This window comes from Simochromis diagramma, unplaced genomic scaffold (assembly GCF_900408965.1).
Source record: "Simochromis diagramma unplaced genomic scaffold, fSimDia1.1 OVJJ01000603.1, whole genome shotgun sequence".
NCBI classification, from domain to species: domain Eukaryota; kingdom Metazoa; phylum Chordata; class Actinopteri; order Cichliformes; family Cichlidae; genus Simochromis; species Simochromis diagramma.
In genome coordinates this window covers 21,772,494-22,042,565 of record NW_024387414.1, presented here as the reverse complement: position 1 = coordinate 22,042,565, position 270,072 = coordinate 21,772,494, and the positions used below count along the sequence as shown (strand labels likewise).

General features: G+C 40.0%; 8 protein-coding genes and 3 long non-coding RNA genes across 14 annotated transcripts; 5 read left to right on the top strand and 6 right to left on the bottom strand.

Moving 5' to 3' along the window:
- Positions 1-26,780: 26,780 nt before the first annotated feature.
- On the top strand, positions 26,781-47,487 carry cdh15 (cadherin 15, type 1, M-cadherin (myotubule)). Its single transcript, XM_040010648.1, has 14 exons — positions 26,781-27,540; positions 35,972-36,139; positions 37,341-37,496; positions 38,042-38,186; positions 38,409-38,590; positions 38,665-38,793; positions 38,904-39,086; positions 43,149-43,393; positions 43,494-43,630; positions 43,759-43,989; positions 44,089-44,328; positions 44,707-44,855; positions 45,005-45,199; positions 46,629-47,487. The coding sequence occupies exons 1-14, from the start codon at positions 27,490-27,492 to the stop codon at positions 46,827-46,829; spliced, it is 2,412 nt and encodes an 803-aa protein (XP_039866582.1). The 5' UTR covers positions 26,781-27,489; the 3' UTR covers positions 46,830-47,487.
- A 108-nt stretch (positions 47,488-47,595) lies between these two features.
- On the bottom strand, positions 47,596-56,268 carry spg7 (SPG7 matrix AAA peptidase subunit, paraplegin). The gene is made up of 17 exons (XM_040010647.1): positions 55,723-56,268; positions 54,360-54,462; positions 54,193-54,282; positions 53,833-54,074; positions 53,564-53,703; positions 52,882-52,984; positions 52,675-52,800; positions 52,356-52,518; positions 51,877-52,050; positions 51,678-51,802; positions 51,452-51,554; positions 50,976-51,086; positions 50,777-50,892; positions 50,111-50,267; positions 49,229-49,392; positions 48,825-48,902; positions 47,596-48,735 (listed from the first exon to the last, which is right to left on the bottom strand). The coding sequence occupies exons 1-17, from the start codon at positions 55,942-55,944 to the stop codon at positions 48,526-48,528; spliced, it is 2,427 nt and encodes an 808-aa protein (XP_039866581.1). The 5' UTR covers positions 55,945-56,268; the 3' UTR covers positions 47,596-48,525.
- A 1,627-nt stretch (positions 56,269-57,895) lies between these two features.
- Positions 57,896-175,653, top strand: ankrd11 (ankyrin repeat domain 11). 3 transcript variants are annotated; one of them, XM_040010646.1, is made up of 14 exons: positions 57,898-58,402; positions 88,404-88,483; positions 146,424-146,569; positions 152,846-152,978; positions 159,768-159,941; positions 160,928-161,128; positions 161,237-161,379; positions 162,462-162,609; positions 162,735-167,181; positions 167,281-169,951; positions 170,040-170,138; positions 170,462-170,605; positions 170,697-170,789; positions 170,968-175,653. In XM_040010646.1, exons 3-14 carry the CDS (start codon positions 146,483-146,485, stop codon positions 171,151-171,153), a joined length of 8,526 nt encoding a protein of 2,841 aa, XP_039866580.1. In that variant the 5' UTR covers positions 57,898-58,402; positions 88,404-88,483; positions 146,424-146,482; the 3' UTR covers positions 171,154-175,653. The 3 variants fall into 3 exon arrangements, with proteins under 3 accessions (XP_039866579.1, XP_039866580.1, XP_039866578.1); XM_040010644.1 differs by having other exon boundaries at positions 57,899-58,402; positions 167,278-169,951; XM_040010645.1 differs by lacking the exon at positions 88,404-88,483 and having other exon boundaries at positions 57,896-58,402; positions 167,278-169,951.
- Positions 106,550-127,233, bottom strand: LOC120720846. Its single transcript, XR_005693070.1, has 3 exons — positions 127,224-127,233; positions 119,355-119,359; positions 106,550-107,328 (listed from the first exon to the last, which is right to left on the bottom strand). It is a non-coding gene; the product is annotated as an uncharacterized LOC120720846 (long non-coding RNA).
- A 2,181-nt stretch (positions 175,654-177,834) lies between the features above and the next one.
- On the top strand, positions 177,835-194,581 carry slc22a31 (solute carrier family 22 member 31). Its single transcript, XM_040010649.1, has 9 exons — positions 177,835-178,349; positions 185,315-185,418; positions 185,586-185,740; positions 188,718-188,886; positions 190,541-190,686; positions 190,980-191,088; positions 192,025-192,239; positions 192,380-192,491; positions 192,673-194,581. Exons 1-9 carry the CDS (start codon positions 177,960-177,962, stop codon positions 193,106-193,108), a joined length of 1,836 nt encoding a protein of 611 aa, XP_039866583.1. The 5' UTR covers positions 177,835-177,959; the 3' UTR covers positions 193,109-194,581.
- LOC120720847 lies at positions 191,219-192,740 on the bottom strand. The gene is made up of 2 exons (XR_005693071.1): positions 192,626-192,740; positions 191,219-192,547 (listed from the first exon to the last, which is right to left on the bottom strand). It is a non-coding gene; the product is annotated as an uncharacterized LOC120720847 (long non-coding RNA).
- An 86-nt stretch (positions 194,582-194,667) lies between the features above and the next one.
- dpep1 (dipeptidase 1) lies at positions 194,668-204,905 on the bottom strand. The gene is made up of 10 exons (XM_040010650.1): positions 203,762-204,905; positions 203,500-203,626; positions 201,807-201,939; positions 201,580-201,730; positions 200,024-200,093; positions 198,681-198,857; positions 197,824-197,908; positions 197,624-197,699; positions 196,704-196,839; positions 194,668-195,028 (listed from the first exon to the last, which is right to left on the bottom strand). The coding sequence occupies exons 1-10, from the start codon at positions 203,893-203,895 to the stop codon at positions 194,840-194,842; spliced, it is 1,278 nt and encodes a 425-aa protein (XP_039866584.1). The 5' UTR covers positions 203,896-204,905; the 3' UTR covers positions 194,668-194,839.
- Positions 204,906-208,976: 4,071 nt separating this feature from the next.
- Positions 208,977-213,276, top strand: sult5a1 (sulfotransferase family 5A, member 1). Its single transcript, XM_040012087.1, has 7 exons — positions 208,977-209,143; positions 209,355-209,766; positions 210,048-210,259; positions 211,404-211,530; positions 211,627-211,718; positions 211,935-212,115; positions 212,927-213,276. Exons 2-7 carry the CDS (start codon positions 209,628-209,630, stop codon positions 213,037-213,039), a joined length of 864 nt encoding a protein of 287 aa, XP_039868021.1. The 5' UTR covers positions 208,977-209,143; positions 209,355-209,627; the 3' UTR covers positions 213,040-213,276.
- Positions 213,277-221,823: 8,547 nt separating this feature from the next.
- On the bottom strand, positions 221,824-228,181 carry LOC120721407 (haptoglobin). The gene is made up of 4 exons (XM_040011703.1): positions 228,062-228,181; positions 227,699-227,787; positions 223,047-223,330; positions 221,824-222,526 (listed from the first exon to the last, which is right to left on the bottom strand). Exons 1-4 carry the CDS (start codon positions 228,076-228,078, stop codon positions 221,966-221,968), a joined length of 951 nt encoding a protein of 316 aa, XP_039867637.1. The 5' UTR covers positions 228,079-228,181; the 3' UTR covers positions 221,824-221,965.
- On the bottom strand, positions 225,324-227,692 carry LOC120721408. The gene is made up of 2 exons (XR_005693160.1): positions 226,538-227,692; positions 225,324-226,481 (listed from the first exon to the last, which is right to left on the bottom strand). It is a non-coding gene; the product is annotated as an uncharacterized LOC120721408 (long non-coding RNA).
- Positions 228,182-231,287: 3,106 nt separating the features above from the next.
- On the top strand, positions 231,288-247,759 carry LOC120721639 (trace amine-associated receptor 13c-like). Of its 2 annotated transcripts, XM_040012123.1 has the most exons (3): positions 231,288-232,121; positions 244,175-244,542; positions 245,566-247,759. In XM_040012123.1, exons 2-3 carry the CDS (start codon positions 244,260-244,262, stop codon positions 246,456-246,458), a joined length of 1,176 nt encoding a protein of 391 aa, XP_039868057.1. In that variant the 5' UTR covers positions 231,288-232,121; positions 244,175-244,259; the 3' UTR covers positions 246,459-247,759. The 2 variants fall into 2 exon arrangements, with proteins under 2 accessions (XP_039868057.1, XP_039868056.1); XM_040012122.1 differs by lacking the exon at positions 231,288-232,121 and having other exon boundaries at positions 243,984-244,542.
- Positions 247,760-270,072: the final 22,313 nt, after the last annotated feature.

Below are 270,072 nucleotides of genomic sequence, written 5' to 3'. Positions count from 1 at the left end.
GTGACAAAGCTTTTCTTTTTCCAGAATTATAGCCATACTATGCTATAGCAGGTCAACATCAACTGCTCTCCATCATCTCACCTTTTAAGAGGGAATTAAACTGTTTTCATTCATAGAGGTGCTAAGTTAGTTTTTATCAAAACAGAGTGCAGCTCCAGCACATCACTGCTGATTTACTCCACTGTAGTTTGTTAGAAACAGCAGATCATCTGCCTTCATCTCACCCTATCTTGAGCGTCGTCCTCTGTCACACCAACTCTCTGCATGTCCTGCTTCACAGCATCCACAAACCCTGTGGTCTTCTCTTCTACCAGCAATATATTGTCCAATATATCCACTATCCCTTATTTACACATGTCCAAACCATCTCAGCCTTACCTCTCAAACTTTGTCCCTCTGATGTATTAGTTTCTAGTCTTGCCAATCTTGTCCACTTGTTGTGAAAGTCTTAACATCTTCAACTCTGCCACCTCCAGTCTTTTTGTTATTTAAGTCACGATCTCTAGACATTTCCTTTCCTTGGTTTCAACGTAACTTTATTCTTTCATGAGTTATTCATGAGTTATTTACACTTATAAAATGAGTTCAATGTGCTGCCCATTGTGTTGGATTGTCAATGCAACCCTACTTCTCCCACTCTTCACACACTGATAGCAACACCGCAGGAGAAATGCCAGCACAGGCATCCAGTATCCGTAGTTTCAGGTGCAGCACATCTTGTATCTTCACACCATAGACAATTGCCTTCAGATGACCCCAAAGATAAAAGTCCAAGGGGGTCAGATCGGGAGACCTTGGGGGCCATTCAACTGGCCCACGATGACCAATCCACTTTCCAGGAAACTGTTCATCTAGGAATGCTCGGACCTGGCACCCATAATGTGGTGGTGCACCATCTTGAGGGAACGTGCCAGATTCAGTGCATAAAGAGGGAAACACATCATCATGTAGCAATTTCAAATATCCAGTGGCCTTGAGGTTTCCATTGATGAAGAATGGACCCACTATTGTTGCACCCCATATACCACACCAAACCATCACTTTTGTTGTTCCAACAGTCTTGGAGGGATCCATCCAATGTGGGTTAGTGTCAGACCAATAGCGGTGGTTTTGTTTGTGTCACATGGCCCTCTTCCTATTGAAAAAACAAAAGTTGTATCCAAGATGGCCGACTTCTAAATGGCCACCATGGTCACCACCCATCTTGAGGAGTTTGCCCCCTCACATATACTAATGTGCCACAAACAGGACTTTAATATCACCAACCATTCCCATGTTATTACGGTGTATCCATATAAATGGCCCACCCTGTACTATAATATATATATATATATATATATATATATATATATATATATATATATATATATATATATATATATATATAGCTTAACTTTATTAATTGTGTTGATAGTCTGAATCAGAGCGTTGGCATGCCAGATTTTTACAATAAGCAATGGATATTTGCTCTTTCTGACGCAACGCAGCATTTGCACATTGGTCAACACCGTATGCGCTCTGTGTACTTTGAGGATTGTGCACATGGTATCCTACTTTGACACATATCCTCTGTCACTCCGACTCCACAGAAGTCTCAGCCGCCATGCTGCTCTGAACATGAAAGCCATTCATCATGAATAAATCTGGAGGAGAAAGAAGTTCCTCCTTCTTCTCTCTCAACTCTGACTGCATAATAAACAGGTCAGACTGAAGCAGTGAGTCACACAAACACAATAGCCTCTGAATTCAAGGTAAAGTTTTTTTTTTGTTTAATTCGCTGCTCTTCTGTTCTGTACGCTGCAGACAGACTGAAAATCGGGTTATAATTATACAGTCAAACATTCACGTGCACACTTTTGACAGTCACAAAAGGCTCTGGGCCTGCGGCTACTTGATCAACATGACAGGCTTATGGATGTAAGTGGGTAGAGAGACGAGTGATGGGAGGATGACAGGCAAGGCTTTCAGCCCCAGGGACGCCCAAGTGTTCGCTACACACACATGAAAACACACATCAGTGAATCCAGAACCCCACCAGGCCTGTGTGGGTGCGTATCCGACGCTTGTAGTGGCAGGTTGTTGTTTACATGGAGCTCATGTTTATTCTGAAGCTACTTACACCTCACTGGCTCGGCCTCGGGCTTTGCTCCTGTGAAACTCCTGCCAACTTGCTGTTTTCTCTTTGCCCTTTTCTCTGCTGCCCTTTCCCCCCCCTCTTTCTTATTCCGTTACAGTCGCTTCCTTTCTATTCTTCTCTGCCCCTCGTTACTATCTGTTAATTATCTTAAGTCTCACTGTGGTGTTCCACAACATGTTTTCAGCCATACTGGCAGCGTGACTCAAGGGATTGTCTGCCCATCACATCATTGACTGAATTATCCCAACAACTATTTAGTAGGCTGTAATTTGTGAAGAACCAGGGGAGCTGATTTTCTGATTCTCCCACCATCAAGACAAATCCCCTCCTCTGAAACAGGCCTTACTCCTCAAAAGAAGGATTTCCATCAAGTTATGTCCACAAACTCATTCTTTCCAGATGAAGAGAAATATGTTAATGTTCCAGCTGGCCACCTCCAACCACCAGCAATAGTCAGGTGTAGCGATAGCCCATGTGCCTAGCATGGGCTCCACAATGCAGTTGTCTAATTAACACCGCCTATACAGTGCCAGATCTCCACTGCACTATATTTACTAATGTAGAAGTAGAAAAACTAAGTACATCTTTACAACTTCCATATGAATTAAGAGGGTAAGCAGCAGTCAGGTGCTGCTAATCAAATACACTTGATTAAATTATCATTAGCAAGTGTGAGCACCTCTATAAAACTAGAAGTTTGGGGATTTTTGCTGGTCAGGTGTGTGATGAGCAATGATCTTAGCGAAACAGTTGTTGCTGCTCATCCGTCTGGTAAAGGTTTTAAGGCCAGCAAGTAGGTCCTGAGTTCCATTCCACCTTTAGGCCGGGATCTTTCTGTGTGGAGTTTGCATGCTCTCCCTGTGCTTGCGTGGGTTCCCTCCGGGTACCCCGGCTTCCTCCCACCATCCAAAAACATGCAGTTTGTGGGGATAGGTTAATTGATTAATCTAAATTGCCCATAGGTGTGAATGCGGGAGTGAATGTGAGTGCAAATGGTTGTCTGTCTCTGTGTTAGCCCTGCAACAGACTGGCGACCTGTCCAGGGTGTACCCTGCCTCTCGCCCTATGACAGCTGGGATAGGCTCCAGCGCCCCCCGCATCCCTGAAAAGGATAAGCAGAAGAGAATGGATGGATGGAAGGTGTGTGATGAGCAATGATCTTAGCGAAACAGTTGTTGCTGCTCATCCTTCTGGTAAAGGTTTTAAGGCCATTTCCAAACAATTTGAATTCTGTCATTCTATAAGTAGAAAACAGTCAAGATAGATGTCAATCTTCCAAGGAGTGAACATCCCACCAAACATACCCTAAAGTCAGACTACGCAATGCTCAGAGAAACTGCAAAAAAGAGCTATAACTCAGTCTCTGCAGACTTCAGTTAGCATGCTAAATATAAAAGTTAATGATGGTGCAATTAGAAAATAACTAAACAAGTATGATGTGTTTTGCAGCCTCCAGAACTGGGCACCTTGCAGTAACTGAATCAACAATCAACAATAGCAGTATAGCTTAGGGTTGTAATGTTACATTTGACCAAACCACAAGACTTCTGGTAGTGGAGATAGTCGGTCGTGATGCACAATGCCACGTTTTGGAGAAAACCTAAGCTTGGCCTAACCTGGGTCATACAACAGGACAAATATCCCAAGCACAGCAGCAAATCTCTAACAGCATGGTCAAGGTCAATGCAATGACCTCAGTGTGATTCAAATGATGTGGATAAACAAACCTCAATGATAAAAAAAAGAAACATTGTAAAGACTCATACACATACAGTCACATGTACTTCTTGTTATTGCTGCTAAAGGTGGTTCTACAAGTTCATGGGATGAACTCAGTTTTTCACAGTCTTGCATAGTCCTGTAAAACTTTTTACTCATACATGATCAGAATCTCTGTCATTGTCTTTGTATGTTTCTAAAGTCAAGACAAAAGGAAGAAAGAACAACACAATTCAGAAATTGTGTTTTTTTTTATTTATTGAAACAAATTCCAAACGCAGTACCCCCAAAAATGATTTATCCAATCAATTAACTTCAGCCTTATTTGTACTCTATGTGCCCAGCTAGCTTAGTTAACTAAACACATTTGACACATATTAACTTTACCAGTAATGTGTTAGCATGTAGATATTAGCAGCTTGTTTTGGAGTGAATATTTGTGTGTAGATTGCTTCACCACTTTTTTGCTTTTAAAAAAAAACTTTTTTTGGTTAAAAAAAAAAAGAAAAAAGAAAAAAATACAGAATCAATAGTGAATTATGTTCTGGCGCTCATAACTCGGCCCACTCAACAATGGAGAGAGACAAGGTCATGAGAGAATAAATAGCAGGCAGACTAGCTAATGATCTATCATTCTGGACAAGCGGCTGCACCCGAGAGCGGGCTGGCTGACAAGATCATTAATAAAAGCTGCTGGGAGAGTGATCGATCGGCTTGATGGATGATCAGAGCCACAAATACTATAAAACACCTGGATGTCAAGCCTCGTCTCTTTGAAGAGAGGGAGGGGAAGGAGATTTGGAAAAATATATATATATAAAAATCACCACCCCAACAGGGCATCGCAGGAGGGGGATCAAACCCTGATGCTGAACCTCTGAATGAAATCAGCATTGCAGCCGCATGTGGGATTTTATGCATGTGTCCGTGGATATGAATGTTGGGTATCTATCTGTGTGTTTGATACAGCCAGTGGATGTTGTAGTTCACAGAAGCTCAGTGTGAGAGCATCATTGTAATTTGAGGTAGATCAGGGAGTCAGCAGGTGTCGTGCCGTACAGGCTGCGGCAGCAGTCCACCGCGCTGCAACGGGAGGTATTTTTTTATTGACGTGCTGCCCTTACACACCATTACTGAGCTCTGTGGTGGTAATCTGTGTCTCTTCTATGTATCTCGACTCCCTTTCTCTCCTATCCTCTCCCTCCCTGCTCTATCTGTAGTATCTGCCAGCACGCTACAGTGTCTCTTTTGTCATCTACACACACAAATACACCCGCAAACCTTACTCAGCAGTTCATCTCGATTCCTAATCTTTTCACACCGAGAGAGCGAGAGAGAGAGTGAATGAGTTCAGAAGGAGTATAGTCTCCTTGCATGGCTGCGTTTATCAATATCTGTACATTGATCTGGCCTTGCCTCTCCTCCTCCATTCATCCAGATATAGATTGGTTTTCCCAGCAGGTATCTGTGCCTAGAATCTGACTGATGGGCGGAGTGCCTAAGGGAGGGTGTATTGAACCAGGGTGTCCCGCGTGCCACTAGAGTGTGTTAGGCCACTGAGCAAAAAGAGCAGACGCTCGTTCCCAGAAGACACTGAGCAGAGAAGTGACGCTCTTATCAGTTTGTGAATCGATGTAGTGGTAAAGATTAAAGTGTGCAGGCCTGCAACGATCATTTTTATTATCAGTTACACTCTTGATTGCTTCTAGATTTATTAACTTTTCATTCTATAAAATTCCTCATATTAAGGCTCTTTATCACAAGCTTTCCTTTGCACATTGCTCTTTTCCCCTTTAGCCACAGTGGAAATTCCATAGGATTAAATCCAAAATAGCAAACAGCAAATCAATAAATTTAGTGCTTCATGGAGGATTTTAAATGCTAATCATTGACGTAAGATGTGAGCTCATTTTCTCTTGATTAGTGGATCAATTGATTGATTTATTGTCTCAGCACTAATGGTGTGTAAACACAATGCGGGCAGGCATTTTTTTAACGAGCATTTGCTCTGGTGTTTTCTCACACATTTCCATGACACACAGCTCAGGTGAAATTTACCTTAAATAGAAATAACACTGGGCTGTTTTCCTGTGTGTCAATAACAACATAACTCAACAAAATAAATGATTAGCAGTGACAGTTTGTGCACTCTTAAAGGCATCATTATCACCTGTAATATCTTGTCTGTACAGTACATAGATTTAACTTTGGTATATTTAACTTTAATTTAACATTTCACTTTGAGTGCCTTGGTTTTACTTTTTTTTAATAGAGAGTTTCTACCTTTCATGTCTATATTGTAAGTGAAATTCCCTATATGTTAACAATTATATAATTCTAACTATTATTAATAACAAAGTATTCTGATTCTGAATACTGCCATAGAGTATATACAGACTTTGGAGCAACAACCAGACATTACTTATTACTTTCTTTTCTTGTTTTTTGCAGTTCAAACTCAAATGTTCTGTTGAAGATTGTTTTAGTTTCAAGATTGTTGTTTACAAATGAGATGAAGTAACACAGTTCCATACAGCGCTGAGCACTGAGGCGCTCACACACTACACCTACAGGCTGAGCCACTTGGCACCAGGCAAGGCAGGCAACTGTTTGGGGCTCCGGGCCAGTCTGAAGCCTCCTGAGGCCTGACCAGCCTTAAACTATTGTATTGTAAACTATTGTAGAAGAGACTTAACTTCCTTGAGGGGCCCCCTCCTGACTCCACTTACTCCCCTTGCAAATGTTCTTCATTATTTTGTCAAGTCAAACTTAATGGCAACAGTTTCAGGAGGAGTTATCCTTCTGGGAGTGTGAAAAGTTTGGTGACTTTTATGGACTCCTGGTGATTATGTCGCTTCCACATTGCAATAGTACCACTTACAGGTGACCGTGGAATAACTAGGAGGGGAGAAATTTCACAAAGTGACTTTTATAGTACTGCACTTAAATTCAGTGAGCCCATTTTTTCACCTTTTTCTGGACTGAATAAAGACCTGAATTCAAAGATATGGCTTTTTGTGCATGAAGTGTAGGCTATATTTTTATTACCGTATACCGATTATAAGGCGCATTAAGCGAAACAAAACAGTCAGGTAAGTCCAGTTTTACTCAACTTATTCTTCTTGCTTCCTCCACTTCTGTACCATTGATTCATTAATGCTGGATTCTCTCGCAGCTGCTCTATTCCCATGTTGTTGCAGTATATTAATGACTAACCTTGTATTGTGGATGGATTATCTCAGTTGTTCTCCTGACTGAAGTTTGGTCCATTCACAGCATCCTGCCATGCGATTGCATTTGTCCCCAACCATCGGGAACCCTCACGTTAACTTTCACTGCTGTTTAGTTTTCTGTCTTCATTTATGTTGGCAGTGATATCAGAGCTGTACGTTTTAATTTTTCAGAAATCTCTCAGTCAGAACATGGCATGTCATGTTTAGGCAGAAGCTAACTAGCGAGCTAACTTCCTGCTAACTTCTAACGTTGTTAAATGTAATAAATTCTGTTTTCATGGATGCCTGGATGTTAAACTTAACTGTTACACCTGGTAAATCATCAACCCTGATCATTTTATTAAAGATGAAAGAATTTAGACAGTTTTTAACTCTCAGTGATGCCTCAGTGTTCGTTTGACAGAGTTTTGGACCCAGATTACTCCGCGAGGCTCCTGACTACAGTAGCTGTAATGCGCCGACAATCCATCAAGCGGTGCGAATTCGTAGCTTACCAAAGTAGTACTAAAACATTTTTTTGACAGATCTTTGAGCACCGTGTACAACATAAAATCGGTTTGAGGTCAGTACAACCAGAATTCATACATAAGGTGCACCGGATTATAAGGCGCACTGTCAATTTTTGAGAAAATTTAAGGATTTTAAGTGCGGCTTATAGTGTGGAAAATATGGTATTTGTAATAACTGTAGGTTTTACATAATTGGTAGATTGATGCAGTCAGTCTTTGTTCACATTGTAGGAGCAAAATTTCTAGATTAACAGTTTAGGTTTGTTAATTTTTTCCCCTAAAAACAGAGCAGTGCACGGTCTGCACTCACTACATTTTTACTATAACAGATTAACTCTGTACGGTAAATAAAAAAGGCGTGTGAGACGAGTTACGTTTGATGTGTGTAAGGATGTGAATGCATTTTGTCTGTGTTGTTGCCATCAGCGCCTGACTATAAATCAGCGGCCCTCAGGCGGTGGGATTGCCCAGCTCGTGGCTCCATGTGTAATTACAAAGCTGACATTTAAACAGCAGCAGCAATATTTCACTCTCGCCAGTGCTGGACGCAGAGTGGTCTACGGATGGAGTAAAAGTTTTCCAAAAAAAAAAAAGACAGGAGAAAATCAATAAGAGATAGAATGCATTCTAATGTCGTGTTAATGGACCCACATATTAATTATTCAGCAGAGGCCATTTTGTCTGCTCATTAAAGTGGCAGCTGAGATGGGAGAAGAGGAGAAATGTGCAGCATTACTCTGCCCTGCTCTGCTCCAGCAGCATTATTACTACTTCCTGATATCTGCACGTCGCTAGAAACACAACATCTCTGTGTGTTTGTGCCGCTTGTCTTCTCCTAACACTGATTTGTATCATATCACTAATGGGTCTCTTTTACTTATGTCATATACTGTTTCTTTGGGATGTTTTTTTTCTCCATGTGTATGCGGAAAAAAGTTTTTAGATGAATAGCTGAATGGCATCATACACCAATCAGGCACGACATTATGACCACTGACAGGTGAAGCGAATAACGCTAATGATCTCTTAGTCATGGCACCTGCTTGTGGGTGGGATATATTTCTCACTAGTGATGGGATTTCTGGCTCTTTTTAGAGAACCGGCTCTTTCGGCTCAACTCACTAAAAAGAGCCGGCTCTTTCGGGTCCGAACCGGCTCTTCAGGTTGTTTTGTTGCTTTAATTAATTTATTATTAACAATAATATGAAATTATGCACAAAAGGAATTACTAATGTAAAAGAAAAAGTGGTTTTATTTATATATGTTTATATATAAATATATGCGATGGCCACTTGAGACAAAGCACGTACAAACTCCAAAAAGCAAACTTGGTACTTGCTGGCTTGTGGGCCCCTAGGTAACAAAAGCTTAACACTGCGCCTAGCATAAAACAAAATAGTGTTTTGGAGTTTGTACGTGCTTTGTCTCTAGGGTACTGTAAATATACTTTTATTTATTCACTCCACATAAAATGCAATAAATAAATCATATAATACAAAAACCAACTATTCACATTTCAACTTTTAAATATTTACATTTTCAGCTTTTTCCTTTTAAACATATTTAAAGTGTAACAACACAAAACACTGCAAACCACAACACAATTAAATATAAATTAAAATATGAAAACAAAAAGGAGATGCACATTCTCTGTCATATGGGCCTGCATGAATAAACTTCCTTTATCATCTGCAACTGAAAATAGTTGTGGATGATTACTATACCTTTCTAATGTGACGTTGTTGTTCCTGGCTCTCTTTTAGGGCTGGGTATCGTCACTGATTTCTAGAATCGATTCAATTCCGATTCACAAGGTCCCGAATCAATTCGATCCACGATTCGATTTAATTCGATTTGATTCGATTTAATTCGATTCAATTCGATTTGAATCTGGGAAATGTTGACAGTCAGAAATATTATAATTCAGATCAGTTCATTTACATATTTTTGTATCTATAAAAAGGAAAGCTGACACACGCAAGACTTTATCAAAGGTGTGAGCGTCACAGCAGAGGCCTTTGTGTCAAAGTAGCTGAAGATAAAACACAGAAAAACATGAAGGTGATTTTCCTGGCCTGGGATTTTATAAAAATATTCTGCAGTACATCAAAAACGAAAGAAAACCATTAATCAGCACATGAACATTACCTCTGAAGTTACAGCGGTTTTATTAGAGACACGGCTAAGCCTTTTGCATTTTGCATAATTTTAAAAAGTTTACATTTGTTCAGTATTGAACGGCAGAAATTAGGTTTTCTTTTCGGAAGTATATAAAACGAAAAAAAAAAACCCGTTGGCCAACAGCGCTGTAAACAACGGTAGACTTGTGCGTAACAAGCAAGCGAATAATGAAGAAAACAGATTTTTAGACGGGAAACTGTTCTTGAAGTACAGAGAGAGAGAGAGAGAGCTGTGCATCGTGGTCGAAGCAAAACAGTAAAAGTAAGAATGAATACATGACGATGTTTATGTGAAGCGTAGTTTGGATCTTCTTTTGCTGCTGGTTCGGTGAATATTGTTTGGAGAGACATCAAACTAACAGCTTTAGAATCAGCACAAAAAGGGCGTGAACACACAGCGCGGACCCACCGACAGATCAGAATCAGCGAGCTGTCGGCTTTCAGCCCCGACTGTGAGAAAGGCCACATCTAACTGATTCTGATCCGCGGGTCCCGCTGTGTGTCTAAGTCTTTGTGCAGAATCCGTGTTCCTGCTCTCATTTACTGTCTTAGCTGTTTGGTGGTTGTTGAAATTTTGTGAGATTTCACCAGAGATTCTGGAATTTCGGGCAAAATAAATTTATATTAAAAAATTGATTCAGGATTTTAATGAATCGATTTTACGTTATCCAAGCCAGAATCTATTTTAATCCATAAATCGATTATAAAAACCCACCCCTACTCTCTTTCTGTCTCTCCCTCCCACTCTGTTCCTGTGCTACTGCGAGTGTAACTACCGCCCCTCTCCCCTCTTCCCAGTGCAAAGCACAAGACTCGTGTGCGGATTGAAGTGGAAAAAAAGTGCCAGAGAGAGGGTGAGAGAAAGGAAAAAAAAAAAACCACGGCTCGCGATAAGGAGCCGGCTTGCGTCGTTCACGTCAAAGAGCCGTTTCGTTCGCGACAGACACATCACTATTTCTCACTGATGCACGTGGGGAGTGAAGGCTGGCTCGTGTGCTGTAGCTCAAACTGCAGAAATCCTTAAGGTGAAGTTTGCTGGTTGTGATTGAACGGTGTCAGAATACTGAGTGCATAGCAAATGTCAGGTCTGGTGCTATATGGCTGCAGACTAGTCAGGCTTCAGCCCATTGCTGCGGAATTGCCAGTAATGGGCAGGTGAGCGTCAGAACAGCACCACGGAGCAATGGAAGAAGGTGGCCTGATCTGATAGATCATGTTTTCTTTTACATCACGGGGATGGCCTGCTTGGTGCAGGTGTAGCGCTTACCTGGGGAACACCTGGCACCAGGATGGACTATAGCAGGGATGTCAAACACAAGTCCCGGGGGTCAGAACTGGCCCGGCAAGGATTCTAATCAGATGGTAAATGTGAAAGAGGGCATGAACTTTGGACTTTTAACTTCCTTAGACTGACAGAAAGGGGAGTTTCTTTGATACAGTTCACTTAACATCAAAGTGGGCGTAACATGGCTCGTGATGTAACGTGAGTTTGACATCCATCAAATGTTCTGTTTGGAAACCTTGGGTCTTGCTATCCACGTGGATGTTGCTTTGCCACATACCACCTAAGTGTTGTTGCAGAACATGCAGACCCTTTCATGGAAACAGTATTCCCTGCTGGGGTCTCTTTCAGTATGATAATGTGTCCTGCCACAAAACCAAAATGGTTCATAAGTGGTTTGAGGAGCACAACAGCAAGTTTGAGATCTTGACCTGGCCTCCAAATTCCCCCGATCTCAATCAAAACGAGCATCTGTGGGATGTGTTATAGAGGACTTAAAGGATCTGTTGCAAAGGTCTTGGTGCCAGATACTACAGCACACCTTGGGGGTCTAGTGAAGTCCAAGCAAAAGGGTGACCAACACAATACTAGGCAAGTGGTCACACCTCATCTCATGATGTAACTGTAACGTAATGTAACATTTCACCTCAGTCTTAATACTCATTGTTTCATTTTTTTCTAGTTTAAAAATGTGCTTTCTTCAGTTGCTACAGCATCACATTGCTGACAGTTTCATTATGTTACTCGGTTAACTCTTACATTTCAAATCTGAAGAAAGAAACGTGCACCATGTCAGGGTCGTTTTTGAGAAGTGTTGAACGGCCATAGATAAATGGCTGAGGCAAAGTGAGAAAAACTATAGACTAACACAAGTTCTGTGTCAGGTGTCATGCCCACTAGAAATACTAGATTAGGTAGAACAAATCAGGTAAATTATGTGTGCGTGTGTCAATATCTGACAAATATCGATCCGGAAGTTTTGTGTGAATGAAGTTTGATCTGTAACTGAAATGTACAGGCTGCAATTGTAATATTGCACATTTAATGCAAGGATGCAAGTGGTTGATGAGTTTGAAGGGTACTATTGACAGGGTGGGTCAATAGTTAGAAAATGCATGTGAGGCTGGAGTTGTGAGACAGGGGGTAAAATTAAAATTCCTCTTTGGCCTGCTGTCAACCTGCATCTGCTGACTGCTCAGAGGAGCTGCTGCGTGACAGGATTCCTAATGACACTGCAGCAGCCGTTTGCCACCAATGGCTTTGAGTTGATTTATTTCTCCTTTTACAAGCACCCTACCCCACCCCCCCTCAACACCTTCGCAACCCACCCAGCGCTGCTCCTCCTTCTTCCTCCCGACATCGCCATCCAACCATTCAGTTTCTTTCTCCATCTTCCTCTCCCTCTGCTATCAAAGACACACATATATACTGTGTCCCCATGGGATGCTGTCCCCTTTTCAGCACCATGCCAGTGGCAGGGAACATCTGTCTTTAGGTCCTCCCTGCCACACAGTGTTAGGCTCAGGGTAGGTCGCTCACTCGACTGGCCAGTCTGGAAAGGCCTATGGGCAGAGCAGGGCAGGGCAGGGCTTGGAAATGAGGGCACTCAGGCGGAAACTTGTCCCCAGGTCTATCCGGCTTTGCCTGCCTCGTGCCATTTGTATCTGTTTGTGTGCAAGATTTTGCAAGCATGGAGCGTGATTTTGTAGGTCAGAGGGCACCAAGGCATCGAAAAACAACTACGGGCTGCTTCTGTGTGGCCTCTTGCTTTGTGTGCCTTTGCCTGACCGTCTCTGGTGCTTGTGTCTTTCTCTTTTACTTTTTGAAATACGTGTGTGTGTGCCACACGCAAGCCCGCATGTGTGTTTCCCATTCTCGCGGCACTGCATTACTAGCTGTGATGCATCCCCATGCTCAACCACTGTTTGACCAGTTTTAATCTCCTTACATTTAGACTGTTTAAACTGTCTCAGTTCAGTTAAGTTCCTATTTACCTAACCAAAGTGGAATGCTATCAGAGGCAGCAGGCAGCAGTCTGCCAGTCACACAGCAGATAGCTCCTTCATGCAGCGACAGCTCAGATAAGGGGGGGGGTAGTACTGTTTAATCAAACAGTGGAGGGAATGGAGAATGAGCGTAGGGAGCCTGGTAGGTTTGTACCATATATTTATTAATCCATCACTAGGTTTGTTTGCAAAGGCTTTCTTAAGTTCTTGCAAACTACCAGCTAGCTTCAAACTAGTGATTGACTAAATGAAAATCAACCTTAAATGTTCACTGGTTCAAGTATTTGTGGCACTGCTCTGTTAAAGAGAGTAAAAACAAGGTCAGCTCTAAAAACAGGAAGTTACTACTGAGTCACAGGCTGTAACTGCTAAATATAATATTATTATGGGTGAGCAATATAGTGTAAAAAAAAAAGATATTTCAAGAAAATTTGTGATAAAGATTTTTCTGCCTGTATACTTTAAAAATACTTGATGTTTTACTGATGCTTGCAGCTTGCAGGCAGCATTATTTATAAATATAAGTAAACAATGAGCGTTTTCCATCCTTCTTCTCTAATGAGCTGCTGTCACAGATGACACACTTCCTAATTTGAAGTCTAAATCTCCTGTAACAAGTAGAGATGGCACAATACCACTTTTTTATGTCCAATACCGATACCGATATCATAAATTTGGATATCTGCCGATACCGATATGAATCCGATATAGTGTGCTTTTTAATCAATTAAACTTTTAATATCTTGCTGCTTTTTGTATAAGTTCATACTCAAGTTAAAAAACAAAACAAACACTAAAGCTATTCTGTTATACCTGTATGCAAAAAATACACTGCACCCAAAATATTTCATAGTTCAGCAATACTGATCAATCTAATAAACTTAAACCTGCTCCATCCTCCCTATTCTGGTATTTTAAAGAGTACTTAGCAGAAATATTAAGCAACCTAACCAATAGGGTTCTAAAACTCCCAGCAAAAAAAAAAAAAAAAAGTATGGGAACCACCGACGTAATCAACTTTAATTTGATGCAATGTGGGAAAAAAATGCACAGAAATCAATTAATTTTGAAGAATAATTAAACAGATTTAACATCTTTCTTCAACAGAATTGCAGACTGCACAGATCGTACCTTCCCAAAAGAAAAAGTACTATAGCTTACTAGGGTATATTAGACTTAATAGTTACTATATACAGTAATGGACTTCTATACATTTTACATCAGATTAAAACTTTGGGTGTAAGATTCAGATAATTATTTATTAAAAGCTGGACATTTTAAATGAGAATAAGCAAGGAAAGTATGTCTTTGTGCCCCCTTTTCCCTGTTAATGCCCTATCGCCCCCCCTGGCTAAACTCAGCTACGTAGAAAAGGATCCTGGTGTAGAAAGTAATAATAAATAAATTCTAACAACAGCTTATCAAGCTTAAACGTGCTGCTGTTGTTCAGCCGCTGGTTTCCTCTTTCTGGCGCGAAGTGGGCGATAAACAAACAAGAGAAACGGACTCGCGACAGAAAAGCCGATCAGCTGATCATTGATCAGTTTCATTTCATCAGTTTCACGTTAAGCTATCTTCAAAGCTTAACGTGGGAATGCTTTACTAACATTCAGAGATGAACTTACACATTTGCTTTACTTCTCTCTGGGATAACTTCCTCGGAGATAAAATGCCGGATTGCTAGCGAGGCTACAAATACGCACAGCCGCTCTATCACGTGATGCATACTGCTGACGTGCTACCGTTATGAGCCGAGTTGCCATGTCGCAAGTTTTGCGAGGTGCTTTTTTGATATTTAATGGATCGGATTACATTTTTTATTTCCCTCCGATATCTGATCCAGTAATTTAGGTCAGTATCGGACCGATACCGATACGTAATATCGGATTGGTCCATCTCTAGTAACAAGGTGCCACCATTACAGTGCAGTAATAGTAATGACACAGCATTATATTCAGTGACAAAGCACAAAATGAATAGGAATCGGCAGTGTTCCCTAAAATTTAAGTAAAAGTATAACATAAATGATTAACACTCTACGGTAATACTAACGTAGATATGTAAGTCTTCAGCAGCCTGCACAAACTTGTCACAAACATTTTCCATCTGGGATGTTTTATCTTGAACAGCTTTCTAACCATCTCCTTATGGCCCACCTTTACCACCATCCATCCATTTGCTCTTCCTTCATTGGAGCTCAGCTAGCGAGTCCTCCATCGATGTTCGGTGGGGGTCATTTGTTCACGTTTGGGTTGCCAGCTCCTAGTATTTCCTCCTTCACAGCCTGGTTCTACTTAACTGTGTTTATATTTAGATCAAGTGATAAAATAAGCATGTGAGTGCTGTGCTATGTTGGCTGTCTTTGTTGGGTGGACCAATGGAATTATTCATAGTATCAATACCAAAGCTGGTATTGTTATTAAATCAAAACTAGTGCGATCCTGCGGGTCTATCGTGTAGCTCTGAATTCTGTTAAATTAATATTATTTTGTAACGAAAAAATTCTTATTCAAACATGCACTATGTTGTATTAACTAATTATTGTGGAAAATAGAAATCACAATGATCATTTAAATGTGGTCAGAACTTGCAAATTAATGATTGTTAATCAGTCATGACACATTGTTCCCAATACTGCCTTTATAGGTTAAAAGTACCAGTACTGGTATCTGCCCCTGCATTTACTTGATATCCGATCGATACCAGTATTTGTAGGCTGACACACGGCTCTCGCTCTCAGACATGTCCGGGCTCCTCTCATTGTGTTCACTAGGGAACTTGAATGGATGACATTGCTATAGCAACGTTATGGTGATGTAACTGTTTTATATCCCATAAAAATTTATACCAGTGGTAGTGTGAATGATGTGATATGACAGTATAACTGCATGTGTTCTTTTTGTCTGTAGTTGAATAAATATGCTTTGGTTGTAGCTGTACTCAAAGCACTTTACATTGCTGAGACACTACACTATGTTTTACACAATTCTGATGTGTAATTTCACTTAATTTATTTTGAAATTTTATTTGAAATTCTTCCCAGTTTACATGTTTAATCAGCAGCATTTTGTCAGGTCAGTTGCTTCCTGTTGTTTAACAGAGTCAGTGTTAGTGTCGTGAGCTGCACCAAATAGCTCTCTAACTCCTCCTCAGTCACTCCATTTCGATATCTGTAACCGCCTCTCTCTTTCCACATCCATCCGTCTCCTCCCCCCCCCCCCCCCCCCTGCCCTTTTCCAGAGGTGGGGGTATTTATCATCTTTATACCTGGAGGTTTGAGGGCCGTGCATTGGCCTGATAGATGGGCCAGCCACTGATGTGCAGCCACCTCAGGAGACACAAACCAGACAGCTATTTAGTAGCTGAGCAAGACACATCGCTTTTCTTTTATTGTTTTCAAACTGCACGGATGTGTCTGTGTTTGTGTTTGTGTTAGTGTGGGCGGACAGAGGGAGCTTTAACAGGGGGGAGGAAGAAAAAAAAATACAACAACAGATGCTTCTTAGCTGTCCAGAAAAGTGCAGCACAAGATGGGCCATTATCCATCTACAGTGTCTCACTATGTTGTTGACAAATCAATGGCTCTGTCGGTGATGATTCTGTGTTACAGCAAACATAAAGCACTCAGACAGTCTCCCTGCCTGCTATGGAGACTGCAACAAGGGAGCACTTGGGGCAAGGGTACTCATAGCCAGGAGGGAGGTGTGCGTGTGTGTGTGTGTGTGTGTGTGTGTGTGAGAGAGAGAGAGAGAGAGAGAGAGAGAGAGAGAGCACATGCAGTCAGCTCGTGTGTTTGTGTCAGTGCTGGCAGAGATGGGTTTCGTTCAGCACATTTGTGTTTTCTTTGCTCGTGTGCAGGTGTGAGAGTGAAAGTTTAATGTTGATGCACGCAAGAGCTGCTCATGAAAGCTTCATGCCATTGATCACATTTCATGAATCATACATATTATTGCTAAGGCAAAATATTAACATTAATTAGAAAATGTCTCTCTGGCTGACATTTTTCTGGTTTCTAGAAGCACTTAGGGAACCACAGCGCTCTAATTTAAATTTTTTTCTATACGAATCACTCTTTTCAAAAGCCGTCTGCACGTCTTTAATGTCAGACTTGACCTCTTCCTGATTAAAGCGTTCTAAGTCATTATCCTACAGACTAGACATCTTCAGATGGGGCTGCATCTCAGGAACCACAGCTACAAACTGCAGCTGAATGCGCTACAGCATAATAATCATATCTTGCAGGCATATGGTACATGGCATTTATGGTTAACATCCAACATGCATGCTGAGACGAGGAGGCAGTGTGCTCCAGTGGGCTCGTATAAAGATATCATCTTTGTGTGGTAAACTGGGGGTCAGAGATGGAGGGATGCGATGTAATGAGTTAGCTAAGATGTACGCCATGACTCCTAAGAAAGGGGGAGGAGGGGGAGGCTGGATTTGATTGACAGGTAGTCTCAAAGCCCCTTGTGGCAGGTGCCAAGGCCAGGTCACTGGGGCGAGAGCACTGTTACCCATATAGATTTAAACGCCTGACTGCTGTTTTCATATGCCTCGCTTGCTCCTCGGTACACATTCCCAGTGGTTTCTGATCTGAAAAAGGAATAAAGAAATAAAATATTTTTTTTTTTTTTTTTTAAGCTGACAGAATTCAAAAGAGAAGAGAGGCTGCTTTATTATTATATTTTCAGGGACAGTTCAGATTGATCAGTGCAGAAATTGTAACTGTTTCTCATCTGTTGTCTTTGCTTGGATGTTAAAAGGCTCCACAGACACAAAACTCATTCGTCAAAGCTGCAAAATTATACAAAACTGTGCAGTTATGTTAAAAATCAAAGCAATAATAAGAATGCAGAGTACAGACACATGTGGGCTACAATAAAAAGCAGCTGAGCCTATAGCAAAGATGTTGGATAAAGTGTTCAGCTGCGTGTCCAGTAAGTGCTACAGAGGGTGGTCACAGCTATTCGTCACGGTCAGGAAGGAGACCCCCGGTGGAACTGTGAAGAAGTGATGGTGGTACGCTATCAGTTAAAGCTTAGTAAAGATGATCTTCTCTAAACCCTGTACCATGGACTCACAACACCTGATAATGGGCATTCGGTGGACCAACCTCTCAGAGCAATGCTAACGTAAACTTCTTAAAGAAGTAGTTTAGCCTCATTGCATCAAAAACTCCTCCATCCCAACTCTTGCTATCCGGAAAGATGGACAGTGCTTCCAATTGTTAGCTGATAACGTAAAGGCCCATGATACAGTTTCAGCCATTATTAGCAATAATCAGGGACAGCACACCGTTAGGATCAGCATTTAAAACATTGCTGAGTACACTGGAGTCTTCAGACAATCACTGTTTTAATGCTTCAGAAATGCTAAACCAGCCAAGATTCATTAATGGAATTAAGCTCAACATTATGACTGTTTAACACATGTGTTGCTTACCATTACTGGTCTCATGTTTTGGACGGGGTCACCGCAGACATACTCACCTTCTCCTACCTGCATTATGATGACTCCTACAGTAAGTACTGCCATCAGGCATGGAGTTCACTTACTGACATTATTTTATTGTAAAATGTATTAACCCTAGCGCTAACATTACAGACAGCTTAGCCACAGAGTGACTATTAAATGTCAGTTAGCTTAACTTCACCACCATTTTTAGTTCTCACTGGTATTTCATCTTCATTTATGTGTTTTTTTTTAATGGATCCTTGGAACTACACTTGAGTGCAACACGTGGGAGAACAACTACACTGATTTTTTTGTCTTTTTTCTTTAGTTAAAAGAACATCGAGCCCTTTTAACTCTCAGCGGTGCCTTTTGGATTATTTGCTTTGAAAAGTCAAGGAGCATTTACTCAAAAACGCTCCTTGCGGACCCCATAGAAATGCCTTTGTCCAGATTTTTTTGTCTCCATCATGATTTGAAAAAAAAAAAAAAAATACTGAAGCCAGGTGAATTTTGCTTGGGAAGTTAAAAGCACTGAACAGTGAGCAGTCTAAAAAAACTGAGTTAACAACACTTCTGCAGAACAGTATCACTGTTGGATATAAATTCTCTGAAGTCTCCGTCCTCAAACCATTACCCTGCTGCCCAAATTACAGAGGCCACAAAGTGCATTGTAACATTAAGTAAAAAGAGACCAGCAGGGACAGGAAGTCGTGCTTAAGTAAAAGCCCCCTGAGAGTAAATCTGAATTCAGCAGCCCAGAGAGGGGAGCGAGGACGGGAGGGAGCTGAAGGGGTTAAAGGGAACACCGTCAGCAGCGGCACACAAGCAAGAAGTCAAGTGTCAACGGCGACAGGAAAAAGACGGAGGCTGCCCATGTGCCTATGTCTCCTCCACCCAACCCAACAACTCCCACTCTACTGCAGACAAGCATATGTGGGCTGACAAAATGACATTGCCAGGGAAGAGAGGGAGGGACAGAGAGAGAGAGAGGGAGGACCAGGCGCCTCGAGTAGGCCTGACATCCAGAACTCTTGACAGTTGATGGAGGCAGACTAGGCTCTCGCACACACACACACACACACACACACACACACACACACACACACACACACACACACACACACACACACACACAACTGCCAGCCACTTCCCACCCTCGCATCCATACACATCCACCCCCTCTCCTTGCTTCTACCCCTCCATCCAAAACACCATGCAGAAGCCTTTTTCCTCTCCCCCTCCACTCCTCAACTGCTTCTCCCCATCCTTCCTCCCCCTGGCAGCACTGAAAGCAGCATTGAATCTCAGACACCCCCATCCCCATTAGTCCTGTTAGTCCATACATGCAAAATTACAGAGGACTACCCCCCAAATAATAATAATGGTAATAATAATATCACTACAGAGCGATGCAGTGTTTATGCTTTTGTTTGGCCAGCTCTGTAGTGAAAAAAAAGTCTAAAAAACAAACCAAGATTCAAGTCAGAAACTATAATGTTGAGACACAGCTACTGAGATCAAACTCGCACAAATCTGCACAACAGATATCCACTGCCGTGATGTTTTTAAGCCAGGATCTGTCGTGTGGAGTAAACTAGACAAGTAATGGATAATAAGGGTCCGTTTTTCTAGTTGGAAGTCATTGGTAAAAAGAAAAAAAGCATAGGACAGGATAGCCTTTGTCTGTGTGCTGCTTGTATTTTTCTGTGTAAGAAACACAAAGCTGACATTTTACTCTCTAGCATGTAAGAGGAGAAGAGGTGAGGAAGACAGCGAGCACATATGTGTTGGCTGTAATATGTGTACAGTGAGGCAGACATCCACCCTGGGACAGTATGTCATCGATTGAGCTGCAGGAAGAGGCCTATTATCTCCAGCCATGGTTCAAGCGGGGGAGTCAAGTGTGTCATATATGTTGCCTCTAATTGGCAACCTGCCCTGGTGGAGGTTGACTGGTGCGAAGGCAGAGCTGCAGTAACCCAAACACCTAACGCTCTCATGCGCTCTCCTCTTTCACTGCTGCCTTTGCAGATGTTATATATTGTGCCGTTTGAAGCTTTTGAGTCACACATATTGTCTGCACTGATGGAGAATTTACAGATTTATAAAGAGTTTGGATGCAGATGTGTTTTCAGAGCAGCAAGCAAGGTGACGAGCCCACTTTATTGCCATTATTATTTTAGTGTACAGACGCACATCTTACAAGGCTTTTGTGCCCGTGATTGTGTTATTTTGATTAGTAGACTGCACTTTGCATTCAAGCTGCACAATGTGAGGCTGCTGTTTTTTTCTGCTTTATAGTTTGCTCTCCATCCCCAGGGTCGTTATTTGTTCTGTTTTTCAGACAGATCTTAACTACCTCAAGTTTCCTACCTCGTCTCTCCAGTTCACTGATTATGTGATGCAACACTGCCCTCTACAGGCGCGCAGAGTCAAAACACTTGGGCACAAAGGAGAAAATGAGCCCATAAAGCGAAATAAGACATATTTGGCTGGTCATAGCAGGATATGTAGATGGATGACAAAGGTGGAGAAATTTAGAGAGCTCAACAGGCACTTATTTACAGATTGCCGTTTTTATATGAATATATGATTTTCCACTTTTTTTTGGCTTTTTTTTCACCTGCGTGGCCTTCACACTACACTCTGGTTGCTCTCTTATGCTGTAGGGACTCATTTTATTTGCATGGTTTGGGTCCACTTGTCCCCTCAAAGGGAAGGGTCACTGTGAATCAGTTTAAAGGTATTCAAAAAGATCATTTTTATCTGAGGATGAACCATTTGCATCCTCATAGGGGCGGTCACTGCCAAGATGACAATGTCTCCATCCATAGAGCACAAGCAGGTCAATATTAGGGCAGCAGAGCTCCTATGGGAGTGTAAATTGTGAAATATCTTTACTTTACTTTACTTTACTTTATTTATATAGCACATTTAATACAACAAAATGTTGGCCAACATGCTGTATAAAGATTTAAAAAAGACACAGTAACAAATAACTTCTCTGCAGTGTTGTTGTAAGGACCTGAAGATCAGGGTAAAGGCACACTGAAGCTGTGGCTCATGGTGGTCCAAAACCTTACTGATACATTTGATCTTTGTTTGCCATTTAACTTGTCATTTGTCAGTAGGAAGAGTATGTATTTTTGTAAGTGCAGAAATATAATATGCTTCTGGGGTTGTTGTTGTTGTTTTTTTTGCTTTAAAATTATTCTAATGGGTAAAATTTGTCATAAGTTTGTTTTTTTTAATCTAATCTCCAACTTTTTTGAAAAACTGCAATCTTTGTAAATGTTTTGTTGGCTGATCAGTGACTCACAGTGAAGGTGGCACTTCTACATTATACATGCAGAAATTATATTAGTGCTTTGCAAGGCAATTTTAAAAGTATTAGGGCTTTTGGCTTAATTGGCTGCTTACTTAGAGGCTTTCTTGGCTTTGGAATTGATTTCCCGTCGAGAAGGCAAACAAGCCAGATGATCCTGATTATAATACAAGCCCCCACATTATAGTAACAAGTACTTAGCTTCTCTGTAGAGGGAGCGTTCACATTTTTGTCATGGTTGAACAAAATTAGGAAACTAAAATTGACCAGTGGATTATCAGTGCTGGGTTTACAGTGCTGTGCAAAAGTTTTGAGGCACCCTTCTTTATATTTTCCTTGTAAAATGAAAAATAGATGCAGCAGTTTGTTGACACACATACAAATATACATGGGAATAGATAGGGCAGAAACTCTCTCAGGCAAGCTTTCTTGTTATTTCCTTTGAGTAGTCTTCAGGAATAGTTTTCCAGGTTTCTTGATGGTTTGTGATCATAGTCATGGTGAAAAATGAAGCCAATTAGATGTTTTCCAGATAGTGTTAGTGGACGGTAATCTGACGGTACTTTTGCGTGTTCCAGCCAGTGTGTTTATGCTTGTTTGTTTTTTTATCCTCTATTTGTCCAGTTTCCTCAAAAATTTGCCAAGATTCCTCTTTGAAAATCATCTTTTTGGTGGAAAAAAATTATTATTTTGTGTTTGTTAAACTGTGCCACCTTTGGCATTTTTCATAGATTTGACTGAAAAAATGGGAACAAATGTTGAGTTTGCAACAGGCTGCAAGTAAAAGAATGTCTAAAGATAAAACTGGTTCTTTGCTACATTGTCTGTTATCTGTGTACACATCACTGTTTCATCCCTTAAGTTAGTTGCTTTTTTTTATGCCTAAATAATTCAGACGAGACTTAAAACAAAGAAAAAAGCAGCCAGTCTTCCAAAGCCACAAAAATGAAATTCAAAGTTAAAGATTTTCACCTTAAAAAGCTCAAAATGAAAACACACAACTGAAACAATATCTCTATGGCAACTACAGAAGACCAGAAACCATCAAACTGTGCAAATGTTTCGCTACAATACATGTCACTGACATCCACGATGTAGTGTGAAAACCAAGAACAGGCTTCATATGCCTCCTTCCAATATTCATTATTAATGGTGTTACTGTCTGCCAGGTGAGCCAAGCAGTACCAGGTTGGGTTCTTATTTCCTGATCAGTGGGGCTCCTAGCCACCTGCGTGCTCACAAGAATATTGTATCGTGACCTGACTCCAGCTTCAAGAGCACCACAGGTCTTCTTTGCTATTATCACCTCAGTGGGATCCTGTGCGAACAAGCCTTTGAAGCTAATAATGTCTTCTGCTTGGTCTGATATATATTTATTTTGATTTTTTTTTTTTTAGTAATTCAAAACTGACAATGTCACACACTTCACAAAGGCAAAGACGCCATCACCATGAACAACTTGTCCATTCCTTTGAGTCCCGAATAAATGATTTCATAGAGTGTCTGCTTTTAATTTGTTAACTGAGCACCTAAACTCAGAAAATTAAGTACCTTGTAATTTCTCCAAAGCCTTTCCATTCAAGGTAAAGTATTATTTTATAACTGATTATGATGTGTAAAAATGGTACAACTTTAAAAAAATAAAAAATACTAATAAGTTACTGATCTTTTCATTTCAATGTGAACAGTTATTTGTGCCAACAGTGGGCAGCAGCAGCAAACTGTATCTGAATCTGAAAATTGCTACAATTGGTTCAACTCTTAAACTTTAGCACCACTTCTGCTCTCATTCATAAGAATCGCTCTTGTACACAAAACATCGATCTATGCTACCTGATAGATGAGCGTTTGTCTTCTATACCTGAAATTTCTCTTATGAACGCTTGCTGTAAGCGTGTGTGGGGGGCAGGGGAAGTGAAGGAAGTGAAACATCAGGGTGGCTCCTGCCAACTGCCTCTGGATGAAATGACAGAGACAGGTGCTGTAAAATCGCCCCTTTATACCAGACCCCTCTCTCACACACACATATTCATGAACACAGTGACACATGAAAGCATGCAGACACCCACTCAGCACACACAGCCTGCCAATTCACTCGGTTATTTCACTGCTCTACTTTCTAGCATGAGAGTTTCATGGCTGTGGTATCAACAGTATCTCTGTCGCAAGTGTGGCTCTGCATTCATAACCCGTTTTTTCATTTTACCCACGCTCGATGTCCGAGTTTGTCTTCAATTTCGATTTTGAGTAAAGCAGTCTTTGTGTCGAAGGAGCAGTTGTTGTGGTCCGAAGCTGTTTGCTTTCCAAAGATCCGTGTCGACCTTTGACCTGTGAACAAACTTGCTGAGAGGGTTGCAAATACTCAATTATCCCCATTGAGCCATCCCATAAACTTTCTCACTCTCAATTCTCCCTCCACGCCTCCACCCTGAACGACAATAGCCCCTTCTTAAGGCCAACACAGTCGGCTGGAACACACTTTGCAGCCTTTCAGTCGCACTTAAAATGACAGAAACGATATCACCCAGAGAGCCTCGTAGTTTTTTTTGTCTTCTGCTTTGATAGAAAGAGAGGCTTAGAGAAGAATGAAAGAGACGTGTGGTGCTGTCAGTGGAGACGCTGCTAAAATATTTACCTCTGTTTATGCAGCAGTCAGTGAAGTCATCAAGGGTTTACCATGAAGTATGGAGAGCATTTAGATGAACTGCTGGTTTTTGTGTATTTACTTTTACACAGGAAAAATGATAGTAACCTGCTGATATAATTTACCACCATGGGTGTGTGATTATGCATATTTTTATCCAAATCATCAATTCAGTTCAGTTTTATTTATAAAGCACTGAATCATAACAACAGTCACCTCAAGGTGCTTTATATTGTAAGATAAAGACGCTACAATAATATGAACGAAAACCCCAACAGTCAAACGAGCCCCTTAGAGCAAGCACTTAACTATAAGCTGTAGAAGAAAGGAATGTTTAAAGCCTGATCTCACAAGTAGAGAGGGTGTCTGTCTCCTGAGTCCAAACTGGGAGCTGAAGCCGAAGGCTCTGCCTCCCATTCTACTTTTAAATACTCTAGGATTCACAAGTAAGCCCGCAGTCTGAGAGTGAAGAGCTCTATTAGATTGATATGGAAATTAGAGATCATCCAGGCTTTTTTGTACTTAAGACATTTTCTTTGGTGTAACTATTTTCTGTGAATGTAAAGAAAACAGTCTGAAAGAATATATGTGTGTAGAATATTTAGAATAACACCTCTTTGTTTTCATGTAGTGATTTAAATCAGGTTAATACGACATTGCTATCTTGCTGCTCGCTTTAAGGCTAAAGTCAATACAACCAGTTAAAGGTTGAAAGTAGCTCACCTGCTCTGCCTGAAGGTAGTTACAATTCTAAACAACTTGAATCCTGCAGTTATTTAAAAGCGCAATTTTATATTTCAGTACTACAGATTAACAGTAAAATGCGTATCGTGGGTGCTGAGACATGTGTTACACACCATCTAAATAATGGGCTTTATTCAGCTCTCTGGGATTTCTTCACCAGTTTGTCTTTAGAGATGTCCTGATGTAACAAGTGTATGAGTTAATGCAGTAATACTGTCTCATTGTTACAATGGAGTGATCCTTGCTTGCTGGCATGAGACATGTGATGCTGTAGCACCAGTTTAGAGTTTGAAGCCCGACAAACTGCGAAAGTATTTCATTTTATCCACAATCGAAACCTCTTCAGCTGAAGAAGTTCCACAAAAACGCTGCACATATCAGACGGGCCCTTTGTACTGAACCGCAAAGCAGCGAATTGTCTTCAGTTTTAAACAGCTCATCTTCTAACATAAATAGTTATAAATGTTTATGAATGCAACATTTGTGCGTGTGTGTTTATTATTGCCAAAACCTGGCTCTGGAAAGCAATATATAAATTGCTCAATCTGCCCTGTGAGATACTTTTTTGAAAAATGAGCCAAGCTTTTAATGAGTTATGTGATATTTTTAAGCGTTAGTGGGTGGACAAGATTAATGGGTATATCAGAGGGACAACTCAGGTAGAGCAATTAGGGGATGAAGTTAGAGGCAAGGCTGAGATGGTTTTGACATGTACAGAGGAGGGATGGTGGATATATCGGACAGCTGCCAGGCAGAAGGAAAAGAGGAAGACAGGAAGTGAAAGAGGACATGCAGAGTTTGTTTTTTGACGTATTTGTAAGTGGAGCAATACTGGTGTCGAAACAATATTTGAGTCGGAGCTGTTGAGCAGTTGAGAGCCTGAAATCTTTACGGCCTCATCATCCATGTAATGCCTCCTCATGAGCTCATTAAGGTGCGGTCTGCCCGCACGCAGCGCTGGTGCTGTCATAGCTCCGCAGTGTCCATCACAGTTTTTCCAGATGCTATATCACTGCACACATATGACAACACGTTTTACATTCTGAAGAAATCCTCCACTAAAGTCATCTTTTCACTTGCCCTTTATAGCCGTTTTATTTTACACTGTGGGCCACATCCGGCCCACTTTGACCTGAAGTGTGCAAGACTAATGAAACTCCTCTATCCTGTCAGTGTAAAGAAGCTTAAGGTCTCATTTAATCCCTGAAATATCTGAGCATAAGAAAAAGGAGTGCACTTTTAACAGTGTGCCTCGGTTATTTTAATTATAAAATTGTTTTTTTAATAGATTTATTTATTTGTTTGTTTGTTTTTTACTGTGGAGACATTGTAAAAAAAACCTGACATTTCTGTGATAGTTCATGGAAAAACATTTGCCATTTAATTGTTTATCTATTGCTTAATTACACTGGTGTTGCATGAATGGCAGTGGAGGAGGTCTTCATCAGTAGGAAAAGCTATAGTTAAAAATCTCAGCCCTCCTTCACATTTTCCAAAACCTTCCAGTGGGCCAGATTGGAGTCTTTGGCATGCTGATTCTGGCCCCCGAGCCTTATGTTTGACACCCTTGCTTTATAAAATTGAGGTGTGGATTTGCAGGTGTTACATTAGATTGATTAATTGGAAATGGTTCAACTTTCTCTCTCCTATAGACTCACTCTTTTCCAAGCTGTAATCACTAAAAAGACTTTTAGAGGAGAAATCAGCTTAAAAAGAATCAACATAGTGATTAGTTCTGCAGTTTAATGCAACAGAACTAATAATGCATTTTTAATTGTTTTACATCCCGTCTGGTCTTTCTTTCATTCACTTCTTTTGCTTTGTGTCTCTGAAGTGTTTAAAACTCATTCACTGGTGAAGCCACAGTGTCTGTCTGCACCGCTAACAGCTGCCCTGGCTCTCTCTCCCTCTCCCTCTCCCCCTCTCTCTCTCACTGGACTTGTGAGTGACAGCACATGTGCTGGGGTACATGGGAGGCCTGCTTCTGAAATTCTAACTCCATGACTGTGAGACATACCCCAGCTATGGACAGGGTGGAGCTGTGAGAGACAGATGCTGGGAGAGGAAAAGGGGGAGAGAGAGACAGTCTGAGAGAGGTTGGAGAGAAGGGAAGAGAGGGACGGGTTTCAGGGTTGGAGAGTCAGGCCTGTTTTGTTCAGGGGAGCCGCTCAGCAGCCCGGTTCTTTGTGTGGACCCTCAGATTTTTCAGTCATCAGAGATCTGTCTGTGCTGAGTTTCTGAGTGTAGGAATTGAGGATGGCGGTCCGGATGTTGATGGTGTGCGCGCTCGCTACGTTGGTTTGTCAGGTAAGAAAAAATCTTTGTCTCCTCGTACCACCTGTTGACTGAGATGAACAAACTTTCATGATTTATTGGAGCTTTAGGCTACGTGTGTGTGTGTGTGTGTGTGTGTGTGTGTGTGTGTGTGTGTGTGTGTGTGTGTGTGTGTGTGTGTGTGTGTAGTTGATTAAAAAGGCAGCCAGTTTTAAAAACATCCAAACTGGTCGCACTGACTTATAGCAGTTTTGTAGCAGATGCTGAGAGGTGAATATTGAACTCAGTGCACAGGTGCCTGAGCTATTGGAGGGAGTACATGTGCTCCACTTTCTGCATGCTATAAAAATATCAGCGAGAAGTAACTGAACGCATGTATTAGACTGGCTGTGACCGTGTGAATCTGTACGGATCTACACTGGGCCAGCTTCCAAGAACCTCTCTGCTTCCTGCTCGTGCTCTTGTTTAGAGGACGACCTTTAGCTGCTCTGCTCTTTAAATATACAGTTTATGTTTTTACCTGAAACGTGTCCTTGGCCAAGCAGTAACTCATTTTCATCAATAGACGCACCATTCACCGGCTCTGCAATCAGAGATCGGGCCTGATATAAACATTACATCCAAGTCTGAGGAGGATGATGGAGTGTTTTGAGGAACAGGAGACTCCAGATGTGTACAGAGGGCTCATGGCATCATTAGTAGCCCCTGTCAGCAGACACCATTATGAAATCTATAATGGAGGACAATGTAAACTGACTTATTGCCCACAGCCCTTCCAACCACCATCAGTCCTCTTCTCTGTTTGGAGTAGTAATGCAGCCCAGGTTTCGTGAGGGAAGTCTTGCCATGATGTTTTATAATTCACTATAAATGTGGCTGATCCTATAAAGCTATCAAAATGAACGGTTCGCATGTTTTCCGCCGGTTTCTCTGATCTGCTGCTATTCGGTAACTAATAATAATGAGATAATATACATTGTCTCTTTGGTCGCGCGTGTGATAAATCACTGACACCGGCTACAGAGGAAGCTATTTTGTCACAGGACATCAGTAACCATTTTATTTATAACTCTTCATATGCACATAAATAAATAATCCTGTAAATGATTTGAAAGCTCAGTAAACACTGAAGTGACCTTTACAGTTCAGGATCCCAGTCCTCAGGTCTGATATCAGACAGCTGCTTAGGCTCTGTGTGTAGAGGGTGATAGGGGATCACATTGCTCCTTCAAACACTGGAGGTGTTACAAGTCCCAGAGTGAGAGTAATACATCCATATAATACAATATAACCTAAAAAAAAAGCAATCATTTATGGCTCTTCTGAAAACTGTCTTTTAGCACACATGGAGCAGCAGATTTATGGTGGGTACAGTGGTCGGTGTCCAATGCTAAAATCATTCTTTCATGGTCTTTAGCTTATCCTTACCATGGTCACGGGGGGGCTGGAGCCTGTCCCATCTACCATAGCCGAGAGGCAGGGTACACCCTGGACTGGTTGCCAGTATGACGCAGGGCTAACACAGAGAGACATTCACACCAATGGCCAATTTAGAATGACCAATAGCCCTAACCTCATGTCTTTGGACTGTACTGTGTGAGTGAGTGAATTCAACTTTTGGTAGAATTTCCTTTGAGTTAAGTAGAAAGGTGCTATATAAGTATTGGTCCAATTACAACGTAAGCAATTGTTGTTCACATATGAGAACTTCCCAAATACCTGTTGCCTTATTTCGGATTTGATATATGTTGTGGTTTGCCATGCAGCTTCCAACGCTGGACCAAAGCCTTCATACGTGTCACAATCTCCACATGTCACCAATCCAGTTCAGGAAAACGTTTAAGAAGATTGCAGATACAGATTTCTGTTCTGGCTGCCGCTTCCTGTGTAGACCTCTACACCAGCCCAGCATCCACTTCAAAACTCTAGGGAGTTGTTTCCTCATCAATCCCAAATTTTTATTTGTATCATACTTTTGGGGAGTGATGAGCTTAGAGTCTAGAAACTCTAAGTATATTATTCTTCTGCACTGCTGTAATGACTGATTTTTGATTGAGATTGGTTTAAATGCCCAAACACAATAGAAATGTACTGTATGAACCCTTCAACCAAAGCAAACAAGATGAAACTGATGCAAAGCCCATGTGTGGAGTAAACCGTTCCATAAACCAATCAGAAGAGAAGTACGTAAACAAATCAAACTGATTACTCTTTAGCTGCGTTCTCCCTGAGTATGTCTGCCTGTCTGTGCATAAAACCTATAAAAAGGGCTGTAAAAATGCAAATGTGTAATTGGACACACACTTCTGCCCTTTCCACAAATACCTGCTTCAAAGTTTAGGCAGTTTTCCGGAGACAGCTTGTTTTTAATACAAAATCTTTTAATACAAATCTTACAGCAGCGATTGAGCTGAACAGACATCTGTCAAAGGTGTAAAATAAAAGGAAGGAAGGAGGACAAATGCATCTTGTATTCATTATTTTTGCTCATGCCAAACGGTTCTATTTTAGCGAGTCACCACATGTATACAACAGATTGAATTAACACATATAGCATATAAACAACTTACCCCAAATCTTCAATCTGAATGAAAAAGAAATGTGTTCAAAGTAATCCCAGCCAGCGGTCCTAAGACGTTACAGATGGACACGCTGGGCAAATGCACAAACATTTTGGGCATTGTTTCTCTTCTGTGTACACTTCACAAGTGAAAGAAATTTGTCAAGGTCTCTGCTACATAAATAATCAGAGTAAAATTAATTGAACCATCAGCGGTTGTCAGGCCACTCCAAAGGCTTTCACTAGTGTCACCTGATAGCTTTCAGTTGTGTTTTAATTTTTCAGTAAGCTGTTTGAACTCGAGTGTTGGTGCCTGCTTTGGGTACGCTGTGGCGAAGAGAGGGCAACAGCCACAGCTGTTCCCAGATGCATATGTGATGCCATTTGTCCCGCTCTGTAATCCCCCCTTGCGGAAAGAGGAGTGCGTCGCATCTGGACCATGAAATCGGGTGTACAAATCAAGAGTGTGGAGCGGCTGGCCAGCTGGCGCTGAGGTCTCACTCATCGGAAACAATCAGTCAGAGGGTCTGAATCACAGGTCCTGCTGGGTGTGGATACCTGCAGGCTGTTTGCGCTAGCTAGAGTTTCAGAAAGAGCAAAGGGTACAAAATACAACTTCAATTTTATAAAAAAAAAAAAAAGATTCAGCTAAGCAGTAAAGTCAATTTCCTTTTCTTTGTGTTGCCTCTTTCTTACAGACTGAGACGTGGAAAGCCGTGTGGTGACAGTTGGTAATTTAGAGGTCATACATATACTCACGCACCCTCAAGAATAACTCAGCAGCAGTGCTATGATGGGTTTCTACCATGGACCATTTGTATCCCTGGTGAAATCGTAAATTAACACATACAGAGATGTTAAAAGGACATCCAAATGACTTGGACGCATACGGCATTTCTTGAAAACTGCTGAGTAGTTTGTTAAATACTGTCATAACTTCTTTTTCATGAGAATTATTACTTTGAGTTTCCTTGTTTTGATGTTCCTGAATTTAGTGGCTGTTATATTGTGAATAATTCAAGCCCAAGACTTTTATCTTGCATAATGTTTTTTTATTCCTGGAAACTTTAAATTTCCACTAAGTAGGTTTTAATCACATATTTCCCAACAGTATAAGCTTACAGTGATGCTTCCACCTCCAATGAGTCTAAGAGGTCTTGAGGATGAATAGATTGTTTTTGTTGTTTTATATATTCCAGTTAATAGAATTTGTACAATGCATTTTCTTTACTAAAGGCCTCAAGGTGCTTTATATTAAAGGTAAAGACTGTGATCACACAACCCCCTATGAGCAAGGATTGGCAACAGTGGGAAGGAAAAACTCCCTTTTAACAGGAATAACCTCCTGCAGAACCAGGCTCAGGGAGGGGCAGCCATCTGCCGTGATTTTTTGGGGATGAGAGGAGGATCACGGGACAAAGACATGCTGTGGTCGAGCCTGAGATTATTAATAACTAATGATTAAATGCAGAGTGGTTCCTAGCAGCCTGGACCTGATGCAGCATAACTCAGGGAGGATTCTTGGTCATCTGATCGAGCCTTAACTATAAGCTTTATCAGAGTGGAAAGTTTTAAGTCTAATCTTAAAAGTAGAGAGGGTGTCTGTTTCCTGAATCTCCTGAATCCAACCTGGGAGCTGGGTCCACGGCTGAAAGCGCTGCCTCCTATTCTACTTTTATCTTAGGAACCACAAGTAAGCCTGCAGTCTGAGTGTGAAGTTCTGTGTGGATGATTGTAAAGTGGCCAGTACAATAATTGTACTGGCCACTTTAATATAACCCAACACTTCACAGATCACGTTGTTTAATTTTATTATTTAGTAACTCCATGCTTATTTTTGCCCCTAACAAATCTACTTTTAGCTGAATTTTACAGCCTTGCATTGCATTCCTAAAGCTCAGACATCTGTTCTAAGGGGGAGGCACACTTGTTGTGCCACCATAAATAGGGTGTATATACCCATGTCAGGCAATCATGACTTAGCAAAGAGTGGAGCTGTGGGATCAGTACTGCTGGTGGCTGAGCGGTCGAGAGTCTGTGCTTGAGGTCCGGTAACAGAAGTGACCTGAGGGACACCTGTGTGACCTCTAGCCTGCGGCCGGGGGGACTCCCTGGTATGCTGCAGGCGTGGCTTCTCAAACACTCAGTGTTTTCTTGAGCTATTTGTGCGAATGTTACACAAACGCATGCGGAAAGAAGATACTCGGGCTGATAGAGATTTAGTACATGGATAAACAGAGGTGCAGACTTCACTACAGACACAGTGAATTGTCAGGGACAAGACTTCATCAATATAATGTCATTTTAAATACTACAAAGCCTTACTTTTGCTTTTAATCTCTCCCTGTTATCCTTCACTATTTTACACCTTGTAACTTGTGTCTCTACTTTACAGAATATTTCAGATGACTCCCATATTGTGTGAAAAAACATTGTTTTGCAACCTGTGGCATACATTTCCATTGCCTTTTTTGTAACAGGCATGCTTTGCAGAGAGTGGCTCATGTCCAACAAATAATGCATTTGTAACAGTAACAGTACTTGGAAGGTGGACAGCTCAGAGGGCTCTGTGAAGGAATGTCTCAGATTGAGTGCATTTGCAGGGTTGACAATAGTGGCAGTAGTTTTACAGTAATCGCCTCATGATGAATTGCTGGTATGCATGCCTGACATTGTGTTTGGATGGAACAGATATGTGTCTGCGTATCTTTTCTTTTAATACTAAGTAAGTATTAAAGTAATTTAAGAAAGTTCGTTTTTACTGCAAATTACATCACTTAGAAAACATTATGTGCAACAGAAAACCTAATAGATTTTCCCCCAGTGGAACTTACCACATGCAACATAACACATATCCATCTCTTGCTTCACAGTATTTCAGTACTCTTCACAGTGTGATGGTATGCTTTTTTCTCTGAAGCCGGCATCAGTGAGTTAGAGTCAAACTTTCTCGAACCTGTTAAAGACTCCTTAGAGTGCTTAATGGTTCTTGCTGTGAAGGCACGTCGTCCCCAAACGAGGCGTCCGTGGTCCTGTGAGGGTCCGAGGTGAAAGGCCAAGCTGTAAAAGTATCTGGGAAAAGCCTCTAAAAACAGTTAATCTGTGTGTGGTGTCGTCGCTCAGCCTGTCAGGAGAGGCACTCGCCGGTCTAATTGGTAACACGACACTTTGGTGCTGCCGCATTTCGGTCTGGTAAAAGCATTTTAACAGTGCTGATGGAGACACTGTCTTCCAAAACACAGCCTCATCTTAAGTTGAAGCAATGGGACAAGTCAGTGATTCAGAGTGTTTAAAAAGAGAAACAAAGAAAGAAAAAGTTAAATGTCGATTTGTTATCAGAGGTTCATGTTTGAAAACCTCTTGTTGCTGATGTTGTGATGGTGTTTTCTTCACCATGGAAATAACCCCATCATCATCCACTTTAACTGTCTTCTCTGATTTGTCTGGCGTTTTTGTGTTGCTGAGCTTCTCAGTGCATTCGTTTTTTTAAAAGAATGAATCAGTCGCTTTTTCTATAGATTTGTTTTTGGGGTTTTTTTGTTGTTGTTGGGTTGTTGTTTTTTTAGCCTATGACATGCGTTACTTACACATCTCATCTATGGGCCTCATATTTTTAAAATTTCAAGCCTCTGATAGAGAAATGGAAGATACGGTATTAAAATGGCTGTAAGTCCTACTCATTTACATCATGGGCCACCTACAGCCAACTTAGATCTTCAGTGGGTCGGCCCACTGACACGCCCCTTTCTGTCAGTCAAGAAGCTTAACTCACATACTAACTGTACTTCTAATACTATAGGTATTTAAGTAACTAAAAAGTTTACCTTAATTACTTTGGTTTAGTGTAAAAGGCCATGGAGAAGATTTTTATCAGCTGGAAAAGTTGTAAAACTTTAAACGTTAAAAGTTCAGTTAAAAGTCCTCCTTCACATTTTCCACTGCTATCTAGCAGGCCAGATTGGAGTCTTTGGCAGGACAATTTTGGCCCTCAGGCCTTATCTTTGATAACCCTCTCCTACACAGTTACTAAGTTCATTCATCTGGTCGAGGCTTTTCTTTGTGGTGTTTGCATGCTCTTCCTGAGAGTGCATTCTCTTCAGTTTTTGCATTTAAGCGGAAGAAAATGGATGGTTGATGAATAAATTTAAACCCCTTGAATCAAAGCTGGAAGTCTGCACTTCAATCACATATTTCTTGCTTTATTTAAAATATACTGGGTTTGCACGCAGACCACCACCATAGTGGAGTGTTAGAGAAAAGTAAGCAGGTTCCTGACAGAGGAAAAGCTACAAAAATCCTTTCTTTGTCCAACAAACCTGTTTTCAGTCTTTTAAATAAAGCAGACGAGATGAGCTCTGCAAAGTTTTTCAGTTGCATGAACTTGCATTGTTACTGACTTCACTGCAACTGGCTGTGTGTGCATTCTTAAATGTGACCAATTCGGACAAATTTAGAAAGTTCTGTATTTGGAGAGGAGGGTAGCAACTGTGATGCAGCTGTTGTTGATTTTAAGATTAACCAACAATGCAGTATGCATTGCTATGCCTGTAGAAGTTTGTGAGTTCATATATCGGAAGTCTTTAGTATGAAAGGAGATAACTATCAAAGCGATTTGGTGTGGGTGACACGCACTGCTGGAATCTGAGTGTAAACATCTTTGCAGTGTGTAGATGTTGATGGCTACGAAAAGTTAAATAGGTATCCAGGCGTTGGGAATATAGAACGGTCTAAGATTAGCCTGCCCTCTGACTCGACCTGCAGATGCCAGCAGTGGCTGCCATTCCTCCATTCACTGTCCCAGCAGCATACCAGAGGATCAGTATAGCAGATCACTCACCCTAGAGACAGGATGGGCTCACAGCCCGTTTAAAAAATATTCACAATTTTCTTTATCCATTACTCAGCATATTTACACACCCTATAAAACTTTCATGAAATAGGTTAACAATTAATAGTTAGACATGTACTGCATGTGTGTAAATGCAAAGAGAGATATATGAGAAAGCCTTTAGCTGATAGATCTGCATTTATTTCTGGTCTTGTGGGTCGAGCCTCTGAGCTCTTAAACATATGAGGAGTAATCCTGAGAACAGTCAAATCCCAGAGAGAAGCAGGAAGCAACTTACGGAAATGTGTATATAAGCTTATGCGGGGGTGGGTGTTTGGTCTCTGCACATGCATGTATGTCAGTCTCTATGTGTGTGCATATATGAGTGGGGGGGAAATCATGTATATGAGCGTGTCTGTGGAATTCCTACAGCTGAACAGATCCGTAAGGTGACCCCAAACTCCCAGTCAGGTGCAGAGCTGAGCATAAAGGGGAATTTGTGAGTGTGAGCAGGAATGCGGGTGGGAAAGCACAGGATCTAAATCCATAGTCGACAGCTGTTGTGTGAGTGGGCTGCTTGCATGTAATGTGTGTGTGGGTGTTTTGGGGCGTACACAATCAGGACGAGCAATGTGCTGAAGGAGAGCCTGTGAAATGAGCAGGACTGTTTTTGTTTCCTCGTCCTGAGATGAATTTGCACCCAGATCAAAGGACGATGACATGTTAGTGGGTGTAACCTGAATCTGCGGCCCTGCTCCCCTTCAGCCCCCAGACAATCCCACAGACTCTACATCACAGATGGCCTCGGCTCTACGCTGCCATTCCATCAGGCCACAGGGAGCGTTAGAGCTCTGAGGAAGACTCTCAACATTGATTTAAACAGCTGCAAATGTAATGATATAATGTGTGTATTCCATGAAGGTGACTTACATGTGATCTCACTGACTGCTGCACATTATAACTCCATTACAGCTCAGTAGTAGGAAGCAGTGTGTGTCTGTGTGTGTGTGTGTGGTTAATGTCTAACTTCATTTTCCAGTGAGTTTTATGCTGTAATTTTTTTTTTCCTCCTCCAGGTGTGGAGCTCTGCAGAACCTCGCCATAGTGAGAAAGAGTTGCATCCTCAGGTCCTTCACCCATGGAGAAGTCGAGGCAAAGGGCTGATCAGAGTAAAGAGGGACTGGATCATTCCTCCAATCAGAGTGTCAGAGAATAGCAAGCAGATTCCTGAAGACCTTGTCCAGGTAAATGCCAAATTAAAACTTTTCACATCGATTCATCACTGCATTCGTCTTCTTCTTTTTCTTCTTCATCTTCTCTCATGGGTCGCCAGGTCTGTGGTTTTCATGCAAAATCAAGCACCGGACCGCTTTTCAGGTTTTTGTTACAGGCCTATTTGGCATGGTCATTAATAAATATAAATCCATATTCCATATAAAAAAATCTATTTTTACTAATTATACACTGAATATAAAACATCCAGGTAGTAACCATGGTGACATCACACATTGGGTGGTAAAGTCCAGTTCAATAAGGAGAGAGCATTTGAAGAACTGAACATGATTTGTGATTTATTGAAATATAAAGTCTGAGTAATAAACTTTTTGATGATCAGAAGTGAACATAGCAAAGCAGTGCCGTGTTAGGAAGTAGAACAGAACCCTCCAGAGTGCAGACACTGGTGTTAGCTGAAGTGAAGCAGGTGGAGATTTGAACGAGAATCTCTATCTGGCACGGAAGCGGTGGATTGGGGGAGGATGGGGGTTGCACGAATGAGAGTGAGGTTTAAAGCACATGGGACTGAGGCTGACTGGCTTGCAAAAGGCAGACAAGAAAATGATTGGGCCAGGGTGATGACGACACCGTGGGAAAAGCAGGGGGGAAGTAAAAAAGAGACTAGGAGCCCCCACCACATCCAGCAATGCAATGCAGATGAGGGAATACAGAGCTTCTTGACTGAATTTATATATAAGCTTCATTCATGAAGACATTTATTGTTTTGAAACCAGGCATAATGACATCTGAGAAACTGAGGGGCACTGCACACTCATAGGCTTTGTACAGATTTCCCAACAAGGTGCTAACTTTTGCAGGTGCAGTAAATAAAGAGTTTGGTGACTTCCTTCTAAAGACTAAGTCCACGCTAATTGTGTTAATTAGTGAGGACTGAATCCTATTAAGTCGATTTCTTTAATATTGAACAACACTGACTGTAAATTTCATTCAAACATATTACACACAACATAGAGCCGTTGTTGCAGACTTCCCATGACCTAAATGTAAAAATCATACCTTACACTGAGAAATAGCCATTTTATAGAAAAATTATTACATAAAAAAAATACAAACTTGTTGTATTGATTAGTCTCACAGCCCTAATTGTCCACAAAGTGACTCATTTGAAGTTTTTGATGATCATCAGCTTTCTCTAATCTTTCTGTCCAGATCAAATCTGACAAAATCTTCACCGGTGAGGTAATCTACAAGTTAGAGGGACAGGGGGTTGACCAGGAGCCCAAGAACCTGTTTGAGATTGATGACAAGACAGGGGTGATCAGGAGCAAGCAGCCACTGGACAGAGAGAAGTACAGCAGCTTCACGGTAAGACTGCGTTTATGGGAGTTAAGTTTTAAAGCACAGGTCGCCAGAAGTGCTCACTTACACAAGCTACAACGTGCTGTTTAAGAGCTCCCGTGTGTTCCAGAGCGTGTTTCTGCCTTAAAGCAGACAGGAAAAAGCAAAACAAAGCAAAGCCAGAGGTCAGCTTTCCAGGGATCTTTATGAGCATCTCGGGAAGGACTTCTGAATGTTTGAGATCATATGACTTGTGATGTAACCCTGACCCAAACATCCTGCTCTTTTCTTTCTGCCAACACATGTTGTGTTCAGATAATGTAAAAGTCTAAAGACACCTTGAGGGGATTGCTGGATATGGAAGATTGTTTCTGCCACTGGAAAAAAAAAACAACCATGTATAAGTCAAAATTTAAAACTTCTGAGAAAATAAGTTCAATTCAAGTTCAATTTTCAACTTTGCTCTGCCGATCATGCTTCCATAGTTGGATGTTTGTGGCAAGCACAGTGATATTTGATTCTAACACATTTTCTGTTGTATTTGTATTGTGTGTGTGTGTGTGCGTGTGTAGCTTAAAGCCTTCGCGTTGTCCCCCAGTGGAGAGCGACTGGAGAATCCGACCACCATAGAGATATTAGTGCTGGATCAGAATGACAATAGACCTGTCTTCATTGAGAGCCCGTTTGTGGGCACTGTCTCTGAGTTCTCAGTCCCAGGTACACACATATATGACCCATTTAGACAATAACAAGCAAACTATTTTTTTCACCTAATAGTCCATTTTAAAGGCACGGCGTTTTGTAATGTTGGACATTTTCTCAATGAAGTCCTGCAGTCTCAGCACCAACGCCACACATCCGTGATCCACTCTGATGGATCTTTTGAGGGACTTTATGAGATCTGTCCCGCTGACCTGAGCTCTCAATCATTCACGACAGGCACATCAGTAATGACAGTGACAGCCACAGATGCAGACGACCCAATGACAGAAAACGCTGTTCTGAGCTACTCCATCATTGACCAGGATAGCATTCCTCCCAACGCCATTACCAAGATCATGTTTGGCATCAACAACGAGACAGGTGCCATCTACACAAGAGATGTAGGCCTGGACAGAGAGGTAAACAGGAGGAGGGCTTTTGCAGAGCATCATAATGCTTTTATTTCACTAACGTGCTGTATTGCGTCCCGTAGGTGGTGAAAGAATTCAGGTTAAAACTACGGGTGGCTGATATGGGGGGCATGGGACTAACAAGTGAAGGTGTGGCAATCATACATGTTTCTGACATCAACAACCACGCACCGCAGTTCAGCCCTGACTCAGTAAGTCTCAGAAGTCTCAGGAAAATACTTTCCTTAATTTTAGGATCTAACCTGTCACTTCAATTTGTTATCATGATCGGTGATTTCTTTTCTGTTTGTGGCGCGTGTAGTACAACATGACAGCGGTGGAGAACAGGAACGACTACGAGCTCGGACGAGTGAATGTGACAGACAGAGACGATACTGGAACGAAAAACTGGAAGGCCAGATACTTCATTTCACATGACTACAGAGGAAACTTTGCTGTCCGTACTGATCCCATCACCAACCAGGGGGTCCTCACAGTGGTGAAGGTAAAGCCGGGGAGGGAGGAGGGAATGTTTCCAAAGCATTCACAGAAACAGGGACAACAATGTGGTTCTTTATTAAATATTGAACATTATTAAACAGGTAAAAGTTGGGGACTTACATAAATTTGATAATTTAATCATTAATAATTTATACAGCAATAGCTGTAATAGAATAGAAAAATAGCAATAATAGAAAAAAATGACATGACAAGACAAGAAGATCTTTCTGGTGTCCAGGATTGTTGTAAATCGCATGCTTTTTTTTTTTCAAACTTTATTGAAATTATAAAGCGAACAGTCAGTCATTCCAGTTCAGTTTGTACAGTAGACATACAAGGCAAATAAGAGTAACAATATACAGTACAATGAAATAAGAAGGATAAATAAGTAAAGGAGAAAAAAAGAAAAGAAAAAAAGGGGGGAATGTGACAGACTTCATAACAACTTTGTACTTGAAAGTTGTGACAGCTCATTCGTTAAACATTTCTGAATGAATTTCAATCAGTGATAAACCTTTTTTATTGGAAGTTAATTTAAGAGAGTTTAAGTAATATTCAATTTCAATCAAAAACAAATTAAATGATGGGGTTGAGTTTTGAAATTTACATTTATGTATATGGAATTTCCCTAATAAGATATAAAGATTGACAATGGCACATATTTTTTTTTCTTTCAAAATAAGTGATAATGTTCTTCCCTTCAATTTTGATTTCATATGTTGTCTTGCACAGTATATAATTTTCAAGCTCTCTCCAAAATGTAGCACTATATGAACAGCCATAAAACAAATGAGTAACACTTTCAAGTTCAGTTTTACAAAAGGTACATTTTCTATCAATGTCACAGAATCTTGAAACGTACGTGTTGGATGGATATATGTTATGTAATATTTTCAAATGTAATTCTCTAACTTTGTTTGTAATACAAAATCTAAAAGGAACAAGCCACGCTTTATCCCAGTTGATATTATCAAAAATAACATTCTGAAAAAACTTCCCTCTTGGAGTTATTTTCTTCGCATTATACAAACATTCTCTAATATGTTTATTGGTGCATTTCTTGCTTAAGAGATCAATACCATTTATATAAAGAGTGTTAACGGATGCATGTGGTGTGTTCTGTTTTTTGTAGCTTTTCATCAACTCAGTCAGTCCGCTGGGAAAGGACTTTATTACAGAGCTAAAATCTTTAAATTTGATAGGGAATGTTTTTCCTGTAATAAAGTCATTGTAACTAAGTAGCTGGCCTTCAGAGTCAAATAAGTCTTTTAAATATATTATATTTTTATCAATCCAATTCTGCAAATATAGTGATTTGTTCCTCTTAGTAATACATTCGTTATTCCAGATAATAGATCTATGTGGAGAAAAGTTATGTGAATAACATAATTTCCAAGCCAACAATGCCTGTTGATAAAATGCAGACATTTTAACTGGTAACTTTGATATACTGTAACTACAAGACAATAGGAACTGTAAACCTCCAACATTTCTAAAAATGTTATGTGGAATGAAATGCCATAATGATCCAGGAGATTTTAAGCATTCTTTTACCCATTTCACCTTAAATGTATAGTTCAGATCCATGAAGTCCAGAAGGTCAAAACCACCTTTATCTTTAGGTCCACAAAGCAATGATTGTTTTAGATGATGGTGCTTATTCTTCCATACAAAGTTAACAAATAAGTTATTAACATTTTTACATGTGGAATCATACACATTAAGGGAAAGGGCTGGATACACAAATCTGGAAACACCTTCAGCTTTAGTCAAAAGGATTCTACCAAAAACTGATAGGTCTCTTTGGAGCCATAAGTTCAGTATAGTTTTAGTTTTTTCCATCCTGGGAGAAAAGTTGAGTTGTTGACGCTCTGTGTCATTCTTACAGACATGAATACCAAGGTATCTAACACAGTTTTTGACAGGAATATTGTATAAGGATTTGACATTTGATTGGTACAAACTTAAAATTTCACATTTAGATTTATTTAGTTTTAATCCAGAGGCAATTGAGAAATCATTTATTAATGAAATAGCATTTTCAATCTGATCTTTGTTTTTTAAGAATAAAACGATGTCATCTGCTAGTTGAGTCACTCTGATTTCTTTACCAAAAATAGATAAACCTTTAATGACTGGGCTATTTAAAATGTGTAATGAAAGTAGTTCAGCCACAATCAAAAATAAAAAGGGTGAAATTGGGCAACCCTGGCGAACAGATCTCATGACTGGAAATCTTTTAGTAGTATTTGGATCATATAGTATAACACAACTGTCAATATTTTTATAAAACATTTCGATAGTTGACACAAAGTTTGGACCAAAACCAAAGGTTTTGAGTGCTTTAAATAAGAAATAATGTTCTACCGTATCGAAAGCTTTATAAAAATCAAGAAACACAATAAGGGAATCATCATCTATATTCTCAGAGTAGTCTAATAGGTCAAAAATAAGCCTTATGTTTGAACTGATATGGCGGTTGGTCATAAATCCGGTTTGCGTTTCAGCTATGATCTCATCAAGATTTTTCTTTAATCTTTTGGCATAGACCAATGAGATAATCTTATAATCTATGTTCAAAAGCGTGATAGGTCTCCAGTTTTCTATAACAAGAAGATCTTTATCAGGTTTAGGAATTAAAGTTAAAATACCCTGTTTCATGCTTGTGGACATTTCTTTTCCATCAAGGCATTCCTTAAACAATTCTAATAAAGGATCAACAATGATATCCCAGAACTGTAAATAAAATTCCACTGACAAACCATCATTACCTGGAGATTTGCCCTTTTTCATTGATCGAATTGCCTCTGAAATTTCTGATTTTGTTATGGGACATTCACAATTAGTTTTAAAGTTTTCTGAGATAGTTGGTGCAAAATTTTTAACTGACTCGATAAATCTATCACAATTATTGATATTACAATTTGATTTGTATATATCTTTGTAGAATGAACCAACATGTTTTGAGATATCTAAATAATTAGTGGTTATGTTATTATCAATCTTAAGAGCAGATATATTGTTTCTTCTTTGGTTTCGTTTCTCAAGAGCAAAAAAGTAACTAGAATTTCTTTCACCTAGTTCTAGCCATTTTGCTTTGGACCTTATAATATATGCATTATCTATTTCTTCCTTTAGTCTTTTCAATTTAATTTCTTCATCATCTGATAGAGCATCTTTCTTCATTAATATGTTTAATTCATTCATAATACTGATTTCTTTAGTGTCATTTCTTATTTTAATTTCTTTGCTTCGCCTTATTGCCGCTTCCCTTACCTTGAATTTGAAAAATTCCCATTTTAGTGTGTGATTCATATTGGTATCCCCGAATATCTGTTCTGCCGTTTTTTCCACTATACTACAAAATGTATCATCATTCAATAAATTATTATTTAGCTTCCAAAAACCACGTTGTTTACTTTGACTTTGTTTGTTGCCAACTAAGTGAATTGTGATCAATTTGTGATCAGTTAATGGAGCAAAATCATGAGAAGATTCTGAAACAAAATGTAAACATGAAGAAGATATTAACCACAAATCAATTCTGGATTGTAGAGATCTATTTGCATTGCTCCAGGTAATGTAAATCGCATGCTCAAAAATACTGACATAAACAACTGACATCACCCTTTAAATCTACATTGAGACCGTCATACTCAATCAAACACCACCATCTAGTGGATCGTATTCAAACTACATTGTGCTCAGATGCACTTTAAAGCAGAGATGTAATTTTACATTTAGACTCGATCTGAAGTGGGCCAGAGAAGTCGAACTCTACTCTGTATAGGTGTAAAGACATTTAGGTACACATTTAATATATTTACTGAACCTTCTGACAAATTAAAGGAAAAATTCATATTAATTTTCCACATATGAGTTTTAATTTGAATTTGCTACATTCACGTACATTTGTGTGTTTTTCATTTTTCTTAAAAAACATACTTTGTAAATATAGACCTGTGTTTCCCATCAGATGTTAAATCCTGTTTCAGATTACATGAGATGACTGAATTTGTTGTTTTAGTTTATTTATACTTTAAGTCTCTGCTGTTCTGTATTGCAGCCCCTGGATTATGAAGCGCAGAGCAAATACCGCCTGGTTTTGAGCGTGGAAAATCTTAATCCTCTGAGCAACAAGGCTTCCAGGCTGACTTTGAGCACTGCCACAGTTACGGTCACCGTTGTGAATGAGAATGAAGCCCCACGTTTCAGAGAGGAGCCCATACAGATTGAGGTCCCCGAGTCTGTGAAACCTGGCACATTACTGAAAAGCAATATTGCCTTTGACCCTGATAATTCTGATCTGAGGTATGATATGGCAGTGAAACAAGAGATGTTTTCCTATTTCCTAAAATAAATAAATAAATATGCGACCACGGGGTAATTTCCTCTGCTGTCTGTATGATAGGTATGAGATTAGCAGAGATCCTGAGAGTTGGCTGGACATCAACAGAGATACAGGAGACATTACAGCAAAGAGGAAGTTTAACATGAGATCTCCACATGTGAAAAACAGTATCTACACTGCTGCTGTGAAGGTTATAGGTCAGCACGTCTACTCATTCTAGACTTTTAGCATAAAAGAAATCAATGTACATTCAAAGCTGATTCATAAAATGCAAAATTGTTTTGCTATTGATTTACACATTGTGTATTTATCTTTTCTTGCATAGATGCTGGTGGTGTTTCAGCCACTGCTACAGTGGCGATTACACTCAAAGAGACGAATGACTTCCCTCCTCAGGTTTTCCCCCTGACTGGCTTTGTATGCAGAGGCGGCAGCAGGTCACGTAAAGGTTTGCTTCTGACTGCTGTAGATGAAGACCTTCCTCCGCAAGCTGCACCCTTCCTCTTTCAAATACCTGACGATCTGTCAGCCAACTGGACCATCACTCAAGTAAATGGTAAAGAGCAACAAGAAGCAGAATTAATGGTCGTTCACTTAGGAGCTTGCAAATCTTATTTCCTCTCATTTTCTTTTTAAATTTTCTTTTTTTTTTTAGATACTCATGCCATGCTTCAGCCGCTTGTAGACCTGGAGGTCAGAGACTATGCCGTCATGGTGCAAGTATCGGACTCCGGCAGCCCAGCTCTGAGTGCTGAGGCTCAGGTCAATGTCACTGTTTGTCTCTGTGACTCCTTCAGAGACTGCAAGTCTGAGGCAGGGGCAATCTTAGGCTCCAGTGTGGGAATCAACTTCATCGCACTCATTATCATTGCGGCGAGCACTGCACTCCTGCTGTGTAAGTAATTTCAGCCTTTCAATAAATGTTTAAAGCAAAAAGATTTAGCAAGATGGATGGGTTATTCGTGCAAAATAATCCATATCCATATTGCTGCTTTAGTGAAAAAGTTTGCCACAATAGGTTAAAACCTGCAATAAGTGACTTGCTTTGCATGCAGTTTAGTGCACACATAATCTTAAAGACTTATGATCCAGCCATGAGAATAACAGGCAAAACATGTATCCAAATCCCAGCATGCATTAACAAAATAAAGCTGCAATAATTAGATTAGTTAACTGACCATTTATGTTTGAAGCAAAATGTAAGAAAAAAAGTAGATACAAAAAACACCGATAATGAATAATCAGATAAACATTAATACATTCATTTTTGCAGTGCTTCTCCTCCTGGCTGTTGCTGTGACCGCCTGTGGAAGACGCCACCACATCAAGAAAGGAACAGGACTGCTCATCGGGGAATCTGAAGACGACATACGTGACAATGTCTTCAACTATGATGAGCAAGGTGGAGGCGAGGAGGATGAGGTAAGGCTAAAACACGGGTTGGGAGACCATGTAAACAGTGGCACGTGAACAGAAGACAGTCTTCCTCTTTGTAATGTAATTGAATGTTAATAATATTTCATTGTAACTGATGGTTTGAGTGTGTCTGACTTCTTTCTCTCACAATGCAGAACGCCTTTAATATTGACCTGCTGTGGAACCCCCACGATGCACCCCCCACCCCGGGGTCCTTTTACCCAGGGTCTGGAATTCCTCCTCGAGGGAAGCAGCCCCTTAGAAAGGACGCCCCACATAACCTTCCATCGCCCACCTACCCACGGAGGCCTCCTGCAGATCCTACTGACATCGAGGACTACATTAATGACGTGAGAGGCTCCTACCATTTATTTATTTAACACAATAAATAAAAGAAAAACTTGCTCTTGAAGCAAAAACTCAATCCAAATCTACATAAAATAAAACATGCATCATTAGATTTCAAAACTCTTACTAATGAAGTTACTAACAGGTATTCTAAACGACAACCAAACACAGCACAACTAAATTTGGATTGTGTTTTCTTATGTTTACATGTGTAATCATAAAGGCATGCCCATAGCACAGAAAGACTCATACACTCAAGGGTGAATTTCATGAGTTTTAAAGTAAGTTTCAAGTTTAAAGTAGATGATTATTATCTACTTTATAGTTGTGTTTTTTTTCTTTGAGAGTGTTCCTGTATAGGAACCTGCTTTTCACCCTGCTTCTCATCTCTGCTTAAGGCTAATGCTTTTCCCCCAAAACCCTTTATTGTCTGACCATTTCTTAATAACATTTAATTTTACACTAATGGATTACACTGGAAAAACAATTTCAGTACAGCAGATATCTGTCTGAAAGTGCTGTAATGAAATTTTAAGTGCTTCCTTCTTCATTGTTTTCTTCACTGTCATGTGCCAACACAATGCAGACGCTGGATATTGCTGCTCATCTGAAAGAGAAAACAACAAATTCGAGAGGTTTGACAGGTTTAGCTAGGACGTCTTACTTTTTTGTCACTAATTGCCAAGGGCTTGCTTATAGGGGGTCGTCTGATTGTTGGGGTTTTTGTCTATTATTGTAGGGTCTTTATCAAACAATATAAAGTGTCTTGAGGTAACTGTCGTACTCAATTGGTGCTATATACATAAAACTGAATTGAAATCTACAGGCTTTAAAGTGTCTGTAAATAAACCACTACTTAAAAAGCCTTTACTTGGCCTAACTATAGTAGCTGATTATAAACCAACTAATCTCCAACTATGCTGCTATTTAAAACATTCTTGAAAGCGTAGTTGTAAAACGACTACATGATCATCTGCAGAGGAATGGTTTATTTAAAGAGTTTAAACCAGGATTTACAGTGCATCACTACTGAAGGTGACAAATGATCTTCTTATGGACTCTGACATTGGCCCCATTTCTGTGCTTGTTTCGCTAGACCTCAGTGCATCATTTTACACTGTTGACACAATCATTTACAGCAGAGATTAGAACACACTGTTGGTATTAAATGAAATGTCCTGCAGTGGTTTGAGCTGTATCCATCTAATAGATTCCAATTTGAGCACGTAAATGGGAAGTCTTTGTCACACAGGGTTCTGTAGTAGCACCAATACTATTTATATTTTACGTTTAGGCACTATTATTAGAAAACACTGCACTTCTATGCAGATGATGCCCAGCTATATACATCTCCCATTTACAGGTTAAACAGCATTCCCATAGCCTTTTTTTATTTAACCTAATCAGCTAAGAAACATTTTCTTTCCTCAGGGCCTGGAAGCTGCTGACCATGATCCAAATGTGCCTCCATACGACACCGCCCTCATATATGACTATGAAGGAGATGGCTCACTTGCAGGAAGCCTCAGCTCTATTGCTTCGGGTAGCTCTGATGGAGATCAGGATTACGACTACCTTAATGACTGGGGACCACGCTTTAAGAAACTTGCCAACATGTATGACCCGCGTTAGGGTGAACAGTATGCCACAGAAAGGATGCCTGTGTGATTGACAAGCAGTTCAGGACACAGATCATGCCTTTGGAGGTTTGTTTGTTTTTTTCTTTCTGGGCACATTTGAAATGTCCAGAGCAAGATTTAAAGTGTGTCCAGGTAAAACGAATGCTGTAAAAGCACAGGCCTTAGATCTAATGTGCCTCGTGTTTTAGTGGACACACTGACAAAAGGGCTCACTGCTAAGTTTTGTGGTTAGCTCAGGAAAAGAAAGTGAGACAGTGAGAAATTTGAGTTGAAAGGATCAGTCATGAGGAAACGAGGTGTGCATGCTACAGGGCAGAAAATGTGTTAAAATGTGTGTCCATGTCTGGCGTTGTTTGCTCTCATTCTTGGATGGCTCAGTAATGACTCATACAAGCCTGAGATTTTAAATATGTTCTTGTTTTTGTATACATGATTATTTTATAAGACTAATTTTCTTGCATATTAAATTTGCCTTTTTTGGTGACTGATCCTTCATTCCAGCATCTGTTAATCTTTTTGGAAGCCATGTCAACACAAAACATACTGAACCATAAAATATTCTGTAATTACTCTTTTTGGAAGTGAAGATTTCTTTTTTACATATATGCACGATTCTACCCGTGTCTAATGAATAAATCAGAACCTTTTTACTGTGTTTCTTGTCATTATTATCATTATTATTATTATTATTATTATTATTATCATCATCATCAATACATACCATTAATAATAGATGTTCCACAAAGAACAACACAATGTTTAAATAAAACTTTATTTAAATATTTGGCAAAACCATTCTTTGGAACTTTATATTCACTTCTAGCAATAAAACCAACGTGCAGTCCCTGACAAACATCGTTTCTCAAAAAAGAAACACCTTCTAATCTGTTCCTACTTAATTACTGATTCAAGATGAGAGAAAGACCAAAGTGTGTGGTGGAAAATCTGCTGCTTCATCACCAGCATGACATACATTTTGAAATCTCAGCTTTAAAGGTGTTTTACAAAATGCAGAATGTGGTTTCCTCAGAACAGTTATTCCTCACCGCCTCTGTTTCAGGTCTAAGCGGTCTAACTGCAGCTCACTACAGACTAATGCACACCTTGATGAGTTTTTAAAACCCCAGTCACAAACATCAGTGCCAATATATTTTGTGCATGTGACCTAACAGTACAGATTATTTCAGTAAAGAAAAACTCCAGTTACAAATGCTCAAGCAGCTTCACTGCTGCCATCTAAAATATCAAATTCTTCAAAGAAATATCTGAAGCTAAACCTGAAAATGATTTATTATATTTTTTAAATTAAAAAGATCACATCCACTGGAGCCATCAACACCTATGTTGGCATAAACCTGCTAAGTGCACAAAGTAAATACTGTTCAGAGGCTTTTTCTCAACTGTTAGCACTTGTATTTGTTTGTAATCCTGTTTAAAAACACTTGTTTTTATTGTCACCATTGCATAATCATATGTCTCGGCAGCAAGCACACGAGAGAAATGATGGAATTCCCCAAAAATATTAATTCTGAAAGTTGCAGATTATCACACACGTTAGCGGAATGGAGACAAGTGCAAATGCTCATTTGCACGAAGGTTTGCACGGACTGCAGAGTTTTTTATAAACTTTCACTGTTAGAAATATAAAGCACTAAAGAAGGGACTAAATACACTGTACATTTCGAAGATCACACCAGCTGAGGGTTCATGTCCTCATCTGTCTGCTTGTGGGGTGGAGGCGGCTGAGGCTCGTCTTCTCCTGTGTCTTGTTTGTCCCTCTCGGCCTCCACCCAGCTCTGTGGGAGGATCATCTTCTTGGGCCCATGGGGTGGTGGACCCAGCAAGGCTTCAATGTCATCGTAGTTCACGACTTCACGCTCAAGCAGCGCATTGGCCAACTGGAAAGACAGACCCAGCGAGTTTTTAAAGGCAATAAAGAAGAATTGGCCTCACATGATTAAAACGCATAAAGAAGAAAACAACTGACCAGTGTTAGTTTGTCTCTGTTGTCCAGGAGCAGCTTCTCCGTTTGTCTGTATGCACGAGCTATCATTATCTTAGCCTCCTGCAAATACAGAAAGATGTATTCAAATTTACCAATTCACTTTTAAAACAAATGTCAATGATTTGCAACCGCTTTTAAGATTACATTTGAATGAATACAAATAACATTAACGTTAAAACTGAGAAATATTATGATTATAAAAAAAATATTATTTTTAATAGGATGCTTGTAGCAAAGCATCCAAACCTTTCAGAAAATGTCGCGTACATACTCTAACAGCTGCAAGAGCTAAAAATTGATACTTTAGCATAATAATATTAGCTTATTACTTCAACATTCACAGTGCTAATCTGAGAACAGAGGACTAATCCGATTTTTGAACCCACATGGTCCATCTGCTGCTGCAGGCCCTGGCTGAAAGGACGGCGCCCAATGGCACCTTGCTCTTCTGTTTCTGGGAACGAGACCTGCCCGACACTGTCGCACATGCCGTACTGCTTCACCATGGAGTAGGCCACACGTGTCACCTTGCGCAAGTCATCTTGAGCTCCTGGGGACACAGAAAAAAAGACGCTTAATGTTTAAAATTTAATTAAAGCCCACTCCCACACCATTCAGGTTTAACCAAACTTGCCAAAAGGGAGAATATTTATTTGGCTGCCCAGCAATTAGATATTTGACTGATAATAGAAAATGTATTTAAAGTAAGCAGTATGACAAAAAAAAAGAAGTGTTCACTGGTAGGTTGTGATTACAGGACATAGAAACCATAAACATGGGTGTAAATCATCAGTCATGTTAATGTAACAATTTGCTCTCAGACCTTGGATCCTAGCTTTCTTCTGTGTGTTAGTTTGTCACACACCACTCATTTAAGTAATGTTGGAGACTAATCGCACTAAACACCAATAGCAACATTTCCCCCTGATGATAACAGTCTACTCCAGGAGGACAATGCATCTCTCTACACCACAAAAACTGCTTGGTAAGAATATCCAGGTGTACAGGAACAACCTTGATACACAGTTTCCTACAACAGAGTGCCAACCAGTTTCACCCTATGATAGCTGGGTTAGCCTCCCACAAGACCCGAAAGATCCTCTAAAATTACTCTGGAGCAGACCCCACAGGACACCTGCAAAGAAGGCCTGACTGTAAGCTCCAACAGGCCAGAGCTGGTTTAGTGTCAGGAAAAGAGAACCTTAACGATATCAAACAGGTGGTTTTAACATTGCAGCTGATTTGTGTGAAGATTAGTTGGAGGGTACCTGTAGTAACCTTGTTAAAGGTGATTGCTTCAGCAGCTCTTCCTCCTAGAGCCATACACATCCGCTCAAACAGCTGCTCCTTAGTGAAGAGATACTGGTCACGGGGTAAGATCTGAGCAAATCCTAGAGCTGCGTTTGTACGTGGAGCAATGGAAACCTGAAACACATCACATGATCTGTCAGTTTATGAAAGGTTTATAAAAAGGTGAATTGTACAGATTAAGGGTTAACCATTTGTACTGTTGCCTTTTTAGAGTATTTACATTTGTAAATAATAGTCTATTAAACTGTATGCTTTTCTAGATCAACAATATAACCTCCACAATCCTTGTTCATAGTTGTGTCTTGTGTGGGACATGCGGCATATCCATTTGGGTTTTTATACACAGATGTGTGAAAGTCTAATACAGCAAAATGGTATAAGAGGCAGAAAAGGAGCGACTGAAGAGAGACCCAGGATCATGTGAGATAATGAATAATCCAGGCATCTGTATAAACTGCCAAAACACTTATCAGTGGTGAAGTGGAGAAACAAGTGCTCCTCTGAAATGAAACCCTACTCTCAACACGCTCTGTGGAACGCTTCGGACTTATCTGATTAAAGCTAAACATGACAATTAGATCTGGAAAGATTTACTTATATAGAATGCGTCACATTTCAAGTACCTTCATAACTGCTTCTGTGTGCTCAAGGAGCCATCCCACTAAGGCATGTCCAGACTCATGGAAGGCAATGACCCTCTGCTCCTCTTTAGACAGGATCTTACTCTTCTTTATGCTTCCTGATGACACACATTTGTCAGATTTTGCCACCGACACATGAGAAATATTTATTTCCCAGAACTTAGCATGTGCATTATTGTACCTGCTATAACTCTCTCCACCGCATACTCAAAGTTAAAGGTATCGATGGATTTGTACCCTTCTCTGGCAGCATGCAGAGCAGCTTCGTTACAAATGTTTGCAATGTCTGCACCTGCAGAGACACCATGAGATAACAAACGTTAGAATAACACTTCAACATCAGCAGTGTTGAGATGTTTTATCCTTTTTGATTTAGAACTTCTCTTTCTTCATGGAGGCAGATAGACCAGTACTTTAGTATGCCCAAAGATGTTCATAGACTTCAGTTAGGACTAGGAATGATGCTCTTTAAATGATACCAATGCCAAGAGGGAGTCTACTCATTAAACCAATACTGATTATTTTATTGATTCCTGATTTGTTGTCTGAGCAAGCCTACGCAGGAGATAAGCTAACAAGCTTGATGATTACGATTGACTGGAGAGTTTTTTGGTTCTTGATCCCCATCCCTAAGGAGAACCATAAATGTGCACGTACCACTGAAGCCTGGGGTGAGCTCTGCCAGACGCAGGGAGTAGAAATTCGCTGGCTGAGTCAGCTTCAAGATCTTCAGATGCTGCTCAAAGATCTCCTTCCTCTCCTGGAAAACATTCGAAATGAAACAAACCACTCCAAATCTCCTGCACAGCAGCAAGGTTAAGTTGTTATTAAATGCTCAGCAACAAATGACAAGGATACCCATTTGGAAGATACCCAATGATACCTGCAGTGTTGGCAGATCTATAAAGATGTGTCTGTCCAGTCTGCCTGGTCTCATTAGAGCATTATCCAAAATATCTGCTCTGTTAGTGGAAGCAAGAACAATGACATGGTCTGTTGTTCCCATGCCTGCAAAAGAAGAGGAGGTTAGCATTCTGCCTGAAAAGCGAATGGGCTGCTCTGAAACCAGATGTTTTACTCACCATCCATCTCTACTAGCAGCTGGTTGAGAGTCTGCTCCTCCTCAGTGTTGGAGAAACCTGACATGTTGGTGGAGCGCTTCTTTCCCACAGCATCGATCTCATCGATGTAGACGATGCAGGGTGCTCGAGTGCGAGCCTCCTTGAATAAACTCCTGACCCGAGCAGCACCCAGGCCTACAAACAAACACATCGTTGTACATGATCTGGTTCTGCTGGAGGTTTCCTCCTGAAAAAGGGGACTGTCGCAAAGTGCTTGTTCACAGCTGGTCATGTGATTGTTGGGATTTTTTAATGTATCACTGTTACAGCGCATATACATATAAAAAAATAGGGCACTCGCTCTTACAGGCTAAAGTAAATCAGATATCTTTCACTACAGTAAAACCCAATACTATATCTATATGATGATCATAAACAACATCATCAACTCACACAGTGAATATTAGCATCATGTTGATGCTCATGCTGTGTGTCCATACCTCCAATGACCTCCACAAACTCAGAGCCAGCCATAGCCAGAAACGGCACCTTGGCTTCCGTAGCTACAGCCTTAGCAAGCAGGGTCTTCCCACATCCTGGAGGGCCAAGCAACAATGCACCCTTGGGAACCTTGGCGCCAAGCTGGAGGTATCGTTCAGGACTCTATGAAAAGGTAATGCTAGTGCTGTGAGTATTAAGCCCCAGAGGAGGAGATTTGAGGATTCAGTTGATCAAGGCTTTCTTAATTAAATCTCAAATATTTAATATGTTTCAGTTGTGCAAAATGAACATATTTTAATTTTTGAGTACGTTTCTTACCTTGAGGTAGTCAACAAATTCCTTTACTTCCAATTTAGCCTCATGCATGCCTGCCACATCTTTGAAGCTCACACCTTTACCCGACTTCCCATCCACGATGGTGAACTTGGCCATCTTCAGCTGATTCTGTTGGGCACGTTGGAATGTGGAGTTAGTCCACAGAACAAACAACATAGATGTCAGTTTACTAAAATGTGTTTCATTTACAAAAGCACTGAAGCCGCCATCTCTGCCACCCATGCCAGCAAGTCGAAAGATATACCAGAGAATCGCCACACCGATCGCAGCCATGCCCAGAGCATAGACTGCACTGAAACAAGAATAGAGGGAGAAAAAAGGCTGTTTTTAACTTTAAATTACGACAAACCTGTAGTTCAAATATTAAAATTTATGACCACATTGATTGCATGCATACGCCCATAGTCTAAGAAACAATAATGAAGTTCAAATGGATTTGAAAAGAAGCGCTTCTTGGATTCAAACAACTTCTACTGGAAGTGCTGTTTGGCAGGGATACACGTAGCATAAAATATGAAAAAGAAAAAAAACGGAAAAAAAACTCCAAGGCATTTTCTTTTCAAAATAAAATTTAAATTTAAAATTTATTTTCACAACAAAAAACTCCCAACATGTTTCTGGCACACAGGCATTCATGAGGAGAAAATAAATAAATAAATAAATGAATAAATAAATAAATGAATACTGCTGAACTTATGTTTTTATGAAAAACAAAAAGCAAAATAAGCCATAATTTTGTTTTTGTTGTCGTATCTGCTCTGTATGATTTTAGCAGTGCCTTGAATTATTTCTTAATCTTCACAAAAGATTAGGAAGGCACCTCATAAAAGACTTCTTATAATGTCTGCTCTGATAAGAGTTGTTTTCTTACTTCCCAAAAAATCCAGTGCGCTTGTAGGACACTGGTATTCTGTCCTTGCTGTCAATATTCAGCTCCTCCTCGGCAGCTCTCAGCTTCTCCTCGAACTTGTCAATGTTGGCAACCTGCATTCTGTACATAAGCGCCAGCCTCTGCAAAGCATGTGACGTAGCAGGAAATTAGAATTAAGCATGAGGGTCTCCTGCACTACTTTGAGTGTGTTAACTGTGTGTGTGTGTTAACTGTGTGTGTGTGTGTGCAGAAAATCATGTACAACATACAGGCCTTCCGAAGATGACTGCTCCGGGATGAAGGTATATTTCCACAATGTCACTCTCGGGAACGACCTGCACACGTGACACCTCCCCCTTGGCAAGCATCTCGTTCACAAAGTCGTTCCAAGAGATGTTACCGCCACTGGTGTTAATGGAGTTCAGCAGGCTCATGATGAGCGCTATGATGAAGAGGGTTCGCAGGCGTTCCCGGTACATCTGATCCTCCTGTTCACGACGTTTCTTCTCCTCTGAAAGGTGAGGCCGAAAATAAAAAATAAAATAAAGTAAATGATGTGACAAAGAAACCAGGTGTGGTGCAGGTATTTATCAGTTGCATCAAGTAGCAAAAAAATATGCATCGCTTACCTTCATCTTCCTCTGGCGTCTTCCCCTTTGGCCCATTCTTTTTATCTTTGTTTTGATTAGACTGAGATGTACTGAAGAGATTTGTTGCCCCTGAAATCAAACAGTTTAATTTAAAGCAGCTATAAGTGAATTTTTAAACAACTTATGAAGGTAAACTAAGTATTTACCGAGTAAATTTGCCAAACCAACAGGGTTCCTGAGCAGGTTGTTCCTAATTAGCTCTTTTCTAAGTCCCACCAAGCTAGGCCCCAAAGGTCTGTGGAGAAGACTCTGTTATGGGAATATTGGAGAAAAAAAAGTGGAAAGAAATCAGAATCAAAATCAGAACTAGAAAACCTAGTTAAATCAAAAGTGTGTAAATTTATTATCAACAAATGTGTTTACAACTTAAGGAAAAACAACAGACAATGTCACAATCTCAAATTGAAGACTTTCCAGAGTAGAATAAAAATAAGTTACTAAGGCATCTGTGACGGTTCTCAGTCATCCAGGTCATCATAGTCTAAGGAGAAAAGCCTCTGGACTTTTAAGTTTCCTTGAAGAAACTTGAAAAATTCCAGATGCTTTTCTTTCCACGCTCCTTAGACAAGTGATTAAGGCGATCATATTTGACACTTTCAAATTTAACAAGTTAAATCATTATAATAAAACTATACCATATATGTGAAGTAAATCTCAGTAACAACAGTGCAGAGAGATTAATATTTTCTTACATGAAGTTAGAATGACATGTGAGAAGGAAATTTGACTAGAGCCATGGATACTTCTGATTATTTTATTATTAGATATCAACCTCAGTTGATGCCAAAAAAGCTATTAGCACTGTTTTGGGAGGTAAAATTACTTATAGATCAAGTGTTGAAAAATCAATCATGTTGAGCCTTCTGCTAAAAAGATATTTCCTGGCCATTTCTTTAGGTACACCTTGTCCTCAGACCTGCCTTAATCCTTTGTGACATAGATCCAATAAGGTGCTGGACAAATTTCTCTGAGATTTTGGTCCAGATCGACATGATAGCAACACAACTGAGTCATGGACGGATCAGGATGGATTCATCCTCTCGTGTTGTTTATGCCAAATTCTGGCCATGCCATCTGAATGTGACAGAAGAAATCAACTCAACAGACCACGCAATGTTTTACCAATCTTCTATTGTCCAATTTTGATGAACCTGTGTGAAATTTAGACTCAGTTTTCTGTTCTTATCTGACAGGAGTGGTCTTCTGCTGCTATAGCCCATCTGCTTCAAAGTTCAGCTGCTCAGAGATGCTCTTCTGCTCAAAGCAATCTGGGAATTCTCCTCTGACCTCTAGCATCAACAAGGCATTTTAATCCAGAGAACCATAGGTCACCGGATATTTTCTCTTTTTTGGATCATTCTCGGTAAACAAGAAGAAACCCCTCTGCAGAACAGCATTTTCTGAAATACTCCTGTCTGGCATCAACAACCGTCAGTCATTTAAACCACCTTTCCTCCGAATGAAGTGGCCATCCATGGCCACTCATCCTATTAGTTACTTCACTCTTACCTGTATGAGTTTCTGTTGCTGCTGATCTGTAAGAGTCCGCTCTGACTTTGTAAGAAGCGTCTTCCTCACGTGATCACACCTAGATGAGACATTTTGAACACCGCGGCTGGATAATGGCTTGCTCTCCAATACATAACAGTTTCGCGTCAGCAGCGTCCACAATAAACCTCTGCTGTATTTGCGACAAACACCAGCACTTTGCTGCAACAACAAAGCTGACATAGTGGCTGTCGTTAGTCGAAAGCGAACATTTAACGGAGCTAATGCACCGACATAGCTGTCTACGTCTCCTCGGAGGTTTAGAGCTCGGTTTGGAGCTCGAGCTCGTTGTTATTCAACCGCTCAGCCGGGCAAAGACGTCAGCCCTGCGGGGACCTACTTCGGCCCGGGAAACTCACAAAGACTGTTTAATTTTTAAAAAAAATCGGATTTCATCATTATTTACTAATCCTCGTTAGAGATATATTGTGTGTTCAGTATGTGCAGAATGCTAAATAATACAGTTAAACGCATCCCGGAAGTCGAACTTTGAACTTTAACCTTTCTTTGTCGATCTTTAAGGACCTGCAAGCTGCGCATATGTTTGCGCAGGATTTACGCAAAACAGCTTTAAAGCAGCACATTTACGACACATCAGAGAGTACAGTCACCTTTACCCCCCTCTTTATTGTTGCGAAATTAACCACAATTTTCAAAGAATTAAAAAAAGTAAAAATGTGTGTAATGTATGTAAACGGTTTAAATTAGCAAATTTACTGCTTCTCGTGAAGCCTGCAGTAAAGCGTTGTGGGTGTTTGTTTACTTGATTTTTCAGTCAAAGATATATCACTGGTCCACCAGAGAGCGCTGTTGGTTAAGATGATTGAGCTGTTTTGGTACGGTGCGATTTAGCAAAATGAATGCATATGAAAACAGACAATGTTGGTTACGTGGGGTTAGATTGAGAGCAGGGTGCTTTTGTGTTTCGGTCCAGTTTAATAATAATAATAATAATAATAATAATAATAATAATACCCGGTATTATTAATGTGAATGAGCTTCAGTCAAGTAAGAAGAAAGAAGAAAGGCTTTTGTGGATAATGAAAACAATGTCGTAGAAACGCAGACTGTATGGAACTGTATATACAGGTCTGATTGAATGGCATTAAAGTGACCCAATGAGAGTTTGGAGTTTTCCTTTCGGCCAATAGGAGCATTCGTATCATCCGTTCACGTATCAGTTTAACCACGGGTCTGTCAGGTTTGTTCACCAGCACGCTCCGGTTTCTTCACAGACTCATCAGCCGAAAGCTGCACTTAGATCACGTCATTAGACATATAAAAGGCCGTGAAACATGCATATCTTAAGAATTATAATAAAAAGTTTTCCAGAGCGTTTTTCACGAGAATAGTAATTTACAATTTCAAAGTATCAACCCCAAACCGCCGATAGTGTTGTTTAAATTATTTCACATTCATTAATAAATTCTTAAATACTAAAAAATATGCCAGCGAGTATGATGTATGTATAACTACTATGACTTATGATGATACAAAATGTTTTCTAGCGGGTTACCAGGCCCAATGGTATCAGGAAGGTCAGTATAGCTAGGCTAAAAAGACTTAGAGGGGATAGCTACTGCTCTCGTACTAAATGAGTGGTAAATGGACTAAAACGGATTGGTTATAGAATAGCAGTGTGCATAGAGGCACACACCGAGGTCCTGTAGGTAATTATGTGAAGCTGCAGGTGTTTAATTATTACAGGGATCCCCCCCTCTCAATAAGTGTCGCAAAATAGCTCACATCAGGGTCAGGCAACACGAACTCGCGAATGTCTTTAATGTATAGTAGACGTATGTGCGCCTGCGCGACAAAGTCTGTCTGGACTATTTTGTCACAAACAAGTGCTTCCACTTACTGATGCGAGCCAACCGGCGTAAACGTGTCTAGGAACATGTACCACGCGAGCTGGCAATGCGTTTTTATAAAGACAGAAAAACGAGTGCACCCAACGCCCGTACTCCATTTCCTTTTCGTGGTCCTCCAACTATATAATGGAGCGTTGTCTCAGGCGTTTGAAACTGTGACACATGGGCCGCCACGTTGGGGCACGTCTCAAACTTGGACAGAAGGGTGGATAGGGTGGTTGTGCTGATCCAAAATGGCGTCGTTTTCAAAGTGCCCTGCAAAGGTATCCGCCTACAGCATCGTAGCCAATCAGAGCTCGCGTTTCATCCGCGACTCGTTTCCGTGCCGAGCGTCCCCGCACACTGTACGCTAAGGCCGCTCGAAAACCGCTCGAATGGTTTGGCGGAGAGGATTAAAGCGAAACAAAAATAACATCTTTTGATGGCTTATATTTACCCAAGCTAGCCTCGAGCTACATAGGTGGACCGTTAAAGGTTCGTAGTTTTTGGAGAAGATGAAATAGCAACGCTGTAAACGAATTCTCGTGGATATTTTAGTGTTTTTTCTGTGGACGTCTGTTTGTTGGTCTACACGATTTTAACAAGCTAGCGCTAGCCTCGACTCGAATGAGCTGCGATGGTTGTCGCAAATTTATGCGGATGTCTCCGGAGCAGTGTATAGTGAACCGACGGCGACAAATGGGACCATCCAGCATCGGCGGAAAACACCACGGCGTAGACTAAACGTTAAAGATTCAGTAACTGGTTGAAATTGTGGGAATCAGACAGAGGTAGGTGTGCTTTTACTCTCCCTGCAAAGCTAACATGGCAACAACAACAAACTGACTCCTGCTGTCCCCGAGATTAACCCGTTTTTATGGTGTGAATGTGCAATGTTTTCGTGCATTTACTCTTTTTAACCAGCGCTATGACGTTGTATCGCCATTGAACTACATGTACTTTGTTTTTTTCCTCTTAAAATATTAAGAATTACTTCTCAAGTGCAGCTTTATTGAGGGGTTATCCTCTTCATCCCCCCTCCCAAGTGATCCGAGTTTGAAAGAAGGAATCCCTTCTCTTAGATACACATTGAGAAATCGTCTACACTCTGAAGCAAAAATTATTTAGTTGTGGTGAATCATTTTTTGAGCTTGATGTGATTGTCAATGTGTTGACTCTTTAAAATTAAGTCTAAATATCTTAGTCAGCAGCCAATACTGCAAACATTGGTACCCCATGCCCACGTGTGGCATTACTAACAGAGTAGCGCTGTGCGTGTGTTTTTGAAAGATTTTTGCAAGCAAAGGTGGTTTGATGTAAACTGTCCGCGGTCTTTAGGCTAATAATTGGCTTATTTGTATATTTATGCTTTAAGACTATATCCCAGACAATAATTAACATGACATTACTCAAGAGAGTGCACCAGTAACATCCAAATGCTGACCTGTTTTCAAAAGGCACAGTAGCATTGCTCATTTAGCTGGTGACCTAACGCAATACTGGTCTTCCAGCTTTTCCAGTTAGGTTAGCGTCTTAATTCTCTAGCTCTTATGCATTTGGATATGCTTTGGATTTGTACAACCCTGTGTGTAAACAAAGCAATGAAATACATAGTCAAAGCTGAAACCAGTGAAGAGGATTTGTTTATGCATTGCGGGTCCAGAGGCTGTCTGGATTTTATCACTACGTGCTTGCATACAGTTTGGAGCCTAACTGTATGAATGGATAACTATCTAAATTGGCAGTGTCGGTTCAGTGGAACACTCCCCCTCCCACCTCCTTTAAAAAATATGAAGGAAAGACACAACATGGTGGGGTTTGAGGAAATTGAATATGGAGGAGAAGCTTGCCACTTTGGTGCAGTAGCAGTGCTGAGGAAAACACTGCAGTGCCGTTGGTGGTGTTTTATACCAAGATACTGAGTGTTGAAGCTTGTTGGGGCGTTCATGTTGACTACACTGCAGAGGCAGTGATGCATATCTCTGTCTCCCTTGAGCTTGCGTAGGTTCTGTTTGTCTGTGCTATAGTTAAAGCCTCAGTTCATTTGCTGTTACAGCACAGACTGTTCATGTCCACATGAAGATGGTGATGTGCAGGATTTATGTGTGAAATTTGTGCCTTAGCAGAAATGTAAACAAATTTGGTCTCCAGTAGAGCTGGACGATAAAGATTATTGAAATCTCTTTCTCTCAATAGAAATCACGGACAACATTAAAAGCCAGGGACAATGCTGAACCAGTCATGTGGCTGAAATAGACTTACGTCCACATCAGGTTAGGTTGACACACAGAGCATAGGATGTGCAGCGAGCAGCAACTCATGTGCTATTGTTTGGGCTACTGCAACTATACACACTAGCACATTAGGAGCGCTTGGCGAGATAAAATGCAAAATTATTACAGAAAACTGTTAATGAAAACCCAGTTAACAGTGTTACTGAAGTGGCACCCCAATGGACATAGACCAAGGGTCAAAAGATGAGGGTACAATTGAAAAGAAGAGTCAGAACAAACTGCCAGCTGCGTTGTTTCCACAAAGGCAAGTAACACAAGCGGTTGCTTTTACCCTCTGAAGCATTGCCATCCTTCAGAGTACGCACAATACACTCCAGACTATTTCTTCCATACCATTTCTGTCATATCATGAATGCTTACTTTATTGTAAAAGACGCAATGACAGAAAGTGCAGTTGAAAATGTTGGATTTAAGTAGCTGATTCAATTAACTAACCCTAGTTAACATTTCTCTTGAGCAGCACTTTACCAGCTCTACACGGAGTGCAGAGCTGGTAAAGTGAATGTTGAATGAGTCATACTTTGCTAACATGTTGGATTTTTGGTCACGTTGCACGTCTGGTCCATGTATGAGCCTCACTGCCCATTTCATTGAGACACTATTGCACTTCTCGTGCCTTTTAAGAAATGTATGTGTATATGTTTTTGCCTTGGAGCATAGGCAGACCATCATTCAGTGACTTTGTCAGTTTTGTGTATGTTTTCCTTTGTGTCCTTATGAACTTTGATTTGTACATTTGATTTGTATTTGAATTTTTTGTTCAAAGATATTAGTGATAACTGCCATCCTGGTTGAATTCAGCTGAATTGCATGTCCCTTCTGGTTCCCCTTACTGATGCCTCTGTTTCTAAAATTGCTACCAAGGAAACAAGACATATACTCTCACTGTAACAGGAAGCGGATTTTTGCTGGGCTTTGATAGGTTATGAGCCTGGATTCAGGCAGGCTGACTTCTGTGATTTTGCTCTTCTGCTGCCCAAGAGTAGTTTTCATGTCTGAGAATAATCTCAAGGGTCCCCCAAAATGTAGAAAATAATTTTGCCTGTGTGTCCATCCCCACTAATCCATTTTCATTTTAAGCCCTAGGTTGTTGCTTGTTTTCCGCTAGCATTCTCATTACTGTGGCGTTTTGGGACCAATAAAATGGAGCTTTCTGCTGACCCAGTTTTAAAACTCTGGGCTTGTGTTTTGGTCTGGACAGACAGATATTTAAACTTGTGAAAAGGCCACCACAGATGAGCACCTTCCCTTCTTGACAGCGATTTATCAAAGTCATCCTAGAAGCAATTCTCGCCACTCAACAGCCATCTTGTTAACAAATTTGGGCAGTTATTTTGATGCCCCTTTTTATAATTGTAGAACAAGTCTGAGCTCTTATTTTCAGTAGTCACTGGAACAAAATCAGAATGTACAGAATCCCTGCTCATACAGATTTCAATTCACTCTAAAATAAGAATTGAAGAGCTGTTCCTTTTTTCCCCCTCGCGTAAGATATGCATGTACTTGTATGTGTATGTTGTGATGCTGACTGTATGCAGTTTCTCAGTCAGCATCTCTGGCTAATCCCATTAGAACACTTGAACCACATGCCTTGATTCTTTCTGGTTACAGATTTAATTGATCAAGTGATAAGGGCACTCTGTTATATCTTTACGATGAGTAGATGTGGCCTCCAACACATAGCTGACACTTGTAAATCTCTGCTGTGCGTAACTGCAAGTTTATCAACTGGAATTGGCTCGTGTGATTTCCAGCTTGGATGCTGATTGGCTCTTTTCCTGTTACAGAATTCTCCTATAGAGTCATGAACGTTTGCGTGCCATGTCTCTGATCCTGTCAATTACAAATTTAAGTTAAACTTAAGCCATCTCATACATACACATTTAATAGCTTTATCTTCTTGGTGTGGTTACTTTTCACATTGTTAATAATAATACTGTCACTACCATTATTTCCATTAGGCATGCACCAGTTCAACTTCTTTCTTTCTAGTATGACACTAAAACATTGGCTTAGAGCATCTGCTGATTTGAAGAGTTAAATAGTAAGCCGTGGTCTTCATTGTGGGGAACAGACTGGTAATTGATCTTTTATGTTTCACAGGGTATCAGTATAAAATGTACCAGATAAATACATCCAAGAATACATTTATTCATTTGGTATTTATTTGTAAATAGAGCTGGGCGATAGAACGATAACGATATGTATCGCGATATAACTTTTTCTCGATAGAAAAATTAAACTATCACGATAGACCTCGCCGCTCTTGTCCTCTTAAAAAAAAAAAAAAAAAAAAAAAAAAAAAGAACAGCCAATCCAAATTAAGTAGCGCAGAGCCGAACCAATCACAGTCGCAGCGTCACGTCACGTGACTTGTTACGTACAGCACAAGTGCCAAGCCGCACATGTGTATTTGTTTGGGAAGCAGCCAGCCACCGTACCGCCCGGGTAATGGAGGAAATGAGTGTGCCAACTAGAAAAATCAACAGAGCGTGACCGAAGGTTACCGAAGAGAAAACAGATGATGGTTCCAACGCCGGAGAGATTGTCGAACGGAAGAGCCATAGAAGTTCCGTAGTGTGAAGGTATTTCGGCTATTTCAAGTCTGACAAAAAACAGAGTAGCGTGCACTGTAAATTGTGCCGAAAGCAAGTCTGGAAATACAATAAACTGGTGCATGCGCTACGTCCACACGTACCCAGGTATTTTTGAAAACGCAGATTTTTCTATGCGTTTGCACCTTTCGTCCACACGTAAACGGCGTTTTTGGTCACTGAAAACGAAGATTTTTAAAAACTCCGGCCAGGGTGGATATTTTTGAAAACTCCGTTTTTGCATTTACGTGTGGACTAGAAAAACGGAGAAAACGCAGCGTCAAAGGTGTGCGCATTTTTTGACGTCACACTGTGCGCCACGTTATTGTTTCGGTGAAATGAATTTCTACAATACTGTTAATTCTACTCTCTGCAGTGTTTAAATGCTTACATATACACACAGTTACTGTCCCTCCACACATACGACTCGCTTCTGCTTCTATGCCCCAGCTTTGTTTACTTTTTCCCACCGAGGCTTCTAGACTTCTGATTGGCCAACATTTCTACACAGTTAGGAATCTAGCTCCACCTGCTGCTTTGGCATGTTCATAGCAGCATTTTCCTTCATTTCTGCCTTTATGTGTGGACGGGATTATTTTTTAAAACGAAAACGGAAAATCTCCGTTTTCAAAAATACCCGTGTACGTGTGGACGTAGCCTCAGTCTCTGACTGGAAGCGCTAATTCGTCATTCGGCTTTTGTCAGACTAAAGTAACTGTTAAAACTGTTTGAAAAGCTAAGCTATACAACAAGGAGAGATTGAGAATTTCCTTTTAGTTCTCAGTTTATTTGATATTGACAAAAGTTAGTCAGTTTTGTCTGTTCTTCTGTAAAACAAACTAAGATTTATTTTTAGAATTAATATTTTGTTTCTAAGTGGAATTGACAATTTAGTAGTCTGTTTCGTTTGTTCTATTTTGAAACTTAAACGCTTTAGCGGCTGCCTTTTGTGTAGTTTGCAATATTTGCCTTTATTTATTTGAAAAAGTCTCATGTTCCTTAAGTAAATCTACCCTGTTGAACTTATTATGGGAAATAAATATTTAAATAAAAACAAGCTGCTGATTATTTCACATTTTACTTGTGAGCAATGGCACATTTAAATCTTACAAATATAGTTATTTGGCTTATATCGTGATAGATATCGTTATCGCCTGAAATGAAAAAAACATATCGTGATATGAAAAAATCTTATATCGCCCAGCTCTATTTGTAAAATAATAAATAACACAGTGACAAAAGCAAAAACAAAACCTAAAGTATCTAACATTTAAGACGAGTGTGTATTTAGGTTATTGTGCTTTTTATAGTTCTGTTAGTGAGTTGCTGTGAATGCACCTCGCACAATAATGTAACACAAACTTGCACAACATACTCACGATGCATGTTGGCAGGAGAAGAGTGAAGTGAATTAATTCCATGTTATTTTATCATAATTGTAAAAACATCTTTTTAACAAGTATCACACAAAGAGCATAATGAGTGAGAGACGCCAACAGCCTATACATCAACATCATCTTCACTTTTCAGTCATTGCAGCGCACTTGAATAGTGCGGTTATATCAAACAACAATGCAAACATAAAGAGTTGCTGCTGGCATACCATCTTGAAAGTGACAAAGCTTTTACCTTCCCCCATGCTAGCAGCTTATCCACCACTGCTGACAAGAATGTTGCATGAACGTGAATATCTATCTCAGCTTTTTTGGTCTGGTTTTGACCAATACCTGCTCCAAATTACTACATCCCTAGTTGCTTCAGAAGCTCATGTTGTGTTCTGACAGCACGATTGCCTTAAATTCGTGTGTTACCTGATTTATAAAAACACTCATGCACAGTGTTTGCGATTAATCGTGTGTTGTGTGTTCACAGGCAGTTTGTGTAGACAGAGATTATCTGAAACTTTGCTTAAACACTTGTCTGGACAGAGATTAGTGTTGATGCAGCCTTACTCAACCTCTGAGGTGTACGGATATCGGCCAGCTGTTAAGCATGTTGTAAACCTTAGTGCTCTGTTTTTCCTCTTCAGTCTTCTGTCTCATTCAAAGATGGACTACCTTTGTTTTTTTTGTTTTTTTGTTTTTTTTTTTTGTTTTTTTTTTGTTAATGATAAAAAGCTGGTATGAAGGTGAACAAGTCGATGTATTATGCACAAACACAACAGAATGGCAAGGAAGAGAACAAGACCTGCTTGATTGCTCTGTTTGGCTGGCTTGACAGTAGCTGTTGCACAGGACAGACAACCAGGCTATTACTGTTAGCAAATCTAGTGATAACCCGTCAGAAGTACTGAATAATGAATTATGCTTAGTTATCAAGAAAACTCGAGCTAAGTAAAGGTAAAATGCATATTTGTGTAAAATGCACTGTTGTGCAGCAACAGTTGTTCAGTAGCCCTTATGCTTAAAAATATGACTGAGTACTAATAACTATTCAGCAACATGCTTTACTATATTCCTTTAAATGACTGTGGTGGTTTGCAGGTTGTTATTGTGCCTGTTTACTAATTGACCCTGCAAATCTATTTAACTGCTCAATTTCAGTTTTGTCTTTTTAGAGAAGCTGTACTGAACATGTACTTATTGAAATTAATTGTGTGTGTATACCGTGCCTTTTTTTTTATTTTTTATGTGGGTTTTTTGTTGTTTCTTTGGGGGGGGGTTGTAGGGTTTTTTTGTGTGTGTGTGTGTTGTTTTTTAATTTTTATTTTTTTGAACATTTGACACAATTTGACCTATAGTTTTGGGTAGAGTGATTATAGTACACTTTAAATTTATAGGATTATGTTGTGTACAGCAGTATAAGTTTGTGGCGCTGACTCTATTTTTTGTAGAAGAAGGTGTATGACTGTTATTTCAATAGAATATATGGCTAAATTTCACATTTGTTTATGTAAGGGGTTGTCTTAAAAAATGTTGTGATATTTACACCGTTGCCAACATTTATGTGTGCAGCATTGAGGGGAAAAAAGAGTTTTCTGCTCTCATGTGTTATATAATAATGCAATCCAAAGGTGCCTGGCGCAGTGTTGCAGTACTCTTTGCAGATCCATCTTTAGCTGAAATGGAAGGATAAAAGAGTTGTGTTGGTCGTAAGAGAGAAAAGAAGCCTTTAGCTGCAACTCGAGCACTCACTCTGCCTGCCTTCTGTCAATGCAGCGTCTCCCCTCCCCCTCTTGTACTGAGAGTGTGGTCCTTTTAGGTAAACAAGCATGGCTACTCCTATTTCTTGCATCTGCCTGTCTGGCCCCCCCTTTCTTCATGTTTAGTTTTTTTCTCTTCCTCCCTGTTTGAGTTGTGTAAATCTTTTATAGCCGCTCTGTTCTGACAGTACAATCTCAGTGGATACTCAAATGGCATCGGAAGCCCTTTGAAATTCAGTCTAGTCCTTTGCCCCCTCCTCTGTCCTCGAAGCGAAATGGAACAAAATGGCGGGCCCCAATGCTGCTGTTTCCCTCAGGGACTGTAGAGCCTCGTTTCAGGTTTTAGAAGGTCCTGATGGTTGATGGAGTCTTTAACTCGTGTTAGATTCTGCTTACTTGCTAGCCTTCCGCTGCAGCACTTTTGATAATATTTTCTCTTCCCTGAGTCTCTGCACATCAAAGGGAAAAGGTTTTCTACTCTGGCATGCTACTACTTCTCCAGAAATGTTTTTTTTCCTCCTTTTTTTCCCCCACAGACTTGGCTTTTGATCTTTCTGATCGAAGCTTGAAAAAGGAATATTTTTCACTCTTATTTTCCAGGGAAACCTGTTGATATGCTAAATTATAATTTTCAGACATGCAGAAAATGTCAAAACTTTTATCACACAGTAGTATACTCCAGGGTTCGATTTATTTAGAGGTCATAAATGCCGTATGGCGTGAGCTGACCTATGCCCTGGATAGTTTGCCTTCTGGCTAAGATATCTGTAGGTGCGTAGGCCAATGTTTAGTCACACTTTTAGTTCCATTCTGATTGACTCCAAAGAGGCTCAGGCACAAAGTAAACCTAATGTTTGTACGAGCATGTCTTCATAGTTTCATTTTTATGTTTTTCTAGATATGCTACTGTTCACATTCTACATATGACTCCACGTGTGTCTTAAGGAATAATTAATAGTTGAAAGTCTTGGCTATAAAAAGCTTCATCTCATTTGTCCATTCAAACTGAAAGTGTCTGAATTGGTAACACTATTAGGCAAATAGCTGCATTCTTCAATCTGGGCAGGCATGAATTAGGGGTGTTGCAAATCTGGAGACAACAGTTGGTGTTTGAGTGTACTGCTGAGCAGTAGACTGCATGGAATGATGTATTATCCATATGTGGGGTTGGAAATGTCCTGAGGTTAGTCGGCCAGGTCTCTAAGCTAATGGCGCAGACAGTCTGTGTGATGCGTCCCTCTGGGCACCGCTGTCCTGGTCTGTTCAGATTGTCTCTGACACACGGGGAAAAGACATGACAGGGTGCTTATCTGATCTCTCACCTTCTATGTTTCTCCCTTCTAATTTACAGATTATTTTAAATGGCTTTTCCATGTCCTTCCAGAGCTTAAATGGTGCATTTGTGGTTTTAAACCCTCTGAAAAGCTGTGTTTTCTCAGTCAGAGGCTTTTGTGAATGCCATTAGCTCTTTAAATGGCTTTTGTGTAAATCACTGTTTTAAAGATAATTTGTCAGAGCCGTTGTTGCTGCCTGTAATGTGGTTCTTCTGTACAGATGTACACTTGGAAGTTGGTGGCTTCTGCATAGACAAGCCAGTGTGGTCATAGCAAATTGGCAGGCATGCAGCCGTCTGCACGAAGCCTAATGTGGACCTTCTTAAGAGTTATGTTACCCAGACCAAAGTGGAACCTTTCATACTTAGAAACGTATAATACACCACTGTACTGCTGAGCTTGCAATATACCAGTGTAAGCACAGTGGAACAGAGAAGAGGAGAGAAACTATTTGGATTTGCTGTGCAAATTCCCATCAGTGTTCAAAGTTGTGTTGACAGCCTCCTCTTTCTACATGACATATTAATAGAAGAATCATGCCACACTGATTGTAAGCACTCTATATGAAAGACATTTTGGGTCTGTTCCTTTCTGTTCGCTGCAGTGATCTTGTTTTTTGTCTGTTACTTACCTTTGTCATCTTCTGATAAAATAAAATATGTTTTGGTTTTATTGCCGAGTTGAGAAATGGTTTCATTCTGACAACAATTATGCTCAGAGGCCCACAGCTATATCAGCTTTCTGCTGTCCTGTAGTGCCTTCTTTATTTTGGGACTAAGCTATAAGCTTAGACTTGGGTAAGGGGGTTAGGACAATGTGCTGAGTGGGGGAGGGTAGAGTGGGGTGGCCTGGCTGAATCTCAATCACAGAGACCCTTTCGCGGGAGCAGTGCTGGCCTTTTGATGGGCCAGCTGCAGCCATTCATGCACCCATTTACATTGAAATGCAACAACAGGAAGGGGGGAGGGGATGGCTGTAGGGAGATGGGCCTCTGCGCCTGTGCCCTGGGATGTGAATGAAAAGTAAAGGCAAACCTAAATACCAGAGAGACAAGATCTGCTCGTATACATGCATCCATTATCCCCCGCCCCTACCCCCAATGCTGCGGGGTAGTATATGTAACACAAAGGGTCTGAGCACCCTTTTTGACTAGTACAAGCATTTTCACAACTCTGCTGTTTTCTGTCTTTACAATCAGGCTGGTTGCTATAAAGAGCTTGTGATTCTCGCCACTGTCCATGTTAACAGTACTCTTCTCTTCACCTATTGTTAATGTTGTTGTACTTTGCCTTCTTCATGTTTTGTTTTGGGTTTTTTTTGGTAATTGCCTTCAGTTGTGTGACATACTTTGTCAAAGCTTATTTATGGATCCTGCATGGGCCATGAAGTTTCAAGTTCTGGTTTCTGGCTTGCTGTAATGGAGGTCATTGCTCTATTGGTAGAAGAGGCCTGGTCCATTATTCATTAGGGGCTTCAGACATAAACTGTAGTTCAGACAAATGAGGCCACTGTGTCATTTTTCTGAGTTCCTCTAGCTTTCCAGGATAACTTGGATGTCCTCGTAGTTGTGCATGTGACACTGTTGAAGGATATTGGGGGAATGTGTTAAAGCCATGCTTAGACTGGCCGTAGCATTGCATCAAAAACTGCAGGCTTTTCAGTCTGAAGCATGAAAAAAAAACACAGATGAAAGCCTGAACGCTTTCTCACAGCCCACTGTAACATCCTCTAATAAATATACATCATTGGCCTTTCATATATGTTTAACTGCACATTTATTGGGGAGAGACCTACTCACGATTATTCAAATGAATAAATTATATGCATTTGTACAATGGTTCTGTTATTTACAAAAGAGTTACTTATTCGTATCTAAGGTACTCTGCTAATTTTACACCCGAGACAAAATTTAGAACATTTTATGGACATTTCCTGTTCGGTAAAACCTTTATTGTGACTTTGTTGAACTGGTATGTGAAGGCTGTTAGTGAAGCTCTTAACAGTTAACAGCTAGGACAAGTGAGAAGAGGTCACGTGTACAGGACAGTACATAAACTACATATGTCTGGAGCTTATCATGAAAGTTTGGGGAGGTAGAACGATAACACAACTTTGTCACTTTCTGTTTTGTGCAGTCTCACATAACCACATTTCTATTGTCCACGTGTTTGCAGCTGAAGGTGCGCCCACAGGGTTTGTAAACCATACATGACACACAGGCTGGCGAGAAGGAAAAAGGACAAAGCTGCTGCTGTAGACAAAGTCACTTTTTATGATGACTTAATTCTAAAATATACCAGAAATACAAGTTATTTTTGTCAGTATTGACATTCACAAGGAGGACAAGGAGGCAGGTCCTCCGTAGAGGGAAATTTTTTTGTTGAGGTTTGTTGGTTTGTCTCTGTTAGTTTCTGGATAAATGGAAAAGCTAGCAGACCCATTGATACGTAACCTAGTGTAAAGGTTAAACATGAGAAATAAAAGAACCCCATTAAACCGTGGTAAGGATCCAGATTACTTTCATTATAATTAGGACATAATGTGCTGGGCAGACATAGCCATTTTTTTAAAATGTTTGACAAAGGCCTTTTGTCCTTGATTAATTATTTGGTCTGTAGGACAGATTTAAGGTGACTGTAGGTGGTTCAAAACTGCTTCCATTTGAAAATGATTGAGGCTGCTGCGCACCGCTCTTCAAGTGCTGCAGAATATATTTTAATCCTTCCTGAGATCTGTATGTTGAGACCACCCAGTCTCACAGGAACATTTCTCTCAACCTCATGGCTTCATTCTTAGCCTGACATATGCCATAAACTCTGGGGCCATATCTACACAACCTTTCCAGAGTATTTTAGTCAAACACAGTCCACTCAAGTTGTAGAAGTATCTCAAGTCCTATTTGCAAAAGTAGGATGCACCGTAATGGTCACAACAAAGAGCAAATTTTAATCCACGTGATATAGTTGCTTATGTACTGAGTTTCATTTAACATAAACTCAAATTCCCCCAAATCCCATTTCTTTGTTATCAGCCAATCCTGACATTAATGCCCTGCAGTTTGGCCAAAAAACTGAAACTGTTGCTCATTCTCCAGTAGTGAATTAAGTAGCAAGGGGTTTTCCTGCCTTAAAAAATGTCCCTTTGGGGGGAGGGGTGACTTGGTTACTGTAGTTAAACATGATTGCCTATTATGCTGCAGACACAGAGCACAAAAATATTATGGAACATATATTTGTAACCTGATTGACATAAAGCTGTGCACTTTTAGGGGTTTTACATTTTTAACATATTCTAAACAAAAGTCAATTATACTGAAGTACATAACAAATCTGATTCTTTTTTTTTATTTCAACATTTTAAGTGTAGAGGGAATTATCTTTTGGGGCTAACAAAAAAATTCCCTGAAACCAGTAGCTAATGTGTTTAACCCAGCTGTCATCATCAAGCAATGGAAAATCACATCATCTCAGTCAGCCTGCAACAGGGACTTTCCCTGCTGAATATGTGGCAGCTCAGAGCAGTTTCTTAAAGCTACAGGCTAACGTGTTTGGCTCTCAGACTGGGTTTGTACGTCCGCATTGTATTCCTGTGTCACACACTGTGACGATACTTCACAGATGTTTGTTTTTTGCCCAAAAAGGAAGCAGTCTAAATGAGAAGTGGAGAACAGGAAATGTATAAGGCATTTGAAGTTGGTCTGGAGCAGCCATTAATCTTTCCAGCATTCGCTGTGTTTGTCTTCCAAAGCCTGAAACAGTCGCAGATCTGTGATTGGATGACTGCAGTTAACCAGAGACTGATCCTTTTTCTTTTTTTTTGATGCTAAAATCTTCTGTCCTATAAATATACTACCTTGTTTTTGTGTGTGTGTGTGTGTGTGTGTGTGTGTGTGTGTGTGTGTGTGTGTGTGTGTGTGTGTGTGTGTGTGTGTGTGTGTGTGTGTGTGTGTGTGTGTCACTCATACTCCCTGCATTGAATCTTTTTATAGAAACGGCAGCTAGCAGTGTAATCTCTGGTGTGGATGTAGGACAGTCTTTTATTCCTCCTCATTACTTATGCAAAGCCAGTTTTCACCCACAATCAGAGCATAGCCTGTTTTGAATGTACAGTTTTTTTTTAGAGAAAGGTGTTGGAGGAGGACTACATTAGTGCTTTAAAGTTTCAGCACTTGTACTAGAAATTGTGCATGTGTGCGATCGTGTTGCTTCTCCCTTTAATATAATTCTAAAACCTATTGCCTCATTTTCCAATGCATAATTATCTTGCAGGATTCTGTTTACATTAGTTTTGTGAGCACAGCACAGTTGTGTGGGTTTTTGAACTGCAACCCCCCCCCCATTACATTCATCCTCCAACAAGCACCTCTAAGACATGTAGCAAAATATGTTTGTTTGTTTGTTTTTTTAAATTATTTAGCAAGCGAGCTCTCAAGGCTTTGATATTGATGCCAAACCCTTAATTGTTTTTAAATCTTAAATCTTTAAATCTCCAGAACTTCTAATGTGCTTCTATTTTAAAGTGCCTGTTTAATTTCCTGCAATTTTTGTCAGAAACTATTGATACTTCAGAGTGTCATTAGATGTTGTCATATATGTTAAGAGTGTTTGCAGAAGGATATAAAAAATAAACTTATCAAAACGGACCTGTTTTGCTCATATCCTGCGGCATATTTTTATTTTTGGAATCTAGCTTTGCATACTTCGTTGTTCAAAATCATGCTTAAAGGTAGAGGTCCTCTGTTCATCCTTTGTCTGAAACAAAACATATTAGCTTCCTTTAAGCTGTCTATCTTCTGATTGGTTGCACCTTGCAAACAAAAGGTTTGAACAGTGAATGGATGGAGCTGCTGTGCTTAGAGAGAGCTGTGTGCTTTTGTCATTAGGGATATCCTGTCTTACTGGTATTAAATCAAAGAGTAGAAAGAGAAACTCTGAAAGTAAGGGTTTAGATTAGTCTAAACCATGAGATTTATGATTTATAACTTGTACATACACACACCTTACTATTTGACACTGGCAATTTAATTGCATGTAAATAATGACAGAAAATAATGAAAAGCATGGTAAATTCATTTTAAAGCTAGTGAGTGTTTTTTGTTTTTGTTTTTTTTATGGTCACTTCTCTGGGGTTTTGGTCCTTCAGAATAAATTAAGGTTTAATGTCTCGCTTGCCTCCTTTGCCATGCCAGCGCAACGTAATTTTCCTCAATTCGATTGTTGATTTGTACTTGTATGGATATGCTCTTCATGTAGCCTTTTGCCACAAATGCATGCTTGTCATACTCACGTGCAACATATCTGTTTAATTTCATCATATTGCCCTCTGTGATTCCTGGATAGATGATATTGTCTGCTGAACTCAGCCCCGCTGTGCGCTGTTATGCTGCTCTCTCACACATTTGGCTTGACTCCACTCATGTCCTCTTGCTTTCCACATCCCAGCCCTCTGTTCTCTCCCCTCTCTCCTGCTTCCACTTTGCCTCAGCCACCATTTCCTTCGCATTTCAGAGCCCAGAAATATGCTTGCACACTGCATCCTCACATGCTCATCTACCCTCTCTCTGACAGTCTCCTCCCCCATCTCCACCTCTATGCAGTAGCCTTGGTTCCTCAGGAAGCACTGTGTGCAGGAGGCTAAGGGCGTTGAACCTAACTGTTTGTCTTGTTTCCTACCATGACAACAGTCGATAGTAAATTATAAGCACACACCAACAGGATTAATGTACAGGAATGCAAGTCAAAAGGCTGGTGGATTTCGATGTCGAAGCATAGGCACTATATAAAACTTAGGGTAAAGCTGACTGTTTCATTTTTACTGAGCATAATATAATCAGAATGTAAGTATAAAGAGTTGCCCAAGAGCAGTTAAAGGTTTCTGCATTTCTGGATTTTTATATTTCTACAGGATGAGTATGTGTCTTTCCTTAAAATCAGTTACCTTTGCTTCATATAGGGAGCTTTAGGTAGAAAGATTTGTGTGAAGTGAGGGGAACAATTTTCACTCACGTACAAGTGCACCTTGATAAATAAAATGCTGTGTTGTAATACTGCCGTTGCTGTTCTCTTGGTGATGTATTAATAGTATTTTTTTGAGTATTAAATGGCCACTATCAGACTGCTGTGTTTTTCTGCTCTAGTGAGTGCATGGCAGTCATACCTCCACAGAAAGAGTGGAGAGAGTTAGTAGCTTGGTTTTCATCCATGAGATTAAAGTGCTCTGCAGCAACCTCATGTGCAATTTGTCTTCTTGCGTCTTAGGAGTAAGAGAAGGAAAAAAAAAAATACACAATGCTCGTGGGGTGTATGTGTTCATGATCTATATCCTTTATCGGGATACTGCATGTTGTCATAGCATTTTTAGCTTCAGTGACAGATCTGTAGAGGGTAGTATTTGCTTAACAGAAGCATATATAGCCAGAGAGTAATGTAGTTGTTTCTTCCACGCTTTCCAGTAGTTTCCCTGCTTTAACACATACACACTGTGGTTGTTGCTTAGACAGCTTCCTAATGGGAACGAAATGGGAAGTCTAAGAGAAACACAGTGTTTGTGTGTGGCTGCATAGGGATGCTGCCAGTAAACTCAACAGAACATGTTGAAAGTCTGAAATGGCTTCTTGTGAATTGTGTGGTTTTGTGCAGTTACTCTTACCAGTATATAAAGTAGGACGTGTCTTCATACCTGTTTTCACTCATGATTCTTGTTTCACTCACATGTAGCACACAACAGGAGATGCTTCCTATCAGACCTAATCTGATATCTAATACTGAAAATGCTCCATGATGAGTGTTCATCTTCTAACTTACAATAACCTGGGTTACTAGGCATTCATTGAAATGCATGTTGGTCTAATCCTGATTCAAAAATCTGACTGGGTATTGCCAGTAATGTGGGCCAGTCTGTTGACTCAAGTTCTATGTCGTTCCTTGTTTACTTCGTCACATGTCAGATGCAGCTCATGGGAGGGCTAATGAAGCATAGAGGAAGCTAACAGCAAAGAGGCAGCAGATTAGAGATATTTCGTTCCTGCTTCACTAACTTTTATTTCTATGTTTGCAAAAGTTTTTTACTTAACTGCAAACTGTGGGGACGTCAAGGGGGTCATGAATAAAAAGCTCCAGCGATGATGCCTTGGCTTCTCTTAGTCTCTTCAGTCAGATATTTTAATAGGCAGATGCTTTTAGTACTAATTGCGAAGCTTTTTATTAATAATATAGTTTTAATATAATGTGTGTGTTTTGTTTGTTAAGTAAAAGATGTAGAGAATTGCTGTACATTTTAATTATAAAGTCTAATTCTAAAGTTTAACTTACAAAACTTACAGCGTTCACATATGCTGTGGCCCTTTGGATGTACTTGGTATGTCATATGATATTCAGACTCTTTTACTACATTTTCAAGCATGTTTGGAGTCTATGTAGCCAATGCTGTTATGCTACATACTGTCAAACTCAGAAATCCCTTCTTTCTACTAGCACATATATCTGATGAAAGGCTGCAGAATTAAAGCACTTCTAAATGGGATGATTCTTTTTGATACACCCCTTAATCTCACTATTGCAGTATTTTAGCTCCACAATTTTTTTTTTTTTTTTTTTTTTTTTTTTTTTTTTTTTGTGTGTCTGTGTAAGTACTTGATGACTATGACTTGTAGAGCTGTTTTGACTTTTGACTGTGTTCTGATGTATTATTTTTCTAATAAATACAAATTTAGTTCTTGCGTATTTTTTGGATGTCTTTATTTGCTACAGGCTTTTGCGTTTAAGTCAAGCCTGATGTTATCTTAAGGCACTTTCATGTAGGATGCGGCCATCTAGGGCTGTGCGATATGACCAAAATCTCATATCCCGATATAAAACCTCTATCGTCCCGATAACGATATAAATCACAGAAAATTTCATATTTTCTGTAAATTCTGTGAATCTCGGGTAGGTGAAGTGTTTCCAGCTGGGCGTTATGTACCTGGAGTCGAGTGTTTTAACCGATGCATGAAACTACACATTTTTAGACAGGTTCTAACGGCCGCAGTTTTCTTTGTGAGTATTTATTACACGGCGTGCTGCGGGGAAAGCCTGTTCTAACATTTGAGTCTAAGGTTTATTTTTTTAGCACCTGACGACTCTTTTTTTTTTTTTTTTTTTTTTTTTTTTTTGCTTCTCATCTCATACTCTGCATACTTTTTCATGTGATTCCGTTTATTTTGAAAAGTCTCAACAGGATCTTGAGCTTTATTGTGAAAGGTTTATGTGGAAAATAAACAAGCGGACATGCGATGGTTTTGCGACACCACGAAACAAACGATAGCGTAAAATGAAACGATAGATGTTTTTATATCGTCATCCGATATATATCGTTATATCGAACAGCCCTACGGCCATCGGAGCGCTGGGCTCTGAAACTCATTCTTTTCTATTGCTTGTGCCGCGTAAATGCACAATCTCACCAGCGAGGATTGCTCGAGTGTGCTGCGGTGTGAAGTACCTTCCCACAACCAGTAGAAACGAAGCCTACAGCTGCGCAAAGTTCAACCACACGATGAAGGAAAACATTCTGTGCGTATCAGAGTTCGGTGAACTCTTTTGACACAAGTTTACGTGCAAACAAGGTAACCTCAAGAGCCTTTGAGTAAGTGATTCCTTTCAACATCTCTCGGGACCTCGGGAGGAAAGCAGTGTTGTGGAAATGACACACTATTCACTAGTAGGGATGGTTACAAAGCTTTCTTCTTTTTGAATGCGAGATACATGTTGTTTGTCTTGTAGTATGTTTTGTAATAACAATAAAAAAAAAAAAAAAAAATTGCTCGACTTAAAAAAGACGTACAAGCAGAGCGCAGTGGTCAGCGCAACACAAATTTTGGGCCATTCAGTCTAGCTAGCATTTAAACCATGCCACATCCTATGTGAAAGAGCGTTTAGACATAAAAGAATAACCCTCAGTCTCTTACCACCATATAAAATGCAGTATTATTTTACTATGCTATTGTGTCCATATTCTGTATCAGCAGATACCTGAAGTCAAATTTGTCTAGTTAGACTGGTGCCTCCCTAACTTTTGCATTCGCTATTCTTAAAACCAACCCAAATCAGCTATGTTGGTCATCAAATGGACTCTTTTAGCAGTAGGGCTGCACGATTTTGCATAAAATGAGAATCACGATTTTTTGGCTTAGAATTGAGATCACGATTCTCTCACGATTTTCTTTTCCAGTATAAATATTTATTGCACTTATTAACTGCACATCAACTTCGTAACAGTTGAGACTGAACATAAAAACAATAAATAAACATAAAAACAACAAATGTCTCACGTTTTGTTGTTGCCACAAAATGTTGTCCTGCTTGAAATTCCGTCTCCACCGTTGCTCGACGCTGCGTGTATAGAGCAATAGAAAAATAGTTGCGGGACGGCACTGTGTAGCGTTTGTCTAGGGTGTTGATCATTTTCCTAAATCCCTCGTTTTGCACAGTGTTGATGGGAGCCATATCTTTGGTCAAGTGATAGCCTCCGTAATTTCTTTGTGCCTGCGGGAGTTCGACGTGTATAGGGAAGCGCTGTATAAGGTTCCCGTTATTGATGTTTGGGTGGTTGACCGGGACGGATTTTCTCCTGTCACTTTCTCGTCATCCCTGACGTGCTCTCCGTTGTTTTTTCCCTGCTAATTTTAGCATCACACGGCACAGCTTCTGTATCACGTGGTATAAGGCTCCGCCCTTGTCATTTGTTGAGCAGGAAGAGTGAGCGCTTGTTTTCATGCAGAGTACGTCCCGGATCAAAATGCGGTACAGTCGTCGTCTTTTTTGTTTGTTTGTTTTTTTAATCGTTGTCATTTGGAAATGAGATCGCACATAAGTATGAATCGAGAACGCGATTTTCTAACGATTAATCGTGCAGCCCTAGTTAGCAGGGTTAAATATCTACTCCCACTCCGTTGGACTTTGGCATTTTTACATGCTCTGTTGTCAGTTAATGTGTAGGTTTTAGTGCATTTGACAATAGCTCATGTCAGCTATGTGGATAATAATAATAATTCTATCACACATCAATGCTGCAGTTCTGTACTGTCCAATAATTGTTCTTATCATGTTATCTGTATCTTCTAGAGAGGCATGCTGTTTTATGGAGAACAGACTGTGTGTTTAAAGAAATCCATTTCATAACCGTGTGTAGAACTGGCAAGCTGGCTTTGTAGCTGGATATTTGATTTAGTGTATGTGTTGAGACAATGTGTGTCAGCTGGAGATATTTATTAAATGCCTGCTTTTTTACTGGCTAAGAAATGTGTGGGTGAGCGGATGGCTGCAGGCTTTTAGAACCAGCACAGTTGACTCGTTCTGTGGTGTTAGAGCATGTGCGGGTGTTTATGTACCATGTGCTGCTACTCCTCCATTTCCAATATTCATAGAGCTCTGTCTTTCACTGAAACCATGGCAACAGAAAATGACAAATGGCAGAACTGTGGAAATGCTCAGGTTGTGTGCGAGGCTTAATGGCTGAGCAAGCTTTCTCGGTTTAAACATTTTTTTTTTTTTGTGTAAACTGCATCAGTGAACACCATGGCTGGCCTTTTCTTACTCTACAATCCTATTGTTTAACACGAGCGGCACAATAAATACATTTTTCATTTTGCAGTCCCATATCTTAGCTCTTTTAGTTTAGTATGTTTGCAGACAGCAGTGTGTGTGTAGTCCATCAGACATTGCAGTGCAATTTTCGGCTTTGTGCGTCTTTTAAAAAAGGCGAGCAGGAAATATTTGTGTGAAACTAGCCTATAGCTTTAAGTGAGGAAAAGCCTTTTCTAATAAATGGAACAAAAATATTTCAGATGAACAAATAGTAAAATGCTGGTTTTCATATTACAGACTATAGATGTAATTAGGGCTGCCACAAACGATTATTTTGATAGTCGACTAGTCACCGATTATTTATGCGATTAGTCGACTAATCAGATCATCATCCACTGGACGTAAAACTACAGCTTATTGCACCAGCAGCATCTGCTCTTATATAACTATCATTAGCTTACAGCTTTAAGCTTTTAAGGTGCTAACTAAAAATAAAGACAAGATGATAGTTTATTCAATTTTAATGAAATTTGCAGATTGTTTCGGTAAAGTTTAATAAACTCCTTGCTATCTAAAATATAACAGGACACCGGAGTATATTCTCCAGCATCTCACACTTCTGATAATCAGCTGTCTGCTTTACGTTTATTCAGCTGTGTAAAAACTATAACTTTAATCTCAGCCAAACCGATTTACTCAGGAACAAATAAAATACTTAAAAAAAAAAAAAAAAAGCCAAACAACAACATTTTTAATTTATCTAAGTGACTCATATATATTTAACCTGAGTCGCGAAAGACGGCGGTGGGTTTGAAAACAATTTGCCGGGAGTCCGGTGTTCTCACGGCGCTAGTGACCTAGCCCCAGCTAGCTATCGAGCTAGCGGGTAACAGACGTCTCCGAAAACGTCGGAGCGCTTTTGAAAATATGTGGTGTCCTGATAAACTGAGCAGATATTTGAGGTTTACACAGCTACATTCTCGCCTGAAAATATGTTAAACGTTTATTTTGTGACCCAGAAAGAATAATAAGAGTAATATTAAAACTAAGTAGCTACCGCCATTGTTGGAAACTAAGCTGGGCCGCGCTATGAATTCTGGGACACAGCTGCTTCTTCTTCTTCGGGGTTTAACGGCAGCTGGCATCCTTGTACATGCAGTGCTGCCATCTTCTGTTTCAGTCCGTTATTACACTCTTAAATCCTGCTACTTCTGCGTCTTTTGCGATCTTACAAAGCTTCAGACGACACGTCGACTATTAAATCAATCGTCGACGATTTTGATAGTCGACGTAATCGTGACTAGTCGACAAATCGTGGCAGCCCTAGATGTAATGTGATGTGTAATGTGATCTTATTGTATGTGTTTGCAATAGAAGGATCCTAAGAAAGAGAAAGTGTGTGTGTGTGTGTGAGTGTGTGTGTGTGTGTGTGTGTGTGTGTGTGTGTGTGTGTATACCTGAAATTTTAAGCTTAAGGAAGTTGGTCCTATGAAAACCCCCTTTTAAATGACATTCCATATCAATCACATGATATGAAGAAAGGAAGAGAAGAAACAAGCGTAGCGTAGTTGGAATGTACTGATGGAGAGAATGGGTCTGAAAGGCACTGCTGTTTTTGGCAGTTTTTTCTGGAGCATCAACCAGTGCCTCTGCTGTAAAATAGGACAGTGGCAGGCCAGCAAATCCACCCACTCCAGCCCACACCATGTTGACACCGATGTGCAGGTTTATATTGCAAAATATAGCAAGGGTTCTTAGAAGAAAACGTGTTTTGGATTTAACGTATTTGAAATCCGTCACTGTGTGAAATGGATGTATGTGACCATGACTCCCTACAGCACCTGTTTGCAATGTTGTTATGATTTTGGCAGCTGTATATTAAGAAATTATTAGGAACATAAGACTTTCCTTGCTCCTCATTTTCATGTCTTTAACTACTGAACTCTAGTAATGTTTAGTATTCATTCTGACTGCAAAAAGTGGCTATTTTTAGCTTTAGATTGGACAAATCTTGCTCAGTCTACTTTTCTCACACCCACACTTGTAACATATGAACACAAGTTGCATGCTCTTTTATTTTGCTCCTTTGTTTATATGGATCCCTGTGATGATTAACCAGTTGAAATCCCATGGATGTTTCACCTAGTGAGATAAGATTGTCCTCTGCCGTAATCTTTGCTCTCGTGATGAGACCTTGGATTCTATTTTAATTTTTAAAAAGCACCTCTGAAATATGAATTTCCCAGCTATAGTGCTTTCATTGCGGTCCTTCATTTTAATTCTGTCTATATTAGATAAAAGGCTCACTGGAAATGATCGGTTTTTACAGTAAAACGAGAAGCATTCTTTTTCTGAAGACCACCCTGTATATGCCCTAGCTGTATATTGAGAACACATGCAAGCTTCATCTCGAGTCCAGCATTTGAAAAGATGTATTTTGAATGTGAGGATTTTTTTCCCTCAGTCCAGAGAGCTTGTTACCTTGACAACAGCAGTGGAGCCGTAGTGAAGGGAGCTGAGCGTGCGAGCGTGTGAGCTGAGCTTGCCGCGGCATGGCTGTGCCGAACAAACAAGCGCTGTCGCTAACTGTGTCACGAGTGCTGCTGCTGCTGCTGCTGCCTTCTCATTGCAGCCCTTCTCCCCCTCCCCTCACTCCTCTTCTTTCTTTTGATATCAGGCTTTTATATAGCTGGTTTGTTGTTCAGCTGGTATCCACCCTTCACAGCCCTCCAACAGACTCTCCTTCTTATGTTTTCTAAAGAAGCAGTTTGTCCCAACTCCCTGCTTCCTTATTCACCCACTTATTCTGTTTATTTTTCCTCCGTTCTTCCATGCTGAAGCATGAGTGTATGTGGTGTTTATATTTTTTTTATTTATTCATTTATTTTTTAAATAAAGCTTCAAATGATGGCGTATGCATTGGTGGCTCGTGCTGGAGATGTGTAGGATCGCTGTGCTCTGGTCCCTCCCTGCAGAAACCAGCCTTTATCAATAATGTAGATGTTTTTGAAGAGGAGATGTGCGGTGTGCATCTCTTTTTCTCTCTCCTCCCCTTGGCCCATCCTCCCTCCCCACAGCTGTCTACCCACACCCTCCAGTATCAGGTTTCCCCTCCAGTGTTTGCGCATAGAGGAGCAGATGACTGAATCTAATTAGTTAAAATATTACAATAAGGCCTGATACCTGATCCTTTGACATACTGCAGGCTGAACCCGGGCTGTTCTGCTGAGCTGCTGTTGCTTCATATTGTTTATCTCAGACTCAATATAACCACGGGTTTATCATCAACACCAGGCACCCTTCAGATGCTATTAATGGTTTACATGTGATGTTGCGTCCATATGGGGACCCCCACCTCAAGGGCAAAGCAAGACTTTATTTCAGTAAAAGCCAATTTTTTTTTTTTTATTTATTTTTTTTTTTATCAGGTGTGTTTCAGCAAAATGGTGGTTGCAGATAGTTATTCCAGGGTTTCCACCAGAAAAGTCATTAAGGATTGGTGGCTGTGACTGGGAATCAGGGGAGGGTGGGTTGCAATTTAATGTAACATTCAATTACTGTGGCTTTATCCACCCGTGAAACAGTAATTGTGTGCCACAGACAAAACTGCAGACACAGTGGGTGAGAGGGTGACAGTTTGTTTGTTTTTTACCCTTTTCCTGAACTTTGTACAGTGTGGAATTTGTGGACGTACGTGAGCAGATATCTGTTGAACAGGTAAAACTATATTAGGTTACTAAGTGAAGAGGCTCATCTAATTGTGGCTTTGATTTAAAAAATATTTATATACATGATGCTTAATCATAGTACTTAGTACTTTCAGTTAAATGTACTAATGACTTGCCATTTAGTTTGATCACAGCTCCCTGCAAACAGAGTATTGCAGCTAAAAGCTAACCCACCCTTATGAACCCTCCTTCTTCGTGAATGGTGGATCATCTAAAGCTGCGAGAATATTTTGGGGACAACTGAAAATAAGGTTTAATTAGATTTACAACATAGGGTAGTTAGTCTAATATTACTGCTTATATACAGACCATTTACCATTTGTCTCTACTGCTCTGCTATTCTCTCTGCAGTGATCCTGAAAATAACCTCACATGAATCTATGTAAAGTACCTACCTAATGTTGGCTTAGCATAACAGTTCTAGTGTAAGTGGAGTGATTATCCACAAGACGTATGTAAATAAGTGGCCCTCTGGAATAGTGCTGGGCCATATTCCAGAGGGCGTTCATGGTAATACTGGTATAATGTTGGGCAACGATAAGAAAATGAAATATCGCGATAGAATATGGGTAAAACGCACATGCGCAGTGCCTTTGTTTTCATATGCACATGGCGGAAAAAGCATGGTGGCGACGGAGAATGAGAAGGGCGAAAGCGGATCAGTGAATGAAATGGATGAACCAGAATTGGTTTGTAAAAATGCTGCAACTTCAGTGGTGTGGAACTGGTTTAGCGTTTGTCCGTCAGATACACAACAAAGCACTATTTTTGGTAGAGTGTGCAAGTGGGTCGTCGTTATTACCGTGTTTTTTGGAAAATACGGCACACTTAAAATCAATCCTTTGATTTTTCTGAAAATCGACAGTGCCCCTTATAATCCCGTGTGCCTTATGTATGAATTCTGGTTGTGTTTACTGACCTCGAAATGATTTTATGTGGTACACGGCGCTCGAAAATCTGTCAAATGTTTTAGTACGACTTTGCTAAGCTACGAAGCCGCACCGCTTGATGGATTGTTGGAGCATTACGGCTACCGTAGGCAGGAGCCTGGGGGAGTGATAATATTACTGTATTGTGTGTGTGTGTGTGTGTGTGTGTGTGTGTGTGTGTGTGTGTGTATAACCTCTTTTTAAGTTTTGTGGATATTATACATGGTTATGCTGAGGATATGTCAGCCAGTTTCCACTGGAAATGCCTTTTGGTTAAACTGTCAGCAAGGAATTTGCATTTGTGCTGTTAAATTTTTATATAACTTTAATGCAGATAAAAACAGCTGCTTGTTTAAATGAAAATACATTGATGGTGGGGGGGTTTACACTAATAAAGTTGTGGAGTTGTAAAGTATTTTGTCTAGTGTCAATTATATCGTCAGTTATATCGTTATCGCAAATTTTCAAATGCATATCGTGATAAATATTTTTGGTCATATCGCCCTGCTCTACTGTGGAAGGACCTTGCTGTTTTTAGTGATTGAAATACTGATCGCATATATCCAAAAATTGTTCGTAGAGTTCTCTTTTTTTGAGACATGAAATGACAGATGGACGAACTGACCTGTTGTTTGTTGGCCATTGTGCTGGAGTTGTTTTGATGTGCAGGTCTCTATACCCAGGGATGCACATAAGTGGTCAGCAGGTGCGCATTCGCTGTCAAAATTAAAGACGCGCACCAGATAAGAAGTTGCAACGTGTATTTGCGTACATAAGATTTTCTGGAGGAGGACAGACATTTGTTTAGAACTCTTAAAGATGTCGAAGAAGCAAGCTCCTTTAAGCAATTACTTTGGTGTTCCTCCACCTCCAAAGAAATGTCAGGAGTACATTCTGCAAAAGAAGCGCGTATGGTTGCAGGAGGTGAGCTGGCTTCAAACAAATGATGAACGCACAGAGATGTGGTGCAGAATATGCCGTGAAAATCCCACTTTAGCGGACAAAAACAGTGCCTTTTATATGTACACAAACGCGCGTTGCAACTTCTTATTTGGTGTGCGTCTTTTATTTTGACAGCAAATGCGCACCTGCGGACCACTTATGTGCACCCCCAGTCTATACCACTTCCATAAATGATATGTTCCCCACATTGTTCACGTTCGAACATTTTAACGGTATGTTGTAGGGCTGCTCGATTATGGCAAAAATGATAATCATGAATATTTTCACTGAAATTGAGATCTCGATTATTTGACAATATTTATTTAACCCTTTAAGACCTACCATAGAACCAAGTCCGCCAGAGCTTATATTATTTTTTTACATGTTGTAGTGCCATTTGTGGGAGCATTTCAAGTTGCTATACATCAATGCAACTGTTATAGCCCATATTTTAATAATATGTATGTATTAAGTCCATAGTAACTACATTAATTGCAAAAAACTGCAATAAACTACAAAAAAATTGAAAATCGTTTTTGTTTTGTTTTTTTACATATATTTCTACTTGGAGAAATTTAAGAGGTTTATCCCTCAAAACTTTAAATACAAAAAAGTTGCAAAAAATAGTTTACAACAACAGGAAATTTATTTTGAGTGTCTTCATAGTTTTATTTTGGAGATACAGCAATTTTTATATACTGCAGGAAAAACGAAAAACATTCCTATGATGATGCAAATTTGCAAAGAAAACAGCATGTGCATCAAAATAAACTATTTCCAGCAGTGCAATTCGAGTTCTAAGCATCCCAGAAACTATTCAGAAAAGTCAAACATGACTTATAAAAACACCAGTATAGGCTTTTAAGGCCTACAAGTAAAAAAACTACATTTTCCGCAAAAATGACGTCACTTCCGGTTTCGGGCAGGAAATGGCGGACATGCGATAGTTAGCGGTGACGTCTGTTTCAATGTGGGAAGTGTTACGAACAGCTGATCGGATCGGCAAAGCGTGTTTCTGGAGTATTATGTTTTTGTTCCTGCAAGTGCTTTTTATGCAATTTTTGCAAAGCTATATGTGGAAGGAAACCGTGACCGAGGACAAGCTGATGGCACAAGATGTAAGTACAAGTCCTCCGGTTTCATATGCAAAAAAAATATTGCGGTAGCTTACGTGGTTCAGGTTCTACAGGGATTTAAAAATAGTTACACAAAACGGAGCGTGCCGCTCTGACCGGCTTTAAAGGGTTAACAATAACAATGTATTGAATAATGACTTTAAAAAATAATATAAAACAGTGTGCAAATACTGATAACAGTGCAAATGTTTGCAATATAAAAAATAAATGAAAAATGTAAACATCTATGTTTAGTGAACTTTGCAGTGTTGCTCTGTGGTGCAGCTACGACACCGTAGCAAAGTTTACACACTATGTCTACTTGATCCACGTCTGACTCCGCGAACCCATAATGTTTCCACACCACTGAAGTTTTTTTTTTTTTTTTACCTCTCTTTTCAACCAACGGCAGTCACTCTCCTCTCCAAATAACTTCTGCTTAGCTTTCCGAGCTTCCCTCAGGTCCTCTTAATTGTTGTGACACGTGTTCGAAATGCAGAGAGGTGCGCTCGATTTGCCACACGGAGCAGCGCGAGAGTAAAGCACGAGGGCGGGGCTAATAATCGGCTCAGTCATTTTTAACGATCGTTGAAAGCCCAGATCGTAATCGAGATTAAAATTCGATTAATTGAGCAGCCCTAATATGTTGTTAATATAAAGTTGAGAAATTCATTGTTTTTTTGGGGTTTTTTTAAAATCCAGATCTTGATGCCTGAATTTGAGCTGCTTCTGTGCATTTGAGGTGCAATACTATTTGCATACTGCTTTTTGGTTATCTCTTTGTCTCTGATGATCTAAGTCAAATGCAAAAGAAATCTCCATACATAGCTCTTGAGATGTCTGTTTTGGGGTTTTTTTGTCAGATGCACTAGCATTGGTTCACCCCATTCCATGTGTTTATTATTTCTAGTTTTTGCAGTACAGCATCTGTGATATCAAAGAAAAACAACTTTTTGTTTCAGTCTCTTACCTCAGTAAAGTCCTGCAGTATTTCTGGTCTGAATGCCCTTGCACGATGCCTATGTGGCCTGTGACACTCTTTATGAAATCAGACAAGGGCCTGAGCTGTTGTTCCAGGTTGACTTTCAGCTGCCTCTGATCTGCTCTATGATAGGACAGCCAGACACAGAGCTGACTGAAGAGGTGCGTTATAGCCTTGGGGAGCACTGTTGAGTTTGTGTTTTATGGTCCAGACTTCTGATGGAAAACAAGTAGTGATTCAGGTTTGCAGAAAGTGAAGCAAAAAGATATCTGTGCCCTGAAACCTGTGTTAAATCTTGCCTGTCCTCCATAATCCCAAAACATCCAGAGAAGGCCTTTCTCTTTACACAAAGAGAACACGCACTTCAGGTGCCATTAGTGGTCATTCACATGGAACTGTTGGTCTCTGTCCTCACTGCACACAGTGAGTCTAGTCTTAAGTTTAAACGGCAGGACATTTGCAGTGTTGATACAGCTGATGAGATGGTTAGGTAAGTAAAGCTCTCTAAACTATGCCTCCGTCTTTTTTCTTTTTTTATTTTGCTGCAACCAAATGTTTGAGTCCGTCTAGGCGCAGTTCTATTCTCCAAGCTCCAGTGAAGAGATTTATCTCTTTCATCAGTCATAGTCTGTCAGCATCAAAGACGGGCTCTGATTCTTGTTGAAGGTCGCCATTAAAACCAGAGCTGGTCTCACTAGCTCGCTCACCTTAGAGCAGGGTTTAGAAAGGCTTGTAGAAGTGCACACATGTTGTAGCTTATTGCACCGTGCCTCACATGTTCTTCTGTTCCTCGCTGACATGTGACCTGCAGTGCTGCAATAAAGTTGGCGAAGCAATCTGAAAAACACTGCTGATATTTCAGCAGCTTGATAATGGTGACAGTGAAGATGCAGAAGTGAATATGCAGACCTGTTGTCATGGTGATGCAGAGCTAGAAATGTCTTCTAATTATGCATGATCATGTTAAATGTTTGAAGTCAGCTCTGCATAGTTTGAAGGCGAGGCTTTTTACTAAGAGGAGTTAAGTGGAGCCACACTTTAAGCAGGTGTTTCAACCTGTTGACCTGCATTAGTATAGAAACAAATCTTACACAGTTGTATAGAAAACATAGAAACGTGTCAGCGTTTGGAGACTTCTACAGTCAAAAGTTAGGCTTTTATGGGACTCATGTCAGTCGGGTTAATGTTTTGTCTAAATTTGCCTGTTCAGTAGAGTTTGTGCATGTGCAGCACATATGTGTCACTCTCTCATGCTCTCCTGGTGTAGCTTAGTCAACGCTCTTTATCTAAGAAGAAAGCATCAGTAAGAAGTTTGTCGGTTCCAGTAGGTAAACAACCGTTCCACCTTGGTGTTAGTTAGCTTTTGTTCCCTGAGCAATGCACACATATTTTGTGATTCTCACCGCAGATTTCATGTGAGCTGATTTCATAGGCTGTGCACATTTTTCTTTCTTGCTTATTTCATTGGCACCTGTTTGACTATCTCGCTGAAGATGGATATCTGTCATCTGTTCTGCACCGTAGTTGAACTTCTTATGTCACTGGTATTTCCTTAGCAGTTTCTTCTAAAATAATTTGTGCAAAGGGACAGGTTGGCTGTCTTTTTTTTTCTGTTTAACAGAGTATAATTAAAATATAAAACACTGCTCTCTTTGACATACTCTGCAATACAGGCTAAGCAGAATAAAATATGCATGTCCAGATACAGTCAGTCATTTTTTAAGCAATATATGTGTCTGCAGAAGCATTTTGTAGAAAGCTGACAAAAAAAATCTCAAATCTTACAAAGTTCTCTGGAGAAGGTAGTAGTGGTTAAATCATGCTCAAAACAAGTTGTTTGTGCAACACGTTGTCTGACTTTGTCAAACAGTACAAATAGCTGGTCTGAGTTGTCATGCTGAAGGGGAAAGGAATGGGGATATTATTTTTATTTTTTAATTTATTTTTTAACAATAAGGGAACATATTTTCATTGTCTCTGGAGTGACACAATGCAGTGTTTTACTATATTGTACAGATAACAGTTGTTAAATTTCAAACACTTTTATTCTTAGTAATATGGTGTGTTAAGCACTATAATGTGACTTGACCGATTAACCTTATCTACCAAAGTTGGCTTTGGTTTCATCGTTATGGTCTTTGTCAGTTGGTTTTTTGTTGGCGGGTTTGTTTTTTTTTGTTTTTTTTTTGGGGATCAATAAGATGGATTGTCCTTATCCTGTATTACAAACTCTGGGAGGGTGGTGTTGTACTCCCTGTCTGGATTGTAACAATCCATCAATCCTGTACTTCCCACTGGGAAAGCCCCCACAGGTTCCACTCCAGTACAAACACAAATGCACATCTAACCATCATCCTCCTTACCACTCAGGCCCTCCTAGGGAGGTCTGACCTTAATCCTGTCTTGCATTCACACTTGCCACCCTGCCTGTGCTAAAACTGAAAACAAGATGCTATTGAATTTTTCCTTTTAGTCCCTGTTATAATGCATTAAAGCATATGAAATCATGTAATACGTGTGGGTTCAGATTGGAGTTTTGTCCCAAAATCACCGGAATGCCAAACCCAACACTGGGCCCCTGTTAAATACCCTCCCATGTCCCGCTGCCTAAATCCTGATAAACCCTTGTCCTCATTGTGTGGTTGGACTGGGGGCAGGGCCAACAGCAGTACACTGACTTCAGGATTTCTCTTTATGCCATTACTTGTTGACCTGTCTCTGACCTATTTCATATAGTCACTTGTTGTTCAGAGGTTGAATTTTTTTTCCAGACTTGCAAACCATACAGTCATAAAAAGGACACCGGCGCATGGAAATTCAAATTGCGTGGACATGACATGTCCAGGTGCGGAAGGTTAAGGATAAGGAAAAGTTTATCTTTGTAACATATTGAAATCACTTTGAAGTACATGAGGTAACATGTTTTTGATAAGACAAAGAAGGGAGTATCTAGTGTTTAGTTGGAGGAGCAAATGTGGGGACAAAATGCTTCACTGCTTTTCTCAGTTAAATAACTAAGAGAACCTTTGAGGATAAATTTTACCTTCTCCGTCCATCTGAATGTGTTGCATAAAAATGTGAGACTGTTTGTGTTTTCCTGTTCAATAATTTTATATATATTATATATATATATATCTTTTTCTTTTTCTTTTTTTTTTATCCTTTTTCAGAATTCGTGGATTCTGCAGCAGCAGGTGTATTTTCTATTTGGATTTTAGCCCACTGACATTCTCCTACAGCCATGGAATCGGTATGTTGACAAATATAATTTTTTACTTGGTCTTTTTAGGCCTCTTTCACTGAACCTCTACTAGCGAGAAGTTTCTTCTTAAAAAGATGTTTTATGGCTGTTTGTTTCTTTTGAGGGCTTTTTGGGATTGGGATGCATGTTGTGTGCAAAGACATTCTTTACGAGGAGAGCACAGGAATCAAATGATATTCACATGGAGAAGTTTTCAGGTGTTTGCTATGGATTGGAGAGTTAGCTCTGAATTGACCTCTCTTTAGTTTAGGTGACCCTGTATTCATAGCTTGTTCTCCTGAAGTTCTTGACTAATTTGATTGTGATATATTTGTAGAGCCCCCCAAGAATTAGATTTGGATATTTTGCAAGTAAACTTGTTTGATATGATCTTGTGTAAAACCAGATCTTGTGTAAAACCAGTTTCTATTAAAGAAAAATGAAAAAATGGATAACTCCAGCTCTGGTGCGGTGTGACAGTCTCTCCGTGTTATTCCCAACATGCCCTTTACTATCAAACATCCATTTTGAAATCCAGGTATAACCAAATAAGCTAGAGTAATAATTCTTTTGGCATCTAAAACCAGACAAATTGGACTTGGATATACCGGATTTAACATGTCCCAGACCACTGTTTTCTTCCATTTGGGGGTAGGGCTGGGCCATATCATACCATTCACGGTAATACCGGTCTAATGTCGGGCAATGATAGGAAAATGAAATATCACGATAGAATATGGGTAAAACGCACATGCGCAGTGCCTTTGTTTTCATACGCACATGGCGGAAAAAGCGTGCCGGCGACAGGGAATAAGAAGGGCGAAAGCGGATTGTTGAATGAAACAGATGACCCACACTTGGTTTGTAAAAATGCTGCAACTTTAGTAGTGTGGAACTGGTTTAGCTTTTGTCCATCAGATACACAACAAAGCACTATTTTTGGTAGCGCATGCTAGCGGGCCGTTGTTATTACCGTGTTTTTTGGAAAATACGGCACACTTAAAATCAATCCTTTGATTTTTCTGAAAATCGACAGTGCCCCTTATAATCCCGTGTGCCTTATGTATGAATTCTAGTTGTGTTTACTGACCTCGAAACGATTTTATGTGGTACACGGCGCTCGGAAATCTGTCAAATGTTTTAGTACGACTTTGCTAAGCTACGAAGCCGCACAGCTTGATGGATTGTCGGAGTGTTGCGGCTATCATCGGCAGGAGCCTCGCGGAGTGATACGTACTGTGCTTCAGCATAGTATTACGGTATTGTGTGTGTATAACCTCTTTTTAAGTTTTGTGGATATTATACATGGTTATGCTGAGGATATGTCTGCCAATTTCCACTGGAAATGCCTTTTGGTTAAACTGTCAGCAAGGAATTTGCATTTGTGCTGTTAAATTTTTATATAACTTTAATGCACATAAAAGACAGCTGCTCGTTTAAGTGAAAATACCTTGATTTTTTTTTTTTATATTTTTTTTGCACGAATAAAGTTGTGGAGTTGTAAAGTATCTTGTCTAGTGTCAATTATATCGTCAGTTATGTCGTTATCGTAAATTTTCAAATGTATATCGTGATAAATATTTTTGGTCATATCGCCCTCCTAATTTGGGTTTGCAAAAATCACATAAAAAATGCATGGAACAACAAAAACATACTCCAAACAGTTTATCGATCTGATCAGCTGTTCAGAGCACCTCCTACATTAGCATATACGGCATCAAGTTGTCAGCATGAACCTCCATGTGGTTTCATGCTCACCGCTGACTACAAAAATAGGAAAAGATGTCATTTTCATGGGATTTGCAGTTTTTTATTTCCCCTGAAGCCTATCAAAGCTCCACTGGTGCTATGGCATCATCATATGGTATGTTCTAATGAGTTACTGACTAAATTGAAATAAACATCACAATTGTGTTAAGTGTTTCTATGAGGGCAAACATGTTTTGTTGCAGTGCAGCTTATATACTTACCAATGGTTTGTTTTATTTTTAAAAAGCAAACTTTGTTATTCAGAATTTTCACTTTTGCTGCAAATATATATCAGTTATAAAATGCTCTTTTTTTTTTCTACTTATCATTAGACCCTTTACATGCACATATGTGCTTAAATGCTACAAGTAGTCGGATTTACTCTGTATTGTTAGGCATGCATGAGACTGTGCAGGAGATGCTTGTACCAACAGGCAGGCTGAAAGCTCAGCAGCCCCTGAGCTCTATCCATTGGAATGCATGTATTAAGAATAGGGCTTAGTGCAAGCCTAACCTCTGCTTTCCTGTCCCATTGTCAAAGGCTGTGTGTGTTTGTGTGTGTGTGTGAGACTGTAAAAAAGTAGGTCACAGCTCATGTAGTGCAGAACTAGCATGTGTCCAACAAAAGCCCTCCGTTACCCTCTATCTGTCTCACTCACACATGCATTGCACACGCACAAACACATCTTTATGTTTGATTAATGCGAGTAGCTGAGAGCACAACCCATTTTATTGTACTTCTATCAACAAACACGCACTGCCTTGTGGCAGGAAATGCAGTAAAGTTGGTAGCAGTTAAATATAATTCACAGATGAGATTGAAATGAAAGGGCAAAAAATAGTTGAATGTGTTGTTGTTTGGGGGTTTTTTTGTTTTGTTTTTTTAACTCAGCTGCTGAAGGTTCAGCGTCTGGACTGTCTGCACTGCCCGACACCCAACAGCTGCGAGGCTGCCTATGCACCTCTTCTTCTGCACAAATTCATCTCTCTCTGTTTTTGACTCGCTTGCGCTTCCTCCCCATCCGCCTCTCTCGCGTCTCTGCGCCTGTGGCCGTGCACTAGCAAGAGCAGCTTCTGTTTACCTCTCCGAGCTGCCTATATCTGCTTACTGTCAGTGGAAACCAAGGAAACTGATCACAAAGCTTATTATCGTGCCAGGAGTGGAGCACATTGTGTGTGTGTGTGTATGTGTGTGCGTGTGTGCGCTTTGCCACTCTCCTCCTCCCTCTCCTCATGTGATGCTGGTCACATGGTTTCCAGGCAAGCAGCTCAGTAAATCAGAATCAGACTTTTATTTTTAACCGCTTTAAATCCTCCACCTGGTCTCCGTGGTTAGCAGAATTGACTGAGGTTCCTGGTGATTACTTGTTCTTTTCTCTGCCCTGTGTGTTTATTATTACCAACATGACTGTTTTGGTGTCATGTCTGCTTGAGTTGTCTGCGTGAGTTTTATGTGGGGTTAACAGTGATCTGCTCGTACAAATGGTGCAGACATCATTTTAGCGTTATCTTTTCTCACATTCATTTTTCTCGGCCTGAAGTAGAGATTCCTGATCAAGATTGTGTAGCTGAATGGGTTGCATAACGAGCACAGATTTTTCATAACATGACTGAAAGAAGAGGTTCTACTACGGTGCACCAAAGCCTCTACGCCGACTTCTTTATTAATCAGCATCCATACTGCGTTTTGACAGAAATGTTTAACAAATATGTTTGTAGAACTACGTTTATGAGCTAGTGTCTTGTGTGAACTATGACCACCATTTGTCTGTCCTCACTAGTAACCACCAGAAATACCAGCTAGTTAATCCAATTTTCTGTTTGTTTGTTTGTTTTTATTATATGCAATTCCAGTTTTCTGTTGGTTGATGCCACCCACCACTAGCAGCCTCAACAGACGGCTGCGCCCCTCTTTCCTTCTGTGTCTGGAAATTGTAAACAAGCAAGGTGAAAAGTAAGCAGATGACAGCTGAGTGAAGCAGCCAGTTCTGCAGCACTTTGTTGTAGAAAATGAGCGGTTGTATATTGGCTGTGTCCGAGTAAACTGACACATGCGTAGCAGCATTCTGCACAGGCAGTGTGGACACTAACCTGTAACAACGAAAGGCTGCTGGCACACTAGATAAATTTAATCTGAAGTGGTGTAGCTGAAGCCCCACCCACATATGAAGTGATAGACTTGTCATGTCTATCCAGTGGCAGTTCCAGATTTGATTACTGATTAACCATTATCAGAGGTATTCTTTAATATACCTTTTGTCGCCTGAAGTCAGGTTTGACTTTATGGTCTCTGGCCAGTATGTTGCCATTAACCACGTTCTGTGTGGACAGGAAGAACCACACAGATCTGCAGCATTTAAAATATGATTTGACTATCGAAGGATTCTAAATTCACATGTAGCACATGATTGTATCCTGTTTCAAATGTTTTCTTGTTTTTAGTCTTTCTCTGCTTTAAACAACTGATAAATTAGTCATCAGAAAGATTCCTAAGTGATGGGAACGTGTCTTTACTGCATGGCTTCTGTCTCAGTCTATGCTGTAGCCAGCCATCAGCAGTGCTGATATAATTCTTTTATCTTTCAAAAGAGGAGCTGAGAGGGGAGATGTCTGGGTGTTCGATTTGGTGCAGATGAAAGGGAAAAATTCTTGTAATCACACCTCCTCCACTGGCTCCCTCACAACTCCCCTTCTATCTCCTCTTCCTTCTCTAAAGCAGGGCTTGTTCCTCAGTGGGGATTAGTGTGAGCGGCAGCTCTGAACAGGGAAGTGGGCCCTGCCAGTCACATTACATAACTCGCCCCCGCTACTGCGGCTCGGCATGGCCCGGCTGGAGAGAGGACCATAGAGGCTTTGTTTTCCCAGCCTTCCCTTTTCCTCTCCTGTGCTACTGCTCCTCCTCCCCCTGAAGCAAACTGCATACTGATGCTGTATAGAAGGAGCCTGTTTACAGGGAACAGGCAAAGCACTGTGGTATAGAGTTTGGAGAAATACGCTAATAGCCACACTGAATGGCAGAGAGCTCACATCTTAGGCATAGGAATTTGAGGTCCACTATAGATTGTTGAGATTCAGGAAAATGGGAAGAGAGAGAATGCAGTACTAAGCTTAGCTTCCTACCCAGCGGCTCCATATCAGTGTGTTGGACTTTGACTTGCATTTGATGTGAAATATTTCAAGGATCACAGGCTGTGAGAGAGTTTAACTACTCCCTCATTGTTTTTGTGTCATTGTCCTGTGCTTTTTTAGCACACTCACACAGACACCCTCTTCCCCATGTGGCAGAATGCCATTTCTAGTGGGTAGTGAGTGGGAGGCCAGTCTTCTCCGTGTAACGAAGGTTCAGACCATTTAGCACTATGAGTGAGTGGAAGTAACTCGTAGGTGTGAGAGTGAAAAGAATACAAAGCATCGCATGGCGGCAGGCACATAAACACATCTTGCAGCATTGAGCTTGCTCCTTATTACTGCTGTTTTTTCTGCCATGAATTTGGGATAGTTAACAGATTGTTTCAGTGGTGAAAAGTGGTTTAAGTAATTTGGCAGAACATGATTGACTCTTAGAAGCCACGGACATTGCAAAGCCATTTATTCTGTTTGTAAGAATTTAATAGCATGTCTTTAGAGACAGTTGACACCATATTTGCGAACCAACACATAATTAGGGTGAAGAAGTTCAACTGTTACTACCTCTTTTCATAGATCATCGTTTTTGTTTTTTTGTTTTTTTTCATAATTTCTAACTTAAGTTTTGTGTCACTATATCAAGCAGTCTAGCTATGCCAGTAGGTTTTTATTTTGAGTGTTCATTTATGCGTGTGATTTTCAAACCACGTGCAATTACACTTGGTTATCAAAAAAGGACTCTTATGAATTCCTAGGAGAGCAGAATTCACATCAGCTCGTGGCACCAATTTCAGCCATGTTGGAAGGTATTAAATCAACATGTAGTCCAGTTTTTGTTTTTGTTTTGTTTTTTCTTTTTCAATCCTCACAGAAAAATTGACACAGTTGTTTTTTTGTTAAAATGAAATTCTACAACTCTGTATTTGAACTCTGTTGGAAGCTACAAGACAAATGTGGTCTTTTGTTTGATAACATGCCACCTTGACTTTACAATTGGGTGATTGGGTTATTTTCACAGACCACAGGCACCCCCCCCCCCCCCCCCAAAAAAAAAAAAAAAAAACCAAAACAAAACAAAAAAACCCTTCCATTAGGAATGACCAAGGGGTACTGCAAAAAGGGGAAATAAATACTTTTTTCTTTTCAGCGCTTTTAACACGATTCAGATCTGGTTGCCATGGTGACTGTAACCTGCTGAACTACTTGGCCCCTCATCACTGCATGCTGCTATATTTCATACTGCATTTGTGCGCAATCAGATTGGACATTTCTCTAATTTATTATTCTTTAGGGTTTTCTTTCTGTCTTTTTATTGTATATTTTTGTTAAAGAATGCATGCGTATACAAAATGTTATACACCGAGAGAGAGTGTGAGTGGCCAACGCATTCAATACTGTAAACATAGCATTTATATCTAATCCCGCTCCTATATTTGCTTAAAAGCACACAAAATAGTGGTATCACTGCATAGCTATGAACACAGGATGTTGGTCTGCTTTCATCTATTTAAAAAAACAAAAAAAACCTTAAATCTGCTCTTGCTGGGAGGTCATGGTTGTTTCTCAGGCAGTGTTTTCCTCAAGCTAAAGTACATGTTAATACACGCACGCACAAAGAGGAAGTGTACCTGATGGTTAGACTGATTTAGGCTCACTGCTGCATCATGATGTTGGTGGTCTATGAATTGCCAGCTACTTATTCTATCATCAGCCGGAACCCTGTATTTAAAAAAACAAAGTCTCCTTGCTGAGTCACATTTTCTTCTTTCACTTCTTGTTTTTCGACCTGATCTTAAACATCACATCATAGCAGCTCACTTTCATTTTTGTCATGTGGCAGTATAATTATTGTTGGATTTATTTATTGTTAGAAGATGCTTGTCATTTTGTAAAATTACAATTGTTACATTACATTCTTTCTTTAAGGGGAAATCAGTTAAAATAATAACTTCCTCCACATTCTTCTAGATTATTTGTAAAAATTGAGAGGGCTATGCTCGTCTGGTTTGTATTTGTGTACTATCTCTGCTTCATCTCTACATTTTGAGACAGGCTTGAGTGCGCTTTCAGTGTGTCAGCAATGAGCCAAGTTCCCATCAAAGAGTAGCTGCTACACCAAAGACTGTGTTTAGATGTGACGGCTAATTTTAGAGCTGCTAGGCCGTTGTCCAAGGTGGGGGAGGATAAGATAACATTGAAGTAGTCCTCCCTTCCCTACACAGTTTGGTTTTGTTTGTCCATCCAATAACCCTCTTTCAGCCCCTGTGGCTGTTGTGCATAAATAGAAATGCTGGGTGGTGGTGATAGTGTGTGCAAGCCTAAATCGTATTCATATTTTCAAGCTCTCAAATGTTGTCTTAGATCTTACTGACAAGAGCACAAGCAATGACACATGCTGTCGCGTGCCAACATTGTTTGATAGATTAAATAAGTGTTTGTTTAATTGGTTAAGCGAACTTCAAAATTGGTGCTAAAAAAGAGGTTTTGGTTTTCCACCAAAAGGAAGCTTTTTGTAAGTGGGATTTAATATACTTAAAAAGTACTTACTACATGGCAGAACAGGAAAAAGCATAAACTGCTTTTATGTCGGGTAACACAGACACATTTCCTTAATGGCGTGGACTAATCATGCAGATATGCATGGTCACCCTCCAAACGCCCATTGTGAGCAGAAATAACCCTTATTTTTTATTACTGAAAGTGAGGACAGTGGAAAGATAACAAAGCGATTCATGTTGTCTTGTTTTCAGTTTCATGCTTCTGTGTCAGTTGTAATGGTTTAACCTGGATTAAGAGTTGGTATAAATTGCATAACTTAACCATATGTTTTACTGTGTTTAGAATCTGTGCTACTCGGTAAATCTCCTCTCCTAGAACAGCAGTTTAAAAAAAAAAAAAGAAAAAAAAAAAGGCAAGCAAAGGGCCATTAAATGTTGAATGAGTGCAGAGAGCGGCTAAGATCCGTACTCTACAGTTTCTAGCCATAATAGCACCGATAATGGACTGTGTTCTGATTTGTTTATGTCAGAAAAGCATCTGGTTTCAGGAAATTTAGCCCTGAGTGGGTGTAGATATGTTATTTGTTCTTTTATTTATTTATTTTCTGCCACTGATCTGAATTTCATCCATTCAAGCCATGCTCACACACAAACAGACCTACGAAATCCCAGTTATTCACTCACTGAGGCCGCACAACATATGTGGCAAAGCTGTCCCTGTCTGGCCCCACTCTCCAGTCCCTCTCACAGCCACAGAGCAGTGACCTTGGTTTCAAGTAGCTATGCTCTGTTAGAAAGCCAACACCTCTCCGGGGATGGGCTGACCTTGTTGTCTGACACAGTGTAAGTCTGCACGCCCCTCTCTCTATCTCTCTCTTGTCTTTTCTCCTATTCACTCTCCCACACCTCAGTGTCAACAGCCTAAACAGAGTCCTTCTGTGTTAACTTCACCTTTGCAAATGCAGAATAGTATACTGCACAGGAGTAGCCCTCTATTGTTGTGTTGTTTCAGTGCAAATGCAGCAAGACTGCGAAGGTTCAGCAGGTTTGGGCCTCTCCCTAGCCAGGTGTTCCTTCATCAGACAGCCTGTCCCTCTCAGTGACAACGCATGCTTTTTATAAGGGTGCGTGCAGCAGTGCACACGGGTGTCCCCTTCCTTTCTGTCTCTGCCTTTGATTTCCTGCAGCTGTTCGGCTGTGTATGTGGCATGGATGGGTCCGAACATGAACACAACTGAAAGAGTTTTTATAGGTGGAGATTTTTTTTATGCTTCTCTACTAAGCTTATTTCTCTACTTCAGCCTTCTTGCTTTATATTGACTCTTTCTGTGCTTTTGGTGTTTAGTGTTATTGTTGACACTAAACACCCCCTAGTTTTCACTTGTGGTTACAAAAAAATGGGGATCAGTGTTTACGTGCACTCTAATTGTGATTATAATCATGAGCTCTGTGTGACTGACCATTCATCTAGTTCACATTAACGTCCTTAGCTTCACTGTGCTGTGCTTTGAATATTGTTGGAGATGTTTTAGAAAGGCTTCTTTAGCTTCAAGGCTTCTGAGTGGGTGTATCATTGTAGATACTTTACTGACAGCACAGTGAAAGAAAAAATAAAATGCTGGCCTTTATAACTGTAACTTCTCAGCCAAGGACAGATATCAAACATGGTCCTCAGAATCACTTCTTAGATAAAAATTCAGGCCACTAGTTTAGTTCAGTGATTGAACGGAAGACAAATGCTATATGGCTGAAATGCAGGGGGCACCAGGTTTGAGTCCAACCAAAATGGGCAAAAATGCCCATTTAATAACGATGAACATTCTGTGACAGGCTAACTTTACTGTTCTAAACATTAAACATTTTTAAAATATAGTTATAAAAATATAGTAAATAGGTCTGGAGTTTTTCTTGTAGCTGTCTTTTCGTATGTTCTGAGTGAATTTAGTGAAACTAAAGATATTCTCAAATGTTGAATAAAGAGGGACAGAAAAAAGAGCATTAGTATCTTGTTTATTGCTATCTGGAAAACATTTCCCCCTGTAAATCACAAAGTGCTTTGCAAAAATACTCATACCTGTCAGCATGGTGGCTTTTGATGTGTGCAGTCCAGTTGTGTCTGTTTGTGTATGCTTTGCGTCAGGCTTCAGACTGTGTAAAAGCTGGGCTGGGGCCAGCAGCCAGCCAGGAGGACAGACGAGGAAGCAGATGGATCTGTTTGGACTTAACCCTTCCCACGCCACTTCATCCTCTGGGCCTCGCCAAACCTGCACGTCTCTCTGCAGAGCAGAAGGAAGGGAGCGGAGTAGCTGACTGTGGGTGTGCATGGAGTTCGGGGGGATGGGATGCACACTGATGCTAATACCAGCAAGCAAAGAAGATGGACACAAATCAGAGCGAAAAGAGAGACTGTGCCTTTGCAGACTTTTAGTTACACAGTTTGTGTGTCATGAACTGTGCTAACACATGGCTCCTGCCTCCATGTTGGTCCACTGCTGTCTCCCTCCAGCTCTTTCCCCTCCCTGGTGCACTTTGCTGTCTGCTTTCTCAGCCAAACCAGCACTTAGCTTGTTTGTCCTGGGACTATTTTGCTTTTTCTGGGATATAAAGTCATCATAACTTGTGAGATCCCTCGGCTCTCTGCCAACTGTTTTAGTCTGTGTTATTGCTCAGGCCGTCTTTCATTGATGGTGATTTCACCTGCAAATATATAATTACTGACACTTGTGTATAAAAACCCATTTGCCGCAGACAGGCATCCATCTCTATCTCCTGTAAGCTTGACTTGTTCAGCACTTGTAAGCAGGAGTATGTCCTTAAAGTGGTTTCAGTGTGACCATACTGCATTGGCCTGTCCAATTTGTCTACAAGCATAACCATAGAGGGTTTGCATGTGACCTGAGTTTTTGTCGACTTTCCCGCAGTTATTCCAAAATCTACAGCAAATGTCCAAAATTTATTATAAGCTATCAATACAAATGCTCTCAAAATAGTCATTTAAAAAAAGCAGACATCTACTGATATGCACCAAGCAATGTAATGCTTTTTCTGCCTGTGTAGTAACACCCAAGCAAGTAGACAGTTGTTGGTCATAGATTAAACATTCAGAAAAGACTATCAGTTCTATTAGACTCACTATTGCTCTTTAGACTGGTAATTTGTTATTGTGCACATCCATACACTGCGATATGATTTTAATTTTAAGCTTTGTTTACTACACTGTGTGTGACGTCAAATGAAGAATAAACATAGTTTTTGAAAGCATTTTCATTTTCTTTTAGTTCCAGAAACACTCCCAACAGCAGCATGTTACTAAAAATGTTCCTTAGGTTGTTTTGATAAAACAGGAAACACTTTCTTTCACTTTGCCCACTCCATTGTGTTTAGGGTGTAAAGTCATGTCAAAATATGGGACTACATGCCCTCTGTTTTAGTTGTTTTGGACTCGCAAATTTGATGAAGGAATGTGAGGTTCTGGTTTAATGACAAATCGATGGTTGCTGAGTAAAGTTTCTGGAAGACTCCCTTCCTGCTCTCTGTGTTAACCAGCGGACTGTAAATAGAAAACCCCAGGGGAGGATCAATACCACGTCTGCCTGTTGATAAGGAGGGAAGCTCACTCTGTGAAAGAGATGTTTTTTCTTGGTGTGTGTGTGTGTGTGTGTGTGTGTGTGTGTGTGTGTGTGTGTGTGTGTGTGTGTGTGTGTGTGTGTGTGTCATATTGAATCTAAAAACATGCCACCAGCACTTTTTGTCACGTTGGAGTGGTTGGGCAGGTTGGTTGACTTTGTCTTTTTGCCTGTCAAGCTGTGCCACAGGTTTTGAAGGACAACACACAGTTGTCTTAAGTATTATCTTGGCTTCTCTGTAACATAGTGTCATTTTTTTTCTCTAAAGGAACACATTTGTTAACAATAGCTTTGGTACCCCTTTAGCAGGCCTACCAACTACGCACCTTTTGCCACCACAACAACCTTTGTTAAGCTACACTGTGTCCTCGCCCTTTCTCCTCCCCTTTGTCATCTACCAATAGAAGCGAGAGCTGAGTGTGGCATGGGGGTGGGTGGCGGGACAGACATCTGTGGTCCTTCCTCTTCAGCTCTCTCTGGGCTTCACTGAGTCAATGTTATTGTTCTCAGAGATGTAGATAACCATAACAGAAGGAGAGCAGGAGACCCACGGTCAACTAGAAAAAGGGGTGGAGCACTGAGGTTTTTGTTTGAAAGCTATCAAGTCTATAGTTTTTTTTTTTTATTTATTTTTTTTATGGGGTCATGAGTGGTGGGGGTTGGGAAGGCATGGTCTTTAAGGCCCTGACCTCTGATCTAAAAGATATATTCAGGACTTTTGCAAGACAGCTAGCTGTGCTTTATATTTCTTTTTATACTATTTTACTTGTTTCACCCAAAGAAGGGTTGTGTACTGATCTCTTTATTTAGCAGCCATCAAAACTCTTCTGTTCATGCGAGTTATTTTGTACCTCTTTCATCTTGTGACACTACTGATATTTTTTTTAATCTCTGTCAGAGTCAGTTGGGCCTTAGTATTGCTTTTGTTCAGTGTTTTATTTATTTTCGTAGTAGTGTAAGCGCATATATATGTAGGTTTGAATATGTGTATGTTTTCCCTTCTTTCTTCTTTCTTTTTTTTAATAGAAATGCCATCTGATTAATTAGACGTGTTTTTTTTTTTTTTTTTTTGCATAGGTCCTCCAAAGATGACCTTCCAGTTATGTCAGTTTGTGTCTGTATGTGTGGTACACCGCTTGTTTTGGATAGTATTTACTGAGAGTGCTTCTCTTCATTTGCCTCCATGCCCTTTGAGTTGGAGGAAAATTAAGTAGTGTATGTTGATGTAGCAGGTGTTTTAGAGACGTAGAGGACCAGTATGATTTATACTTTTGCTATTTGGCACCATTTCTTTTTCTTTCTTCTTTATGTTATGTTATGGTGGGTGTGTGTGTGTGTGTGTGTGTGTGTGTGTGTGTGTGTGTGTGTGTGTGTGTGTGTGTGTGTGTGTGTGTGTGTGTGTGTGTACCAACCTGAATTCTGAGGTCTGACAGCAAGACTTCAGATGTGTAAGGATGGATAAAGAAGGAGAACATGGGAATCTTAGGTGTGTCACATGGCATATTAAGGTTTCCATGTGTTTGGCTGGGACCCTTGAAAGGGGGAAAAAGTGAATTATTTCATTTAAATTTGTGGGTTTGATTTTTTTTTTTTTCCCCGGCAATGTATTCCTTTTCCACTTCATTATTCAACATTTGCTCCAGTTGTGAGGGTTATATTTAGAAGTGTTGTTGGGGAAACCAACACTCTGTTTATCAAAGATAGTCGATGGCCTATTCCTTTGGTTTTAATGAACTGCAGCTCAGGGCAACTAAAAAATTATTTACAGAAACCCGTGGACATAATCCCTCTGGTCCTGCCACCTTTTCCCTAAGACTGTGATTATGTGTTACCTCATTAATACTTCCTTGTCTTCAACCGCTAAATGCACCCATCTTGTGAAGCTAGTAAATCAATGTAAACACAGTTTTGTTCAGTCTCCTGTTTTTAATGAATTAATTTGGTTAGAGTTTATAAAATATTGTGCCTTAAATGATGAAACACTAAAAATACGGTGAGTCAAAAGACAGAAAGATCAAAAGACCTTCCAATTATAGGCTTTGTCGTGTCTTTATCCATTTTGGTGTTACGTACACGAACACAATTACTTTAATTTGTTTGTTATTTCCTGCTCATATTCCCAAATCCCCGTACTTTACCTGTGATTGGCTCTTACCCTGACATTTTTGTCTCACTCTATCTATTCAGCCCATCACCAAGCTATGAGGATTAGCCAGTCAAAGGCAAAGTTGGGGCTGAATATCATAGAACATGTGAAATTGAGAGTGATTAGTCTGATGAGAAAGCTTTAGGCTGATTAACACGACTTAACAGATGTTACATTTACAAAAGCTACAAATTGACCTATCTTTGCTCTTGAAGTACATTTTACATTTTGTATCTATTGAAAGCAAACTTGTTAAAACCTTGTCTGAGCCACAGATTGCCGTTTTGTTTGGGTTTTGTTTGATTTTTGTTTTTGTTTTGTTTTTTCCCCCCATGGCCAGAAGGGAGAGTGACTCACTTCATCCACCCTCACATTGAGAAGGTTTTTGTGCTTATGAGGAGCTAGTGCCGTGTGTGTGTGTGTGTGTGTGTGTGTGTGTGTGTGTGTGTGTGTGTGTGTGTGTGTGTGTGTATACGTGTGACAGTGATGTGTTCAGATAAGACATCAGAGGTGTGGTTACTGTCTATTTTCTGCCCTCCACCTTTATCTGTTGCTCCTGGCCACATCACAGAACTTACTCAGCCACAGAACATGTAAGGTTTTGTCAGTCAGCTATAACCTGCTGTGTACCCTTAAATCCTAAGTGAGAAGGAAAATGATAAAATAATGTAAATAACGAACAGTCCAAGCTGCTACCTCTGTACACATTTTTTTTTAATATTTTTTCCAGGTACCATTATGCCATTGCAAAGAGCTGGTGACGCTTAGTGAATTTAGCCAGTTGTGCAGTATTCAAGTTTTTACGAACAAAGGTCTTTGCTGCTGAAAAAAGAAAAGAGGAAGATGAGCTTGTCAAAACTTGATGGGGATGACTGACAGATGTGTAATGTCTTTTCAAGAGACATTAGCGATGATCTGCAAATCAACAACAACATCGTTGACCTCAAAGAACAGAGGACTGTTCTTTGAACTCCTTTGCATAGCAGAAACTGGAAAGTTGAGATTGTGAATTGAGTAAAAGTTGAGCTAAATTTACATATGGATTTGCAAAGCCTATTGTATTAATTCTTAGAAATTTACCACAGAAGATGGCTGTGCTGTTCCAGGTCCAGAATTAAATACCATGCATTCTGCACAGTCTGCTATATGGATATTGACATTGAAATGGCAAAAAATCATTGCATTTTAACCACAGTGTTTGTAGACTGGCAAGTGTTGAATTATATGCACAAAATCACAACAACAATAGCTATTTTATATCTCTTAGTCCCATGCACAAAACTGCTGTGTGTGTCCGTGTGTCCCCTCCTCTTGGACCACGAAGAGTTGAGCAACCATAGTTGATGCACAGGTTCAGCTTATCCCCCTGACCATTTTTACCTATATTAGATATATTGTAGTGTTGCCTAGCAGACATATAGTAATGGAATAAAATGAGCCATTGTTTGCATTTGTACACCTACACTTTATAAAAGCATTTTGGTCCATGAAAGTTGAATTACGCATGATACATTATACCACTATTGTGTTGCCTGGCAAGCCACTTACCAATGGGCTAAAATGACCTCATCATGGAGTGTTTTGAAAACCACCACGCACATACTTGAAGTTGTTTGGGGTTTTTTGTGTACAAGAGCACTGTCACAAATTTTTGTGAATGTGTCAGTTATGAAATTCTGAAACAATCCAGATGTTTTGAATAACAAATGACCGATACCAGTGTTTTTGTTTGCTTGGTTGGTTTTATTTTTGTTAATTACTTAACCTGTTTGTGTCAGGGGAAACAAGGATGTCTTGATTCTAAAAGTAACAGCAGTTTTAAGTGCGATGAAGAGCTGAAATATCTTTAAATGTTCAGTCCCTGCAGAATTGAAACGACACACCAGCTACTGCCATACATGGATGTCATCTGAGTCACCAAAGTCTAAATAAGGTGAAACTGCGTTTGAATCTGTAGTTTTTGTAGCTGATGTCATGGTATCATCTTTAGTACTCAGTGATCTCGACTATAGTGCCCTCCATGTAAAATACAGTATATAATATAAGTATATAAGAAAATAAATATAGTATAGTCTACTGCATTGCAGACTATAATGTTGATTTCAGATGGCTTCTTTTTTGTAGGTAGCACTTTAATGTTCATATGAAACCTGTATGCTGTTGTATGGAAATACTAATGTAAAAGCTCCAATTTCGCACTTGGTGCAGTAGTTTGTATCTGTGTGTTGGCGCTGAAAGCAACAAATAAAGTGCCAACATTGCAAAGCTTATGACGTGCACTTCTGTTATGACTGTCTCACAGGAGTTGATTCAGATCTATGGTGACTTTGAAGTGCTCCTTTGTGGTCCTGAAGTTTTGTTTTTCACTGACAGAAATGTAAAAAAAAAAATAAAGAAAAGATATTCCTTTGTCACACAGGACTAAGGGCATTTAGTTGTAAATGTAGAATAATCTTGCCAAAGAAGCATGAAGAGGCTTTGTTTTTAAAGTGAGCTCTTGTGTCAAAAAACAATGATGCACTGATTCGCTCTGAATTGGTATTGCTGGTACAGAACTTTTTATGTATTATTTGTGTAATTAATAACATCATGGTATAAATAAATGGGAATGATTATGAACAGAGCGTTGGTGTCTGTAGTTTGATTGGTCAGTAGTTGATTAAATGTTGCATTTTATTTTCTCTTTCTGTGTTTCATTTAGTGAAAAGGGTTCAAGGGTTCCTTCCTCTTACAATGGTGAACTAGAAAAATTTGCATTTCCTGCGAAAATGCAGTGTGGATGCTTTAAAGCTGAAGCTGTCTGCAAAAACTAGCTGAAAAAGCTGAAAAGCTGCAGAAATTGTAAAAACTTTGCAGAAGCAAAAGAACTTTGCTAAAATGTTATAACTTAGCAGAACTGCAATATCTTAGAGGAAACATAATACTTGGCAGAAATACAATAGCATAGCAGAAATATTGTAACTTGCCAGAAACATGATAACTTCTCAAAAATATAAGAATTTAGGAGAAATAGTATAAGATAACAGAAAGAATATATTTAGCCAAAAATACTTAAACATTACGGAAACACTATGATTTAGCAAAATAGTACAACATAGCAGAAATACTGTGATTTACCAGAGACACTGTGATGAATACTATAATTTGGCAGAAATACTATGATTCAGCACAAATACTCTAGTTTAGCACAAATATTATAACATAGCAGAAATACAATTATATAGCAGAAATGCTATATTTAGAAAGAAAAATATAATATAGTAGAAATACTATGATTTAGCAGAAATACTACAATATAGCATAATAACAATGATTTAGAACAAATACTATGATTGAGCAGAATAGTAATAACTTAAGTGAAAGTACTGGAAAAGTAAAATGACAAGCTGAAAAAAAAAAACAGAACATGGTTAAGCTCTCTCAAAACTAATTATTGTTCACCTGTGGGGGAAAAAAAGAAATACAAATAAATACAGAAATGTACAGAGAGAGACACACACACACACACAGGGTCTATGCCAGTCAACCATTCTGAATATATTATATTTTTATCAAACAATGAGATGCTGCCCTAAAGAGAGTCAGTCTCTCTCTCTCTCTCTCTCTCACGCGCGCACTCACACGCACACACGGAGAGAGAAGCAAGTTTCTAGGTCAGTCAAGCAGCCTGGGAGCTGCTGAATTTGAATCCACCAATCAGAGAGGCTGTGTACAAAACAGGTGCACGAAGCACAGAGAGACACAGGATTTTTGCAGTCTATTTCTCATATTGAGGATTCCCCTCAAACAAATGGGCATAATTACCTAACCGTAGGGGTTAGAGTGGTTGTTCTTAGATCGTTTTGTTCAGAAGAGATGGGGAATCGTCAAGTGTTGACAATTTATCATTAAAATATGAATTTTTAGAGATATATGACATGGATGACTGGTTGGTTTAGAAGCCACGAAGGCCCCAATATCCAAATTTGAATGCCTCAGCCCACATATATGATTGGCTGGCTGGAAAGCCGTGCAGGCCCTGATATGTAAATTTGAATGTCTCAGGCCTCACAGAGGATTGGCTGCCTGGGGACCTGGCAGTAATATATGGAAATGGTATGATTAAGCATAAATACTACATTTAGTAGAAATACTATGTTTTAGCACAAATACTATAAAAAGCAGAAATACTATATTAAGCAATAAAAAAAATCCTATAAAAAGCAAAAATACTGTACTATGATTTGGTAGAAAAAATATAATTATTCAGAAATACTATATTTGGCAGAAATACTATATTTAGCACAAATCTTATAAAATAGCAGAAACAGTATGATTTAGCACAATAGTAATAACTTAAACAAAAAAATTGGAAAAGCAAAATGGACAGCTGAAAAAATGCTGAACATGCTGAGGGTCCCTCAAATATACTTGTTAAATGAAAAAAATCGGCAAAAAAATATATAACAGAGACACAATCACAAATATGTACACATAAGGAAACACACATGCACAGAGAGACACACACACAAGATCCAATTCAGTCAACCAGTCTAAATATATTGAATTTGAATCTTACAATGAGATCATCCCATTAAAAGGCTTTCTCTCTCTCTCTCTCTCTCTCTCTCTCGGTCACTCACTCACTCTCTCACACACACGCGCACACACACACACGCACACACACGCACACACACGCACACAGAGGGAGAGAGAAGCAACTTTAGTTCAGTCAAGCAGCCTGGGAGCTGCTGAATTTAAATCCACCAATCAGAGAGGCTGTGTACTTTTTCCCGCCAAAACAGGTGCACGCAGCACAGAGAGACACAGGATTATTGCAGTCTATTTCTCATAGTGACGACTCCCCTCAAACAAATGACCATAATTTCCTAACCGTAGGGGCTAGAACGGTCATTTTTACACCGTTTTGTTCAGAAGAGATGGGGGAATCTTAAAGTGTTATCATTAAAATATGAATTATTAAAGATATTTGACTTGTAATGCACCATAACTGAGTAGAGCAAAGCAAAAAGTGCCTTGACTTGCCCTCAAACAACGCTTTCTAACTCTAAATGTATTTGGAGTATCAATATCATTCTTTCACCGTAAGAGACAGCAGGCTTTGGTGAACAGTCATGGAAATTTTCAGGTCTCTGTGGAAATCCAACAAAAAGTTATGACGAGAAAAAAAAAGTGGCTCATTTCCAGAGTTTGAAATCTCAAGAAATCTGAGTGAAGGACGAATTTCCTACCCTCAAACAAGTCTAACTCATTTCAGAACAGTAATAGGTGAGAAAGAAATTCTTGAATTGTGAGCGTCAGGAGTGTCTGAAGATATACTGGGACAAGCCTCATGTCTTAACTTTGTTTCGTTAAGGAGATATGACGATTCGAATATGCCTCTCATTACAGAAATCAAGCAGTGATTTTGAACAAACTCTCCATTGACTTTCTATGGAGAGTTTTCCGACTTTGTGTTGGTCTGAGGAGATTTGCAAAAATTCTATAAGTCCCACAACAATGATAGTGACATTTCCTAAAAGCCAGCAAAAATACCTACGTTTTGATGTATAATTTGTCGAAGTTGAGTGAAAATTGAGCAAGTAGCAAGAAGTTGTTCAGACATGAAGAGAAGACTGCAAAACCTTTAGTGGCACACTGGAAGCCAAGAGCATAGCAACCATAACAACGCATGTATTTTGTGAAAAATCACAATTTTGCAACTCAAAACTTTAAGAGGGATAAAAGTAAAACGGTAAAAGATTTGAAAAAGCTAATTTATACCTGAATAGCCCAATAATTTGAGAACATTTTAAAGTTTGAATGGTTGTTCTACGTGAAAATATGAGGAAGTAGTTAAGTTTCAAAAACAAGCAAATTTTAGCAGAATTGTAGAAGTTTCCCATTTCAAATTAAAGGAAAAAAGCTTAATATTTTAAAAAGTATAATAGTGAAAAATACCAAAAGATATAGCCATCATTAGCAGAAATAGCAGAATAGTTTAAAATTTGAACGGTGAAAATAGCACAAAAATTGTGGAAGTAGATCCACGGCGAAAAGTGTACGGAAACACCAAGAAGAAACTCAATAGTGTGGATGCTTAAAGCATCCACACAATTACAACTGTTTGTATGCTACTGGATTGGTCATAGAAGCATGACTGTGTGAGTGTGTGTCGTAAACGCAGTGTTTTTATTTTCATTTTATGTTTAGATTATTAATCATATTTGGGGAAGTCATCACATCAGCTTTGTTTGGTATCTATTGCAGTTTTTTTGAGAAGTCCTTCAGATTTCCTCTTTTTTTTTCTCTCTTTTTTTTTTTTTTTTTACAGATGTGTTTTATAGTTCAAGCCTCTAATGACACACAACTCCAGCCTGATATAGAAATTTCAATTTGAAGTATGGATTTATGCTGCTTTTCTGTCAGAATCCAGTAGTTATCGATGCTGCTCACAGTGTCCTCTGATGTGGCTGAATACCAGAACTGGAACAGTAAATTATTCTGCTCATGCCTGTCACACACAGTAAAAAGCCAGGAAGGAAATTTATGCTCTCACATAAATAAACAAGTGACTTGACAGATGTGAAAATGGATGGATCTGTGCTCAATTTCCAGAAAACGATAAAGACAGAATTTATTTTTTAACCATTAGGGCTGCACCTTGTTCTTATAATGGAAAATATTTCTGCTGTCTGGGTTCACTGGGTTTGAAACTATTTTAAGGAGATTTTAAGTTATTTTTAAGTTTTCTTCCCACATTGTTTTTATTACCCTTGCCGTATTTGGTAAAGAACGCCGGGAATACTTATTCTACTTATAGTCAAGTCTATTATTTCACCAATAACATGTTTGACCCAGAGCCAGCCCCGGACTTCCTAGGGCCCCTAAGCAAAATTCTGCTTAGAGGCCCTCCTGTCTGACCTGTGAGCCATGTAAAACATTTGCCATTGCCACACAGTCACACCTGACACCACACTGCTCCCACTACAATCTTCCCTCCTTCAAAAGCTTTGCTGCCACATTCTTGGTCTAAGAATAAGTAGACCTACTTAGAACTGATTGGTGTATAAAAGAAATCGATATTTACTGAATCGTATGTTCTTGCTGCTGCTTTTTTGCCCCACTTGGCACTCTTATTTATGTTGCTTTCTTTTGCTTTGTGTCTAGCAGTTTATTTTATTGACGTGATTCGCCATGTTTCCCAGGTGCTGCTGAATTTGTGTATTGAGCATAGCTGGGTACTCTGTCACTTTTTTGTTTTAAATTATGATAAGATTAAATCAGCCCTTTAAAGCCCTTTTATGTTCAATCGGGACACCTTATCATTGATATTGGCATCTGTTGGCACTTTTCGTCCATAGCCTTGTGTGTTTCACTACCATACTTCGGTCTTATTCGCTTCAAGTTTGGTACAGCGTTCACTGGAAGATTAACTAGTTGGATTTTGGTCGACAAACATCGGGCTCATTGCTCTTTTTTGTCTGTCACATGTTTCGTGAACACCTGGAGGGACTGGAGGCAGAAATATCCTCTCAGGTTTAATGACAAACTGATCGGTTTTAGTTATCTAAGGTTAAGGTCACTGTGACATCACAAAATGTTTGACTGCAGGTCAGTCATTCATACACTAACAACATTTTACACAAATGTCTTTAAACAAATATAATGAATTAAGCAAAAGGTAAAATGATCATGGCCGTGGTTTAATGCCATAAGTCCATAACATCGCTATAACAAATACATTTCTAACCATATTTTACATTTTCAGGTAACAAAGTTAACAATAATCATTGGTGTCTGTGTTGATTGTATACCTCCTCTTATCTGAATTTGTTCACAGCACAACACATTAAACTTATCATGATGTATTTTTGTAATTCCAGCTGATCTTCTGGTACAAATTTAGTCAGTGTAAGTTTATGCAAAGTGGCCGCATGTTGCATGTTATTTTCCTTTGTTTTTGTTGCTTTTAACAACAGCCATAATGTTACTGAGCACTGAACCATGGGAATACCCTGCATAAACAAACGGTACAAACACCTACTTGTCTTTAGTAATCTCCAGTTCCCATTCATATTGTAACGTCCTAAAGAGGGTGTGTAACGGAAGGGAAGTTCCAGGATTATCGTGTCAGAGGATTGCCTAAATGTTAAGTGTACGCTTCCATTATGAGTTTTGTGTTTGTTTCGTTATGTCTAAAGTTCGTTCACTCAGTGTGTTTGATTTACTTTCATGTTTGATTACCAAGGCTGTGACACTGAGTGCAGTGGGTTGATGGCTAGCATCTAAATCAAAATGTTACTCAAAACAGCTAAACTGGAAATATAAAATATTAAGCAGACTTCAAATTAAAGTATATATCTGAAACTGTAAAGTAGATCACACGCTGTTGTATATTGCATGAACATATTTTGTCTGCCCCTGTAGTATTGGGTGATATGGCTGGACCTAAAAAGGCTGAAATAAGAAGTGCATTTTCTTCTTTCTTTCTCTCCCCGAGTTACATTGTTTCATCTTTTGCTCAGAGCAAGGTGAAATGCAAAGTTTTGGCATTTGTAACATAGTTGCCAACACTGTGTCATTAATTAACAAGGGAAAGCTGCTAGTCTTATGTTTGTCTGTGCATTTCCTCCCACACAGTTGAGTTCAGCCAAGGTGCATGTATTACACAGTTACACCAGGCTATTGTTTTTCTTTCAGACCAGTTAAGTTTTATCATTGGTCTGCCATTTTATTTGATTCTTTTTTCCTGCACAAATGTTTATGACCTCATGCTCAGTTCACCTGTGCCCCAGTTGGCACTGGTTTTGCCAACTTTCCAGGGCTGGGCCTCACACAGCCAATATTGACGCTACAGAGAAATGAGGTCCTGTATAGTGTTGGAAAAAATCCTCAGCACCTGTCACAGATGCCTGAGTGACAAAAGAGGACAATGCTTTACCAGCAGTGTTTTCTCTACATGCATCTCTGGTTAATTGTGTATCATGTATCGTGTGTATTCTTTTATTTAGCAGGCAGAGCTGCACAATTTACCCAGGTTTTGATAATGTGGTTTTTAACTCCACAGTTAGGGGTTATCCTGTCTCAGAATGAGCATTTGGGATTTGGCTGACCATACATTTAAAGAGGACTGATCTGCATACAGTGTGGATTTTTTTGTTCTTTGACCCTTTGATTGGTTGGTTGATTAAGAAAAGTGTATTTTAAGGTCAGTTAAATTAATCTATTACAAAAACAATCTTACAAATCAAAGCCAAAGTGTTGTTGTTGTTTTGGTAGGATTAAACTGACATTACTCCAAGTTGGACCTGAGCTACAGCTGCTATAGATAATATCAATACCTGCAAAATGTCTCTACAGGGTTCTGGATTGTTGCCATTCCTAATATAGCTAGACAAGTTTGTGCCTTTATTTATTAGCTCAAGTGATCATCTTTTTTACTGTTTGTTGAGAAGTTCAGAGAAATAATCTTTGTCTATATATGCCAGAGATGCATGTGTTTGGCTTAGAGAGGAAAAAACAACCTTTCTCCCCAAGATAGAGGTTTATGCGTTGAGAGATGTAACTCAACACATGCACAAACATTGTTGTGTCAAGGATAGAGAAAATATCAACTTTGTGAAAGGATTTGAAAGTTAAGTGCAAACCATTTGTTTAGAAGCAGAGAAGATGACAGACATCCCCATCCTGTGCATGAATAATAGTTATTTATATTTTTGGTCCTTGGCTATCGAAAACCACTACTGATGTAGGAGCACTCTTTACCCAATTCTCTAGTCTCGTGTTTTTCTAGTGTTGTGTAATCTGTTATAGCTGCAGAAATATTATTTACACATTCTGATCCTGGTCATGTCACTGACAGCCAACTCCAAGGAAAAGTTCTTGTGGTTCCAAGTCAGAAGTATTGAAACTACTGTGCTTTTGGTAACCCTCAAATATATAGAAGTAGTTTGATACCTGTGCCCTGATAGGGGCCTTTCCATACTTTTGTTGGCCTGTAGAGAATTTTTGGACATCATAGATAATTTTTGACTTGCTGTGTGGGTTGTGAGACCTGTATTTTATTTGCAAGGATGTCACTTTCTATTCTATTTTGGATTATTTCAGTTTGGCACAAGTGGACTACAATCATGTTCTATTTCAGAGATAATTGAGGCTAGCAGGATGCACCTGACTACAATCTCGAGTGCCATAGCAACTTTATTTTAATCTAAATATTTGATAAATTTGACAAAAAATTTCCACTTTGTCATAGTGTGGGTTTTGTGCATGTTCAGGCACAAAAAATTGTCTACAATGCACAGCGCAAAATGAGCAGGTGACTAATTTCATAATGCCCTAAACGTAACATTAAAATATAAAACTATAAAACTGTTTGAGAAAATTCAGGTGAAAAGTGTTCACAGGTTTCCTTAAAGACAGGAAAATTCACTTTGTGTACAGACAGGTAGTATAAAAGCAAAACTTTACACTAGTGCACTTGGAAGGAAACAAAGTGAAAACCACCTGCCTTGTATTGGAGTGGGAGGCTGTACTTGCACATCTGTCTTTGTGAGAGGGAGTTTTATAACTTGGGAGTGAGTACATTTATGGAAAGTGAAGACATTTTGGATGACCCTCCCTGTTTAACACAGCTGTGAAGGACTACATAAGAAATAAGACTTGATTTGAGGGGTGATGTTAGAAATGGGTTTATCTGTGATGGCTAAGGTTAGCAAAAGGACCTAGGGAATGCATTATGTGAATGAGGGTCCTCACAAAGCTAGTAGGAGTATAGATGTGTTTGTGTATATGTGAGTAAGCGAGTGGGTGGGCGGATGGATGGATTGAGGGGGGAGTGGGGTCTTAATGGAGCTAGATCTGTACGTGAGCAGGAATGAGATGAGGCAGATCTGCTCCTCACCTGTCCTGTAGAGAGGACACACACACACACACACACACACACACACACACACACACACACACACACACACACACACACTTATACACAGTGTATCAAGGCAAGCCTGCCCTGAGTGCTGGTCGGATAATCTGATGAATCTCCCTAGCAGCATGTGTGCCCACCTGTTAGTACAGCCTCTCGTTCCCACTTCAATCACTACCACATTACTGAGGAGGGGAATAGTGTGTGTATGTGTGGATGAGTGTGATTCTAGGAATGTAAAGCAGCTAACGGGTTACTGGACAGGACAACAATTAAATGATACGTACGTGCATTGCTGATTGCATTCAGATGTTTGTCGTATTGCACTCTAAAAGACATGTTTGTGTTAGGGAGTCAAACCTCATATTTACTATTACTTAACCAGTCACTCTTTTTATCCACAAAAAGAATTTTCTTAACGCCACCTAGGATATTTTACTCTTATTGGCAGGGTTTGAACACTCCCAGACCCACAGCAGTTGTATAAATGAATCATCATGGTGGTCAGTAAGGATGGCTGACAGGTTTTGAGCGTAGACTATGCTTGCTGACCAGCTGATTTCCCTCCATATAAGAGTACCAATATTTTCTGTTCTTGAAAACGTTCTCAATAGGGTTGTTGTCAGTTAGTATTAGACTTCCGGTCTGCAAGCGTTTGACAGTGCACTTATGTCCAGGTGTGACTTTTCCCATCAGTTGTCATGTGCAGTGCTGTACGTGGTATCTGCTTGCTTGCCTTTATTCATTTTTGGTCTTTAAGACACCACACTACAATGCGCCAACTCCACATACATCCTCTACCGGGATTTGAAAAATGTGTAACAGGAATGACTACTCGTCCGCGGTGTCCGCAGCTGTCCATGTCTACATCCGCAGCAGGGTATAGTCCCTGCCTAAAGAGCAAGGAATTGAGCAGCAATGTGTGTAACAAAACAAGCAGTGAGCTGAAAATTGCACAGCGCTGAAGCTATTGAGTGAGGTGCTGAATATCAAAGAATAAATGAGATGAAGCAGTGTCGTCCTCTTTCTGTGTGGTTGCTGAAGCCGCTGGCTGGGTGTTGCTTGGCAGACGTAACGAGCAGTCATTGGTCTCCCGCACTTCCCCTGTATCGCTCGGTGGCTTTCACACTCTGCAGAAACGTGAGCCTGAATAAATTGTCACACGCTCACAGATTATCTTCCCAGGATGTTATTTTGTGCTGGGAGGATGTTTGAAATGCCAGTCACAGCCTCACTGCAACCTCCCCCATCTCCTTTCAAACACACTGTCTCTTTCAGTGTACTGTTGAGAAGGAGTGGAAGAGTGCAGTCTAGTATTGCAGAGCTCAGTGTGGCTTTTTGTTGTTGTTGCTTTGTTTTTGTTTTTGTTTTCTTTTTTTATAAAGTGTGTGAGTGTGCCAGCACACAATTGTGAGAGCGTGGCAGAACGAGGCAACACATGAGCTGTTCTCACACAGAGATTTTATGGAGAGGCTGATTTACAGCACGGCTATTCACACTATTCTGCTTGTACCTCTAAACCCATCCCCTCTGTCTTTCTCAGTGAGCATCTTCCTCTTTATCTTCTTTCACTCCCGTTCTAGCCCTTTCTCCACATCTCTAGTCTTGTCCCCACCCCCATTCCCTTTTAGAGAAAAATAAGCACCAAGCCTCTCCAGCTAACAGGGAAGATTTCAGGCATAGAGGGGAGGGAGCTTGAGCTCGGCCGAGGCATTGACAGAGTAGTGAGGCACAGCAGGGGTGTGAGCAGCTAAATATAGAGCGGCTCTTTGGAGCGGTGATGATGTCACAGGCCGTGGAATCAAAGAGAGGAAAACAGGGAAAAGGTAAAACTGCAAGGCTTAGAGAGACAGCACTCAGTACTGGTTTGATAGCCATGGCCTGGCTCTCCCACAATTCAACTAAAGACAAATGCAAAGAGCTCTGTTTAGATATTTCTCTAGCTATAGATAATGTAGCTGTCTTCCTTTTGAGGCTATTATAGAATTATACTGAACCAAAATTTAAAATAATTTCTTTGAAATGACTTTAGTGGCCTTCCTGTCAGTGTTGAGATGACAGGTACCTTGATTTTTTTCTAATTCTTGAATGTATGCAGGGAAAAACTAATTCTGTGTCATGTTGACTTTTCATTCACTCAAATTTCATTCAAATTTATCATAATTTTGTTGCTTTGGTAATCTTTATAAAAACAGACGCTGATAAATTGCTTGACTGAACTGTCCTGCTTGGTCGTCTTGCACAGCAGGATGAAATGCGAAAAAGCTTTTAAATAATTTACATAAGGACCTGAAACTGTTCAAGCTGGTTATTATAGGGCAGTCGAAGTCTGTGTTAAGGCGTAGAGAAAATTGCTTTTGGTGATGTGGTTGCTCTAAAAATTTGCGCTTAAATAGTTTTTGACTTTGATCTTTCAGTGCATATGAAATGAATGTGTGTGTTTGTAGTGTGTTGCATTTGTCTGTCTGTGTTGTTTGTTTATTGCAGTAATATTTCCCCCCATGGCTAAGTAATTCTTGAAAAAGATTTCAATTTCTATTGGTCTTTAAGCTGGCTAAAAGCAAGAATACTTATAAATAATGATAAAAGCAAACTAGAAGCCATCTTTGCAGACTCATGAGTACCTAGTGCTCATGTGATAAAGTAAGAACGATTACCGGGTCAGACCACACTCATATTCTGCCTTCCTTTTGATCGTAACTGCGCGCTTGTAAATTTTTTTTGGCTGCATCTGTTGACAAAATCTACACCAAACCTTCTTTGTGGTAGTTCTCGCTATAGCATGTGTCTATAGGCCCTCATCTCTCTCAGCCACAGACTCACAAGGTGAAAACAATATCCGCTGTGCTATCATAGCTGGTAATAAAGATGACGCTTACATAGATGGTGACAGTTACACTCACACACACACACACATGCGCACACTCCTGATTTGTATTATCAGGAAGCTTATTTTTGTTGCACAGTGCTATTATGTGATTTTTCTCAGCTCTTTATCAAGAGGAATATGAGGAAATGTTAAAAGAAATTTTGATGTAGTGCATGCACGAATACAACTCTGCTTCTTCTTTCTCTGCTACGACTGTAGTATATTGTAGATAAGTGGTGTGTACAAGATAGGTGAGCAGCAGGTGACTGAAATTTACAGTTAAGGTGAGCTAAGTGAGGGAAATAGAGGAAAGGGTTTTCCAGTAATCCAACACGGCCTCTTTATCAGTGTTAGCTTTTGCCAGGTCAGGCCCAGTGAGGGTTTTATTGCAATGCGGCAGCTGCAGCACAAAGCCGGGGCCTATTCCTATTGATCGCTTAGCCTGATGGATTCTTAAGTACAGAAGGTTGGCTAGCCTAGTTGGAGCTGTCTGACATCATCTGCATTGAGTCAACCTGCTCGTGCTTTGAGAGAATCACTAATGCAAGTCTGCCGGCAGCAGGCGATGAGGGGGAGAAAGAAAAAAAAAAAAAAAAAGTAGCCGAAAGGTTATGTGTGAAAGTGTACAGTTGAAATTGAAAGGATGTAAATGACATGTGGTGAAGCTGAGCATGGCTGAACTGGACTATGCACTGAACCTTTTTGTGTTGGTAAACATGCCAGCTGTAAAAGTGTAAAGCTGCCCCTCTTTATGACCCGTCTTTAAACTAATGAGGGTCTGCCTTCCTCAGTGCTGTTCTCACCATATCTCTCTGTTGTCGTTCACCTAGCAACATGCTTTAGTACAACAGTTATCCGGGCCAAATAACAGCATTTTCTAAGGACTTACAATAGCTCAGCCTTGAAAATTGTGGTTGCCACTTTTCATAGGCAGATTTGGAAGAGTCCAAAGTAAGCATTATCTTTGCCCTTGACCTAGATATAATTATCTTTTTACTCTGTTATCAAAATAGAAAATATTCAAGTGTTTCTTCTTTTTTCAGTCGTTTTTTCCATCTTGCTCCAGGGAAGCATCAGCCCCATATTGTTGCGTACGTGGGTGTGCGTGCACATACACATGCCCCTCATGTGATCTGATGTAGTGTGGCTTTCTTGTATAGGTTGCTAGGCAACGTGCAGTAGAATTCTCAGTCATAATCTTTGATTTTTAGCTCAGAGAGACGGAGAGGAGAGAGTGGAGGAGGAAGCAAGAATGAGCAAGTGTTTCACAGTGCACGGCTAAGCCCTCTGCAAAAAAAACATTCGGGTCCTTAACAAGCTGCAGTACTGTCACCGAAGCTGCACTGAATTAAGGGCTGCTTTTATTATCTTCACACTTTCATTTGTTTTGTTTTTTTGCAAAAGCAGTTTTGTATCCCATACTTGTGACTTAGTTCTGCTTGTGTGTTGCTGTTCTCTCTCTCTGTCTCTCTCTCTGTCTCTCTCTCTGTCTCTCTCACACACTTATTTTTAGTCATGAATGCAAAGTGTACAGAGGAGTGTAACAGTGTTGAATTTGGCTGTCTGCCTGCTGCTTATGTGAAGAAAACCAGTCATTCCGTTTTATGGAATTTGAAATGGGAATGTTCATCAAGCACATAAACAGTATTCAAGCAATTTGTTGTGACTGTCACTGGGTGTACTACAGAGAGAGAGTGCAGTATGAAGAAATAAAGCAAACTCATTCTGGGCTTGGCATTTACATTAAGTGGTAGAAAGGAGTTTTTTGCCTTTGGTCAAAGGAGCCATGCCAAAAAGGTGACTTTGAAGTTGTTTAACTCTGTGGATACAGACGATTTGTCTTGTAGTATGACTTTGCCCCCATCATAAACCCTGCACTCAAATAGATCACAAAGTCTTCTCCTACATCACATGTCAGGTTGGTCCCAGTCACACATTTTGATTAAATATTTCCATGAAATATTTGCTCTCACTCCATATCATCACAGCATTATTCTGCCTTGTTTACACTGGTTTGTTTTGTACCTTGATACACTTCTTATGCTTAAAGCATTATGGTCACACTACATTCAATACCTAATGCTATTCAGATTCACTTTCTCAGAGTTCAAATGTGTTATCTGTAATAGTTACTTTGTAACTCTTATACTAATATTTATCACAGGCCCTAATGTCTACGATTGAATTGCTTTTTCGCATGCTTATCTAAATAAGTAGGAAAACAAACTTGAGAAGCAGTGAGATGGATATGAAGGTTTGGCTTGAAGCAAGCCAAACATAAATGCGGAAAGATACAAGGCATTGAGACCAAAATGGGCTTTTTCCAATTAAAGCATACATCAGTGAGCAATACAAGAGACAAGTTGGGGGGAATAAGGTTGGGGAAGTAGCTGAGTGACGACACAGAGGTACTGTGCGTCTAGGCCAGGGGGTCGGCAACCCTGGGCACGCGTGCCACAGTGGGCACGCGAAGGGTTAACTGATGGCACGTCCATAGCTGGACTGGCTGATTTTTCGTTTTTATGGGCCGATGTTTTTTTGGGGTGGTTTTGTTGTTGTTGTTGTTGTTTTTAACGTTATAAACAATGAAAGGTGGTGGATTGGCTAGATGCTGGCAGATGTGTAAAAATAACTCAGTTGTTTAGTGGTGGCAATGGCGGAGCTGCCACAGAGGCCAGCAGGTGGCTGAGGGAAAGGGGAGGCAGGAGGAGGGGAGACCCAAGGCGGCCGCCAGTCCGAGTGTCACATGAACTGAACTTCAGGTAAGAAGTTATGACCTGCAGTTTATCTGGGTCATATATAAACCAAGTTTAGGTGTAGTTTATTTTCGTTTAGGTTGCTAGTTGGCAGTTTTTTCAAGCGATGTTGAAATTTCCACATTCCGACACTTCAAATGCTTCAGGAGCTTTCTGCTCAGCACAGCATCAGCACCACGGAAATACACTGATACATCCGTAGACTCGAGACAGAATTCACAATGCGTTTTCAGGGCTTTCAGGTGTATGGACCAATGTTTTCTTTTCTGATCAAACCAGAAAGGTTAAATGAGCAGCTGGGTTTGTCTCGCATTAACTGGCTGGACAGAGAGGACATCGAAATGCAGCCGATTGAACTGAAAACCTCGACTCAGTGGGGGTCAGAGTTTGCAGAACTAGAGACGCAGCTGGAATCCACAGCTGTGCGTGTTCATGGAGCTTGCATTTTCACCTGCTGGACATTACTACCTGACAAGTTTAACTGTCTTCAGAACATTGCAGAGGCCTTATTGACAGTATTTCGCTCTACATATCTGTGTGAGTAGGTTTTCTCTCACATGAGTGTCCTCAGGTAGCCGTCTGAATGCTGGACTAATGCTGAATGCTTTATTTTTCTTATCATTGTTGGGAGGAGACCATAATAGTATTTGCATTTTCTGTTGTACAGTTCATTTGCTGTTATGGAGTTCTTGTTATGGATAAAAAGTGTCTTTTTTTTGTTTCAAAATAGCTGATAACTATTCGCTGATAGCTGCCAACATCTGCGAACAAATATAATTCTATAAAGTTGTTCTATATAGTGCGTAACTGTTAATATAGAGCGTTATTAAATTTATTGCTAATGCAATCATATGGCACATTGACTTCTGAGGAAATTTTAGATGGCACTCATCATCAGAAAGGTTGCCTACCCCTGGTCTAGGCTGATGAGCTAGCTAGCACCCAAGCTGAAATGAAAAGCTTTTGTGTCCTTAATAAGAGTGCTGGCATCGGTCCAGCAGTTCTGGCTAGTGTGGGATTAGGCTTGGACAATCAGGACTGCAGGATCAAAACAAGGGGCAGGAACACCAGGGTCATTCTGCTTGCTAGGATACCATCTGCCCCGCTTGCCTGCCTGCCGCAGTCAGGGGGAGGGGAAAGAAAGAGACTGAGAGAGAGAGAGAGAGCAAGCAGTAAAAGACAGTGAAGTGGGGGAAGGGCAGACCAGAGCTCCACTGGCAACAACAACATTGAAGCAGAGCTAGGCAGCTCTGTATGCAGCTCAGCTTTGCTCTCTTTGGTTCAGCATGCACTGCTGTATTTGCATGTGCATATACAAAACCCTAAAATATATGCCTGTGCGCCAGTATCAGCTGTGAATGTTTACAGGCAGTAAAGACTGCCTGTCTGCCTTACATTAGCTTGCATATTGACAACAATAACATTAATCGTCGTGAAGAATTTTGAGAAATTTCTGTAAGACAGGACTTTGGCATGATTTAGGATTTGCCTTTTTTTCTTTATTTATAAAAATACTCCTGTCATTAAATTATGATAATAAATGTAAGAGCTGCCATTATCAGTTTAAAAGTTAATATTTTGAAGTGCCTAACCTCATCATATTGCATGGATACAGATTTTCCAAGATTGTGAATGCAATTGTTGCTTTTTTGGTACCTCTGTACTATTGGCAGAGTATGATTCATACATGACAAATGTTCTTGTCTTGTACTTTGCAGACTGAGATAGAGGGGTCTCTTAAATGACTGAGCCGATTACTGCGGCTCTCCTGGGATCTAGTTTTAATATTCCAACTACATCACGCTGTGGTGGGGGGGGGCTACTGCCTTCATTTTATGACAAGTACAGAAAATGGAGCAGACTAAACAAGGCTTATCATTTCTCACACCTTATTTTCCCCTGTTTTCTTCATTTCTCCTTACCTCTTTAAATGGCCTTACGCCTTCCTTCGCTTTCCAGTCACAGACACAACATTTCCTGCAGGCCTCATGACACACTCTCCCTCTCTTTCAATTCTCTCACGTACACCGAGACACAGAGAGCTGGGAGTAGGGGTGGTGCTCAGATTGGTTCAGTCCTCCCCCCCTTTGTGTCTGTGAGGAATGGATTTGTCCAGCAGCATTGTATTGTGCTTGGCCTGTAAGAGTTGTTAAGGGGGGGACTCTGCATGGCTCCTAGCCTCTACATGAACTCAGATCTTGAGGTCTGCACATTGCAAAGTGTGTACCGTGGATATCGACACACATGTGTGAATTATTTTTAATTGATAGACACCATTTGCTTGGTTTATGATTTTCATAATAGAAGTAATCGCTTAGATAAAGTCCAATAGCATTCAGTATGTGGGGGGAGGGGTTTGTAATGGGGGTGGTGTGATGGAGGACAGGAGAGAAGCTAAGGGAAAGGGACAAGAGGACAGAGGGCTAAATTGAGGATGAGGTTGTCTGTGATGGCTGGAGGAAGAGGTGGGAGGAGGCATGGCTGATGTAATGTGAAACAATATCCGTGCTCTGTGTAAATGCTTGTGTACACCGTTAGTGTGTGTGTGTGTGCGCGCACACATTAGTACTAAGGGCCAGCCTTCTGGCTCTCATCAATAATTCACCAGTCCTTTTAGTGCGTCTCCCCGCCTCCTTACATCACCTCCCATTTACCATTTACCCCTTCTGTCCTCTTGTCTTTTCCTTAACCTCATCTCCCCCTTCCTCGTCTCCAAGACACCCCCTGAAAGCACACACACCTCATTCTTCATTCCTCCCTGTTTTCAACCCGTTTTACAGCATCCCCAGCCAAGATAGGCTATTGTCCATCTCCATACTTGCAGACATTTCTGTAGTTTATATTATCAGGATTCATAATAGAGACATATCCCAAGATAATTAACAGTTGTGCGCGTGTGTGTGTGTGAGAGAGAGAGAGAGAGAGAGAGAAAGAAAGGGCTAGTGGACGGAAATGTGTTCAGACAGATGACGTAGCTGGTTGTTTTGGTTGCAACCATTCTCTTGCGGATGGCAGTCTTACAGCTCTTTGGCAGAGCTCCCATGGCCGCATTTAACAGTGATGCAGCACAAAACAGAAAGGGAAAGGAGAAAGATGTCGGAGGGAGAGGAGACCTACTGTTCCCTTCACTTTCAGTAATTGAGTTCTTGAAATTGTACTTTGTCTGTATGAATCTCTAGCAAAGTATTTATTTAAAAGCTAGTTAATCTTGTTTCCCCAAACCATGAATTATAATATTTTACAACCAAACTTACTAAAATATCTGCTGCTTAAATTCACTAACTACTTCTAATATATAATATTATTATTAAGATATAAAATAAGTTACTTTAAGGCATGATTATTGCGTAATAATTGTGTAGCTGCTTTAAGACCTCCAAAGGCTTATTCTGCCTAGTTTGAAGTAAGGGGCTCAGACATATAATATATAATCTTAAAGATATATCGGCTACACATAATGCAGACTGTGATAGCCCTCGCCTCTGTGCTTACCATTTTTCCTTGTTCTCCTTTGCCTTCCCTCTGTGCCTCTCCGTAAAGCGCCTGCTCCCCCTTCTCTTCTCCCAAACAGGCTGACCCAGCTCAGGCCCACATGCAGTGTGAAAACTGCTCCATTGTATTGGAAAATTTGTGGGAGGGACAAAAGAGGAGGAGGAACAGGGTGCAGTGGTGGAGGTGATTAGGAAACCAGATCCATGGCTTGCCTTCAAAGGGAACTGGATCTCTCTGCAGTGCTTATTGATCAGCCAGGAATGTGGCTGGTCTCCTTGGTGTTGTAGTGAATTTCTAGCTGACATATCATGAAGAAGCTGCACTTCCCTAAATCTCGGTGCTTATCAGTTTCATGTAAGACAACGCTTGTGTCCCAGCATGCATTAGATACATGCTGGGTTGTCATTTGATATCTTTTTTTCCCCTGTGTATTCACACCATAAAGATGTACAGCATGAAATTTGTGTGTTTGCTTGTCCGGCTTTCTGTATATTTCTCTTCAATGGTAAATTTAGGAAAAATATCTTCTCTGGGCTTTCCAAAACAAAGTCGTGTGTTGCACAGATGAAGGGAGACAATAACATTGTGGCAGCCATTGTATTATTTAACTCCCTCTTTCCTGTCCTCTCATTTTCTTTTCCATCCTAGCGTTATCTACCCCCCTCTTGCTTTTCTTTTTTCCCTTCCCTCCCTCCCAGAGAGAGGCGCATACAGAACCAAGTAAACACTTTGATATGCGGAAGGAATCTCTCCCACCCCCACCTCCTTCTCTTTCTCTCTCACTCTCCTCACAGCCTATGTAGGTCATCATGACTCACTCCTTTATGCTTCAAAAGCCGGATCCCTGCTCAGTTCAGCTCTATCTTGAGCCCTCTCACGTTCATGGTTGTGTAAGAGAAGTGTGTTTGACAGAGTGTGCAGGCAGGAGAGTTGCAGATGGCCGTTCTAAGTTTGACATTGTTTTTCTCTCTCTCTCTCTCTCTTTTTTTTTTTTAAATCTCCGTAGTGTTATCATTGGTAATGATCTTGTTTTGTTGTTTTCTCTGTTAGCATTCTAGCTTTTTTTGTTGCGTTGTTTTTGTTTGTTTGTTTGGGGGGGGGGTTGCCAGCACGGTAGTGATTTCTAGAGAGAAGTCTATGCAGGTACATATTAAAACACCCAATCCTGCTTGCCTCGGTTCTTGTCTGTATAATGCATTGACTGTGACCTAGATGCAGAATCCATCAGCTGCAGCAAGCAGATTTAGTATTGCGTCAGAATTAAAATGCTTAGGCCTATTTCCAGATTTAAGTTAGCTGTCAAAGTGATAGGTTGACATTGTCTTGTCTTTCTTTGTATTCTTTCATGCTATTGGCCAAGTTTCACCATTTTATTTTTTAAATTTATACTATTTAACCATCTAGCCACCTTCAGGGCATACTGTATTACATTAATATTGGATATCCTTACTCTTTTTTTTTTTTTTTGTTAAATCCCAGACCCGTTGAGGACATGCGTGACTATGTTAACAATCCATTAGGGTCAAATCTAGGCCAGTGCACACTGCACATCTGTTTGTGGCTGATTGCTTTTGCTTGTCCTCTGTCCTGCTACCTGTTGGCTGGAAAGCTTACTGTTTGTGTGAGCCTATGTTACTTGTCCTTATGAGGGATTGTTCAGCCTCGTTATGGTAAGGAGGGAAGCCCTTTCTTCTGTGCTCCTTGCACACATGGCAGGATATCTGCATATGAATGCTGCCTTCTGCTTCGATGCTCTGACACTGAAGAACCCTCCATGTTAAGCACAGGGGTCCTTCGACGTGCATGCGCACATGTATGTGCACTCATGCATTCATATGTGTGCTTCATCCAAAATGTACTCTTTAACATTTTCAGTTGGAGGTGGCAGGAGAGATTAGGTTTAGTTGCTGAAATTTATGGAATTACTTGGATTTGTGTATTAAATACTGGTAAAAATATGGTCTGATCGTCATCTAAATCACATTTGTAATCACTCAATGTTGTGCAAGTCTCATAAGCAGCTACAGGAAACGTCTTGAGGTTGCTGCTGCATTGGAGTTTCTACAGGTTACTAAATTCAAAACTGCACCTGCACATCTACCCTGAATACTTAAGCAGTGTGTTAAATAATGACACGCAAAATACATCTGTGTGTGTTAATAGTGTAGTCACATTGTGTCTTTATATGACAGAATGTAGAGAGCAATGATTAGAAAACATCAGACAATGTTTTATGAGGTATCAGTACAGAAGTCATCATAGTTCACAGGCGTTAACTAACAGTTTTTTGCAACTGTGAATTACCAGCCCTGGTGTGTGTGTGTGTGTGTGTGAGAGAGAGAGAGAAATGGAAGGGAATAGTGAAACCACTAGGAGCTGCAGAGGTGTTCACTGGTGAGAGCTTGGCTTTGATGACTACTCACGCTCCTGACCCAGATCTCGAAAGGCCTTAGTGTGTCACATGTGTGTCCTTTGTCCTCCAATCTCCAGTGCTGCTTTCATATTGGCTAGACCTTGGAGGGAGGAAAAGAGCGTACAGGAGCTTTTTTTTGATGAGTCACTCAATCGAACAAAAACAGGAGGAGGGGTGAAGGGGGAAAAAATACAATGCTCTGCAACCCTGGTCCCCCCCCCCCCCCGCAGTGCTCCCTGAAAACACTACAATATTACATCACATGCATGGAGGATTGGCAGTTATTAGTGTACATACTGGTTCTTAAAGTAGTCATATGTTGTTTGCTGCGTTATGCCATAACATAAAGGACTAAGCTGAGCGACAGTTTAAATTGGCAGGGATATACAATAAGGAAAGGGCAGAGGAGGGATGTGCATCTGTTTGCAAGATGGGGGGGAGGGGTGCCATGGTAAAATGGAAGCTTTGTGGAGGAAACCCGGCTTGGTTTTGGGGCTGTACATTCACAAGCCTGTATCATCTATCCTTTTTCCCTAACCTCAATGCACCCCTTGTCTTACGAACTGCCCAACCACAAGGACCTCCATGCAGCCCCTCTTGTATGAGTATTACCAGAAAACTTGACGAGACTAGGACAACTTTTAGCTTTTAGGTTGGTTTAATCCTCTGTTCTGCAGCCCACCTTTGGACGTTCTGGCCAGTATCATCTATGACATGGTCACCAGATTCTGATTTTCTTTTATTTGTATGTTCTTTACCAGTGTTCATGTGTGATTTTTAGCAGTAGCCTGACTCTCTGACATGGATAAATAAAAAGTGCGCCAGCTGCTTTTTTCTTCTTCTTCTTTTTCCCCAGAAGGCACTATTATAACACAGAGTTTTCTATTCTTTACTTTTTGCGTTCATTTGTCTCTCCTGTTCATCTTCAAAGTAAGTTTTCCATAAGAGAGTGGGCGTTTGCACTGGGCCATCAACAGGAAATTCCAGCCTCGGAGCGTGGGGGTAGGGGGATGGCTGAGAGTGAAGTGAGGAAGATCAGGATTCTGTTTGCCAGCTTTATGAGAGCACCCAACAGCTTCTGACTGGTTTGGTTTGTATATGAGCTCCCTCTGGCCCATTGAGTTAAAAACACAAAACACTACTATACTCTAATAGCTGCGTGTTTTACATCTGGGTACTCCAGCTTCTTCTCACAGTCCAATGACATAACCATGATTTGGTTATCCTGAATTGGCCATGTTGTGATTCCAGGTTAAATGATGTGTGTGTGTGTGTGTCTGTTTGTGTGTGGGGAAAAGGTATAATATGGCTTGAGGTGTAAAGTGTTTTCAGTGGTCCGTAAAGACCAGCAAAGTGCTATTTAAATGCCAGTCCAGTCTTCAATACTATTTTTTGCATCAAATGACTGCTCAAACCTTTCTTCACACTGGGAGGTTTTTTTTTTGGGGGGGGGGGGGGGTGCCAACCAGTTTAACCTCAGCGCTCATTCTACACTTGGCCTCCTTATTTTCCACAGAACATCCTTGTGTTGTTTGTGGTCATATTCCTTGTTTAGCTTCATCACTGCTACAGAGAGGACAAACCTTCATCACTCACTACTGCTCTTAAGTTTCTAAATACTTTTCTCCAGATAATTTGTTCAGATTGTTCAGAGTTTTTTTTAAATTGCTTTTATCTCTGTAAGTCATTTACTGAATCAGTTAAGGACCATGTTAACAATTATTAATCATCTTTAATCATTAATCATTCTATATTTCCTCAATGAAAATCTGTTAAAAATTAATGAGATATTTTGCAGAACAGAACCTTTTGTGTACTTTTTTCTGTAAGCTTCACTGATTGACACATTAGAGGAGGTAAACCGTGGTGGGAAGATATTACTTTGCTTAACACATTAGCATGTTTCAGAGATCCATCTAATATACTGTCTGTAATGCTGTCCCATTTAACAGACATACACTAGATTACAGCCACACGTGTCGACTGCACCTTAAGTTATTTGGCTCAGAATACTCTACAGCTATTAGAGGGGAAAAAACTGAACTTATTAACTTTTTATTTGTTATCTTCCAAATTCCAGCATAAACATTTGTCCAAAAGCATTGCCTTCAAGTGTGTTTTATATCCTAGCAAAAGTATATGAAAAGTGCTGTGAAAATGATGACATGGGTAACATCCAGCCCAAAAAACAGTTATTAAACCTCTTTCATTCCCCCACCTACGTGAAGAAATGAACCTTGTGGCTAGTTTGTAAGCAGTTTCTTTTCGAGTTGGTGAAACCTGCTCCCCAGTGTGAACAATTGCTATTTTCAGCATATTTTCCACATTTCTGTACAGCTAAGATGACTGTTACACTTGCTGCAGTGCATTCTTTGATGTTGGAGTTAGCAGTAGAGCATTAGCATGAGCTTGAGCACCGCTAGTTAACCTGAGTTGCATTTTGTTTGCTCTCAATCTGGAATTTCCATGATATTGCTCTGTTTGCAATCAAGTGCATTACATAATCTGTTCATATGGGAGCGGTGAAATAAATGGATATTACACTTTACTACAAGAAATACCTAGGTTGTTTTATTGACTAATTAATGAAATTCCTGACAGATACAGTACCTTTTTGTGCCATTAATCTTTGGGAAATTTCACAATAAAATACAAGTATGTCCTTCACATAATCTGCATGATATGCATTGGTTTTAAAAACTGGGGTATCATAAATTTCATATAACGGCACAAAGAACAAGTCACTGAGCAAACAGTAGGCGCTGACATCATGTGACATTACCATTAAAGGATGGCATTGGTGCTTAAATTTCTATCAAACTTATGTGTACGTACTTGGCCTCATGAAATGGGGAATTGAAAAGGGAAATGGCCCAAGAAGTGAAAACCACTGCTGTTTTCTAATGATATATGCCTCACCTGTGTGCGTGTGTGTGTGTGTGTGTGTGGTTTCTGTTTTTTGTTTTTTTTTATTCATTGTCTTTTCTCATATGAAAACAGTTTGTGTTACTGCTGTGGTAGGGCTCCAGAGGGTTTTAAGCTAAAACTATAATTGGCTAAATTGCATACATATGTTGATAACTATTTTCTGGAAGAGTGTGTGTGCACGTGTGTTTGAGCGCATCTGTGTGCAAGCTTAGATGAGAAGAAGTGATACCTTGTGAACACCGGAAGAACAATTCCCCCAGGCGTGCTTCTTTCAATTATTGTAGTTTCTGTTCTGGCCAAAGATGGAGATCCTGTATGTACACACACACACACACACACACACACACACACACACACACACACACACACACACACACACACACACACACACACAAAACACTTACCCTAAGATCTAAACAGATGCTGGTTCAAAACTGCATCCGGCTGGTTGTGTTTTTGCTCTTTGGCTTAATAGTAAGGTCTAGTTTTTTTAGTAAATAGGAGCTGTAGTTACCTAGCCAAGGTGCTGTTCTGCACATTGAGTGCTTACTTGTAGGGTAACATCCTATTGTTGTAGGGTTTTGTTTTCTTTGTTTTTGTTTTAATAATACAAAGTACCTCAAGACCACTTACATGAACTGGTACTACATAAATATTACAGAAGAGAATCATAGGATTGAGTATTTGACTGGAGGAACCTTGTGATGTGTCATCACAAGTGGTGGGCGAAAAAATCGATTGTCAAACATCTTCTATTAATACATTTAAAAATGCAACAAAAAGGGGAGGGGTAGTTATGTTAATAGTGTTATGTGATCCCAGGGAAAGAGAAAATTAATCGCAATGTTTGCAATGCACGGATAGCAGTTGTCTTGTAGTAAAGGTATTTTGTGACTCAGACAGTTATTGATGGAGCACCAAACTCCAGCACTAAAACATGAGAGTTGCCAACCAGCAGGCATTCCCCACATCGTAGAGCTGCTACTTTTTGCCATCAAGAAAAGGAGCCAACTGAAGTAATTCAGTCATTGTATCCATAGTTTAAGTCCTTAGGAGTGTGACTACACTTGCCAATAAGCAAGATCAATAAAGACAGTTAATCAGTATTACCTTATAGGGCTGGGCCATATCGTACTGTTCACTGTAATACTGGTATGATGTTGGGCAATGATAAGAAAATGAAATATCACAATAGAATATAGGTAAAACGCGCATGCGCAGTGCCTTTGTTTTCATACGCACATGGCGGAAAAAGCGTGCCGGCGACGGAGAATGAGAAGGGCGAAAGTGGATCTTTGAATGAAACAGATGAACCAGAATTGGTTTGTAAAAATGCTGCAACTTCAGTGGTGTGGAACTGGTTTAGCTTTCGTCCGTCAGATACACAACAAAGCCCTATTTTTGGTAGAGCACACTTAAAATCAATCCTTTGATTTTTCTGAAAATCGACAGTGCCCCTTATAATCCCGTGTGCCTTATGTATGAATTCTGGTTGTGTTTACTGACCTCGAAACGATTTTATGTGGTACACGGCGCTCGGAAATCTGTCAAATGTTTTAGTACGACTTTGCTAAGCTACGAACCCAAACCGCTTGATGGATTGTCGGAGCATTACGGCTATCATAGGCAGGAGCCTCGCGGAGTGATACGTACTGTGCTTCAACATAATATTACCGTATTGTGTGTGTATAACCTCTTTTTAAGTTTTGTGGATATTATACATGGTTATGCTGAGGATATGTCGGCCAATTTCCACTGGAAATGCCTTTTGGTTAAACTGTTAGCAAGGAATTTGCATTTGTGCTGTTAAATTTTTATATAACTTTAATGCAGATAAAAAAAACAGCTGCTCGTTTAAGTGAAAATACGTTGATGGTTTTTTTTTGGGGGGGGGGGGGGGGTTGCACTAATAAAGTTGTGGAGTTGTAAAGTATTATCTAGTTTCAATTAGAGATGGACCGATCCGATATTACGTATCGGTATCGGTCCGATACTGACCTAAATTACTGGATCGGATATCGGAGAAAAATAAAAAATGTAATCCGATCCATTAAATATCACGAAAGCACCTCACAAAACTTGCAACACGCCTTAACTCACCTCAGAACGTTAGCACGTCGGAGCAGTATGCATCACGTGATAGAGCGGCTGTGGCATGCGGGACCTGTCGGTGGTCTGGATAGCATTTGGAGCTTCGCTAGCAACCCGGCATTTCATCTCCGACAAAGTTATCCCCGAGAGAAGTAAAGCAAGTGTGTAAGTCCATCTCTGGATGTTTGTAAAGCATTCCTGCGTTAAGCTTAACAAGCGACTGCCTCTTCTTGCTGCTACTTCAATCATGAAACTGCTTAATGATCAGCTGATCGGCTTTTCTGTCGCGAGTCCATCTCTCTGGTTTGTTTTTGGCCCACTTTGCACCAGAAAGAGGAAACCAGCGGCTGAACAACAGCAGCACGTTTAAGCTTGATCAGCTGTTGTTAGAATGTATTTAATATTACTTTCTACACCAGGATCTTTTTCTACGTAGCTGACGGCTGGTAACTGTGCAGGGGCGGATCTAGCAAAGTTTAGCCAGGGGGGCCGATAGGGCATTAACAGGGAAAAGGGGCACAAAGACATACTTTTCTTTCTTATTCTCATTTAAAATGTCTAGCTTTTAATAAATAATTATCCGAATCTTACACCCAAAGTTTTAATTTGATGTAAAATGAATAGAAGTCAATTACTGTATATAGTAACTATTAAGTCTAATATATATACCCTAGTAAGCTATAGTACTTTTTCCTTTGGGAAGGTACCATCTGTGCAGTGTGCAATTTTGTTGAAGAAAGATGTTGAATCTATTTAATATTTCTTGAAAAATAATTGATTTCTGTGCATTTTTTTTTCACACTGCATCAAATTAAGGTTGATTACATCGATTAAGCATCATGAGGTGGAGCGTGAGGGGTGGTTTCCTATTTTTTATTTATTTATTTTTGTTGTTGCTGGGAGTTGGAACCCTATTAGTTAGGTTGCTTAATATTTACGCTAAGTACTCTTTAAAATACCAGAATAGGGAGGATGGTGTAGGTTTAAGTTTATTAGATTGATCAGTATTGCTGAACTATGAAATATTTTTTTTTTGCATACAGGTATAACAGAATAGCTTTAGTGTAGTTGTTGCTTTAAACTTGAGTATGAACTTATACAAAATGCAGCAAGATATTTTAAAAAAACAGTTTTGTTGATTAAAAAACACTATATCGGATTCATATCGGTATCGGCAGATATCCAAATTTATGATATCGGAATCGGTATCGGACATAAAAAAGTGGTATCGTGCCATCTCTAGTTTCAATTATATTGTCAGTTATATCGTTATCGCAAATTTTCAAATGTATATCGTGATAAATATTTTTGGTCATATCGTCCTGCTCTATTACCTTATTTCAGATAAATCTGTACTGCTCTTCGCACATAGATTACATTTCCTCTATGTTAAAAAAGGATTTAACACTGATGCAAAAGCGAATGTTGATGAAAAGGATTGAACAGTTAAAGAAAAGATGCAGACAAAATATGAAAAGGTGGTCTTCATGAAAAACAAAAACTTACATAATAAATAAAGCATTTAGACAGTACTGCAGTCACAATCAGTCAGCATTACATGCATACAGCTGTGTTATTAAAATGAACAGCTCTATAACTAATGAATTGAAATCATTCACGTTCCACAACAAGAATTAATGGTATACAAGCATAAATGGTTGTGGCGTGAGGAATGTAGCTGAATGTGTTCTCGCAAAGCTTTCCCTGAAAGAGATTTCATCTGGATGGCAGCATATGTCGGTTTAACCCTTGTGTGTATTGTTCAGCATTAATATAGCCTTTACAGATGTGCAAGTTACCCATGCCATGTGCATTAGTGCACCCCATGCCATCACGAATTCTGGCTTTTGAACTTTGCATGGATAATGAGACAGATGGTCCCTCTTCTCTTTCGTGCTAAGGGCACAACATGCACCAATTTTTGAAAATAATTTCAGATTTTTGATTTGTCAGGGCTTTAACTTGTTTCTATGGATAAAACATTAAACTCTGTTCACTGACTGTAAATCTCAGAGTTACTTCGAAGTCCACGTTCTGCCCATTCCTATTATTGAATTGTCTGTTTTTAATGCAGTGCTGCCTTAAGGCTTGAAGATGTCGGTCATTCATCGTTGTTTTAGCGTTATCCCTTGTGTACAGACACTTCTCCGGATTCTCTGGAACTTGACTTATAATCTACTACAGATAGTGACATCAGCAGTTTTTTTTGATTTGTTTTTTGCTATATAGGAATAACTTGAGAAAAGTTATTCTTAAATTGTTGATCTCCTCCCCATCTTAACTTCTAAAAGACTGCCCGCTGGTCTGCTAAAGTTACATTACTGATGAATGTAATTAGTTGTGAAATGTTCCACCAGGTGTTTTTTGCATTACATAACATTTCCAGTCTCTTTTGCCCTTGTTCCAGCTGTTTTGACAGTTAGTGCTGTCATTAAATTCAAAATAGGCATATATTTTCCAAAGAAACAGTAGTCTTTGTACTATTCATACTAACTGTTTGGGAGGGGAAAGAGCGTTTGGAGAACGGATAGGGCCCCAGCAAAAGTGCTCTTTGGTGCAAGGATATAAACATGTGGCTGTTCTGTGGCCCCAGTGATGGCCTCCTGAGCAGCACTCGCTTAAACCGCCAATTGGAACCTCTGTGTCTAATCTGATGAGTTTATTGATCGTCCCATTATGAGTGAGTGTGGGTTGCTACTGACCTTATATGCTTGGTTGTTTGTGTGCTTACCTGTTGGATGTGTTTAATCTAAATCGGTATTCACTCCACTGTGGTAGAGTTTAGGGTTTGTCGGCCGTGCTTAAGCCAGAGTAACAAACTGTTTCATTGTGTAGACATGTATTAAGCATGTGACAGCTACCTAACATCAGCTTGTTGTACGCTGAATCCTAGGGCAAAACACGTAACGTATGACTTGTCTAATGCATGCAAGGCGCATACAGCTCGTTACATAGTTTAAGCTTGACTGTATTGTGTGATGAATTGCCAAGTAATTTGCACAACGACTTAGATTAATGTATAGCAAATAGTACTTGCAGTGTTCCCATGTGTCCGTAGGCTGTTTTAAAATGAGACATTTAGGTATTTTTAAAGTGTTTGAAGAGCTGATAAGTAGGCTGTATGGATGTGTGTGTATATTGATGCTTTTGCTTCCTCTTTGTCTAACTTCACTAAACATGGATTAAGTAAATTATTTAGAGAGTATGTTATCATTGTAGTGAACACTGCAATTGGCTATGCCTTAGTTGCACTGCTGTTACTGTTACAAGTGTACAAGTCAATACAACCTGCGAAATGTTACGTTTCCTACATATAAAATCACAGGAAAACTCACGACGTCTACTATGTCTTGCTTTGTCAGAACAATTAGGTATTTGGATGAGAGTGGGGGAAAAAATACAGAAAAGCTTACACTAAAATGTGAAGCCAGAGAATGCGTTCTACAGTTTTAAATTTAAATGTCTTTTTAAATATTATCTTAACTACATTATTTAAAAAACTCTGAATGGTGACAGTGTAGGGTACCCTGAAAGATTGTTTTAAGTGGCATAGGCCACACTTTTCAGTTCCAGTACTCGCATCCAAATGTAAACAGATGCACAAAGCCGCACAGCAAAATCTGCATGTGCATAATAAAAAGCTGTGATTTTGAGCATACTCATGAAGAATATGCACATGCCCTCACCACTGCTTCACTGTGGCATCAGTTTCCTTCCCCACTCTTTAAGCAGGCACCGCCCCACCCCTCAGCTGGCTGTGCTCTGCAGTAGCAGGCCTTTCATCCCTCCATCCTTCCATCCCTCTATCCGGCCCTGCCCAGTGATTTATAATTCATCTGGGATCCTGCCTCCCTCCAACACTCTGCACCAGCACAGCATTAGCATTCTGTTTGGTCCCCAGCTACGCTGCACCCACGTGTGTGTTATGAATCTGAGGAATGATTCTTAGGCCTAGCCAGTGGGGCTGTACTTGGAACGGCTATTATTGTAGCTGTATGTGCTTGTTTGTCTGTGGCTTTGCTACTGTCCTCTGTCATTGTGGGAATCAAGTTGGGCTGTCTGTCTCTGCTCTTTTCTGTTAGTACGTATGAAGACAGAGGAAATGGAGTACTAAGTCGGATGGTGGTCCACCTTCTGATCGCTGTAGAAAACAGTACAGCTCATTGGTTAAAAAAAAAAACAGTTATGATATATATTAGTCGTTTTGTGTCAGAAGGTTTTTTTCCCAGTACTATATAACCTCTCATATCTTTACCACAAAACCAAAGCACGACAAGTCACCTATGAATTTTAGACAAGCCTATTAATGCGTCACCATCGCTCCCAGTTACCCTATTTCACAAGAAGCTCTGGTGCCGTTAGAAATTTACTTCTCATAGAATCCATTCTCTGCATCTTTTTAGTATCTTTCAGGTGGCTATAATGTAAACTTACCGGGGGTAGCTGTACTGTAGCAGTTAAGCTTTTGGCTCTTAAGCTTAGGTTTGCTTGTCTTGCTGCGTGCCAAAACTGAAAGGACGCATACACCACATACACAGAATAGCAAAGCAGCTAATTTACAGTTTAACTGACATGTTGAGGTAGTGATCATTATTTTAACAAGCTAATATTTTAAAGAGTAGGTCTGAAAAATGCTGCATTCAATTGCTAACATATGCAGCTAAAGCATAACATCTGATTATTTCAGTGCAATATTGGATGTTTAAGCACAGCTTGAGAACATCTTGATAAATGATTACCTTGTGAATTTAATGCTGTGGAGACCTGGCATTGAATGGTTGATGTTAAATGTTGTGGAACAAACCATGTCTAAGAAAAGCCTCAATTCTTGTGCCAAAGTAATTTGTAAGATAAAAAAAAGCTGTCCAGCTATATTTGATTTATTCGTTTTTTAGCAGCTCACGTAACAGGCGGTGTACTCTGGTAACTTGATAGTTAAATAGCAATTCACAGCTTTTTTTTTTTTTCATGTAGGAGCTTATTTTAAGTTTTAAAAATAAATTAGTAAACAGTCTAATGGGTGCTGACGCACTAAATACTCCAAAAATATTAATTAGATTGTCAGCTCTCTCAAATGTATATAATGCTTCAGAAATTGCATTGCAGCAGAATGAAAATTACATGTTTCAGGCTGTAGCCTTCTTCAGCTTGGTTTAAAAAGAAATTAGGCCAAATAGGAGGTTTTGTATTCGTTTTGCAACAAACAAGCATGTGCGCATGCATGTTTAGAGGGAGAAATCTGCAGTTGTTTGTTGCTCGGCTGACAGAGGCTTGTTGGAGTATTTTTACATGTGACATAAACACATTTTAACCCTGGTGTCCAGTTCAAGTGTAGAAAACAAAATTAATTTCACTTAAATCAATGAAGATTGATTCCTTTTGGCGCTTTATGTTAAGAAAACATGAAACAGTGAAGTTGTGATGTAAAAAGGCACACTTGGAAAGAAACAAACAAAAAAACCCGTCTCAAGTGCAAAAAATAAAGAACGCGCAGTGAAACTGTTACTGTTGTAATCATCTACAGTCCTACAGCAGACAGATCCAGTAGCTGCCAAAAACACAGTCACATGTCTGTGTAATCTGCCCCGTAGCTGCTTCTTCAATAATTTTATCACAGTTGCATTGCGGCATTCAGACCGCTTTAAATTGGGAACACTTTTCAGATGACAGTTTATACATTTGTGTGTGTGTGAGACATAATGATGCTCATCTGTGGAAAGGTCATATCCACCCTCTGTGCCTCTCCTCCCTTTCCTTTCTCCCACTCTGTTCATTATCTATCCAGGCTCGCTCCCTCTCCTCTGCATTTATTTTTACCTCCTCACGTAATCCTTAATTAATGTAGATCCAGTCACCATGCCTCACATTTTACTATCGTACACTCTTACTTGTGTACATATACACTCATTCATTCATGTGCTCTCACGCAGGCACACGGCAGACATAAATTCAGACACGCACATCTTAATGTGCTGTGCGTTTTATAAGAATAAATCCTGGTGGCTGCATTTCTCTTAGAGCTAAATTTTATATCGCACAGCCATCATGTCATGGGTTCCAATCTGGCTTGGGGCACCTCACTCATCACCTTCCTCATTTTCCAGATGGCCCAAGCTAACAAATAATCAACAGCGGACACTTTATGTGGTACCATCGTGGCTTTTCGTGGACACAAATTGAAGAACCGTAGAATAAGTCTGCATTGATCTTATCAATGCTGGAATAAAAATGTCACTATTCTTTTTCCCTTGCAGTCTAGGTTATGTGACTTGGCCCTTTTGTTATTTAGTAGTAAAACTGCTTCGAGTAAGAGAAGATTAATTAACATTTTTCTACACTGATACTCAGGAAATCCATTAGAAAGCAGACTTCATTAAATTCATCTGACTTTAAACCAAGCTGGCATTTACACGTCATTATAGCACATCTGCAGCAAATCTTCGGTTTTAGTGGTTTTATGATAAGTTTAACAGGAATCATATACTTCAAACGATACTTGCAGAAGTTGTTTCCTTTGAGAAACGCGCGCAACCAACGTTGCCAATTTATTATTGATGCTGTGGTGTAGGACAACCATTCCATGTGCTTAAAAAAAAGAAAGAAAGAAAGAAATTGAGCATCCCCCAACATGAGGTAACCACCCTAAGCAATGTACATTAAACCCATGCAGTTTTAAACTGATGAAGGGAATGCAAAACGCTGTGCATTATGTATGAGGGAGGGGCTGCACTTCAGCATGTGGTCTTAACCCCCGGTGCTTTCTGTGATGCTTTAAATTAAATCTAAAGAAACTACACTCATGAATATGACTTTGGAGTTGCTTGGTCATAGTTTCCTGTTTTACTGGCATCTCTTGTGTTATTTTCAGTCAGTGTTCATGTTACTATAGCTCTGCGTAGCACAGTGAGGATTTTTTTGTTTACATGTGATATGTTGCACAGTAGTTTCACTTAACATATTGTTTTAATTCTGCCTACACACTTCTGCTTATCAGATGTTGTTTTTATTGAATCTTGTGCTGCTCATTACTTTGTTTGTAACTGAAACATTGCCTCATTTCCATGCTCAGGAATAGGGTGACCTTCATTCAAGGAATACTGTACATACACTGCTAGCTGACGTAGCTTGACTTTGCTGTGAACTTTGTAGCGGTCACCAGTAGATTAAAGATTTGATAGAAATCAAACTGACAGTATAGTTGGCATACTGTCAGTCTGTTGTATGAATTCATTACAGGAGCAGACTTTCTGAAAGATTAAAGGTGTTTCTTGATACTTTAATGTTGTAAATTTGTTTAGGTTTTTTTGGTTTTCTTATTAGGGCCCATTTTTGACCAGTAATCAAACCCTGCAGATAAATGGGTTTGTATTTGGTTTTGAAAGACAGACTGTGTTGCATGAATTATTGTTAACTGGGAAAGCTTACATTGTAAAATATTTAGCACTTGTGTTGGTTCGTGTGTGTCTGTGTGTGTGCAATTGTCCAGGCATTGATGGGTAATTCACAGACCTTTCTCAAAGACTACATCTAAAATGTTCAACGTCAAAAACATGGAGTAGCAGGTATACTGGGCTACTCTTGCTTGTGTTTCTGCTATCTTTCTCACAAAGTGGAGTTGACAGAAGTAATATCAAAATAATATAATTAAAACAGCCATTGTGATTTCTTCCAGTTTGTAGCGTACTCTATGGTAGGGCTGCCACGATTAGTCGACTAGTCACGATTACGTCGACTATCAAAATCGTCAACAACTAATTTAGTAGTCGACGCATCGTTTGAAGCTTTGTAAGATCCCAAAAGACGCAGGAATAAGTAGTAGGATTTAAGAGTGTAATAACAGACTGAAACAGAAGATGGTAGATGTGTCCAAATTCAGGAACCGCATCCTCCTGTGCCCGCATTTGTAGGCCAATTACGTTACAGCGACACAACGAAGATTGTCCAAATTCGAAGTCTCCGACAAATGCGTTTTTCCTTTCTTCCCCAGATTTGAAGATGGGTCGGGTGTATACTTCGTGGCCCAACCTACCCAGAATTCATAGCGCGGCCTAGCTCAGTTTCCAACAATGGCGGCAGCTAGTTAGTTTTAATATTACTCTTTCTGGGTCACAAAATAAACTTTTAACATATTTTCAAGCGAGAATGTAGCTGTTTAAACTTCAAATATCTGCCACCACATATTTTCAAAAGCGCTCCGACGTTTTCGGAGACGTCTGTTACCCACCAGCTCGATAGCTAGCCGGGGTTCAAGGCTCACTGGAGCCGGTGAGAACACCGGACTCCCGGCAAATCGTTTTCAAACCCTACTCAGGTTAAACATATATAAGTCACTTAGATAACTTAAAATGTTATTGTTTGGCTTTTTTCTGTATTTTATTTGTTCCTGAGTAAATCGGTTTGGCTGAGATTAAAGTTATAGTTTTTACACAGCTGAATAAACATCAAGCAGACAACTGATTATCAGAAGTGTGAGATGCTCGAGAATATCCTCCGGTGTCCTGTTATATTTTAGAAAGCAAGGAGCAGACGGCTGAGTTTATTAAACTTCACCGAAACAATCTGCAAATTTCATTAAAATTTAATAAACTATCATCTTGTCTTTATTTTTAGTTAGCACATACCTTAAACACTTAAAGCTGTAAGCTAATGATAGTTATATAAGAGCAGATGCATGCTGGTGCAATAAGCTGTACGTTTTACGTCCAATGGATGATGATCTGATTAGTCGACTAATCACAAAAATAATCAGTGACTAGTCGACTATCAAAATAAACGTTTGTGGCAGCCCTACTCTATGGTCTTTCCCTGTCTTGTTCAAGAAAACTATTCAGACCAAACCTACACATGCCATCATTGGTTTTTAGCAACACACCATTGGCTTTTTCCAGGGCTCCACACTAGACTCTTGGTAGCCTCTGCATTGGTTGAATTTACACAACACCTACATAGACTGAGAACTACGCAAACAGACTTCAATGCGGGACAGTAAATCTGACATTTGACCACTGCTGTCTTGAGTTTTAAGTTCAATGAACTGTTACACTATGGTTGTAGCATCAGACTGTGATTTTTTATTTACACACAGACGACTGTGGGGCATTGTCTAGTTGGGTTTTTTTGTTGTTGTTGTCGTCGTCATTGGGGGGGGGTTTTCAACCCCACTTGGAGGACGCATGTAGCTGTGTAGATGGCGTGTGGATGCCCAATGCGGAGCCTAGTGTTTACGCTCTGGAGACAAAATCCCTTCCACACAAGCAGACATCCATATACATATACCTTGAAGTGGTAAATATTTTGCTGCTTCATATTGGTTGTGTGTGAAATTGTCTTCATAGTGTAAGTAGTTTGATAAGAGGACTTTAATATGGATTGTTGTTGTTTTGGCCTCGTTTAATGGGAGCATGGGATTCCCAAACATACTGGTATTTCCATCCATCCTGCTTAACAACCTCTCAGTCAGAGGTTTGACATGTGAAAATAAATAATGCCATGCTATATTGATAATTTTGTGCCACTTTTGTGGGTGTTTGTCATTGTTGTGATAGATCTGCAAATGTATATTGATAGGTAATGCATTAATGTTTTCCCTATTTCTCCCCCTTCTTTTATTCTCCTGACTATTTTGCAGTGTTCAAACTAGGGCTGCAACTACCGATTATTTTGATAGTCAGCTAATCGGCCTAATTTTTCTTTGATTGGTCAATTATTCAATGCTTATTTCAGTAACTCTTATCTCATCTTCCTGCAAGCATACCTCCTGTTCTAGGGTCCAGTATATCACCTGCTCAAGCCTGCCCACTTGTGAATATTACCCTGCTGCTCTGTCCCACAGCAAATTACGAATAAAGACCTAGGAAACGTATGAATTTGAAAATAATCAAATGTATTTTTAACATTACTCCATAGGACTGTCAGAATAAAAATGAAATGAATTAAAATGTTAGGTTATACAAATTAAATTGCTAGTAGTATCTAGACACAAAAATAATGTGGAAATGGGAAACTAAATGGCTTATGGCTTATGTCCATCATTTCAAATAAAGCTTCAAATTAAATCGAAAAGATTTTATTTTCCAGTCCAAAATAACAAGTCAACAAAGTTTACAGATGACTCATTTCGTGAATTCACAATTGCAGAGGACAAAAAAAACAGGAGACAGTGTAGCTACTCCTGTTTAACTATCGCATTTCAATCATTAGCTAACAAAACTGAAATGCTGAACTGCTTAGCAAGCATCCTGAGAAGCTTCCGACAAGTGAGCTAACATAAATATTACTGTACAAACATGAAGATGAAAAAGATATCAAGGCCACACACGAACTTAACTCTCTAAAACGGATCCATTCAGAGTCATCATCACAGCCTCAAGGTGCCGGCGTTTTAAATGCTCGTGGACTGCAGTAGAGCTGTCATGGACGCAAAGCTCTGCTTTCATTGTCTGCATTTAGCTTTGTTTTCTGTGAAATGCTTTCGCGTTTTTTTTTTAAATCTCAGTTTTCTTACATCCTCTCGGTTTGCTGTTCGTGCTACGTTCTTCTTAGTTACTATTGAGTGCAGTCTTGGCAGACGACAAAGGCGATCCTTCCCCTATAGTTTCCCGTAGTGTACTGCAGTTACAAAAATGCATTTACGTGGTTTTAGAGTATGACGCGTTGACAAGGAAATTCTGCGTCAACTAATTTTTATAGTCCACGTCATGGATTATGGCGCCGAATCATTGCAGCCCTAGTTCAAATGTCAATGTAATATACAATATCTAATTTAATATCTAATATATACAAGTAATTGCTAGAAGAGGCATTGGTTAGCACATATCAGTCTGAGTGAAACACCTCTTTTTGATCAAATGGGGATCCAAAGGTCAGGGAGGGATTGAAACCTCGTTGCTTGAGGTTGATATGCAGAGGCACTCTTCTATCAATAGGCTTCCTCTCTCGGTCCACAGCTCTTTCACTGGCTTCTCTGATAGGCCTGCATCTGTCTCATTTGTTAGTTGCTAGGCAACAGGCCTTCTGTGTGTGTGCGCGTGTGCATGTGTGCTCACACGTTGCTGTGGCAATGTCAGGCTTTAGAGAGAGGGGGGGAGAGAGAAAGGGAGATGTTGAAAATAGAGAGAAAGGCAGATGAGAGAGAAGTACTCAGAGAGGTGAGAGGAAAGAAATGAGAATGAGTCAGAGCACTGATGAAGCTGAGGGACTGGAGAGGAGAGAGCCAAAATGCACTAGATTGTCACTGGCCTTTCCTGCAGCCGAGCTGCATATATATACAGGCCTGCCACTATCTTAGCGAGGTCACTGGCAAAGACAGCGTGATTTACCAGACTGGCAGGCAGGCAGCAAGCCCTGAGCTGTTATTGGATGGAACAGAGAGGTGTAAGGGAGAGTGGACGTGCTCAGAATAGAAAATCAGACAGTGATTGGATTCCTCCCCACATCTCACTCCTCTCTTGCTCCCTGGCTCTCTCTCCTCCTAGATAATAGGACCACTCCCACTCACATTTCAGATATATTTTGTCATATCCAGATGTGGTCATCCTCAAATCAGCATTTAAGCATAACATTGACTTTAAAGTAGAGAAGGCACAAAAGATTCACATCTCATAACGTCGTATTTTACCAGAAACTTTTTTTTTTTTGCTGAAAATGCAAAGTAGTTTTAAGGAAAATAGCATATCTCATGTGTGATTTTCTATTTTTCTTTTTTAATAAAACTGTAGAAGCTTGGCCTCCACCCGCAGAAGCAGAGATAATCACAGTTCTTTAATACAGCACTATGCACAAAGTAATTCTGCGCCTTTTGTAGGCATGTATTTTCTTTTTTAGCATAATGCATCTTCTCTCTGTGCGTGTTTTTTGCATTAGCACATATTTCTGCGTGTGTGTGTGTGTGTGTTCATGTGTCATTCTCTTCTTCTCTACACAGGTTTATAATGAAGTGAATGGGCCCAGGTCAGGGACTGAGCAGCCAAGCTGGGCTTTGGTTGCCAGGATACAGCAGCCGAGCCAGGCTGGTTTTATTTGCACACCAAACAGGCTAGCTAGCTGCTGCTGTTGCTGTCTTTCTGTAGATTTATCTGCTGCATAGCATGTCAATAGACTGCAGGGTAAACACATACACAAACTAGGGCACAATGATTTGGTACAGTTTTGTTTTTGTTTTGTTTTTGGGGGGGGGTTGTTGTTGTTGTTTTGCTTGTTTTTATCTATAATTTGAAGATTTTATAATGCTTTATAATCAATAATATTATATATAAAATATCAAATATAAATAATGGGAAGCGAGGCAGAATAAATATGATTATTTGGTGTTAAATTTTAACTTAAATTCCTATTGCACCCTCAAAATTAATAAGAACATAAAGTTCTTCATTATAAACAAACATAGATGCTTTCTCCTTGTACTCAAAATTAAGTTGTCTGTTTTTTCCAATAACTACCAAGTGTGGAAAAACTCTGTGGCTTTTGTACTGGTGAGAAATCTGTATTTGAGGTAAATAGGTTTGGGCTGAAAATGTATTTTGCATCAGCACTTTTTATGTGGAATTGTAACTGGTAAATTCACCATGAATTGTCAAATGGATAACCTAGCAGGAGGTATGAGGATTTGTGCTCCCAACTAAGATCTTTATTATCTTTTAAATATAGATGCTAAAAGATGTTTTTCACCATTACATTTCTGCCAAAGGGAGTTTGTATTGCTTTACCAGTTTGTGTAATCCTCTAACGTATCACAGTATTTAGGGGTGAGTCATGCTAAATCAAGGCTGTGTCAGTATCTGTTCTTAGGCATTATTTTGAACTGGTGTCTTTGGTTGAGTACACTTGAAAGGCCTTGATCTTACTAGAGCTCTAGATCCAGAATGCAAAGAATCACAACTGCAACTTCTGAGCATCTCTGCTATGAGGACATTTGACCTGCATAACACTTGTTTCACCATTTATGATACAATGGAGAAGTCATGGCACATCTGTTAGCCAACGTCAAGATACGAGTTGACTGCTTGGCAGTTTGTACGTGTGTGTTTGTGTGCGCGGTGCTGATTCGTATCTGATTGTGCAATATGCAGCGAGGTCGATACACGCACGACGCACACAAACACGAGCACAGGCAGACACAGCAACATGCCCATCCCTGTGTGCAGCTGCTGCACTGTTCAGCTGTCAGAGTGGAAAATTTGAGGTGTGTTTTTGTGTGTACATTGAGAGTTGGGAGTGGCGCGGGGCTGGGGCAAACAATTGCTTTTCAAATCTGCACCTGTACCTCTGCTATAGTTGTTTGTGTCTTTATGTCTCTGTTTTCCCCATACATAATCAAAATTGTCTGTCTGTGTTAGAGCAGCTGCTTGGTTGTGCTGGCTATGGTAGAGTTTGGTCTGTGAGCCTTTGAGGTTGAGGTGTTTTGCAGTTTTATTGCAGCAGATGTATGCAATAGCATTTTCATTTATATAACGGCACTTCTTATATGCTTGATAAGAAAACTCCATGTGCGTCACTGTACACATTATCTTTAAATAGAACATTAATTTCGTATGAGCGGGCACACTAATGTCCCTTGTGCTTTAAAAGAAATAAATTCACAGCTGTGTGCCCTTTTATTAAATGCTACTGCATTTATGTCCATTCTTCTATTTTATCTGCCTTGTAGGCTTTGAAACCATTGTAAACTAACTCTTGAAGTTGACCTCATGCCAGTGCAAGTGTGCTTGTGATGTGTCCCAGTGCTTCTGCAAGTATGCACATGGTATGCTGCAATATGCTGAAGTGTTGGCCTCCATCTGACCGCAGAGGGAGTGGCTCGGGATAGAGAGGATGCTACAGGAGGATGAAGAGAGAGAGGGACAGGGGGCATAGAAAGAATGGTGTGTGTGTTTATTCAGGGGTGAGAGAAGCTTGGAGAGTAGTACTGGCAGGTCCTGTCCTTCATTTAGAAGAGATTGCTTCTCTGGCTCAACACTCACCACTCCTTTCTGCAGTTATCTCCATGGCCACGTCTAACTTGGCTGACGTCATGCATAAAACATTAAAACTCAACAGTGCAGTGCGTGGTTTTTTTGTTTCTTTCTCCCTACCCCTGATGTCAGGGAGCGAGTCAGCAGGCAACAGTTAATTGGTTGCTTATAAACTTAAAATGTATTGCCCCGTTGATTAAAAATGTAACTCCAGATGATTTGTCTCTGAAATGCATATTTTATATATCTACTTTGCAAACCCAAAAGTTGTGAAGAGAAGAGAATTGAAATGGGACACCGTTACAACAAACACATTTGACAAAACTTTGTAAAACACAAACAAAAGCTAGGCTGAAAAATGTAAATGAACTGTTGAATTTAGTAACTCATACAGCCACAACAAAAACCCTCAGATTATCCTGCAGCTACTTATGAGTAACAGGACAGAGATGAGGAAGACGTGAGGACGGTTCCTCACTACAAATCGAGTGCGTTAATTAATAATTCTGGGATGTTTTGGTTGAACAGCCCTCTTCATGTTATGTCACAAGTAGCTAAGGGATTTGTTCTAAAATTATCCTTTTAATTTATTATTAACTTTCTTGTGTGCTCTGTAACCCTGTCCTTCGTTGCCTTAAACTCTTCTAAGCTTCAGGTCATGGTCTTGTGTCGTGACATTCCATTGAAAAAAAAATTCTTCTTCCAGTTTGGAAGTCCTTTAGGTTTTTGCCAGAAAGTTTAACTTTGATCTCACATGTCCATAGAATATTATCTAGCAACATTATCCAGCAAGTCTTGTGAAATATCTGGAGAGTCTTTTCAGATGTGCTGCGATGTCCTGATATGAACACCATTCTTATTCAGTGTTTTTCTTATTGTGGACAAGTTGTCGAGATTTGTGCAGTTGTTCTGCTGTTACCTTTTGGTCTTTTTTTCCACCTACTTTGGGATTATCTTTGGTGTGGTCTTTACAGGACGCCCATTCCCAGGTAGTGGACCTGAATTCTAGCCATTTGTAAATGCTTCTAGCCTGAAAACGTAGTAGCAATCTTGCCATGGTTCACATCAACTGATCTCTCTCGAAAAGACACGGCTTTGACAGTAATCAGACTTTGTATGCCTTTATTTATAGGGAGTGACACCTCTTAAGCCACACTTACAATCTCATCTCCTTAATTGGAACACCTGACACCAAGTAGGTTTAGGCAAAGTCAGTGGCACAAAAGTGTACCGTGTGGAATTTCTCAGTGTGTTTTATCATATTGCATTTGTCTCCGGTTTGAAGGCCGCGTTTTATGACTAATCAATGTAGAAATCCTGATCATTCCTTATGGGTCACCAATGTTTCTGGCACCTTAAAGATAGCAAATGCTTAAACTTCTTTTCAACCGTTAACACCTCAAAACACCTGAAAGTTGTTTTGTTCGCTGGCCTAGATTACTATTCAGCACCACTTTAACGCCCTCCCACTATATGCAAGCTCATGATCACTTACATTTCTGAATATGTAGATAAAACCCACCAAGTAATTGAGTGGGAGTAGTTTTTGCAGTGGTTGCCAAGTTAGTAATGTCTGGTTTCCATTACACATCATCTTATAAAGGCTGAAATTAAACTAAATAGTGTAATGTTAATCAAACACTCATTTTCTTTAGTAATGTTGAATGAATTTGCAGTTTGTTCTTGGAGAAAATGAGTTTGTCTGTTGGTTGTACAACATCCTAAAGTGACATTTTGTAGAAATCTTGTATGTACACTCATAAATGGACATATGAAATTAATCAACTGTTCAGCGGCGAAACACAGACACACTGTCAGCAGATATTGGGTGTCTTGTTATTGGCATGAAATTACACAGGAAATGATGCCCCTTGGTTTTGAACAGGGTTTCCTCTCCATGTGTGCCTTTGTGTGACTGCAAGCTTGCAAACAGCATTTTCTTGTGTTTCACATATCAGCGAAATGCTCAGTTGCTATTATCATCTATCATAGTAGTCCCAAAATAGTGCAGATTATTGTTCTAGAAGCCTCGCTGACCCAGTTTAATGTGTGTGTCTGTGCGTGGCTGCAGTGTTTGTTTATTTCTGAGAGCGGTCGACCTTCCTGTCACTTTGTTTGGTGTGGTGAGAGGTGGGAGTTGAGGGAGATTGCAGCAAGTGCCTACCAGTAGCAAAGAGGGACTAACAATGAACTGTGCGAGTGAGGAAGGAGCCTGTGGTTTGCTGTGTTTCTCATGTCTTATTCTTTACAGCTGTAAAGGGGGTCAGTAAGTCCACTGCAGTTGTGTGCCTATCTGGTTGGCTGGCTGGCTGTCTTGACTTGACTGACTTGCCTGGAAGGATATAAATAGCAGTCTTTGAATAGGATAACTGCAGAGCGAAGGGAAGAAGGGTGGGGGGAGGGGAGTGGAGTGGAGATGGAAGTGGCGCCAGGGAAGATAGGAGTGCCAGTGTCTCAAAGTAGAGGGAAAAAATAATGCAGCCATGGCCTCATCTGTTCACTCACTCAGTCAGTCACAGGGATGATCACATTTGGACGCACTCTTTAGAGAAAGTACATTACAGAGGAGAGAATTGAGGAAAGGAATGTATGATTAATTCATGGCCCTGTGAAGCAGGCGGCCATGAAGGAAAGGCAGTGGATAGTAATGCACATATTGTTGTGTACTTGCACGTAAGGCAAAGTAGACACTAAGAACACAGAGGACAATAAAGTGTACAGAACTCTCATGGTTTATTGTGAATCTACAGTAAAACCACTTATACCAGAGATGATTGTTTTTGTTGTTGTTGCTGTAATACAATGGATCACCTTCCTTAGTCACTATGGCAAGGATGCCATAAATTAGTACAGCATAAAGCCCACAATTACAAGGGCTGGCTAGCTTTGGCGGTAAGTAGCTGTTTGGGTTTTTGTTGAGACGTGCCGGTTAAATTTCTAAAGACATTCCTCAGCTGTTCCAAGGCCCACAACATGTGCGTTATGCAATATCTTGGACATAGTCTGCCCTGTTGTCATTCCCAAATTCTAGTATGTCAGCACTTAAGATGTAGCTGATATGAATAGCATGCCTCTGTTAAAAGTAATTGTACTTTGATTGGGTTTACACTTAACAGAGATTTCTAACAACTTTTTTTAAGTATTCAGGCGGCTCTTACTGCTCTTTGGGTTCTGCCTGGTGAACAGATAAGCCTTTTGCCTGCCACAGCTGCAGCTCTCCTCCCTCTTTAAATGCTCTTCCTCCAGAGCCAGGGGTGTAATGGTTGAAAGTGGAGTGCTTGATGTACCACTAATGGCTGCATCGTCTGGCAGTGTGTAAATGTGTTTTCAATGAAACGTCAGGTGCTAAACTCCCCCTCCCCTCCATCCACACACCATTTTGTTTTTCTCTTTGTTCCAGACGGTTGATGACGATGCAATGGCAGCGTGAATGAAGCTTGGCGTGGGGAGAGCTGAACGATGCCCAAAGGTGGGGGTTCTAAAACCCCCCAGCTGGACCACTTCCCACTCAACACCGACATGGTGGAAAAGCAAGGTGGGAAAAAGGTAAGATTGAAAGCCATACAGTAAACACAGTGCACAGCTACAAAGCCTGTTTCACTTGGTGGAGAAACATGAGTTAAAGTAATGACAAAATTAGTTTTAGATTGGGGTTTAGATCATCATTGAACTGAATGACAAAGACACGTGGTCTTCAGCAGAAATCATTTACTCCCTTTAAACAGCACCTTTTGGTCGTAAACCTGAGACGCTCACATCAGTTTAGTTATTCAGTAATTACCAGTTTATCTCCGTAAGCTTGACAGTTCCTTACGCAACATCAAAAAGATTTCTGTCCCAAACTAATGTTGTTGTTTACCAGTCACACCATGCTTTGCATTGGCTCTGTGGACCAGCTGGAGGCAGGTTCTGACTTGTCAGCTTACAGAGCTCATCTCAAATGTACTGTGGAGTAGAGCACTGTATGTGTTGCATCACTCTGCAATTTATAGGTATTTACTTTTAGTTTAACAACCAAAGTAATGAGTAGAATGTAGTGTGTAAATGAAATAAATAAAAAGAGTAAGATTCTTCTTTGCACATTTGATTGTATTGTAAGCTCTGTCCCAGCTCATTCCATGGAAATATAAATATTGATGTATGTTTCTAGGGGTGTGCTGTTCCCATATTCCAGACTGGATTTTGGTGATCTTTGGTGGTCTTGTTCAGGCTTTGCTTTGCCACACCTCAGCTGTAGCGTGTTGGTTGCTAGCCAGAGTGAATTTAAAAGCAAAGCAATATGGTTTAGAAGTATTTTACACTTGCTACACCAATAGTTGTTGTTGTTTTTGGGTTTTTTGGGGGGGGGGGGGGTTATAAATGTTTGCAAAAGTTTTTTAGTTAACCACAAACGGGTCAAGTGAGTTGATGCAGCTAAAAACTTGTCTTTAGTTCAATCAAAGAGACATCATAAAAATTGCTTTATTTAAGCCGTATCCTGTCAGCCTCATGGTAAGCGCATGTATGTGCAGGAAGACAAGCAACCAGTGCAGCTGTAAGAGCATTATGCAGCAACCTAATGAGATTAGTGCAAAAAATTTAAAAGAATGACCCAAATACATTTTTATTTTTCATTTGATTTATCTCTTTGCTGCTTTACTGTTGTAGTTTGTTATTTCACTAAAAACAGCCAATTCAGCTAATTTATAGTTGCGGATGTATTTATTTGTTGCATTAAATTTTTCTAAGTCGGAAAAGATAGCGTTGAGTCAAGACTGATGTTGCCTTACACATAAAGATCCCCAGTTGTTTCCCAAGTATAAAAATACAGTGTAATAATTCAACACACTCACTGGATCGCGACTAGGTATCAGCAGATACCCAAAGCCTAGGGTACTGTAGAAGAACGTAAGATATCTGATTGGTTTTTATTCTGTTTTTTGCAAATGTCATTTGACTTCATGACATGGAAATGGGGCAAAAGTGAAACCTGTGCATAGTTATGCACTGTCCCCTCTCTGACAACATGGGCTATCAAAATAGGTATGTTCAAATCACATGAATGTATAAGTACTGGTATGTGCAAAAGTTAAATCAAACAGAAAATGGGAATGAAGCAGATTTTTTTTTTTTAATTTGAAAAGTTCATGTGTGCATGTGATGCAGTTCTGGACTTCAGACTTCTCTCTAACCTTTCTGTGCATACATTATAATGTATGTTAATAAGGTGATGCTCTTTAGGTTGGGCTTTTCCCATCAGTGCAGTGTTTTACATCTTGAGCTTGTTAGAACACTAAAGTCATTCTGGGATGACATAAATGGGATGTCCTAAATCCACTGAGGAACAGTTGCAGGTTTTTCAAGAAAAACCTCCCTGACGAGTACCTTTTAAAATACAAAAATAAAATAAAATAAAATTTCTTTCTCAAACTCACTTTAGCTTACTGCCTAAAATGTTTAAGCGTTACTATATATCAGGTGTAGGAAGCTTACTATAAGGCATCAAATCTCTGTCTGTCTTCTTTTGCACAATCAGGAGTTCAGCAACGAAACCTGCAACACAGATGCACGTTAATCTGCATCCACACTGTTCACTAAAACTTTGAAATTGGTGCTTAGCTCCCTTGATAACCCTATATGTTTTTACTACCAGGTCATATGTTAAACACCAGTTTGTTTTACTCTCATTAGTAGTTGCTTGACTCACTTGCCTTGAAGTTGAAAAAAGTTTATCTCAGGTCCCTGCCAGTGGTTATTTCTATATTGCATATTATGACATTAACATGCTACCTAGTAACCACTTACCAACAGGCTAAAACAACCCTTTTTAAGATCATATGTAACACCTAATAAAAGTATCCCATTATTTTTAATTTCATAACGGTAACATCTAATTTATAGCCACAAAGCATTACACTCATGTTACTTGGTTTGGCAACCAAACAACAGACTAAAATCACAGACCAAACCATACTGTAGCTTGGGCACCAGCATGTACTAGTCATCAACTCACGATAGGTTGTGATTCCCCCTCCCTGACTTTTTTTCTTCCTTGTTGATGTTGGTTAACTTCTCTTTACTTGACTTGCACAGATTTTATAAGTGTCACCATGATAAGTGGTGTAAAGTTGTGATTTAGTAGGGGAATCTATATAGACTGCATGCTTATTTTAATAAAAATATTTGCATTTGGTATGTGTACTGTATTGCAAGACAAATGATATAAATACTTTATTCCACCAGTCCTGCATATTTGCTATATTTTGTTTTCTTCTTGCCATATCTTCGACTGAGCTATTATTTAATACAACATACCTGCGCAGGTCTTTGTATTTGCGGAATCTTCTTACTCTCAGTTGTATCTTGTAGTTATTAATGATTGATAAACAGCTCGACGGAGATTCCTTTTAATTAAACTATAGTTCTTGCATTTGACTTCAGCACAAATGCTTAATTAAATAATGGACTATTGCATAATAGACTTGGGTTCAGTGTTTGTTGTCTTAAAAAGCCCTAAGTCACATGTCTGAAGTGCTTTTGAATGGTGTCACCTTATTGCCCAGTTATGACGTATTCACTACCTTGAATTTGACACAGATACTGTTGTCACTGTTTGTGTTGGAACAAAGTTTTGGGCGCAGCTTGATGATGTCATGTGTGTACTAACTGTTCAGCTACCAGCAGCAGCTCTGAGAGGTGTAGAAAGCAGAGGTACAGCTTATGCAGGCATGGATTTACAACCCTCTGCAAAGGATTGCATCAGACTCTGGTATGGAGGGAGGGAGGGAAAGAAGCGAACAGGGGTGGGTGGAAAACTGAGTGAGACGAAAAGAGCACGCATTGCTAGGAGACCACCAAACAGGGTGTCGTGTGAAGGCAGCTCAGAGGAAAGTCTTGAGTTGTCAAAGCTTTGCTTACACTTAATTCTCCAAAAGCAACCCGGTTGAACTTTAGAGATTTGAGTTGGTGAATTGACCATTTTTCCCCAGTCCAGTTAACCAGAGCTATATGATGGTTCTTTTGTTTGTTTGTTTGCTTTAAGAAATAATTCACATACTGTTTTCCATGCTTAAGATGTACTGTAGCTTCAAACGTGTGCATCATAATTTCGCTCAAATGATGTGTTCTCTCTTTGTGGGAGTGAGCGGGGATGCAGACGGGCAGACAGAAAGATCAGCTCATTGTAGCTGACACTGTTTGTCTCTACTGTACCATGACATCATGGTCTTATGACTGGGGCAGGGCAGGGGGAGGAGTTCAAAGAGTTGATACATAATAGAAAACCTGCCCTCAGGATAGAGATAGATGAGCAGGGTACAGAAGATAGGACAGAGAAATTAGGTGAATTAAAGCGTCTGTTTGTACGTTATCTCACCTCTGTCTTGCATCTTACGTTATGAGTCCTTAAACCTGTGTAGTTAACAGAGTCGTCAAATGATTATATCCTTCCTGTAGAAGTTTTGCTTGAGCATTTGTATAGGGAGTTATAGGGAGCTATAGTGGACTGATTTTTTTTTATTTTTTCACTCTGTGCTGAATCCTGTGTATGCTTTTTGTTTTTTGTTTTTGAACGCTTAATCACAGATGATGTCGTCTGAATCATACATGGAGTCATTGCTGAAATTCCAGTATTGACTACTGTATTGCAAGAGAGTACATTTAGACTTTCACGATACCGACCAGAACCTTACATGACAAATAATGTAATTATGAAAAACACTTTTCTTTTTAGGTGATATCATTTATTTATTTAAAAAAAATCCTTTAAAAGCATGGTATCCTTTTAATGCCACAACAGTAACATATAATTTTTATCCACAAAAGTTGAAGTATAATGTATTTTGATGCCATAACATTATCTAGCAACCATATAGCAATGGGCGGAAATGTCCCATTTTTAGCATATAAACAGTATCAGCTCTCTTTTGTTTCATTTTATTTTTGTTGTTGTTTATGGACTGATTCTTATAGCGCTTTTCTACTCTCCTGGAGTACTCAAAGTGCTCTGTACAACACGCTGCATTCACCCATACACACCCTTTCACCCAAGCACTGTAATCTATACTGTCAGTGCATTACTGTCCTTCATACGCGTTCATACTCCGATGGATGCATTGGAGAGCAAGTCGGGGTTAGTATCTTGCCCAAGGATATTTGGCATACATACTGGGGGAGCCAGGGATCGAACCACCAACCTTCCAATCAGCAGCTGACTTCCTCTACCTCCTTAGCATAAGCATGTAGTACATTAAATATAGAAACCTAAATACATGAGTCATGACTTAAATCCCTGATAAACCCACCACAGTGGTTGCAATGATCACGGCCCCAATCTTGTCTCACAGTCACTCACATTTATACCCACCGTTAAGGCGCAGGAAACCACTGCAGTATTCTCCTGAGCGATAGGTGTCACCACTCAGACAATATCGCCACAGAAGAAGAAGTCAAAACACGGAAGCAAAGACTTTGTCGGGTGTTGTTTTGCAAAGTTTTTTCCACACAATCGTACACTCGTGTCTTCAACCCAGCTGCGGCATCCACGGCAAAACGTGCCAGGTTACAAAGATCTTGAGGTGCACAAATGGCCAAAGTGTCACACAACACACTATGTGATGTCAAAATCAGCACGCAAAATATCAAGCATAATATTTCCATTACTGGGGGACACGTTAAAAACATTTTTTGTTACACAGATGCAACACTTGTCTTTTAATATTGTGTTTTTGTCATCTACAAATATCTCTAAATGTCCACTTTGAATTGATTCCTAATGTATTGCAATTAGGAATGCAGCGTATGGCTTTGTATAGCTTTGACTTTATATATTTGCTCAGTGAGAAGCTACTGCTTTCCTCTTTAAAAATAATTCTGTGTTGAATTCTGTGTATTCTAGTCAAAAAAATGTATATAAATTAATAATGAATAATTGTTAGTAGCTCGTTGTAAGAGATACAAACCCAGCTTCAGTTCCATTCCCAAGCCTGGATAAATGAAACTGCTGCATTAGGAAGGGCATCCAGCGTAAAATCTGTGCCAAGTCACATATGTGCATCCATCAGCTGTGGCGACTCCTTAAGAAAGGGACCAACATAAAGTAGCTTTAATAATGAATAATTATTTACTGCTACCACACAAGAAACTATTATGAAGATGACATCATAAACAACTTGTAGACATCTTCCACTGTTTGTGGTCTGTGGGTTTTTTTTGTTTTTGTTTGTTTTTAAAAAAGGTATTCTGGATAAATTAGTTTGCATGAGCACCCAAACACAGAACAACCGTTAAGTTAAGCTGGGCAAACACATAAGTATTTACATCTGTTGATAGCAGATACACAGGGGCTTGTGATTGTTTCCAGCAGCTGTAGACCACAGAGCCAAGCCGGCGTCAGCTTAGCCTCCTCTCCCTGTGCCTGGCTCTTTTACTGTGGCCAAGAATCTAGGAGGAAACTCTGGAAAAAATTTTGCTTTGAGAAGCCCTTAATAGCTAGAAGAGTCAGGCCAGTGAATTCAGTAGGAAGGTATAGCCAGAGACATTATGAAAGAGGGACACGGCGACTTAAAAAGATGGTGGTAGATGTATAACCTCCAGGGGGAAAAAGCTTTTTATAAACTGAGTTTGCGGTCAGCAAACTTGTGCAGTCTTTTATCAGATGTTATTTCCTGGTGACCATTGAAATTAAAGTTCATTTAATTAATGCTTCAAAATGTGCCTGAGGGTGTTTTCAAGGTGGCAGCTGAGTCAGGAATTGCTTCTAGGACTTTAAAGTAAAGTAGACAAATAAAGTGCACTGCTCTGATGAAGACACTTGCTCACCCCAGTGTTTTGTTGCTTTCACAGGATAAGGTGTTATCAAACAAGACTCCCAAATTGGATCGCAATGATGGGGTCAAAGAGATGAAAGAAAAGGCCTCTAAAAGGAAGCTGCCCTTCACTGCTGGAGCAAATGGAGACCAGAAAGATTCTGACTCAGGTAAGGCTGTATTGCTGTGTGTTTACGCTCATGTTTCTGCATCTCGATCACCTTGTGACTTTGTATAGACTCAACTGGTTCTTATATAGCGCTTTTCTACTCTACCTGAGCACTCAGTGCGGAAATCAAAGAGAACGGAGAGTAGTTAGCACTGCTGTGCGAACAGGGCTTGACCTATGTGAAGTGAAAGTGCTCCCAACTTTGAATTAGCTGGTTGTTTGAGAATCAAGGAGTTTGTACCTACAATCATAGTCTAAAAGGAGAGGAAGACCACACAAAATCATGATCCAATTAAGTGGGGATTTGGGCAACATACAAGCCTGACCAGGCCTGGGTTTGGTAAGGCTCCAGCTGTTTTCTTTTAATTAGGGAGAGAAGGACTAGTCCTCACGCTTGTTTGACTTTGGGCTTTAAGGGTTCAGGATTTAGTTTGTTGATAATGGTCCAGCTTAGAGGCTTTGGTAACAGTCTTCATCAGCACTGGGTGAGTTGCTAAATTGGTTCATGTTCAGTGTTTACACTTGGGGAAAAAACCTTTCCTCTCCACACACAAGAGGAAAACTACAAGTATGCAACAGATGACTGTTAGGGCATGAGGATGTGTTTAGCAAGATTGGACAAGTATTTTGTAAACACATAATGTTGTATGTGATTACTCCTCAACTTAAGCAAATTATAAATAAATTAAAAAGTTTGAGAGGCTGTTAATATGTCTTAAATCTCTGGACATTTGTGTATGTGTGTTCTTCACTTCCATTTAAGTTGCAAGATTATTTCATGTTCTTCTTCACAAATGTTTACTTGTTGTGCATTAATATTTTAATCTCTTCTGCTGAATTCATTTTATTTATCCATTAGTTTTTTTTATCTTGAGATAATCTTCACCCTACTTCAATCACACGAGATGCGAAATCTAAAGACGGGAACATTAGCTGGAAATTCTTTTAGTATACTAATAGTTTCATGTTGTCTTCCAGCGCCTTGCCTTTCTTTGTCTCTGATCTGAGCTATATTGTGTTAGTTTCTAAGATTTACACACTGTACAAGCTTTGAAGATTAGCTGGCTCCTGGCATTGCACACTTTCCAGTCACGTGAGAAGTTTATTAGGTTGCATTGTGTCATAGCGACAGACCTATTTTTGTTAGCGGTAGCTACCCAGGTAGTATATGGGGGCAGTAAAATGTGTGTTGTTAACCTGGACTTCCACCTGCATGAAAATTGGCGTTTTTACATATGTGTGTTTTGTAGTCTGTGGCCTTTCAATTGACCCTACTGGGACTGTTTTTAACCTCTCTGCAAAGTTTTACACCTCGGACACGTCACAGCCCCCCCACCCTTCTAATCTGTGCCTCTCTTCCAATGCTCATTTCCTTTGTGGCTTGCACACTGGTGACGGATAAATATAGCTGTTTAGAGAGCACAATTATTGCTGCTGAGTGTCTTTTCACTGCAGGCATTTTCAGCGTTGTGTAAATACTAGGGCTGCACGATTTTGCATGAAATGAGAATCACGATTTTTTGGCTTAGAATTGAGATCACGATTCTCTCACGATTTTCTTTTCCAGTATAAATATTTATTGCACTTATTAACTGCACATCAACTTCGTAACAGTTGAGACTGAACATAAAAACAACAAATGTTTCACGTTTTGTTGTTGCTGCAAAATGTTGTACTGCTTGAAATTCCGTCTCCACCGTTGCTCGACGCTGCGTGTATAGAGCAGGTAGTGCAACAATAGAAAAATAGTTGCGGGACGGCACTGTGTAGCGTTTGTCTAGGGTGTTGATCATTTTCCTAAATCCCTCGTTTTGCACAGTGTTGATGGGAACCATATCTTTGGTCAGGTGATAAGTGATAGCCTCTGTAATTTCTTTGTGCCTGCGGGAGTTCGACGTGTATAGGGAAGCGCTGTATAAGGTTCCCGTTATTGATGTTTGGGTGGTTGACCGGGACGGATTTTCTCCTGTCACTTTCTCGTCATCCCTGACGTGCTCTCCGTTGTTTTTTCCCTGCTAATTTTAGCATCACACGGCACAGCTTCTGTATCACGTGGTATAAGGCTCCGCCCTTGTCATTTGTTGAGCAGGAAGAGTGAGCGCTTGTTTTCATGCAGATTACGTCCTGGATCAAAATGCGGTACAATCGTCGTCATCTTTTTTTTTTTTTTTTTTTTTTTTTAAATCGTTGTCATTTGGAAATGAGATCGCACATAAGTATGAATCGAGATCGCGATTTTCTAACGATTAATCGTGCAGCCCTAGTAAATACACAGACCTTCTATTCCAAACAATTTGAAATATGACATCATTTGGGGGTGGAGCTCTTGTGGATACACCCACTAAGCTCAGGGTCTGTCAGTGTGTTTTGGGAGCACAATGCTGCAGCTACGCCAACTCTTTCAGTTAGTCCGCACACGTCTCTCGTGGATTGCAAATACGATAACTGCATCATCTGCCTGTGCGTGTCTGAAAGAGGGTTATTATTCTGGCCTGTGATAGCATATATGCCACCTAAGTAAACTCTTTATATTTAAACTCTGCACTGTGCCATACTAGTCAAGTTAAGATGTTGTCTGAAATTGTGCTAGTGTTACTGGGAACGGCTGAAAAATTCAGGTTTTGGTGACGATGCAACCTGGGTGGATGAGTCGGGTAACGCAATGCTGTCATTCTCACTGTGATTTCAGCTGATAGTTGGGGATTTGCATGACTCCTCAAGTCAACAATAGAAATGGTTGTTTAAATAAATGAATCATGTTCAGAATTTTAAAAACAACAAAGTTCTTCAGTTTTGTTTTGACTTTTGTGCGCGCAGCCATCACTACCAAAAATGGGGGGGAAGGTAACGGGCAGGCAGGAAAATACCAAATTTCTTCCTGCTGCTGCTCTTTTTACTGGAAAACAATTTGTATCTTCTGATGTTTAATTTCTTCTTCTGCTGTAAACCTCTGTAGAGTCCACGATGTAACCAACAAAAGTGCTTGACACGGTTGTGTCTGGGCATTGAGTTATAACCCTTTTCAATTAGTACCTACTCTGCTGGGCTTGGCTCCATTAGGTGGTAGTGTCTGGTACCAGGCACTAAGCCCAGGTTCCAGGCGATCTGAGTTGAGGTGAAAATATGACATGAGAGCGACTCCTTCACAAAAATTAAAACTGCAATTTTTTTTAAACCCAACGAGGGAATTGGCATCACTAAGCCCAACACCATGGTCTCCGAGTCTGGGGGAAAAAAAGCTGTAGGCAGAGCTGCAGGTATACCGTCACCTCGACGCCCTACAGTGTTGTGTTGTTGTGTCACATAAGAATGACAACTTTTGGCTGAGTTGCTATAATTACCCCACGTGCATCAGTTACATGACTTGAGTTGTGTCACGTCAAGCCAAGTAGGTCTTAATGAAAAAGGGATATTAGTATACACAGCTACTGGCAGATGCAAAAAGGAGCAACTACCTTTTTGGGGATGTAAAAAGGGGCAGACTTAAAGGACGCAGATATGTGACTGGGTGGTTGGCATTATCTCAATCAGCTGTTCTGTTTGTGTTTTTGAAATTTCAGCTCACCTTACTCTTTTCAAACTGAGTCATTTTGTCCTCTTTGGCAGCATTCTAAGATATTAATTATTGCCATGTCTTAGAAGCTTTGGCTGAGACAGGTCATAAAAACAGATAGTGGTGTGCAAGGATCCTCAGTGCACACATGTATTCTCGCTAATTGGTTATAACGCATAGATTATCTTCCCAGAGTCACGATGTTTATGAGTAAAAAACAAAAGACAGAAGGCGCACTCACTGACTGCATCTGTTTGACAGACAAACAGAGCGTCCTGCACCACATGATGTTCTTTCTATACATTTCTGACTTTCTCTTGCTCAGTGCGAATCATTGAGAAAACATCCTGTTGGCCACTTCCTGCCTCTTCTCCCTTAGCTTCCTGTTTATGCGACGTTTTGGGTCGTTAAACAGAACATTGCTCGATGCTCCCGCGTTACGGTCAGACCTGGTCAGGCTGGTTGGAGCGGTTCTTCTTGTCATGGTGTCTGTTGGCTAAGTGAAGCAGACAGTCTCTTTGTTTTGGCGTTAGCTCACACTGTCATATTGTTTGTCTACCATATCAGAATCTGCCCCCATTATATCCCGACATTTGTGTTTGATGTGGTTCCCTCCCTCCTGGCTCAGGTAGGCAGGCTAGTCATGGGGTGATAGTCCCTACCCAGCTTTCCTTCCTTTTTCAGTCTCCTCCTCCTTTATCTTGTTAGTCAAGTTTCAGGCAGTAAGGAGAATAAGGTTTCAACCCTGTCTTTAAGCTGAGTAATATCATTTTACTAAGCCACATAAAAGCCCTGCAGTTTTGCCTAAATAGACATCCAGCAGACAGACATACTGTGTTTAATTTCTTTAATTCAGAAATCCACATGTGACATGTTAATTTGATTTGTGTGGTGATAATTTAACACAGTTGCATTTTACCAAGCTTTTTTTCTTCAAATATTTTGATCCGTATCTTTCCTTAAAATTCCCACGATGATTAACCAGACAAAAATGTAGTGAAAGCAAAGTCACATTCCTTCCTTCATGAACGGAAAGAGCATATTTTTTTTTATGCTCATATTTCTCACAATATAATTATTGCTGCTTCGCTAGTGTTTCTTTTGTAGTTTTCCCTTTAACATGGTGATCATACCTCCTGCAACTGCTGTATTTGATTATAATTATGCAGCACGGATTTATAGAAAGTGCTTCTTTTCTGTTTAGAGTGGTCGCCTAGAGTCTGATCTGTATCGCAGAAGGACAGTTTTCTGCCACTGGTGATGAAGGTTGTATTAGAGACTTGGGTCTTGTATGTTTAGCAGCAGATCTCTTTAAGTGCAGCTGGGTAATAACTGCCTTCCTGCTTCTCAGTCTAATAAACATAGCTTGGAAAAGCTAGCTTAGCTCTTTCTCTGTTCTGCTGCTGAAAAAAACATGTTTGGGCTGTTTCTGTGGTCCCTGCTGTTAAAGGCTTAGCAGAAGGAATGTGTCTAAATGGCAAATGCTTTGGGGAACGTGAGACTGTATCAAAGAGGGGTGGAGGGTACATTAGCTTTAAGTATTCACAGATGTTAGTGAAAGTTCATCAGCCCTGTACTTGCGAGTGGAAAAATATTTTCCTGGAAAGTTTTTAGACACCGGAAGGCTGCGCTGCCATGCTTCCTTCTTGCCTTATTTACTTGTGTTTGTGGCCTGCAGTGCTTCCAGGCTGGGAGTGAGAGAAGTTGCTCAGAAATCAGACTCAGACACATCTACTGGTCCACAGCGTCTTTGTACACGCACGTCTGAATTTGCTTCTTCCTCCCTATGACCGGAGGCCTGTATTGTTGCTTGAATTATAACTGTGAGGTTTGATCCCCCTCGGTAATGAAGCGCTGCAGTCATGTGTAGCGTTACCCTCTGTATGGGTCATCAGATGGTATGTTGCCACTGAAAATAATTGCTGGGTGTGTCTTTGTGGAGCAGCTGCTTTTGTCCAGTAGCACTGTGTCTCCAGTAATCCTGGCAGGCAGGCAGGCATGTGGTGACCTTGGCAAGGCCATGTTGAATTGAAATGTACACCAGCTATTTCGTAATAACTATGGTTGTGCCAAGTCACACCCTCTTTCCTTTTTCCTCCATTCTGGCTGATTGGCTTGGAGACAGACAGACATAAACACACTGCCTGTTGGCCCCTCCCTTCTTTAAGGGCAGCTGGGTAATAACACAAAAGTCGCCCACTGGTGCCAACAAACCTCTCACACATACGGCTGCATTTACAGAATGCAGTAAGCGAGCAAGTCTTTGTTTTCTTTTTGTTTTTGTTTCACAGAGGCCTGTTTAGGTCATGAAAAGGGAGAAACCCATTGATTATTGATAAAAATGAATACTTTTTGGTTTTGTTTTTTGGTTTGACAAAGCAAGCAGATTAAGAGCACTGCTTGATAAATGCTTTTGTTGTTGTTGCTCATTTGGTGACTGAAAGATTGCCCCTGGTATATAGAAATGCCTCCCTGTGGGAAGAATAAAGTACCTTCTATCGCTCTGTAAATCTCTATTCACACGTAGCAGTGCAGCCCTGAACTTTCCTCAGAATTACCTGGCAGCCAGTCTTGACCAGTCTAGTGCTTGTGAGAATAGATCAGGTAGTTTTTCTTTTTTTTAAATGAGTGAATTCAATGGGAGTGTGTGGGCGTCGTGTGTGCCGCCTCCTGCTTTCTGTACACTGGTGCCAGTCCTTGCCAAAACTAAGCAGGGTATTTCCAGTTTGACCATGTCACAAAGGACAACTTCAGATAATGCCCACATCTGATTCCCTCGGTCAGATTATGTTGACATTGTCTGAATTTCATTTATGAAAGCAGCTGTTCTCACATATACATGACACTTACTTGATTGATGCCAACAGTAAAGAAGCTGTTTGGACTCAGTGCTGATCTACAGTACTCTATACTTGATCTGGAAAGTCATAAAACACCTTTGGAGATGTGTCATAGTGAATGTTTACTAGTTATTTATTGATTTATGAACTTTAATAATCTGTCTTTTAGAAACATTTGAAAATGGTGTTACTGCTGTGAGCCTTTAGTGTTCTTTTAAAAATTGCCAATTCATAACAGTTAATGTCTTCTACTGTTGTAGCACTAATAAGGCTCCCGTTACTCTCCCTGACCACATGGATCAGTAGAATAGATTTGTGTGTGTCTGTGTATGAATGATCATGCAGCTTTTTGCACATGCAGCGATATTAACCTTGCTTCTCTCCTCTCTCGTTACAGAGAAACCAGGTCCAGAGCGGAAACGCATTAAAAAAGAGCCCACCAACACCCGGAAGGCAAGCTTGCCGTTTGGAATGGGGATGCCAGGGATCCGGGCCGGGTACCCCCTCTCCGAGCGGCAGCAGGTGGCCTTGCTCATGCAAATGACAGCTGAGGAGTCCGTCAACAGTCCAGGTGCGTGTTTATCATTTAGGCCACGTCTTCTGTGGACGGACAGCCGACATTGGAAAAAAAGGATCGGAGGGAGCTTTATATGTAGAATCCATGCATGGCGGACCAGTGAGGGTGGGCTGTAGGCTGGGGCTGATTGTTTTTGTGCATTTTCTCAGTCATACTGTCCCTCTAAACAGAACCACTTTGTTAAAATTATTTCACATCTTAGCTGGAATCTAAACCTCTGATGTCAGTGTCAGTGATATGTGTTTTGTTTTAGCTGCTTTAATGGTTGCATATTCGTGCCGCCACAGTAGTGGAGTTGTTTTTATAAAATTCCGTACATAAGGAAATGAAACCAGCTTTTCTGTTTGTACTGCGTCTGGAGCTGATGGCGTAATCTCACTATTTGGGCTAAATGACAACAGAGAAAGTGTTGAGTTATCCTTTCTGGTGGTAGATGATTATTTTTCTTATTATAAGTTTACTACCTTCCCATTTCTGCAAAAATTGTACTTTATTTTTGATCGACAGTAATTTAGCTGGAAGTTTTTCAGACTTGTGAAATATAACTATTGTTACAAGTTTGTACTTTTTCCCCTCATTGTTGACATTTGAGACTGAATTAGTTTGATCCTACCTTATAACTGCTTTTATTTGTATGTTAATTTCTTTGTTGCCTGCCTGTGGGCATGGACATAGATTAAGCGAGTGTGTTTCAAATATCATTTGGGACAATAGCTGTACAAACTCAATAATGTAAATGTGATTAAGGATTGGATTTAATCTTGTAAATGTGATGAAATAAGCTCAAGTAAAGTAGGTTCAGCAATTGTGCTGTTTATTGCTAGAGTTGGATTGCCCCCTTCTGGCTGTAAGCAGTTATAGCACCTTGTTGTTCACAGTAGAAGTAGTAAACAAAACAAAAACAGTTAGAGTAAATTCTCCCAGAAGAGTGTGACTGACTCTTGCAGCACTGAAGTGAAATATGCATGTCTTACCTACAGATACAACACCAAAGCATCAGTCACAGTCCAGTCTGGGTCAGAAGGGAACGCCAAACTCTGCATCTAAAACCAAAGACAAAGTGAATAAACGGAATGAGAGAGGAGAGACTCGACTGCACAGAGCAGCAATCCGTGGAGAGGTACGCCGCATCAAGGAGCTCATCAGCGAGGGAGCTGATGTGAATGTAAAAGACTTTGCAGGTAAGGGCATCTTTGTTTTATGCTTGCCTTTGCTTTGTGTGTGTAGCAGTGTACCATTGATTCATTTAGAGTTTACACTTCTCTGACTATAATTCTTCTTGTGTTCAGGCTGGACTGCATTGCATGAAGCATGCAACAGGGGGTATTATGATGTGGCGAAACAGCTGCTGGCAGCCGGAGCAGAGGTCAACACCAAGGGGCTGGATGATGACACCCCTCTACATGATGCATCGAATAATGGACATTTCAAGGTAAAAATAAATCCGCCAAAGGTGTCTTGTGTCATTGTTGCTAAGAGTAAAGAACAAAATAGGTTTTCAGGCTTCAGAAGGCTGATTATCGCAAGTCTCTCAAAATGAAAATATTAATGATCAGTGGCCCATTTGTGATCAATCAAAACAAGTTTGTCAGATTAAAATCAGAAGTTTTAAAAGTGAGAAGATGGCTACAGAGTGAGTTTAGATGTGGTTTTGTTTAAATACTAGGTTAAATTGAATTGTACCACTAGTCTTTTTTTTCTTGAACTGTCCTCAAATTTTCTACCCTTTCAACACCTTCATTGCAAAAAGGTACACGCACGTACACTCAAATCTCACTACTTTTCTTCAAAATCAAATGCTGGCCGTGCATGGTTTTATACTGTAATGGCATTGAAATGAGATGTTGATGTTGTTTTAATAGAAGTCAATGAGACATTTTTGGCCACAAAGGTTTCCACAGGGAGCATCTGGAAGTAATGGTGTAATCAGATTTATAATCAAATTAATTTTGCTGCTGATCTTTGACATATCCAAGACTAATCACCACCAGTGTCAATAAAGTGTTCCTGCCTGTCTGCAGCAGTGTTGTATGAGGTTAAGATGGCACTGTTGGTATCAATGCTGTCGCAAATTGATCCAATTAAACATTTAGTATTGATTAGTATCTGAGAATCTTTTTTTAGACAACCCCACTGAGAAAACATTTTGAAGACCACCCCTTACTTTGTGCTATTTTGCAGATGTTAGAATTTGTCTCACTCTGATTCTCCTGGCCTGAAAGCAGCTTCAGACCATCATACTTTCTCACCTCTACACGGCTTTTGGCATTTTACTAAAATTGGTTGCAGAGATGCCACATCACCCAGTCTGCTGTCAGTAAAGTCTGGAGGTCTTGGTGTGGGAAAAGTTCTGTCCATCAAAGATCCCGCTCTAGCTTCGTCGTAACTAAATAACAACTTTGAAGTAGAAGATTAATTCTGTACTCTTTATCCTATTAAGCTTTGAACCACTTGAGAAGTTGCTGATATTACCTTTAAAATTGCAAAAAATCATTAAATTTTTATCCTTTTCAGGTGGTTAAGCTACTTTTACGGTATGGAGGGGACCCGCGTCAAAGCAACAGGAGAGGGGAAACCCCACTGAAGGTTGCCAACTCTCCAACTATGCTCAATCTGTTGTTGGGGAAAGGCACTTACACCTCAAGTGAAGAAAGTTCATCAGGTATGATTTTCAATCTTAAATCTTTGAGTCACCTAATTGCACAACTGTTACAAAAGTTATTCAAATACATGAGGCTATAAGTAGTAAATTAATTGTGTCCTCTTTGTGCTCTTTATGTTCTACAGAATCTTCAGAGGAGGAAGACGCCCCCTCGTTTGCCCCGTCCAGCTCTGTTGATGGCAATAACACAGACTCAGATGTTGAGAAGGGCCCGAAGTTAAAAGGGAAAACCGCAGACCCTCCTAAATCTGCCGTCACACCTGTCAAAGATGAATACGAATTTGATGAGGATGACGAGGAGGAACGCGTCCCTCCCGTAGACGATAAACACCTCTTGAAAAAAGACTTCCGCAAGGACTCAGTAAGCAAGACCAACAGCTTCATCTCTATACCCAAGATGGAGGTTAAAACCTATTCCAAAAGCAACTCGCTCACACCAAAGAAACCTGGCAGGCGGATCATCTCTGACAGTAATAGTTCAGACGAGGATGATAGGACGTTGTGTTTCACGCCAGCGCCTACGCCACGGCAACAAGCCCAGCAAACAAATACTAAGACTAGAGACTCTGGCAGCATGAGCTCTAAACAACAAAAAGACAAGAATAAAGTCAAGAAGAAGCGAAAGAAGGACAGTAAAAATAGTGTCAGTAAAGAAGTCCGGTTTGGTAAAGTCAACGACAAATTCTGTACGTCTGACTCCGATTGCGCGGATTTGGAGAGTGAGGACGATAAGGGCTCAAATAGCATAAAAGACTCTTCTGCAGCAAACCTGAAAGACTCTCCAGGCTTTAATGCTTCCTCCTCCTCCTCCCATGGAAACTTGAACTCTCAGAAACAGACGCCGTCTTTAGCAGAACAGCATCCAAAGCAGTGGAGGACGGATAACTGGAAGACCGTGTCGTCTCCCACATGGTCAGACGTCAGTTCGCTCTCAGATTCGGTCAGAACTAGACTGTCCAGTGAGTCTGACTACTCCTCTGCAGATTCCAGCGTGGAGTCGATAAAACAAGTAAAGAGGAAAGCGCAGGAAAACAAAAAGAAGAATAACAACGTGCACAGTAACACTGTGGAAAAGAAAAACTCAGAGCTCTACAAAAATACAGAGAGCACCATCTCCAAAACTGACGTGGATGGCAAAGTGGTGAAAAAGCATAAAGTGAAGCACAAGCACAAAAATAAGGAGAAGGACAAAGCTCCTAGTCTAGTGCTTAATCAAGATATGAATGAGAAATTTGTTAAGAGCTATTCTTTTGATTTTGATGATTCAAGGCAAAAGTCCCTAATTGTTGAGTCAGAATCACCAGCTGAGAGCAAAGTCAAATTATCTAAACATGAAAAAGACCATTCGAAAAAGGAGGACAGGTTTTCGAAAACAAAGTCTGAGGATAAGGATTGGTCCTCGGGAAAAGACCTGCACAGAACAACAAAAGAGGAGAAAAACAAGAAAACAAAGGACTCCACCAAGGACAAGTTAAATAAGGAGGAGAGGGAAAAGCCTATAAAATCTGACAAGGAGAGGAACGTCAAAGAGAAGGAGAAACCCAAGGAAGATAAACAAAAAGCTCACAAAGAGGAGAAAAAGAAAAAGTCTAAGGAGAAGTCCTCCTCAAAGACAGACAGGAAAAGTGAGCAGAAAGAGGAAAAACATCTGAAGGCGGAAAAGGACAAAAATGCAAAGGAGGATAAGGAGAAGTGTAAAAAAGACAAAGTACAGAAAGAGGAGTCTGAGTATGAAAGCTATGACGTTAATCGTTTCCTCAACTTGGAGGACACAAAACTCAGTGCCTCCGATGACCATCATGACAGATGGGGCTCTGAGATGTCCTCTGACTCCTCCCTCTATGGCGACGACAGCTGGGATGCGCCTGTCAAAGAGTACAAGGACTACAAAGCCAATAATTCTGTTAAACTTATTGTTGAGACTGTTAAGGAGGAGACGAGGAGGAAAGAAAACAAAGTCAAGGACAAGAAATCAGACCACAATGAGAAGAGATCAGAAAAGGAGGCTACTTCTAAGAAAAAAGACAAGGACCCTTCGGAAAAGACAAACGAAAAGAAGAAAGACTGGTCAGAAAAGCAAAAATTAAACTCCAGCCACTCAGTTGAGAAAGAAAAGAAGAGGAAAGAGTCCACAGAGGCAGCCAAGGACAAAAAAGACAAGGATTCTCTGGACAGCAGTCGAGACCGTAAAGACTCATATGAGTTCATGAAAGAAAGAAAGGATATCAAAATCAAGCAGGAATCGATAAGAGATGAATATGGCAATGATACTTTCTTCAAAGACATTGATCCTGTCAGTAAATCGTGTGATATCAGAGAAAGGAACCACTCTGGGAAGGAGAAAGAAAAGAAGGGTGAGGGAATGGAGAAACGAGAAAAGACAAAAGCTGACAAGCACAAAGAGAAAACAAAAGACAGAGGAGCTGATCAGGAGAAGGACAAGAGTGATAAAAGCTCCACAGAAAAAACTGTCAAGGATAAAGATGCTGACCGGAGTACCAAAGACAAGAAGGAGGGGGCCAAAGACAAACATAAAGACTCTCATGGCAAAGACAAAGATCGAAAGATGTCTTCAGAACAGACAAAGGAAAAGAAAGAGAAGGCCTCTCAAGACAAACATTCAGATCGGGAGAAAGATTTCTTGGAGGTAAAGAAAGAGGAAAGAAAAACTGAGAAGATCCGGGAGAAAACGTGGTACAAAATAGCCGACATATTCACTGATGAAAGCGATGATGACGACGACAGCTACAGCGGTGGGGTACTGGTGTCTGATTCCATCAGAAAAGATTCGACACCCGATCAAGATGAGCTGGATCACTTCCCTTCAGAAAAAAGAAAATCTTCTGCAGATAGTAAACATAACACAGAAAAGGCAAAAGACAAAGAGCACAAAGATAAGAAGAAGGATAAGGCCACATTTGACACAGGTAAAGAGAGGAAAGGCTCCCAGGAGAAACACGGCAAGGACAGGAAAGACCCGGTAGATACAAAACATAAGGAGAGGAAAGACAGGATGTCAGTGGACTCAAACCAAGAGAAGAAAAACAAGCAGAAGCTTCTGGACAAAAGGGACACGAGCGAGGAAAAAACCAAGAGCAAATATAAAGACAAGCAGGACCATTCCAAGGAAAGAAAGCCCTCGAAAGGAAGCGGGGAGAATGAGAAGTCCCTCTTAGAAAAACTGGAGGAGGAGGCTATGAATGACTACAAGGATGACTCCAATGACAAGAACAGTGAAATCTCCTCCGACAGTTTCACTGACAGAGGTCACGATCCGGTCCTCACCAGTTACTATGACTCAATCAGCCTGCCTGACATGGCCGAGGACAGAAGAGACTCCCTGTCCATATCTACGCCACAAGACAAGTTCAGAGAGAAAGAGAGGCATCGGCACTCCTCTTCGTCCTCATCCAAGAAAAGCCATGACAAGGAGAAGGAAAAGACAAAAAAAGACAAAGGAGACAAACGTGACAAAACAGAAGAAATTAGAGAGTCCTACGGCCGCAGAGAGAGCCTGCCTTTTGAGAAAGAGCCTATGCCTCTAGAGGCAGACCCTTACACATTCCCATACGGAGGTAAGGGAGACGGAGAGGACGACTTCGATAAGACATTAGAATTTGAGAAGGAGATGTCCAAAAAGGACAAAGACAAAGGAACTGGTGTCATAAGTGACAGAATGAAAGACAAAAAGAAAAAGGAGAAGCATAAAGAAAAAATTAAGGAAGAGAAGAATAAATATATCGATGGCTTTGGGTCATTTAAACACTCCAAAGATGACGCAAAGTCAGGGTTGAAAGACAGCCCACAGGTCACTGTTCTGAAGGACCGGTCAAAGGAAGACAGTCCTAAATTTGATATGAAAAAAGACAGAAATCGGGATACACTAGACAAAGACAACAGACTGGACCACAATAAATCTAAGGCTAAGGATGAAAATGAAAAGCTCTCTCAGCCCAAAGACAATGCAAGGAAAGATAATCGACCACGTGAAAAACTGTTGGTTGATGGGGATTCTCAGATGACAAGTTTTGGTCAGATGTTGAGTCAGAAAGACCAAGAGAATGAAGAGCGTCTCAAGAAATACAGAGAAAAAATGAAGCAGATGGAGAAGCTTAGACCCAAGTCTGGCGACCCGAAACTAAAAGACAAAACCAAGTCTACAGAGGAAATACGGAAAAGCCGCAGTGAGCTATCATCCAAGAAATCTAACAGCCTTGAGTCTGGTCTTAAAGAGAAGAAGCTGAAGGATGTTGGTCTCCCGGCCCAAATGATGTCTCCAGGCAGAAAGTTCCAGCCTACTGATAATCAGAACTCAAAGGATTGGCTCCCTGGCCACCAAATCAAGGACAACCTCCCTGCTTCTCCCAGGCCAGATCAAAGCAGGCCAACTGGTGTTCCCACACCTACACCTGTCATGTCATGCCCCAGCTTCGAGGACGTAATGCAAACTCCACGTACACCATCCTGTAGTGCAGAGGATTACCCTGACATTATGCTGGATCCGCTGGACTGTCAGAACTCGTCTGCAATGACTATGTCAATGAATGCCTGCTCCCCATCCTTCTTTGAAAGGTATTTTAATACTCAGACACACTGCATGTTAGTAATGTTATAGTTTGATTGTTTTGGACTGAGGCTTAATGTTTTGTTTTTCTCTTTGTCCACTAGCAGGTACTCTAACCCCCAGACTTTTCCGGAGGGCACATGTCCTACCCCTGCGAAGAACCTCCAGCTCCCCCTTGTCAGTCGTTCTGCATCCTCTGATGTCCGCCGCCCTCTAGAAGATGAGTTCAAGGCAGAGGCAAACAAGTTTCTTCGACAGCAGAATGATCCAGGGGCGGAATTTGATCAGACGTCTGCCTGTCAGCCTCTCGAGGACAAATCTGCAACTCTGGATAGATTGGAGTTGATGTCTACGTATTTTCCTCCAATAAGGGTACCGTCGCCTCGACGAGAGCCATCCTATCAAACACCAGATGCAGCAACACCAACTCTTGCTGGCAACGACGGTAATGAACACCTTCCTGAAAGTGTGTACAACAATTTCTTGCCCAAACCGTCGACACCAGTTCACAGGCCAGACCCCCAGGAGCCATGCTTTGACATTGCAGCACCACCAACTCCAGCTCCAGCTGCCTTGCCACCCTTGGATATCGACGACATCACGGAGCACCACCACAGCGAGCCTAATCTGGTCGTCTCAAATCTTCCATCTGTCACAGAAGAACAAGAACAGGAAGAAGAAGAGGAAGAGGAGGAGGAAGAGGAGGAGGAAGAGGGCGACATGGATGAGAGACTTGATGGAGAGCACTGTGCAGTGGATGAGCCGGACCAAACACGGGAGCCATGCTCGTTTTCTCCTCAAGTTGAGGATCCTTTGCAGAAGAGCTGGCCTGCAGAGTCTCCAGACCAGCATGAGCCAGAAGTCCACCAACTGTCCCCCACACATCCTGCAGCTGACCACGGAGAGAACTGTTTCGATCACAACATGGGTTGGAACAATGACATGGATATGAAATCTCCCCACAGGACATATGGAGAAATAGAGGCTGCTGTCTCCAAAATAACCAGCCCTTACTCCCATTCTGATAATGACATGCAGCCCTTGTCTGGACACCCCTCTGTCACTTCCCCTTATGCTACCTGGAGCAGGTGGCACAAAGATGACCCAGAGGACTTTGATGAGCAGAAGGAGGCTGTGGCTGATATACCCTCTCCAGAGAGGCCAGACACTGCTATGGATGAGGACCCCAACTATTTAAACAACTCTTCTTCCTCCAATAGGCTGGAGTCCTTCTTTCCGGACTGCAACAAGCCGAGCATCGAAGAGGGACACCAGATGGAGACAGAGACAACATGTGTGGAACCAGACAGCAGACAGAGCACACACAGTTTCAGTGCTGCCGCTGAAACTCACATGGCTCCAGCTGTGGGCCCTGAGCCTGTGGTTCCCTGGGAAGACCCATTTTCAGCTGATGAAGACGACCTGGGACCTTTCTCCTTGCCTGACCTTCCACTGCCAGACAAGTCAGAAGAAGCTGAGTCTGGGGAACCTGAACTTGCTGATCACAACAAGAGTGTGTCGACCCACATTAGACACACTATTACAGACAGAGAGGATCTGGACATCATGGAAGTAGACTTGCCAACTCTAGCAAAGACCTCACGCTCTGCTGGAGACTTAGGCTTAGGGGAATCTGCTAGACAGGACTTTGTTGTGCCATCACCACGTGCCCCTTTCCAGCAGGAATTGGACCCTGAGCCTCAAAGTGTGCCTGTCAACAGCTCAGTGGGACTTAACCAACAACAGAGCAGCATTTTGGAAAGAAAACTACCTTATGGGGGATCGGATGAGTCTGATCCCAGCATGTTGTATACATCTGTAAAATCAGATGCCAGTCAGCAACCACATATACAGATGCATTCGCACTCTGAGTCATTGCATATAACCCTGGACTCTGTGCCTGCTGTCAAGCCAGACACGAGACAGGAGGAGATGCCTGAGGCTGTACCAGAGCCTGTGTCCTGCAGTCCTCTTCCTCAGATCCCAGAAGTGGTCACCCTCTCCACCTCCGTGGAGCCACAGGACACTCAGGACACATCCAAGCAAACACTGGTGACCTTGACCACAGTGTCCGCCCCTGTAGATGTTCCCAAGAAGGTGGATGAAATCCCGCAAAGGATGACCCGAAATCGCGCCAAGAACAATCCAGCTGCTGCTTTTGCCGTTGCCACCCCTCCTACCTCTAGCATAATAACCTCGTCTACCGCTGCCACCTCAGTGACAACCAGCCCGGTGGTGAGCATTAACCCAGTTCCTACTAGAACCCCAACACCCACCTCAGCATCTTCCTTTACAGCTCTGAAGAAAGAGAAAGACTCTGGGCTTAGTGTCCCGTCTACTGCTTCTAATTTGACCCCAGCAGTATCTGTGACGACTTCTACGGTGGTTCTCAGCAAGACAACAAAAGGTCGTCCTCTTCCTGTCGACGAAGAGGAATCTCAAACCCAGCACCCACGGAAGAGGAAGTTTCCACGTTCTACAGGGCAGCAAGTCCAGGTTCAGCTGGTAAATACAGCCATGCAGCAGACCAGGGAGATGATACAGCAGACTTTAGCTGTAGTGGTCAATGCCATCAAGCTAGACGACATTGAACCCTACCGCAGCGAACGTTCCAACCCGTACTTTGACTATCTGCAGATTAGGAAGAAGATTGAGGAAAAGAGGAAGATTCTCTGCTACATCACGCCTCAGGCTCCACAGTGTTACGCTGAATATGTAACCTACACTGGCTCCTACCTGCTTGATGGCAAGCCTCTCAGCAAGTTGCACATCCCTGTGGTAAGTTCTGGTGTCTGGTGCACCATTTCAAAATAATCTTATCCTGCAATGTAATGGTATTAATGCTGTGCTGTGTTTTGCTTATCAGATTGCTCCACCTCCATCACTGTCAGAACCTCTGAAGGAGCTCTTTAGGCAACAAGAGGCAGTAAGGGGCAAGCTTAGGTTGCAACACAGCATAGAACGGGTAAGAAAGTGTCATTCATACTTCAGGATCATTCACTGTCCTAAATTCACTCATTCCTCACTCCTTCCCTGCTTTTTATACATTAAACAATACACATGTGCACCAAACGCTGGGAGCACTTCTTTGATAAAAGATCAAAGCCTTTTTTAAAATGGAAATGCAAGTGAAATCGGCATAGTCCCCACTCCTTGGTGAAGCCAAAGTGAACAAATCTGTTTCATATATCTCACTTACTTGAATGACAGCCATTTGTTTGACGCAATGATGTTCCTCTTCATAGCATCAATGTTTTTTTCTTTCTGTGTTGTGCTTGCTGTTCACAGGAGAAGCTGATTGTTTCATGTGAACAGGAGGTTTTAAGGGTCCACTGCAGAGCAGCCAGGACAATAGCCAATCAGGCTGTGCCGTTCAGCGCCTGCACCATGCTGTTGGACTCTGAAGTGTACAATATGCCATCGGAGAGCCAGGTGGGAAATGTATCAGTATCTCTAAAACCATCAGTTAAGTATCTCTATGTCCATTACTTAGTCCACATTCTTACTTTTTCTGCATTCTTAGGGTGATGAGAACAAATCTGTGAGAGATCGCTTCAATGCGCGGCAGTTCATTTCCTGGATCCAGGACGTGGATGATAAATACGACCGCATGAAGGTAAATACTGGCACTTTGCACAAAATAACCGATAATAGAAGCACAAAGTAACAACCACTGACTTTGCTAAATGCCATCTTGATGCCGATATTACATATTTAATGGTACATCTCTACATATGAGAATCATGACCTGTGTGCATAGTCACTATATTCATGCTATGCTTTTCCTTCCCCAGACGTGTTTGTTGATGCGACAGCAGCACGAGGCAGCAGCTCTCAATGCAGTGCAAAGAATGGAGTGGCAGCTGAAAGTCCAAGAACTGGACCCAGCAGGGCACAAATCCCTGTGCGTCAACGAAGTGCCGTCCTTCTACGTGCCAATGGTCGATGTCAACGACGACTTTGTCCTGCTGCCCGCGTGACATACCGCTTCCCACAGAGAGAAAACTTAGTCTCAATCACTTCTTATCAAGGAGACTTCGTTGAACCGAACGAATGGAAAGGGCTAGCAAGTTTGAGAGAGGACCATAGAGGGGGAAAAAATTTATTCTCTAGAAAAAGAATAAACCTGAAAAACTTGCTCTCGATTCCCTTCCGTGAAGAAAGAAAAAAATGTTTTTAATGGGGGAAAAGAAAATACACAACTTGCACTTTCATCCTCAAAGTTTTTATGCGTTTGTTTGATCAGAGCGAGAGAAGCAGAAACAGTTTTTGCTTTGAGGCTCTGGCACTGGGACACACCTCCTCATCGCTTAGTTTTGGTGAGACGGAGGACAGATTTATTTTCTGCATTCGTTTGTGGTTCCTGCTTCAGTACCCACCACCACCGCTGCTACTGTGGGATCTACCAGAGAAGAGCTCTCCCAACAGAGTGGTGCCTGTCCTGGGGGGAGGACTGAGGAGACGCCTCCTTCTTTTTGACACGAGTCTCCACATGGGCCAGGAGATCTTGACAGAGTCCAGCGCTGACCCAGATGCAGTCAGTGGAGCCGTGGTGAATTGTGTGGATCCTTAAATTGATCCAGGAGGTTAGAAGCAGCCACTTTCAGGGCTATGAGACCCAGATACCCAGAGGACGCCCTCTCTGTTCACACTGCACTGGTCTTGGCTAAACAGTAGTGAAACAAAGGCTGCAGCAGGTTGGAACAAAGCAAGAGAGGGTGGGGGTCACGATGTGTGTGCACGTCAGGGCCCAGTGTCTGAGAGGAAGAGACCGTTCGTGCAGCCTCTCAGCCTGGCTTAACAAAAGAGGACATGAACGGATCTCTGAGGACAGACCGGAGTGTTCCTCAGTGATCCCGCTCGTTCCACCACAAAACACATCAGACCGCCATGGACTGCAAAAAAAGGAAAAAAAAAAAAAAAAAAAAAAAAAAAGAAACCACACACACACAGGACAGGACAACCAGAAGAAACAAACACAACGAATGTTGAGATTCAAAGAGACTATTTGAGAAATTGTGGTTTTTGGCAGGAGAGAAATATTGTTTTTGTCTATTTCTTTACTTGGGCATTTCATTGTTTCTGAGGAAGTGACTTGAAACACTACAGAGCCAATATTAGTTTAATGGAAAAAACAAACAAAAGAAAACTGAAAAAAAGTTGTATTCCGTAAATTATGTACAGTTTTTATATTCGTTAACCAATGTATTCTTGCTGCCTTCTAGATAATTTATTTTGCCACACATTACTGCACAGTTGTAAATAACCTATGTACTGTAATATCACTCAGTTAAGTGTAAAGAAAAAAAAACATAAAAGAAATAAAAATTATCTTTTTATGTACAGTTCACTTTTGGGCAGCACTTTCCCCCTTCATATCCATGGGCCAAAACATGTACACGATTCTGTCAGTATTGAAAGACTCCAGTGCACAGTTGTATAATCCCATTTTTTGACTCGATCCGGGGTTAGGTGAGGCGGCTCGCCTGGACCCGGGTCACCGCAACACAAACAGCTGACAGAGAACACTTCTGCATTCAAATGGGCCTCTCACGGGCCGACAACCATACAGCCCCCTCAGATGTAGCAGAATAGTTGTTGAGGATTTATTTAAAGAATAGACAGAGGATTATTATTCATTGCTTTACTACACAGTTATATCTGAAAATTTTCGAACCAAGAAAATGCCTTTTTCAGTGAAAAAAAAAATGTACTCATTGTTGGGCAAAGTCACACAGAAGTATATAAATAAATATATATATATGGGTGGGATGGAAGAGAGATGTCATTCACAAGCAAAACCATATGAGTGTAGAACTGTTTGAAATTATTATTTCGCTTGTTTTTAATTTAAAGAAAAAAATTGGACTTTTTTTTTTAATGAATCATCGCACAACGTCACCGTCTAAAACCAACAAGACACGGGTCTTTCAGCGCTTCACTACTCGTCCTGTCCTCCCAGTGTCTGACTTCACATTGAACTGACTGAAGAGTTGTAACAGGCACAGAGACATTTTCATTCCTCACAGACTCCTAAAAACACTGTCAGTCTGTCAGCCCCTTATGTCACAGTACTGGTGAGCAGCTTATTTTCATGGTGCTGTTACAACTTTTACTCACTAGGTGGTGCCAGTGTGTCAGAAAGAAAAACACTTATTCATGGCTCAGCAGACCTGAGGCCTTCCACTTAGACGGGTGTTTTTAAAGTAGATTTTAAAGGTGTTAATTTCCATGTTAGGACTCCAGTACAACACCCACTTAAAATCACGGGAATAGGCTCAACAACCAAGTCACGTTGTCCTCCTTTTTTATTTTTTATCCTACAAGGGGCTGGGGCTAGTGTGGTCAGGGATTTTAAATGTTTCGGTTACTTCCTGTTATTATTCAGTTGTGTGGTGTCTTGTGTCAGGCCCGGGGAGACAGGTTACCAGACTCAAATCTTCTCAGAACAAACCAAAAAGTGAACAGACGTCAACAGAAGCAGTGGAGGGGGGAAGAAATAGGTTAATGCTGAATAGACTGACTTTTAAAAACTAAAGGATCCCATTGAACTGTTGATTTGTGATGACTTGTATTGGTTCTCTGTTTTTAGTGGGTTTTGAAAAGCTTTCCCGACCTGCCCCACTCACACGGTCTCGTGTGTGAAAGCTGCTCACGTATCCTGATGGCAATATTCTGATCCTAAACTTTTAAGTTATTTACACACTGTCAGTCAGCATAGCTGTGTATGGTATGTCTAGTCAAGTGCAATGGTTGTTGCTATTACACTGTGCAGACAAGGTGGCTAGATGTATTGTCCTGGGTATTATTTTTTTTTCTTTTAATTTTGAGACACACACACCCTGGTTTGGTATATGTTTGGAAACAAAAAGTCTAGAAAAATTGTTTTTTAAAACTCATGTTTTTATTTTACTGTTGGTTTCTTACAGTTTTGGGGACGAGGGTCGCGGGTGTCTTTTGTTCAAGAATCCTTGTGTGTTTTTTAGCAAAAAGTGTATGTAGCTTTGAATGTTGTTGTGTTTTATCTTTGGGGGAGGGAGGGGGAGGGGTTCTGTTCTGTATAAAAACCAGTGGCATGTCAATCACGTTGCTTATTGAGCAGAATGTATACCGCTACAACGCCCTGACCGACACCCTCTCACTATTGTTTACAACACATCGAGAGCGTTTCCGTTTTGAGTGGCACCTTTCTTTCTTTCTTTTTTTCTTTCTTTTTTTTTACTTTTTTTTTTTTTTCCTTTTTTAAACAAAACATAAAAACAGTTTCATAGCCCTGCCTTTGTTCGTACTTCTGCCATCGTTCGTATGTTTAACAACCTACAAAGGCTTGAAATGGTGATGGTCGACACAGCCGACAGGTGATCTCCCTCCCCCCTTCCGTTCCCCAGCTGCACAGAGCAATAGACCAAACACACATCCATTCACTTTGATCATCCGGCGTGAATATTCGGCTAAGATACAGAGACACACAGCAGATGCATAGTAGAGCTCTTGGCCGTGGTGATACAGATGCTAGCCTGACACCACCTCAGTCAGCAACATATTACCTCTACTCTACTCACATTCGCTCATAATGTTTGTTTTTAGACTTGTTGTGTTTTCTTACTGGACATAAAAATATACATGATTTAGTTTCATTATGTAGAATCACGATTTCAAGCCTTTTTGTTTTTTCTAGTTTTGTTTTTGTTTTTTTAAATTCTTTGTTCCTTTTTATTTTATTTTTTAGAATGGATTATGACTAATAAAAAGCATGGAGAACTACTCTTTTAAATGGTGAGAAATAACCTATTTATTATCATTTATTTTGTTTTCTTTTTGTTTTTTTGTTTTTTTCTGGCACCTGTGGTATGTTTTGAGTTGAAGTTGGTCTCCGCTGTGTAAATTTTCCTCCTTGTAATGCGTGAAAGAGACATACTGTACATAGCTCTGTAAATAAAACCTCCCAGGACGTTTTGCACCCTCCTCTTTGTACTAGTCTGAAAAATTGCGTAGAATGTGGGGTTCTAACAGCAACGGGCCGTGTCGCGCTCGCTGCAGGTGATTATGATGTAACAATGTAACATTTTTTTTCTTTTTTTTTTTCTTTTTTTTATTTGTACAATGTAGTTTATTTGTGTACATATTGATGGAGCAGCTAAAGGGGGGAGGGTTGGTTCACGATGGGTTTGTTGATGCTATCGTCAGTGCTGTAACAGAAATCCAGTACTTTCACCTCTAGCTGTTGTTGATTTCCTGCAAAAAAGAAAAAAGTGACAAAAAAAAAAATTAAACGTGGAAAAAAAGACACAAAAAATTTAATAAAAAAGCAAAAACAAAAAAGAGAGAAACTGAAAATGAGTATGGACGGGGGGAAAAAAGACTAAAACTGAAAAGTAAAAATTCTAAATTGTTATTTTCTACAGTTGCATGTACAGAGAGCGCGAGAACTGCTGTTGTTCCTCAGAGATTATGTTCGTTAATAAAATTTTGAAATATTACCAGCCGTTCTCTGCATTTTGGTTTTTGTGTTTTCATAGAGCTGCCCAGAGATATTGTAGTTTTGTGTTGTTGTTTTTTTCTTTTTGTTTCATTTTGGACTATTTCAGTTCATGTTTTTATTCTTTGAAAATAATGAGTGTAAGTTTAGTATTTTTCAGTGTTAGATTGTTCTTTCAATTATTATTTTAATTCATATATTTAATTATTCTGTGGAGGATGTCAGAGGCAGGATTTTGGAAAATCTGTGCGGTTCACTCACAGACTTGGAGACATGCAAAATGTCAAATATGTCCATCAAAGCTTCATCAGGCAGATTGCATCTTTATCAGCCTCATCGTTACTAAATTAACAAATGCTAAAGTCAAATAATATCTATAATATCATTTTTATTATAACGACATTTTCAAGATCACAAAATTTTTAGTTTTTACTTATTAGCTTTTATTTAACTAAAATGGTTTGTCACATCTAGTTTTTAACATTTACATTGAAATATACTGAAATAATATCCTTTCATATTTGAATAGCTCCTGCTAAGTACAGAATAATATCTGCATAATGGCACACAAAAATTATCACAAAGGTTTTTAAAAAATATAAAAAATGGCAGTTTTTAAATTTCCATTAAAAAAATTTAACAGGAAAGTGTTTAAGGTAACAAGCTTGTCTGTTTTCTTTAAGGCAGAGCAGTTGCGCAAACAACCCAAAAGGCCTGTTCAGAGTCCTGGTTACGCCGCTCGTCTTCACTCCAAAGATGTGTTTCTATTGATAGCAGGATGACGTGTTTGGTGTCCAATCTTTGTAGCGTTTCACAATCTAAATGTCTGAATTGTCTAGTGGTGGATTTCGTGCTTAAACTCATATTATGGAAGAGTCCACTGAGTCAACTTTAATATTTCTGTGTAAATCAGATTTTTTACCTTAATTACCAGCCCTCCTTTAACTCATGCCCAGAGGACTTCTGTCTGCTAACAGATTACATAACACTGCCTCACCTATTTATGGATTTCATTGCAGCTGATAAGGTGAGCTGCACAGTCACAAGGCAAAAGAAGCCTGTTTGTCTTATGAGTCACCAGACTAAAGCAATACAGATGTTTCTCCCACATGTTACTCCCGCTGTTCAGATAACAGTAAACAACTGAAGTAACAAAAGAAGAATTTCCCAACTATAGCATCAATGACGTTTGTGTTAATTTATCCCATCTAAGAAGCGCAAGGCATTTCTAAATGTGCCTCACACTGCAGGCATCAAAGTGCAGTTTTGTGTTTTATGGGTTCAAAGAAATATTAACATTTCAGATCGTACAAACTTTAAATCAGTTCATTGTGTAACCCAGCATAATCTTATGTTTTTGTGTAAGAACAAATCATTTTCCTTTGATGTCACAAACACTGCTTGGTGTATAAGAGATAAAATATTCTTTATTTAAAAAAATGAATCTTTTAAAATGTGTTTAACAGGGAAAGTGTACATTAATAAGCACTGCTGTAAATGCAGTTGACTTAGCCATATGCCAATTTAAATCCATAGTCTCAGAACTGATCTTAAAAACAAAACAATATATATAATATCAATATTATATAAAAATAAATAAGTAAAAGCATAAAAAATACATTAAAAAAAACTACCAGAAAACCTGTACAACAGGGAAACAACATAGCAATAGCAGAATAAAGCCAATGCTGGCAAAACTAATTATCAATCTTTTTAACTGAGGTTTGAAAGTATTACATATATTCTGTTCTACTGTTGCACAGCAAGTTCAGGCTGAAAAAATAAGCCCGCTTCCAATGCAGTCCTGTCTAACTTGTAATAATAATACACTAAGTGGTTGAGGAGCCATATTGTGTAAAATTGTATAAATAGCACAAATATTGATGTGTTTTAACAAGATTTTCAAAGTGGAGTAAAGTGTACCTCTGTAAAATTAAACAGTCAATTCCTGGAAATTAGCTGTGAGTTAAGCGTTTCGATGAAATTACAGAGGTTTAAATTTGAAAATTAATGTGAGCTTTCCACCAGGGTAGCTGTCTTCATGTCAAGTCCAGCTGTGAGTCACATGGAGACATCAAAAGCATCGACTGTTACTGACAGCTCCCTGGACTCCCGCTGTCTGGGGATTACCCTGAAATTAGTCACCCAGTCTCCAAGTAGCAGGTGTGTCATAAAAGTCGATCCCCGGGGCTGTGTGACCCTAAGATCCGCCCCCTGCCTGCCTGCTTGCTTCAGCGTCGTGCGGCTGTGCGCTCTCACTGCGTAAAAGTCTTCGGACCGTCTGTTACCACGAGCTGTCGACTTCAAATGGATTATGAAACTAAGGTTTTCCCTCACACTGGCGGCTATGGGCGCTATAACCGAATCGTGGTCGTGTTCAGCTGGTTCCCCAGTTTCGCCGTCACGCTGAATCTGTTCAGCGACGTGTTTTACACACTCATCCCGGACTCGTACCACTGCAAGCCAGACCCGACGCTGCTGCCCTCCGCGTTCCTCCTAAGCAACTTCTCCACACAAGGGTACCTCAACCTCACCATCCCCTGGGTGAACGGCTCCGGTCGGAGCCACTGTGAACTTTATAAGTACCCCCCCAACTCCTCGGACCTCTCCGAGAACGCGCCCAGAGAGAGGGTGCCCTGCACCACAGGGTGGGAGTACTCTCATGTAGCGGGCCTCCAGAGCAACTTTGTCACTGAGGTAAGACGCACGTTTAGCCCTGGTGTTAATATACAGATCTGTGGGGGAGTTAGGAGGCAGAGATACAACAGGTTGTGGGTTTGGGTTACATTTTCTTACCCGGTGAAGCCGTTTCCTTTCACGTGCTCATTTCTGGCCTTGTTTCGATGAGCTGCTCTGTCTGCTTAAAGGCACGCTGTGTCATGAACACGCCTGTTGGGCAGCTTTCAGTCAATATTGACTCAAGTTGAGCAGTTAACACTTTCTTGTTGGCTTGAATCTTACTGACTGTCGTTTATCTGCCGTGGCTTCTCGGGAACGAAGATGAGAGGCCAGCCAGCCAGGGAACAAATACCTGCTTCATAGTTCATATAAGAAGTGTATAATGATAATTTGCCTCCAAGAAAGCAGGTTGGCACTCAAATATGCAGTCCTACATGCACTTTTGCTTTTAAGCAGGGTTTAACTGTCTTTTAACCCAGCGCGTGAACTCTGACTTTGACCTCCTAACACCCGAACTCTTTCATGGCATGCATTTTTAGTTTCTCTTTGCTAATTGGGCTGATTGGGACCTGATTAATGTAAAAACAAAGAATTACCAGATTTTTTTTTTTGTTTGTTTTTTGTTTTAACCCGATTTTTGTTTCTGAGAAAAATGAGATCTACATGAGGACATTGGTTTTAAATTTCCATTGAATCAGTGGCAGTATAATGTCCTCATAAGTGGATATCAGGCCCTTGTAGAGCAAAATTTAGTAATTTGGTCTAGACAACCCAAAATGTGATGTCCACACATGTGGACGCCAGGTCCTAGGAGGTTAAGCTTTTCTCCTGCTTTTGGAGTCATCCCAAAAGATAAAAAATAAAAATCCCATCATGACCTCACAAACCCCTAAACCATGAACAAGGGGCCTTCTACATGGGAAAACCCAGGGTCCTTGCAAGCCTGAAATAAACATCTGCATTAGTTTCCTACCTTTTCTGGAATTTCTGGGTAATTTCTGACATAAATATTTTTCAACAGTTGGATGATTGAACTTTGATTATAGATGGCACTGTCGCCCCCTTAGAAATGCTGCAAAACAGTTTTAGTCCACCCCACAGTGGGACTGGCCTTCTCGGCACAGAAGGTTATCTGTCAAGGTGTTTTGTTTTTTTCCAAGGAGAATTCGTAAGCCTCTGTTAAAGGCGTTGAGCTTAATGTCAAATGTGATCCTAAATCTATCAGAACGACCCACGCATGAGAAACTGGGACTGTTGTGGAGGACTATAAGCTGAACTCACTTCTGCTCATTATTAATTTGACCTCTTTATAAACCTGTTGCTGTGGATCTCCACAGCAGTCCCAGTTTCTTCCTTTATCACCATTGAGTCCTAGCACAATTTAACAGCATGAAACGTGCACTACTTAATTTCAGAAACAGCTGGAGAGAGCACAGCAGCAGCAGGCGGTGCTTTTTACAAATCATGTAATACAAGCTGAGCTCATATGGCTCATAGAGCTCAGCAACACTAATGTGAAGCAGCTTGAAGCTTTGTATGTTGGACGAGTGGTTCTTAACCAGGGTGCCACGAGGTAAGCAGGACACTTTGAGGAAGCTACGTTGTTTCAAGCTGATGACGTGGCATCTTAAAATCCCACAGTGACGCTGCTTTAAATAAAATAATTAAACGTAAGCTTGCAGGTAGGTGGATGACAATGGACGCATTCATTTAGCTTTTGCTACTTCTGCTGAAGCACTGTGAGGCAGGCTGCCAACAACCATGTTTTGGCACGACTCTCAAATGTTTTCATCTGTTGTAAATCATCCAGACTTGTCTGCTGTATGTCCTGCTGTATAACTTCACCAAAGGAGCACCAACAAACCTCGTGTTACATAATGATATGATGATAATATATAGGCACAATTTCATTTAAACAAATGCAAAACAACTTAAATGAACACCTGGACCACAGTAATGCGTCCTAAATCAACGAAAAATCATTCAGGTGCACAGAGACTCATTAACATTGAACAAATGACGTACCAATCAAATACATAATTTCAAAATAGAATTGCATAAACTGATTAATTTACAGATGAGTGCAGGTGCACAAACTTCTGCTTTCCTTTTAGCTGTGTGCGTTAGTCTTTCCAGACCAGCACCAAGTCCCTTTATCCACTGCTTCATAGAATGAGCAAACATACCCTTCCAGTATGGTGCAATTCACCTAGCTCTCCTAGCTCGGAGAGATGCCAAAGCCCTATAATTTGTTTGTTTCTGTGTTAGCGTGAAGCCCACTGGGTAAATTCCCAGCACACATGGTTTGTATTTTAGAAGGACACCTCTGACAGAATGTATTACTGTACGATCTTGGTGATCTGGCTTGACCTCTGAGGTGCCTTATCAACAGGCAGGTTGAAAACTGTGTGAGGCTCACGTCAGTCCTGTGTGAGCAAGAGGATGTGATGAGGAAGTAAAGGGGGAGAGGATAATGAAGGTTACCCCGAGGGTGATGGGAAGACACAGCATTTTAGAAAAGTGTTACAAAACTAGGATTGCATTTTTTTTTTTTTTTTTTTTTTTTTTTCTTTTGTCCTGGGAACTATAAATACTTTAATAAAAAATAAGAAAACAACACACTCTAGAGCTTAGTACTCCAAGGAAAAACTCATTTTAATTGCAGATTTCCATTTGTTAAGACATCTGGGTTGACATGGGAGATTTCAAACTGCGCAGATGTATGGACACGTCATAGATGTTTTTAGCTAACTGTGGTTCATGGACAGTTCACTATTAGCATCCTAATGAACAGATTGTTGTTTACAGCTCAATCATTTGTTAAAAAAACTCATATGCGTGACAGATATGGATCTGGGAAGGAAAAGGGGCCCACAGAGTTCTGTGCTACACCCCTACACAATCACACTACATCTGTTTTGTGCTGTAATATCTTAAAACAAATATCAAAATGTGGACAGTTGTGGCTGTTAGCAGCTGATGGGGGGTATACGAGCAGGACACAGTCATTATGGGTAATTGCCCCTGAGCTTGTGCTCAGATTATCATCTGTGTATCGTGCCTTATCATGAGACAAACTACCAGTGATGAGGCCTCTATGACAAACTGTGGCAGTGGGAAATTAGAAGCCCCCCCCCCCCCCCCCCCCCAGTTCCTTCCTGAGACCCTGAACACAACGGCTTCCTCCACTCATGTCGTCATTCGCTAAGACAAAGGACCACTCCAGTAACGGAAAAACTGAGCAGAGTACAACACGGGCGCTGGGTGGAATAACAGTCACTAACCATAGCTGTCCAGCAGTCTCCTCTATAAACCAACTTTATCAAGTTTAGAGACAAATGTTCACGTTTGTGGCCACTAATGTTTGAGGAGCTTACCCTGCAGGGTCCAGGCTTCCAAAGGGCCCTTAATTTGTATGCAACTTTTTTTGCAGTCGCACTGATTATTTAGTGCATATTTCGAAATGAGTTTGTTTGTTCAAATGACCATGCAGCAAATATGGCACCAGATGATATTCCTATATAAAATAATGCACAGGGAGCAGTTTAGTTTTTACCTTCTGTAGGCAGCTGGAAGTCGGTGAGGAGACCCGACTGATCAAAAGGTTCAAGCAGTTCATGTTTGCTCCAGTAACCTGGATTAAATAAATCAGATCACATGTCTAATTCACATCATTGTTCCTTCTTTGTCTTCTCATGTGCCGTCAGTCGTCATTGCTTGAAATAAGTGACAGTAAGTTCAATTTGGAAAAGAAGTCTGTGTAGGAAATCCTAACAACAAGACCCAGTGGGAAGAAAAACATTAGCAAAGAGAGACAATTGTGTCCCGTATACCCTCAAAATGTAATTTTATTTTGACTGAAAAACTCCAGGAGAGGGTTGAAACCTTGATAGAAATTATCTGTGTTGTGGATTCCTCCTTTGGGGAAAAAAAAAAAAAAAATGCTTGTGCTACTGCGATTACCTTAGTTTCAGCACATATATTGACATAATGGCTTTACTTTTAATAGAAGAGTCCTCTTTTTAACTTAACAAGATAAAGCTCACCTAAAATTGCTAAAAAGTAAATCGTAAGATCAAGTAAAGCCTAAGCAAATTTTATAAACCAGCATTTGGTACACTGTTTTCACTACTACCATTTCACACAGTCATGTGAAAAAGAACAGAAGAGGAAAAACTATGTATACCTCATAATTCAGTAGCTTGAGGAACCACCTTTAACTCAAAGTAATACAAAAAAGGCATTACTTCATCAGCCTCTCGTATCACTGTGGGGGAATTTTGGCCCACTCTTCCTTACAGAGTTACTTTGGCTCATTGAGGTTTGTAGGTGTTCAGTTATGCACAGCTCTCTTACAGTTGACGTCTGTACTCTGACTGGATCTTGATTGTTTTCATTTTTTTTGTCTTAGTCATTCAGTTGTCCTGTTGCGTGACCCAGTTTCCTTCAAGCTTTAGCTTTTGCACTAATGGCCTCACATTTGACTCTAGAATACTTTGGTGTACAGAGGAATTCATGGTCGACTGCCGTGTGCCCGTCCTGTGCAGTACCTGTGCAGCGCTGATTGTTTTAGACGAAAGAGACTTTCTTCTGGTAACACTTCCAAACAAACCACGCTTGTTCAGTCTTTTTCTAACTGTACTGTCATGAAATTTAACATTAACATGTTAACTGAGGCCTGTAGAGTCTCAGATGAAGCTGACAGTTTAACAAAAATGAACAGCTGTTAATGTCCCATCACCTTCAGCTGAATGACCCTCCTGGCCCCTGTTTTAAATGTGATTCACTCCACATGATGCTGGTCAAGCGATCCAGTCACACCCGAGCGCATCTTTGTACCACTTCTAAACTGAATTATTTTCAAAATAACAACAAACGCACTGATCAGAAGAACCGATATTTGTTGGCTTGTTGATTTAAGTGAAAAAATACTCAAGATGATCAGATTTCTTAACTACTTGTTAAGTGTGGGTGGGGGTCTGAAGCCTGTCCCAGGAGATGGGACAGAAGGCGTCGTATCTGTATTAGCTTTAAGTATTAGCCATTTGATGCCACTTACCAGTCTCTCAGCCGTATTTACAATTTTGATCCCCCTGGGAACCTCCTAGGCAAACCCTAAAATGTTCTCGGCACATTGGAAAGTGACCTCATGTAGTCAGTCGTTTTCATTTAGCTCCTTTCTGAGCTCTTCTCACTTTCTTCACTGTTTCCTTTGATGCTTTGACTTTAGACTGTGCAGCTGGATCCATCTGTAAAATACAGTAAAGATGACTGGTGTCTGTAGGAAAGTAGAGGAGATGAGGCCGGAGGGAAAGTAGATGAGAATCTTTCTTACAGGCAGGGACTGGTACTAACCAGGCGTAAAGCTGCTGGCACTTTATTCTAATGTAATAACACTGTCAGCAGGCATCTTAACTCGATTACAAACAACATGATCTACATTCCTGATTCCCCCACAGACGGCTCTCTGTGCGTTTGACTCAACTGCTATTCTCAGCATGTTACATAGTCAGGTTATGATGTATGCAGCATGTTGGGAGCAGCTCTAATTTGTGCCTTTTAAGTCTTTGATAGAATGTTTTATACATAAAGTATAATTGCATTGGTATGACTGAAACCTTTCGTGCTGAGGTTCTGCAGTGTAGGCGTTTAGCTTGATTTCTTACCTTTTTAGTTGGTCACTTGTTTTTCATCCAATTGCAATTTAAAATGAAGAAATTGACTTTTTTTTTTTTTTTTTTTTTTTTTTTTTTAAATCTCACCATTTTGGAGCTGGATGTGGAGTACCTCTGGAAAACTGGCTTGCAAATGCTCATCAGAACTGGAGCATAAACATGTTGGAAGGACTGCTGCTAGAATTAACTACACATTAAATATCATTACCAAACTTTTCAAAAGGCACCAACACTACAAACAGTAGATGGACCCGGTTAGCCAGAAAATGGCTCACTGTCAGGACCCATGAGCACCTTTTATAATCATGCATAGTACCACGTGGGGCCCCTTTAGCCTTGATCTGTCCTCGACAAGGTGGTGGAAACACTCCTTGAGATTTTAGTCCAAGGTGAAGTGATGGCTGCACATCCATGATGTGAATCTGCTGTTCCACCACATCCCGAAAACGCTCCATCAGATTGAGATCTGGTGACTGTGGAGGCCATTTGAGCACGGTGAACTCACTGTCATGTACAAGAAACCAATTTGAGACGATTTGACTTTTGTGGCATGGTGCATTATCGGATGGACGTAAACGACAGTACTCACTTAGGCTGTGCCGTTTAAACCATGATCAGTTGATTATAAGAGCTCAAATGTGCCCCACACCATTTCATCACCATCACCAGTCTGAACTCGTAGGGGCTGGACGGATCCTTGCTTTCATGCTTTAAAAAAACCCTACCATCATATTGCAACAGAAATCAAGACTCATCACAGCCTCAGAACATTTTTATCTTTTATTTTTTATTTTACCATTTTCTGTAAACCATAGACATGATTGTGGGAACAATCCCAGTAGATCAGTCGTTTCTAAAACACTCAGACCAGCCTGTCTGGCAGGAATGACCATGGGATGCTCAGAGTTGCTTAAATTACCTTTCTCATTCTGATGCTCAGTCTGAACTTGACTATGCAATGGATTGCTGCCATGTGATTGGCTGATTTAGATATTTGTGCTAACAAGCAGTTAAACTTGTGTACCTAAAAGTGTTTGTGTATACCTACAGTGTTGTTCAAGAACTCTGACATTAGAGCACTGAAATATTGAATTATTGTCTCACATTTCCTTTTAAACTATCCTGTATATATTGTACTTACTATTGTTTGAGTACTTGCGATTGTTTTATTGTACTTTTTATATTTTATATTTATTATAAATGGCACTCCAATTTCGTTGTACTCTGTACAATGACAATAAAGGCTATTCTATTCTATTAAACTCATGACATTCATCAGTGTTTATGCTGCTTTTTCCTCCCCTGCAGTGGAACCTGGTCTGCAGTGACTACTGGAAAATCCCTGTGCAGCATATCTGTTTCATGACTGGATGGATTCTGGGATACATATTTCTAGGCACCCTGTGTGACTGGTGAGTAATAACCTCATTTGATATGTAACTCTAAATAAGATATGAAGAACATAAACACCAGAATAAATGTATTTAAAACGGTTGCATTAGATCATCATTTTTGTGTGTGTGTTGACTGTTTAGGCTGTGAAGTTTCACTCATACATGTTTTACGTTGGTGTCTTCAGGTTGGGTCGTCGGCGAGGTTTCCTCCTGTCCGTCAGTCTGTCCAGTCTGTTGGGTGTAGCTCTGTGTTTGTCCAGGAGTGTGGTGGTGTTTCTGCTGCTGCGTCTGTCTCAAGGCGCCTCACTCGCTGGGCTGTTTGTGTCCTCCTACATCGCCCGTAAGTAATCTGTATCCACATTTTAAAGCTGATGTCTGGCAGTCGAGCTTTCTTACTGATCGGCAACGGAAGTAGAAAAAGGTTTTATGGACTGGTCACATGTTCACATTTTACTTACACACATAATAAGAGGCCAGAGGGTAAATAACAAGTGGCACATGATCGCTACTGGGCATCTGTCATGGCATGCTGTGTGCTGTGTCATTGAGGGGAAAATCTCTCAGCCTGACATGCTCTCCGGGGTTTTGGTTTCAACTTTAAAGCGTGCTCATCAGCTTGCTGTCTCTCTCTTTTTTTTATTTTGTTTTCCTTCTTAAATCATTGAACAAGAGATCACGATGATACCTGATACTATATCTTTCTATTGAGAAAAATCTGATGTCATGTAAAAGTTAAATAATGTTAATGTATTTTCCCAGCTAATTATCTGTACGCTGTGCTGAACTAATCTTATCAGTGGAAAAGATAGAAGCCCTTGTCGTCCCCACAGAAGCAGGTCAATCTTGCCCATCCTATCTTTATTTGTGGAGAGTCCTGAAATCAGACTTGATACCTTCAGAGTAAAGTCTGAAATTCATGCATTAAAGAATATACTGCAGCATTGCATTAAACTAAATCTCCTCACCTTCAGTCTAAAGCAGTATCTTTGATAGATCACCGTTTGCAGTTCTTCATGTTTGATTCTCCAGACAAATTAGTTAAGATGCGTTCATGCTTCAAACTCTATGCTAAACTTGACAGCATTTTATTGTGAAAGTTGTTTGGGAGCATCTGCATCACTGCTCATTTCTAATATCCGTATTCATTAAACTGTGTAGTTTGCAAAGAGAGGCTGTAGATAAATATAACCACCAAGTGTATCTAATCAGTTCAGCTTCCATCATGAAGCCTCTGATAACATGAGGAATAATTAAATAACTTTCATGAAATCACATCATCCGTCAGACAAACTTCCACATTTGTCTGGCCATATAATTTTATTAGGAGACTAAAATATACAAGTCGTGCAGAGACATTGCGTATTGTGGTCATAATTCCCTTTTTTCCTCTTTTGGCTGCTCCATTCAGGTCGCCGACAGCAGATCTGCTGCTGCATGTCCTCCTTCACTACATTCATGAATCTCCTCTTGAGGTCTTCCTCTTTTCCTCCTGCCTACATATCTAGTTGATTCTTTTGTTGTTAAATGTTACTGTGTTCACCAGCTAGTTGTGGACTTTCTCCTGCTCACAGGCTGTGGCAGGAGACTGTCATTAATCAGAATGAGCGAAGTTGATTTGTTGACAGTGTAAGGGATAATGCACAGAGACATGTCGATATGTAATAAATACCCGAGCAGTGACCGTGGTCCACTTGGTCCAGTCACTACAGTTCTTTAACATGACTGAGTTCACTGAACTCAGATGGCCTCAGAGTACCTTTGGGATGTGGTGGATCTGCAGTATCTGTGATGCCATCATGTCAGCCTGGACCAAAGTCTCTGAGAAATATTTCCAGCATCTTGTTGAATCTGTCATGAAGCCTTAAAACAGTCCTGAAGGCAAAAGTGGGCGCAACCCTAGTACCAGTCACAGGCTTACCCAGTGACTGGTAGGTGTACAAATATGCTACCATTCAAGACTATTGGGGGGGGGAGCAGGACGTTTTTTCTATTATTAGAATTATAGCTTCAGTTGTTTGTAGCAGGCACACTGGAGATGGATATTATATTGGTAACTAAAGAAACCAGGCTGTGACTGACAGCAGGCAGGTGACTGGAGCTGAGCTAAGAGGTGTGAAGGTCGGTCATACTTCAGCTGTCCTCTCTCTGTGGGGCAAACGGCACAAGTGAGCCACCCCACTATGAAAAGTCCTCAGCTTTCAGTCTTCAGCAGGAGTTTCAGCAAAACTTCTCTGCTTGGTAGTGATTCGCAGTGAGCGAAGGTGGAGATTGTAGATGCATATGAGAAATGGGAGGAATGTGGGAGTACGCCTCCCACATTCCTCCCATTTCTCATATGCATCTACAATGTGGGAGGCGTACTCCCACATTCCTCCCATTTCTCATATGCATCTACAATGTGGGAGGCGTACTCCCACATTCCTTTTTTTTTGTTTGTTCTTTTCTTTTCTTTTCTTGGACTGTCTGATTATGTTGCTGTGTGGGGTTAGGCCGAGAGGGGAAAATATTATGTTGTTGTTTTGTTTTGTTTTTGTTTGGGGGGTTTTGTGGGGGGTGCTATAGGCAAGAGGATATAATAGCAGGACAGGACTGAAGGCAGGGCAACCAGGAAGTGAGCTCCTCACTACCCTAACGACCACGTCAACACTGAAAACCGTTCCACCTCATCCATCCTTCTTGCTGTGTTAAAAAAAAAAAAAAAAAATAAAAAAAATTATAAACTTAATATGTTGAAATTTTATTTTGACAATTCGAGAGCAGATTCTATGTTTTGATGCTGGTTTTCATGTTTTTGCACGAGGGTGGACTGCAGGTCTCCCCTATAGGGAGGTCAGGTCTTTGATGGCAGGAGTCACTTGAGATAAGCCACTTCCTTTTCTGCCTATGAGGGTTTAAAAGCAGTCTTAATGGTGGTGCAGAAGTTAAACCGATTGAACTCTGGATGAGTGGGTGACTGTATCAAAGATTTAGAAAGTGATAAGTGTAAATAAAAACTAAACAAAGGACAGATGTTGAGGAATTAACTTTAAATTAGAAAAACAAGACTGATTCTTATTGAAATCACCTAAAATGGGACTTTTGAATTTCCTGGCTGTTCCATTTGGTATTTCCTTTTCTCTTAAACCAAACAGGAGGTGAAGGTAGGCGGGGCTTTCACCCTTACATGCTACATGACCTGTGCTGACATGAAGTTTGAGGACGTGCTGCAGCGTGCTTTAGCCACGAGGTGGCTGCCATAGCAACGGGATGAATAGGTTTGCTTTCCTTCAGCTGTGCTCTGATGCTTTCTTTTTTTTTTTTTCTTCTTATCCCCTCAGGGCTGGAGCTGTGCGACCCTCCCCATCGTCTGATGGTTGCTATGGTCAGTGGTTTCTTCGGCGTGCTGGCAGAACTGCTGTTGCCAGGCATTGCGGTTCTGTCCCGTGATTGGCCCGTCCTCCAGGCGGTGGCCACTTTGCCTTTAGTCTTTCTGCTGTCCTATTGGTGGTGAGTCAGCTGGTAGCGTTTTTGGAGGTGCACAGGTAAACACGCTGTTTGTGTTTTCCCCAGCGGTTCTCTATGTGCCGTCCTCACGCCATAACATAATGCGATCTTCGTTCCTGCTCCTGCCTCAGGCCTCTTCAAGCAAGCCACACCCGAGTTCACAAGAATCTCCATGTTTGTTTAATTATTATCTGGGATATTTTAGTAGATAACACCCAGTCCTCACTCAAACTGTCTTTACATGAGACCCTATAACAATAAGTGTTATCACTCACTCAGATGCTCTGAAACATTGCCAGGTAACAGCTTAAAGGCCTCAGGAGAGGCTGTGTCATTTTATTTTGCATGGGGAATCTACAACACTAACATGGTGTGCTCTGGGCTAAAAATTGTTCATGCATTTGTGTCATCATGGTTAGATGGCTGAAATGCCATATTTACCAGCTTAGATTTGAAAAAAAAAACAACAAAAAAAACTGTCAGTACTCCAAGCAATACAAAATGCTGCAGACATTTTGTATTTTTATTCACCTTACTTTGACTTTCAGATTAAAACTTTAAAATTCTCGTGCTTGCATGCAGAGTACTAAATGGATAAGCTCCAAACTTTAGATCTTCCAGATGACGTGACAGATGTAAACACTGCTGTTCGCTGTCTTCTCTTACGAGCTCAGATCTATTAGTCATCTCTCGTACTGAAGGTTGAGGATGGAGCCTTTTGGTCTGTGGCAGCAAGACTGAAGCAGTTTACCAATCCAGCTCCATTTGGCCGTCTGTGGAGTCTTTTGTCTGGCACCATAAGCATACTTTATACATGTATTTACATTTATATGCACTTTGCTTTGGGAGCTGACACTTTTTTTATTTATTTATTTATTTTTAAGCTATACCAGAACATATTATAGCTATATGATAAATAAATACTTAAGACTTTCAGCTTATATTTGAGGCGCTGATCAAAAATATTGTATTTACTGTTGACAAATTAAAGTATTTTAGACACGACATCAAAATTGTTTAGATCTTGTTTCTGCTCTTCAATTATTTAATTTTTTTTCCTCCCAGAAGAGGGAGACTATTTCACTTCCACCATGTTGTTGTCACAGCAACAGCTTCCAACTACAAATACAATAATTGAATCATCTCAAGTCTTATTGAATTTCTGAGCACATGATGTAGACCGCACACGTCCTTGAAATCTGTCTAATTACACTCCAACCTCAGGTGGAGGGGGAACTGTATATAAACGTGTCTGTAATTCCCAGCTGTAAACAGTGTACTGTATTTTAAAGATGGATGGAGCTTTCAGGCTGGAAAGTGAAGCAAATGCAAAAAACTTTAAACATGCATTTTTCTCTAATGCCCAGCAGGGGGCAACTCCTACCTTATACACTGCTTAGAAGTCAATGGGGAAGAAAAATGACCCCAATGTCTATATTTTGTCTATAAAGCAGAGTATGCCTACCGTATGATTTCTCATTTTTACCCACTCATAAGATCAAGTTTAAAAAAAAAACACTTTAATACAGATTTTCACTTACTTGGCCATAACATGGTGACTAAAGCACTTATGATGTTGCTGTTTGAGATGTCAAATCCTTTTGACTTGCTATTGATATTTGTGATGGATAATAACAGTTTGTTTGTTTTTCTTCAGCTGTGCATCGGTATTTCCAGAGTCTCCTCGCTGGCTGCTGGCCACAGTTCAGATTCCTCAAGCGAAAAGGAGCCTTCAGGATTTCTCTAAAAGAAATTGTGTTTTTCTACAAGACGACCTCTACCCTGGCGAAATCCTGCTGTCAGGTAGGTACACACACACACACACACACACACACACACACACACACACACACACACACACACACACACACACCTCTAGGATTTCTCTGTAGGCGTGTACAGTTTTCTCCTGGTTGTTGGAGCACAGGTGCTAAACCTTAAACGTGATGCATTAAGAGAAGAAAAATCTGGACCTCACAAATTTCTAAACCCTGGTATTTCCTTGGTAGAAGCAACACGTATTTCCAAATCAATCTCAGTGGGGTTTAACTGTGTTGGGACATCAGTTTAAATGATTTCCCTGTTTGTGGTTACAGAGATTGATTCAGTGTACGGCGAGGACAGTCGGCCACGATACCACTCTGCTCTGGAGCTGCGTCGGACTCGCGTCATCTGGAAGAACTGCCTCATACTCGGCTTCACCTTGTGAGTTTCCTCTCTTCATGAAATCAGCAGTCCCGAGTCAGGGGCGCTACAGTGAAGTCCATAAATATTTGGACAATTTTGGTTCTGTGCATCACCAGAATTAATTTTAAATGAAACGACTCAGATGGAGTTGAAGTGCAGACTTTCAGCTTTAATTCAGTGGGTTGAACAAAAACGAACAAGAACTGCAGGCGAGTGTTTGATAACTGATACTGAGTTTTTCTTAACACTGAGGAGAAGTGAGAAAAAACCTTTTTGTGGTGTTTTTGTTCAGTAGTGGGTTTTTTCCTTGGATCGCTCCCATGGTGCCATGTTTTGCCCAGTCTTTCTTATTGTTGAATCATGAACTCTGAACTTCAAATGAGGACTCGAGTTCCTGTTTAAGTGATATCGAGACCCAACTGGCAGTAATCAGACCTGAGTGTGGTTGTTGAAATTGAACTAAGCTTTCTAAACCAAAACAAAGTATGAGTTAGTTCATGATTTAGCAAGGAGGGCATCTACTCTCCACACAGGAAAGGCATGTTTTGTTAGCTTTTTCCTCCTTGTTGGGTTGTCTTCGTCTAATATAAAAAATAAAATAAAAAAGTTGACCTGAAAATTTGAAATCCTGGAAATATGTCAAAGTAAAAAATGAGGAAGGGGGGAAATACTTTGTCATCAGCTGTACACATCAGTGGTTTGTTACTTTGTTACAGAAGAGGTCAAATTAAAGGGGAAACAATTCATTTGTTTTTGTTTGTGTTGCTATGGCATCAACCATGAGGGCAGGAAATGTACAACATGCTTTCAATATCTGCTGCGCTTAAACCACAAAACTGATTACCAAGTGCCACGACAGGTCCAGAGCTAGATGAACTGAGATATTCCCTAACGGGTAATTTTTAGGATTTGAGGTACCCGCTTTCAACCTGATTATTTTACTTTGCCATCCAGATTCATTGGAACAGGCATCCAGTACTGCTTCACCAAAAACCTGCACACTTTCTCCAATAAGTTCTACTTCAGCTACTTCCTCCGGGTGGTAACTGGAGCGCTCGCCTGCATCTTCCTGTGTTTGTCCATCAATCACTTTGGCAGACGTGGCATGCTTCTCCTCTCTGCCATCATCACTGGACTGTCTTCACTCCTGCTGCTGGCCCTTACACCATGTATGTAACATCCACACAGGCCCATAAGATCTACTGTAAATTCCCTTCAGAGTTTCCTTGAAAAAGTTTTGGATCACATCCCAGAAAGTTTTTCACTCTCTGGTTTTAATGACTCTTTTATTGACGTTTGTGTTTGACAGACCTACAGGGTGGCCTGGTGCTGGTGCTCTCCGTTGTGGGTTTGTTGTTCTCTCAGGCTCTCGCCATGCTCAGTGCATTCTTCGCCTGTGAGGTGATGCCAACTGTAGTTCGGTAAATGTCTCTTTGTTCTTGATTAAACTGAAAATGGGACGTATTGATCCCATTTGCTGCAAAGTCAAAAGGAAGTTTTAAAGTACAAAGGGAAAAAAAACGGGTTGAAACAAAGTACCGTGCGATCTTTTCACCTTGGTGATTTATTCTCCTTTTCCTGTGCTTCCTCTCTCTCGTCCAGAGGTGGCTGCCTTGGCCTGGTGCTGGCATTGGGTTGCGTTGGCAGGGCCGCCTCCTCCCTGATGGAGCTCCAGAACAATGGTGGCTATTTCCTCCATCATGTTGTCTTCGCTTCCTTCGCTGTCCTCTCAGTCCTCTGCATAATGCTCCTACCTGAAAGCAAACGGAAACCGCTCCCAGATTCCATGAAGGACGGCGAGAACCAGAGGCGACCACCCCTCTTCCTGTCGCAGCCCACCAGAGACAGCCTCCCTCTACTGCACACGCGTGCCCCTTTGTCGGAGTACAACCCGGATAACTACTCCCTCCTGGTGTCTGCCACCAGGAAGATGTTGACTAAAGATTCTTTGCCTTACAGGATTGGTGTTCCTGCTCATCCCCCTCTGCTGTCAAACAATGAAACACAGGAACCAGAAACTCTGAGAGATGTGTCTTAAATTTAACCCTTCTCCTCCTCTTTACACTCTAGCTTGAGGGGAGGAGCCGAAATGTTACCTCTGACAGGCTATGATAAATAAGCCTTCAGTGCAAGGGTCAGTGACTAGCTCTTCATAACTCATCTGGAGAGCTGGATGCACTTTAGAGCAATGGCTCCAACTTTGTCAGTTTTCATCAATATTTCCATCTGGTCTCTTTACATTTTGTTACTATGCAGTGGCGTCTTCACGCATGGATCCGGTCCACCGCTGTGGGACGATGGCCTCCTTTTGCTGTGTTTTGTCAGCCTTTTCTGAGATGTAGGAATATGTTGGTACATTCCCAGTGCAGCTGGGGTCACACTGCTCATGTCTGTGGTAGGCATTCAAAGCAAACTGGCACACTCCAGTGTTACCAGAGGAGCTCTGTCATGTAAAGCTCTTTGATTGCGTTTCTCAGTAACACAGTTCTTCATTAAGTCTGTCTGCCTGACTCGCCAGCAGATAGCAGCGCTGAGTGGGCTACAGATCACCAGAGCACGCAAGACTATACTCGTGAAGCACAGCAGGGGGCGCTGATGATGCACTAAAAAATGATCAATTATAGTTTTGTTTTTTTTGTTTTTGTTTTAAGGCTTTTTGTTTCCTGTGCAACTAACGAGCTTCATTTGTCCTTTTTCTGATGTTAGGATGTGATCAGTGTGGATAAACACAACCATTTCTTTACCATTACGTTTTTCTGTCTTCATGCTCCTTCTATAAACCACATCTATTACCAATTATTACATTAAAAACTGTCTTGTTGTTTTCTACTTAAAAACTGGAAGTGGCTAAATTTCAAGATGCTCTAACCACAGCAGCTGCTGAGCGAAAAGTGCGTCTGTGTCTGGAATGCTTCAGCTAAAACGCAACAATGTTGTGGAACCAGTAGACATATTTACATTTTTCTTTTTAAAAAAAAAAAAAAAAAAAAGGTTTGTTCAATGTTCTTTTATGTTTACTAGTGCGGATGTTTTACGTGTTTAAAGCCTTTAGTTTTAACTGTGAGATGAGATCATGTCTTCAGCCGTCAGTGTCGTTGTGTGATAGTTTACTGTTTGTGAATACATAACTTTACCTTCAGTGAGCAAACAAAGGTGCTTGTGTTGGAACTACAGTTGGTGATGTAAGCTTTTAAAACCTAATGTTTTATTGTTTCTTTGTAAAGTAAAATGTGCAAAAGCTGAGTGTTAACTTTTTAAGGAAAATAATCTAAATCTTTTTTTTACTTCTCTGTAAAGCAAACTCAAATCGACAAAACTTGTTTTAAAAATGTTCAGTGATGGTGTTTCTCTCTTTGAACACTAGATGGCCCTGTTCACCTTACAAAACAAAGAAATGTACTGCTTGGAGTGAAAATGTTCAGGTGTGCGTACTCAGATTATAGTTGTGTGACTTCATTCAACTGACTTCAACTAGGAAAAAAAACCCTGTTTACAGTCCTGCCCATAAAAAGGCACCTTTACTACTGTTTTTGTTTTAAATGAGATAAAATGGATGAATTGAAACTGACTCAGGTTTAAATAAACTTTAATAACATAATTTGTTTGTCCATCTTTTATACCATTTTAGTTAATATAATTGAGTCTTAAAGCTTTAAAAAAAAAAAATGCATGAGGGGAGAAAGTTGTGCAGTAGTTTCTCTCAGCGGTATAGCATTACAGTTCAGGATTTAACTCATGACTTGCATACAGTAGGTTCTACAGCTACCCATTAAACAGTTGATGTAATCCAAGCCTGGAGAACCAGTGTAATCAGAAGCGCCAGTGTACTGAGCGAATGGGCTGAGCCGTTGGATCCGGTAGTGCTGGGGTATCCGAAGCTTGTTCTGCACGGGTTCTGCACATCTTCGTTTGGAATGGGAACATCATCCGGGATCTCGTTGCTCATGTTGTCGCGGACCTGACACACAAAGATGACATCGTCAGGCAGGAGACAAAAACACTAATGGGGTGTATTCACTGTGAGCCCATCTGCTATTCAAAGACATTGTTTAAAACCTGATGTAGCCACGGAGTAGCTGTCAACACCAACATTACTTATACACACACATTTTTTTTAAAAAAGCTCAGTGGTCTTTAGATGATCATTGATAGTTTAGAGATTGTATTCAGGCATATGTCCCAGTGATCCACATGAGGGTTCATCTGTTTATCTATAGTGCTGTTAAATTTAAGTCTACTCAAAGAAAAACAATAATAATGCAGAGAAACTGGTAGAGGGTGTGGTTTCTGGGGATGAGGAACAATGACTCACAATAGTTAAATGTTATAACCCCTCCCAATCATTATGCAGATGCTTATCTGGTGCTGTAAAGTCAGCTGAGATGCAGATATAATTCGACAAGTCATTACCTAACCATAAACATCTAAGTTTTCGGTTAGGTAATGACTTTGTGAATTGCTACTTGTCGCAAAGGACATTTGTCACAAGACAACCTGCAGAAACCAGCTAGTGCAAAACATTTTGTGATGGATGTGATTGGAGGAATTATTATTAAACACCTTGCATTCAGAGCCATTTTAGAGGAAACCAACATGATGACTCGGATCCCCACAGCAGCTCTTTGAGTGGCCTCACACATGCAAAGAACTCACTCACTCCTTATCTTTTTCACTTCTGATCAACTTCCCTTGAATGTGCACAGTAATGCACCGTTTTAAGTTGTTACAGATAAACATCCAGTCTAGTTTTTGTTGCAGGCATTAACTTGGAGGAGTGTTGCTCTTGAGTTGATGATATATCCCACGATATTGATGGTCAGAGTTTGATATCATGGATTTTGGTTTTTAAGACATTTGCAGCTGGTATAAAATTGATTTAGTTGAAATGATTTTTTTTTTTTCTTCAGCCTTGACGATGTCATGCAGCTGGTCTCTGTGGTGCTCAAAAATAGTGGAAAAATCTGTGACTTAAAAGGACCCAAATTTCAGCCCAACCTTGTGCACTTTTGGTCCTGTAACAAAGAAAATGTCCATTTTATGATTTCGCAGTTGGTGGAGAATAAAAACCTGACTTTGAGGGGTTAGGTGGGAAACACTCATTTGGTGGTTTTTAATGGAATAACAGATCTACTAGAGTCACTTCATCAACCAGCTCAGAATTACAATCCGGAAACAACTGCTATATCAGATTTTATTGCTTTAAGGTGTGCTGAGTATCTAATTCTTTCTTATCGTTGCAGATCCTCAGATAAGGAGGCTGATATCTCTGTCATGCTAGTTTAAATGGATGGAGTGAGGAAACGTCTTAACAGGTACTTTTGGTTGCTCTCTCTAATTTCCCAAGGGGAAACAGATCTGTATGTTTGATTTGGCCAGGTGCCCTTCCTCCTCACATTTATCCAGGCTTGGGATCAGCACTGGGAGTACGCTAGCTTTTGTCCTCTACTCTCAAACCGAAGATCTTTTGCATCTAAGGTAAATATGTTTACCACTAAACAAGCCAATCAATCAAACGTGTGCAACCAACTTGACCAAGCTTCTTCACACAGCTCTCCAAATAATACATGAACCCATGAAGTGCATCGAGCTTTAGGTTACTTGTGTGTGTTTGTGTGCGTGCATTTATTCCTTACCTTCTCAACCTCACTCATGACACGGAGCAGGTTATTTCCAAGAGCAGCTTTGACTTCCTCATCAGTCCATCCTCTCCTGAGCAGTTCAGCCACCAAATTGGGGACCTTGGACACATCCTCCAAACCCTCAGGTACTCTAAAAGGACAAATTTACAACCAGCGAGTTACATGTGATGTAAAATTGAGTGGACTTTTTTTTTATACAGCACTTCCAAAAAGCAGTACTATATTTAAAACAAACAAACACAATTATTTTTTTTTATCAAGAAAAAATACAAGAAAATCCAGCTCATTGGAAGCAAAATGTAAAGAAAAGTGTTGGTGGTTTTTTTTCTTCTTCATCAAGACAATTTTGAATATGACACGAGTCTAACTACCCAACGGGCAAAGTTACAGTACTGTGGAAAAATCCTGAACCACTCCTCATTTCATCATATTTTCCTTCCAATGACTCACACTTTCTTGCAATATTTTAAAGTGGTCTTGACCAGTAGTTCTCCAGGCTTTGTGAATGTTTTTCAAAGTGTTTCTTTGGACACTGGCTGCTTTTTCCATGCATCTTCAGTCCAGCCCTTGTACCTAACCATTTTCAGATGAATATTCTTTGCTTTTTTTTTTTAAAAGCCATGTATAACACAGACCTTTCAATCATTCAAGAATAAAAGGCACGTAAAAGGATGAACCAGTATAGACACTTAAAAACAAGACTTTGTTAGTAGCACAAAAACACATCATTTGTTCCAATTTCTTTAGACGAATCTCTGAAAAATACCCAAGATAATAGTTTAACAGGAGAAGAAAGTGTTTTTGCACCAACAAGGTGATTCCCAAAGAGCTATTAACAAAAAAAAAAACTTTGGTGCATCTCTCCACGGTGTGCCAATGTCTTCACATTTCAGCGAGTTTATGTGGCAACCCACCTGGGAACGCCATCATAATCTCCACCAAAGCCGATGATGTCTGCCCCGGCCACTTTCTTTATATGGTCGAAATGATCTATAATGAAAGCAACAAACTTGAGAATGAAGTGAATGGACAGAAGATAGCTTTGAGAATGAAAAGATAAATGTTAATGTTTGACTGGTTTACAGCAGATGTCATGGTCACAGCAGTAATTTACCTGCAACATCAGACAATTTAGCCGTATTGCTGCAGGTCACATAGTCATTGTAGAAGTTGACCATCACAATTCCTTTAGTTTCATTCTGGAGAGACAGACTAGTGTTAAATGGCTCTGATCTACTGCAGAGAATGACAGAAAGTCAAGAAAAGCATCAACCGGGCCACAAAATGCACGTCCCAATGATCCGCATGAGTGCACTGACCTCTGCTACGTTTCCTGGTTATAACTTTACGTGTATCATTTTACAGTGCTGTACAATAACTTTCTTGCTTTTATCTTATTTTATTGACTTTAGGAGGGAAGTTGTCATTACGCATCATTTAACTTGATCCATTTACAGCCATTTGCAGCTCATCTGTTGCATAAAGAGCTTTTATGGATGCGTTATCTAAGACCCCAAGCAGCAGTTCAATATCAGCTGGCTGCGTGTTTTACTGTGATCAGGTGATCTGTTGATGCATTTTGCTCCCCCACATCCAGATCACTTACAACATCTGTGGTGCACTTGGGCCCAGTTTTGTGTTATTTCTAAGAGCTGGAGAGAGCTAAATATTATTCCTATTCCACTCCATTAATTTGATGTGAAAGTTTCAGGCAAAAGGTTGTGGGTGCTAACTTGTTAAAGTACAATATATTGTTATAATTTAAACCCTCTATTTGCATTGTGACTCCTTGCTTTTACCCCCACTTTTCAGATGGTTTCAACTATTTGAGGAGCAAACACCAAAGACGATGCAATAAGAGAGAGAATCAAACAATAACCATGTGAACTATTCATATACTGCTGATCTTCACGAGGTCCTCAGCCTTTAGGTTGACCTGCTGTTTCTTTCGGTTGTGTCTCGTGAACTCACCACTCGTCTCAGGACGTCATCTGGGACGTTCCTCTTATGTGGACAGACTGCGTATGCGGAGGAGTGGCTGAAGATGACCGGAGCTTTAGACAGGGTCAGCACCTGGTTCATCACCTTCTCAGAAACATGAGCCAGGTCGATCAGCATCCCCAGGCGGTTCATTTCCGCAATTACTTGCTGTAATGTGAATGCACTTTGGTTACTACTGTGGTTGTTATAGTTTTGTATTTTCTGATTATTCCTTATTTATATATTAGTTTCAGTGAGGGTTGGGAGGATGTGCCCAGTGTTTCAGCTTTGATCTTTTTAAGTATTATTTTATGTAGCACACATGCTAAGAGGTAAGATTTAAGAAAATCTGTAAAGCTTTTCTCAGGCTTTTTTTTTTTTTTAAATTCAGCAACACATTAATTTGTTTATGTAATCATACGTCAGCAATTTTTTTTATTAGTCTGCCGTTATCTAACTCCATCACAAACAGCTCCAACACTCCCTCCACCTCCCCTCACTAAGCTCATGCGCGTGTTATCAACAGCAGAGTTTTTTTTTTTTTTTACACCAATTCCACCAATATAACCTCTGGCAATAAATGTTCTTTTCTTTGAAGTGCCTCAGAAGAAACTTTGGGCTAATGTCATTAAGCTATAAAACATAATAACGGAATACTTTTTTATTGATGCTCTGTCAGTGTTTTCTGATGCTTCTTTTCCGAGTTAATGAGGTCATGGTTTTTACAAATGGCTGTCAGCAGTCTGAGCTGTAGCTCTCTCCTGATCACTTGCATATAAAACAACAATTTTAACTTCAAATCTCTCCTTCAGGCCTGCTGTCACTTATTTTCAGTCCAGTTCTTGTGTAAAAGGCCTCTTAAATAGTTAACATAAAGAGATTCTTAAACATTTGAAAAGTAGTGATTTACCATATACACAAGAAGGTCAGCTTTAACCTCCTAACACCCGAACTCTTTCACGACATGCATTTTTAATTTCTCTTTGATATTTGGGCATATTGGGGCCTGATGAATGAAAAAACAAAGAATTACCAGATTTTTTTTTAACCTTATTTTTGTTTTTAAGAAAAATAAGAGCCACATATGAGGATATTTGTTTAAAAGTTTGATAGAACAGTAGCAGTATAATGTCCTCGTAAGTGGATATCAGGCCCATGTAGAGCAAAATTGAGTATTTTAGTCTAAATAACCCAAAATGTGATGTCTACATATGGACACAGGGTCCTAGGAGGTTAAATAAAAAAAGAGGAATAGGAATAAAGCTACACAAAAGATGTTAATGTGTAACATAGTACTCCCAGAAATAATGATTTCCCACGTTTGCATCACTCACTTTGCCAAAAGAAGAGAGGCCGTTATGCTCCGATGGCTCTGATCCAGTGTCCACGAGCCAGTTATCTACCCTGTGAATGAAAAAGCAAGTGTTAGTAAACATGCAAAACTTAAGACAACGAACAATCTGGAACTCATTTAAAGTAAACTGAAGTGTTCATTAACATTTTATGAAACATTGAGAAAGATGGTAAATGGCCTGTATTTATATAGCGCTTTACTAGCCCTTAAGGACCCCAAAGCGCTTTACACATCCAGTCATCCACACATTCACACACTGGTGATGGCAAGCTACATTGTAGCCACAGCCGCCCTGTGGCGCACTGACAGAGGCGAAGATGTACAGAGATATTTTAAGGTCTTTCTCCATGACTTCAGACGTAGCAGATTATATAAAGTTCACTGTTTTCCCAATTCTAAAAACAAAAACAAAAATAAAAGAATTGGTAAAAGAATTTAGTAATATAGTTTAACATCTTCCTGGAGGCCGATGTTCACATGGTGAGGTGCAGACCTCCCTTTCTTTCATACATGTCTGCACAAAACCTTTACAAAAACAAACAAACAAACTTTATTTGTCACATACACAATCATACAGAGTACAACACGTAGTGAAATCCTTGTGTCCGAGCTGCAGACGTATCCGCGCCATTCCAGAGCTTGATTTGTTTAGCATGTGGGGGGGGGTCTAGCCAGGACCCTTACTGGATCCTCAGCTGCACTGAGTAGGAGATGCTCTGTACACATGTATCGTGACTGTTTCCTAAATTTAACCAGCTGCTTGTTGCACCTGGTTGGGTCACTGTTGAGGTAAAGCATATCAGTACAGAGTCACCTGCCAGTGAATGTGATACTGCTGCCTGAGTGGGCCTGCAGGAATCCCCCGTGCTCTCCACAGCTCTAATGCAACATCTGAACCTTACTGTCGGCTCAGTTAATGAATGGAAACAGTGCAAACACGATCCAGAGGAAGTTATTCTTCACATAAGACGTCTCTTGATTCTTTTTCACATGAATTTATTATTGAAACCGTCACACAGTGACACAGCCCCTAACTCTGCATTTTCTGTTTAATGTTGTGTAGTTGTAATTTGGATAAACATTCATCTGAATGGGGAAGTGAAGGCATGTGACTGAGCATATTTAACTCAGCTGAAAATACAGAACTAGAACTAATAGCTACTATATTTTCTGCCTGGAAAACACATGTCATATAAATATAGAGGCTCAGTTTTCCAGACTAGTTCTCAAAAACACTTTTCAGTGAAGATGTTGATTGAATTTGTCATTGCGATTGATTTTTGTCTGTGACCAGGCTCGATCCACGCCTTGCAAATCACTACGGCTATTTTCAATTTTCTTAGCAAAATATAACGAAACAATGTGTTTATCAAGACTTTTCCGCAGCATTATAGTCAATCAATAGAAAGATGAAAATAACCTACTCATTGTTTGTATTCTTCTGAAAATTCAAACACATTTCTTCATATAAGTAACAGCAAATTAATTGATCTTTGAGGTCTGACCGATGCCTTAAAATGTGGTGGTGGCTCTTACCAAGGTGTGTTGCAGGAGTGGGTGAGTGTGAGGTAGCGCACCCCCAGCTGGTACATGGTGCGCAGGGTCCCCAGACTGCTGTCGAGTGAGTGACCACCCTCAACCCCAATCAGACTGGCGGTCTTACTCATATTAAAGGCCTTCAAGATGTCTGTGCAGACATGACAGTTGATGTGTGATACAACCAGGAGAAGGACAGCTATGAACTGTCGGAGTCAGTTTCTCACCTTGGCTACTGGAGGCAAACATGAAGATATCAGGGTATTTCTGACACATCCTGTGAATCACGTCTATCTGCTCCAGCGTTTGTCTGACAGCATCTTTGTACTGAGTGTCACAGGGGACGTATGCTGCCCAGAACTGAGGACCAGAGCAAAGATTATACTACGTATAATTAACTTTCAAAGTTAAACAAAGATGAATAAAATACAATCATACTCTCAAACACATATGCACAATGCTGTAAAAAAGGTATTTGCCCCCCTCATGATTCTCTGATTCAGCAGGGTGTGGCTAATTCATATTTTAATTTGTGGGTGTGGGTGGAGGAGGCTGCGTGTTTCTTTTTCATGGCATTGATTGTGAGTGGTTGCTGGAAGCTAATGACTGTCACTGGGAAAGTGATTGCTAAAGCCCAAGTCACGCAAGCCTACAGATCAGTAACCACCTGTTGCTAGGGAAAAGTGTGCACATCCTAACCAGTTGGTTAAAATTTCCTGGTGATTGGTTTGGTCGCTATGATATTTGCTGCGGTCCTCTGTAGTTTGCATGGAAGTGACAGACTTGTGTACGTTCTGAGTCAGCAACATCCCGAGACCACAACCACCCAGTCAGTGAATACATGTCTTCCTAGCAACGACTGTTTGTATCATGCCCCATGTAGCCAACACCTCTTGCGCAATGCACATGACATCATTCAAGAAACTTTAATAGAAATTAACTATGACAAAAAATAAATAAAACAAAAAACAAATCCCCCCCAGAAAATTCTTTTTTTTATTGTTTTGGGGGATTTTAATTTTTTGAGTGTTTCAAATGCTCGGCTTCTGTTGGCTTTTCTGAATTCCTGTCTTGATTTCATTTTCGTTCTAGTGATAGTTGCCTGAAAGGAGTATTATTGAATCTTTCATTTAGATTCTTATTTTCTGGGCTTTCTTGGAATGAGTGCCAGCTCTTACACTCTGTATCAATATAAGTGCCCTTTGTTTTCCCCGTTTCCTTCCCCTCCACGTGGTGTAACACCTTGCTTCTGTTTTTTGTTTCCCTCCTTAATCACTTAAGTAATAACTAGTTTTTAGTTTCATATTTCGTGTCTATTTGTTTCAGTTATGGTAGTTTCAACATCTTCTGTTCCTTTTGCAAAAAGCGGTTCCCATTAGTGATTTATTTTTATTATATTATTTTATTTTATTGTTTTGTTTTATTTCTCCCTGTGAGTATCTTAATTATGTTCAGCTGTTTTTGTTACCCTTCTCTGTCCAAACCCAAATAAAGCCGTCAATGTGAACATATACAGCCCCAGTTTTCCTCCTGGTGTCCTGTGTGTGTTTTGTGTGTAGACTTTTTAGAGATTAGAAATTAACTATCAATATTTGCCTTTTAGTTTTGGACTCAGTCTCCTGTGCACTCCTTGTACAACTCTGTACAACTGCAATTAAAAACAAAATGTATTGACAGATATAGATATTTTGAGATGCTTTTAATCTCTTGAAGAAATGGCTGACTTCTCTGCTAATAATATATTTAAAATGAGAGTGTAACATGACTTCTTAAAATGATCAGTCTGATTCAGTTGTTATGTTATTTTGTGAGATGTCTCCAGTGAGGAAGGTTTGTAGAGAAGCTGTGGGAGCCCATGAATAAGGAGCACATTGACACTGAAATTATGTTTTTCTTTAATAATTCTTCCTTCGTGTGTACCTGAGCACCCAGTCGTCCATCCTTGATCTTAGGGATGTTGGTGTGAGTGTTTGCCAGTGTGTTAAGATCCACTTTGTTCAGCTGATTGTTGAATTGTGACCGAAGCTGCCAAGGCAAGTCATTATGACTGGAACAAAGCACAGGAGAAAGATCATATCAGGAAAGAAGTGAACTTGTTTTATTGGGTCAGCATTAGACTTCAATCGCAGATATTTACACACTAATCACAAATAAATAAATAAACAAATAAAATTTCACTTACCCATCAATGAGTGGCGTCTCTGACATTAACTGCAAGGCTCTGGCCATGTAATCGTTGGGATCCACAGCCAAGGTGATGGCGCAGGAAGTGATCCAGAGCACCAAGCATGAAGCCAAATTTACCCTGTGCAGCATTTCCTAAAGTTTAAACGCACTAAATAGATTCCTGTCTTACTCTTTGTTTGTCTGGTTTTATCCTGATAACCAAATCAAAAATTGCAGTGGCTGAGCCTCTCTTTGACCTTAATCCTTGAAAAACGTCCTTGAGCAGATTTCTTACTTAAATGTCCTTCAGTCCTTTGTCTGTTGGGATCTTTACAGATTTTCGCTCCAGATTCTTTCGGTTTTCAGTTGTTTATATAGTGCCAAATCACTACAAAGGCTGCCTCGAAGTACCTTTTATTGCAGGACTACTCTTTGCTCCTCCTATGTGCTGAGTAAGTTTACAACGCCAGCTATAATAAATGCAGCTCAGTAGCTTATTAATCTCTGGCTCTCTTCCGCAGTGTGTCTTTGTCCTGTCTTCCTCCCCTGACCCTCAACAAATGGCCACCCCTTTCTGAGCCTATAACTGGTGAAGGATTCGTTTGGGTAAAAAAGGAGTTTCTTCCCACTGTTGTTTGGTCATAAGGGGGTCACACGACTGTTGAAGCTTGACAGCAGAAAAAAACTGGTTTAAATTGGTGTTTTACTTTTCCCTTTGAGTGTCTTAATTATCTTCAGCTGTTTTTGTTATTCGTCTCTGTCCAAACCCAAATAACACCTCTGTGTAACATATACGGCCCCAGACACAACTCCTTGTGTCCTTTGTGTATGTGTGTTTAGACTTTTCAGAAATTAACTATAAAGATTGTCTTTTGGTACTGAACGCTGGGTCGGTGTCAGCTATAATGAATGCTGTTCAATGAGTCTATAATAAGCCCCTTGAACTGGAGAGGACCCGGCTTTATTTAACAAAATTCAATTAGCTAAACTAAAAGCTTATTTTAAAGACAAAAATGACTAAATTTAGACAAAACTGAGGTTACTACATTTGGCTTAAATTTTCTTTGAAACATTGTATCTAACCAGATGCTTACTCTAGATACCATTATCTCCTTTAACACTGTGAGAAATCTGGGATTCCAGTAGTGTGCACATTACACAAATACGTAGGACTGCCTTCTTGCATTTGAGCAATACAGATAGATTCTTGATGATCCAAAATGGTGCAGCAAGTATACTGACAGGGGCTAGAAAGAGAGCATATCATATAATTGATGGGGTTTTCTCTGTATTATTGTCGGGTCTTTATCTTAAAGCGCATTGAGGCAACTACTATTGTGATTCCCCGCTATAAAAGTAAATCTGAATTGAAAATTCTCCATCGTTATTGTGCACATTTTGAGCAACAAAACCTTTTGACAGCAGTCTTTTTTGCATCAGCATGCGGAATAAATAAAAGGATAAAAGGTTACAAGAACTACGAAATTGGCTTGATTGAGTTTGAAAGTTCAGTTATAAATAAATAAATAATAAAACAAACAAATTAAGACAAATTAAGAGCTTCCTTGTGAGCTTCTCTTCATTGGCTGACCGCTGAATCCAGAACGGAATTTAAAATCCATCTCGCCACATTATTATACCTTGAAGACATAATAGTACTTTACTCTCAGACTGCCTGCTTGTGTGCAGAGTTTCTAAAAGCAGATTGGGAGGGAGAGCCTTCAGCTATTCGGTCCCTCTAGTATGGTATGAAACGCCAGGACTGCCATAATGAATTAATTAAATACACCATTAAATAATTAATTAAAATGGGAAATAATTAAAAAATGTTTTTGACACATTTAATTAATTAATTATTGCCACATTTAAATAATTATTTAATGGTGTATTTAATTAATTCATTTTGGCACAGTTGACACCTTCAGGTCTCACCATGAAATTATTTTATCTGTCAAACTCAGGGGGCGGGGTTACCGCTGATTGAGTCAAAACCATTGCTTTGGCCTGGTGGCCATTGTTTCTAGCACACAACAACCGGCATGTGGAAACTAACAGAACTGAACTTTGAAAAACCCTGTTTGTGTGTCACCAAATACCGTTTTAATATTTTTTAGAATGTAGTGGTTTAATCTTCAGATGTCTGGTCGGTTTGTCAAGATAGAGCCTCTTTGCAAAAGTGCTTCGATGATTTCGGCGATGTCTGCCCAGTCTCACGGCAAAAGCGTGGGATAGACCCGCTCGCCTCGCAAGCAATCGAGCTGTTATTGCCACCGACAAAGCGCAGGCCCGGTACACAGCTGTAATAACCCCCGCTGACACTGACTTCTTTTACTGACGTTATATTTATCGGCTTTTTATTTCCTGATGTTCTTATGTGTCCTACGTGTTTCAGTCGCCAAATAAATTCGATTAACAGCTGATCTTTGGGTTTTTGTTCAGTAATCAGCGTGACCTGCGTATAAACGCAGAAAAGAGATAACGTTGGTGTTTCCGTCATGTAGTAACTGCTGGCTTTAACTGTACAAAGGTTGTTCGACGCTATGAAACACATACAGACTTCATGATGTTCGGCTAATATTTTAATTGTGAATATTAATCATGAGGGTAAACGGCCCTGTACACCACGGAGCGAGGTCAGCATGTCCACGATATCTTCAGCTCTCTGAGTCAACACAGAGTTTCCCGGCTGAGTAATCTAACTGTCATCTACGTATAATTCACGGGTCATATCAATATGATTTTACAGAAAATCATCCTTATTACTGCCAACTATTCCAGAGACGTGAAAATCTACAGCATAAAGAACAATATAGCAGTCTAACGCAACACTGTAACAGAGATGAACGCATCAGTTTGTCGCAGATCAAAGTGGAATGAAAGTGATTGGTCGAACAGGTGATCGTGATCTGTGTCATCTGCGTTTTCATCAGCGTAAGAGACTCAGCAGCAGATTAGAATAACAGTTATACATTTAATAAATCACCAAATGAATCCACGCAAGAAACGAGCAAATCTGTTCTGACAGTTTGAGTTTGTGTTCCCTCAGCTGCAGACTCGCTGCTGTTTAAATGTTTGAGAGGAAGATTCAGTCTGTGTTCACATTTGATATGAGCTCAGGACGTATAGTGGCTGTGTCCTGTACATACATGTAAAATTGTTGTTTGACCTGCATCGATCCAGTCGCTCAGAGTCCGTGGTTACCATGGTTACTGCATAATCAGCTGTAATTTAAACAGCTGGCACAGCGGAAACCTACCGGCAACATGAGTGTTTATGTTTGTCATTGCAAAAGAACTGTCTGAATGGTTAACTGAAGTTAACTTGGATAAATTATAGTTAAGGAGTATCACACATAACACCCACGTGAGCTGTGTGACTGTTCACCACTGCACTGAAATCAGTAGGCTATTACTTAAATACACGTGCTGTGTCATAAACTATGATATAAATAGGGAGGTCCTATTAACATATTTAGTTTTAAAGGACACCTTCCTGCCTTTAGTGTCATTCATGAGCAGTATTAGTTTTCTTCTAACATCCAGAAGTCTGCACGATGTGTTTCATAGTTTCTAACAAGCCTTTGACAGTTAAACATAACATGACCGAAACACCAACAAAAACAAACAAACAAAAAAAACAAACACAAATTATATGTTAACCGCATTTATCTTTAGTTAAGTAAACTCTAAAAATTCTAACAGATCGCTGGTGCTCAGAATACAGTGGAATAACTATTAAAAAACAGATGATATAATATTTCTGTCCAGGTTGCAGTCTCCATGATGAACACGCTGTTGCAAACTCTGCTCCTCTCGGTGGAAATGCACCTTCTCTTTCCTCTTTGTATAAAAACATTTTAAAAGTCAGTTTAGTCTCAAAATTCACTGTTAAATCCAAAACACACCAGATAAAGAAAAGCGAACGGTTCAGTCTAACACATGTGCCAGTGAACCATTAAACTTCAGTAAAACTATGCAGTTATGAAACGTAACTTTAACCTCAGCCAAACCGATTTGCTCAGTTGTAAATAAAACAGCGAAGTAAACGTGACCCGACAAACAAAACCTGAGTGAATTAAGTCCAGTGTTTAACCACTGAGAGCTGAAACTCAGGTGAGGTTTCAAAGCTGTGTGCCGGTGATTGGACATCAGCTGCTGATAAAGTGGGTTCGCCTATAAAGTGCTCTCGGAAAAAAAAAACTATATTTACTTATCTTGTGCAGAAAAATGCGCCGACATTGCGTTATATCGAGCACCAGCTGCCCAGTTAAACTGTGACTATCACCAGGTAACGTGGGCGTGTTTCTTGAATAAGCAGCAGGTGTTAAACAGATAAATGTGACGGTGTATCACGAAAGATTGATATCAAACTGATCACTTGACCCATATTACGTTACTTCTCTTCAAGTGAATCAACAAATGGCGAAATGAAAAGCCGAACAACAACAATGCTGTTTCTTTAGAGAGTCTTAGCTTACATGTGTGTTTATTTCATATTTTCAGTTGTTTCCCTCCACGGCTAAATAAATCGGTTTCAGTTATGTACTGATATACAAGAATGGACATAAGGAGCTTCTTTCAAAGAAAAAACTCTGGTAGATGTTATTTTATATATTATGCTTTGTATGCTTTGTATTTTGTAGTATATTTCTATGCAAAACAAGAGGAATTTCAACACACAGCAGTATATTCACAGTTTAAACCAGATATTTACATACACTTTATGGAAAACACAAGAACATTGTTTTTACTGTACAACACCAATTTAGAGTAAACTTGTTTTGTTTTGGATAAATAAATACTGAAATATCTTTTGAATTCGTTAAATCTCAGAATAAAGAGAGAGCTGTCTATTTTTTTATCACTTTCATCAGATTTAGGAGTACATATACACTAAGTTTATTTTTAAGAAGCTTCTGATAGGTTAGTAGAGTCCATGTGAGTAAATTGGTGGCACAGCTGTGGATGCATATAAGGCAAAACACAGAGCCTGTTTCTGTGACATGGGAAAATCAAGCGATGTCAACCAAAACACCAGGAAAAGAATGTGTGTGGCTCCATTTTGAATACATTTTGGTGCCATTTACAATTAAGAAATACAGATAGTTTCTCTCTTTACTCTTAAAGTTAACAAATATGTTTTTTATATTTATCAATCTAAAAAAAAATAAACATTTAGTCTGATTTGATGTTACAATTAAAAAAGTGTTTGTGTTTTTATTTGAAGAGTAAATATCTAGTTTCAGTTGTATATTTTATGATGTTGGTGTTTGGCTTGATTGTCAGCACAAAGAGGGAGAGAGAGAGAGAGAGAGAGAGGAACAGAGAGGAACAGAGAGGGAGAGAGAGACAGAAAGACTGGAGGACATTGATAGCAGCTGATGGAGTGTTTTTCAGTGGTGAGTAATACTATATAGTCTTTTGTGTCCAAGTAGTTCATACATTTAAAGCTATAAAAGAAACCCATTATACATTTTGAAAGCAGTCATTGAGAAAATGTTCCACTTGTCCTACTTAAGCTGCTTTTCTTCTTTTGTCCCGTCAGTCTCTGTTTGTTAACATGTACAGATTTTCCCACGTTGCTGACTTAGCTGTTATTTCCTCTTTCAGTGTGAATACCTGCATACGATATTTGGAAATTACTGCAAGTAACCCCCACTGTCTGTGTGACACGTTAATTAGCATTTCCTCTTTCCGCTTCAGTCTGTGTGGTCATTGTCTGCGTGTTCTCAACAAGAAAGACACATAACAGGAGAGCATAGAGGCAGAGAGGCAGGCGGAGCTACAGACAGACAGAGTTACAGAGCAGATCACAAAAAGGAGATTAGAGCAGAGGCAGCTGAAAGGATATCAAAAGCAGTAAATAGTTTGTTGAAGGTGGATATGGCCAGGTTAGATGTCACAGAGATGTTTCATGGCATTTCGTTTCCTGGACACCTGCACACTCAGGATTCCTTGAAATATGCTGTCAGCTTTCCATTTCTGGATACGGATATTCTCATAGTGTCTTATCCAAAGTCAGGTAAGAGAGAACAAACTTCCAAAGATGCACACACACACACACACACACACACACACACACACACATACACACACACACACTCCAGTCTAACCAGACGAGCAGGTTAAGCAACTCAGTGAAAACATGGTGAAATAGATTGTGGTGAGTTTAGCAATTTACATAATAACTTCTTACTTTTCATTTTAAGCATTTCATTGAGTTTGAGTAACTTTCTATGGTTTATATGACTGAATTTCATCAATGTGGGCTCATCAATGCCTCTCACTCATTCCTCTTAACAGGTACCACATGGCTACAGGAAGTTGTGACTCTCATACGCACCAGAGGGAACCCAGGGTTGTCCCAGACTGTTGAAAACTGGAAAAGAGCTCCTTGGTTGGAGCATTATTATAGCTCTGCTCTGCTGGAGGCCTTACCTACTACAGCTCGAGTCATCACTACACACTTGCCTCATCACCTGCTGGGCCCTGCCCTCCAGCACTCCAAAACCAAGGTCATTAAAGTGCACATTTAATTGATAGATTTATTCTAAACATTCGCCAGTGTTGGAGGCTGTTACCCACTGAGCCCATGCCTGCTCTCTGCAGCCTGGCTGACGTTAGCAGTTTGCCGCACCAAACTAGTCTAATAAGGGGATTTATAAAACTACTGACTATACTGACTATTTAAGACCTAATACTGAAAGCATAACGTGCCGGCATCAGATCTTTAAAATGTGCATGTGTATTTTTAACACAATGAGACAAGTTAATACATTTATCAAGCCAAATAATGTCCAATTTGTAATGTCATGCATTCATTTAAAAATAATTCCTACAGGACATTATTAATTATTTTGTGGTAGATCCGAACAACAAACAACACTTCTTTATCTGATCAGGCAGAGTGCCCAGTTGACTGTAGTGTGGAAGCTTAACTTAACTCCACTGGTTTGGCTGGTTTATATACTGATTTGACAGATACCCTGATGTACACAGTAAGCTGAGTTTTGACTTTTATTTGTTGTTGTTGTTGTTTTTACTAGTTATGGTATTATTTACACTTTGTCTGTCAGATAACACAACTAGTTGATTTTTCTGCTGTAAATCTCATTATTAAGTTGTATCTCAGTAATTGTGTATTTTTTCTTTTAAAGCAAAAACACAAATCACAGAGAAACATTTCAAGATTGACAGCTTTTTCTGAAAAAGCACTGTCATGCAGACTTGACAGACTTTTAGGTGCCATGAATTTAACTGATAAATATTTGTTTTTTTTATGTTTTTGTTTCCATTGTGGGAAAGCGTCTAATTCTACTTAACAATCTTGACTGCTGATAGAAGTCTAGGGATGATTTCTTGAGCGTAAAGGACAAAGCATAATTTCTTATTAAGTAAAGAGACCACACCCAGCTATGACACTGTGGGTCAGCTGTCCAGTTAAATTAAAATCTCTGAAAATGGGGGACTATGTTTAAAGGTCTCTGCAATTTCTACAGTTATTGCAAAACTTTTGTGAAACTCCTGGAGTAAAATCACATAGTCTGGTTTAAAATCCTCTGTGGTTGTGCACAGAGGGAAAGATTACCACAAAAAGGATCAACTAAATATTTATGGACATAACTGTGGGTAAACTTAACAAGACATGTCATGTCACAGGTCATCTATGTGAGCAGAAATCCTAAAGATGTGGTCGTGTCCTTTTACCACTTCCACAAAATGGCCAACTTCCTCCCTGAGCCTCATTCATTTCCAGAGTTTTTGGTCCGATTCCTGGAGGAAACAGGTGAGGGTGACTGTTTTGCTTGTTGTATCATTGTGCAGCTACAAGTTTCAATCTGATCAGATGTGCAGTATTTCTTCACACGCTTGTTTGTTTCAGTTTCTTTCGGTTCCTGGTTTGACCACATTAAAGGCTGGACCAGTCAGATTAATAGCAATCTGCTTCACGTCACCTATGAAGAAATGTCGCTGGTAAATTATTGCATCACAGCTAAGCACACTATCCCCTGTAAAATATTCATTTGCTTTGTTCCCTGGTCACAAAGTCAGACGCAGGTCTGAAAAGTGGAAGTACACTTCTTCAAACTGAACCCTATGGCTCATTACATAATTATTTAGCATTTCAAGGAGGTCTCTCATGTCAGTGAAGTGAGGAAATTTAAATTGCACTCTTCTTCCTGCTGCCAGGACCTGCACGGCACCATAAAGAAAATAAGCTCGTTCCTTCAGTGTCCCCTGGTGGAGGACGAGGTCAACAACTGCGTGAAACACTGCAGCTTCAGCAGCATGAAGGAAAACAAGATGATCAACTACACTCTCGTCCCTCAGGAAATAATGGACCACAGCAAGGGCTCCTTCATGAGAAAAGGCAAGTTCTGCTGGACTGTAAGCAGATTAGATGTCTGAGAGTGTCTTAATGTGACCAAAATAGTAGCTGCAAAAATGCAACTTGCTGATAATCTACTGACAGACTTTTGGTAACCTATGACACATTGAGAGCTCTCATCAGTGTGTCATAGGGCATGATAGACGAATCTTAGAGGTCTCAAGAAAATAAAAGGAAATGGAGGAAAATTTATGTTCTCAGTAGCTTTGCTTTTTGCATCATTTCATCTTCATGATAATTATCTTCAAAATAAGTAATGAGAGAAAAACTGTCTGTTTGGTTTAGCTGCACAGTTCACCGTTCCTGTTCACAATAAACGGTCTAAATGTTTTTAATTTCCTTTCAACTGAATAACAACTTCACCCAGCCTAACCACAACCTGTTCACAATACCGCCATCTAGAAGGAGATATACAGAAATATCACCTTTGGTCTTCTGGCTGTGAAACTATTCAATTAATATTTAATGACTCAATTATAGACATTTGAATTTTTGAAATTGTCCCTTTTTTAGTAGCATAAAATGACGAGGTAATTATTCAGTCTTCAATAGTCCTATTCAGTCTTGTCATACATAAAGGTTCAACTGAATGGTAACTCTTTAATATAAAACACAGTACTACCCAGTAAACTATAACCAAATCCCTTTTTAAAATACATTTCTGATTTATATTTGAAAATCACGTCTTTGTTGGCCTTCAGACAACAGTTTTGATGGCTAAGGAACCAAACAGGACAAAAAAAAAAGGATCATTTTGACTTTTCTCTCTCTGTCTTTCCTTTTTGCAATGCAGGTAAAGTGGGAGACTGGAAAAACATGTTCACAGAGGAGGACAGTAGAAAATTTGAAACCGTCTTCACCTCAAAGATGATGGAGAACTGCACTTTAGAGTTTGTGTGGGAGTAGTGGTCCTACAGACCACGAGAGTATAGATCACATCAACTGATCCCTTTCAAACTAGTTAATCATTTATGTGTGGATTACAGTATATGTTAACCCTTCACTTGTTTTGTGATAATTATGTTTTGAATTCTTTAATTATGTTGTTCATGTGAAACCTACAGTGATGCTTTTGAGGTTGTCTTCTTCTTCTTTTTCTCCTTTTTAAGTTATAAATAGATTAATAAAGCTTATATGCTTGAATGTGTCATGTCATCTTTGTTTCCTTGGTTCAAAACAGGTGGCACTTTACACTTCAGGCTAAGAAGTTGACAGTTACGTAACCATGACAACAAAGAGCAGAGGGAGAAGTCCAGGTGACAGGGTTTAACATAAAGCTCTTTGTCCCCATGCCTGAGTCGTCCTTGTGTGTCCTTTTACTTCAAACACCTCACCTCTGTTTAAGCAGATTTATATGCATAAAAAAGTAATTTTATTCAAACATCAGGTATCTGTTTGATTTGGATTTGAATTTTTGAAGCACAACCACGCTTTAGACTTTTTAAGCAGTCTCTTTAGTCTGTATGTATTTATGTCTGCGTAACAAGTGTGTGATGTTGAAACTCACAGCACTTAACATGAGCAGCCACTGAGCTTGCTTTTTATTTCACAGGTGATTGTCTGTGCAGTTCATGTTGATGTCATGGTCCTGGGCCATGTTGGCCCAGTATTCTTAGTTTTTGTGTGTTTTGTATTTTGTTCCCTATTTATGCCTTGGTTCCTAGGTTATTTAGTTAAGATGTTCCTTATTTGGTTACCTCCTGTGTGCCCCTGTGTATCTGTGAGCCCTCGTCTCTCCTTGTGTTTTATTCCATGTTTTCCCCAGCCTGTTATGTCTGTGTTCTCCCCGTGCTCTCTCTCCTCCTGTCTGAACCTCCGTGTACTTCCTGTTTTACTTTGACAGTCTCTCGTCAGTATGCGTCATGTTGTGTTCCCCGTGTGTTCCCACTTCCTTCGTTAACCCTCTGTGTATTTATGTCTGCGTCTCCCTCAGTTCGGTGTCGCGTTCTCCCTCATGCTGTGTGTGATTCTCCCTGTGTTTCTTGGTGAGCGTTATATTTAGTTTTCCCCAGTTTAGTTTTGTATTACCCGTGATCTGCCTTTCCAGCAATAAAGCTGTGCTCTCTGAGTTTATTCCCCGTGTCCCCGTGAGTGTGCGTTTGGGTCCTCTCCTGCCTGCCACACAGCCGAATCATGACAGTTAGTGTGCAAGAATCTGCGTTTCAGCTACTTCATTGAGTGCGTTGCGTGCACCTTTAAATCGAGACGTCATCTGGCCTGATTTGAAAGAAACCATTCAAACTCAAGCTTGAACAACCTTGAAGCTGTGAAAGCCCCCTAATGAAAGAATCATCACTTCTGAATGCTTAGGCCTTCTGCCTTTGATTGTGAGATAAATATGTCTTACAGAACATTCAATAAATTTTGGATTTATTTATCTTTACCATTTATTAGGGATACACATTTCCCTCTGTTTATAAAAGACGCTGGCCTCTTCTTCGTTTTTCACCTTCTGTCACTGATTATTTCGATTTTTGTCACAACGTCCTGAATATTCAAATTGACAAGGGCACACATGTGCTGCTATATCAGCTGCTGATAAAGCCCCATACACAGCCCCACATGCAAACACCGGTGATTGAAGCTCTCGAGCTGTTGTTGTGCACACAGGCTCACACATTTTGGTCATGTGAGAATTCACTTCACACCTCTCGTACCCCTCTCTGACTCTGCTGAGGGCAAGGAGGTTGAAGGGTAAAGCTGCTGCCAGTGTTAATTGCTGCAGATCATGACGGTTTAAACACAGCAGGACTTTTAAAAAAATTGGATTTTTCTTCATTTAGCCTCATATTAATCATTATCAATGATGATGGCAGAGTGTTTTGGCAAGGACAAGCTGTTTGGCTGTCACAAAGGTTGCTGTAAGCTGTAATTAGCCCACACATTCTGAGATTTCTATTTTGTTCTTAGATCAAAGATTTTATAGACACATTTATAGACAATCTACTTATATACAAGATGTTTAACATGAGTTATGGCCTGCTCTGGATGTTATGAGATGGACCATGTGTTTTTGAGTAGTTGGCCTCCATTCCTGGAGGAGTGCAGCATGCGGCTGTGCAATGCTGGTTGGTTGTGGCTTTCTTTAAACATGTTGACGCTGCATCTCCCAGGCATGTTCAGTAGGAGGCTTACTGAGAGTAAATCCTGGCCAAGGAAGTATTTGGATGTGCTCCTGATCCAGAAAGGTCTGTACTACTCTGGCAGTGTGGAAGTGGGGATTCTGCCTCACATGTTGATGTGGTAAACTGAACCAAGTCTCAGATGTGCAGGTGAGTTACTTTGTGTTTGGTAAATAAACGACTACTACTATGACAAGAATGTAGTAATTTATTCCACGCTAAAACCGGTAATAGGAAGAATAAGTCAGGAAGAGGTCGTACTCTATGTGGTAATGAATGGATTGATGATCCTGATATTTAAAAATTCATTATTAGACTAAACGGGTTCTTGTTGTTAAGCATCATCTCATATTGATTCTCTATATTTCGCTGTTTAGCTACAGTATCCTATAGATTTGGTGGCTATTAAAGGAAACACATATTACATCACACTGATACAAACAACATGTGCATCCTCCAGTCTGATAAAAGAAATATTCTCCTTCTTGGTCCTATGTGAAAATCTCCCTAAAACTTGAATAACTGGTTGTGCCACATGCAGCAAAAACTACAAAAAGACATTTGTTATAATTGGCAATTAATCTTTCATCATGGTGGAATTTTGGCCCACTCTTCTTTGTAGAATTGTTTCAGTTCAGCCACACTGGAGGGTTTTTGTGCATGAACCTGTTTAAGGTCACCCCAAAGGATCTTGAAGAGACCACTTGTTGTTGTCCTGCATAAGTCAAGTGTGTTTGAGCTTCAGGGTATAAACTGATGGCTGCACATTCTCCTTCAGGATTTTCTGGTAGAAGATGAGAACTTACTTTTTCACACAGGGTCAGGTAGGTTTTTCTCTTATTAAATTAAATAATCTTTTAAAGACTGGAGTTTGCATTCACTTGGGTTATAGTTATCTAATATTAACAATTCTTTGATGGTCTGAAACATGTGGTGCAGGTGAAGAAGCAGAGTCTGTGTTTCTGAAGAGAACTTTAATTCTGGGAAACAAACCATTTGTTTGTATTATGGGTTTGGAGATCTTTGATTTTTAAATCAATTCTGTTAATATAATATTTAATCACTGAAATATGACCTTAAGACAATTAAACAACAATGGCTCCAAAATGTACCTGTTATACTGTGCACATATACAGTTTGAAAGGCACAGTCAAATCATATTTAGCGTTTTAGGGTGTCACATACTGCAGATTTATATTTCACTGCACAACGACTTGTGAAACTGAGGAGGAAAAAGCACAGTGGCACAGTTTTATGACAGCGGCAGTGGCGTACAGCTACAATAGTGACTTTGTTGTAATTGGTTGCAGAAGGAAGTGTACATCTTTGAAGTGTTGCACTTAAATGCATGTTGTCTTTTTGTGGCGTGCTGTTGTTTTGCAAAAAACAACGAGAAGTTGCTTAAGATTCTGCGCAGAGTAAACTTCTCCCTGTTACTATTATCCTCGCTCTGCAAGCCTCTGCTAAAACCCTCCCTCAGGAAAAAAGTGTTCTCTAAACACATGTCTAAGCTTTATATATGATTTTCAGTCTACAATGACTTAGTATCAACTTATTATCCAAACTTCAAAGGCAATACACAGCTGAGTCATGACAACTGGTTGTACTCTGGGCAGGAAGGCGTCACAGTGCAGAGGACTCAGAGTATTTCAGTTCCTCTCTAAACCACACAGTATTTTAAAGAAGAACATACTGGTTCCCGTCAAGGAGTAGAGTGTAAGTAAAAACAAAAATAACAGTGTGATGTGAAAGACTTTAGGCACCAGTGATTTGCATGGAGCCTTAAATACTTATAATACTTGACTACAGTACCTGAGTGAAAATATGTAGTTACTTTCCTCCACTCAATAGAGGCATCATCAACGCATTAAAAAAGGGGCTACCCATGGTAATTTGATCTCTATAGCATATTTAAAAGCAACAAGGTTGACTACAAAGCAATAGAGTTTTAAGACAGAGTTTAAAAGACTGTAGAGGCTTTTCAGTATGAATATTGAGCGGAAGGTTGTTCCACAGTCTCGTGGCTGTAACTGCAAAAGCCGGATCCCCTCCGTGCTTAATTTGAGACCTCAGCTCTATTAAGAGATTCAGGCTAGATGACATCACTCCAGCACTAAAATATCTATTTGATGAATTCAGTCGAGGTGTCAGTAAAGCATGATCATTATCACGTATAAGAATATATGTAAAAACTGAATACAGACATGGATACTCTTTAATGGATTTTAATGATTCTGAAAAAAAGAGAAATCAGGAGGATAGATACTGGCATTTCAGCACAAAGACTGGTTTATATTTTAATCTTACAGTTGTTTTGATGGCTGACTCTATTATTTCCTGATAAAATCTGAAGGGAAGTGTCCAAGCAAGCACGTCTACCACGAATAAGGCTATCTATGATTAACAAATGACATGAAAAAAAATCCTGCTCTATTATTGCCTTATCAAAAAACGTGCAGTGCAGTGAATATGGCAATGGTCAGTGAAGCCTAAAAGGTTTCCCAGTTACCCACAACAACAGAGTACATAAACCAGCAGCTGAGTACACAACGCACTTCTAACTGACTGACTGGTGTCACAAAGACCCATTCTTTCCCATGAAGATTAAATTTACAGAGTAAATTTGCCTTGAAACTGAGTTCCTGTTTGTTGTGACAAATAAGCAGGACGGGAACTACAGGAACAGGGCTGTGTTGGGAAGTCTGAATAAAGAGCTTGAATAAAAATGACCAGACGACAACAATAATGACTTCCTGTCAAGATGAACCCATATGAGTTCAGGACCTGCTAAAACTTTGAACTGAATTTTACGTGTGACACCTCTTTTCGTTTGGCCTCATGCCCCACAGTTCATCAGATGTGACATATAAACCTCCAAAATCTTGTCTCATCTTTAAAAGTTTGGTGTTTTTACAGAACTTGGGTAACAAATATTCAGTAAAGTGGCAGTTGAGAGCAGTGAATATTTTAATCATGAATGATAGTCTATATGCAGTTAAAAAAACTGAATTCAGTTTAAGAACTAATGCATATGATTGTATAAACTAAACAAAAATGTAAGTATGCATTTAAAAAAAATGTCCATGTTAATTCTACAGCTGTGACCTATGCTGGTGCTTTCAGGGGTGATGGAGTCAGACAGAGCACTCCCTGACACTGGTAGAGAGTAATGGTGTTTGACAGGGATATTAATATTTTAACAGCCATGGAGAAGAACTCCTTGCACTCTGCTGCAGATCAGATAAAAAAAAAGAAGTACTTTTTAACTCTCTGGATTTTTATTTCAGCTAAAAAAAGGTCAAAGCATTAAATGATTTTGCGCACACTTCAGCGAGCAGCTTAAGGGGTAGAACTTCTTTTTCTATTGTTCCTGCCCAGGACTGTCAGCATGCCAGACAAGTGAGCTGTTTTAAGATCGTGAAGTGATTTACAGACGTGGAATTAGTATAAAAACAGTCAGACCACCAAAGAAAGGACTGTAAATTCATGTTTTCTTCTCTTAATCGTGAGCTTTCAAGGGAAAGTCCTGGCCATGGGAAGCTCCTTACATTTGTGGTACGATGAATGGTAGGTGTCAGTAATAAAGATAAATATCTTTGATGTCTCATTTCAGGGGCAGTATGTTGGTACAGTGAGGCAGTTTGGTTTAAACCTCCTAGTCACCTGCAGTCTTTTAGAGCAGAGGTACCAAAGAGTTTGAGTTCTCTCCTGGTACCACATCTTCACCTCCTACAGTCCCAAAACATAAGAGTTAGTTTAGTTGTTGCTTTGATTTCAAACTGTTTAGACATCAAAGTGTTCGGTTGAAACATGTACAGAAGGAGTGAAGATATATTGTCAAGTTTCGTGCTATGTGTGGCAGAAAAGGCCCCAAATGGATTTGTTAAATGAAAACGCATAGCTTGATGGGGAACTCAACAAAAAACAGAAGCAAACAGAGGGTTTAAAAACATGGGAGGATATAAGGGCAGCGTGGCAACACATGTATGTATCGGTATATTAGATGACAGGCTATCAAAATAAAACAGGAAGTAACAAACAAGGTAAACAAACATGGAGATGAGACTGACTTTTACATCACTTCACGCCTCCTGGATGCCTCTATTGGAAATGTTGGAGAGAATATGATTTTTGACTGTCTTGGGTTGACTTATAAGTTTTTCTTTTCTTTTTTTCCTGGTAAAATCCTGCTCTCCTCCTTTTGTAAGATAAAGTAACTAAAGAAAATCACCATAATTAGAAATGCATGAAGGAAGAAATGAGAAGAAGGAAGAGAATCACAGTATTTCATTTCTTGAGCAATTTTATAAAAGCCAGCAGCAGTTTCCATCGTGGAGGCTGGGGACTATGGCAAGCAGATGAAATGACTCACTTATATATTTGAGATGATAGTAATAAACACCATCAGTCTCATTATGCCTGTCTCCTTGACCTAAGCTTGTTTGTCTTTACAATACAATGAAAAAGATTCCGAGGAATAAAATCAATCATCTCTCCTCCACACTTTGATTTTTCCTTCTCTTTTATCTTTGCTATCACATTGAATCAACTAGACAGGCGGCTGTCGTCATATCACTGTTCAGGGCATTTGTTGTTGAGACAGTTCGTGATTTGTGGCAGAGTAAACACACCTGCCAGACAAAAATATCTTTGAAGTCTTGCTGCTCTAGGTGAAAGAAAAAAAATGTGGAGGCAACACTTAAAGTCCTCAAATTCTGAGTTGGGTTATTTTCTTTTGATTTATTGTTAACTTTTGCTTTCACGCTGATGACTGCACATGATGAAATGCAGTCTCAACCTTTGAAGCTCTTAAGTCTCTTTTCAGAATGGGCAACAGGGAAACTTCACGTCTGCACAGAGCAGTTCCTCATGAGGACGCATTATTAATCTGACACCTGTATCAGCAATGATGTCTCACATCATTGTGTTTAAGGAAAGTAGACAAAATAAAATTCAGTTTTTAGCACAGATGAAGTTAAGGTTTGATTACATTAACACATCTTTAAAATTACAAATGAGAACGATTTAAGTAGTTGGTGAAAGTCAGTAAAAGATGATACGGAGCATTCTGAATACAACATAATTTTTCTTTCATAAATTATGGCCCTTTTAGAAACATCAAGGAGGACAATAAAAGGTTATTGGTTTCACAAACAAATCTGACCCATGCTCATAATTTCTTTTTTTAAGAAGCTGAGATGGATCAGTAGGACTTGGTGGCTACATCCATATTTGCATAGTCACTGGTCCAAAGGTTGTGCACCCATTTGTCCTTTTACATCATTTCATAACAAGTTGATATTGGCAACATCTATTCACCACATAACCAGCCAAAAGTCTCAGACTGACAGCTTAGCTAAAAGGAAGCAGTTTTACCATTTTAGAGCTGTAATAGCAGCAGCATTCTCTTCCTTGACAGAACTCCTCACCAGTGTTGTGGAGTTGTGTTTCGCTTGCAAGTGTTAGTTCAAAATGTAAAATTGAGCCAAATGGGAACCTCCAAGGCTAAAAAATTATGCCAATGCCAATGTTTCTCAAATGGCCACTTGCAGCTCCAAAAGTAGGTCAGCCTTCTTTAAACTAACCACAGCCAGCTACAATATGCATGTGTATCAGTGGATGTATGGCCATTAATTAGAGTTACTGAACTGAATCTCTTGTGCTTTTGGAGGACTTAATATGATTAGCCTTCTAATAGTATTGGTTATTGCCAAATACAAGAAATCCCATTTAAGAATAAGTTTATGCTTACATTTTGATGAGTGAAGGTCTAGAGTCTCTTTCTTAACACTAACTAGCCAATAACTGAGCACAACACTCATCCAAATATGGTCCAAAAATAAAGAGTCAGATAGCAGTGGGTAATATTAATGTCACATCTTTAATATACCGTCTTTGAGTAGAGCTCCATAGCAGCTGATGGATTTCTGTTATAACCTTGGCACAACATAACGTGAACACTTCCATAATTTGATAACTGAGCTGTTGTATTTTATTAGACCTCACATCATCAGAGCTTTCTTTGTTAATGTATTAAATGAATTATTAACAATTTTTTCAAATTTTACATCGCACATGTTGGACAAAGTGGTTAGCAAGATGAAACTCCTTTGTTTACGATGCTATATCACTGAAGCTTGTTTACTTGCTAATGGTCATTGTGTTTCCATATGAAGCAGCAATCATAACTGATCCCAGAGCAGTAAAAGCTGAGACACTGGCAGCTTGCTTTGTATACTGGTCTTTCCTTAGTTAACGGTGAAATACTAGTGCTTTATCCACAAGGAACATGTGCAAACCACCAGAAAAAAATCTGCTAGCATTTTAGCCTTAGGTCGAGTCTTAACGGGAGATAAACACACCGGTTTGACAGAGAAAGGTGCAGTTTCCTATGAGCATGAAACAAGCGCAACTTTCAGCGAATTGCAAGAAGGCAGTAATGTAAATGATGGATACACATATTAATTGACAGTTGAGGAGCTTTATGACATCACTGTCCAAGATGAAAGGAGAGAGATTGCTTTTACTGTGGTACATTTTAATGTCTGTTCCTTCTTCTTCTTTTTTAAAAAAAAAAAAAAATTCAGTGTATTTTTCCCTCTCTTCACAGATTTAAATGATACAAAACAACAGGTGTTACTTCACAAGCACTTTAGAAAAACAAATCGCAGATTAAACACCTCCTCAACACTTAAAGGACAGCCGAATTACTACTGCCTTTTGTACATCGCAGACATTGCTTCAAAGCGCACAGCAGTTGATGTGTCTGTATCACCTCTCATAATGCTGTGGATCCAGGGCAAATACGAGGAAAGCTTCATATACACTGCATGCTTGTACCTAGTGCAGGATTTATCATAGGAAAGGATCCCTGCAGCATATATGTCCCCAGTTTCAGGATCTGTGACAGCCAGAGCGCCACCTGCATCCCCAAAACAGACATTCTCCTGATATTCTGTGGCAGCAGTGCAGATCATGTCATCATCTACAGTTGGCGTGAGTGCAAGACTTTCATATTCAGCCCTACACTCAGAGTGATTGGCCAGTGGGACTATGATGTGTTTGAGAAAGGGAGAAGGGGTGAGAAGGGGTCCCCAGCCCCATCCAGTGATAATTCCTGACCCACGCACGGCCTTGGCCAGGTCCTGGCCTCTCTCTGGTAATGGGATGGGGGTCACTTTATCATTTATAACGACAGGCTGCTTCAGCTGGATCAGAGCCAGGTCGTTGTTCCAGTCAGACTGATTCTGAAAGCCTGGATGGAGAACAACCTGCAGGAGGGAAATGCAAAAGTTTGTTCTTAAGTTTGATGTTGCATTTAGCTTTGTATTTTTTTCACTTTCAAGCAGTGCTTCCTAACACAGAATAAACGTGTAATGAAGTATGAAGTAAGAGCCATTAAAATGATGACAAATTTCCCGCTGATAATAAATTTTAAGGTCTAAAGACACGTAAGTATGCCAGATTTCAAAGAAGTTCATAAAAGGTGATATATTTTCACATGAATCATTTGGTCTCATTCAGTAGAATTCACATCACTCACCCTGAAGGTTTGAACAAATTTTTTTAAGCTCAGAAATGCTAGCAACTATGTGGTGTTAAAAAGCAATCCTTTCATGACTTAACTTTGACTTTAATGAAAAAGATATCCACATACTTGATGATTTTATAAACTTGTGGAACCTTAAAAACATGGTGTGTATGGAAATGACAGAGCAAGAAAACAAAAGAAAAACAAACATATAGTAAAATAATATAATTCTTGACTCTACAACAGTTTCCTTTCCTCACCTTCTCAACAGCAACCTCATTGGAAGATTTAGCATCATCCTTTTTTGTAATTCCCAGGTACACTTTAGGGATGACAGGCTCCTGTCCCTGAATGTCCTCCCGACTCTTCCTAACAAAAAGGTTTCTTCCAGCCGTCAACACCCAGCGGTCAGAGATGAGAGCACCGCCTGCATAACCTCCATCCAGTATGCTCTCAGCAATGTAGACCATGGCCTGCCAGGGCACATGAGGAGCCAGTTTCCCACCAACCATTCGCCTGGAGCGGACTGATGCTGTCCTGGAGGCTGGGAAGTTAACGCAGACATTCTTATTTATAATCCTGTCGATCCTGTCAAATATTGTCTTGGCCTACAGTTCAAGTTTACACAATTTAGTCCATCACAAAAAATCTTCGCCATCCACATTTTACAAAAACTATTGACCTCTGGAGACCATTTATCCACATACTGGGACATTAGACGTTATACTCGACCGGCACCTCATACTTTAATTCTGCTCAGTAAAGTGTTTAAACTCATTATCAACCTCTTTAAAATACTTTCTGTTAAAAAAGGATACATTTTTTACCTGTGATGTCCAACTAAATCCTAACAAAAGTTTGGGTCTTAAGTTAATGTGTTTAGATGGGTTAGTGTGACTGACAGAGGGCAGCATGGTGGTGCAGTGATTAGCATTGTTGCCTCATAGCAAGAAGGTCCAGAGTTTGACTCCACCATCTGGCCAAGACCTTTCTGTGGAGTTTGAATCTTATCTCCTAGTACTCTAGCTTCCTCAAATAGTCCAACATGCAGTTATTGGGGTTAGTTTCACTGATGATTCTAAATTGCCCATAGGTGTCAATGTGAGTGCGAATGGTTGTCTGTCTCTATGTATTACACCTGTGAGACTGGTGACTAGGGCTGGCCCATATCATACCATTCACGGTAGTACAGGTATAATGTTAGGCAAGGATAAGAAAATGAAATATCGCGATAGAATATGGGTAAAATTCAGATTATTTTTCCGACTATAAGGCACTCTCAAAAATCGACAGTGCACCTTATAATCCCGTGTGCCTTATGTATGAATTCTGGTTGTGCTTACTGACCTCAAACCGATTTTATGTCGTACACTGCGCTCAAAAATCTGTCAAATGTTTTAGTACGACTTTGCTAAGCTACGAACCCGCAACGCTTGATGGATTGTCGGAGCATAACGGCTACCGTAGTCAGGAGCCTCCCGGAGTGATACGTACTGTGCTTCAACATAATATTACCGTATTGTGTGTGTATGAGGACCCCAAAATGGCACCTGTTAAGAGACATGCGTATGAAGCGGATTTTAAACTCAAGGCGTCACGCAGTACAACTTGGGAACAGAGCAGCTGCGAGAAAATTCAGCATTAATGAGTCAATGGTACAGAAGTGGAGGAAGCAAGAAGAATGAGTTGAATAAAGTTAGACTTATCTGACTGCTTTATTTTGCTTAATGCGCCTTAGAATCCTGTGCACCTTATGATCTGAAAAATATGTATTTGACTTATTTATTTGGCACACTGCAGTTTCATGTTGCAAAGCACCTCTTTTTAACTTTTGTGGATATTATACATGGTTATGCTCAGGATATGTCCATATATTCCACTGCAAATGCCTTTTGGTTAAACTGTCAGCAAGGCATTTGCACTGTTACATTTTTATATAGCTTTAATGCACATAAAAAACTGCTGCTTGTTTAAGTGAAAATACATTGATGGAGGGTTTTTGCACTGTAAACTATTTTGTCTCGCATCAGTTACATCATCAGTTATATCGTCATCGCAAATTTTCAAATATATCCATCCATTCAAATTGGTTGAAATTAAACATTTAAAGTAAACTACTGTGCTTTGCTGCAACTCTTAGCCCTACATAATTTGCACAAAAAACAACATTTATGCCCATAATGCTGACTTTAAGTAATGTGATCACATGTACATTTTCCAAGTAATTTTGTCACATAAACACAATGTAAACCATTCAATTCAATGGCATCTGGTCAAATGCAAGCACAGAGTATAGATTTGTTGTCCTGTAGTATCTTTGTTTTCATTCATTTTATAGTATAAAGTGCTTTGAGATGACTTTTATTGTCATCTTAATTTTTTTTTTTTTTTAATGAAGCACAAATTTTTTGGTATTCCCATAAATTCTAATTCATTTGTTGTTGTTGTTGTTGTTGTTGTTTTAAAAAACAGCTTGCAATTTTTTCATTGCCTGAAACTGTCACAAATGTTACGTTTGACTCGCTCATCCTGTTTTGCTGCTTTCTAATTTGTTCTCTCTCTGTCTTAATGAGACCTCCTGCATAAACGGATATTTAGAACATGTTTGTTTTAGGCGTAGACCTTAAGGACACTTTGTCAGTTTGAGCATTTCTGCTTTGTTAACAGCACTTTTGCTCTTTCCCATTTTCCCTCAAATAGCTCTTAAACCTAATTAATAAAACATGACCTGCTTGATGTCAGGCTTGTCACATTTTACTTTGTGCCCTTCAGTCATTAAAGAATATTGTTATCTCTTCCTGCTTTTTCTGCAGAGCTTTTCCATCTGAATACGACACTTTCTTGCTCTAAAAAGCCTTTTCAAAAACAACAGACTTTAAATAATGTATCATGGAGCAAAATATGGGATCTGTTCTCTGTGCTTTTCATCCACTAGTCTTTTGTGTGGCTGAGATAATCATGAAGACCGCTTTAACTAATATATTGATAGCTCCGTTCAGCACTGAAAGACTATCATCAGTTTTCTTCTAATTTTACATTCTTCTGGCAGAATTAATATACCAAGAATGAGTTCCAATATTTTGTTCATTTATTGTATTAAGTACAGCACATAATGTATTACAAGAAATGAACAACTTATTATTTTAACACATCACAGCAACAATGAATGGATTTAGTATCTGTGCTACATTTCTTGTTTTCTTTGTCTCATTATGTTAATATTTTTAGTAAACAATAGCATCCTTTGTCTTATTAAAAATGTCTTTTTCATCACGTCTCCAGTGGGTTCAGTTATCTTTCACTAAAAACTGATTGTTTGGATTATTGTAAAGTTTTTATCAGCTGTTTGAGGAGAAGCAGGGAAGCAGAAGATTTCCCTTTCAAAGGCAGTAGCCTCAGAGCCAAATGAAGGGAAAAAAAGTCACTAGTCCTCAGATCCCTCAGGAAAGCACGTGTCATTTAATGCAGGAGTTATCTGTCTGAACAGCAGCTGCAGAGGAGGTTTCGCTATAACCCAAGGGTGTCAAAGTCATTTTAGTTCAAGGAATACATGAAGCCCAATTTCATCTCAAGTGGGTTTGACCACTAAACTCACATTTAATACCCTGATATTTATAAATTCTTCCCGTTTAGTTTAAAGAAGTATAAGAGCTTTCTTGCAGTAATCAAATTGAATGGTATACCCATTTACAGAACTGATGAACAGCCTGCATTTAAAAAAAAAGCAACTTTGGCAGCTCTCACACCACACTGTGGTATGCAAATGTGTTAGGTTGCAAAAATAGACCAACAATATAGGAAAAAAGTCTAAAAACAACAAACAATTTTTTGCAGCTGTTACTGTAATTTGCAAGCCCACCCAACTGGCATGATTTGGAGCCCTTTCACAGCCCACTTCTACGTTTGACACAGCTGGTGAAAACTGTGTTTTTCACAGCTTTGAACTTTGTGGATGCTTGAAGTGAAAAAGCGGCTGCTGCTGCTGATACTGAAGGAAGTGCAGTGGTAAATGTCACAGTAATCTGAGAGTATGGCAGTAAGTCAAAATACGGTTTGTTCCACACTCATTTATCGGAACAAAGCTGGAATGGATTACCATAAAATTTCATGTACACAACAATATCACAGGGGTATTCCCTGTATATTGTCATTTTGTTTTAGTTACGTTTCCGAATTTACAAAATCAGTTCAGTTAGTTACAGTTAATTATTTTTAAAAGTCATGTTTATATGTAATTAACAAAAATGTCTTTTGACATATAGTTGTAGTTTTTAGTTTAGTTTTGGTTAAACTTTACTGAACTTTACTGAGACCCATACTTTAAACTGCAAGCGTTTTGATTTTTATTTTTTTAACTCGTGGTTTTTAGAAGCGATGAAATGTTTCTCCAACTGAAAACGCAACATTGAGATAAGAGAATCAGCTTTCAGGGTAACTTGATGTTTGAATACTTTTAACTATCCTTGTTTGAATTATTTGACTTTTTGCTGTTATTTCTTATTCTGAGGCCAACTGAGCCTACTATACTGGCTGACTGATCTTTAGCTGTGATAACCTCTGATTATTCTGCTGACATTCAAAACAAGTTGCTCTACTACAATCTGCAAAATGAATGACTTCTTTTTGTAGTAAGTGCTAATTAATGTCAATTGTTAGAATGCTTACATGGATATTTACATCACTGGCTTACTTATAAAGCAAGATATGACACGATAAACATATCTGTTAAATATCAGCTGTCACGGTGAGCCAGTTAGCGTGCTGACGTCTCAGTTTGACTCAAAGCAGCATTGCTTTTTAAGGCTGTTTTTTTTATTCTTGGCTGGTCAAATACTATACCATGCAGAAACCTTTTTGTTACATGAAATATTGAAGTAAAAAGCTTATTTCGAATTAAGAGTATATGTGTTACCTAACACAGAGGCTTTCATCCTTTCTTCAGCATGAGCCACATCTGCCAGGCAGGCCCACGCAGCCAGGACGACCACAGTCAGAGAAAACCTTCACACGACAACAAGAGAGAGAAATGATGAATAAAAATTAAATGCCTCTGCTTCTGTGGGTCGGTGGAGCTGGGAGCAGATAAAAAAATAGAATGAGAAACTGTAAGGAGTCAGTTATTTAATTACTGAGATCGATATTTCAGCATTGGATTTACAGCATGTAGGAAATGATAGATGACGAATGGAAAACCTTTCATGGTAAAACAATGCTTTGATTTATGGATTCTAATTATTAAGAGATTTGATGAAAACCAAAAAATAATCCAACTTACACCATTTTGTGGATCATATTCTCTTCTTCAACAATGCTAAGTCTCTTCTGTCGAGTGTGTTGTGCATTTTTCTGCTGGGAGTATTTATATCTGCTCAGAGGCAGCACCTCTGCTCTGGAAATTTCTGTTTAGAACAAAAGCATCGATTCCTGAAATCTAAAATAAATAATTGTGCAATCTGACTTTTATTCCTCTATTCAGACGCTCTCTAAAGACTAGAGTCAGGGTGTATACAATCTGGGGCATATCCATCGTTTGTTAATATATATGATATATTTTGTTGTATAATAAACTGAATTAAATTAAGTATAAAAATGCACAATGGCAAAATACCATAGCACAGTGGTAAAACGTGTTAATTTCTGCTGGTTTAGTCTATTTTTTAATTTTTCTTCTTTTTTGTATTTTAACACTTTGGCTCAGCAGTGGATCTAACGAACTGCAGGTTTTGTAATTCTGTGTTTTTTAATTTTGCATAAGTATAACAGTTTGTACTTTGGTCATAGATTTACTTCATAGTTTACTAAAGATAAACAGTGCTGACGGATTCTGACACACTGCTATCACTTGTGGATGAGAAGTATTTTGCAACACTGTGTTCTGTTTATTTTGTTATTACACAAAACGAGGTTCAGATGAATGGGTTTGTCTGTAGGGAACAAAAACGCAGCATTTCATCAGATTCATGGAAGTAAATAGTTACCTTGTGCTGGAATAATTTAGATGTGTTTCACGGTGGGAAGTCCAGAATTGAGGCTTTGGGCATTTATTTAACAGAGGCTGTGTAGAGGTTACTCAGACGTGCAATTAAAACACGTCTGTGTTCACTACAATGTTCTTATTAGTGATTATAACTTTATTTCGCATTGGGAGTGGTCTAACCAAGGTTGAAACTATCAAGAGGAAGAATCATACAGCCTTAATGCCTAAAATGTTGTGATGCGATGTAAAATGAAATCAGAGTTTCTCAGAAGTAAAGATGGGCAAAGGGCCCAATATCATCAAAAGACTCTGAGAGAAATCTCTCTGCACAAGAGACAAGGCCGAAAATCAATACTGAACGCCTATGATCTCTGGGCCCTCAGGCAGCACGGCATTAAAAATAGTCATGGTTCTGTCATGGAAATCATTGCATGTGCTCAGGAACACAGTTAACTATGCTAGCCACAGACGCAGGTTAAAGCTCTATGACACAAGGAATAAGACATATGTGAACATATGTTTTCTAGAATTGCCACGATCTTCACTGGGCCAAAGCGCATCTAAAATGGACTGAATTGAAGTGGAAAAGTGTTCAGTGGTCAGATAAAACAAAATTCGTATTTATTTTTGGAAAACATGGAAGATGTGACCCTCTAAAGGGACTAACAGTGCTAGGTTCAAAAGCCTGCATCACTGATGGTATGGGGCTGTATTCGTTTGGAATTGGCAGTATTGGCACATGTGAAAAAGGCCCCATCAGTATTGAAAGGTATATACAGGTTTTACAGCAACATATGCTCTCACTATTTCTTTTTTAAGGGAAAGCGTTGCATATTTCAGCAAGACAATGGTAAACCACATACTGCATCTATTACAACAGCATGACCTGCATGCAGTCCAGACCTTTCACCAGCTGAAAACAATTTGGAGCATCATCAAACAAAAATATGGCAAAGAAGGCCCAGGACTAGAATCCTATATCAGACGAGGCTGTCCTCAATTTCCTGACATTTATGGGCTGCTGTTAAAAGAAGAGGGAATGCTGCACAGTGGTAAACAGGCCCGGTCCCAAGTTTTTGAGACACGTCAATGACATAAAATTCAAATTAGACTCAATATTTTCCTTAAAATGACACTTTTTTTTTTTTAAATGTTCGATATGTAAATAAAATATGAGATTTGCATTGGATTCCGCTTTTATTTACATGCTACACAGAATTAGGCTTGTATGTTATAGTGTTTGCAACACGTATTGAGGATTTTGGACCACTGCGATAGATCATCAAAAGACCAACTGAGGGAACTGCTTATGGACAAATCGTATTCTTCCCTCCAGTAACGTTCAGACTTGCAGAATCAATGCCAAACTGAAGGGAAGCTGTTTTGGCAGCTTGTGCTGGCCTGACACATTTTATTTTGTGTTCATTTTTTTATGAGTACTGACAGAAAATGTGTGGAGGCCATTATGCTCTCATTGTCAGTCATGCATTAAAAACTATCAGTAACTGACTAGATAGATTTAATATTCATGCTCTGTACTTAAAATATAGTCTAATTGGGTGTGAAGATTTGACTTCTAGGGAGCCCTGAGAAACATTTCCTAAGGGTAATCAGTTTAAGAACATAACTTGGTAGCAAAACCCTAAAACTCTAACACTAATGTCAGGGTAAGTCACTTTATGGTGGCGGTGCTAAGGAGATGACACTCAGGCTAGTGCACTTTTAATTGGGTCAGACACAGAGCTGTTCATTCAGGAAGCACTTCTGTTCTCTGAAAGTCCACATTTCAACCTCATCACCGTGTCAGTGGGTGCAAACTACTCAGATCATGCAAATATTTTTCTGGGACAGAAAATGTCACAAATGTTTGTTCTTTACCCAGCTTTGTTAGCGGCATTGCCCTGGAAGGCAAGGTTGAGTAAAGTTGCTATGAATCAATCCAGGATGTGGGAATGGCAGGAAAAATGTACACAGACAGAAGTTAAACCTGCATTCTTTATGATGACCAACAGAGGGCGACTCCTCTGATTGTGGAAACAAAGTAAAAAAGAAGGAAAGGAAGGGTTGACAAATCACTAACACATGTGCTGTCCCTGATCTTATAGGAACTTCATTCAGGTTAATACTGCATGTTTTATGTTGGATTATTCACAGTGTGACTCCCACCAGAGCTTGAGCCATTCAGTTTGTCTGCAGGCTTCACACAGCAATAGATACAGTATGTATAGCTGACAGTGCTGTACCATCAAAAGACCTGTCACTCAGGTTGGTAGGCCTCCAAATGTAATCAACCAGAACAGAAACCAGGCTATAGCTCCCTGACTATAACATGGGATATGTCCTATTTATTTGGCAGATTTACAAACCCCTTGAGGATTAAGTTACATAAAGCTGCTCAGCACGTACACTGTTGTTTATTCCCCAGGCCTCATCAACATTTCTTCAGCCGAATGCTTCAATTTCCATTTCAATCTCAGTGCATTTGCTGTTGAATGACTTCAGCCCGTCTCGTGGAGATTTTTGTTAAGGCAAGAGCAAATCAGTGCTGTGTCCTTAAACCTGATGTTCAGTGTTTCCAATCATATTTGAAGGTAGGAGGTCTCACTTGAAAGCTGTAGTCTTTTCTCCCTGAGGAAAACAACAGAGGATGGATGTGACCCTCAAGCTAGACAAGCTTTGCACATGGGCCCAGACCACTAGGGGCAAACGATGGGTGCCACTGAAATGGAGCTAGAGATGATTTTCAGCAGCACAGGCACGTGAAAAGTTCAAAAGTGAAAGCATGTAAGAAAGCTACAATAAGCTTGAGGACAAAGAGTCTATGCAGATAATGAGGCGTGGACTGAAAGTGAGAGTTCAACAACAACAGAAGCTCTGAGACACAACAGCATGACAGATGTTCAGAGCACCGAGGACCAAAGAGAGAAGATGAGAGAGGGTGGGGGGAGACACATGAGAGGCCAAACATGGGAGGGAAACAAAAAGAGAAAGGGAGCAAAGTGCTGCTGTGGACTTTACCTTGAAGCTCTAGGGAAAGACCGTGTGCATGTGATAAGCTGTAGAGAGGGGAAACAGTGAAGTAGTGGGGACTGGAGATTAAGCGCTCAATGCAAGGAGAGAGAGTGGGAGGAAGGAGAGGGGAGAGGCTGAATCACATGGACAGAGAGCCGGAGTGTGTGAGAGGCTTTGTGCTTAATGTGTGCTTCTCGGGAGAATGAATGATGAGGACTACAGCTCCACTTTCTTCTCCACTGGACGGTGTTTAACAGGAATTTATTTCCACTAAGTCAGCATCTAAATACTGGATTTTGTTCCTGCTGTCAACCTCTGTCTTGCCAAGTGCTCTGAGGAAATGCCGGTAAGATTGTCTCATTAGATTTCTTGTTAATTGTGTTTTGATTAAATGACAGCAGCTCTTTTATTTTGACAGTATTTCAAAGACGCAATTTCTTGATAATATAAGGCTAAATCCCCACACTGTATGCATTTAGCTCTGAATATTAACTCATAATTACTCACTTAACAGAATTAAATTGTAATGTGTAACATTCAGAAAACTACTATAATTATTTGAAGCATAAGACTTATATTTTCACTTAAAGTTTACCAAAATATTTATATTTTAAATAGTCCCATTGCATTTTTCTTTGCTGGTTGTTATTGGACACAAACATTGAGTAGTCTCTGCGGCCACACAGATACGTGTCTCGTTCAGTTTCAATGATATTTTTCACAACAGTTGTTTTTAGTGTTTTTATTTTCTTCTGTTTTATTAAACAAGAACATTTCTTCAGTTGGAAGCTTTTTAAGAAATCCTAATCAGTGTAAGCTAGCAGTGTCAGCCTAATCAAACCTTCAGTGCTTTGTATTGGGGAAAATGCTTCATACTAACCTGCTAATCTGTCAGGTGTATCATGCTTGGTGTCTGACCATTCAGGCATGCAGCAGCTGTTGGCTGAGTCCAGAGGTGGGTGTGATGTCTGTTAGCTGTGCATAATTTCGATAGGGACAGACAGGATGTAAAGACATATAAGGACAAGTCCAGAAACACATGCTCTGATGTAAAAAGTTCTTCATCTTGTGGGTGAATGGGACTTTTCAAATGTATTTAGTTCATTATTAAATACCATTACTGGGAAACAAGGCAATAGCAATCCTTGAGAACCATGATATCACTGACGGAAACAGCTTTTAGAAATTGTAGTGTAATTTTAAAGAAACATAGGTTTTAATTTATAAATTATTGATTTCTATTTTTTTTCTCCCGGGAAACAAACCTGAGAAGAAGGGTGTAAATGTAAAAGCGTAAACTGGACATTTGTCAAATGTTTGATATGTTTTTACAGTTAAATACCAGAATGTCAAGTCTGTGATGCACAGTTTCTTTTATTCAGTTTGTTTGGGATCATTTAAAAATCCTATTAAACTATTTTTGTTCTTCTTGTTGTTCTTGTACTCTCTAAGTATTCATTTGTTACCCTAAATGCACAGCAAAGACCACACACAGAAAAAGAAAAACCTAATTTAAGTGGTTTAAAAAGGGTTGAGGGACTTCCAGAGTATTTCCAGATGTTGCAGTCCATAAAAGAGGGGGGTACACCCTGAATGTCTTATATGATCTCTCCATATAGGGTATCTTTATATGTTAAAAAGGGGCTTTTTCAGTGTTCAGATCATCATTTTAAGTGTAATGTTAAGAAATTTTAAGCAATGGAATAAAAAGAAGAAAAGCTAGAATGAGAAACTACTGAAGTGACAACAAACACTGCCAGAGATTTTTTTTTTCAGACAGAACAAGAGCAAAAATATTCCCAATGATGTCAAAAACACACGAACAAAGGCAAAAATGTGAACTCATTTAAAAAAAAATGCAATGCTTTATAATGAAGCGCCTTGAGGCGACTTATGTTGTGATTTGGCGCTATATAAATAAAATTGAATTGAATTGAATTGAATTGAATAAACTGCATACAACTATATAACTGAACTGCAGTGATTTGATCATTCAGACTCTAAAGTTAAATGAAAATAGTACAAGGATAATTGTTTTATTTTGTTTTTTGAACACTTGCTTTCATTTATTATGAAAGCAACATGTTCAAAAATGTTGGGACACGACCATGTTTACCACACATTTCATCACCTCCTTGTTTTTCAATTTGGGAACTGAGGATACCGACTGCTGTAACTCTAAAGATAAACGCCTTTCTTTTTATTAGTTGATATTTTAGTTACTAAACAATCCAGGGCTTCCTTTCTCACATTTTTTCATCATTTCATAATGTGCAATTTTAAGTTGGGGACGACTCTGGACTGAAGGCAGACTCTTTGTTATGAGCCATGGTGCTGTAATACATGCAGAAGGCGATTTGGCATTGTGTGGATGAAATTAGGAGTCCTTCCCTGAAAGATTTTGTAAAATGGCATCATGCATTACTCCAAAGTCTGCAACATCATTTAGCAATAATGGTGCCTACACAGATGAGCCCATGCACTGCAGAAGCTCAGACCATCCCAGGTGTGGATGGGAAATTAGATGCTTACAGCTTAAATAGATTAGTCTGAGGACAGCAGCTCATACTCTGGCAAAAGGATATGAGATGGATCTTTGTCAATTTTATAAATGAATCACTTTTTTTTCATATTTTGACTGGAGAGACTGGCACTGGTTTCCTAGAATGGTCAGGAGGGTGGTCAGCTCAACCAGGTGAGCCACAGCAGTGCCTTCACCTGGTGTTCTTTAAATGCTCTTTAAATCCTTTGAACCCTAACCCTGTGATGTTCCTGTCCATCCAATTTTTGGACGTTGCTGGCATCATATTCAACAAAACTTCTGTGTTCAAACTAGAGATGGCACGATACCACTTTTTTATGTCCGATACCGATACCGATATCATAAATTTGGATATCTGCCGATACCGATATGAATCCGATATAGTGTATTTTTTAATCAATAAAACAGTTTTTTAAATATCTTGCTGCTTTTTGTATAAGTTCATACTCAAGTTAAAAAAAACAAACACTAAAGCTATTCTGTTATACCTGTATGCAAAAAATAAACTGCACCCAAAATATTTCATAGTTCAGCAATACTGATCAATCTAATAAACTTAAACCTACTCCATCCTCCCTATTCTGGTATTTTAAAGAGTACTTAGCAGAAATATTAAGCAACCTAACTAATAGGGTTATCAAACTCCCAGCAAAAAAAAAAAAAAAAAAAAAAAAATAGGGAACCACCTCCCATCCTCCACCTCATGATGCTTAATTGACGTAATCAACTATAATTTGATGCAGTGTGAAAAAAAATAATACACAGAAATCAATTATTTTTCAAGAATAATCAAATAGATTCAACATCTTTCTTCAACAAAATTGCAGACTGCACAGATGATACCTTCCCAAAGGAAAAAGTACTATAGCTTACTAGGGTATATTAGACTTAATAGTTACTATATTACATTTTACATCAGATTAAAACTTTGGGTGTAAGATTTGGATAATTATTTATTAAAAACTAGACATTTTAAATGAGAATAAGAAAGAAAAGTATGTCTTTGTGCCCCCTTTTCCCTGTTAATGCCCAATCGGCCCCCCTGGCTAAACTTTGCTAGATCTGCCCCTGCACGGTTACCAGCCATCAGCTACGTAGAAAAGGATCCTGGTGTAGAAAGTAATATTAAATAAATTCTAACAACAGCTTATCAAGCTTAAACGTGCTGCTGTTGTTCAGCTGCTGATTTCCTCTTTCTGGTGCGAAGTGGGCCAAAAACAAACAAGAGAGACGGACTCACTACAGAAAAGCCGATCAGCTGATCATTGATCAGTTTCACGATTGAAGTAGCAGCAGGAGAGGGAGAGAGAAGAGGCAGTCACTCCATATATCGGTTGTTAAGTGTAACGCGGGAATGCTTTACAAACATTCAGAGATGAACTTACACACTTGCTTTACTTCTCTCTGGGATAACTTCCTCGGAGATGAAATGCCGGATTGCTAGCGAGGCTACAAATACACACAGCCACTCTATCACGTGACCCGCACTGCTGCAATGTGCTGCAGTTATGAGCCGAGTTATGCCATGTCGCAAGTTTTGCGAGGTGCTTTTTTGATATTTAATGGATCGGATTACATTTTTTTATATTTTTCTCCGATATCCGATCCAGTAATTTACGTCAGTATCGGACCGATACCGATACGTAATATCGGATCGGTCCATCTCTAGTTCAAACATTAGAAATGTTAGTCTTGTACTATTTTAAATAAAGTAAAACCTTTAATAAGGTTCTCACATTTTATAGTGTCCCCACTTCTTTTTTTATAACCCTGTTTTTGTGAACAGGGTTATAAAACAACCCTTTTTAAATGTGTGCCTGTATGTGTTTGCTGTACACAGTGAAACAAACACAGACAGAATGACAGGCCAAGATGTGAAGACAAAATTGTATTTCTGCTCATGTGCTGTGGCAGTCGGCCTCAGGCGACTCTGACCCACTTATTACTGCAGATGACCCCTGTGTGCGTTAGGCGACCTGGCTCGAGAGCCCTGACCGGGCCCCCACGGTCTTCCTACATAATCTGTCACTCAGAGACACAGCCCTGTCAAAGAAGGTTCACTGCATGCAAGAACAACAACCTAAATGCAGCTATTCCACCACAGTGGACTCCATATAGCACAGCATTGTTACTGGAGCTTCTTTCGGGTTTTATCTGTGCATGTGTTTAGAAACCAATAATGAACACTTAATCGAATAAATAATTAGAAATGACTTATTAAGTCAGAAAAAAGTTTTTCCAGAAAAAACTAAAGACGTTAGATGTAGCAAAAACTATCCAATTAATACTCACACATGCAAACGCAAACTTTTTTTTAATCTGTCGGAAATGTCAATAAATTAAAAAGAGTGTCTGGCAATTATTTCATGGTTCAGGCTTTACAGGGTAAAGCCTGAACCATGAAATGTACAGAGGCATCTGTATTTCCAAAATTATTCTAATGGCCATCATCTTCACTGTTGTCAACACTACATTCCTGTAGAAAAAGACCTGATAACAAGTCTGGTAAATGGCTGTTAACTCAACAATTTATTTCTTGAGTAAACAAATAAATAAATAAAATCAGGGAAGATCTGAAGACCAAAAGAGGTGAGAAACAGGAGAATTTCACTCGAATACACACAAAGAACTGATACTATAGCTTATATATTTACTACTTTCATACCTCAGAAACATGACGCACATTGAATTTTTTGAAAAAAATTTTTTTTTAAAAACATACTACACAGTAGACAGCCCTGCAAAGTCTATATCAATTAAAGAAGTGTTGACAGAGACTGAGCATGACTAATCGTCATTATGTGAAGACTTATTTGTTATTTGCTATGTGCTAAAATGTGGACATGGCAGAGTGCCTATCAGCCACTGCAACTACTTTTGCAGTTAATATGATGTAATTAATGAATATGAAATAAACATATATCTATGTAACGAATCACAACCAACATAGTATTAGCAAAAGAAACAAACCAAAAGACAGTGACGCCGTTCTCATTCACAAAAACCTGAGAAAACTGTTCAAAATACATTCACCTGCTCAACTGATCATTACAGTTTTTCTCAGTCGATTTGGCAGTTACTGAATTTTACGTAGCACCTGAGTCAGCTGCAACAATCAAAACCCCATTCACATTTTTCAAAACTTGAATAGTTCACCACTCTTTAAAGTCTGAGTCATCAAAACCTTCCTGACTAAAGAGTTCTGCAAACAATGTAGGCGGAATGTAGAGTAAGAAATGTTCAGAAGCAAAAATGAAATGTGAAGGATTTTTTTATATAAAATGGAGAAAAGTAAAAAGATACTCGTGAAACTGTGTGCATCAGAAAACAGACAAAGAAAATAGATCTGAGAACAAAGCACCAACTACTCTATGAAGTAGAGTCACACTACATACACTCAGCAACCACTTTATTAAGTTTGCCTGCTCCACTGCTCAATAAAGTAATCCAAATATCTAATCAGCTTTTCACATCAGCAGCAGCTCCATGCATTTACGTATGTAGACATGAACAAGACAGCCTGCTAAAGTTTAAACCGAGCGTCAGAATAGATGAAACATGGCCGAATGTGGCCTGGTTGTTCATGTTAAATGGGCTGTTCTGAGTATTTCCGACATTGTTGATGTACTGAAATACACAACCATCTCCAGGGTTTATGGGGAATCGTCTGAATCAGGTTGAGGTCAGAGGAGAATGGCTAGACTACTTTGAGTTTATAGGAAGGCAAGAATAACTCAAATGGTTGATTGTCTCAGACGGGCTGGTCTGTGTATTTCAGAAACGACTGATCTCCTGGGATTTTCTCCGCACACTTATCTCTAAGAGAATGGTCTGAAAAAGAAAATATCGAGTTCTCTGAGTGAAAATGGCTTGTAGATGCCAGAGGTTAGAGGAGAATGACCAGACTGCTCCAAAATGATAGGAAGGCATCAGTAACTCAAATAACCACTTGTTGCAACCAAGGTATGCAGAAAGGCATCTCTGAATGCTTGATAGGTCAAATATTGAAGCAGATGACCTTCAGCAGCACACCGGCTGCCTTTCCTGTCTGCTGAAAACAGTAAACTAAGAGTAAAGTTTCCATGGGTTGACCAAAATTGGACAACAGAAGATAGAAAAATGTTGTCTGAGAAGTCTCAACTTCTGCTGCAAATCAGGTGGTAGGGTGAGAAGTGACAGGCTGGTATTGTAATGGTGTGGGGATATTCTCTTGCCACTCTTTGGGCCCCTTGGTAACAACTAAGCATTATTGTATATTGAGCAACTGTGTGATGCTATCTTGTCAATATGGACCAAGGTTTCCAGCACCTTGTTGAATCTGTGCCATGACAAGACAGGGAACAGAGGAACTTCAGGAACGATTCTAACTCCCCTCTTAAGACTGCTATAGATAACTGAACCATAAAGAAAAAGATTAATAAAACTCCTAACAGCATAGAAGAATACTTTATTAATATTATGGAAAAACATCTCCCAGCTAAGAAACATGTTTCTCATATTTACAAAGGATTATAAAGGAGTCATGCCAAAACACAGGCTATATTAAGGAGAGATGGGAACTAGAATTAAATGTTATAATCACAGATAAAATATGAGAAGAGTTGTGCAAAACCTGTCAAGAGGAAATAAGAAGTCAATTGTAGAGAGAATTTGATTGGAAATTTAAAAGCAGACTTTTCAGTACACCTCTTGTTATCTCCTCATACTATAAAGAACCTAACATAGAACTATGTTGGAGAAAATGTGGGGAAATAGCAGCAAAGTGCACCTAATAAATTATCCAGTAAATCTGTGGCGGGCTGTAACAGAAAAGGTGTACAAAGCCTCTCTCGATGGCGGACATCTTTGAGCTGTAAACATCCACACCAATCCCATGCAGGAATCTGCACACTCTAATTATTACACTCTTACTCAGATTTAAGACACAGCAATGGAGGGCTTTTTATAAAAGGAAAGAAAAGCACATCAGTCGCACAAGACGACAAAAACAGCAGTCATAACGCCCACAAACAAATGCGCAGGGTAACTGTTGATAGTTAAGCAGTTTAGATGTTGGATCTTTGGTCCAGAACTGATTTCTACTGAGACATAAAAAATAAATGACCTTTGTCTTGAGGACTTGAAATTTCAAGTTGTGAAAAAGCTTGTATGTAAATCATCATGCAGCCTATTTTGTTGTGTGTGTGTGTGTGTGTGTGTGTGTGTGTGTGTGTGTGTGTGTGTGTGTGTGCGTGCGTGCGTGTGTGTGCGTGTGTGTGTGTGTGCGGTCTTTGCTGTCAGCTGCTTGTCTCACTGTGCCTGAGGTCTTGCCACAGGGAAGGCTTCCGCTTGTCATCTTCACTCAAGGTAAGGGCAAAAAGCCCCTTAATGAGGTTCATCTCCCAGCCTCCCTTAAATAATTTTCCTTTTGTTTTACCACCAGCACCATCAGGAAATTTAAAGTAAAATAATTACTCTGACTTGAAAGCAGTTGTCTAATCCTGTTGATTTTAAGAGCATATAATTTAGACTAGAATCAGTTTTTTTTAAACACCCCTATGACACTGTATCTTTCTCAGACAAAAGAATGCACTCATAAAAAGACGAAACACAGTCAAAGGCTGAACTATGCTTGACGTCATAATTCCTCACCATTCGCTGCTACCCATTTTAAGAATTTTAGATTTTCAAGAGCTGCTTTCATAAATTGTAAAATGAAAACAGTCTTCTTTAAACACTCTCTTGGCCTTGTTCAGGCTGAGTTATCATTGTGCCTGCAGCTCAGTGTTACCGACACAGAGGGGGAGCAAATATCAAGCTTTAGAGAAAATCAAAAGGGCAGATGGATTTTCTCACAATCTGAATTTTGCTGAACTGAATAACAGATAACGATTCTTCGAAGCTCAGAATTGATTTTCAACATATCTAGCTAATAAAATGAATGCCTTTGGCCACTGCAGCACTGAAATGACAGGGATATTAAGTTTTTGGTCTGAGACTTATAAACTATAATCTAGTATAATCTGTAAAAGAGGAAAAATCTGTTTAAGAAAAGAACAAAACATAGAAATATTCTGGCCGCTCATAAAAATACAGAAAAATAATTGTTTATAGCTTTAAATGTCATATTTTGTGTTAAATAAAACTAATTTACAAGGGTGGAAGCAATGAAATGAGATCTTTCTTTTGGCACGATACAGCATAGACTACAGAGCACTGTGAAAACGTCTCAAGTTTCTTTATACGTGGCTTGGAAAATAAGTTAGTACATTTTTAACAAGCTTGAAAATCAGTATTTATTCTACAACACTTCCCTGGGTAAGCGTTCTTGTAATTTCTTGAAGTAGTCTTCAGGAATAGTTCTCCAGGCTTCTTGAAGAACATTCAAAGCCCTTCCTTGGATGTTGGCTGCCTTGTTCTGTTTTGGTTCAATAATACTGAGGTCCAGGCTCTTAGGAGGTCAATCTGATCATCCTAAATGATGTGTTTTTCTGCCCAAGCATATTTTTCCTGCACTAGCAGTGTGTTTTTGATCGTAGTCAATCAGATGCTTTCCAGATAGTATTGCATGTTGGATACAAATCCAACAATACGTTCCATCAATTTTGACAAGATCTCCAACACCACTGCCTGAAGTGCAGCCTCAAACCGTGACAGAGCCTCCACTGTGTTTACAGATGGCTCACTGTAACACTCACAGTTTTACCTCTCTGAGCTCCTCTGCATATATTAATGACACTGTGAACAAAAGTTTAAAATTAACAAAGTGCATAAAGACACAATTTAAAATAGGTTCAGTTGTCTGTTTTGTGTAAACACAACACTGGTTCATCACTTGAGTAAGGTGCCTTTTTTATTTGAATGATCGATACTGTAGCTCAGTGTTAAGTGTGCAAAACAACAACAACAAAAAGCAGAAAAATGATAAAACATTCCTTGACTGCTTATTTCTGCTCTAAAGTGTAATCTTATCATGGCGGGTCTGGGAGGACTGACTTCCTTTAAGGAGCTGCAGTTAATGACACTTCTCCATTGTCCTAATTTTAAAACCCTGGAAGTTGCCCCTTGGTTTTTGCTGTGAACCGCAGCTGAAAGAGACATGACTCCAACTAAATGACAGTTTGGGTTTCACTGACGACAACTTTCCATTGTTAGCTTTCAGATGCACCACAGTGGGGCTGTGAGACGGCGAGGAAGTAAAACTCATTTTAACAGAACTCCACAGAGAGCCACAGCTGTGCATTTTCCTAAGCATGCTTGAGCAGCAGAGGGGTCTTTGGGAAACTCAGGAACATGATACCAAAAAACAAACATTACAGAAATGCACCGGATGTGTCTGCTGTTATTTATGTGCAGCTAATTTGCAACAATAATGATGTTTTCATGGAGGCATATGGGGCCAACCAGATTATGTTTCTGTTAGGATAAAGACAAACAATGTTAATATTGAAGTATTCAACATATTTTTAAGCTTGTGTTGAGACACTGTCAGCACACATCAGACTGCACTCTAGTTTTATGCAGAAAGAGACTGAACAATACAACAATACCACACTGACCGAGTTGGTATTGTTGCCCAAAATTAATCACAGACAGGAGTGTGCTCGCTCTTCACACTTTGGACTCACATGTCTATCCTTTGCATTCATATGACTGCTGCTGTGGCCAGGACGTATAAATGTAGAACATCGTTCGCTCTGAAAAAATGTCTCTAAACAATCCAAGCAGCAATTGCATTTCTCAGCACAACATAACCATGAAAACGAAAGACTCGTAATTGTCTTTTGAGGCAGGGTTGACATGAAAGAGATGAGCTCAGAGGAAGAAATATCAGAAGTGACGAGAGCTTGACAGGAAAGCCTTGCTTTGAAAGCACAAGAAGACAAATAAAGCTCTTTCTCTTTATTTTACAATGCGAAAAGGTGAGAAAACCGCGAAAGCTCATTTGTACCTATGAGGAACAGCATGCCCCGTTGTTTCATAAGCATACGCAAACGATGGGTAAACATGAAAAGTAATCACATACTTAGGATTTCTAGTATTTTGAAAAGCAAATGAGGTAAAGCAGCCAATATAGAACATAACAAATTAAAATAAGGCGTTAGGAGTGATCCAAAATCTTTTTGTTACATGAAAAACAGAAATGTCAGACAACCAAATGTTTTTTTTTTCGTTTCCAGATAACCAGGGATGGAAAACCTCCAATAATGAGAACACTGTTTATAATTTACTCAGGTGATAAGTGTGAACACACCACTGACATCTAGACATTTGCAATCTGACAGGCCTTATCAACATTAGCAGGAAGTAAAAGTGTTTCCAGCAAGTAAACGATTGACCCACACATGCTGGAGACTGAAGTCACTTTTACCAAAGGTGCATCTGTGTAATCTAATTTATTGTTTGTAAAATCTTACATCTCAGTAAGAGTCACTTAATTAAAACAAATAACAAAGTGACCAAAATTTCAAAATGATGAAATTTCTTATCAGCTTTATAAATATACATTTATTTTTCTGTTCATAAAGCTACGTTCAGCTGATCCCTTATTCACGAAGGGTCACCACGTGTTTAGTTTAGCAGATATTTAGCGGGATATCGTTTCCGTGATATCATATCATTTTTTTTGTCTCCGCCCAGGATCAAACTTTTTCTTGTTAGGCAAATGTGAAACCCACTTCACTATATTGCTAATAACAAGTAAAACGTCAGGTTGTTTTATATCTGGCCCTTGTTTCCAGACAAGCTTTGAGGGTCTTTCATATCTGATCTTAATTCAACCCTGAACCATGAGCCAGTCACAGAAAAAATACACAAGTGTTTCCCTTGCTTCTCAAGAACCTCTAATTCCCTGCTGATATTAGTGAAAGGATTTCAGCCACAGCTGTGATGTTTTGTTGACCATGTTTCTGCACACAAAGCTCCACAGCAAATGCAGGCTTTGATTTGGTTTTGCTCTGGTCTGAATATGTCCACTCCTGTTACCTTTTGTTTCGTCCTATGTGCGTACCTTCCTGCTCTCTGGCCCAGTGAACAGCATAAATGATTGAAGGACTCGTGTATTTAGTTGTCAGCTGAGAAAGACATTTGGAACTGAACTCAGAGTTTCAGCATGGGAACTGACAGCATCGAGGTGCTTCCAACAGTGTCAGGGCACAGAAACAGCACGTAGCTGGTACACACAAGTAATAAATTCAGTGCCAATACTCTCCAGCTGGAGAAAAAGAAGACTAACTATGATTTGTAAGGCTGTTTTTTATTCAGCCTTTAGTGTAACATATCTGTACTGCAACATAAGCACAACCTCTCTACCCTACACATGTCATATACTACAGACTTTTAGCATTTCAAACCCTTTGAGTCAAGCATGTTATTGGATTACATACTTCAATTTATATTAAAAGCAATGTTTGTAAGAACTGTTTTAATGCCACTGTTTGAATGGCAGCAAAGATATAGAGTATACCCACTTATGTCTTATGGTGGCTTTCAGAGGTTAAAATCAAACATCCCTAAATTTGCAGATGATACATATATATTAAAAGGTTTGCTACTGACTGCAGTAACCGATTCAAAGCTTTAAATGATGTGATTTTGAGTGCTGCAAAAGTGCTATTGTGTCTGGTATGAGCGACCTAAAATTATCTGACATTTGTTAAAAAATAAAAATTCTATTGAAATCATGAGAAATAACAAATTTAATGCGATTTTTAACAACTGCATTTAGAAAATCTTTTTAGAAATAGAGAATTAGAAAAAAAAACATTGGTTCAATTCGGCCATCAAAAAGAGAAATACCATGACTGTTAACTGTTGGACATAATGTGCTTATTATGTGATATAAGGTTTTCAATGCTTACCTATTTTTTTCCCATTAGGAGAGTTTCCCAGTCCAGGACATGGTCTCCTGAGTGGTCCCGCCACCACTGCATCACAAGCCTTAAAACCAGTCTAACCTGGGACATGACTGCTCTGCTTCCCAACGTCAGTGTTCCTGGGAGTACGGCAGCTTTGCTGGTGACCACTGACTGTCCGTTTAACCTGACTGCAGCTGCTCAGGCAGGACTGGGGTCAGGCCATTCACTGGCCCCACTATGTACCGTGTGTTGCTGTGGGGTTCTCAATCGCACCTTGGCAGTGGCATTCATGGTCAGCCTAGCATTTGCCATCGTGGTTGGGAACGTGGTCACACTTACAGTGTTTGTGCAGACCAGACAGTCGAGAACACCACAGGGATACCTGAAAGGTAAATGTTGTGAACTGTGTGTTGAGACAACTTTTGTTGTAATTTTGTGCATAAATAACATTTATTGAATTGAATTAAAAAATAATAATTGAACTGCTTTATCACCACATCTTAACATGTACATCTAGAGTGTAAATCAAGTTTCATGGATTGATTCCAGTAGAGCCCGACCAACATCAGATATTTACCGATATTTGATATGAAATCTGATATCAGCCGATATATTTTTTTCTTTCAGGCACAGGAAACATAAACAGATTTACCTGACATTGGTTATGTGCAGTTATTAATAACTCCTTACTATATAATGTAACGATTCTGTTCATAAATATTTTTTATTGCTACATTAAGTCATAGATCACTGGTTTACATTTCTTGTATCTGCTGGCTGTTGTGTTTGTGTGGTTCCAAACACATGCAGGAACGTTGTAGAGTGCCCTCTGGTGGACAAACTATGCAACCTTATTACTAACGACAAGATTATAAGAGTTTGTTCCACCTCTTCTTTCCTTTTGTATTTTAATTTATCCTCTGGTATGTCACATAGATATTACTGGGCAATATATCGTCCCTCAACATTATATTGGTAGGGCTCTAATTTCAAGAAACGTAAAAACAATTCCTTAGTAAAATTGAATTTCCTGTTTGTAAAATGCAGTAATATTAAAGAAGACTTTTTTTTCAGTCTAGAGAGATATAAGAGAATCTTTAATTTTAAGCAATAAATATATTGTAAATTGTATTATATGTATAATGTATAAGTACTGTATTCCTTTCACAAGGTGGCAGTGACCAGAAGGGATTATAAAGTATTATATTAAATAGTTTCATTCAGCACAACCGATTAATTTAAATTTATGGAAAACCTAAATCAGAAAGGTTGTTTTTTAAATTCTGCACATAATGGCCTAAAAATAAAGCAGTTCTTGTGATTAATGGTAAAATGCTAAGTAAATGATAATAAGGAAAACTAAATACAGCTATCCAACATGACATCTTCCTCTTCTTTCTTCTCTGTGACAGTGTCTCTGGCCATAGCAGACATGATGGTCGGTGTCCTCGTGGTTCCTTTTTCCATCTACACTGAAATCTCTCTGATGGTAACCACCACGCCCCCTGTTTGGTATCAGGGTACTTCTACTTCCCCTGCCAACTCCTCTTCTCGTGGTGGACTAGTAAGCCCATGGCAGCCCTGCATGCTGATTGGTCCAGTGTTTGCTGGATGCACATTTGTTTCCATCAGCACCATCTTCCTAATGACTTTGGAGCGCAGTGTGGCCATCCTGTGGCCACTCCAAAAGGACGCCTTGGTGACCCGAAGACGAACTCTGTTCCTCATCCTGTTCTCCTGGGCTTCCAGCTTTCTGCTGGCTTTAGCGCCTCTCATCTTCAGCAGAAACTTCACTTTGGAGTACAATGAGTGCAGTCGCATGTGTAACTACACCCCACTCATGCTTGGAGGCCATCTCCCGCCTGATGCCAACATCTTGTTGTTATTCCCAGCGTTCGATTTCACACTGCTCGGTGGCACATTGGCTGTTAATATCGTGTCTTTCACTAGCATTCGGCGATACTCCCAAAAACGCAAACTACTCTCAGAGGGGAGTCTGAGCGATGGAGGAGGAGGAGGTGGAGGATGCCCTCACAGGCCCTCTTTTTCAGACATCAAAGCAGCCAAAACAATTGGCATATTAACATTTGCCTTTACAGCATCCTTCACGCCCATTGCAGTGTTTGTGCTCGGGAACGTGGTGGGATACACCTGGTGTAATTTCTCCTTTTTTGCCTTCTGGATTCTGACAGGAAACAGTTGCTGTAATGTTATTATTTACAGCGTCAGGGACCACCGCTTCAGGAAGGGTGTGACCCTGCTGTTTCAACGAGATCAATCCCCCCCGCATGGCGAGAAGAACTAAGAGACGCGTAAATTTGTGTTGTGGCTGTGACCCAAAGTATGACTTGGAATAGTTTAAAAAGTAGAGAAAGGTGAAGAATGGGTTTATTCGCTTACTCTGTGAAAAGATTGTCATCTCTTTCCTGTTTTCAAAGAGAGGAAAAAAGGAACCCTGCCTATTTCAACTTGTGGTCCTTAATATGTCATCAATAATCTCTCTTGCTAAAGCGTTATGTTAAAAACATATGAATTTCATCCATTAAAAAAGCAGCAACGTTATTCCATATTATGACCTATAAAGGCTGTGATTATTTTACATGTGCAATGCACTCTGGATTGATGATGGAAACGAGTTTGACTCATTACATCAGTCTCACAAGCAAGTACATAATATATGAACGCTACGAAATGTCTAAAGGAAACCAGAAAAGAGATATTAATCTACACAGTTTTCTCATCCATAGCAAGAGAAAGGGAAATGATCGGGCACATGCGGATGAAGACAACTTCCAAAAGACCCCGAGCTGTGTTCTTGACACTTCACTAACACATTTGATTAATTTAGAGCTCACAAACACTTTTTGTTGTTGTTGGTGAGAAGCAGCAGCTAAGACCAAATGCTGCACCTATAATTTGTCTCCCCAAAAATGCAGACAGCAAGTGAAAGTGAAAATAACTTTAAGATAGCCTGGGAACAGAAAGTATTAAATGTAAAGATGCTCTGCAGGCAGCAAAATATAACTTATGGCAGGTGCTGCCTTTGAAAGTGCACCAAAGTGTGTTTAAGAGTCTATAAACATAAAAGTGTCTTGAGGAGAGATTGACTACATTGAAAAGGTGGCTGGTAGGCTGAAATTACAGGTAGGGAAAGACATTTTATCATAACCTGATACACTTCCCTTTCACACCTCTCAAGTGGCTGCACAGAAAAGGATTTTGTCCCATGCTTGCTTCTTCAGCTCTGTGATCGTCTTCATTGTTGGGGTTTTTTAGTGAAGAGGAAACAGAAAGCAGGAAGAGAGAGTGGTGGAAGACACTCCACAAAGGGCCACGGTTCAAAGTCAAATCCGGTTAAATGCATTTAGCCTTTCAGCACATGGTTGCCTGCTCAACCTGGGAGAAGGTCATCCTCGTTTTTTGTTTTTTAATTCTGAGTTATGCCAACAGTATTTTCATGTTCAGTTATGTCAGTCTCAGATTTTAGTTGAATGGGATGTGCTCTCTAGCCCAGCGGTCCCCAACCCCCGGGCCTCGGACCGGTACCGGTCCGTGAGTCGTTTGGTACCGGGCCGCGAGAGTTGAGGCTCAGGTGTGAAATGTATAGTTTTCAGGGTTTTTATCGGTTTTCAGCGTTATTTTGTTATCGTTTTTATCGTTTACTCGGTTTTCCTGGGTCTTTTCACGTGTGTTATGAATAAATCTTCTTTTTTTCGGTACCGGTACTAGTTTTATTTTGTTGTATTTATCCGCGACACCTTAAAGGCCGGTCCATGAAAATATTGTCGGGCATAAACCGGTCCGTGGCGCAAAAAAGGTTGGGGACCGCTGATCTAGCCTACCTGCACCATAAATAACAATGGTGGCCTATTTTTTTTTTTATTAAAAAAAACCCTAAATATCTACATTACATCATGTTTAAGTTGTTGTGGTGTTGTGGGCATAATAAGTCATGTCTTTGTAGTCGCTTTTTTTTTTTTATTTTTTATTTTTTTTACAGGTAGTAAACATGTTTATTTCTGCTAAGATGTTGACCATTTTACCACTGACTTGCTTTTTAAATCAGCCTCAAGTGGTCATTTGAAGAACTGCAGTTTTTGGCATTAAGCATTACCTTCATTATTAAGCCCCATATGTTGTCTCTTGGACTGGGTTTATACAAACATGATCAAATCTGCCTATAAACACATAGAAAGTTTCCTTACCTTTCTTTTTTTTATTAATGGATTTTTTTTTTTTAATGTGAGTTTCTGTGGTTCATGTCCAGGGTAAAAAACAATTCAACAAATAAACAGTTGCCAAGTAACCACTCTAGACGATTATTGGTGTCAACAAAGAAACAATTTAGTAACACCTTTGTGAGGTTTAGAGGTGCTGGTAGGCGGAGAGTTTTGTTTTTGTATCCAGTTTTTAGACCAAGCCATTTCCTGGTTTAAGCTAATTTGAGGTGTTTTCATCACCTAACACGTTTCCAAAAAAACCGAGGCTCAAGAGTTCCTATAAGTCAAATGTAAATGCCATTCAAATGGAAACACATAAAACTTTAAATGAAAAAGTTCTGAAAAAGTTAAAAAACGCTTTCAGGTTTGTCCACATATTATGGATCGTGACTGAAAAGGCCATTAACTGCACAACAGCAAGTCCTTGCAGTGAGTCTACTGCCACAACGAATCCATATCCTCTCCCCGGGTGTCCTTGTTTCCTCTCTCCAAATCTAAACCTTGCTTTCAAAGGGCTTTAATGAGCCTTTCAAAAATTTCAGAGGAAAAAGTATGTCAAGGAGCCACAACAGCCACAACTGCATAATGAGTAGTTTATTTGTAATGTTTTTTTTTAATCTTTTGTTTGTTTTTGTGTTGTTTTTTAATGACAGCAGTGTTTTCGTCACCTGTTAATTTATAATGGGGTTTGTTTGTAATTAGAAATCATGTTGCAGCCTCCTCATAGGAAACAGTTAAGGTTACTTTTAAAATCCATTAATTCAGTTTATTTTGATAACAGTCTGCCTCAAGTATCAGAAATGCACTTTATCAGTTGCTATATGAGCCATTTCCATTGTGCCAGGTGTCGGACACAAATATTATTTTGGACCGATTTTTATTTTTAGCTTTGTATTTTGTCTGCATATTAAAGAATGATCTGTGTATTTATTAAATCAGTACTGACTAAATGAATGGGACTCCAGCCACAGAGATGTAGAATAAAAACATTATGATATATAGCAGACCCTCATGCTGTCTCGGCCTATCTTTTCAGGGTATAACATACAATGTATAACATGAAATAATGTGTTTCTTGTGTACTTATTTTAATTCTGTATTGTAAGAAATTAATTATATTTATAAATAATGAGAATTTTGAAGCATAAAATGTCATTAATTTATTTCTTGACAGAATAGCTTAATTTTAGCTATTCTGTCACAACTGACATCCCTTTGAATGCAGGGAGGAGGTTATTCTTGCCATTGCTGCTGTAAGCAGTTTACAGATTATTCTGTGAATCCATAAACAGCAACCCAACAGTTCAATTGACATAAGAGTGAAAACATTTTTTGTAACTTACCATGAAGTGCTCAATGAAGGGATTGTTTGACATTTGGAAAGTACATTTATTAGCTCACTGGTCACCTTTACCACAGCAATGAAATTTAAAAGAAATTGGTATTCCACACACAAGTACCTTGGTTTTTAATGTCAAATATGCTGACATATGGTACATGGAAGTTTGTTTTTGGCAATATTAAGAAACATTTGATTGATGCTAATGTGTTTTAAATGGACACTTGTATTGTAATGGCTGATAGGCAAGTTAGATTTTAGAAGTAAGTCTGAAAACAAGTCCTAAAATACACTACGTAATAAATCAGCCTCCCAAATCAGGGAACTGGAGGAATCTGTGGAGCTTGTGGTTGCATATTTGGATGAAAGATTTGAAACTGCAAAAAAGACAAAAAGATAAGCCAATCATGTAGCTGGGAAAATATTAGAAAACGACGATGTAAGATAAAATAAGAATTTACCTGCCAGCAAATATAAAGCTCACAATTAATATGTTTTATTTACTTAACCCTTTCACGCATAGTGGTCGCTACAGTGAGCAGCTATTCAAAGACTGTTTTCTTGTATTTGTGTCAGTGTTGATGGTATACTTGCACATAGACCACTACGTTGGACACTGATGTGTCACTCCATACCCTGCCACCCTCTGGTCGTTTAATGTTACTATAGATGTCTGCCGTGTTTCATTGTAATTATTGTTATTTAACCCTGTCATGCATGAATTATGACAACCTCAATCAGGATTTTTTCTTACGTATTTTTATTCATCTTTTTATGCCTAAAGATGAATAAAAACACTTAAAAAAAAGTCCTGATTGAGGTTGTCATAATTCATGCATGACAGGGTTAAACCATAAAAAAAAATCAAACACACTTTATTTTTATTTATTTACACCAAACACCATTAAACACCATAGACATGCAATTGTATATATTATAAAACATTTACAGTCGCACAAATTTTAAAAACTTGCACAAAATTTGTACATAATTTTTAGGATGAGCTTTATTGGGGCTGGAAGGATTGTGTTACCTTTGGACAGACCAGTTTAGCAGTTTGCCCCGCTGTCCAGTGTTTGTGTTAAACCAAATTGCGGGATTTTTACCTTTCTCAGTTCTCAGTAAGAAGATTAATAATGTACTTACCAAACTGTCAAACTATCCATCCATCCACCCATCCATCCATCCCTCTCTCTCTAAGACAGCTGGGATAGGCTCCAGCACCCCCCGCAACCCTGAAAAGGATAAGCGGAAATGGATGGATGGATGCAAACTGTCAAACTACTCATTTAAATCATAGATCTCACAGAATGGATGAATGAATGAAAAACATTTTCCAGGAAAAACTATCATTATCTTCTAGTTTAAAAATTTGTCACAGCAAGGTTTCAAATCAAAAGCATTTCAATCATCTTGGGCTCAGTGTAAAGGTCAAATTGTCTACTATACTGCACTACTGAGACTATAAACTTGTATGAGTAGTGCATAATTCCTCAGTGGTGACTGCGTCAGATTTGGTAACAATAAATGTGTTTGTGAACGCATCATTTGTGACTTTAATAGGTTTCAGTGTGACAGTAATGCACTCAGTTTACTGCGGTGATATTCACAACCTCCACAATTACTCTTGAGTATTGAAGGGCTGTCACATTATGTAATGTGAAGAAGAAGGAGTGGCAGTGACGCTATGGGACACCTGGATACTTAGCATGGAGGACTCTTTGACTGTGTACAGGAGAGAAAGCAGAGTCAGGTAGACTGAGTTCGCATCTTTACATCTAGAGAAGAGGATCCTAAAACCGAGTGACCTAAATTGTATTTTGAGTGTGTGTGCATTTGGGTAGATGGGGACAGAGTTTATATTTTACATTTACACGGTTAAAGCGCAATCTTGTAATGTGGGAAGACATTTGGGTGGAGACGGAAGTGTAGAGCAGTAGACTTCTATCAGTAGTGACATGATAGAAGTCTACTCCACCACCAGATAAATGAGCTGACATTTGGTTGCTCATGTAATTGAGTTCAACGATGAAAAACACAAAGCTGTCCGACAGATATCGGGAGAATGGGCAGAAACAATAAAGAGAGAGAACAAATCATGTACTCTGGAATGGCATCTAGCAGCCAGTAGCCTCATATGTCATTTATAATCAGTACAATAAATTAATCTGATCTGTATTTCTGCTGTGGACTCATTAATCAGTACATTGTACCCTCACAACAGTCCTGTGAATCATGTTCATTGTGCAGAGCACTGACTCACTGCATCATTCATGCATGCTTTCATACTTGCTGCAGGTGGATTAATGGTGGGTTTGTTATAGTTGTTGTTGTTGTTTTTTATATTTTGTGAGTCACACTTTTGCAAAGCAAGAGGCATGTTTAAAGCTGCATCTGGCATTTTGAGACATATTTGAACTATTGTAGCTTGTCAAGTCAATCTTACAGACATAAATCAGTGCCGTGGAGTATTTGCCTTCATGATTTTTTTTTTGTTGCATACTTCAGCTCATGAAACAAATGTTAATATTAGACAAAGATTACTTGAGTAAATACAAAATTCCCTTTTTAAATGATGATTTCATTTAGTGAGATGAAAAATCTATCCAAAGTAACTGCTTTCCCAACCTTGGCAGCAATGAGCCTTTCACATCGCTGTGGAGGAATTTTGGCCCATTCTTCTGTGCAGCACTGTTTTAATTCAGCCACACTGGAGGATGTTTTCACTTTTAACTCATTCCCAGACAGAGTTTCTGGTAGACAGCAGAATTCATGATCCCATCAGTTACGGCAAGTCCACATCCTGAAGCGGCAAAGCAGCTGCAGACCATCACACTACCACCACTATGATTGACACATGATTGTTTGCGTGATGTTATTTTTATGAAATGCTGTTTTTAATTATATGTCTGATTTAATGGGACTCAAACCTTCTAAATTGTTTACATTGCTTCCCAAAAGTCATAAAATTTCAGTGGGCCGGCCACTCCTGGGCAGGTTCCCCATAGTTCCAAGTTTTCACCTTTTGTGGACACAAGCTTTGTGTAGTCCAAAAGCCAGTCTGTAACCCTGTCCAGATTGATAGATGTCAGTGATTTCATTTGTCACCTGTTTCTTCAGATTGTGACATGATGTGTTGCTCTGTGAGAACTGAAACCAGATGTGTGAAGCAGAAGTGTGCAGGAGGAAAAAGTCACGTTTCATGTTTTGTTTTGTTTTTCTTTCTATTCACCTGTCGTTCAGAATCTTTGTAAGACAAGTAATCACATGATAGAACTGCAGTGTGAATTTATCTGGATCTGAATTTAGTACATTACTGTTATTTATAAGTTAACAAGGAGCGGGAGGCTGAGGGACGGTTATTTTTCAAACAGGGCTCGGTAGGTTTGGATAATTAAAATTTGTTTAATGATGTGAAATGTGTAAGTGTGACAAATATGCAAAAAAAAAAAAACATAAGAACTCGAGAAGAGGGGTAAATACTTTTTTTTACAGTACCATAAGTTTATATCATTTTAATTTTCAACAGCAATGAAAAGACTTATTACCTGAATATGTTTTCTATTTCTTTTCTTCATATAGTAAAATCGTCCCTGACAAAAGATTTTATGCTATAACGTCTGCTGCTTACTTGTTCTTTTTCCACTGTCTTTGCTGGACCTTCATAGTCCTGAGTGTTTGTGTGTTCATGCAAATAAAAAGGAAACTAGATCTTTCAAAACATCATGCTAGTAGGCTTAAAAGTCCACATGACACTGTACACAGTAATTATGCTTCTTAAAAAAACAAATAAAAGTACATTAGTCTTATTTCTACTTGATAACTTACAAAAGACTATGGAAGCCCTTCAAGACTCACTAGCTTGATAATCACCACTCATGGATATGCACACTTAATGATTACACGGGAACAGGAGGAATAGGTTTAAAGGTGTTTTGTGTTATAACAAGGATACGTCAAGGAGAAAAACAAATTCAGTTCCTTATAAAAAAAAGCTATAGAGTGACAGTAAAGGCTAATTTGCAAGTAAAAGAAAAAAACATGAGGGAAATATTTGTTATTCAGAATCATTTAAATGTGTTCAAATGTCTGACGATAGTGTACTTGAGACATAATCCCCACCTTTGTTTTGATGGACGGAAGAAGAACTGAGAAACGAACTGCTTAAACACAGAAGAGACTTTAATCAACGGCTTGAAACAACAAAGTAGAGATTAAAGAAAATGTCCGTTTCCCCCGTGACTCTAAGGGCAGCACCAGGGCAACCTTCTTTTTTGTTTTAGACAAGCGCTGTATCTCTATAGTTACACTACAACGAAACCACACACAGACGTGCACAATAATACCGCCAGCGAAACATATTGTAAATGGTAGGTCAGAGATCGCTAGAGCCACAGCAAGGTTATATATTTTTGTTTGTCCCGTTTCTTTTATTTATTTATTTTTGCCCCCTCTCTCGTTTCAGTGTCCTAATGAATTTTTAATTGTCTCTCTAAGCTCTTAAGGCAAGAGATGTGTGTCAGAACCAATAAAGCACAGAGACCACCTGTGGCTGGTGTCTGTTTTTGGCTCAACAGGGGAAAGGGCAAAGGCAGAGATGGCTGAGAGGGGTGACAGGGAAGGGGGGCGTGGGAGCGGTGCTTAATCCAGCAGGGGCAACAGCAAGCCACTGTCCACTCTGGGTTCATATGAATTAAACTAATCTGTAAGATGATACAAAACAACTGGGACTGCCCTCATCTCTGTATCCCTCCATGCTCTGCAGCAGTTAAAGTCACGTGAGAAAGTTTCCTGCAGCAAGGTGTCCAATGCACCACTGTCTGTCAGCGTGTCCCTGACCTGGTCTGTTAATATTCTGAAGACCTGACTGTACACTTATCATGGAGACTGCTATAGTGACGTTTGGGAGTTCAACTATTCACTCAGCTGCAGAGAGATAATTGGTCCTTATCCCGATCTGATTGCCTGCCATCTCTCATATGTAATTTACATGCTCTGGAAAGTGAACAGCTTCCCTGTTTACTGGTTTATTGGTGATGTTTGTGAAGTGCTGCATACAGCTTGAAGGGAGAATTGGAAAAGTGTAAGGTTGGCATTATTAAAGTAATCATTCATGCAGGGTCAAAAAGAGCAAAATATCCTTTAAGAGCCCAAACAAAACCCCAGCGCCATCACCACCCATCCATGCTGCTCAGTCACACATCATGCTGATATGTCAGCTAGATTATTCATCCATAATCACGGTGTGGCCCCGGTGAGCTGACCTGCCAGCGGACGTATGCACAGACCTTTAGTCTTCCTGGACTCCCCGCTTATGTTGTCAGCTATAAATACACAAACCTGCACAGTTCATCCAGTCTCCTCAGTGAACTCACTAGTGCACTTAACTTGAGTGTTCCTGTCACTGCAGCCTGTCCTCGTGCAGAGAGGGTGCCCTGTAATATTTAACACAGAGGTTTTACCCTGTTTGAAGAAGGTGCGATGAAAAGACAACATCTGCTGCTCATGACGTGATCAGTTTTCAAGTGAAAAGTACACTATGAACTTCAAAAGTTTCATGCCTTTTAAATATTAATCATTGTTCGCATCTTCTTAAAAATAGAAATTTTATTAGTTACACTGCAGTAAAACACTGCCGTTAGTTTCTCTACCTCTCACTTTGATTGATTCTAGTGCACCTAGTGTGCATATTTACTGAATGGCAGTTATCTCTGATGCCTTTCAGCCAACTTGTTTTATGCTGTCCTGGGCTAATGAGAACTGAAGTCCCATATGGCTATACAGCATGGCTGAGAGAGAGTGGCTGTTTACTTACTGTTTTGGAAGTGGGAGTTATGTAAAACAACTGTAGGACAAGATTAAAAATAGAAGCAGAAAAGTCACACAAGCTAGGAAAAATTGGAACAGGGTCATTTGCTCTTTTGCCTCAATACTTTCAATATTCTGTGTGTATTGAACCAGTCATTAATAGGAAATGTAAACAAATTAACTCCATTTAGATTGCAGCAATATATGTACTGTATTGCAGCAGGATTATCTTAATTCACCTTTTGCAGCTATAACCATATCAAGGTTTAGGAGTGTGTTTCTGGGAATTTCTGACCATTCTTCCAGAAGCACATTCATGAGGTCAGTAATTTATGTTGAACGAGAAGGTCTGGCTCACAATTTCTGCTCTAATTCCTCCCAAAGGTGTTCTGTTTAGTTGAGTTGGGGACTCTGTGCAGTCAAGTTCATCCATGTCGTTGTGCACTGGTACGCTGTTGTGTGGGAACAAGAAGCAGCCATCCACAAAATAGTTCCCACAAAGTTGAAAGCATGAGATTTTCCAAAATGTTTTGGTATGCTGAAGCATTAAGAGTTTCAATGTAACTAAGAGGCCGAGCCCAGCTCCTGGAAAACACCCCAACACAATAATCTCCCCTCCACCAAACTTTACATCTGGCACAAGACAGTCAGACAAGTTCTCCTGGCATCTACCAAGCCCTGGGAGCTTGAGGGTGCTGCACAGTATCTTAGCTGTTCCTAGGACTGCGCTCTTCTGGACAGAGATCTCCGATGTTGTTCATGGGATCTGCTGAAGCCACTTGCCTAGCTTGGGAGTCACTGCACCTAGTGCTCCAATTACTACAGGGACCACTGTTGCCGGATTGTGGGGCAAGCTGTGTGTAAATTATTAAAGCACCCAGGATGCAGACATTACTGAAGTGAGGGAGCTTTATTAATGGAGGGTGAATATACAAAAAGGCGAGGGTGGCATAAACAGAACTCAGTAAAACCTAAACTGGGAAAAACTAAGCATGGAAAACAAACCAGAAACCTAGAGACACACACGTAGATGCAGGGAGACATAGGGAGACATGGAGAGACAACGGAAGAAGATACGCAGATGAACCAGCAACCCACACAAGAAAACACAGGGCTTAAATACACACAGGGCAACAGGAGGGAGGCACGGCTGGGAATAATTGGACATAATGAGAGAAGGGGAGTGAAACTAGAAACACTGATGAGAGACACAGACCTACAAAATAAAACAGGAACTCACACATGCAAAGACAGACTAAGAAATGCAGACTTGGCACAGGAATACACAGGCAGAAAAGACTAAACACTAAACTGAGGAAGAACAGAACCAAAACCCAAAGAAATAGAAAACCAGAACCAAAATACATCACAATAATAGAAAACATAAAACGCTGGGTCAAAAGACCCAGAATCATTACAATATACAGGGTGGGCCATTTATATGGAAACACCGTAATAACATGGGAATGGTTGGTGATATTAAAGTTGTGGCACAGGTATATATATATTAGGGGTGCAACGATATTCGTATCGATATTGAACCGTTCGATACAGTGCTTTCGGTTCGGTACGCATATGTATCGAACAATATAACATTTGTAATTTATTTTATCAACTTTCCTTCTGACGATGCTGTCTGTGTTGAGCGCTCAGTGAATCTGCGTTCGACTACTCCGCCTAGGCTGCACTGTCGAGCGCAGATCCACTGAGCGCTCAACACAGACAGCATAGTCAGAAGGAAGAGCGCAGGGCACCTCCCCCACCCTCATTCAGATCTGGCGTTTGGAATTATTTTGGTTTTCATGTGACGTATGACCCTGAAGGTAAGCAAGTCATGGACTAAAGTAAAACAGTATGTTGGATGTGCCATGCAATGCTCAATTACATGGGTGGGAACTAGTGTGTTAGCGCAGTTAGCTCGTTAACGTGTTGACGCCGTCTAGCCCCATGCACGGGGCGATCGGCGGTAGCTCGTTAACGGAGATTTGCCGTGTTGTGGTGTTAAGGTCATTTCAACGAGATTAACCTGAAAGCACTAGTGGGAACACAACGAATATGACTGCACATTTACGCCGACATCATCCTAGTGCAAAGACAAAAACAACAAGCATGCTACTAACTTTAGCCGAGTCATTTAGACAGCTGTTAGCACATGACTCTCCTTATGCTGCTGAGAATATAGCCCAGAAGAAGCGGATAGTATAGCTTTTATTTTGGAAAGAGACATTTCTCTGTAATAAACTCTCTTTTCCAAAGATGAGTGATTCCTCAATAAGATACAGGGCTCGCAATATCGCTAGCCCGACGTCCTGGGGCTAGCGATTTTTTTCAGTCGGGCTACCAAAATCTATCTCTTCCCTGCCCGTCGGGCTATTGTAGGAAGGAAAAATATATGTCAATGCTTTTGCATTCTTTCAGAAATGTAGCTGGGTAATTATGTCATTGGCATCGGTGAGCCACTGTCAATATGTGACATATTGAAATCGCGTTTGAATTTGCGCTTGTTTTTTTGCTTTCACTTTGCAATCGTGCGAACTGTGTATAGAGAGCGACAGCACTGATCTGTGAGTGATGATAATTTGTGCACCAATTCCTCTGACATCGTCTTATTAATCGTTAGCTTACTATGCAAACATGACAAGTGAAATCTCCCGCAGCTTAAACATGTGAGAGGTTGATCGCGCAGAGAATCGCTGAGCTTATGTGAGTGCGTGTGTAAAAGCAGCAGGATATATATTTGACTACGATGACCTGGATGACTGAGAACCTTCACAGACAGATATATATCTTAGTTCTGCTGAGCCAAATAAGACAGGTCAGGGTGAAGAAGTGACAGCCAAAGAAAAGCTTACCACAAAACGGAGAAGTTATGACAAATCAGACTATAAGGCAAAAAGAAAGTGCAGCTTTATGGTTTCATGGACAAAATAATTTCTGTGGCTGCAATATGACGAGCTAAATAACCAGGGCTGCACATAAGTGGTCCGCAGGTGCGCATTCGCTGTCAAAATAAAAAAACACGCACAAGGGTTAGGGTTAAATTTAAAAACTGTACTTTTGAGTTAAAATATATATTTATAATTTTAATAAATGACAAATTAAAAAGGCATGAACATTTTTTTTGTATTGAAAAAATATCGAACCGTGACACCAAAGTATCGAACCGAACCGAACCGTGAATTTTGTGTATCGTTGCACCCCTAATATATATATATATATATATATATATATATACATATATATTTTTTTTTTTTTTTTTTTTTTTTTAGGGTTCACGGTTCGGTTCGGTTCGATACTTTGGTGTCACGGTTCGATATTTTTTCGATACAAAAAAATGTTCATGCCTTTTTAATTTATCCTTTATTAAAATTTATAAATATATATTTTAACTCAAAAGTGCAGTTTTTAAATTTAATGTTGCTGAAACAACAAAATAAAAAAAATAAATCTATCTAATCGAGGAATCACTCATCTTTGGAAAAGAGAGTTTATTACACAGAAATGGCTCTTTCCAAAATAAAAGCTATACTATACGCTTCTTCTGGGCTATATTCTCAGCAGCATATTAAACATATCAGGTCCCCATAAGGAGAATCATGTGCTAACGGCTGTCTAAATGACTCGGCTAAAGTTTGTAGCATGCGTGCTTGCTGTTTTTGTCTGCTTCCACTTGTCTTTGCACTAGGATGATGTCGGCATAAATGTGTCATATTCGTTGTGTTCCCACTAGTGCTGTCAGCGTTAATCTCGTTAAAATGACATTAACGCCATAACGCGGCAAATCTCTGTTAACAAGTTACCACAGATCGCCCTGTGCTTGGGGCTGGACGGCGTCAACACGTTAACAAGCTAACTGCGCTAACGCACTAGTTCCCACAAATTGAGCATTGCGTGGCACATCCAACATACTGTTTTACTTTTGTCCATGACACACTTACCATCAGGGTCATGCTTCACATGAAAACCAAGATAGTTCCAAACGCCAGATCTGAATGAGGGTGGGGGAGGTTCAATTTCGGGTAGTGTTGAGGTAGTTGCCATGTTGCAACGAGCTTAGCTTCTGTCTTGCTAGCTTGCGCTGCGCTCAGTGGAGCTGCACTCGACACTGCAGCCTAGGCGGAGTAGTCGAACGCAGATCCACTGAGCGCTCAACACAGACAGCATCGTCAGAAGGAAAGTTGATAAAATAAATAAAAAATGTTGTATTGTTCGATACATATGCCTACCGAACCGAAAGCACTGTATCGAACGGTTCAATATCGATACGAGTATCGTTGCACCCCTAATATATATATATATATATATATATATATATATATATATATATATATATATACACACATACATAAGATCTACAGGACCCTAACGGTGTGTTCACACCGAACGAGATAGAGGCGGCCAGAGCGTCAGGTTTACATGTAAAGTCAATGGAAAGGCGCGATGACCAGCGATTGCGGCTCCCGCGAAAATTCGGAAGCAGATTTGCGTCGCGAAAACACCAAAACGCCTGAAACACGCGTCAGTGTAGCGCGTTGGTTTCAGGCGTTTGACTCGCGAAAAAAACCACGCGCGTGAGTTTTTGTGTTGCATTTTGTGCATACGCGTGTTACGCGTCTACCGCTCGAGTTGGAAAAATCTGAACTCCAGCGTCAAATCGCGCCGCGACAACCAATCAGGAGCCTGGTGACGTGGCTGTGACCTAGGTCAAAGGGGCAGATCCAGCCAAAGCCCTTCATTCTTCAATGGAGGGAAGGCTAATCAATACTGTTGCAAACAACCCAGAGCTGTACGACACCAGCTGCTTTCTGTACCGAGACAGGAATATAAAGGACCGAGCTTGGAGGAAGATATGTGAAGAGATCGGGCAACCTGGTAAGTTCATTCATTTCTCTTTTGAAAGTTTTCACTGACCCGGGGAAGCCGCACAAAAGCTAGCAAGCCACCGCTATTTTCCCACTGACGTACAAATACCGTTCTGCTTTTATGCATGTTGTCATATAGGAATATATTTTGTTTATTAATAAACAGCACACAGTGGTCCCGCTGTTCTTCCGTCACTGCCTCGCGTTTTCGCTGATTTTTTTTATTGCACAGTACAGCATTGCATTCTGCAGCCTGATTGACAAATCTGCTCCGTGTCGTGTCGCCTGCGCTTGCCAAATTTATCATGTTTGGTTTTGATAACCATCACGTCCAATAGAAAAAACAGCACAAAAACACCCATAACTATGACCCTCATTCGGAAATAGACACCTGCACCGCGAGGGAAAAAGGCGCACGAAAGTGGCAGGCAGATGAAGACAAAACGCGGCATAGAGCTGGGCGATATAAGATTTTTTCATATCACGATATGTTTTTTTCATTTCAGGTGATAACGATATCTATCACCATATAAGCCAAATAACTATATTTGTAAGATTTAAATGTGCCGTTGCTCACAAGTAAAATGTGAAATAATCAGCAGCTTGTTTTTATTTAAATATTTATTTCCCATAATAAGTTCAACAGGGTAGATGTACTTAAGGAACATGAGACTTTTTCAGATAAATAAAGGCAAATATTGCAAACTACACAAAAGGCAGCCGCTAAAGCGTTTAAGTTTCAAAATAGAACAAACGAAACAGACTACTAAATTGTCAATTCCACTTAGAAACAAAATATTAATTCTAAAAATAAATCTTAGTTTGTTTTACAGAAGAACAGACAAAATTGACTAACTTTTGTCAATATCAAATAAACTGAGAACTAAAAGGAAATTCTCAATCTCTCCTTGTTGTATAGCTTAGCTTTTCAAACAGTTTTAACAGTTACTTTAGTCTGACAAAAGCCGAATGACGAATTAGCGCTTCCAGTCAGAGACTGAGGCTACGTCCACACGTACACGGGTATTTTTGAAAACGGAGATTTTCCGTTTTCGTTTTAAAAAATAATCCCGTCCACACATAAAGGGAGAAATGAAGGAAAATGCTGCTATGAACATGCCAAAGCAGCAGGTGGAGCTAGATTCCTAACCGTGTAGAAATGTTGGCCAATCAGAAGTCTAGAAGCCTCGGTGGGAAAAAGTAAACAAAGCTGGGGCATAGAAGCAGAAGCCAAGTCGTATGTGTGGAGGGACAGTAACTGTGTGTATATGTAAGCATTTAAACACTGCAGAGAATAGAATTAACAGTATTGTAGAAATTCATTTCACCGAAACAATAACGTGGCGCACAGTGTGACGTCAAAAAATGCGCACACCTTTGACGCTGCGTTTTCTCAGTTTTTCTAGTCCACACGTAAATGCAAAAACGGAGTTTTCAAAAATATCCACCCTGGCCAGAGTTTTTAAAAATCTTCGTTTTCAGTGACCAAAAACGCCGTTTACGTGTGGACGAAAGGTGCAAACGCATAGAAAAATCTGCGTTTTCAAAAATACCCGGGTACGTGTGGACGTAGCGCATGCACCAGTTTATTGTATTTCCAGACTTGCTTTCGGCACAATTTACAGTGCACGCTACTCTGTTTTTTTTTTCAGACTTGAAATAGCCGAAATACCTTCACACTACGGAACTTCTATGGCTCTTCCGTTCGACAATCTCTCCGGCATTGGAACCATCATCTGTTTTCTCTTCGGTAACCTTCGGTCACGCTCGGTTGATTTTTCTAGTCGGCACACTCATTTCCTCCATTACCCGGGCGGTACGGTGGCTGGCTGCTTCCCAAACATATACACATGTGCGGCTTGGCACTTGTGCTGTACGTAACAAGTCACGTGACGTGACGCTGCGGCTGTGATTGGTTTGGCTCTGCGCTACGTAATTTGGATTGGCTGTTCTTTTTTTTCTTTTTCTTTTAAGAGGACAAGAGCGGCGAGGTCTATCGTGATAGTTTAATTTTTCTATCGAGAAAAAGTTATATCGCGATACATATCGTTATCGTTCTATCGCCCAGCTCTAACGTGGCATGATAATACTTTTACGTTTTAAAATCTACAAAGGTTTGCACTTTGAGAATCAATTGTGAGAACTGTGACTAATGTTCATGTGTGTGGGGAAAACAGTGTATAAAGTGCGTGGCCAGGGGCTAGTTATTCTGAGAACCCCTGCTGCAATAAATGAGGGACCACTGTATATACTTTCTCTGATTATTATATTGCTGCACCCACAGGTATGTACAGCAAGCACTGATAGCTTTTTACTCAGTTGGATTCCCTTGTGATCACCTTTACTAAATATCTACAACTAATCTGATTATATCCTGGGTTTTTTTTTGTTTTCAATGTTGAAATTAAAATCTAGTAGCAGCCTTCTCATTTCTGTGTTTTGTGCTGTTTTACAGGCCCACAGAGGTGGACGGCTCCGAGGCAGATGAGGGATGGGTCCCAGGACGGTCCATCGGCGGTGGAGCTGGCCATCCTGGAGTCCCTGAAGAGGCCAAGCCAGTCTCCAATGGAGCATTTCCTCCTCGGCCTTGTTCCTGCTCTGGAGAGCAGCTGGTCGTTTTTATTCCTGTCTCTCTGTAAATACTTATATTTTATATATTTATGTTTAATGTTTTTCTGTTTGAGAATTTTAATATTATTTCAAATAAATTTTTATAATGACTAATGTCTCAGTTCTACTACACAGCAAACGTTGGCACACGACTTGACACATGTAGAATTTATTTCATATTATACTAATGACAAAATATACTAATACAGTGGGATGCAAAAGTTTGGGCAACCTTGTTAATAGATATTATTTTCCTGCATAAATCGTTGGTTGTCACAATAAAAAATGTCAGTTAAATATATCATACAGGAGACACACACAGTGATACTTGAGAAGTGAAAAGAAGTTTACTGGATTCAAAAAAAAGTGTGCAATCATTTTTTAAACAAAATCAAGCAGTTGCATAAATTTGGGCACCACAAAAAAATAAATGAAATAAATATTTAGTGTATATCAATGTGTGTGTCTCCTATATGATATATGGGGTGCCTTTGTCTGGACGTGCTTCCCACCCAGAGCTCCACAGCAGACAGGAAAGTTCCAGCGCTCCTGGAATCCCTCTGTGATGGACCGCCAGTCTCCAGGTGAAGGCACAGCCATGAAGTGGTCCACTAGACAGTCCCAGATGGCCATTGCTACCTGGGGGGTGATCTGGCACACCGTGGACACACCGACTCTGTAACTGAACGCTTGGTCCTGAAGGAGTTCCCAGTGACAAGGAACCTGGACAAAATTGTTCAAAATTAGTATTATGTGTACTGCAGTTACAAAATACATTATTCAAATTCCAAAATACTTTTGTGATGTCAGATTTAAATCACAAAACTTAAATCTTACATAAAACATTTTGTAATTATAAGGATAATTACAAAATGTATATTAGATAATATCTAAAACAGTTGTGTTTTGTTTTAACTTTAACATATCATAATTTGATTGGTAGCAACTTTTACAACTACAGTGTGCCAATCACTCATAATTCCTAAACATGTCAATCAGGTAGGAATGAAGTAAGACATTAATTGAAATAAAGAGTTGTATGTTGACATGTAGCCCTTTCCTTTCTTATATCATTAATATTTTTGAAAAATTAATCTGTGATAAGACATAGCTTATCAAGATAGAACCATGTAACTAGAGATGAACCAAACTGTTCACAGTTTTATCTAACTCTGTTTTAATAAAGGCTGGTGACCCCTGCTATAGAGTCTGACAGCTGCAGGGATTATATACAAATATTCAACTACACCAGAATTAAACCAGGTCTAAATAAAAAGGAGTGAGTATCACTACAAAGGTTAACCCACAGTGGTCCTAATACCAGTTTGATATCAGCAAACACCGAGAGCATATGTATGACACCACAGCCATGCTATCATGCAAACACTGATAACAGCATAAATTGAATTAAATCAGGACTTGATGAGACCTTCTGAGTATCAGTAGAAATATTATAAACAGTCGTCTCCGTACCACAGTTTGCTATCAGTAAACACCGAAGGCATTCATTGATAGCATAGCACATCCATGTTAGCAGTCTATAAACGATAGTTTAGCATATTAGCACAGGTATCAATAAAGGACTACCGTATTAAATACTTTTACTAACCTCAGGCAGATGGACAGGCGCTCTGCAGGTGGGATTGAGCGCCTGTAATTGGTGTCTAGGCAGGGCGATGCTGGGACCGACGAGTGAAAGTAGGTCCTCAAACTGGCCGAGTGAACGACGGTGATATCGCTGGAATCGGCCGTCATCCAGGCGCAGCTCCTGGAGCAAATGGTGAAACTCACCAAACTGCTCACGCCTCTGGAGGACCTGATGGACCCAGGTACGGCGAGGACGTCTTTTACGCCGCTGCTCTGCTCTCCACAGTACATAGAGAAGGGAGACTCTCTCTTCAAGCGCTAGCTCGACAGCTGCCATCTTGCAAAGATACCGTCTGGCACAACTTCCTCCCACATTCCTCCCACATTTCCGGTTCACACGCCTCAAAATATGATATTTTGACATGCGATGGATTTTTCTTGGACACGCGTTGAGGTGCGAATGTGCACGCGTCAAATTAGGGGCGTTTGGGGCGTTTAGTTCGCGTCTATCGCGTTCGGTGTGAACACACCGTAAGAGCTTTCATCAGGAACTCAATGGGGATGTGGCGGACAACACTAGAAGCCAACTTCAAGCCCATAGCACAAGTCACCATCAACTGCAGGATCTACCAAGGAGATGCTCTGTCCCCACTGCTGTTCTGCATAGGTCTGAACCCCCTCAGTGAGATAATTGACAAGACTGGCTACGGATACTGACAACAGAATGGAGCAGCTGTCAGCTACCACCTGTACATGGATGACAACAAGCTGTATGCCAAGAGTGAACGAGACATCGATTCACTGATCCACACCACCAGGATATACAGCAATGACATCGGAATGTCAATCGGACTGGAGAAATGTAGTTGGATGGTAACAAAGAGAAGGAAGGTAGTCAGAACTGAGGGGATCGAACTACCAGAAGGCAACATTGCAGACATAGAGCACAGTTACAAGTACCTGGGGATCCCACAGGCAAATGGGAACCATGAAGAGGCTGCTAGAAAAGCTGCAACCACCAAGTACCTGCAGAGGGTCAGGCAAGTCCCGAGGAGTCAGCTGAACGGTAAGAACAAGATCCGGGCTATCAACACCTACTCCCTGCCCATGATCAGGTACCCTGCTGGGATAATAAGCTCGCCAAAGGAGGAGATACAGGGAGTGCAGAATTATTAGGCAAGTTGTATTGTTGAGGAATAATTTTATTATTGAACAACAACCATGTTCTCAATGAACCCAAAAAACTCATTAATATCAAAGCTGAATGTTTTTGGAAGTAGTTTTTAGTTTGTTTTTAGTTTTAGCTATTTTAGGGGGATATCTGTGTGTGCAGGTGACTATTACTGTGCACAATTATTAGGCAACTTAACAAAAAACAAATATATACCCATTTCAATTATTTATTTTTACCAGTGAAACCAATATAACATCTCCACATTCACAAATATACATTTCTGACATTCAAAAACAAAACAAAAACAAATCAGCGACCAATATAGCCACCTTTCTTTGCAAGGACACTCAAAAGCCTGCCATCCATGGATTCTGTCAGTGTTTTGATCTGTTCACCATCAACATTGCGTGCAGCAGCAACCACAGCCTCCCAGACACTGTTCAGAGAGGTGTACTGTTTTCCCTCCTTGTAAATCTCACATTTGATGATGGACCACAGGTTCTCAATGGGGTCCAGATCAGGTGAACAAGGTGGTCATGTCATTAGTTTTTCTTCTTTTATACCCTTTCTTGCCAGCCACGCTGTGGAGTACTTGGACGCGTGTGATGGAGCATTGTCCTGCATGAAAATCGTGTTTTTCTTGAAGGATGCAGACTTCTTCCTGTACCACTGCTTGAAGAAGGTGTCTTCCAGAAACTGGCAGTAGGACTGGGAGTTGAGCTTGACTCCATCCTCAACCCGAAAAGGCCCCACAAGCTCATCTTTGATGATACCAACCCAAACCAGTACTCCACCTCCACCTTGCTGGCGTCTGAGTCGGACTGGAGCTCTCTGCCCTTTACCAATCCAGCCACGGGCCCATCCATCTGGCCCATCAAGACTCACTCTCATTTCATCAGTCCATAAAACCTTAGAAAAATCAGTCTTGAGATATTTCTTGGCCCAGTCTTGACGTTTCAGCTTGTGTGTCTTGTTCAGTGGTGGTCGTCTTTAAGCCTTTCTTACCTGGCCATGTCTCTGAGTATTGCACACCTTGTGCTTTTGGGCACTCCAGTGATGTTGCAGCTCTGAAATATGGCCAAACTGGTGGCAAGTGGCATCTTGGCAGCTGCACGCTTGACTTTTCTCAGTTCATGGGCAGTTATTTTGCGCCTTGGTTTTTCCACACGCTTCTTGCGACCCTGTTGACTATTTTGAATGAGACGCTTGATTGTTCGATGATCACGCTTCAGAAGCTTTGCAATTTTGAGACTGCTGCATCCCTCTACAAGATATCTCACTATTTTTGACTTTTCTGAGCCTGTCAAGTCCTTCTTTTGACCCATTTTGCCAAAGGAAAGGACGTTTCCTAATAATTATGCACACCTGATATAGGGTGTTGATGTCATTAGACCACACCCCTTCTCATTACAGAGATGCACATCACCTAATATGCTTAATTGGTAGTAGGCTTTTGAGCCTATACAGCTTGGAGTAAGACAACATGCATGAAGAGGATGATGTGGACAAAATACTCATTTGCCTAATAATTCTGCACTCCCTGTAGAAGCCACTGACATAAAGACAAGAAAGCTCCTTACCATGCATGGAGGGTTTCACCCCAAGTCCAGCACCCTGAGGTTGTACGCTAAGCGGAAGGAAGGAGGCCGGGGACTGATGAGTGTCAGCACCACAGTCCAGGATGAGACAAAAAACATCCACGAATACATCACGAAGATGGCCCCAACCGACCGCGTGCTCAGTGAATACCTCAGGCAGCAGACACCCAAGAATGAGGTGGAAGAGGAGGCACCATCATGGGAGGACAGGCCCCTGCACGGTATGTACCACCGGCAGATAGCAGAGGTGGCTGATATCCAGAAATCCTACCAGTGGCTGGACAAAGCTGGACTGAAAGACAGCACAGAGGCACTAATCATGGCAGCACAGGAACAAGCTCTGAGCACAAGATCCATAGAGGCTGGGGTCTATCACACCAGGCAAGACCCCAGGTGCAGGCTGTGTAAAGATGCCCCTGAGACAATCCAGCACATAACAGCAGGGTGCAAGATGATAGCAGGCAGGGCATACATGGAACGCCATAAACAAGTGGCCGGCATAGTATAGAGAAACATCTGTACTAAATATGGCCTGGAAGTCCCAAGGTCAAAATGGGAGACGCCCCAAAGGGTGGTGGAGAATGACCGAGCTAAGATCCTGTGGGACTTCCAGATACAGGTGGACAAAATGGTGGTGGCTAACCAACCGGACATAGTGGTGGTAGACAAACAGAAGAAGACAGCCGTAGTGATAGATGTAGCGGTTCCCAATGACAGCATCATCAGAAAGAAAGAACACGAGAAGCTTGAGAATTACCAAGGGCTCAGAGAAGAGCTCGAGAAAATGTAGAGGGTGAAGGTAACAGTGGTCCCAGTGGTAATCGGAGCACTAGGTGCAGTGACTCCCAAACTAGGCGAGTGGCTCCAGCAGATCCCAGGAACAACATCTGAGATCTCTGTCCAGAAGAGCGCAGTCCTGGGAACAGCTAAGATACTGTGCAGCACCCTCAAGCTCCCAGGCCTCTGGTAAAGGACCCAAGCTTAAAGGACAGACCGCCCGCAGGGGCGAGTGGGGATTTTGGATTTTATATATATATATATACACATATATATATACACACACACACAGTTGTTTCCTTATATTGCAAGTGTGCATCAGTCCTGAATTCTTCAAAGGTCTTAGAATTGTTCTCATCGGCTTTGGCATGATAGCACTTTCAAGTCAAACTGCTGCTGATTGCAAGCTATTGTAAGGCATTTTCCAGGCTATAATATTTATATAAAAATACTAAACCTGTGTCAAAATAACTTTGGTAGTACAAAGCAAAGAGCACCCATATAACATACATTTCATGCAAATTAGATCATCTAACAGGGCTGTATCTCCCTCCTGCCTCTCTAGGGTTGTTTTTTTTTTTTTTTTTTTGTATGTATAGACACCCTCCCATCAGCTGTAATCGGTTTGGGCAGGGTGGTGTGTGATTTATAGCTCTCTCTGCCTCCACCACACCTGTGACTTCCTGTAGCCAGAGGCTTCACCAGCTTTCATAACAGCCATCTGCAGAAGGACACTTGTCTTTATTCTTCAGTCACGCTGCAGTGCGAACGTGGAGCATTCAAGTTCAAAATGAACAAAGTTCTTAAAGTGCTCACGCCACCATCTTCCTTTTCCACCCTTCCTTTAATACAACATGCGTTTTGTATCCAATTACACTAAATTGGAGTTCTTATCTCCATCACCTTGCAGATGTTCCTCAGCAATGTCTGATTGTTCATTTATTTGGTATTTATATGCATTTTCTCCTGTGGCACACCATAAAAACAAAAAAAATAAAATCCTGGAAACAACCTTTCTACAAAGTTCTTGTTTGCATGAAATGCAATGATGTATGAAAGACGAGGAGGGTGTGGTAATGCTGGTGCCCACTGTGGACATCAAAAAAGAGGTTTCCTATACTGAGAACTGCGTAATGAATAAATACTGCGGATAACATAGGTCAGAGACTTTTCCTGAATCAGACACCATCCTACAACATACTAATACTCATTTTTAATATTTATATGAAGATTAAAGGCGCTCATTTCAATTCAGTCGGTGGATGTGGATAAAATCAGCAATGATTTTAACTCTACTTTTTCTCTAAAACATAAATGACTGGTACTATAAGTGCTAATTTGGTCTCTGTTCATTTGAAAGGTATATATTCTAGAAAATACTCTTGTGACTGGGTTGACTACCAATGCAACAACACGCGCATGATTTAACAAGGTAATAAACTAACCAAAAGATAATAAACAACTAATATCTATAAAATGTGTAAACCTTCAGTGAATCTTTCTGCAAATGTAACTTTGATAAGTCACGCTCAGCTTAAAAATATCTCAATACAAATATCCAGCTGAGATTACATCACCAGCAGGATTTGAGAAGAACATGTTCCTTATTTGTTTGACCTGACACGCTCTCACCTGTCATTCGTCCTGCTTGTTAAGGAAAACAAACACCTCAGACAGCACGGCTGCAGGCTGCTTTACATCCACCTTACTTTCTATTGATAGCTTCACGTTTCTTTTTCTTTGTTTTTAGATAGATAGATAGATAGATAGATAGATAGATAGATAATTTTAATATTAGTAGGTGCATGCTAGCTGCAACAAGTTTGCATCTGTTAGGTTAGCAAGTTTACTTAGTTATCAGAAAGTGCTCCCGAAGATTTGGGGAACATGTTGTAACAAATAATGGTATTTTTTCCTACATGCCGTTAAACAACTAAATGAAAA

Excerpts from the sequence above, each read along its gene's own strand:
- cdh15 (XM_040010648.1), top strand. The coding sequence starts at position 27,490 with ATGGCGGTCCGGATGTTGATGGTGTGCGCGCTCGCTACGTTGGTTTGT. Across the intron at positions 37,497-38,041 it reads AGAAGTACAGCAGCTTCACG|CTTAAAGCCTTCGCGTTGTC; the intron begins GTAAGACTGCGT and ends GTGCGTGTGTAG. Across the intron at positions 38,187-38,408 it reads CTCTGAGTTCTCAGTCCCAG|GCACATCAGTAATGACAGTG; the intron begins GTACACACATAT and ends CATTCACGACAG.
- LOC120721407 (XM_040011703.1), bottom strand. Across the intron at positions 223,331-227,698 it reads GATGAAAGCCTCTGTGTTAG|CCTCCAGGACAGCATCAGTC; the intron begins GTAACACATATA and ends TTAACTTCCCAG. Across the intron at positions 222,527-223,046 it reads ATGAGGTTGCTGTTGAGAAG|GTTGTTCTCCATCCAGGCTT; the intron begins GTGAGGAAAGGA and ends TCCCTCCTGCAG.
- LOC120721639 (XM_040012122.1), top strand. The coding sequence starts at position 244,119 with ATGTGCTTATTATGTGATATAAGGTTTTCAATGCTTACCTATTTTTTT. Across the intron at positions 244,543-245,565 it reads ACCACAGGGATACCTGAAAG|TGTCTCTGGCCATAGCAGAC; the intron begins GTAAATGTTGTG and ends TCTCTGTGACAG.
- ankrd11 (XM_040010645.1), top strand. The coding sequence starts at position 146,483 with ATGCCCAAAGGTGGGGGTTCTAAAACCCCCCAGCTGGACCACTTCCCA. Across the intron at positions 162,610-162,734 it reads AAGTGAAGAAAGTTCATCAG|AATCTTCAGAGGAGGAAGAC; the intron begins GTATGATTTTCA and ends TATGTTCTACAG. Across the intron at positions 170,606-170,696 it reads ATATGCCATCGGAGAGCCAG|GGTGATGAGAACAAATCTGT; the intron begins GTGGGAAATGTA and ends CTGCATTCTTAG.
- sult5a1 (XM_040012087.1), top strand. The coding sequence starts at position 209,628 with ATGGCCAGGTTAGATGTCACAGAGATGTTTCATGGCATTTCGTTTCCT. Across the intron at positions 209,767-210,047 it reads AGTGTCTTATCCAAAGTCAG|GTACCACATGGCTACAGGAA; the intron begins GTAAGAGAGAAC and ends TCCTCTTAACAG. Across the intron at positions 211,531-211,626 it reads CCGATTCCTGGAGGAAACAG|TTTCTTTCGGTTCCTGGTTT; the intron begins GTGAGGGTGACT and ends TGTTTGTTTCAG.
- slc22a31 (XM_040010649.1), top strand. The coding sequence starts at position 177,960 with ATGGATTATGAAACTAAGGTTTTCCCTCACACTGGCGGCTATGGGCGC. Across the intron at positions 188,887-190,540 it reads TTTCTGCTGTCCTATTGGTG|CTGTGCATCGGTATTTCCAG; the intron begins GTGAGTCAGCTG and ends GTTTTTCTTCAG. Across the intron at positions 190,687-190,979 it reads TGGCGAAATCCTGCTGTCAG|AGATTGATTCAGTGTACGGC; the intron begins GTAGGTACACAC and ends TTGTGGTTACAG.
- spg7 (XM_040010647.1), bottom strand. The coding sequence starts at position 55,944 with ATGTCAGCTTTGTTGTTGCAGCAAAGTGCTGGTGTTTGTCGCAAATAC. Across the intron at positions 49,393-50,110 it reads CTTTAACAAGGTTACTACAG|GAGCTCAAGATGACTTGCGC; the intron begins GTACCCTCCAAC and ends CTGTGTCCCCAG. Across the intron at positions 48,736-48,824 it reads ACAGAGACAAACTAACACTG|TTGGCCAATGCGCTGCTTGA; the intron begins GTCAGTTGTTTT and ends CTGTCTTTCCAG.
- dpep1 (XM_040010650.1), bottom strand. The coding sequence starts at position 203,895 with ATGCTGCACAGGGTAAATTTGGCTTCATGCTTGGTGCTCTGGATCACT. Across the intron at positions 201,731-201,806 it reads GTTTGCCTCCAGTAGCCAAG|ACATCTTGAAGGCCTTTAAT; the intron begins GTGAGAAACTGA and ends ATGTCTGCACAG. Across the intron at positions 198,858-200,023 it reads GCCTCTCTTCTTTTGGCAAA|CAAGTAATTGCGGAAATGAA; the intron begins GTGAGTGATGCA and ends TTCACATTACAG.